The sequence below is a fragment of the Dipodomys spectabilis genome, unplaced genomic scaffold (assembly GCF_019054845.1).
Source record: "Dipodomys spectabilis isolate Male_0828 unplaced genomic scaffold, ASM1905484v1 ptg000365l, whole genome shotgun sequence".
Classification (NCBI taxonomy): domain Eukaryota; kingdom Metazoa; phylum Chordata; class Mammalia; order Rodentia; family Heteromyidae; genus Dipodomys; species Dipodomys spectabilis.
This window is the reverse complement of record NW_024871042.1, coordinates 9,235,908-9,523,043: the sequence shown is the minus strand read 5'-3', so window position 1 is coordinate 9,523,043 and position 287,136 is coordinate 9,235,908. Positions and strand designations below refer to the sequence as shown.

Below are 287,136 nucleotides of genomic sequence, written 5' to 3'. Positions count from 1 at the left end.
CCCTCCTATCCTCTATCCTCTCTACTCTCTCCCTTTCTCTGTTTGTCTCTGTGTGTGTGTGTGTGTGTGTGTGTGTGTGTGTGTGTGTGTGTGTGTGTGTGTGTGTGTGTGTTTCTCTCTCTCTCTCTTTTTTTTTTTTTTGCAAATCCTGAGGCTTGAACTCAGGGCCTGGGCACTGTCCCTGAGCCTCTCTGTGCTCAATATTGGCACTCTACCACTAGAGCCGCAGTGCCACTTCTGGATTTTTCTGTTTATGTGGTACTGAGGAAGTTAAACTAGGGATTCATGCATGCTAGGCAAGCACTCTACCACTAAGGCACATTCCTAGACCTCTGTTTCTCTTTCTTTCTTTCTTTTTTTTTAATTTTGGGGGGGGAGTCCGGTCATGGGGCCTGAACTCTGGGCGGCCTGGGCACTGTCCCTCAGCTCTTCAGCTGAAAGCTAGCGCTCTACCACTTGAGCCACAGCGCCACTTCTGGCTTTTTCTGCTTATGTGGTGCTGAGGACTCATGCCTGCAAGGCAAGCACTCTACCACTGAGCCACCTTCCCAGCCCTATATAGTTATTATAACACCTAAGCATGTGAATTACAGCCATAGAAATGACTAGAATTTTCTTTCATTTTTTATTAGCATGTATTAGCTATACAAGGGTGAATTTCATTGTGAAATTTCCAAACATATATACAATAGATAGGACTAGAACTTTCTGTTCAACTGCCTATTGGAGAAATTCTCTGCTGCTTCCATCTTGTGGCCACTTAGCGTAACAACAACTGTAGTGTTTCGCTTTGGTTCAGTGAATCACTAGAGAATGTAATAGGGTTGTTGACTGGATTCTGGCTGAATACCTCCAGTGTCTGGTTGCCAATTATTCTGCAAGACTGTATCTGTGGCTTTGAACAGCAATCCTCAAATCTCAGCCTCTTGAGTAGGTAGGATTACAGGCATGAGCCACCGATACCTGGCCAATTTATTTTTGGTTTTTTTTTTTGGGTCCGGTTGTGGGGCCTGAACTCTGGGCCTGGGCGCTGTCCCTCAGCTCTTCAGCTCAAGGCTAGCGCTCTACCACTTGAGCCACAGCACCACTTCCGGCTCTTTTCTTTTTGCTTATGTGGTGCTGAGGAATCGAACCCAGGGCCTCATGCATGCAAGGCAAGCGCTCTACCACTGAGCCACCTTCCCAGCCCACCAATTTATTTCTTTATCCTACAATTTTATGTAGATTTATCCAATGTAGTTCTATCCAGTAGAACTAGTCTCAGACTCTGTGCAACCGGTTTAGTCAAATACTTTTTTTTTTTTTGGTCAGTTGTGGGGCTTAAACTCTGGGCCTGGTTGCTGTCCCTGAGCTCTTCAGCTTAAGGCTAGCACTCTACCACTTGAGCCACAGCGTCACTTCCCATTTTATGGTGGTTTCTTGAGATAAGAGTCTCATGGACTTTCCTGCCCAGGCTGGCTTTGAACTGCAATCCCCAGATCTCAGCCTCCTGAGTAGCTAAGATTACAGGCATGAGCCAGTGGCACCCAGCATCAAATACTTTCCTAATTGTCCACAAACATACAAATTTCTTGTTTGTTTGTTTTTTTGGTCTGGTCGTGGGGCCTGAACTCTGGGCCTGGGCGCTGTCCCTCAGCTCTTCAGCTCAAGGCTAGTGCTCTACCACTTGACCCACAGTGCCACTTCCAGCTTTTTTTTTTTTTTTCTGCTTATGTGGTGCTGAGGAATCGAACCCAGGGCTTCATGCATGCAAGGCAAGCGCTCTACCACTGAGCCACCTTCCCAGCCCGAACATACAAATTTCTTGTTCAAGCTTAAAAGATATAAAAATAGCTGACCACAAGTGGCTCACACTTGTAGCCCTAGCTAATCAGGAGGATGAGATCTGAGGATCAGGATTCAAAGCCAGCATGAGAAGGAAATAAAATAATATTTATTGAAATTAATTCCAGGAAATGGAAACAAAAGTTTTTTTTCTTTTTTTCTTTGTCTCATTCGTTTTTTTCTGTCTTTAGGAAGGGAAAGGGGACACAAAAATGGAGGGACATAGAGATTACAAATGTAGCAGTACAAACTATGTTGAAAATATACACCGTGGGGGACAGGAGGGAAAAACTGGGAGAGAATGAAGGAAGGGTGACATTGTCAAGAAATATACTCATTATGTAACATGAAATGATAACCTCTGTATACATCACCTTTGTAATAACTAAAAATAAGGTCTGGGAAGGTGGCTTAGTGGCAGAGTGCTTGCCTTGCATTCTTGAGGCCCTGGGTTAGATTCCTCAGCACCACATAAGCAGAAAAAGCCAGAAGTGGCACTGTGGCTCAAGTGGTAGAGGGCTAGCCTTGAGCTGAAAAGCTGAAGAACAGCGCCCAGGCCCAGAGTTCAGCCCCCACGACCTGCACATAAAAAAATAATAAAAATTTCAAAAATTAAAAATTAAAAAACAAGTTAAAATATATATACAAACTTCTTGTTCAAGCTTAAAAGATGTGAAAAATAGCTGGGTGCTGATGACTCATCTATAATCCTAGCTACGCAGGATGCTGAGATCTGAGGATCATGGTTTGAAGTCAACCTCAGGCAGGAAAATCTGTGAGACTCTTATCTCCACTAAACTACCAAAAAAGCCATAAATGGAGCTGTGGCTGAATTGGTAGAAACTAGCCTTGAGCAAAAGAACCTCAAGGCCCTGAGTTCAAGCTTCAGGAATGGCACAAAAAAAAAAAAAAAAAAAAAAGAAGGAGAAGGAGACAGAGAGGAAGAAGGAGAAAGAGAAGAGGAAATAGCGGTGACATTGTACATAAAAACAAGTAAGCTGGAAGTGTGACTTAGTGGTAGAGTGCTTGCCTAGCATTCATAGAGGCCTGGGTTCAATTCCTCAGTACCACATAAACAGAAAAAGTCAGAAGTGCTTCTGTGGCTCAAGTGGTAGAGTGCTAGCCTTGAACAAAAGAAGCCCAGGGACAATGCTCAGACCCTGAGTTCAAGCCCCAGGACTTGCAAAAAAAAAGGTATTTTCTGACTTGTATAACTATAAACCCTCTGTATATCACTTTTATAATAACAATAACAATTTTTTTAGGGCTGGGAATGTGGCTTAGTGGTAGAATGCTTGTCTGGCTGACATGAGGCCCTGGGTTTGATTCCTCAGTAACACATACACAGAAAAGGCCAGAAGTGGCACTGTGGCTCAAGTGATAGAGCGCTAGCCTTTAGCACAGAGAGGCTCAGGAACAGTACTCAGGCCGAGTTTAAGGCCGAGAACTGGCAAAAAGAAAAAAGAAAATTTTAAAAATGTGAAAAGTATGAATTACATTTCCATTTTGAATCAAATAGGCTTTAATATGCAAAACTAAAGACAAAGTCATTAACCATTGTTTAGCAAATATATTCATAAATGACCTCATGGTCTTTCCTAAGCAATAATTCTAAATGCTCAAGATTAAAGTACTTAGCTGGCCCCAGTGGCTCAGGCCTATAATCTTAACTACTCAGGAGGCTGAGATTTAGGGATTGTAGTTCAAAGCCAGCCTGGGCAGGAAAGTCCATGAGACTCTTTTTTTTTTTTTTTTATTGTACAGAGGGGTTACAATTACATGGGCAAGATAATGAGTACATTTCTTATGGAGCATTGTAGCCTCCTCCTTTGTTTACCCTTCCCATCTCTTCCCATCCTCCCTCTCCCCCCCCCCCAAGTTGTAAAGTTCGTTTTTGACATGACAACTTGTACTTCTCATTGTTGCAACAGGTCCACCTGTATCCTTATTTAAACGACTTGTTTTTCCCCTTCCCCTCCACAAATTATACCTACATCAAATACAGTGAAAGCAGGGGTTATACTGTGGGGGAGGGCCATGAGACTCTTATCTCCAGTTAACCACTAGAAAACCAGAAGTGGTGCTGTGGCTCAAGTGGTAAAACACTTGCTGGGAGCTGATGAGCCCAGAGTTCAGGCCCCATGACTGGACCCCCCCCCAAAAAAAAATTTGGCTGCCTATTAGTATATACAGTCTATGTTGTGCAATAAGCCTTACTCTAAAGTTAAGAAGAGGTATGACATAACCTACATAACCTACAACATGCTAAACCTACAACAGGGTGGGGCATTCATTACTCAGATAAAACAATACAGCTTTGGTGGTAGAAGTTCATGATAAACCTAATAAACCTGTTCATTCCAGCATAATGCAGGCAATGTTTCTCTATGGCCCCATATGGGAGAGGAGATTAACTACTCTTTGTGATATGGTGCAAACCATGATAACACACTTAAACGATTCTTAAAGCAAAATCTAGAATAGCAAAGGGTGCCAGTGGCTCATGCTGTAATCCTAGTTAGTCAGGAGACTGCGGTCTGAGGACTGTGGTTCAAATCCATCCAGGGCAGGAAAAGCAGGAAGTAGAGCTGTGGCTCACATGGTAGAGGACTAGCCTTTTTTTTTTTTTTTTTTTTGGGGGGGGGGGGAGGGTCTGGTCGTGTGGGGCCTGAACTCTGGGCCTGGGTACTGTCCCTCAGTTCTTCAGCTCAAGGCTAGTGCTCTAACACTTGAGCCAAAGCGCCACTTCCGGCTTTTTTCTTTTTGCTTATGTGGTGCTGAGGAATCGAACCCAGGGCCTCATGCATGCAAGGCAAGTGCTTTACCACTGAGCCATCTTCCCAGCCCTGCTTGGTTTATTTAAAAATGAAAAATTTTAAAACTAAAGTATATAAAGTAAAAAGCTAATAGTAAGCTAATTTATTCTCAAGGAAAGGAAATGGTTTCACAAATTTAGTAGAATCCATTCTACTATGTATATACTCCACACAAAATCACAAATACATGACTTGTCACAGGAATATCATTTCTTAGCTCTTTTTTCTTTTACTATATCCTTAACTGTACCATCTTTTTTTTTTTTTTTGGTCATGGAGGCTGAACTTTGGGCCTGGGCACTGTCCCTCAGCTCTTCAGCTCAAGGCCACTTCTCGCTTTTTCTGCTTATGTGTTGCTGAGGAATTGAACCCCGGGCATCATGAATGCAAGGAAAGCACTCTACCACTGAGCCAACTCCCCAGCCCAACTATACCATCTTTATGTTTGACACACACACACAAAAAAAAAAACTGCCTGAGATACAGTACAGTAAATGGCTAAAAAGATTTGGAGGACAGAAGGAATATGCTATCCCATGTATTTTATTTTTTTTTATTTTATTTTTTATTTTTATTTTATTTTTTTATCCACCCTCCCCCCAACAAAGTTGTAAACTTCTTTTTTGACATAACGACTTGTACATCTCACTGTTGCAATGGGTCCACCTGTATCCCTATTGTTTGGGTTTTTTTTTTTTTTTAACTGTATTTTTTTGTCTTTTCTTTTGGGGATCGAACCCAGGACGTTGCACTTGCTAGGCAAGCGCTTTGCCACTGAGCTACATCCCAGCCCCCTGTATCCCTATTTAAACAATTTGTTTTTCCCCTTCCCCTCCACAAATTATACCAACATCAAATACAGTGAAAGCAGGGGTTATACCGTGGGGGAGGGACATACAAAGCAACAAAGAAATCATCTTATAAATATGTTAGAAACAATCACATGAAAGAAAAAACATTTGAATACATATCTTAGGGTTCATTTCCCTAACATCAACTTATCTGACCTTTTCTGCTTGACTCAGACATATATATACTAGTTATTGCAAATAAGGGAAACCATGGGACCTATGTTTCTTTGGGCCTGGCTTACTTCACTTAATATAATTTTTTCCAAGTCTTTCAATTTCCTAACAAATGGGGGAATGTCATTCTTTCTGATGGAGGCAAAGAATTATCCTATGTATTTTTATATCACATATCAAAAGCCATGTTCTGTATCATGTATTCTAGGTGTGTGGTAGGCTGTGCCTTCAAGGTTTCTCTATGAAGATATTAATACATTTATTACAGTTTCTCCAGGGTGAGTCCTTTCATGTTTTGAAAACAACTGAAAAAACTGAAGGCTTTACATGGGTTTTTAATTCATGACGTCACACCTGCATTTGAAGTGAAATGAAAAATCTGAAGGCCTTACATTATTGACCTTGATGGGATATTTCTCCATATAATTTCTTTTATTTTCTTGAAGGGAGACTTGATATCTGAAGGCTTTACCACATTTTTTTCACGGTTTTGAAGAGAATTGGATAAACCATGATTTTCATACATTCCTAGAATTTTTCCCTCCAGTGAGTTCTCTCATGTCTTCAATGAGAGCATCACCACATTATTTACATTTGTAAGATTTCTCTACAATGTAAGTCCTTCCATCTGTTTGAAATGACCTAGGACAAATAAAAGCCTTTCCACATTGCTTTTATTTCATAGGGCTTTCTACTTTCTGAGTTTGCTGTATGCAAAAGGAACTGAGAAAATCAAAGGCTTTTGCATATACCTTACATTCCATTTACATCATAGGATGTCATGTTGGCTTTGAACACTTGTGAGACTAATAGTTTTCCCACATCGTTTACATTTATTTATATGACTTCTCCTATGATTTGTATCAAGATAAGTGGTGCCTATTAAAGAATGAGGACACATGGTAAGTTTCCTACTCACACTGTATTCACATGGTTTTACTCCAATATAATTTTTTTTGGCTCATATTAAGATTTGGAATCTGAGCGAAGGTTTTGCCACACTAACCCCCCTTCTTTATTCTGATAGTCTCTCTACCTTATACTTTATTGTATTTCTCTAAGAATTTTTGTGCTGATCATCCATGGTCTGGGCTTGCCATTATTTCCCATATAAATGAAGTTGTAGAAGATTTCAGCATCACATTGCTGTAGAGATTCTTCTGATAGAGACCCAAAAAAGCCCACTCTTCCAAAGTGAATTACATAGCTATCTCCTTAATGTTCTCTCTCTCTCCTTTTTTTTTTTTTTTTTTTGCGAGTTCTGGGGCCTTGAACTCTGGGCCTAGGTGCTATCCCTCAGCTCATCAGCTCTTCAGCTCAAGGCTAGCACTCTACCAACTGAGCCATAGGGCCACATCAGGCTTTCTTCTGAGGAATCGAACCCAGGCCTCATGCATCTAAGGCAAGCACTCTACCGCTGAGCCATCTTCCCAACCTCCTTAATGTTCTCTAAGTCCTAAAACATTCCACAATTTCCCAGCTCCCAGGTTCTCCTTACAGTGCCTGCTGGAGGTTACAGGACAAAAGTTGGTCATGAGTCACCCTCTCGCCAGGTAAGCCTGTTTCTGGATACCCCACACCTCTCTCACACATGGGGCTTAAACTCTGGGCATAGGTGAGGTCACTGAGCTCCTTTTGCTCAAGGCTAGCACTCTAGGAGCTATAGCTCCTCCAGCTTTTTTGGTAATTAGTAGGAGATGAGACTTGTCACAAGTATATCACAAACCTTTCTGCCTAGGCTGGCTTTGAACAGTGATACTTAGATCTCATCCTCTTTTTTTGTTGTGTTGGTCATGGGGTTTGAACACTGAGCCTGGGTGCTGTCCCTCAGCTCTTCAGCTCAAGGCTAGTGCTCTACCTCTTGAGCCACAGCACTGCTTCTGGTTTTCTAGTTGTTAATTGGAAGTAAGAGTCTCACAGCCTTTCCTGCCCCAGCTGGCTTTGAACAGCAATCCTCAGATATCAGCCTCCTGAGTAGCTAGGATTACAGGCATGAGCCACTGGCGCCTGGCTTATTCTCATCCTTTTGAGTAGCAAGGATTACAGTCATGAGCCACTGGCACCTGGCTAACTCTTGTAATATTTCAAGACAGTTGTTTTTTTATTTTTTGCCAGTTGTGGGACTTGAACTCAGGGCCTGGGCATTGTCCCTGAGTCTCTTTGTGCTCAAGGCTGGCACTGTACCACTTGGGCCACAGCTCCACTTCCAGCTTTTTCTGTGTATGTCGTACTTAGGAATTGAACCCAGGGCTTCATGCTTGCTAGGCAAGCACTCTACCACTAAGTTACATTCCCAGCCCAAGACAGCTTTTTAAAAATCCTATTTCCTCCAAGTTCTTTTCCTCTAGATTAAATCAGTCCTCATCTTTCCTTATGATTTCCAGAACCCTCATCTAGAGTATGAAATGGGAATCCTGGTATAAATGATTTACTGAGGAGTGGCCTCAGGAAAAACCTGTAGAGGGGTAAGGGAAGTAGAATCAGGCAGAGGCAGAGCATTTAAAAAAAAAGAATGTGGTCTTAGGGATAAAGCACAAGTAGTAGAGCACCTATCTAACAAACTGAAGGTCCTGAATTTTGAATTCAAGACCCTGAATTCCATTACTGACAAAAGGAGAGAGAGAGAGAGAAAGGGGGGAAAGAGAGCACACTAGAGAATGCAGTTGAGGCCAGGTCCCATCAGGGTTCAATATTTTATATTCTATTGAGGCAATTATTAGTGCAATATTGAGGCAATCATTGGGAGTTAAGGATAACCTTCCTGAGTGAAAAGGTTTCCCCTTTGAGCAGGGGCAAGTCTCAGGAGTATTGGCAGCCAGTGATCACAGCATGTGGGAACTTAGTGTCCTAGAAATACTTTCTTCCAGTGTCACATCATAGTCATTATACCCTGACCAGGGACCACAGAGCCAGAGCTCAGACATGGTCTAATATATTATATCCTACTCTCAGTTTAAGATTAATAATTTGGTTTAGATTATGCTAATAAGAACCCTGTAGCATAACGGGTTAAATTAATCAATACCCCAAGATGCTTTTCATATGAAATTGCTCCCAATATAGTTGTCTTCCATCAATAATTATGCTATAGTGAAAACAAAAGCACTTGTATTCATTTAAAACTTTATGTCAGCATTTGGGGCCTATTCCTATTACCCAAGTTCCCTGTAAATATTATAGACTATACTGTCCAATCCTGTGTTCTTTGCTCTATGATTCATAGCCTGGATGGGAGTATCTCAATGGTGATTTCTTTATTCCATCTGGTGACTAGTGAATAGAACTGAGGCTCAAGAGCCAGTCATCCTGGCTCCGAAAATGGCTCAGTGGTAGAGCGCTTGCCGTGCATGCATGAGGCCCTAGGTTCGATTCCTCAACACCACATAAGCAGAAAAAGCAGGAAGTGGTGCTGTGGCTCAAGTGGTAGAGCGCTAGCCTTGAGCTGAAGAGCTGAGGAACAGTGCCCAGGCCCAGAGTTCAGGCCCATGACCAACACACACACACACACACACACACAGAGTCAGTCAGTCAGTCAGTCATCCTTTAACAGAAACGTAAGTCTAAAATAAGCAGACAGTCTGAAGCCCAGGAATTAAGTAGGCAGTATGCATGACCATTACAGAAAACACAAAAATGAGTAGTTGTAATCTCAGGTACATGGGAGGCAAAGAGGAAGATTGTACGTTTGAGGGCGAACTGGGCCAAGTTAGGTAGATAGTGTCTCGAGAATGAAACATAAAACACAATAGGGCTAGGAATATAGCTCAGATGTTAAAAATAAAGGTACTCTGATTTATACTCTGTATCTTTACTACTTTTTAGAAATGGCAGACTTCACCCTGGGTTGTGCCTCAAGTGGGACAGCAACTTCCTTGTCAGGATGAAGTCAGGAACTCAAACCACAGTACTACCAAAGGAAAAAAAAGACAGTTGCCTCATCAGTGATTATAAAGTCTTTTTTCATAGAGATTTACATTTAATCAACTGAAGTTGTGCCTAGTCTTTGTTGATCACTAACATATTATGATGAACCTTTGTTCTTTAGCCTAGTTCTCTTGGGTTGTTACCTTTTGTGTTCTTATGTGTATTGTGCTGTGATGGAATCCAGGATCTCATACCTACTAAGCAAGCACTTTATCACTGAGCTACAGCCCCAGCCCCTAGAAATTAATTACCTACTAAAAGTATTACCAGATAATCTACTTATGCATTTTATGACTTGTAAAACTTAATTACTCACAAAGGCGCAATGCCTAAGTGCCTCATAGTACATAAAATATACATATTGAAACGAACTCCAAGATATAGAAACAAGTGACCTCTCTTTTTTTCCCCTTTTTTTAGTTTATTGTCTTTATTTTTTTTATGATTCTGTCTTCTTTTCCTTATATATGGTTTATACAAGTGTGTATCTTCAGAAGGGCTAGGGGGAGGGTACAGAACTTGAAGGGGAAGATTACAGCAGTGTAACTCACAGAATGCTGATGAAAGTGAACTATACAACTCATGGGTGGAGGTGGCAGGGAGGGACTGGGAGAGAGTGAGGAAACAGAAGAAAGACTGTCCAAAAGGAAATGTACTCATTACCTGACTCATGTAATTGTAATCCCTCTGTATGTCACCTCTATAACAATAATAAAAAAAATTGTTACTGTGCTTGAGGCTTGTATCTAATTTTGTGTATTTCAAAGTGAGTTTTAATTCAAAGTGGGGTTTCCTATTCAAAAATGCTGTTTGAAGATAGTTTATCTCATTCTAAATGATGTATGACAACTGATTTGCTGTGTATCAGCAGAAAGCTTTTGATTGTCATTTTTTACAGAATTTTTAATAGATTTTTTTCTTCTGTTCTCGTATGTTTCTGGGTTGAAAGTTTTAGTTACTTTGAAAATTGACTATAAGGGGGCTGGGAAGTTGGCTCAGTGGTAGAGCGCTTGCCTTGCATGCCTGAGGTCCTGGGTTCGATTCCTCAGCACCACATAAGCAAAAAGCAAAAAATGCTGGAAGTGGCGCTGTGGCTCAAGTGGGAGAGCGCCAGCCTTGAGCTGAAGAGCTGAGGGACAGCGCTCAGACCCAGAGTTCAGGCCCCACGACCAGACCCCCCCCCCCCCAAAAAAAAAGAAAATTGACTATAAGGATAATGAGTATTTCATGATACAATTAAACTTGTTTGAGGGGTTTTTTTTTTGTGTGTTTTTTTTTGGCAGGATGTGGGGCCTGAACTCTAGGCCTGGGCACTGTCCCTCAGTTCTTCAGCTCAAGGCTAGTGCTCTACCACTAAAGCCACAGCGCCACTTCCAGCTTTTTCTGCTTATGTGGTGCTGAGGAATCAAACCTAGGGCCTCATGCATGTGAGGCAAGCACTCTACCACTGTGCCAACCTTCCCAGCCCAAGATACAAGTTTTACTGTCCATTACTTTTAGTGTGTTACGTCAGATACAACTCTGTCTCCATGTTTGAATGACAGTCCCAAAGTGGCTTTTGATCTACCTCCATATAATGTAAACAAAGTATAATCAAGCAACTGATTCTCAGCTACTCATGGCTGAACCTCCAGCTATTCAGATTCTGAAAGCTGCCAAAAATATGACCATATAAGGTAAATGTGGACTGCAGAGAATCAAGTGGTTTTTGTTTCTCATTTTCTTTGCACTGGCATCAATAGAGCTTTCAGCTGTATTATATACATGTGGTGAGAAGGGGCATGCAGCCAACTAGATTCTGGACTTAGGGGCTGTCACAGAACCTTTTCCATGCTGAAATAAAATTTAACTCCTTAGCTACTCAGGAGGCTGAGATCTGAAGATCACGGTTTGAAACCAGCATGGGCAGAAAAATCCCTACGGAGCCCAGGCCCTGAGTTTAAGCTCACAAACAGACAAAAACAAACAAAAAACCCTAAGGGAAGTGCAAGGCCCAGAGTTTAAGCCCCAAAACAGGCACAAAAAGGAAGGGAGAAAGAAGGGGAGGGGAGAGAGAGGACGATTCCTCAAGTCACAGGCTCAAGTGATAAGCCTCATTTGGCCTGCGACCTTGATCTACCTGTTTCCACCATTTCTGATTACCGATAACCACCTACCCAACATTTCCTAAGTTACACAATAGGGATCATAAAAGACGAGTTTCAAGGTTCTTGCTCTAGTAACAGAAGCTAAAACTTGTTATTGCTGTTCTGGGGGAGAGGGTGCCTTACTATTTGCAGAAAAACATCCAATTAAATGGATGCCGAAATCTGGGTGCAACGTTTCAAGAAAACCAATAAAAACGGTAAAAGATGAAGCCAACAGAGACTTTGAGATTCAGGGAAGGAAGGAAAGGAGGAAGGAAGGAAAGGGAGGGAGAGAGGGGAAGGAAGGAAGGAAGATAGGTAGGTGGCGCTCAGGGATAGTGGGAGGGAGGGAGGAAGGAAGGAAAGAAGGAAGATAGGTAGGTGGCGCTCAGGGATAGTGCCCAGATCCTGAGTTCAAGGCCCAGGATCCACACACACACACACTTATCTCCCTCTAACTAGGAAATTAAGACAGTACTGGTGGGGCGCCAGTTGTATTACGCCTGCTCTTCTGCAGTGAAGATATCCAGACACAAGGAGGCAGAGTTCCGACCCTAGCAAACAGAGCTCTGTAGCCCGCTGTTCAGGAGCATTTGAAAAGCCAGCTTCTCAGCCGCCGCCATTCTCCAGACAGCACGCAGTCCGACGAACTCCTCGCCCGCCGAGGGCCACGACACCAAAGCTCCAAAGAGCGTAAACCCCAACGTCAACCCCGCGCGCAACTCCGCTGGTGACGTAGGCACGCTCTTCCCACGAACTTCGGGGAGTTCCAGAATCTCGCGAGAGGTCGGCTCTCCACCGCTCAGGAATCGACGTGTCTCGCGAGAGTTCCACGGATTATTTTTTCCTCCCCTCGGGTTTTCGCCGTGCGGGAGGCTGCTGAGGCGGGAGGTTCGGGTCTGGCTGCGGCTCCGCCCCCGTCTTCTTTGCTTTCCCGGGGGCGGGGGGGGCGGGGAGGGGCCCGGCGCGATGGGGTTAAACCGGGTGCGTGCCGTTTTCTTCGACCTGGACAACACGCTCATCGACACGGCCGGGGCCAGCAGGAGAGGCATGTTGGAGGTAACGTCCCCGCGTCCTCGGGCCCTCCGGCCCTGCGGCTCGCTGTCCTAACCGTCCCCTGCCCGCGCGCGCCCCGGCTCCAGCCGGCTCAGCCCTCGGCCTGGGACCCCTCGGAAGCTTAGCCGGTGCCAGGAAGGCCCCGCCGGCAAGGGGCGAGCGGGGTCGGGGTGGGGGCTCAGACCGGCGAGGAGCTTGCCTTCCCCAGCCGCCGAGCCCAGGCCCAGCCAGGGTGCGGGTCAAGGTCGATCCAGTGCCGGGGACCCGGAAGGATGTCCTTAAAACTGCCACGCTGGCACCGTCCACAGACTGACACAGCCCCCAGACGCTGGGAGACGGTTGCCCGCCGTGGTTGGCGCTCGGTCGGGCACCCGTGGGCTTGGACCCCCTACTGGGCCTGTGAGCGTACGCTGCTTAGTGAGGACCTAGTGGGGGAGAATGGAGTCCCCCACCGCGTGGTCGTGAGTGGATCTCTGAGGAGACTTAGACAAGGCACCCATTTTTCACACAATGAATGACAGAACAGAAAAGCGAGCCTGGACTTAAACCCTGTATCAGAGCCGTTTTTCCCTCCCTCCCTTCCTCCCTCCCTCCCTCCCTTCCTCCCTCCCTTCCTCCCTCCCTCCCTTCCTCCCTTCCTTCCTTCCTTCCTTCCTGCCTTCTTTCCTTCCCCTAGTCCTGGGCTTGAACTCAGGGCCTGGGCTCTGTCCCTGAGCTACATTTATTCAAGGCTAGCACTCTACCACTTGAACCGCAGCATCACTTCCGGCTTTTTCTGTGTGTGTGTGTGGTACTGAGGAATCGAACTCGGGGTTCGTGCATGCTACGCAAGCACTGTACCACTAAGCCACATTCCCAGCCAGAGCTGTTTCTTTTGTTTCTGCCTCCAGTACCTTCTGTGGTCAGACCTTTGGTAGATTTCTTGCTAAGCAGCAACCTCTTTCCTCTATTTTCCAGTGTTACCGGAGACCTTCCCTTATATCCCCATTCTCTCCAGCACCTAATCCACCCGGTTTCCTTTCTCTGCCTTCAGCTTAAAGGAGAATTCAAAGGATTATCAGATGTCTTATTTCGTTTTGTTGTTTTGTTTGGCAGTACTGGCGTTTGAACTCAGGGTGTTGCTAGGCAAGTCCTCAACCACTTGAGCCATACACCCAGCGCTGAAAAATCTCACTTTCAAAAGCCAACCCTTCCAGCTCTGTCCCATTCTTCATGCTTCATCAGGTAGTTTTTATATTCCAGTATTTTCAGTCCTTTCATCCTTTCTTGGTGCATTCTCATATGTTTAAAAAAAAATTAATGTGGGCACAACGGTAATCCTAGCTACTTTGGAGGCTTAGATAGGGATCATCGGATGTTCAAGGCCAGCCCAGGAGCTGTCCATCTCAACCAATAAAAAGTTTTAGACTGGGAATGTGGCTTAGTGGTAGAGTGCTGGCATAGCTTGCATGAAGCTCTGGGTTTGATTCCTCAGTACCACATAACAGAAAAAGCCAGAAGTGGCCCTGTGGTAGAGTGCTAGCCTTGAGCGAAAGAAACTCATGAACAGTACTCAGGCTCTGAGTTCAAGCCCCAGGACTGGAAAAAAAAAAAAAAAGTTCTGATCGTTCAAGTTCAAGGCCAGCCTGGCCAGACAAGTTCTCAAGATTCCATTTCAATCAATAGCTGAACAAGATGGTTTGTTTTGTCATCCCAGCTACTCTGGGAAGTAGAGAGGAGTATACAAGTGCAGGCCTGCCTGGGCACAAAGCAAGACCCTATTTCAAAAATAACCACAAGGGCTGGGAAGGTGGCTCAGTGGTAGTGCGCTTGCCTTGCATGCCTGAGGCCCTGGGTTCGATTCCTCAGCACCACATAAGCAAAAAGAAAAAAGCTGGAAGTGGCGCTGTGGCTCAAGTGGTAGAGCGCTAGCCTGAGCTGAAGAGCTGAGGGACAGTGCCCAGGCCCAGAGTTCAGGCCCCATGACTGGACCCTCCTCCAAAAAAAATAACCACAAATGGTAGAGTATAAAAATAGCAACATAAGGCTGGCAGCTTGGTTCAGGTGTTAAGATCTTCTTAAGTTGAGCACTGGTAGCACATGCCTGTAATCCTAGCTATTCAGGCTGAGATCTGAGGATGGCTAATCAAAGCCAGCCCAAGCAGAAAAGTCCCTGAGACTCTTAACTTCTGTTAACCAGCAAAAAAGCCAGAAGTGGAGATGCAAGGCTGGGAATGTGGCTTAGTGGTAGAGTGCTTGCCTTGCAAACATGAAGTCCTGGGTTTGATTCCAGAATTCCACATAAACAGGAAAAGCCAGAAGTGGCACTGTTACTCAACTGGTAGAATGCTAGCCTTGAGCAGAAGAAACTCATGGACAGGCTCTGAGTTCAGGCCCCAGGTCTGGCAAAAAAAAAAAAAAGCTAGAAGTGGACATGTGGCTCAAGTGATAGATGATCAGCCTTGACTAAAAAAAGCTAAGCCAAGAGTATATGATTCTCTGAGTTCCAGCTCCAGTACTGGCACTCACTGCCTCCCCTCCCCCTCCCCCAAAAGAAAGCTGCTTAGCAAGCACAAGGCCCCAAGTTCAAACTCCTGTACAAGAAAAAGCGAGGTTGGGAAGGTGGCTTAGTGACAGAGTGCTTGCCTTGATGCATGAGGCCCTGGGTTTGATTCCTCAGTGCCACATAAGCAGAAAAAGCCAGAAGTGGCACTGTGGCTCAAGTGGTAGAGCGCTAGCCTTGAGCTGAAGAGCCTGAGGGACAGCACCCAGACCCAGAGTTCAGGCCCCACAACCGGACCAAAAAAAAAAAAAAATAGGCCCTGATGGCTCACACCTGTAATCCTAGCTACACAGGAGGCTGAGATCTGAGGATTGTGGTTTAAAGCCAGCAAGGGCAAAAAAAGCCAGAAGTGGAGCTGTGGTTCAAAATGGTAGAACACTAGCATTGAATAAAAAAGCTCAGGGATGGTGCCCAGGCCCTGAGTTCAAGACCCATGACCACCACCACCAACAACAACAAAAAAGAGGCTGAGAACCATGGTACACATTTTTTTTGGGGGGGGGGGGTCCGATCGTGGGGCCTGAACTCGGGGCCTGGGCGCTGTCCCTCAGCTCTTCAGCTCAAGGCTAGCACACTACCACTTGAGCCACAGCACCACTTCCGACTCTTTTTTTTTTCTTTTTGCTTATGTGGTACTGAGGAATCGAACCCAGGGCCTCGAGCATGCAAGGCAAGCGCTCTACCACTGAGCCACCTTCCCAGCCCCATGGTACACATTTGTCATTCCATCTACATAAGGTACATAAGTAGGATTCTTGGCCAGGCCAATCAGGAAAAAGATCAGGAAGATCCTAATGTGAAAGCAAATGGAGCTGGAGGCACAGCTCAAGAATTCCTGCCTATCAAGTGTAAGGTCCTAAGATCAAACCCCAGTGCCACAAAAAGCAAACAAAATCCCAGACACCTCTCTTGTACTTTGCTTCCTGCAGTAGATATCATTTACCTCTTTTACACAGCCATGTTTTTTTTTTTGTTTTGTTTTGTTTTTTTTTAAATTTAATTTAATTTTATTTGTGAACATACTGTACAGAGGAGTTACAGTTACATTACACAGCCATGTTTTTAGAAGAAATCAATACCCATTTTCTCCATGTTTGTTTATTATTCTTCAGCTCATTGCCAGATAGTTTCTGTCATCAGCATTAGAATGCAGTAGACTTGGAATTTATTAGGCCCTTTCCAACCAAAGTGCTAAGATCAGTGGATACTTTGAATCTGAATCTGATGTGTGTATGTGTATGTGTGTATGTATGTATGTGTATGCTGGGATTTGAACACAGGGCATTACTATGCTACGAAAGGGCTCTACCACTCAGCTACACCCCCAGCACTTTGAATCTGCCTTATTTCCCTGAGTCCTTCTATACTCTTGATTGTTGCTTCCATTTTCTTACTCTAAACCTTGTTCTTAAGGGTACTTCTGAGTTATATACTACCTCTTCTATCTCTAGCTGCCAACAGTACCTATTTACCAGTGTGTTTTTAGCTAGCTAAGCCCAATGTGTTGGAATTGAATTGTAGTTCTAAGCCAGTTCTTCCTGTAGGCCAGGACTTGAGAGAAGCTTTAAAATCAGCCAAATGAGGGGCTGGGAAGGTGGCTCAGTGGTAGAGTGTTTGCTTTGCATGCATGAGGCCCTGGGTTCAATTCCTTAGCACCACATAAGTGGAAAAAGCCTGAAGTGGCGCTGTGGCTCAAGTGGTAGAATGCTAGCCTTGAGCTGAAGAGCTGAGGGACAGCGCCCAGGCCCAGAGTTTCAGGCTCCAGGACTGACCTCCCCCCCCCCCCCCAAAAAAAAAAAAAAATCAGCCATTTGAATTTAAGTAACAGCTTTCTCAACACCTAGCCAAAAGTACCCTACTGTGTTCCTTAAACATTCTAAGTCTCAAATCTTCATAAGCAGGGTGCCTGTGGCTCGTGCTTGTAATCATAGCCTATAAGCCCTATATTGTTTATAAAGGCTTTCTGGTACCTGATGGGCTCTATTTATCATAATCCTTTCTAAGCCTCTTGCCCTGACTATAAAAATGTCTTCACAACTCCAAGTTAGAGTTCTTTTTTTCCTCCAGATCCAATCCAATCAAAAGGCCCATTCTTGCTGGATGCTGGTGGCTCACACCTGTGATCTTAGCTACTCAGGAGGCTGAGATCTAAGGATCACAGTTTGAAGCCAGCCTGGACAGAAAAGTCCCTGTGAGACTCTTATCTCCATTTAACCACTCAAATACTAGACATGACCCTGTGGTTCAAGTGTTAGAACATAAGTCTTGAGTACAAAGAGGCTCAGGGGACAGTGCCCAAGCCCTGAGTTCAAGCCCCACAACTTACCCCCCACCCCCCCCCCCCAAAAAAAAAAGGTCCATTCTCTCAATGCAAGGTTCTAGGAGAGTTTATAATAATGTATACTGATTCAACTTAGTTCCTGTCTCTGAACTGATCATTAACATGTGGATCACCAATAAACTTTTCCATAAAAGTATTACTATTAAATCTAATTACCAATCTGTAGTTAGTTGCTGTGTGATTAGTAGTGGTATTAGACTAATGGCAAAGTTAATTCAAAGGATATAATAGGGAGAAATTTTTGAAAGTTGGAGAGCAGTATGTCATACCTCTTTACATCTCTTTAAGCTAATCCTGCTTCTCAAGAGTGTGGTAAAGATATTGTCAAGTATAACAACAGGAAATTGGGTTGTTATTGGAAGATCTCTGTTTATCTATCCATTATCTTGGAGGCCTGTTTCCTTTTACTGTGTAGTAGTGGGCTGCTGAAACTTGAGAATGCCCTTCAGTCATAGCTTAGAGTAATTCAGTTGATAACTGTTAGAAAAGACTGACAGTCAGGTGTGGTGGCTCCCTGTAATCTTAGCTATTTGGGAGGTTGAAAATAGAGGACCATGGGAAAAAGTATATGAGACCCCATCTCAACCAGTAAAAAGTTGAGTGTAAGCTTTGCTATGTGGGAAATATAAATAGGATTGTGGTCCAGGCCAACAGGCAAAAGCAAAACCTTACTAAAGGAATAGAAAAGGGAGAATGGCTCAGAAGGTAGGGCCACCTGTAACAAGCACGAATCCCTAATTAAAAAAAAGTCAGTGACATACCATGGAGTTATAAACATGGTTTATTCATTTAAAAGAAATCAGTATTTTTCCATTATCTAAAGATTCTTAGGGTTGATGTCTTTTCCTTTAGCTAGTAACCATTGCATCTTCTGATTAGTTCAAATAGGTTTAAAAAAAAATACTTTCGGCCCAGGCCCTGGTGACTCATGCCTGTAATCCTAGCTACTGAGGAGGCTGAGATCTGAGGATCGCGGTTCAAAGCCAGCCCAGGCAGGAGAGACCGTGAGACTCCTATCTCCAATAAAAACCACCAGAAAACCAGAAATGGCGCTGTAGCTCAAGTGGTAGAGCGCTCGCCTTGAGCTGAAGAGCTGAGGGACAGCGCCCAGGCCCAGAGTTCAAGCCCCACGACCGACCAAAAAAAAAAAATACTTTCGGGCTGGGAAGGTGGCTCAGTGGTAGAGTGTTTGCCTTGCATGCCTGAGGCCCTAGGTTCCATTCCTCAGCACCACATAAGCTGAAAAAGCTGGAAGTGGCTGCGGTGGCTCAAGTGGTAGAGTGCTAGCCTTAAGCTGAAGAGCTGAGGGACAGTGCCCAGGCCCAGAGTTCAAGCCCCACCACCAACAACAAAAAACAACAAACAACAAAAAAACCTTTCTTAAGGAGGTGAGGCTTGTTTATTCCATAGAAAGAACCTGTATCAAAAAAAGGAAGTGAGGGACAGAGGGAGTAGAGAAGGAAGGAAAGAAGGAAGGAAGGAAGGAAGGAAGGAAAGGCTGGCTCGTGCCTGTGATTTAGATACTTGGAAGGCTGAAACTAGCCCAACCTGGACAAAAAGCTTGCAAAATCTCAACCAGTAAAAAGCTGGGTATGAGCCAGGCACCATTGATTCATGCCTGTAATCGAGGCTGAGGGTCGCAAATCTAAGCTAGTTCTGGCAGGGAAGTCTGTGAGACTTTTTTTTTTTTTTTTCCCCAGTCCTGGGGCTTGAACTCAAGCCTAGGCACTGACCCTGAGCTTCTTTTGCTCAAGGTTAGTACTCTACCACTTGAGCTACAAGCACCACTTCTGGCTTTTTCTGTTTATGTAGCACTGAGGAATGGAACCCAGAGCTTCATGCATGCTAGGCAAGCACTCTACCACCAAGCCATGTTCCCAGCCAATAGTCTGAGACTCTAATTCCACTAAAACTACAAAAAATTGCCAGAAGTGGAGCTGTGGCTCAAGTGATAGTGTGCTAGCATTGAGGAAAAGAAGTTTAGGGATAACATCCAGGGCCTGAGTTCAAGCCCCAGGATGGGCACACACACTACCCACACAAGCTGGGCATGACCGTGCCTGTCATCTCAGCTATATGGGAAGCATATAAAAGAGGATTGGGGGCTGGGAAAGTGGATCAGTGGTAGAGTACTTGCCTTGCATGCATGAGTCCCTGGGTTCAGTTCCTCAGCACCACATAAGCAGAAAAAGCTGGAAGTGGTGCTTTGGCTCAAGTGGTAGAGTGCTAGCCTTGAGCTGAAGAGCTGAGGGACAACGTTCAGGCCCCATGACCAACAAAGAAAGAAAGAGAGAGAGAGAGAAAGAAGGAAGAAAGGAAGGAAGGAAGGAAGGAAAAGAAAGGATTGGGGTTCAGACTGATTTATAAAAGCAAGACCAACAATAATCAAGCAAAAAGGACTGGAAGTGGTAGAGTACATGGCTAGCAAGTCCAGGGCCTGGAGTTCAAACCCCAGTACCATCAAGAAAGAAAAAAAAAGGGAAAAGAAAGCTGTGATATTTACCCAGTCTTGTGCATAGATTCTTCTGTGGATAAACTTGAAAGCATAACCCCAAGATCTTGCAGTATGAAGCCATCGACTTATCTGGGAATAATAGTTGCCAAGGTAATTCAAGCAGGATCTACCACAGGACAGGGTGCAAGGCTCTTTACAAGATGATACCTAGTGTCTTCTCAGCTTTGTTACTTAGTACCTTCCCTTATATACCTTCCATTTGACTTGGCTCAGCTTGCCTTATCTACATCACATGGCCTTTGGCCTTCTGTGTAGAGTTGATCAATTTCATCCCCATCATTTCTGGTTGGCAGATCCCTGGTTTACTTTCTCTGCCTATGTAACTCTTCCAGATGCCTTTGGGTATTAGTTCAGTTCTTATCCATTCCATTGTTAAGGACTCGAACCAGTATTTGTGGTGTCTATATGTCTGACTTCTCTACCAGATAATGCCCCAAAGACAAGGGGGCATTCTCTAGGGCCCAGTATGGGCTTTGGAAATAGGCGTGTATGGGTTTAACTTTCAGATCTGCCAAGTTTTTTTTTTCCATTTTCTTTTTTAAAATAATTTTTTATTGTGGTTAAGTGATTACTTAAATTTCACAAATTTCACAGTATTGTGAGATAGTGATAACTCAGGTAAAGTCACAAACACATTCTAACCTTCATGAGGCAAATTGTCATTATCCTGGTCTATAAAGTTTGTGAATTCTATAGCTTTGACAATACAGCTATTTCTTCCACATTGGGTGAGTATGTACATTTCTTTCCGCTATCCTCTCATTCCCTCCCTCCCATCACTGCCCTTGAATTGCTTAATTCCTTTTCATCAGTGTCCAGTGCAGCGGATGGGCCCCTCTGTTGTATGTTTTCCCCTGTTTCCCTCTGATTCTGTGTCCTCCTCCTAGTTTCCCTCAGATGTGTGCATATATACCATATACGTGGCCAACAACATGGGTCATTTAGTAATGATACAACAAAATGAGTGGAGGTCCTTAGTTTCTTGAATCCTGTTTACTTTGTCATATCTCCTTGCATTTTGTATTTAACATCCACGTATCAGGGAGATCATGTGCCATTTGTCTCTTTGCTCTTGGTTTACCTCATTCAAAATGATTTTTTTCTTTTTCTTTTTTTTTTTGGGGTCCAGTCATGGGACCTGAACTCTGGGCCTGGGCGCTGTCCCTCAGCTCTTCAGCTCAAGGCTAGCACTCTCCCACTTGAGCCACAGAGCCACTTCCGGCTTTTTTCTTTTTGCTTATGTGGTGCTGAGGAATCAAACCCAGGGCCTCAGGCATGCAAGGCAAGCGCTCTACCACTGAGCCACCTTCCCATCCCCTCAAAATGATTTTTTTCTAGTTTCATCCATTTCCCTATAAATGCCATTATTTTGTCCCTTCTAATGGCTGTAGCAAGTTTTTAGCAGTTCTGAACCTCTATTGCTGCAGAATTGTAGCAAAGATTAAAAGTATGTGTTCATTTAGTAACAATGCCATATGAGGGTCTTTAGTTAAATGTAAAAGGCAGGCTAAATGGCTAAGACTAGTGAAATAGGTCTGGGGATATAGTTCAACAATAGAGTGCTTGACCAACATGCACAAAGTTCTAGTTTCAGTTTTTTGTGGGTTTTTTTTGTTTGTTTTTTTTTTTTTTGGGTCCAGACGTGGGGCCTGAACTCTGGGCCTGGGCACTGTCCCTCAGCTCTTCAGCTCAAGGCTAGCGCTCTACCACTTGAGCCACAGCGCCACTCCGGCTTTTTTCTTTTTGCTTATGTGGTGCTGAGGAATCGAATCCAGGGCCTCAGGCATGCAAGGCAAGCACTCTACCACTGAGCCATCTTCCCAGCCCCTAGTTTCAGTTTTTAGCACTCAAAGGAAAAACAGTGAAATGAATGTCGGTAAGGAAAGAGTAGATGGATTAATGTTATTTGGGGGGAAGAATTTAAATGTTTGTCAAAAGTTAAGGTGAGCCAGGCATTGGTGGCTCATTCCTGTAATCCTACCTACTCAGGAGGCTGAGATCTGAGGATTACAGTTCAAAGCCAGCCTAGGCAAGAAAGTCAATGAGAGTCCTATATCCAGTTACCAGAAAACCAGAAGTGGAACTGTGGTTCAAAGGGTAGAGTGCTAGCCTTGAGTAAAAGAGCTCAGGGAAAGCGCCCATGCCCTGAGTTCAAGCTTATGACCAATTTTTTTAAAATAATAATTTCAAGTGTTTTTTCTGAATATAAGCACAAATTTTACTGTCATATCTTCATGATCAAGATGAAGGTAGTACACTTGCAGGGAGGGGCCAGTGGCTCACACCTATAATCCTAGCTACTCTGGACACTGAGTTCTGGGGGTCATGGTTCAAAGCCAGCTTGGGAAGATAAATCTGAGAGAATCTTATCTCCAGTTAGCCAGCAAAAGATGAGAACTCAAGACTCAAGTCATAGAGTGAGCAAGAAAGCAGAGCCAGAGTTGCAAGTTGAGTTCAACAGAGACACAACCAACACAGAAAGAAAGAAGAAAATAGAATGGGAGGGGAATGGGGTAGGGAAGGAAGGAGATAGGAGGAAAGGAAAGAAGGAAGGGAGGGAAAGAAAAACATGGTGGACTCAAAAACTGTCAAATAACTGAAGTCTGGTTATTAACTGTATGAAGGATCATCTTAGATTAGAAATTGGTTAAAAGAAGAAAATTATTGGAATGAGTTGTCTAGAGATGGCAAGACCTCCTTGTTTGGGTGTTTCTAAAGCCAAGGCCAGTTCCCATGAGGAATGGTGTGGTACTGGTACTAGAAGCTGCTTCAGAGCCTGTCAACCACTGTAGCATCACAGCTTCTCAGGAAGTAATGGTTATAAACAGTATGTTTTGTCCAAAAAAGAAATAAATTCATTCATTACCTGACTTATGAAATGGCAACCTCTCCATATATCACCTGTATAACAATTTTAAAAAGAAAAACAAAAACAATGTGTTGACCAAATTCTTTTTCTTTGTTTAGGTAATAAAGCTCTTACAGTCAAAATACCACTCTAAAGAAGAGGCTGAACTCATCTGTGATAAAGTTCAAGTTAAACTCAGCAAAGAATGTTTTCATCCTTACAGTACATGTATTACAGATCTGAGGACTTCACACTGGGAAGAGGCAATCCAGGAAACAAAAGGTGGTGCTGACAATAGGAAATTGGCGGAAGAATGTTATTTTCTCTGGAAATCTACACGTTTACAGCATATGACCCTACCAGAGGATGTCAAAGCCATGCTTACTGAACTGCGCAAAGAGGTCCGCCTGCTCTTGTTAACAAATGGTGATAGGCAGACACAGAGAGAGAAGATAGAGGCTTGTGCCTGTCAATCCTACTTTGATGCTATCGTTGTAGGTGGAGAGCAGAAAGAGGAGAAGCCAGCACCTTCCATATTTTATCACTGTTGTGATCTTCTTGGAGTACAGCCTGGGGACTGTGTGATGGTTGGTGACACATTAGAAACGGATATTCAAGGAGGCCTCAATGCAGGGCTGAAAGCAACAGTCTGGATAAACAGAAGTGGAAGTGTGCCAGTGATGTCATCCCCTGTTCCACACTATGTGGTTTCTTCTGTGCTAGAATTACCAACCCTCTTACGAAGTATAGATTGCAAAGTCAGCTTGTCAGTTTAAATCATTTAAAGGCATGGTGACAATGTTTACAGTCAATTTACAGGGTTGGAACTGAGGAAAGGCATTTTATGTATTACGGTCCAGTTCTAATTATAGTGTGATTTCGGATTTAATGACTATATTATAAAGGTTCTCCAACTCTATTGCTTTTGATATGCAACTGTAAGATTTGTATTTATATCTGAAAATCCAGATTGTATTAATACAAGTTACTTTTAGTAGGAGGTCCAGCAAACTTGAAGAAATGTAGTATTTGTTAGTCTATTACTTGAGATTTATAAAATTATTTTAATAATTTTTTAGTATCTTGGCTTCAGGATACTAAGCAGGGTAGCATACCCCTGGATATACAAGTGTGGGTGTTTGGCTTAGAAATAGATATTTTTTAATAAATAGATATTCTAAAACATAGTTATTCATAATCTAGTTAATATTGAAATAAGTACTAAGTTTAGCAAATCATGGTGTTTCCTAGTGAAACGTTGAATATTTTTAAAACATAAATCATATTTTTGGCTACTCTGGGTGTGTATATTCTTTTCTATTGTGAATCTGATGTTCCTGCCTGACTTTGGAGTATGGGGTGTCTTTCTGTGCTGTGTATATGACAAGTAGATTTTTTCCAGTTTAAAAAGGAAAAAAAAAAGAGCTAATAAACCAACATGTGGTACTCCTTCTTCATGCCATTTTCACACCTTTCTAGAGCAAACACAAGGCTTTCATATAGTCTTTTAAGTCCTATGGAAATATTTTTTCGTATCTTTTCCAAGGCACACAATCGAGTTAAGGGGACTGGGCTGTTTGCTAAAGAAAATTGCTACAAGCCATTTGACTAAAAGTCATTTTCCTTCTGTGGGTTTGTAAGACGAAGGTTGCCTCTGTGTGCCTAACCAGCTAGTCTCCCCACCCCTATCTGTGTTTACGGAGTTGTTCCTCCCATGTGATGAAACTAATAAAAAATCAGATATTATTAACTTAGTTTCAGGGTACCATTTTAACACTTGAGTGCTTCTTAGAGTTACCATCTGCCTTAAAGTTTTTTTTATTTTTCAGAACTAAGTAATTATTTTACAGACTTCTATATCTACTTCAAGGCTCACTTACAGCTTATTAATTAATGGCTCTAGCAAGGCATTAGTTCACAACTAGAACAACTTCCAAATACAATTAGGCTAGATAGGCTTATAATTCCACTGATACAAGTTGAAGTGGAGTAGCTAATAAAGGTTAAAAGTGACTAAGGGAACTATTGCTTGCATTCTTTTTGGTAGGCTGTATTTAAAAAAAAAAAAAAACATGATAAGAAAGTATTAGTGACCAGGTACAGTGACATACACCTATAATTCTAATCCTTGGGTTGTGGAGGGCAGAAAGTTTCAGAGTTTGAGGCCAGCATGGACTGCTTAGCAAAACCCTTTCTCAACAAAAGAAAAATGAATGCCCAAGTATATACATAAGATAAATTATTTGGAAATGTATAGCTGAGATTCTGTAATTCAAGGTAATCTGTAAACCTAAAACTATTTGTCTTCTACAACTAAGAACCAGATTTTCTGCCTTATGCACATGTCTGTTTTGTGTTTTCTTCTGATTTGATTTTGAGAATGATGATTGTGATCCAGGAAGCTGTTGCTAAGAAGCTGAACACTTGGTGTTTAGAGTTCCAGGTACAATCCCTGTAGGAAATTTTGCCTATTTAAAAGTTGTTGAGGAAGTGGCGCTGTAGCTCAAGTGGTAGAGCGCTAGCTTTGAGCTGAAGAGCTGAGGGACAGTGCTCAGGCCCAGAGTTCAAGCCCCACCACTGACAGAAAAAAAAAAGTTGGAGAATTTGGGCAAGAACTGTGTTCATGATGTTCCTAACAGAGCAGTTGACATGTTTGTTGTCTTATCTGTTCCACTGGGTGGATGATGTAGGTATGTGGTAGGTGTGTAGCATCACAGTCTCTGTGCTAAGTGTGGGGTTTTATCACTTTGAGAGTATTAAATGAGATTTCTTTGGCAAAAAAAAAAAAAGCCAGGCATTGGAGGCTTATGCCTGTAATCCTATCTATATATAAGGCTGAGGTCCTGAGGATCACAGTCCAAAGCCAACCCCAAGCAGGAAAGTCCATGAGACTTACCTCCTATTAACTACCAGAAAACCAGAAGTGGCACTGTGGCTCAAAGTGGTAGAGAGCAGTAGCCTTGAATGAAGATGCTCACTAAGCGCCCTGGCCCTGAGTTCATGCCCCAGAAACAATAGGAAAAACAACAAGAGCTCAGGGACAACACCCAGGCACCAAGTTCAAGCCCACAACCAACCAAAAAAAAAGGAGAAAATTAGATGAAATTGACTTGTCTTAACAGTTTGCATTATATACAGAACAGCATTGCAATCCATTCAGTTTGTACTCTTCCTCAGGGAGGAACTGTGTGGCTTCTAACCTGGACAGAATGTTAAAGAGGGTATTAGGAAGTTTGGAATAGGGCTGGGAATGTGGCTTAGTGGTACAGTGCTTGCCTAGCACGCATGAAACCCTGGGTTCTATTCCTCAGTATCACATGAACAGAAAAAGCCAGAAGTGGTGCTGTGGCTCAAGTGGTAGAGTGCTAGCCTTGAGCAAAAGAAGCTCAGGGACAGTGCATAGGCCCTGAGTTCAAGCCCCAATATTGGCCAAAAAAAAAAAAAAAAGAGAAAATGTTAGAATAGAACTATGATCTTACTAACACTGGTTTTGGTTACAGTCGTTTTTAACTAAACAATGATAAAACAATCATGTTTTGTCATCTGCTTTCCCCTGGTGTCAGGGCCATAGAAAGCATGTTTGGTTTTCCAAACATTGCAGTTAAGATTCTTGGGGGTCCTTGTGGACATGGTAAACACCTAGGCTGTTGCATAGTGAGCAAATTCTGAGAACACATACAAAAAAAGCTAAGCTGGTCCATGCAGAAAAAAGCTAACCAAAAGTTTGAGGCCCTGAGAAAAGAAAACCTGTCTCTCTCTCTCCCTCCCCCCCCCCCCCACCTTCTCTGTGTGTGGTGTGCTGGTATTGGGGCTTGAATTGGGGGCTTTTTTACTCAAGGCTGGCACTCAGCCACTTGAGCCATGGCTGTACTTGAGTCTTTTTGCTGGTAGTCGATAAGAGTTTTAAAGACACTCCTGGCCAGGCTGGCTTTGAATCATAATCCTTAGATTTAGGTTTCAGCCTCCTGAATAGCTAGGATTGCAGCTGTGAGTCTATAGGAATGCAGCTGTGAGTCTTTGGTGCCCAGCAAAATTTCATGAGTACATTTAAAACCCCAGCAGTAACTATCCATAGGATGAAAAATAGAACAATTTGGAATGTGCCTTTATTTCAAATGAGTTTGTAAGAAATGCTGCAGGCTACTTACTGAGTATAGTGCTGAAAGTATCTACCACAAAAAGAAAGAGGGCAAAGTAGGCTGGGGGGTGAAATTCAATGATAGAAGCACAAGGTCCTGGTTATAATCCCCAGCACTGCAAAGAATAAAAGTAAAACGCAAAAGTAGCTACAGTAATTTAAATAGAAACTAGAAGAGAGCAAGAAAAATTCTATGTACAGTTGGGGACTAATCTCAGTGTTAATGTACTTGTCTAGCATGTGTGAGGCTTTGGATTTGATCCTTGCCACAGCCAAAAAGAAAAAAATGAATCGCAGTAGTAATCTGTTTTTGCTCCCACATTTTTAGTAGCATCAATTAGTTGTACAAGGTGGTTGGGCCGGGCACTGGTGGCTCATGCCTGTAATCCTAGCTACTCAGGAGGCTGAGATCTGAGGATCGCAGTTCAAAGCCCGCCCAGACAGCAAAGACCGTGAGACTTCTATCTCCAATAAACCACTAGAAAACCGGAAGTGGCGCTGTAGCTCAAGTGGTAGAGCACTCGCCTTTGAGCTGAAGAGCTGAGGGACAGCACCCAAGCCAGAGTTCAAGCCTCATGATTGACAAAAAAAAAAAACAAAGTGGTTGTTTCATTTTGATATGTCCTTACATACATATAATTTACCTTGATCAGACTCATCTGTTACTCATCTTCATTCTTCCCCTTCCTAAACTAATCTCAACTATCTTTATTGTTCCATTTTCACACGTGTACATGAAGTATTTGACCATATTTACCCTCTTACCTTCTAGGTTCACCCTACCCGACAGGACCTATTTTACATTCCTGACGTTTATTTATTGTTAGTGTATGCTAGTTACTCAGAGGTTTCATCTTGGTGTCTCACATATCAAGGGTACGTGTTCTCCAATTTACTTCAGTCTGCTTTATGCCCTCTCATCTCACTGGCAAGAGCTATCCGAAGAGTGTAAGTATCATGCCTGTCAATGGGGGAAGTGACTGCTTTGTCCACCCAACTGTCATCAGAAAAAGCCCAGGAAAGGTAAGAGCAAAGGTAAGAAGAGAGGTCTTTTCTCAAAGCAAAGAAATAAGCTAAACTGTGCTACAGAGTAACAATATCCTTTTTTGTTGTTGTTGTGGGGCTTGGGCGCTGTCCCTGAGCTCTTCAGCTCAAGGCCAGCACTCTACCACTTGAGCCACAGCACCACTTCTGGTTTTCTGGTGGTTAATTGGAGATAAGAGTCTCATGGACTTTCTTGCCCAGGCAGGCTTTGAACTGTGATCCTCAGATCTCAGCCTCCTGAGTAGCTAGGATTACAGGTGTGAGCTACCAGTGCCCAGCTAACATATCCCTTTATCATTTCTCTTATTTATGTTAGTAAAATAAACCACTGTACTTTAAAAAATCTAATTACTGCAATGTTTGGCATATTCAACAAGTAGCTCTGTTTTGGTTACTTCATTTTTATAAAAGTGGTATTTATTTATGGCACTCCAGTTTGAACTCAGAGCCTGCACTTGATAGGCAGGCTGTCTATCACTTGAGTCATACCATTTTTGCTTTAGGTTATTTTTTCCTTTTTGCTTTTTGTCTCATCTGGCCTTGAACCATGATTTCCCAATTTCATCCTTCTCAGTTGCTATAAGACTATACACGTGAGCCACTGAGCCCTGCCAGTAATTTTCATTTGACTCACTGGGACTTTGATACTTGAGTATATGTAGCAAATTCATATCCAAGGATCATATTTGGAACACTAAGTTGGCAGATACACAAACCAGAGAACAACTTCACAGGAAACATTGATGTAACTGCAGTGTTAACCAAAGATGACACTTAGATTTAATCAACTCTTTGGTTGTATGCTATTCCTTTACCATCTATTCAGTGAGGAAAGCTTGCTTCGAAACTAACCTTTTCTGCTCATTTACTGAAAATTGCCATGTGATTACTGCAAGATAGAACCAAGATAGAGTCTTGGTTCTCAAGAAAAAAAAGCAAAGTGTCCAGCCCACTGGACTGGCTCATATGCCAATCTATTTTAAAATTCAGTGCAGTATTTAAGCAGCAAAAAATTAAAAACATGGGCTGGGAAGGTGGCTCAGTGGTAGAGCGCTTGCCTTGCATGCATGAGGCCCTGGGTTCGATTCCTCAACACCACATAAGCAAAAAGAAAAAAGCCGGGGGAAGGGGGGAGGCTGGGAAGGGAGAAGGGTAAACAAAGGAGGAGGCTGCAATGCTTGGTAAGAAATGTATGCATTATCCTGCCCATGTAATTGTTAACCCCTCTGTACAGTATGTTCTCAAATAAAATAAAATAAAATTTAAAAAAAAAGAAAAAGAAAAAAGCCGGAAGTGGCGCTGTGGCTCAAGTGGTAGAGCGCTAGCCTTGAGCTGAAGAGCTGAGGGACTGCGCCCAGGCCCAGAGTTCAGGCCCCACAACTGGACCAAAAAACACAAGCTGAATGTCAATGGCTCATACCTGTAATCCTAAATACTCAGGGGTAGGGACTAAGAGCAGAAAAATCTTGTTTTTAGGCCAACATGGACAGGAAAAGTGGAGAGACTCCATCTCCAAACTAACCAGCAAGAAGAAAAACTGGAGGCATGGCCAAGTGATACAATGCCAGCCTAGCAGTGCATATGCACACACACATACCCCACATCACAAATCTAAAAGCTTTCAGTACCAACCAGGTTCTGAGAGTTCTAACAGCATAACCTCACAGCAGGTATAGAAAATGGGGATCATGTAGGCAATTATAGTGTACTACTTGGTTAATTTGCTATACCAGCTTCTGCAACTAGCTCAGCAACTCTAATTTTTAAACTCTATACAGATGGAAAAACGTACTCTATACTTCTGGCCTCTTGAAATTTTTATTTAATAGTTATGGAGGTGGGAATCAAAGCAGAGGTTCTGATGTTAGGGCTGTGTAAGGGGAGGGGGAGTAATTGAGAGAGTGTATTTGATCCAAGCACAGTATGTGCATGTATGGAAATGTCACAGTGAAACTCACTAATGTGAACAATTAATATGTATTTTAAAATAACAGAGCCTGTGGGGCTGGGAAGGTGGCTCAGTGGTAGAGCACTTGCCTTGCATGCATGAGGCCCTGGGTTCGATTCCTCAGCACCACATAAGCAAAAAAAAAAAAAAAAAGCCGGAAGTGGCGCTGTGGCTCAAGTGGTAGAGCGCTAGCCTTGAGCTGAAAAGCTGAGGGACAGCACCCAGGCCCAGAGTTAAGGCCCATGACCAGACCCAAAAAAAGAAAAAAAAAACAGCCTGTGTTCTGGCTGATTCCAAGTCCCAAACTCCAACGACTGGCATTTTGCCTGGTCCCCTCAAAGCCATCACTGATGAGAGCTTTCCTGTATGGATGGTTGCATCTTTCCTTCCATATTCACCCCTCCTTTTAACTTCGGGGAAAGATGATAGGGGGCACTGAGAAACTCATTTGGCTGGAGTCTGCTTCTGTCATGAATTGGCCATACAACCTCCAGTCTGGCCTATGACTTTGTATCCTATTCTGGAAGGAGCTCTCTAGTGGTTCTTTCTGAACCTCCTCCTGATTCAGCTCCTTTTGTTCTTGTTCTCCAAGGAATTTCTAAATGACTCTGGCTCTCAGGCTGGCCCCAGCACTACTGGCCCTCACCCTTTTTTCTCTCAGGATGTTTTTTGGGAAAGGTATTTAAATGGCTCTAAGCCAACTTCTTGTCCTATCAATGACTACTAGGTACAAACTACCCATGTCTTTGCACTCTTGCCACAGCTCCCTTGAATGCTCACGCTCAGCGAGAGACACATGCCAACCTGCTCTGAATTTTATCATGGGATTTCACACTCTAGGGAGGCACTTCCTCAGATGAGCACCAATGGCTCATGTCTATAATCCTAGCTACTCAGGAGGCTGAAATCTGAGGATTTTGATTTGAAGCCAGTCCAGGAAGGAAAGTTCATGTGTTTGAGACTTATCTCAAACACTAAAAAGCCAGAAGGAAAGCTGTGGCTCAAGTGGTAGAGTGCAAGTCTTGAGCACAAAAGCTCATGGGCAGTGCCCAGGCCCTGAGTTCAAGAACTGGCACATATACACACAAAAAGCACTTCCTCTTCTACTCTGAGAGAGAGGACTTGCAGATTACAGTAGCTCTCCATAGATATCCCCTGGGGCAGCTGGGCACTGGTGGTTCACGCCTGTAATCTTAGCTACTTAGGAGGATCTGAGGGTCGTGGTTCGAAGCCAGGCCAGGGCAAGAAAGTTGGTGAGACTCTGATCTCCAATTAACAACTCAAAAACTGAAAGTGATGCTGTGGCTCAAGTGGCAGAGGGCTAGCTTTGAGCACAAAGAGGCTCAGGGACAGCGGCCAGGCCGTCAGTTCAAGCTCTAAGACCTGAAGAAAAAGAAAGAAATAGAAAAAAAAGAAAGAAATCCCCTAGGGCAGCTCAGTAGTAGATCACTAGCATGTCCATGGTCCTGGGTTTCATCATCAGCACACACACACACACACACACATACACACACACCTCCTTTCCCGATCAACCCTGTTCCATGCCACAGGACCCTTCCCCCCCAGGCTAGGTGGTGCTTCCATGCTGCAGCCCCTTCCTGCTGGCCCTCAGCAGTCTTAACCTCTGGCAGGTCCTGTCCAATGTTTCCAAAGTATAAATTACAGCGGTCTGGAGGAGCTCTCAAATCTAGACCCATTTAATAGTTTCTCGAGGATGCTCAATGCCACAGAAGACCCAGGGATAAGGGATCTGGAAGAGGTCTGTGTGTCTCCATCTTGGAGCTCTCCTTGACTCCTGGAACCACATCTCTGGAATCCTTCTGGACTCAGATTTCCCTAGCTTCTTTGGAGTCCAAGAGGAGAGGATCTACCATCTGATAAGCTTTTAAGAGCTGTTTTGTGTAATAAGCAGCCAAGGCAGGATGGTGAGTACTAAGGTCAGTGGTTGCTCCTCCATTTGACCTCCTAGAGCAGAAGTGCCCATGAATATGGTTAAGGCTGTTTGAGCTTGGCAAGCCTGCTCAACCCTTCTAGCTGCCTGGGCTGGACTTGGAGATCCTAGGGTGGAGATATACATGAGAGCTTCTGTTGCTTGTCTCCTTCAGCGGTCTCAGGCTGGACAAGGCTGGCCCTTCCATATCCTGTTTATGTTTTGGGGATTGAGAAGGGATTAAATCAATCACCATTGAGTCTCTTGTCAAAGGCTTGGACAAGGTGACAGCTCCTGGCTGTATGGCCGCATGTCGAGTGTGACAAGCTGTATCCCTTCTCCACTCATCCTCTCCCCTGTTCTCCAGTGTCACTCTGACTTAGACAGTAACTATTTGTAAGCAGTGTCAACAGCAGGGGGAGCCCGGGTTTCCTCTGAGCCAATACCAGAGGTTTGCTACTTAATAATTTCTGTTAATTTCTGCAATTATCCATTACCCTTTGCCTGCCTCCTTCCCTCCCTCCCTCCCTTCCCTCCCTCCCTTCTTTCCTTCCTTTTTTTGTGCTGGTCATAGGATTTGAACTGAGGGCCTGGGTACTGTTCCTAAGCTTCCTTTGCTCAAGGCTAGCATGCTACCATCACCCACAGCTCCACTTCAGCTTTTTAGTATTTCATTGGACATAAAAATCTCATGGACTTTCCTGCCAGGGTGGCTTTGAACCTCAATTCTCAGATCGCAGCCTCCTAAGTATAGCTAGGGTGATTTTTCTTGTACTTTCCCACTGCTTTGTGCTTTACCATCTCTGTTCCTTCTGACCCTCATACTGATTTGGAGTAAACCCTCAGCACTCCTGACTTACTGATAATCAGGTGCTTGTCATAGGGTGACCCCTAGATTTCCTGCAGTGATCTTGAAAGCATTGCTGAGTTGATTCAGGGTATGGCCATGGGGATTATAGCTTTGTCTATCTTTGTATTTTGTGATATCAGCAAAGTAAGAGTCTTCCTCCACTATCCTACATTTAGGGGTGGTCCCCCAAGGATGGTGGCAGTTGTAGTAAAGGGAGTGGATAGCCAAGGAACTCCAGCCATCAAAAAGAACACACAAGGGAAGCTGTGTATCCCTCCTGGTCTGCTTACTGGCTTGAGATGAGACTGTTGGCCTGTGAACAGACAGCAGACCTATTTCTAACTGTGTAGCCATACAAGTCCCTAGAGAAGGCAGCCATCAAAGGCCATAGTGAACAGAAACTTAATGGGCCCCTTTCTGCCCCCCAATCAAGCTTTTTTTTTTAAACCATCTACTTCCTTTCATTGCTCCAACTTGCCACAGTCCTTACCTGACCATCCCTCCTGAGCAGATGGGGACTGCATTCTGACAAGTCCTAGTCTTCCTGAGGTCTAGAACAGAGGCTTGCTCTGCTAGGCAAGGCATCTGAGAAAGGCCAGCTCATACCCTCAAAAGATGCTGAGTGGCCTAATATCCAGGGCTTCCCTACCTCCTGCAGTGAGCAGTTTTTGCTTTTGGGAACCTCAGTGTGAGGTGAGTGGTGGTTCTTTGGTTCTCTGCAAAAGATAGCACTGAATTGATGCTCTTGGATTTGTAGATAGGTGGGAGGTGTGGGATATACATATGGCCACAAACATGGGATGGAGTTGGAAGGACCAAGATAATGCTTTGGGGTGGCCATACTATACCCCAAACATAGACTTTGTGGCCTCATAATCATTATTTTTCCTTCTTGCTGACTGATTCCAGCAGAAAGCTGGAAGTACTACACCAAAATGCCACATGCTAGAGTCTAGGTCCCAGAAATAAAGGGTCCTCTCTACTCCAAACAAACAAGCAAACTTGCTTCAGTGGACTGGGCAGCCTTTCTTCCTCACGTGAGGAGACTGGCCAGCTCTGAGGGACAGTACCACAGCCATGGTGACTTCATAGCACTTCCTTTCCCTCCCCTACCCCCCAGTCCTAGGGTATGAATTCAAGGTCTTACATTCACTGGCCCTGCTTGCTGATGCTGAGGTCCCTACCACTTGAGCCACATCTCCAATCTGACTTCTTGCTGGTTAATTGGAGATGGAATCTTGAGGGCTTTTCTGTACAGTAGCTGTTCTATCCATTCTGGACCTCAAACTCCTGTTTAACTAGGATTATATTGATCAGACCTCCACTGTCCCTGGAGCTATACTGAAAAGAATCCAGGTGGTCATTTCTTTGCTTCCCCTCTCCCTGACCCTGTTATTGTAATGCACTGTCTCTGACCTCATTTTTGTTCAAGTATAGCTAGTACTCTTGAGCCACAGCACTGCTTCTGGGTTTTTCTGTGACTAGAGATAAGAGTCTCATGGGCTTTCCTACATTGGCTGGCTTTGAACCATGATCCTCAGATCTCCTGAGTAGCTAGGTTTACAGGTGTGAACCACCAGCACCTGGCTAATTGTTTATAATCATTACATACCGATATAAAATACTTGAATGGGCTATGGTGCTTTTCTCTCTTTGTTTACATTAATTAAATTGTCATTTGCTATGTTAAGAAAAAAAAAATGAAATGAGGACAGCTAAGATGGACCATCCACAGCTGTGCTGATAGAAGGCTAGGAATAGAAGGCTGTGAACATAAGGCCCAATTGACTAGAGAAAATTCACTGACTTAGGAAAGCTGTGTGCATAGGTGACTTATGATATATGAGCACATGTGTGTATGCAGAGGTGTAAGTGTTGAGTTAATTATGTGTAATATATGTGCACACAGCAATCGTTGTGGTCTGTTTGTATATGCTAGTGAGGTCTGTGTGTGGTAGGTGTATATGAATGAGTAGTGAGGAACAAGTCTAGAGTTGTGTGGTTCAGAGTGAAGGGGAATGTGAAGTAGTAGGCTGTGTGTACATGTTTACATGTATATATGTGTATATACTTGAGTGTCTGGGTACAGTCTACCATGTTAATAAGCCTGTGTGATATGTGTGTTAGTGTGTGTGTGTGTGTGTGTGTGTGTGAGTGTTTGGCTATCTGTGTATAGTGATACCATGTTAATCAGGGTATGTGACTGGTGTGTGTTATTATAATATGTATATGTATGTGGGCGTGGTTGGGTGTCTGTAAGGATACCATGTTAATGAGGGTGAGTGACAAGTGGTTATGTGTTATATAGTGGTGACTGAGTAAGAACATCATGAAGAACAGATGGGCTAAAACATGTCCACATGAGAGAGAGAGAAATAGCCAGAGAGAGGCTGGGAATCTCCTTTAAGATACTAGCCAGGGAATCATTGCTCTTATTCAGCCATCCCTGCTGTGTGAGTAAACAGTGAGAAGGCAGTCCTTTGCAAGTCCAGGAGAGGCCTCACCTTGATCTTGGACTTCTAGCCTCCAGAATTGTGAGAAAGCCAGTCTCTCACAGATGCTGAAATGACCCAGCCTGTGTGTGTTGTCATGGTGGCTTTTACTTACTAACACAGGAGACAACACTAGGAATGCTTTTGCAGGGCCTGGTCTATTCTATCAGTCAATAAATATTCAAGCAGGATATACATACGTGTATTTGTGCATATGCATAGCAGGATGCCCTTGGCACTGAGTTCACAGCAGTGTAATAGCTCTTACATAGCTTACAGGACCTGGAGGCTGCATGGGACCTCTCAGTAGATTCCCTGTGCTATTGAAGCTCCCATGCACACACTGATTCAGTCTCTTACTGATTCTTGGCTAAGACAATAGCCCTAAGATCAACAATATGCTATTGGTTGCAGAGTTGTGTTTTCAGTGGTGAAATGAAGCTGCAGGAATAGGTAACATACTGAATTTGATGTTTGGTATTTGGCCATCTGTGCACAACTCATACCACAGAACTGACAAGTGATGATGAACTTTCTGAGAAAGTGAAAAAGTATAACAATCTTCTTGCTTTCTGAAGGACTAGTACTATTTTGAAGATAATTGGTAAATGCAAATGTCTTAGAGTTTGTAATTTTTAAAAATCCAAACTTTTTTTTTACCTTCAATTTTTATTTAATCAGATCATCAAGGAAGATATTATTAACTAGCAGCATACTTCATGTTTCTGTGGTCTTGCAGTAAAGAAAGGACTACACCCTGGTTACAACATAAATAGTTGAGTGAGTTTTTTGTTGGAGTTTTTCTTTTTCTTTTTTTTCTTTCTTCCTTTTTTTAATTTTTTTTTTTTTGATGAGCAGGTTACAGTTATATGTAAGGTAATGAAGGTAATGAGTACATTTTTTTTGTCAGTCGTGGGGCATAAACTCTGGCCTGGGTACTGTACCTCAGCTCTTCAGCTCAAGCCTAGTGCTCTACCACTTGAGCTACAGCACCACTTCTAGCTTTTTCTGTTAATGTAGTACTGAGGAATTGAACCCAGGGACTCATTCATGGGAGGCAAGCACTGTACCACTGAGCTACCTTCCCAATCCTAGTACATTCGTTTTTAAACATTGTTATCACATCCCTCATTTTTTCCCGCTTACTCCCTTGCTACTCCCCTCCCCACAAGTTGTAGAGTACATTTCCAATGTAGTGTCAAGTGAGTATCAATGCTGCATTAGTTCATCCTTTGTCCTGATGTTTCTGTGATTCCCTTTCCCTTCTACAGATCAAATAAACTTATATACAAGACATAGGATACAGAAAACTAAGAGAAACAAAGAGAGAGAGAGAGAGAGAGAGAGAAAGAACCAACCACACACAGGACATAGTAAGAACCTCTTGTTTCCAATTCTTGGAATTCATGTTGATGCGACTCATGATATGTGGTCCTACATGCTTAGCAATTAAAACTCAAACTTTAGAAATACATGTTACTTAAACATTAAAATAGGGGCTGGGAAGGTGGTTCAGTGGTAGAATGCTTGCCTCGCATGCATGAGGCCCTGGGTTCGATTCCTCAACACCACATAAAACAGAAAAAGCTGGAAGGGTTCTGTGGCTTAAGTGGTAGAGCACTAGCCTTGAACTGAAGAACTGAGGGACAGCACCTAGGCCCATAGTTCAGGCCCACACCAATTAAAAAAAATGAAAAATCCCCAAACAGTAAAATAGACATTGGTATCAAAATCTGAAAATAAAAATCATTCAAAACCATTTGAAAATGAAAACCTCAAAACAAATCATATGATATACGTATTAATTTTGTTGAATTTTTTTTTGGTTGTGGGGCTTGAACTCAGGACTGGATGCTGCTGTCCCTGAGATCTTTTGTTCAAGGCTAGCACTCTACCACTTTGAGCCACAGCTCCACTTCTGGTTTTTGAGTGGCTAATTGGAGATAAGAGTCTTATGGGGACTCTTCTACCCAGGCTGGCTTTGAGCTGCGATCCTCAGATCTCAGCCTCCCAAGTAGCTAGGAATATAGCCACAGGCTTCTGACTTAATTTTGAATTATTTCATTTGATATATGCTGTATCTTGAAACTTTTGTTTTTCCCCAAGCATATAAAAACACAGCTTGAACAGCTGTACGAAACAGCTCTGAGCCTGCCCTCTTGGCCAGCAGATTGCTCAGGCTCCAGAACTGCCTTTCTATGGCATATGGTTGGCCATACTGGTTCTCAGTGCATTGGGCCCAGGGTAGGCAGATCAATGAATCTCTCAATTTCCCTAGTCTCTTTCCTCCCTCAAGGTGATTTATTAGGAGGTGGGAATTATAAGTGCTGAGACCAGAATAGAGAAATTGCAGGGTTCTGTCACCTTTCTCTATCCATGTGACCTTGGTGCTTGTAGTGCTTTCTTCTATTCTTCAGTACACTTCAGTGCACTCCCAGGTTTAGACGTTTGCCATCATGGATGTGCAAATGGGGGGGGGGGGTTCTCTAGAATAAGTGGAAACTTCCCAGACTACAGGACACAAAACTCACTGGGGCCAGTGACTAGTTTGAGTACACAAAAGAAGGGACACTCCTAAAATGAATGCAGCTCCAAAACTGACAACTGTCCTTTGACCAGCCCTCATTCTGCACCAGGCTAAACAGTGTTCTTGCCATTACATGTTTTTTTTTTTCCTCCTCTCTGAGTGGCACATACAGTCCTCGAGAGAAGGCTGCTCACTAAAAAGTCTCCCAAATAAAGTCGAAAGCAATATCCACCACAGATGTACAAGTTTCAATTTAGAAACAAGAAATGTGAACAAGCAGGGTAATGTAACAGCTGAAATGCCAAAAAATTCTAGTTTTAAAAATGATCAATGAGTCAGGCGCTGGTGACTCACACCTGTAATCCTAGCTACTCAGGAGGCTGAGATCTGAGGATTGCAGTTCTTTTTTTTTTTTTTGGTCATGGGGCCTGAACTCTGGGCCTGGGCACTGACCCTCAGCTCTTCAGCTCAAGACTAGTGCTCTACCATTTGAGCTACAGTGCCACTTCCTGCTTTTTCTGTTTATATGAGGCTGAGGAATTGAACCCAGAGCCTCATGCATGCCAGGAAAGCACTCTACCACTGAGCCACCTTCCCAGCCCTAGAATTGCAGTTTAAAGCCAACCTCAGGCAGGAAAATCCAAGATACTCTTATCTCCAATTAACCACCAGACAACCCAAAGTGGTGCTGTGGCTCAAGTGGTAGAGCACTCGCCTTGAACTGAAGAGATGGAGATGAAGGACAGCATCCAAGCCCAGAGTTCAAGTCCCACGATGACCACCAACAACAACAAATGATCAATGAAGTTAGGTACTAGTGGCTCATGCCTGAAATCCTAGCTACTCAAGAGGCTGAGACCTGAGGATCACAGTTTGAAGCCAGTCCCAGCAGGAAAGTCTGTGAGATTCATCTAATTAACAACCAAAAAGCTGGAAGTGGAGCTGTGGCTCGAGTGATAGAACACTCACCTTGAGCAAAAGAGCTCAGAGACAGTGCCCAGCCCCAAGTTCAAGCCCTAGAAATGGCATGTGCATGCATATGCACATAGACACAGACACAGACACATACAGACACAGACACATACAGATACAGACACATACAGACACAGACAGACAGACAGACAGACAGACAGACACACACACACACACACACACACACAATCAATCAATCAATCAGCTGAGCACTGATGGCTCCTGTCTGTAATCATAGCTCTCAGGATACGGAGACCTGGAATACTGAGATACATGATAGCCTGGGTAGAAGAGTCCAGAAGACTCCACCTCTGATTAACCAGCAAAATGGGAGTGTGGCTCAAGTACCAGCCATGAGCAAGAAAGCTAGGTGAGAGTACAAGGTCCTGAGTTCAAGCTCTACTACTGGCACACACACAAGTCATCAGTGACTTCAAAGTGGCTTCACATGAACAGATATAGTCAGTTCAAGACATGAGCAAGAAAATCAACAACTTGGATGGAAAATTCAACAAAGTAGACAAGAAATTCAGGGAAGACATAGAGATTCTGAAACAAACGGGCAAATAAATGGAATTCTTGGAAAGAAAAAGCTCTGTAAATCAAATAAGGAACTCAATGGAAATCAGCAACAATAGAATAGGCCAGGCAAAAGAAACAATAAGAGAACCAAAGACAAGATTGAGGAATCACTACATTCAAATAGCAACAAAGGAGAGAGAAAAAAAGAGAAGCCACTGTGACAACATCCAAGACCTCTGGAACACCAAACCTATGAATCTGTGATGTAGAAGAGATTGAGACTAGAGCTGTATAGCTGTGGATCATGCCTGTAATCCTAGCTACTAGGAAGGCCAAGATCTGAGGATTGTGGTTCAAAGCCAGGCCAGGCAGGAAGACTGGGAGACTTGTATCTCCAATCAACTACCAAAAAGCTGTGAGTGGATCTGTGGTCCAAATGGTACAGTGGTAGTCTTGAGAACAAAAGCTCAGGGACAGTGTCCAGGCCCTGAATTCAAAGAAGAAAGAGGAGGAGGAAAAGGAAGGAGAAGGAGGAAAAGGGGGAGGAAAAGGAAGAAGAAGAAGAAGGAAGAAGGGAAAGAAGAAAGAATGAAGAAGAATGAGGAGGAAGGGAAGGAGAAGAGAGGAAGAGGAAGAGGAAAGAGATACAGGCTAAAGACATAACATTTAATAAAATCATAGTAGAAAAATTCCAATTATAGGGAAAGAAATGGACTTCCAAGTACATGAGCCATTTAGGATCCCATGTAGACGGGATTAGAAAAAACATCTCCACATCTTAATATAATTAAAGAGGCAAGAGAACACACTATGAAAGAATACATAAAGCTGAGCACACATAAAGGCTCACACAAAGGCAAACTTAATTAAGATAACAGCAGAAACCTAGAGAAGGAGATAAAGGACTGATATATTCCAGGTCCTGAAACATGGCTCAAGTGGTAGAGTGTTAGGCTGTTAATGAAAAACCTGAGTAGGAATGTGAGGCCTTCAGTTCAAGTACCAGGACTAGCAGGAAAAAAACAGGTCAAGCCCTGAAACAAAATATCTGTCAAACTGTACATCTAGCAAAAGTATCCACTAAAATCGAAAGAGAAATAAAGACCTTCCATGACAAACAGAAACTGAACAATTCATGACCACTAAGCCAGCATTGCAGAGTATACTTAAAGGAATACTACACGTAGAAGAAAAGTATAAGAAAGCACAACAGCTCAGAAAATAAGTAAGTCTCACTAGGAAAAAAACTAAGCAAATGTGAAGTAGAAAAGAATCAAATACCATTTATTCAGTAAACCAGCAAAACTCTAGGATAAATAAGAGACACATACCTCTCAATAATAACCCTAAAGGGAAATGGTTTAATCTTTACAATTAAAAGATGCAGATTGTCCAAATGGATATTAAAAATTTGCAACTCTGCTGTGTACAGCAAACTCATCTCACTGGGAAAAACACCTATAGCCAAGATTGGCCTGGAATTTGCTTTGTAGTCCAGACTGGCCTGAGCTCCCCATCTTCAGTCTCAGACTCCTGAGTGATCACAGGCACGCACCTATTCCTGCCTATTTACATGGAACCCAAGGACGTGAGTATTCAGCTTTTTCACTCACAGCTGGCACTGTACTACTGGAGCCACACCTTCAGTCCCCTGCTTAATTGGGGAAAAAAACTCTCTCAGACTTGTCTGCCCAAGCTGTCTCTGAGCCTCAATGCCTCAGATCTCAGCCTTTTGAGTTGCTATGATTATAGGCATGGGCCATCAGCACCATGCCTCTAGCCTTTATTATTATTATTATTATACTTTTGTCATTTATGGGGCTTGAACTCAGGGCCTAGGCACTGTCCCTAAGCTTCTTTTGCTCAAGGCTAGTGCTCTACCACTTGAGCCACAGAGCCACTTTTGGCTTTTTCTGTTTGTGTGGTACTGAGGAATCCAACCCAGGGCTTTATGCATGTTAGGCAAGCACTACCACTAAGCCACATTCCCAGCCATTTGCTTATTATTTTTAAGATGGAATCTTATAGCCTGCCAAGGCATATGCCTATTTTTGAAATTCTCGTCTTTGGAGCTGGGAAGGTGACTCAGTGGTGGAGTTCTTGCCTTGCATGCATATGCCCTGGGTTCCATTCCTCAGCACCACATAAGCAGAAAAAAGCCAGAAGTGGTGCTGTGGCTCAAGTGGTAGAGTGCTAGCCTTGAGCTGAAGACCAGGCCCAGAATTCAGGCCCCATAACTGACAAAAAAAAAAAAATTCTTGTTTTTGTTGGGATGACAGGTATTTGCCACTGCTATTAGTTTTTTTTTTTTTTTTTTTTGGTCTGGTCGTGGGGCCTGAACTCTGGGCTTGGGCGCTGTCCCTCAGCTCTTCAGCTCAAGGCTAGTGTTCTACCACCACTTCCAGCTTTTTTCTTTTTGCTTATGTGGTGCTGAGGAATCGAACCCAGGGCCTCATGCATGCAAGGCAAGCGCTCTACCACGGAACCACCTTCCCAGCCCCCTGCTATTAGTTTTTAAAGGATCTCATGAACTTTTCTACCTGAGTTGGCCATAAACTTTGGATGCTCTCATTCTCAGCCTCTGAGGTAGCTAGGATTTCAGGCATGAGCTACCAACATCTGGTTAATTTTTGATGAACAGAAATTGAATAGTATTGTATATAGTTGTATCACTTAATGATATAATTATTATTATAGAGAAGTATATCAAGATACTGAATTGTAAGTAAGGCATGGTGGGCCAAGCCTGAAATCCCAGTACTTGGAAGGATTTTGTAGCCTAGGGCAATCTGGTTTACAAAAACTGGGTTGTTAAAAAAAAAAAAAAGTAAACTAAATCAACTGACCAACAAAAGAATGAGGAAGTACTTTACATATTAATATGTAATACTAGCTACTCAAGAGACTGAGATCAGAAAGATCATGGTTTAAGTCCAGCTGAGCAAAAAGTTTTCAAGAACTTATTTCAACAATAATTAGACACTGTAATGTTTGTTATCCTAACTATAGTGGGAATTATAAGTAGAGGGATCTGGTACAGGCCAACCTAAGCAAAAAGGGAGATCTTATCTCAAAAACAAGTTCAAGCCCTATGTGCATGTGTGTGCGCGCGCGTGCGCACACACACACACACACACACACACACACACACACACACACACACACACACTGAGATGTCCTAAAGTTTGTGACTTCAGAGAGGGGACCAGAATTAAATTACCTTGACAGTCCTATTATCCAAAGAGATCAGGAAGCCAAGCCTAGAACTCTGAAAATGAAACTAAGAAAAGGGAAAGGAGGCCCACAGAGGAGTATTAGGGAAGAAGGTCACTGAGTGGAGAGGACTTCAAGAGGTTTGGGACAGGCATGGAAGGCACTCATGCCCTTAAGTCAGGACCATTAGGAGTAAGGAGGAGGAATGAAGATCAATAACTTGTTTGTCTAAAGGGAGATCAGTGGAGTCACTGGCTCCAGGACTTCTGGTTTCAGGGGAGGTGGAGGAGGAAATGGATGACAATGGGGAATATGGATACACAACTTGGAGAATAGGAAGTAGCCTGTGAGGGTCAGAGTTGCTAGTGTTGGTGGCGGTGGCCCCATGGTGATAGGCTGAGAGAAGCAGATGACTAACACCTCAGTGACACCCAGCATGAAAAGCATTTTGGAAGACATTCAAGATATTGGCTCAGTGACCAGCCAATGCCAATGCAGGTTTTGGGGTCAGACCTTAGTGCTGACAGTTGAATGGATCCCTGCATGCTATTTAATCTTTCATGTTTTGCTTTCCTCCCATTGGGACCTGGGATTGTGGAAGATTAAAATGAGGTGACCACAAAGAGAAAGAGTCCAGCACAAAATTAATAGTTATGGCTGAAAGGAGGATACTCTTAGTAGTAGAACACAAAGGTACAGTGCCTATGTGCATCTGGTCATATAAAATCATATCTATGGAAATGAACTCCAGGAAATGAAAATGAGAGTTACTTTTTCTTTGTTGCTGTTTTTCTTTTCTATTTGTATTGCTTGTTCATTTATCTGTCTTTGAGAGGATAAAGGGCACTAGACACTATGTTGAAAATGAACTATACAGCTTGTGGGTAGGGATGGAAGGGAAAAAATTGGGTGAGAGTGTGGGAAGGGGTGGCATTGTCCAAAAAGAAAGGTACTCTTTACATACGTTATGTAACTGTAACCCCTCTGTATATCATCTTTATAATAACAGAAAAAAATAGTTATGGTTACCCTGGTCAAAATCTAGGATTTACTTTTGATTTCTTTCTTCTTTTCTTTTCTTTTCTTTTTTTTTTTTTGCCAGTTGTGCAGCCTGAACTCTAGGCCTGGTGCTTCTTCAGCTCTTCAGCTCAAGGCTAGCACTCTACCACTTGAGCCACAGCGCCACTTCTAGTTTTCTGGTGGATTATTGGAGAGAGATATGGGGCTGGGGAGGTGGCTCAGTGGTAGTGTGCTTGCCTTGCATGCATGAAGCCCTGGGTTCGATTCCTCAGCACCACAAAAGCAGAAAAAGCTGGAAGTAGGGCTGACACTCAAGTGATAGAGTGCTAGGCTTGAGCTGAAGACCTGAGGGACAGTGCCCAGGCCCAGAGTTCAAGCCCCATGACCGACAAAAAAAAAAAAAATCTCATGGACTTTCCTGCCCAGGCTAGCTTTGAACTGAGATCATCAAATCTCAGTCTCCTGAGTAGTTAGGATTATAGGCGTGAGCCCCTTGCCTCGGCTTGTTGTAGCTTCTTAGTGCTCTCCTTACTCCTACCTGTGTTCTTCCTCCTCCACCTAGTCTCACCTGTGGCTAGAGTGATCTTGCCAAACCTAAATTCACAGTAAACTATTATATGTTCTATAAATAACTCAAGGTCTCCAAGCATAAGAAATGATAAAGACATGGAAATACTAATTACCCCTGATTTGATATTACATGGTAAATACAGGTGTATTACTACATCTAACCCCATAACGATATTTAATTATTACGTTAGCCAATAGTCCACAACCCTTCCCCCTTACACTAATCAACAAACAATTACCACCATTATCAACAAGATTCTTCTTCTTTACACCCTCAGAGTAGAAGCCATGTCCTCACTGGGGCAGAAGGCTCTGTAAGGGCTCTCCCCCTTTTCCCCCCACTGGAGTTTACACAGGGCAGTCCTTAGAGTCCTGAACTCACCTGCAGCTTCAACCTGAGGCCTGCCCTAGTTACCTAGGCCTGTTCATCTCCTTTCTACTTTCACATAAAGGCTATTTTCTCTTTAATGTTCTGGCAAAAATCCTGTACATCTTAACCTTCTTTCCTGTTTTCCCTCAGCATTTATAATAATATGACATTATTCTATGTTTTTTTTAATTGATAGTAATGGAGATGAACTCAGGGCCTTGTATTTGCCAGACATGTAATCTACCACTTGAGCCACGTCTCCAGCCTGACATTTTGCTGGTTATTTTTGGAGATGGAGTTTTTGGACTTTTCTCTCTGGATTGGCCTCCCATTGCCACTTTTCCCTGGATCTCAGCACCCTGAATAGCTAGGAATACAGTTGTGAACCACCAGATGCCCAGATGCGACAGAGATTTTTCTTAGTCTTTTTTTTTTTTTTGCTGGGTACTGGGGCTTCAATTCAGGTTCTCGAGCTCTTGCTTGGCTTTTTTCCGTTCAAGGCTGACGCCTTGCCTCCCTCTTGTCACTGCTGTCTAGTAATCTGGAGAGTGTGTGTCTTCACTTCTGCAAAACACTTTGATTGGCTAAATATTTTATATAAGTAACTAAGTCTTCTTGCTCCCAGTTTCCTTAGTTGCGAGTCTGGATATTACCCTTGCTGAGGTGACTTCTTGACTGTTTCCAGAAGATGCTAGACTAAGAGCTGTGAATAGCTGAATACCACAGGGCACATCAGAGAGATGGGCTCCAGTCCTGGAGGCTCTAAAGTTTCCCAGCACTTGGACAGGGCTGTGGAGGTTGTCTCACTTCACAATCACCATTTCTTAGACTCTTCGCTGGGCCCCTGGACAAGGCCCCGCCTCTGGACCAGCCCCGGCCCGGGACCAGCCCCTCCTCTGAGGCCGGGCCCCTTCCCGGGACCAGCCCCACCCCTGAGGCCGGGCCCCGCCTCTAAAACCAGGCCACGCCCCCAAATGTAGGCCCCGCCCAGGACCAGGCCCCGCCCCCGGGCAGACCTCGTTCCTCCCCCTCCCTCAGGGAGGTGCTGGGAGGAGGAGGAGGAGGAGGAGGTGGAATAGACGGAGAGGGAGGAGGGGAGGGAGGAGGAGTAGAAGGAGGAGGGGTCGGCGCCGGGAGGCCTGAGGAGCGCGGCTCCGCGGGCGCGGGACACAAAGAGCGGCCGGCGGGACACCCGGTGGGAGCGAGCAGGGCCCCCGAGTCGGCACCCGCGGTTCCCGACCCGCGCGCGGGCGGCGAGCCGGGACGCCCGCTCTCCAGGTGAGCGGGGCGGGGCGCCGGGGCGGTCGGGAGTCCCGGCGGCCGGGCCCGGGCCCTCGGCGTCCCCCCAGTCCCGCCCCGCGCGGGGTGCGCATCTCCGCGCCGTGTCCAGGTGCGCGCGGACTCCTCTGGGTGCCGACACCGGTTCCGGTAAGTCTGTGGTGGTGTCCGGCGTTTTCTGTCATCCTCCCGGGCGAGGCGGGGCCGGGCGGCGCTTAACCCTCCAGGTCTTCGGTCCTCGAGGAAGCCTGGCCTTGGGGACCAAACTTGTACACGCCAGGGTTTCCCGAGGCGGCCATGGAAACCCGTGCGTCCTGGAGGAGCTTCGCGCTGTCCTGTTCCTCCACCTACCCAGTGGTCTTCGCTCTCGGGTGTGCGCTGGGTGGTCGGGGAGCACGGGGAAGGGTGTGTGTGTGTGTGTGTGTGTGTGTGTGTGTGTGTGTGTGTGTGTGTGTGTGTGTGTGTGTGTGTGTGTGTGTGTGTGTGTGTGTGTGTGTGTGACAAGCTGTGCTCTCCGTCACGAAAGGGTTAAACTGAAGGCTGGGTGGAGGCGTGCGGGGCCTGGTACCTCCCGCGCCCTGAGGGTGTGCCAGATCCTCTCGAGCTGCAGGACCCGGGGTGAGGGCGGGGGCATCCCTGCCAAAGACCCTTCTCGTTACCCCTCCTCTGGAAGGCTCTGATCCCCAGTGCACCTACTGGTGCCTAACTGTTGCACAGCATTCTTCTGTAAAGTGCGATTCAGCCCCACTCCGAGCCACCTACCTACCTGCTTTCCTTTGGTTCTTTCAGCAGTTAGCACGTGGATAGATGGTTGATATTGGGGTTAAAAGAAGGCTCTTGTGAATTTTGTCAGTTGAAGACTTTCCGAACTTCCCCTTTCCGCCTTCGGCAGTATCAGATTCCAGTAGGGGTCTGTCTAAGCCACTTAGGGTGTTTGACATTAATTCCCTGTGCCTTTGTATTAATAGCACTTCCACTAGCTCCTTGTAGGACCCTGGGTTTGCACAACATAGAAGTGAAGGAGGATGGTCCTGTCCTGTGTCGTTTCCCCCTCCTCCCCGCAACAGGACTTGGATCAAGCTTTGGACCAGAGAATTGGGGAAGGTATAGAGATGCTCCCTGGCTGGGAGGGACTATAAAGGATGCTGAGTTTCTCCTTAGAGGCCCTTGCTGTGATTTCCAGAGGCTTCACAATGGACTTAGGCAACTTTTAAAACAGGAAAACTAAAAAACAAAAACAAAAAAACAACCAAAAACTGAAAAGATTAAAATGGGTCTGTTCAGAACACTCAGCCAAGCAGTTTTATGAACTGAGTGCAAGAGAGTGTACATTAGAACACAATGCTCAGGTGATTAGAGCAGCAGTCTATTTTCACCTGCTGTCCTGTCTTGTGTGACCTACATAGCTGTTAGTGACTTAAACTAGTACAGATCTTGTTAGTTTGTAGTCATTTGCCACTGATTGATATTTGTTCAACTACCCTTATGTTTAAGGGTAATCCTATAAGCTTATAATGGCACAGAAAAATCTTCATCAACTAGTGATGTAGCCACTGAATATCACCTTGTAGTGATTGTAACATCTTAGTTCAAGGAATCCCTATACCTTTGTGGTGATACTGAAGTAAACAAAAGTACTTTTCTATCAGTCTTAGAAGAATTAGCATATACAGTTGTGTATAGTGTATAGTATATAATATGCTTTTTGTGATGGTATTAGGAATCTTAAGCCCCATAATACTTAATAGTGACAATAAACAACTACATTACTGGTTCATGAATTTATTCTGTACTTTTTGTGAGCGTACCATTACTAGAATTTGAACTCAGTGCCTTACACTTGCTTAGGTTTGCTTGCTCAGCTGGTGCTCCACCACTTGAGTCATACCTCCAGCTCAGCTCTTTGCTGGTTAATTGGAGATGGAATCTCTTGAACTTTTCTGCCTGGGCTGGCTTTGTTTTTTTTGTTTTTGTTGGTTGTGGGGCTTGAAGTTTGGGCCTTGGGCACTGTCCCTACGCTCTTCAGCTCAAGGCAAATGCTCTACCTCTTGAGCCCCACTTTCAGTTTTCTAGTGTTTTTTTTTTTTTTTTATTGGAGATCAGAGTCTCACGGGCTTTTCTGCTGGGGCTGGCTTTGAACCGTGATCCTCAGGTCTCAGCCTCCTGGTAACTAGGATTACAGGCGTGAGCCATGGGCGCTCAGCCCTGGGCTGGCTTTGAACCAGCATCCTCTGATCTCATCTTCCCAAATAGCTAGGATTGCAGCTGTGAACCCTGGTGCCTGCATATTAAATATTTTATTATGTTAGAGTATACTTGTACTACTTACTTAAAAGTGTAGTGTAAAAAAGTATGCTGAATTGTATCAGCAGCCCTATACATCTCTTGACTGCATTAAAAATCCATTTTAAGTGATGAGCCTACACCATCTAGGTTAATATGAGCACACTCTGATGTTTACACAATGACAGAATTACCTGACAGTTCATCTGTCAGAATGTAGTTCTGTCTGTACACTTAACTGTATATTGGCAAATAAAATTTGAATCTGGCTGGGTGCTGGTGGCTCCGATGGTAATCCTAGCTACTTAAGAGGCTGAGATCTGAGGATTGAAGTTCAAACCCTGTCTGGGCAGAAAAGTCTGTAAGACTTTTATTTCTAGTTAAGCACCAAAAAAACTGGAAGGAGAGCTGTGGTTCAAGTGGTTGAGTGCTAGCCATGAGCACAAAAGCTCAGTAACAGTACCCTGTGTTCAAACCCCAAGATGGATATACACACACAAAATGAATCTGTCTACATAAAATTTAAATTCAATAAAATTTAGAGGGTTATAGTGTTTTTTTTCCACAATGAGAAAATAGCAAGCCTTCTCCAAAGAACTTTAGATAGTATTTAACAACATCAAATTAAAAGGAGAAAATTGTATAAAGAACATTTGGTTTTAAACGACTTTTAATTGAGTTTATATGAAGTTTGATAAAAAACTGATTTTCTGTAACTCATATTTTTTTTTTTTTTGCCAGTTGTGGGCTCTGAACTCTGGGCCTGGGCACTGTCCCTCAGCTCTTCAGCTCAAGGCTAGTGCTCTACCACTTGAGCCATAGTGCCACTTCCAGCTTTTTCTGCTATGTGGTGCTGAGGAATCGAACCCAGGGCATCATGCATGCAAGGCAAACACTTTACCACTGAGCCACCTTCCCAGCCCTGTAACTCATATTTTTTTCTGTACATTTACAGGGTTGAGGTAGGTAAGCTGTTCTGGTTATTTGTTAAAATTATGTTGTAAATCCCTTAGGATTAGTTTGTCCTATATGGAACATCCTTTTGAATATTCCACAAAGTTCTAACTGTAAGAATACAGACCCTCCCTTTTATGGTGAATAGCTTTAGATTCTGGTTTGTGAATGCTTCCTTTTAATTTTTATTTTTGGAGGTATTGGGGTTTGAACTCAGGTCCTTGTGCTTGCTAGGACAGACACTGTACCACTTGAGCTGTACCCCTAACAATAGATATAAACATTTTTTTAAATGGCTTATTGTATTGCATCTTATTCTATGTTACACTGTTTTTTCCATTATAACATTTTTTAACTCAGGGTACATCTTAAAATTAATGCTATCTTAGTACTGAGTTCAGATTGTGTGTGTGTGTGGGTGGGTGATGTGTGTGTGTGTGTGTGTGTGTGTGTGTGTGTGTGTGTGTGTGTGTGTGTGTGTGTATGTATGTATGTATGTGTGTATAACAGTTCTGGGGCTTGAACTCAGGGCCTGGGAACTGTCCTTGAACTTTTTTTGTTCAAGCTAGCACTCTACCACTTTAGCAACAGCTCTACTTCTGACTTTTTTGGTAGCTAAATGTATATGAGTCTTATGAACTTTTCTACCTGGGCTTATTTAGAACTGTGATCCTCAGATCTCAGCTTCTTGAGCATCTAGGATTACAGGTGTAAGCCACCAGTGTATATGGGCTTGGGTTAAGATTTTGACAGCTGATTTTCTTTCCTTGTCATATGTCTTAAATCAGTGGCATCTTGGATTTAATGAAATAAGATGATTTTCCTGCCTGCATTATCTAAACAAGAAGGAAAAAAATGACAATACTTCTAGTAGAGAGTTTTTTTTTCTTTTCCTGGGGCTTGAACTCAGGGCCTTGGCACTGTCCCTGAGCTTCTTTTCTCAAGGCTAGCACTCTACCATTTGAGCCACAGCACCACTTGAGGCTTTTTCTGTTCATGTGGTACAGAGGAATCAAACCCATAGGGCTTCATGCATGCTAGCAAGAACTCTACCACTAAGCCACATACATTCCCATCCCCTTTAGTAGTTTTATACATAAGGATTTTTCTGTTTCTGATGCCTACATTAATACCCTAAGCAAGACAATCAGATTTTTTTTTTGTTGGTCATGGGACCTGAACACTGGGCCTAGGCACTGTCCCTCAGCTTTTCAGCTCAAGGCTAGTGCCCTACCACTTGAGCCACAGCACTACTTCTGGCTTTTTCTGTTTATGTGGTGCTGAGGAATTGAACCCAAGGCCTCATGCATGCAAGGCAAGCACTCTACCACTGAGCCACTTTCCCAGCCTGACAATCTGCTTTTGATTATATTCACCCCCTCATCTGATACAGCAGGCACTTCAGACTGGATTTCCTCTATGTCCCAATCCATTTTTCTTCTGTTTGCTGCCTCAGGAATGAGACAGCTGAGGTTTCAGCAGTGCTAGCCCCAGAATGCCTGAAGGGAGAATCTCCTCTATGCTGGAAGGTAGATTAGGAGATTAAACCTTAGTATAGTATGTGAGGTGGGTATGAGGCTCTCTGTATACATAGTCATATGATGCTAAATGAGGGAAATACATTTTGACTTGAGTGGTAACTTTAGTCTCTGTTTTTGCTGGTTATATGGAGATAAAATCTTGTAAACTTTTTGCCCAGGCTGGCTTCAAACTGTGATCCTCTGAAATTCAGCTTCCTGAGTAGCTAAAATTACAGGTGTGAGCCACCACTGCTTAACCACAGAGAATATTTTTGCATAAAGTAAGATGCCTATGAGTGATGTAATCTTATGCAGCCACTCACGTATATAGTTTGTTTTAACCTTATGCAGTAGACTAGTTTTAGTGCTACTCCTTTCTTTCTTTCCTTCCTTCTTTCCTTCCTTCCTTCCTTCTTTCTTTCTTTCTTTTTTTTTTTTTTGTTGGTTGTGGGGCCTGGGCCTGGGCGCTATCCCTCAGCTCTTCAGCTCAAGGCGAGCTCTCTACCACTTGAGCCACAGCGCTACTTCCGAGTGCTACTCATTTCTTGAAGTGACTTTGGAGTTCAGATGTCTGTGCCTCATTCTCCCCATTTATCAAGTAAGAATGGTTTTCCTAAGTGAGTTAATGGATGAGATGTTGTAACACTCTGAAATTCTATTGTTTAAAATAGGAGGATTTAAAAAATATTTAATACCATGATCATCAAAGAACAGATACATGTTAGACAAGCAACTCTCAGAGCTTGTCAGTGAGGGACAGGTATGTGACTGAGCCTCCTTCCCTCCCTCCTTCTCTCCCTTCCTCCCTGTCTTTATTCTTTCTTTGTCTGTCTCTGTCTCTCTCTCCCTCCGTCTCTTCCTCCCCCCCCTTCTCTCTCTCTTTTTTCCTTTCTTCCCGTGGTAGGCTTGGGTGCTATCCCTTAGTTTATTCATTCAAGGCTTAATTTATTCACTCATGGGCTTTCCTCCTCCTTCCTTTTCTTGGTGTTACTAGGGTTTGAACTCACAGCCTTATACTTGCTAGGTAGGTGCACTGCTACTTCAGCTATATATGCTTCCAACCATTTTTGCTGTAGTAATTTTTCAGGTTGAGTCTTGAGTTTTTCCTAGGGTCTAACTGGTTCTGCAGTCCTTCTGCCTATGGCCTCCTGAGTAGCTGGGACCACGGGCACCTGCCATCATGCCCAGCTTTCGGTTGATATGGGATCTTCCTAATTTTTTTTGCCTTGAACGGAAATCCTGATTTCTACCTTTCAAGCAACTGGTATTACAGGCACAAGCTGCCATGCCTGACCTCATCTAAGTCTTTTTATTATTATGAAATCCTATTTGACTCAGAGAAAACTTCACATCAGCCTAGGATTGTAGCATATTATTTTAGTTTATTTTGTTTGGCATGACTTAAGTAGTTGCAATAGCAAAATATAGTCATTTCTTTATTACCCATTTTCTTGAACTGCTATGGTTATCTGTGCTTGCCAAGTCAGAATCCTTTCTAGAACTTTTTTTTTTTTTTTTGTTCGGTCGTGGGGCTTGAACTCTGGGCCTGGGCGCTGTCCCTCAGCTCTTCAGCTCAAGGCGAGCGCTCTACCACTTGAGCTACAGCGCCACTTCCGGTTTTTTTGTGGTGGTTTATTGGAGATAGGAGTCTCACGGTCTCTCCTGCCCGGGCTGGCTTTGAACCGCGATCCTCAGATCTCAGCCTCCTGAGTAGCTAGGATTACAGGCGTGAGCCACCAGCGCCCGGCTCCTTTCTAGAACTTTTGAATTGTTGGTGTTGACATTGACCCTCACAGCAGACTCCTTCTTTAGAAGTAGAACTCTAAATACTCAGTCTTCTCAGATTCTGTGGTCTGTGACATATGTGTAAAGAGAAAAAAAGAGCAGCAGTGTGTGTGTTTTGCCTCAGGCTTCTAATTGCATGGCTGAAATTTCATATAGGAAAGTTGGAATAATCATAAGAAGGGGGTGTGAATCATTCTTAGGGTTTCTAGTCTTTGATATTTTTTCTTTTATTTTCTTTATAGCCAACACAACCAAGAAAAATTACACTCTGGTTCTGGTGAAGAAAAAGTGTATTAACTGTTGTGTCACAGATGAATAGACTGGGTTGGGACATTTTATGTTTGTTCGAATCATTGCTTTTTAATTTTGGGAACTATTCAAGTCAATGTCCTTTCCTTATAATTAGGTTTCCTCATACAGTTTCTTGCATAACATGAAAACTTTCCAGGTTAGTTGAGAACTGAAAGAGATAAGTTTTTAGTATTCTGGATATGAAAGTCCTGTGCTTTATAGATTTTTTTTGGGGGGGGGTCCAGTCATGGGGCCTGAACTCTGGGCCTGGGCGCTGTCCCTCAGCTCTTCAGCTCAAGGCTAGCACTCTACCACTTGAGCCACAGCACCACTTCTGGCTTTTTTTTTTTTTTCCTGCTTATGTGGTGCTGAGGAATCCAACCCAGGGCCTCATGCATGCAAGGCAAGCACTCTACCACTGAGCCACCTTCTCAGCACTATAGATTTTTTTTTTAACTATTCAAAACTACTTCATGCTTGTGTGCTTTTAGTAGGCTGGAGGAAGAAAGTCATGTTGCAACTGGAGTTTCACCTTGCTATGAGCTTATTTCACCAGCTCTGTGACCTTGTAACTGTGAATCCACATTTATTGCTTACATTAAAAAAAAAAAAAGCCTGGGTCCTGAGCATAGGTTGTTGGGTAGGAGCTACATTTGGAAAGCTAGCAAGCCAGAGATGTAGAGGCTGTCACAACAGACTATCTCACCTGTGGTTGCAGGGGTAAGGTTTGAAGAGGGAGTTATGGGAAACACTGAAGTTCTAAAGACACCAGGACAGTTACCAATCTGCTTTTTAGTGCATGGAATTCTGGGATCTGTAGGTCACTGGATGGCCTGGGTGATGTAATTTGAAGAAAAGTTACCTATTGGAAAGTCTCTGACTCCTGTCTTCTTAGTTTCTTTTCCTAGGAATAGTTAACTCTGCAGTTATTGTTAGGATACAAAAGGCATCTTATTCCTCCTACAGGGAAAGATAGCAAAAGGCTACTTTTTCCTGAAGGAAGGAGGAGATAGAAAAAAAGCAACTTTCCCTGGAGGGGTAGAGATAACTGAAGACAACTGCCAGAGGCAAGATAGTGAAATGTAAGTTTCCACACAATGGCTTTAATTCTTTAGTTGGGTCTGAAGCATTATCTACTGCAACACCAGAGGTTAAGGAACAATATTACTTAGTTATATAAACTCCAAAATCAATGACTTTTAAGATCACCTAAAAAAAGGAAAAGCTGGAGGGTTTACTTGGTTTCTCCTGTTAACAAGCCTGAAAATATTGCTTAGACTCTAGGCCACAATTTCTTCTCTTACAAACTGGGGGTAATAATAGTGTTTTCCTCACAAGGCTAAATTTCTATGAACTTAGGAATGTGCCTGGGACATGACATGAATGCTCCATAAATATTAGTTTTTATTATCAAAAGGTTATTTAGTCAAAGCAAGTACTCTACTGAGGGGTCAGAGTAGAGGCATCTCTCCAGCGATTCTAACTATTCACAAACAGTAGACCCCAGGACCTACACGGCAGGAAGGAGAGTGTTCAGAAAAATCTCCTGGGTCTTTTTCTGTTTGTCTCCTTCAACCTTTAAGGTCACTTGACTAAAACAAAAATAAACCACAACTGGCCCACAAAAGAGAACAATTCAGAATTATAAAATGTGAACTCTTTCTCTTTCTCTCTTTCTTTGTCCTTTCATGCATTTTTTTGTTGATAAAAAAGGTGTTTTACAGAAGGGTTACAGCTATATGTCAGATAAAGAGTACATTTCTTTTTGAACAGTGTCACCCCTTCCCTTGCTCTCTCCCAGTTTTTCCCTCCCATCCCCACCTACAAGTTGTATAGCTCTTTTTCAATGTACTGTGTATCACTGTTGTGTATCACTGTTGAATTTGTTCATCCTTTGTCCTACCATTTCTGTGCCCTCCCTTACCCTTTCAAAGATAGATAAATGAACAAACAAGACAAAAGGAAAACAAAAATCGCAACAAAGAAAAAAAAACCCTCTTGTTTCCATTTCTTGGAGTTCATTTTGATAAATATTATTTTATATAATCAGTTGCACATAGATATTGTGCCTTTGTGTTCCTCTCCTGTCCTAGTGTATAAAAAAAAGTGCAGACACTAAACAATTACAAATTCAGATCACTTAATGGAAAAGTTTCTAGCTAGGTGTGGTGGTACAAGGCAGCTGTTCGGTAGGTGGGGATAGGTGGGAATTGAAGTTCAAGGCTGGTTGGACAAAATGAGGTATATCTATAATCCCAGCTATTCCTGTGACAGAAGTAGGAGGATCCTGGCCCAATACTAGCCCCAAGTAAAGATCCTGAGACCCTATTTAGAAAATAAGCTACAAAAAAATGGGGCCAGGGATGTGGCTCAAGTGATAGAGTTCTTGCCTATCAATTGTGAGGCCTTGAATTCAATATGGTGGTGAAGAAGGAAAGACTCTATTAAATTAAGATCTTAGCTTGCTTGTCACCGGTGGCTACTCAGGAGGCTGAGATCTGAGGATCACGGTTCATAGCCAGCCAGAGTAGGAAAGTCCCTGAGACTCTTATCTCCAATTAATCACCAGAAAACCGGAAGGGGTGCTGTGGCTCAAGTGGTAGAGCTCTAGCCTTGAGCTGAAGAACTGAGGGATAGGGCCCAGGCTTAGAGTTCAAGCCTCATGATTGATCAAAAAATAAAAAAAAAACACACACACACACCAGGACTGTTATCATGTCCAGTGGTACATGTATGTGTGTTTGTTGAGTTGAATTCTGTGTCTCCTGGACTTTGTTTTCATACATGCATATAATGTATTTGTTATAATTTCATTCTAATTTATACAAGGTTGAATAATACTCCATTGTGTATACCTCACTTTCCTTAACCATTTATCTGGTAATGGGCACATAGGTTGATTCCATAACTTGGCTATTAAGAATAGTGTCATGATAAATTTGGGTGTACAGCTATCTCTATTGTTTGTTGATTGAGATTCCTTATGGACATAAACCCAAGAGAAGTATAGTATAACAAAGAGCACATAGTAGGCCTATTATTTTTAATTTTTTTTTTGTGGAACCTCCATACTGATTTTTATATTAGCTGAAATTACAATCTCACCAACAGTGTATATGGGAATGTGTCACCACAATCTTACTAACAGTTGTTTCTTTGCGTTTTGTACTGATACTGGGGCTTAAACTGAAAGTCACATGCTCTCCCTTGTTTTTTTCTGCTCCGGGATAGCTTTCTACTACTACTTGAGTGATGCTTCTAGTTACAGCTTTTTTCTGATTAAGTCAAGGTAAGACACTCCAGATTGGTCTGCCAAGGCTGACTTTGAACCTTGATCCTCAGATCTCTGTCTTCCAGCTGTCTCACTAAAAGTTTATGTATTAACTACATGCTGCTTGCTTCCTTCCTTCCTTCCTTCCTTCCTTCCTTCCTTCCTTCCTTCCTTCCTTCCTTCCTTCCTTCCTTCCTTCCTTCGTTTCCTCCCTCCCTCCCTCCCTTCGTTTCCTCCCTCCCTCTCTTTGTTCCCTCCCTCCTTCCCCCCTTCCTTCCTTTCTTCTCTCTTCTCTCTCCTTCCTCTCTCTCTCTCTCTCTCCCTCCCTCCCTCTCTGTCTCTCTGTCTGTCTGTCTCTATCTTTGTCAATTGTGGGGCTTGAACTCAGGCCTGAGCACTTTTTGCTCAAGGCTAGCGCTAGCCACTTAGAGCCACAGCTTCACTTCCAGTTTTTGAATGGTTAATTGGAGATAAGAATCTCATAGGGACTTTTCTTCCCTGGCTGGCTTCAAACTGCGAAGCTCAGATCTCAGCCTCCAGAGTAGCTAGGATTATAGGCTTGCTAGGTAGGTGCTCTATCACTTAAACCATGCTTCTAGTCATTTATTATTCATATGTTGTTACTTTGGTGAAGAATTCAAGCATTAAACTTAATAAGAGTAGAAAGAAGTTGGGCTTGGTGTCTCATGCTTGTAAGCCTAGCTACTCTGGGGTCAGATTTGAGAATTGTAATTCCAAAGCAGCCTCCGGCAGGAAAGTCCTTGAGATTCTTATCTCCAGTTAACCACCAAAAAGCCGGAAGTGGAGCTGTAGCTCTGGGTGTTGAGCTTTAGCAAAAAAGCTCAGAAACAGTGCCCAGGCCCTGTCTGAGTTCAAGTCCCAAGACTTGCACAAGGGAAAAAAAGAGTAGTGACAATGGGTTTCAAATATTCCTCACTTGATGTAATGTTGATTAAAGCTTTGTCATATATAGTCTTTATTGTGTTGAGGTCTCATCATTCTGCTCCTAATTTCTTTAAGACTTTTACATTATATTTTTAATTAATTAATTTTTGTGTCGGTACTGGTGTTTAAACCCTTAGCTGCATGGCCTTGCTTAGCTTTTTAGCTATAGGATAGCAATCTGCTACTTGAGCCATACCTCCACTTCTGGCTTTTTGCTGTTTAGAGATTAAAGACTCGTGGACTTTTCTGCCCAAGGCTTTGAACCTTGACCCTCGGATCTGAGCCTCTTGCATAACTAGGATTTTTTTTTTTTTTGTCAGTTGTCGGGCTTGAACTCTGGGCCTGGACACTGTCCTTGAGCTCTTCAGCTCCAGGCTAGCACTCCAGCACTTAAGCCACAGTGCCACTTCTGGCTTTTTCTGCTTATGTGGTGCTGAGGAATGGAACCCAGGGCCTCATGCAGACAAGGCAAGCACTCTACCACTGAGCTACCTTCCCAGCCCTATTAGGATTTTTAATGTGAAGGGATGTTGAATTTTGTCAAGGGCTTTTTCTTTAATAATCATGTGATTGTTTTTTCTTGAATCCATTTACGTGCTATGTTACTTCTGTTGTTTTGTGTGTGTGTTGAATTGTCCTTTAGTCTCTGAAATGAAACCAACCTCATTATGGTGTATGATTATTTTAGTGTAGCATTGAATTTGGTTTGCTATTCCAGGGATTGAACTTAGAGCCTGCACACTGTCCCTGAGCTTCTTTTGCTCAAGCCTAGCACTCTACCACTTAAGCCACAGAGCCACTTCCGGCCTTTTCTGTTTATGTGGTACTGAGGAATTGAATCCAGGGCTTCATGAAATCTAGGAAAGCACTCTACCACTAAGCCATATTCCCAGCCCCTTTATTAAGGACTTTTGCTGTATGTTTCTCAGAGAATTTACCTGTTGTTTTCTTTTGTTGTTTTATTACTTAATTTTGTTATCAGGTTAATAGAGTGTAGTTTTATAGATAGAGTTTGGAAGTATTTCTCTCATTTCTATTTTATGTAATATTTATGTAATAATTTGAAGAGCATTGTTAATTCTTCTTTAAAGATTTGGTAGAATTCAGCAGTGAATCCATCTGGTCCTAGGCTCTTCTTTTTTTGGAGGGGGAGACTCTATTACTGCTTCAGTAAGATTCTTTATTAGCTGGGCTCTGGTGGCTCATGCTTGTAATCCTAGCTACACAGGAAACTGAGATCTGAGGATTGTGGCTGTAGCCAGCCCAAGCAAGAAAGTACATGAGACTCTTACCTCCAATAAACTACTCAGAAAAGGCTGGCAGTAGTATTGTGGCCCAAGTGGTAGAGCACAAAGAGGCAGGGACAGAGCCTAGGTTCAGAGTTCAAGCCCCAGGACTGGAAAAAAAAAAGATTCTTTATTATTGCTTGCTATTGATGTGTTCATGTGGTTTATATCTTTATTCAATTTTAGAAGGTCATATGTTTCTAGAGTATAAGTTTGTGTAATATTCCTTAATAATCGTTTGGATTTTAATATCTCTGTGTGTGTGTGCATGTGTGTGTAAGAGAGAGAGAGATCCTCAGATCTCAGCTTCCTGAGTAGCTAGGATTACTGGCATAAAATACAACCTCTTGATTAACAAGGATTACAGGTATGCAATACCAGTACCTGGCTTGTAAGACCCTCTTTTTTTTGGGGGGGTCTGGTTGTGGGGCCTGAACTCTGGGCCTGGGCGCTGTTCCTCAGCTCTTCAGCTCAAGGCTAGCACTCTACCACCTGGGCCACAGCGCCACTTCCGGCTTTTTTTTCTTTTTGCTTATGTGGTGCTGAGGAATCGAACCCAGGGCCTCAGGCATGCAAGGCAAGCACTCTACCACTGAGCCACCTTCCCAGCCCCAAGACCCTATTTTTTGAATAGGGTCTTACCTTTACACATGGGCTAACTTGGACCATGATCCTCCTATTGATGTTTCCAACATAGAATGACAGATGTGGGATACCTTCCCCATTTTTATTGGTTGAAGTAGAAAGTTACTCATCTGTTTTATCTGGGCTGAACTCATATCAAGATCTTCCTGATGCTAGCCTTCTGAGTAGTGAGGATCACGGATATGAGGTACTGCGCAGTCACTGACTTTTTTTTTACTGTATTATTGTTAATAATAATAATATTTTTTTTCTGTTTTGGTACTAGGGATCAAACCTAAGATGGTGTATTTACTAGGCAAGTGCTTTGCCACTGAGGTACTAGGTACCACTGAGGTACCTAGTTACTGACTTTTTGTTGTTGTTGTTAGTTGTGGGGCTTGAACTCTGAGCTTGGGCACTGTCCCTGTTCTCTTCGGCTCAAGGAGAGTGCTCTACCGCTTGAGCCACACTGCCACTTCCAGGTTTTCTAGTGGTTTATTGGAGATAAGAGTCTCATGAACTTTCCTGCCCGGGCTGGCTTTGAACCATGATCCTCAGATCTCAGTCTCCAGAGTAACTAGGATTATAGGTGTGAGCCACCGGCGCCCTGCTTAGTCACTGACTTTTAAAAAGATCATTCTATAAGGTTTCTGAGTCTTATTTTTCTTCTTTTTGGATATGAAACATCTACATCTTCCTTTCTTCCTGCAGTCCTGCACTGAATACTCAGGTAATTAGTGGACTGGATGACAGTGGATTTGATTTCCGATCAAATCTTCCCTGCTGGCTGCCCTGTCAATACTGGAGTGCTAGAGAAAGTACTGTAGCTGGCTCCTTTCCCTAGACCTGTCTGTACATTCATGGAATCCTCTCACTTTGCCATAGAAAACTGTAGGAAGCCTTTCCACCTCTTTTCTTTCCCTAGTGACTAGCAATACTGTGCCTATTAAATATTTGTTTACATTTTGTCATACAAAATAAGATTGTACCCTGAAAGCCTGTCTTCTTCCTCATCACTTAACATTGTTTTAGGAATAAGAAAAGTAACAGCATCTTCTTAGTCTCACTGCCTGCTTGACTTTGTTTGACAAAAATGGTGTGAACATATAGTCTAAGGATGTTGGGAAGCTGAGGTAAGGAGGATCACTTGAGTCCAGAGTTCAAAGCCAGCTGCACTTTGAGACTTAATTTCTCTCCCCACCCCCACCAAATAAAAAGGTATGTAAAAAAAGAAGTTTCACAGTAACACACATAAGTCAATTAGTATACATCCTTTTTTTTTCCAGATATTTTGGAAAGAAAATGAAAAGGTAAATTCTCCTTTGTGATTTCTAGCTTTTGAAGAGAACCAAATGCACCAGCTAGTTGACTGATAAAACTCTGGATGGTTCTGGTACCCATAGTGACATTTCCACAATGATAAGGAAGTAGGGTGCAATTTGTCCTGCTTTCTCCAGCACAGGCCTTGTCTTCTCTTTCAAAGAGAAAAATCTAGGTTACTAGTCCCGGGCTTCTCAGGTGTCTCTCAGAGTGTATCTGCGTCTGAATCTCTCCTGTCCCCTGCACAGTGGCCTCTCAGGAGATGGTGACCTACCCTGACTATGTAGTAGGACTGTCTTGTCTTCCTGAGTTCTGATACCACAGTGAGTCTTGTAGCTTATGAACCAGCATTCTGTGGCTGCTCCAACATGTAGTAAGGGTTAGACCTTTTGGGGGATTGATGATCACAGACCCTTTGAAGTAAATGCAAATTATTTTCCTTGATAAAACTACATCTAAATCCTTAGTGGAGCTTGACTATTTGTTGAAATAAAAAATGTATTTTTTTCTGCTTTTCCCCATTCCAAGACAATAGCCACAACTTTGTATTCCTGTTTTTAATATGAGTTTATGTTACAGGCCTAAAGGCAGAAGGTTCTAAAAAAATTGACTTATGTATGCATGTATGTACAATCTGAAAAGTTGGAACATGTGTATAGATTTGTGTAACAGTCACCTCAATGAGAATACAGGACAATTCTGTCAAAAATAACCATATTTGCAGAGTCGTTCTGAATTCCATTGATGTATGTTGGGACAATCTGTTCAGTAATACCATACTGTTTTGTTATTGTGACTTTAAATCTTAGAATTAGGTCTTATGAATTATCTAATTTTATTTCTTTTTTTTCCAATATTTTTTTATTGTAAAAATATTGTACAGAGGGGTTACAGTTACAAGAGTAAGGTTAATGTTATTTCTTTTCTTTTTTTTTTTTTTTTTGGGTCCGGTCATGGGGCCTGAACTCTGGGCCTGGGTGCTGTCCCTCATCTCTTCAGCTCAAGGCTAGCGCTCTACCACTTGAGCCACAGCACCACTTCCGGCTTTTTTCTTTTTGCTTATGTGGTGCTGAGGAATCAAACCCAGGGCCTCAGGCATGCAAGGCAAGCACTCTACCAGTGAGCCACCTTCCCAGCCCGGCTAATGTTATTTCTTAAAAAAACAGTTTTGGCTGGATGCTAGTGGCTCATACTTATAATCCTAGATACTCAGGAGGCTGAGATCTGAGGATCCTGTTTTGAAGCCAGCTGGGGCAGGAACGTCTCCAAGATTCTTATTTCTGATTAACTATCAGCCAGCTGGTGCAGGAGAGTCCCCAAGACTCTTATCTCCAATTAACTATCATATACACACACAGGTTGGTAGTGGAGCTATGACTCAAGTGGTAGAACACTAGTCTTGTGCACAAAAGCTCAGGGACAGTGCCCAGGTTCTGAGTTCAAGCCCCAGGACTGGCACCAATTTTTTTTTTTTTTTTGGTCCAGGTTCCTGTAGCTCAAATTTGTAATCCTAGCTATTAGGAAGCTGAGATCTGAAGATTGTGCCTGCAAGCTTGCCCAGGCAGGACAGTCCAAGAGACTCTTATCTACAGTTAACCACTAAAAGTTATTAAGTGGAGCTGTGGCTCAAGTGGTAGAACACTAGTTTTGAAAAAAAGAGCTAAAAGACAGTGCCCAGACCCTGAGTTCAAGCCCCAAGACCAGCACACAAAAACAGTTTCAGAGAACTGAAGGTGTAAAGTGGGTATGTATAGTACATGCTAAGCATGTGTAAAGCCTTGGGTTTCATCTCCAGTACTAATATCGGCCCTGAAGCTTTAGTTATAGTAGTTTCATTGCCTGATGCTTCTCTCTCTCTCTCTCTCAGTATTAAGGTTAAACTCAGGGCCTCAAGCTTACAACTGTAGTGCCTCATTCTGCCTGATCCATTTTAGAATTTGCTTGTCTATATTTCAAAGTTGTTTTTTTTGGGGGGGGGGGGAGGGATTTCTTTTGGAATCATATTGACTTTATAGCTTAGTTTGGGGACAATTGATGTCTTGTGTCTTTTAGTGTATAAGAACATACTGCCAGGCACTGGTGGCTCACACCTGTAATCCTAGCTACTTAGGAGGCTGAGATCTGAGGACTGCAGTTCAAAGCCAACCCCAGGCAGGAAAGTCCATGAGACTCTTTTTTTTTTTTTCTTTTGGGTCGGGTCGTGGGGCCTGAACTCTGGGCCTGGGTGCTGTCCCTCAGCTCTTCAGCTCAAGGCTAGCGCTCTACCACTTGAGCCACAGCGCCACTTCCGGCTTTTTTCTTTTTGCTTATGTGGTGCTGAGGAATGGAACCCAGGGCCTCAGGCATGCAAGGCAAGCGCTCTGCCACTGAGCCACCTTCCCAGCCCACTCCATGAGACTCTTATCTCCAGTTAACTACCAGAAAACTGGAAGTGGTGCTAATGGCTCAAGTGGTAGAGTGCTTGCCTTGAGCTAAAGAGCTCAGGGACAGCGCCCAGGCCCAGAGTTCTAGTCCCAGGACCAAAAATAAAAATAACATATTATTTCTCATTTCATTTAGATCTCTAATTTCTTTGACTAATATTTTGAGGTGTTGGGCTGGGAAGGTGGCTCAGTGGTAGAGCCCGTGCTTTGCATGCCTGAGGCCCTGGGTTCGATTCCCCAGCACCACATAAGCAAAAAGGAAAAAAAAAAAGCCGGAAGTGGTGCTGTGGCTCAAGTGGTAGAGTGCTAGCCTTGAGCTGAAGAGCTGAGGGACAGCGCCCAGGTCCAGAGTTCAGGCCCCAGGACCAGACCCAAAAAAAAAAAAAAAAGCAAAGGCAAACACCACCACCATCACCAAAATCCCCCATGTTTCCATTTCCTGGAATTTGTTTCTATAAACAGTATTACAAGTTTTCAGAAGCATTATGCCTTTGAGTTCTTCCCCTAAGAGTATCCTCCTTTGGTCTTACTGTGTGTGAATGATTGGAGTTCTGTATAATTTATCATGTATCAGTGTTTTTTAGTTCCAGCGTCTGCGTATGAGAGAAACCATATGCCGTTTGTCTCTCTGAGGCTTACCTTACATGACCTAATTTTTGTTAGGTATATATTATTATATGTTATTATTCCATTTTATTTATTTATTTGTCAGTCTTGGGGCTTGAACTCAGGGCCTAGAAACTGTCCCTGAGCTCTTCTGCTCAAGGCTAGTGCTCTACCACTTTGAGCCACAATGCCACTTCTGGTTTTCTGGTGGTTAATTGGAGTTCTGAGTTTCACAGACTTTCCTGCCCAGACTGGCATTGAATCACAATCCTTAGATCTCAGGATTACAGGTGTGAGCCACTAGCACCGGGCTTGCATATTCTTCTTCTTCTAATGGCTGTGTAAAATTCCATTTTTTAGGTCCAGCTCATCTATTGTAGGGTATCTGGGAATTTCTAAACTAGGGTATTGTGAATAGTACAACAGTGAATACGGAGATGTACAAGTATATTTATGGTATTCTGACTTGTAATGTTCTAGGTAGATGGCCACGAGTGGTATGGCTGGGTTGTAGGGAAGTGCTGCTTAGTTTTTTGAGATTGCCATCCAGAGTGGTTGTACTCATTTACATTACCACCAACAGTGTAATAATAATGTTCCTTTCCCTCACATCTCCACTAGCAATTCTTGTTCAAATTATTGATGTTGGCCAATCTAACTGGGTGAAATATATAGAACCTCGAAATTGTTTTGATTTGCCTTTCTTCTATGGTCAAGGATGCTGAGCATTTCCTTATGTCCATTCTTGCTTTTTCTGAGAAGTCTCTCTTTAGCTCCTTTGCTCAGTTAGTGATTGCTTTATTAGTTTTGAGAGGAGTTCATTTCTTGAGCTCCTTGTATATTTTGGATAATAGGCTTTGTCAGATGGATTGTTGGTAAAGATCTCCCTGTCTGTCAGCTGTCTTTCTAGTTTAGTAACTGTGTCCTATGCAGTGCAGAAACTTTTTATTTTGATGTAATCCTATTTTTCAATCTCCTATCTGCTAGGCCCCTGAGACTCTATACCTATAATTTCTGATGCTTCTTCTACTTCCTCTTGGAGCAACGTTTCAGGTCAGAAATTGTGGTCTTTGATCCACTTTGAGTTGATAGTGCATGGTGATAAACAGAGATCCACTTTTAGTTTTCTATATATGGATATCCAATTTTCCCAAACCAATTATGAGTATGTTACCTTTTTTCCATTGTTTATAGGCTCCACTTCCACCTATAGGTTTTACAACTCCCGCCCCCTTACTGCCATGGCCTGAGCCCATCTTTCGTGCAGAGGCAGTTGGGGACACTTATCCAAACCATGACAAATAAACATATGTTATATAACTATGTAGTCAAAATATAATTTAAATAGCAATAAAACTACAAAACAATTCAAATCAACTGTTAATTTAGTGCAATAAGTGTTTTCTGTTAGGATGAAATCTCCACAGGGTATACAAGAACATCCTGTCTGTTGTGGAATTAGTGTTCTGGGTTTGTTTTGCTTTTACACTGTGTGTTTCTGCTGCTGCATACCATGGACTTGCTTATATTTTCTCGAGTATGAAAAGAGCTCTGCATAGTGGGCCATAATGTAACTTGCTGTTCCATGTGATTCATGATTAAGTTTGCTTCTGGTCTTTCTATCTGTAGATGCAAATGTAGTACTGAGACTTTGAGGCAGAAAAAAAAAAAACTAGTACCACATAGAAAACTGTCCCTTGAGCATATATATGGGGGACACAGATTTGAGAAACTGTGTGCTGTAATTTCTCCTCTTGCCTTTTTATGGATAATCTAGGGACAGCAAGGCTTCAGCCTGATGGTACTATACTTGGTAAAACTCCAGGGTGTTCAACCACCATGAACTTACTTTCTGCAAACTTCATGAGATTAGTGTACTAGAATTGTCTAGGTTTGAACCAGGGGACAAAAACACTATGTTAAACAGCCGTTCCATACCCTGTACCCATGGAAGGTGGCTGAGCTGGGGAAAATGCAGGTTGAGATGTGCCTGTTTTCTCTATCTACCTTTGCCTCTCCTGATTCTGTCCCCATGAATTCCTGAAAAATCTGCCCCTCTTCTGAGAATGTTCCGTACCTCACCATCAGTCATATACATTATCTCCTGTGACTGTGGAGCACTGTGCCAGCTCTTTGGAACCCATCAGCTCTTTTCTTTTTCTTTTTCTTTTTTTTTTGGGTCGGGTCGTGGGGCCTGAACTCTGGGCCTGGGTGCTGTTCCTCAGCTCTTCAGCTCAAGGCTAGTGCTCTACCACTTGAGCCACAGTGCCACTTCTAGCTTTTTTTTCCTTCTGTTTATGTGGTGCTGAGGAATCAAACCCAGGGCCTCATGCATGCAAGGCAAGTGCTCTACCACTGAGCCACCTTCCCAGCCCTCCATCAGCTGTTTTCTTGGAAAGCATAGAATTAAATGTTCCCTTCCCCCCAATAATGATATTTCAGGCTGGGTGTTGGTGGCTCATGCCTATAATCCTAGCTACTTAGGAGGCTGAGATCTGAGGATTGTATTTTGAGGCCAGCCCAGGCAGAAAAATCTGTGAGACTTTTTAATTTCTAGTTAACCAAAAAAGCCAGAAGTGGAGCTTTGGCTCAAATGGTAGAGTTTCAGCCATAAGCAAAAAAGCTGGGAGATAGTGGTCAGGCCCTGATTTCAAGCCCCAATACTGGCACACCAAAAAGAGAAAAAAGAAAAAGAAAAAAAAAGGAAAAGAATAGAATTTCAAATTTTAGAAAGTTGGCTGAGGAATGCTTTGATTCAAAGACCCCCTGAAGTCATTTGAGGGTTCTTGGCTGATTCTGAAAGTTCACTGTTTAGCTGTTTTAGGAAAACAAAGACATAACTTTCCAGAGTTTTCCTCAGCATCTAGAGGCATGTGTTTGTAGATACCAGTGGGGGTTATCTTCTCAGTGAGCCTTCCCCGTACCTTATTTAAATGTGCCAGTCATTTCCCCCACACTTCCTGCTTTATTTCTCTCCACACCACTTACATTATCTTAAATACGATTTGTGAGGGACAAAGACTATAGCTAGTTCATTGCCTGGCATGTATAAGTTCCTGGGTTCCATCCTCAGCATTACCAAATCAGATTTTAAAAAGTATAATTGTTTATTTATTGTCTCCCTCTAGAGAATGTAAGCTTCACAAGTAAAAGGTCTTTGTTTCGTTTGCTGCAGTATCCCAAAGCTTAGGATAATGTACTCAGTAAATACTTGTAGAATAATGCTTTCAACTTGTGTTCCCCCTAACTGTTTTTGGTTGAGAAAGAGTTTGACTGTCTTGGTTAGGTTAGCTTCAAGTTCCTGGGCTCAAGCGATCCTTCTGTGTCTCTTCCTGAGTAACTGGGACTACATACCTATACCACTGTTTCACCTTTCTGTTTTCTAAAGATAGGCTGTCCATATTTGCTGGGGATGGCTTACAGATGGTAACATGCTCTGTGGCCTTGGGTTATTGCATAGGGGAGAAGGAACTTTTGACTTGGCTTCATTCACAGGAGCAAGGATTTCTGGGTGTGCAGATCCCTAAGGCTCAGTGGTAATCATCACATGATAATCACTTATGTTGAACAAGGTTGGACTGGTCTCTTGAGACAAACAGAAGCTTGCAGGTAATTGCTGAAAAGCAAAAATATTACAAAACATGTAAAGCTCTGGAGAATAATATAACGCTTTGGAAGCAAAACAACTTGACTGGGAAAAGCAAAACGTATAAGTCAGTGTCTTGTTTCTGCTGTTTGATGTTGAGACTCTTCAGGTAACTTGCTCAATATGAAACGAGACACAGGCTCCACCATGCCTGGCCTTGTGGTTGGTTTTTTATGACTGACTTCTTTCACTTAGCATATGTTTTCAAGGCTCATTAATTTAGTATTACTTCATCCAAACATTTCTCTGTTTTTAAAATGTTTAGAACTTTGTTTACTTTTTTTGGGGGGGAGGGGAGTCCGGTCGTGGGGCCTGAACGCTGGGCCTGGGCACTGTCCCTCAGCTCTTCAGCTCAAGGCTAGCACTCTACCACTTGAGTCACAGTGCCACTTCCAGCTTTTTTCTTTTTGCTTATGTGGTGTTGAGGAATCGAACCCAGGGCCTCATGCATGCAAGGCGAGCGCTCTACCACTGAGCTAACTTCCCAGCCCCTGTTTACTTTTTTTTTTTTTTTTTTGCGTCCAGTCATGGGGCCTGAACTCTGGGCCTGGGCGCTGTCCCTCAGCTCTTCAGCTCAAGGCTAGCGCTCTACCACTTGAGCCACAGCGCCACTTCCGGCTTTTTTTTTTCTGCTTATGTGGTGCTGAGGAATCGAACCCAGGGCCTCATGCATGCAAGGCAAGTGCTCTACCACTGAGCCACCTTCTCAGCCCCTGTTTACTTATATTTTATGTAGGCTCTTACTCCCTTTATAAGTCTAGCCTCAAATTCTTAATCTTCTTTTCCTCCACCTGTCTCCACCTGTTAATACTGAAATTATACCTCTGTGCCACCACAGGGATGTTGAGGAAACTATTTTTAATTAGCATATATTAACCCTACACAGGGTTCTATTGTAACATATCCTCTGGAATGTATACAGGGTATTCTGACCCAATATACCCCTTCTATTACTCTCCCTCCCCTATTCCACTCCATCCTTAACGAAACAATTTGAAAAAATTTCATTGTTTATTTATTTTTATTTTATTTTTGTGGTGTGTGTGTGCGTGTGTGTGTGTGTGTGTGTGTGTGTGTGTGTGTCTGTGTGTCTGTGTGTCTGTGTGTCTGTGTGTCTGTGTCTGTGTATGTTTTCCAGTCCTGGGACTTGAACTCAGGGCCTGTGCACTGTCCCTGAGCTATTTTGCTTAAGACTAATGCTTTACTGCTTGAACTCCATTTCTGGCCTTTTGTTCATTAATTATAAGAGTCTCATAGACTTTCCTAATTGGACTGGCTTTGAACCATGTTCCTCTGATCTCGGCCTCCTAAATAACTAGGATTATGGATATGAGCCACTGGCACCTAGCTTGTTTAATTTTTTTCTTTTCTTTTTTTTTCTTTTTTTGGTTGTGGGGCTTGTACTCTGCGCCTGGATGCTGTCGCTCTTTTTGCTCAAAGCTAGGACTGGACCACTTTGAGCCACAGTACTACTTCCAGTTTTCTGGTAGTAAATTAAAGAATCTCATGGACTTTCTTGCCCAGGCTGGATTTGAACTGCAATCCTCAGTTTCAGCCTCCTGAGTAGCTAGGATTACAGGCTTGAGTCACCAGCACTCAGCTTGTTTTATTTTTATCTGTGCAAAGAAACTACTTGGACTATGTTTATTCTATTCACCTACCTTATTAGCCTACCGGGTCTTCTCTAACAGAGCCTTTCCTATTTTCCTGTTATTGATTTTTTTTTCATTTAAAAGTACTATGTATTAATGGTACTCTGCCATGGTATTACATACATGCAAATACTATAAGTTGTTCAGAAAAACTATCGCAACTGCTTTTAGGAGACTGTGTTTTTTTTTTTTGTTTGTTTGTTTTGTTTTTTGGGTCTGGTTGTGGGGCCTAAACTCTGGGCCTGGGCACTGGCCCTCAGCTGTTCAGCTCAATGCTAGCGCTCTACCCCTTGAGCCACAGCACCACTTCTGGCTTTTTTCTTTTTGCTTATGTGATGCTGAGGAATCGAACCCAGGGCCTCATGCATGCAAGGCAAGCACTCTACCACTGAGCCACCTTCCCAGCCCAGGAGACTGTGTTTTTAAGAGCAATTTTAGGTTTATAGCCAAATTGAATGGAAAGTACCTGGCATTTCCTCATTCCTTCCTGACCCCAGAGCCTTTCCTACCATCAACATCCCTCACCAGTATGGTATACATGTTAGAACCCATGAGCCCAAATGGACTCATTATTTCGTACAGTTTCCATCAGGGTGTGCATTTGATGTTGTACATTCTGTGAGGTTTGACAAGTATTAAATGACATGTATCACCATTATAATACACAGAATAGTTTCAATGCTCTAACTGTCCTCTGTGCTCTACTCACTCGGTGTCTTTGTCCCCTTCCCACTGATCTTTTACTGTCCTCACAGTTTGCCTTTTCCAAAATGCTATATATAGTTTAAATTATAACATGTGACCTTTTCAGATTCTCTTCTTTCACTAAGCAATATGAGTGTAGTTAAGGTTCCTCCACATCTTCCCAGTAGCTAATTTCATTTTGGCTCTGATTAAGAATCTACTGTCTGATGTACTACTACAGCTTATTTTTCCACTTTCCTACTAAAGAACATCTTGATTGTTTCCAAGTATGTATATATATATATATATATATATATATTTTTTTTTTTTTTTTTTTTTTGTCAGTCGTGGGGCCTGAACTCTGGGCTTGGGCACTGTCCCTGCGCTCTTCAGCTCAAGGAGAGCACTCTACTGCTTGAGCCACAGCACTACTTCCGGTTTTCTAGTGTCCGGTTTTCTAGTGGTTTATTGGAGATAAGAGTCTCTCGGACTTTCCTGCCCGAGCTGGCTTTGTTGTTTTTTTTTGGGGGGGGGGGAGGTCCATTCGTGGGGCCTGACCTCTGGGCCTGGGGTGCTGTCCCTCAGCTCTTTAGCTCAAGGCTAGCGCTCTACCACTTGAGCCACAGTACCACTTCCGGCTTTTTTCTTTTTGCTTATGTGGTGCTGAGGAATCCAACCCAGGGCCTCATGCATGCAAGGCAAGCGCTCTACCACTGAGCCACCTTCCCAGCCCCCCGAGCTGGCTTTGAACCACAATCCTCAGATCTCAGCCTCCTGAGTAGCTAGGATTACAGGCGTGAGACCCACGGGTGCCCGGCAAGTTTTGATACTTTTAACCTCTAAAAACGTTTATGTGGTTTTTTTTTTTGCTTGTTTTGCTTTAGTTCATTTTCTGCTTGTTGAGATAAGCACCCAGGACAGTGACTATTGGATAATTAAATAAGAATCTATTTAGTTTTGTGAGAAACTGCCAGACTGAATGAGGGAGAATTACTGTTGCTTCTAACCCACCAATATTTGCTGCTGTTAGGGTTCTTCTGGGTTTATACCATTGTTTTGGGTATGCAGTAGCATCTCAATGTATTTACGTTCTCTAATGGTATAAATTGTTGAGGATAATTTTTGTTTGTTTATTTTTTTTGTCTGTGTATCTTCTTCAGTGAGGTGTCTTCTCATATCTTTTGCTTGCTTTTTGAGTGGGCTGTTGAAGCTTAAAACATTCTGCCAGCTGGGCAGGAAAGTCTATGAGATTTTATCTCCAAATAATCAATAAATGCCAAACTGGATGTGTGGCTCATGTGTATGTAGAGTGCCAGCTGAGCAAGCAAGCCAAACAGGGTCAAGGAAGATCCCTGAATTCAAGCCCAAGCATAAAGGTAAAACTCTTTAATTACACTGTATTAAAAGAGCTAAAAAGTGAGATTGAGCCGGGCGCTGGTGGCTCACGCCTGTAATCCTAGCTACTCAGGAGGCTGAGATCTGAGGATCGCGGTTCAAAGCCAGCCCGGGCAGGAAAGACCGTGAGACTCCTATCTCCAATAAACCACCAGAAAACCGGAAGTGGCGCTGTAGCTCAAGTGGTAGAGTGCTCGCCTTGAGCTGAAGAGCTGAGGGACAGCGCCCAGGCCCAGAGTTCAAGCCCCACGACCGACAAAAAAAAAAAAAAAAAAAAGTGAGATTGAGAATTTTTATAAAGAATAACTATAAATAATTAAAATGAGGATTATAGGGCTTGTGGTGTAGCTCATTGGAAGAGTTGTAGTACATAGCATGCACAAGGCACTCTGGATTTCATCTCCAAACACCACAAAAAAAGATGTAATCACTTACATAAGCTCAATTCTAGAGATGAAAAAATTCAGACGTTAACCCATTGAATATGTTAGGTGCAGCTATTGAGACTATCCAGAAAATATCTAAAATGACAGAATGATGTAAAATAGAGACAGAGCATTCCATGAGGTCTGACATCTTTATAATTGGAATCCTGGAAGCAAAGTGGAAGATAGTGTGGAGGCCATTGGTGACTGGCCCTGTGAGTTTCAACAAAGATAAAGGAGGGCTGGGTAGTAGCTAGTATAAGTAAGGCTCTGGGTTTGAGCCTCACACCACTTCGGGATGAGCGGGGGGATATTTACCTTCAAATATCAGGGTAAAACCTGTAATTAACCTGCAAAGAGGAATAAGGTTGTTTAGAGCTATTAGTGTTTTAAAATTTATTGCTATCATGACCTGAAATATTAATGTCAGCATACCATCAAGTCCTCACCCTTACAAAAGAAGAAAGGCCCCTCCTCCCCCCTCAGGCCACATGCTACACACTTGGTCTTTTCTTCTTCTGCAGGGCTGCTACAGATTTGAGTCACATGGTTCCTGATGTGTATAAATTGCCAACTTCAAGTTTCAGCTGTCAAATGTATTTCATTTTGTTGTCTGGAGTACATGTGGTCTGTTTCATGAGCCTACATTTTGTTGGGTATCCGAGATTTCATTATGATACATTGAGAGGTCACCCTCACCGGGTATTGTGGTGCACATTTGTAATACCATCACTTGGAAGGCTGAATCTGAAAGATTGTAGCTCAAGGCTACCTTGAGCTTCATAGTGGGACTCTGTCTAAAAAAACAAAAATCAGACTTCAGTTTAGCAGGGGCATATTACTGAGGGTTGTGTTTAAATCACTCTGGCAACTACTGTCTTTTGAGCCTGAATAATGGCCTAGTGCTTTCCCTGGCTTGAAGCCCTCCTTCTTGTCCTAGTGCGCTCGCTGCTGAGCCCTGTCCTCCCTCTCTCTGGTCCCTTCTTTGCTCTTTCTGGTGGCTGCTATTCATCTCCAAGGCCCATCCTACCCTGGACTCCTGTTCTCTCCTGAATGCCTAGAAGAGTAAATTCACACTGAGCTCCCCCAGTTACCTGTAGAGGGCCTGTCCTTAACTGCTCTAGGGAGTATTGCTTATAAATTATTAGCAGCTTCTGGCAGCTTTCCAGGAACTAGGCATTTGAAACTCGCACACCAAGAAGCATCTACCTGTTTGTGTCTTTCTGCTTGACCTTCCCTTTTTGAGGCGACAGAAGCAGATTATTCTTTCCCCTAAGTGAGAAAGGGACTAGGGAGTAGGAATGGGGTCAACACCATGAGCCACTTTTCAGAACCCTTTCCTACCTTGTGTGTCACCCCAGAATGCCTCTTCCTTCTCATTATCTTTCTTATTGGGAAGGTGTTTGGTGGGCCATTTTCCCCTTCCCAGGCTCACTCAACCAGGGACGTGACTATGTATTTGTCTTAAAGGAACATAAGTTAATACTAACCTTGTTTATTTTAGGGTAATTCACATCTTCCCTTGACTTTGTAAGAAAATAGATTTTTTTTTTTACTATTTTTCTTGTTTATCTGAACCCTATAATCAACGTACTTACATCCTAAAAGTACCCCAGTGGTATTTTTTTGTTAGAAATCATATTAATTATAAAAATTAAGCAGACTGGAGCCTCCATATGTAAAAATGGAATTTGTTTTACCATTGATTAAAGTATTTTGTATGTGTCCTTCAGGGCCTTAAAAAATTTTTAAACTGATTTTGCATTCTTCTTGAGCTTATTTAATCAAAAATGAATTTTTTTCATTATATCTATTAATTGGTTATTGTTTACCTATACATATGGAACCTATTGATTTTTCTGTTGTGATTTTATACCCTGTTAAATTAGTCAATAGTTTTTTAAAAATCAGTTGTGGGGCTTGAACTCAGGACCTGAGTGCTGTCCCTGAGCTTTTTTACTCAAGGCTAGCACCCTACCACTTTGAGCCACAGCTCCACTTCCCAGTTTTAGGTGGTTAATTGGAGATAAGAGTCTCATGGCCTTTCTTGTCCAGGCTGGCTTTAAATTGTGATCCTCAGATCTCAGTCTCCTGAATAGTTAGGAATACAGATGTGAGCTACCAGTGCCCAGCTTAGTCAGTAGTTTTTATTCAGCTGGCAATAAAATATTTGCTAATAAATTTGTTTGAATCTTTAAAAATGTTTGTAGTCTCAAAAGCTTGGGAAAATATAACACTGTTGGTGATTGCCAGATTGTGAATATTTACCAAAAATTTAAGAAGATGGAAGTGGAGGTATGGCTCAAGTGGTAGAACACCAAACAAGCAACAAAGCCAAGGGAAACCACGAACCCTTAAGTTTAAGCTCCAGTAATAGCACAAAAATTAAGAAATTAGGAGTTAAGGTAATGGAAGAACATTGCTTAGCAAGTGTGAGGCCATGGTCCAAACTCCAGTACCACTCTTCTCCTTTTCCTCCCCCCAATTCAAGAAGACCACTAGTGGCTTATACCTGTAAGCTCCTCAGGAGGCTAAGATCTGAGGATCACAGTTGTAAGCCAGACTGGAAAGGAAAGCCAAAGATACTCTTATCTCCAGTAAACTATTAAAAAAAAGCCACAAGTGGAGCTGTGGCTTTTTGTGGTAGAATGCTAACCTTGAGCAAAATGTCAGGGATGGCAGTTAGACCCTGAGTACCAGTACATGAGAGAAAGAAAAAGAAAGAAAGAAAGAAAGGAAGGAAGGGAGAGAGAGAGAGAGAGAGAGAGAGAGAGGGAGGGAGGGAGGGAGGAAAGAAGGCAGGAAGGAAAGATGGAAGGAAGAAAAGAAGGAAGGAAGGAAGGAAGGAAGGAAGGAAGGAAGGAAGGACTACCAGGAATGAAGCATAGGTGATTATAAGCCTCCTGTCATCTTCATTGCTCCTTCCTATTCTTGAGATGGACAAGTATCATTGTTTTAGTATTATAAAAAACTTCATTACAACCCATACTAAGGAATATGTGGCAGAGTGTGTCTGCTTCCTTTGCCTCTAGATTTCCTGTGATTAATCAAGGAGCATACCATTTCACCTGTTGTTTTCTCTTCTGATTTGCTGTACTTTCATATTGGCAGTCTTTTCTACAATCTGCACAAACTAGAAGTTTCTGGATGAGAGAAGACCAGAGGGACTGTGGTAGCCAGAAGCTTCTGGATTCTGACTGCTGGTAGCATTGTCTCCATACTAAATCTTCTTTCAAGTCCAGTGTATTTTCAACACTTTCCTCATTTACATGTCTTTCTATCCTGGAGACTTGGCAGCAAAATCCTCATTACTGAAAATAATGAAAATACCAGTTTCAAGACAAATCTAGGTACAAGCATCTAGAGTGTAGTACATTTGGAACTGAGGAAATAGGTTTTTTTCCTTTGAGACAGTGTCTAACTGGGTAGCCAATGTTGGCCTCAAACTTTTTTGGGGGGGGGGGTCCAGTAGTGGGACCTGAACTCTGGGCCTGGGCGCTGTCCCTCAGCTCTTCAGCTCAAGGCTAGCACTCTACCACTTGAGCCACAGTGCCACTTCGGCCTTTTTTGTTTTTACTTATGTGGTGCTGAGGAATCAAACCCAGGGCCTCAGGCATGCAAGGCAAGCACTCTACCACTGAGCCACCTTCCCAGCCCAAACTTTTTAAAGTCCTTTACCTCAGTTTCTTAGATGCTAGGATTATAAGCAAATACCACCACATCTGGTCCTTTATATATTTGTCTTAATAAAAAGATATTTTACAAAATCCTTTAATTTTTTTCACATGCAAACATGAGATATTTTCACTATAACAACAAGAAGAAGAGATTCCAGAGAGCTTTATTTCTACTGTGTGAAGATAGAGTGAGAAATTAGTCTGTAAACTGGAAGAGAAACTTTATTAGAACCCCACCATGCTGATACCCTTATGATTGTCTTCTAGCTTCAGAACTATGAGAAAGGAATTTCTATTGCTTTTCAGTTCAGTTTATGTTGTTGTTATTATTATTATTATTGCAGCAGATTGAACTGACCAAGTCAGTCTATGTTTAGCTATAGGACAAAATACTGAAAAGTATTAGGAAAAAGGTTACCAGCTGGAGCTGGTGTTACTTGTTGATATTATTACCAGCAAGAGTTGCTCCTTATCTTCACTAGCACTTGATCTGATCAGTCTTATATCTTAATCTGTGGTATTGGGTACTGGAAAATTTGAACAGCCCCCCCCCCCCCCCCCCCCCCCCCGCAAAGTCCCAATTGCTAGCTGGGTGCAGGTGGTTCATGCCTGTAATCCTAGCTAGTCAGGAAGCTGAGATCACAGTTCAAAGCCAGCCCAGGCAGTAAAGTCTGTAAGTTTCTTATCTCCAATTAATCACAGAAAAAGCTGAAATTGGAGCTGTGGCTCAAGTAGTAGAGGACAAGCCTTGAGCAAAGGAGCTCAGGGATAGTGCCTAGGCCCAGAGTTTGCCCCATGACTATTTAAAAAAGAAAAGAAAAGCCGGGCGCTGGTGGCTCACGCCTGTAATCCTAGCTACTCAGGAGGCTGAGATTTGAGGATCGCGGTTCAAAGCCAGCCCGGGCAGGAGAGACCGTGAGACTCCTATCTCCAACAAACCACCAGAAAACCGGAAGTGGCGCTGTAGCTCAAGTGGTAGAGCGCTCGCCTTGAACTGAAGAGCTGAGGGACAGCGCCCAGGCCCAGAGTTCAAGCCTCACGACCGACAAAAAAAAAAAAAAAAAGAAAAGAAAAGAAAAAGTCCTAATTACTGTTCCAATGATGTGGTATAAATAATCTCAGTATTATAGATTTCAACTTGCCAACATAATTTTGTGTTGGACTGAGATAAACAGCCTTTACTAGATAACATAAACAGCTCTAGCCACCTAAGATTATTTTTAGTCATTTGATGCTTTTTTGATAAGATAGCCATTAAAGTCTAAGACAGGAGAAAAGGACAGTGAAGGATGTTTCTTGGCCTTTGAGCTACATAATATCAGCAGTGGTTTAAACTAGATATAAGGTTGTAGTTGGAAAACCTCTGTCAAGAAGGATGCCATCCACACTTTGAATGGAAGGGAAGATGGTCCAATTAGAAACATTTATTTTTGTGCTTTTGCTGAGCCTATATGTGCTTCACCTCTCTTTCAGCCTACTGAGAACATGTGTTTATCTGTATGTTCATACTTAAATTGGAATTCCTCATCTGTAAAATATACTGATTGAGCTAGGTGTTTTCTGGTATCTTCTGAATATCTTCTGACTGATATTCTGTAATGTTATCTTCAGATTGGGAGGCATGGGAAAGTAAGAAAGCCCTTTTTCTAGAGTGGATTTGTATTGAATAACAAGATTAGAGAAATCACTCGTGAAGTGCATTCAGTAAGAATCAATGTGAAGAAAACCTGCCAAATCTGTTTAATGTTAAATATTCTAGTTCATACTTACTGCCATTAATATATGCCATTAACACATGCAACTTAAGAGAAATTTGTTTATTTAAAATTCACCCTGACAAGAACATTGGACAATAGTCATTAGATTGAAGTTATTTTGGGGGTGCTCAAGGTCAGAAGTCTGTTTTAACAAATTCCCTTCTACTGAATTCACTTGAGTTTCTGCCAGAGGAAAATCCCTGTGTCACTTTCATTTCACACAGATGCTGTTTAGCATTTGAGCTGATGTGGAGAGAATTGTTTTGAAATTCTACTGTAAAAAATAAAGACTGTAAAACTGTGTACAGCAGTGTATGTCTGTAGTCGCAACTACTTGAGAGGTTAAGGCAGGAGGATTGCTTGAATCTAGGAATTCAAGGACAGCTTGGGAAACTCAGTGAGAATTTGTCTCAAAAACAAACCAAAAAAAAATCCACCCATTTATCCATCTATCCATTTATCTGTCCATTTGTCCTTAGTTCTATAGTGTGTGCAATTCAGACAGAACAACTGGTCTAAGGACTCATGCACACAAAACAAGGACATGCCTTCTGTGAATGAAAGTAGCTTTTTGTAGGTTACAAATAACGCATTAGCCAGGTGCTGGTGACTCATGCCTATAATCCTAGCTACTCAGGAGGGTAAGATCTGAAGGTCGAAGTTCAAAGCCAGCCTGCACAGGAATCTGTGAGACTCTTACCTACAAATAACCACCAGAAAACTGGAAGTGGTGCTGTGGCTCAAAGTGGTAGAGCGCTAGCCTTGAGGAAGCTTAGAGACAGCACCCTAGTTCAAACCTCATGACCAACAAAACAAAAAAAACAAGTAATATACTTCTTTTTCTACTCACTATGTATCAGAAGCTTGCCTAGAACTAGTATATAGACTAGCTTAGCATTGGACTCAGAATCCTCCAACACCATCTTCCCTAGTAGCAACTAAAAAAAATTTTTTTTTGTGCCCATCCTGGGGCTTGAGCTCAGGGCTTGGGTGCTGTCCCTGAGCTCTTTTGCTCAAGGCTAGCACTTTACCACTTTGAACCACAGTGCCACTTTCAGTTTTCTGGTAGTTACTTGGAGATAAGAGTCTCAAGGAGGGGTTGGGAAGGTGGCTCAGTGGTAGAGTGCTTGCCTTGCATGCATGAGGCCCTGGGTTTGATTCCTCAGCACCACGTAAGCAAAAAGAAAAAAGCCGGAAGTGGTGCTGTGGCTCAAGTGGTAGAGTGCTAGCCTTGAGCTGAAGAGCTGAGGGACAGCGCCCAGGCCCAGAGTTCAGGCCCCATGACCAGATCCAAAAAAAAGAGTCTCAAGGAGTTTCCTGTGTGGGCTGGCTTTGAACTGGGATCCTCAGATCTTAGTCTCCTAAGTAGCTAGGATTATAGGTATGAACCACCATCACATGGCCAACTTTGTGTGTGTGTGTTTTCTACATTTTATGTGTCTTTTGTATTCCTTAGTTCATCTAGTATTGCCTCCTTTTGTGTTAAATATTTTCTAGCATACCATTTTAAATCTTTTTTTCAAGTTATTTTCTATTTCTCCCCTTTTTATATTTTTACCATCACAAAACTATGTCTGTACATTTTGTACCCATTAACTTAGGTTTATAGTTGAATTTTGCAAGTTATGTATTATTTGGTCTTTTAAATCAATGAGTAGAAAAAGAAGCTATGTACAGTACTTTAACAGTGTTTTCTATTTTTTCATGTGGATTTGAGTTACTATTGAGTGTCCTTTGCTCTCAGCCTGAAGGAATACAGCCTCTTCAATAAATGGTGCTTGCAGAATTGGCTATACAGGAGTAGAACATTCAAGTTAGCTCCTTATATATCACCCTGCACTAGAATCAACTCCAAATGAATCAAAGACCTCAATGTAAAATCAGATACCCTGAAAATATTACATGAAGGAATAAGGGGAACACTAGGGCTCCTTGGCACAGGCCACAATTTTTTCAATAAAGACCCAGAAACACAACAGATCAAAAAAAGATTGGATAAATGGGATTGTATTAAACTGCAGAGCTTCTGCATGGCAAAGGACATAGCTAGCAAATAAATAGAAAGCCCACAGATTGGTAGAAGATCTTTACCAGCTATACAATAGACAAGGGCCTCATCTAAAATATACTTAAAGCTAAAAAAATTAAACCCCTCAAAAAAAAAGTCCTCAAAGAAACAACTGCCCATTAATAAGTGGGCTAAAGACTTAAAGAGAAGCCAGGCGCTGGTGGCTCATGCCTGTAATCCTAGCTACTCAGGGAGCTGAGATCTGAGGATCCCAGTTTAAAGCCAGCCCTGGCAGGAAAGTCCATGAGATTCTTATCTCCAATAAGCCCCTAGAAAACCAGAAGTGATGCTGTGAGTCAAGTGGTAGAGTGCTAGCCTTGAGCTGAAGAGCTGAGGGACAGTTCCCAGGCCCAGAGTTCAAGCCCCACAACTGACCAAAAAAAAAAAAAAAAAAAGCAAATCAAAACAACATTGAGATTCTACTTCACCCCAGTTAGAATGGCCATTATCAAGAAAACTAACAATAACAGATGTTGGCAGGAATATGGCCAAAAGGGATTACTATTACACTGTTGGTGGGAATGTAAACTTGTTCAACCAGGGGCTGGGAAGGTGGCTCAGTGGTAGAGTGCTTGCCTTGCATGCATGAGGCCCTGGGTTCGATTCCTCAGCACCACATAAGCAAACAGAAAAAAGCCGGAAGTGGCGCTGTGGCTCAAGTGGTAGAGCGCTAGCCTTGAGCTGAAGAGCTGAGGGACAGCGCCCAGGCCCAGAGTTCAGGCCCCACGACCGGACCCAAAAAAAAAAAACAAAAAAAACTTGTTCAACCACTCCAGAAAGCAGTCTGGAGGTTCCTCAAAAGGCCAAACATAGAGCGCTCCCCTATGACCCAGCAATTCCACTCCTGAGCATTTACTCAAATGAGTACAAACAAGTCAACACTAAAGCTACCAGCACAACTATATTCATTACAGCGTTATTTACCATAGCCAAGACTTGGAATCAACCTAGATTCCCCCTTGTGGATGAATCAATCGATAAATTGTGGTATATATACACAATAGAATTCTATGCTTCCATCAGAAAGAATGACATTTCCCCATTTGTGAGGAAATGGAAAGGCTTGGAAAAAATCATATTAAGTGAAGTAATCCAGTATTTCTTGTTAGCTTTGCTGCTAAAGGACTGGCCTGGGGTTTTGTTTATCTGACACTGCTTTCATTTTTTTTTTTTTGGGGGGTCCGCTCGTGGGTCCTGAACTCTGGGCCTGAGCACTGTCCCTCAGCTCTTCAGCTCAAGGCTAGCGCTCTACCACTTGAGCCACAGCGCCACTTCCCGCTTTTGTCTTTTTGCTTATATGGTGCTGAGGAATCGAACCCAGGGCCTCATGCCTGCAAGGCAAGTGCTCTACCACTGAGCCACCTTCTCAGCCCTCATTTTTTTTAAAGAGCAGATTATGGTTTACACAACAGTGAGCAAAAAGTACAGAGGAATTTGTATGCTCTCTACCTTGACTCACACACAGCCTTCTCCACTTGTTATACTTCATGAACCTGCATTGACATAATTTTCACCTGAGTCCATAGTTTACATTAGGGCTCACTCTTGGTTCTGCATAATCTATGATTTTTGTTGTTTCTGTTGATAGGAATTTACTACATAGCCTAAGTGTCCTTTGAATTTGCTTTGTAGACCAAGCTAGCTTTAGACTCATACTCCTCCACCTCTACCTTCTGAATGCTAAGATTACAGGTGTGTATCATCATACTTGGCATTTATGGGTTTTTGACCAAAGTCAAAATATCACCACTATTATAGTTTCATATAGAATAGTCTGACTACCCTGAAAATCCTCTATGTTCTGACTTCATTCTTACCTCCCCTCTAACCTTGGCAATTATTGATCTTTTTACTTACCTCACAGTTTTTTCTTTTCCATAGTCATAAAGTTAGAACCATACAGCATGTAGCTGTTTAGAAAATACCATGTTTTCTTATACCACAACACAGAACACTTCTGTGGTCTTAGAAGGTATCAGAATTTTTCTCCATTAGTATACAAACAATTACGTAGCACTAAGCATCCAAGTCAGATATTTCTTTTGTTTTGTTTTAGATTTAGAGTGTTAATTTTTTGCCCATGCTGGCCTCACACTTTTAATCCTCCTTCCTCTTCAACCTTATAAGTAGCTGAGATTACATCAGCTTAGTTCTGAGTCTACCAGGAGATGGGGACTACCATGCACCAGTCTGTTATCTGTTAGTCAAATTGTGTCCATTAAATGTGATAGTTGCTAGTTGGCTTTTCTGTTTCCAGTGTGTTCTGTTTCTTCCAGTATTTTTTGTCCTTTTCTTTCCTTTGAGAGCTCTTACGTGTATGCTCTTGTCTTCAATAATTTCTCACAAGTTTTTCAGGCTTTTTAGGCTCTTTTTCTTATTTTCCATTCCTCTCTCCCCTTCCTTTGTCCCTTTATTTCCCTCCCTCTTCCTCTGCCTCTTTCCCTCTCTCCCTCCCAGTTTCAGTGCTTGAATTCAGGGCCTGTCCCTTAGCTTTTTAACTCAAGGGTAGTGTTTTACCACTGGAGCCACAGAACCTTTTCCAGTTTTTTTTGATGTTGATTGGAAATACGAGTCTCACGGACTTTCTTGCCCTGTCTGGCTTTCAACTGCAATCCTCAGATATTAGATTCCTGAGTAGCTAGGATTACAAGCAGGAGCCACAGGCATTTGTTTCTCTCACTCCCTTTCCTCCCCACTTTCTCTTTCTCTTTCTCCTTTTCTTTTTTTCTCTGTTTTTTTCTCTTCCATTCTTCCTTTCTTCTGGTACTGGGGCTTGAACGTAGGGCCTCTTGCTCTTGCTTAGCTTTTTTGCCCAAGGCTGGCACTCTACTACTTGAGCCACACTTCAACTTTTGGCTTTTTACTAGTTTACTGGAGATAAGAGTCTCACAAAGGTTTCTGCCCTAGCTGGCACCTCCTGAATAGCTAGGATTACAGGCATGAGCTACTAGCACATGGCCTGTTTCCTTTTTGTCCTTCAGATTTGATATCCTAACTGATCTATCTTCCAATTTGCCTGTTGTACTTTTCAATTTCAGAATTTCTATTTTGTTGTGTTTTTTTAAAAAATAAGTTTGATCTCATTAATGATGTTTAATGTGAGAGATGTTGCTGTCATGTACCCTACCACTTGAGCCGTTCTTCCAGCCCTAGAGATCACCTTTTAATACTCAGCCACACTGTTTAAAACTCTGCCTTATTCTTCCTGCCTTCACCTCCCTCATAGGACAGAATTTAAGACTTTCTTAGTTCTTTATTGAAGATGCAAACAGTCATATGTGTGTAAATGTGTGACTTTCTAGATTCCCAGGAATATGTCAGCGCTTTTCAAATCCCCATTCCTTAGCTTTTGCTTTTCTTTTTTCTCCTTAATGAGTTGTATGCCACAGTGGATAGCCATTATCTCAGGCTGTTGTGATGTTGGAACACTGGACAGTTACCTCCAGGAAAAGGCTTTTAGCTCTATAGACAGATTTGTGTGAGATCAAATGAAGATGAGACACTTAGGTAGATTTATCATAGAACCATTAGATAGAACAAATAAAGACATTTCTTTGGAAATGAATCTTGTAAAGAATTCTACTCTGTTCTGTTTCCCTTGTCCTTAGAATGAAAGCCATCACTTTTCAACCTACTGCTGAGCTAAGGAATGAGGGATGGATGGGGCCTGGGTAAGTTTGAATATTACAGTACTTATTGCTGTTACCTGCATTTGGCTATGTTTTTTTGTTAGTTTGTTTTACTTGGATGTTCACTTGTTTGGGGTAAATCTTTGACTATTCCAGAGTTCTAAGAATGATTCTGACGGTTTTTTACCAGCTTTTCTGTTGTTCTAATTCAGAGTTGAACTTTTAAAGGTCCTCTCTCCATTTTCACTACATCACTCCCCTAGATGGCTTTTGAATCAAGTTATTTGATGGTAACAATATTATTTCTTAGGCTCCTTGGCTAGGCAGAGCATGTATAGACTTTCTCTTTCTGGCTTTCAAAAGGGCAGTCTGTGTAAGATAATCCAGACTGGTGTTTTTTTTTTTTTTTTTCCCCGTCATCAGTACAGAGTTTTGATTATTTCTGGTGTTAAATTAATGTTTAAGAGACATTTAGGGCCTGCCACTGGGCAGGTCTTCTTTGGTCGTGTACCGTTGAGTGGATTTTAGATAGGATAAGGAGGTTTTAGTTTATTCTTATAAAATCTAAGCTGGCTGAGCTTCGGGGTACCAACGACAGCTCCTCGGAGGATGGGATATCTGTAGATAGGATAAGGAAATGCTTGATTATGCAGTTATTTTTATGATGTTTGGGCACTTTGTTTGGCATGTGCTAAACAGGTCTTATCTCTGATATGGAGTGTGGCCATTTCCTTGCACTGTTTAATTGGAGATATGGTTTGTGTTTGGTGAGTCTGCAGGTCAACACAATCAGAGAAAGGCCAGGGCCAGCAAGAGAACACCAGTGAAGGAGCCCATGAAGAGAAAGGTGCCTGTGGTCTTGGGTGGCTGAATTCTCCTACCCAGAAGCATTTTATTAGCTCTTAGGAATTCATTTGTAAGTTCTTACTATTATTTTCTACCCTATATCTCCCCCACTCCCGGTATTGGAGTTTGAGCTTAGAGCCCCAAGCCCACTCAGCTTTTTCACTCTTAATTGGTATTCTCCTACTTGAGTTGCACTTTCAACCCAGCTTTGTGCTGGTTATTCAGCAGAGTCTTTCAGACTTTTCTCCCTGAGATAGCATCAAACTTCAATTCTCAGATCTCTGCCTCCTAATAGTTAGGATTACAGGCATGATCTACTGGTGCCTGGATTGAATTTGTTCGAGATAAGCTTTTTCTTTTTTTTTTTTTTTAATGATAGTGGGGGTTTGAACTCAGTGTCTTGTGCTTCCTAGGGAAGTGCTCTACCACTTGAAACACATGCCCTCCCCTGCCCTTTTGGCTTTTAGTTTTTCAGATGGAGTCTCACCTCTTTGCTCAGGGTTAAACTCAGATCTAGAGCTTCCCTTCATCTCTTGTGTAGTTGGGGTGACATTAGTTCTCAAGATAGCTCTTAAAATGGGATTATACTTATGTGGTTTTGTATTTGGCTTATTTCACTTAGCATGATGTTTTCAAGGTTCGTTCACACTAGGTCCCATGGTTTCCCTTATTTGTAATAACTAGTATATGTCTAGGACAAGCAGAAAAGTTCAAAAGCTATGTACAAATGACCATATGAGATGATGCTAAGCAAAATGAACCCCAAGATAGGGACACAAGGGGTTTTATCTTTTTTGCTGTTGTTTTTTTAAAGGATTTATAATGTACTATGTGATTTTTTTTTTTGTTTCTTTTGTATGTTCTTCCCCGATGGTATAACTCCTGTTTTGACTGTATTTGATTCTAATGCCCTGCATCTTGGTTATATATTTTTCTAATTTGGGGAAGAGAAGGGAAATAAAAAAAGCTGAAATAAGGATACAGGTTGACCCATTATAACAATGAGATATACAAGACACTATGTTGAAAATGATCTTTACAACTTGTGGGGGAAGGGGAGGGAGGAGTTGGGAAAGTGAGGAGGGAAAGGATGGTAGGGGAAAAACAAAGGAGAAGGCAACAATGCTGGATAGGAAATGTACTCATTACCTTACTCATGTAACTGTAATCCCTCTGTACAGTATCATTACAATAAAAATATATACTAAATAAATAAGAGCTGAATGATATTCGTGTGTGTGTGTGTGTGTGTGTGTGTGTGTGTGTGTGTGTGTGTGTGTGTGTGTGTATCTTGTTTCTTCATTCTTCTATTCTACCTGTCAATAGCAGAATGTGGATAAATGTTGCTAAATGTGAACAATGCTGCAGTGGATATTATTGTACAAATGTGTATGTGAATCTCTGCTTTTGATTGTTTGGGTTATAGGAATAGACTTAGGCAGGTCTATTATTGGATCATATAGCAATTCTATATTTAACTTTTGGAGAAATTACCAAACTTCTTCAAAGGGCTGTACCATTTTATATTCTCACCAATACTGAGTGGGGATTCCAATTTTCCTACGTCCTTACCAGCACTTGTTAATTCTATTTTATTGATGGTGGTCATCTTAGGGGTTTGAGTGGACCTCATTATGGTTTTGCTTTGTGTTTCCCTAATGACTAGTGATGCTGAGCATCTTTTTTATGTGCTTTTGTTGGTGTGTATGTATTTTTCCAAGACATTTCTACTTAAACCCTGTAGGTCTTGAATTTGATTGTTGTTTTTTGGTTGTTGTTAGAGTTCTTTGTGTATTCTGAATATTAATTCCTTATTAGATGAGATGTCTTAGAACTATTTTCTCCCATTGTTTTCTTTGCCTTTACTTTCTTGGTGGTGTCTGGATGCACAGAAGTTTTTTTAATTTTGATGAAGTTTTATTCTTTTTCTTTTTCTTTTTTTTTTTGTCTGTCATAGGGCTTGAATTCTGGGCCTGGTCGCTGTCCCTAAGCTCTTTTGCTCAAGGCTAGTGCTCTACCACGTAAAGCTACAGTACCACTTCCTGTTTTCTGGTAGTTAATTGGAGAGAAGAGTCTCATGAACTTTACTGCCTGGGCTGGCTTTGAATAGTAATCCTCAGATCTCAGCCTCCTGAGTAACTACGATTACATGTGTGAGCCACAAGCACCTGGCTTATCTGTTTGTTTTCTTTATTGCATATTGACTTAGTCTGTTTTGTGCTGCTATGACAGAATGGCAGAAGCTGGGTAAGTTATAAATAAAGGAGCCCATTTGTCCCAGCACTCAGGGAAAGGTGGACGTATCACTTGAGTCCAGCCTGGGTAGTATAGTTTCTGTCTCAAAACAGAAGAAGAGGACAAATTTCTTTCTCACAGTGACAGTTGCTGGGCCCAGTATCAAGGTGCTGGCATCTGGTGAAGACCTTTTTGCGATTTCATCCTGTTACAGAATGAGAGAGGATGAGAGAGAGCAAGAAGGGGTCAAAGCTCTCTTTTCTAATGTCATGACAGTGACATTAATCCATTCATGCAGAGCTGAGCCCTCATGACCTAATCAACTCTTAAAGATGCCACCTCTCCACACATTGCATATGGGGACTAAGTTTTCAGTACATGAGCTTTGGGGGACACATTTTAACCATAACACCTGTACTTTTGTGTCTCAACCAGGAAATTATTCAAATCCAGCATATTGTGGCTTAACTTTATTTTATTTTAAGAGTTTTATGGCTTTAGCCTTTAAATTTGTCTTAATGTTTTTGCTTATTTTGTTTTGTTTCACTTTTTGACAGATCTTACTATGTAGCCAAGGCTGGCCTAGAATCCAAAACCCTCCTGCCTCCATCTCCCAAGTTCTGGGTTTACAGATGCATACCACTATGCCCAACCTTTAATCAATTTTGAATTAATTTTTGTATGATGTAAATTGAGGGCCTAATTTTTTGTTTTCCTATTACTGTGTTGTTTCAATTACTGTAGTTTTGTTGTAAATTTTGAAGGCAGCCTTCTCATTTAGTTCTGCAGGATGGTTCTCTTGAGTGTGTTTAAATCAACCCACTTTTTCCTCCTTTCTTGTTTATGCTCCCAAGAATAGCTAGAATGTGCTGGGAATGCAGTGTTGAGATGAGAGAGGAGCAGCCTGAAACAGCTTGGTCTTTGTTCATGTTTCTCCTAGAGAATGTAACATCTTGAGTTAGGGAGTAACTGCCAGGAGGGCAGCCTGGGCTTTGTTCTCTTCTTCCCAGGAAGCAGGATGTCCTTCAAAGTTTTGCCCAGTGTGTCACATGCCCCCGAAGGCGGGCTGCCTTTTGGGACTCCTCAGCTGTGGTACAAAGTGAGATATGCACAGTCAAGACTCCGTTTACTCGGAGCAGCTTTTTTGAGGCTTAGGGGACTGGCTCACAATGGATCTAAAACCTCTGCCTCTTGCTACCTATATGTAAGTAATAAACCTACTTTACTTAACTTGTATTTGAGCATATTATGAATACATATAGGTAATCAGTAGGTAATGAGTCTAAACAATAGCCCTGGATGAAGGACTCTTGTTTCTGGTTCTATACCATTATCTTTGTTTTTCTTATTGAAGTGTCCTTTCTTGGCATTGGTGATTAGGAACCTGCTTTACGCTATCTTTCTAGAGATGGGTTGACCCTTTGGGATCACCCAAGATTTAAATTGAGGTTTAGGATGGGTTTTTAAGTTTCTCTAAAATACAACCAGGGTTTTTATTGTGATTATGTGGAGTCTACAAATAGCATTGTATAGTGCTGTCCTCTTTTTTTTTTTTTTTTTTTTGGGTCCGGTCGTAGGGCCTGAACTCTGGGCCTGGGTGCTGTCCCTCAGCTCAGCTCAAGGCTAGCACTCTACCACTTGAGCCACAGCGCCACTTCCGGGTTTTTTCTTTTTGCTTATGTGGTGCTGAGGAATTGAACCCAGGGTCTCAGACATGCAAGGCAAGCACTCTACCACTGCGCCATCTTCCCAGCCCCGTGCTGTCCTCTTAATATAGAGTCTTTCAGTCTTTTAATATGGAATATATTCCATTTAACTATATATCTTTTCAATTCTTTTAGAAATATTTCAGTTTTCAGAATAAAAATTTCTTTCATCTTTGTTTAAATTTATTTCTGAGTATTCTATTCCTCTTTATGTTATTGTAAAATGGAATTGTTTTACTAGTTGCTGCTTTGCTTGTTTATTGCTAATGTATGAATTTGCAGCTGGTTTGTATTGATTGGTAGTAATAGGGCTTAAATTTAGGGACTTAGATTAGTCGGTTGCTCTACTGCTGATCTACACCTCTAATCATCTGGGTTTTTTTTTTTTGTCAGATGTGGGGCTTAAAGTCAGGGCCTGGGAGCGTCTCTGAGCTCTTTCACTCAGCTAGCACTCTACCATTTTGAGACACAACTCTACTTCAGTTTTTCTGGTAGTTAATTGGAGATAAGAGTCTCATGGATTTTCCTGTCTATCCTGGCTTTGAACTGCAGTCCTCAGATCTCAGGCTCCTGAGTAGCTAGGATTACAGGTGTGAGCCTTTGGTGCTTGGTGCTCTCTCTCTCTCTCTCTCTCTCTCTCTCTCTCTCTAAAGAATTATTCTGATTTCCTATCTAAGCTTCTGCCTGGACCATGGCCCCTTATTTTAGTCTTCCTATCCAGTTTTACATCTATGGAAATATGGAGTCTTGTACACTTTGTTTCTCTAGCCTAAAGTCATAGTCTCCAGTAGCTAAAGATAACAGGTATACATCACTTCATTCAGCTATGGGTTGAAAGAAGTCTGTCAAACTTTTGTTCCCAGACTGGCCTCAAACTGTGATATATTCATAGCCAACCAAGTAGCTAATATTACAGGTGTTAGCCACTTACTCCTACCTGCTTTTTTGTTTTTGTTTTTGTTTTTGTGTCAGTGTCTCACTGTGTAATCCAAGCTGGCCTTGAATTTGTGATCTTCATGCTTCAATCTCCAGAGTGCTGAGATTAAGTTGTTATGCCACTGTAAGAATTAAAATCTATTCTGTCAGAGTGGTTGCTTCTTTCAGGCAACCTTTTTCAAATTTTCAATTCAATCAGAATTGTTTTTCTGACAAGTTGTGCTTTGGCCTGGTGACTTGGCCTCCACGGATTGCATTTTAGTTACATTCAGATCCTGTTAAATTTTAATTAAGACATCGTGTTACAAGTTTATTGAATTTTAGTTACATTCTCCTGTCAATTTTATATTTTAAATTAATCCACATCCTTTTAAACTTTTTTTTTGGTCAGTCATGGGGCTTGAACTCTGGGCTTGGGTGCTGTCCCTCAGCGCTTCAGCTCAAGGCTAGCACTCTACCACTTGAGCTAGAGTGACACTTCCTGTTTTCTGGTGGTTAATTGGAGATAAGAGTCTTATGGACTTTCCTGCCCTGGGCTGGCTTTATGGACTTTCCTGCCCTGGGCTGGCTTTGAAACGCGATCCTCAGATCTCAGCCTTCTGAGTAGCTAGGATTACAGGCATGAGCCACCAGTGCCCAGCCTGTTAAACTTTTTGATCCTTTCCAAGCTAGTCAGTCTCACAAGATTGTGAACCTAAGTTCTGATCAGTTGGAATGAGGGCCAGTATTGTCAGTAGTTGGCAGTAGCGTGCCCTTCTACAGAAGTACTTTGCCTTGTGAGTTGGTGTCTATTCCTTCTTGGCACTCCAGTCTCCCAGACATTTGCAACATTATCAGGCCTGTCAAAATATTAAATTATAATGTGAAGTTTTGCTGACTTAATTAGTTAGCTCTAACAAGTTTGTTGTGTGTAATTTATCTATAAACATATAATTCTACCTTTTTCCCATTATGAAATCATTAATTGCTTTTTCTTGCCTAATAATTCTTGCTAGAACTTGCAACACTATGTTAGTAGAAATGGTATGTATCAACTTTTTATTATTGACAAAATGCCCAAGATAAAGCAATGTAATGGTGTATTTTGGTTTTAATTTATGGACTTCCAGGTTCACATTTGATTTTTGTAATATTTTTCCTTGTGAATGGACTGTGTATATCTTCTAGATTCCTTGTTTTCTATGTAATTTTTTTGTTGGGAATTGAACAGTCTTCGTATTATGTAGTGGTAACATTGAATTCTAATTTTTCCACTCAGGAATCAAAGGTTTTTACTCTTGAGGACTGCAGCTGTCTTTGTGAATTTTTCAAATTCTTTTTCAAATTGTGTAATCTTTGTTGTTTGTAGTGACTGAAATTTCTGTTATTCACAGACATTCAGTGGCCTGAAAGAAGTCCTCCTTCACAAAAGAGGACAGGAATCTGTCCTTTAATATCGCCTGCGTGATGCCTCTGAGGGAAACTGCTGCAGCCCAGGAAGACTGAAAGCAAGGCAAGTGTCTGCTCCACTCCCTCACCAATTCACCACACCAACTGTGTCGTGGAGGTCAGGCTCCCCGCTTCTCGCCTGGTACCATCTAGATAATCAGGGGCGGGGGCTCCTGTCCTCACATCTGTAATTTGGCAGAGGAGTATGAGTGGGCGTTGATGGCTTGTCAATGTCTCACTCTAGAAAGATCTCTACCTTCTCCTTTTATGAATGTCCATTTTGACTCCAGAATTTTTAGATAATTGATCCTAATTGCTCCATGGTTACTTTGGTGGAGCTGCTGATGCCCAGAGCTGCTTGCACCATCATTTTCAAGACATTACTCCTCCCTTGTTCCTGGTCACATGTTCATGATCCTGACTATCCATCCCTGCATTGGTGCCTGCAAAAATTGTTCCTTTCAGTTCTATTATTTCTTCTATGTTGTTATTGGCTATTTCCAGTAAAATGAGAAACTATAGCTTTCTTTCCAGTAGAATTTTGTAATTGAATTTAAGTTAGAAGTTGATATAGAAAACTTTCCTCTTAGTTGACAGGAAGTGTAAAGTTTTCCATATTTATAATATATGAGGCTGGGAATGTGGGTTTGATTCCACAGTACATCATAAACAGAAAAAGCCAGAAGTGGTGCAGGGGCTCAGGTGGTAGGATGCTAGCCTTGAGCATAGAGAGGCACAGGGACAGTGTCCAGGCCCTGAGTTCAAGCCCTAGGAATGATATATATATATATATATATATATATATATATAGAGAGAGAGAGAGAGAGAGAGAGAGAGAGAGAGAGAGAGAGCTCATTTTGTTTTGTTTTGTAGAAGGTTCTTATAATGTAGCCTATGCTAGCTTTGGACTTTTAGTGTTCTTGCCTCATTCTCCCAAGTGCTGGGATTATAGGCATGTGCCATCATGCCAGCAAAGAGAGTTCATCTTATATGTACACAACTATGTATAAATAACTTGTGTATAGAATTGACTGTTCAAGTATTTTGTACTACACAACTACAGATTTTTTTGTCTTAGTAGAAATACAAGTATATGTGGTTATAAAAATCTATTATATCTATATAGATATAGATAGTTTAACAATATACAGGTTTATCTGTATTTATTTATCTTTTTTTTTGCCTGTCCTGGGGCTTGAACTCAGGGCCTGGACACTGAGGCTAAGCTTTTGTGTTCAAGGCTAGCACTTTACCACTTGAGCTACAGATCTACTTCCGGCTTTTTTGGTGATAAATTGGAGCTAAGAGTCTAACAGACTTTACTGCCTGGGCTGGCTTTGAATCATGAACCTCAAATCTCAGCTTCCTGAGTAGCTAGGATTATAGGTGTGAGCCACCAGCTCCAAGGCTATGTTTATCTGTTAAATTATACATGTCCATGTAGCTTGTCAGTGATTGATAAAAAGTCTGCCTGGGCAACAGTGGGCATGCTGAAATTTATTCAACCCTCACCATATGCCAGGCATTGGCCTTGGTTGGCATCTAACATGTTTGCATTTACCAATATCTCCTTTAATGCTCATAATGTTCTGATGAAATTGTTCAGAGGTAGAGATTGAGGCTCAGATAAGTGAAGTAAATTGCCCAAAGTCACAGAGCTAGAAAGTAGTAAATCCCAAGTTAAAATGTGGACTCTGACAGCAGAATCTGCCATTATATAGGTTAAGATATCTTTAAGAGATCCAAGATATGTAAAATTTCCAGGATAGTTTTTTTGTTGTTGTTGTTGTTCGTGGGGCTTGAACTCTGGGCCTGGGCACTGTCTTTCAGCTCTGCAGCTCAAGGCTAGCACTCTGCCACTTTAGCCATAGCGACACTTTTTTGTTGTTGTTGTTTTTTGGTTGGTCATGGGGCTTGAACTCAGGGCTTAGGTGCTATCCCTCAGCTCTTCAGTTGGTTTTCTTTTGGTTTGGTTAATTGGAGATAAGAGCCTCACGGACTTTACTGCCCTGGCTGGCTTTAAAACTCGATCCTCAGATCTCAGCCTCCTGAGTAGCTAGGATTACAGGCATGAGCCACCGGCGCCTGGCTTCCAGGATAATTAATTTATTTCCCTTCCTTCCTTCCTTCCTTCTTTCCTCCCTCCCTCCCTCCCTCCCTCCCTCCCTCCCTCCCTCCCTCCTTCCTTCCTTCCTTCCTTCCTTCCTTCCTTCCTTCCTTCCTTCCTTCTTTTTTTCTCTCTCTCTGTCTTTCTTTCTTTCTTCCTTGCTTTCTTGCTTTCTTACTTTCTTGCTTTCTTTTCCTTGCTAGTCCTGGGGCTTGAACTCTGGCCCTAGGCACTGTCCCTGAGCTTCTTTTGCTCAAGGCTCGCTCTCTACCACTTGAGCCACAGCATCACGCCCAGCTTTTTTCTGTGTATGTGGTACTGAGGAAGGGAACCCAGAGCTTCACACATGCAAGGCAAGCACTCTACCACTGAGCCACAATCCCAGCCCCAGGATAGTTTTTAAGCTTAGTATCTTTAGAGTTTTTTTATATCAATATGAATTTTGAAAGAAAAGAGATTATTATAATAGCAACAGTTAAGTGGGGTATCAGCTTGTTGTTGAAACTCGCATAATTACAAAAATAGCTTTCATAGGTGAGGGTATAGCTCTGTGGTAGATTGCTTGCTTAGCATCCTCAAAGTTAGGGTTCTGTTTTGAGGGAATGGGAAAGGTAGTTTTCAAACTTTAATTACTGAGATATTTGGGGCCTGTGTGAATTAAAAATGCATGTTGAAAAATAAGAAAGAACTGTGAAAGCAATTCATGCAAAAGTTTTTGCTGATTGCTCAGAAATGCTGAGGTATGAAGGTTGGTTACTGGGTACAAAGCCACCGAGTGGTGCCAAGGTCTGCGTAAATGGAACCCAAGGATTGGTTTCAACATTTTATCCAAGTTGTAACATCTTCCCAGATAAAGAATGAACCTCTGTAGAATGGCTACGCTAGACTCATTCTGGGTGAGCAGGTGCTGTTTGGAATTGTTTCCTATTTGAGGGGTATCTGGGTCCCCAGACAAAGTTCACAACTAGCCTACTTCTTGAAGACCAGCTTCTCTTCACTATCCTTGATACTCAGCAGATTCTCAGGGAACACAGATTAAATTCCCTCATTACTGCATAAATTAAGTGCAACCAACACTGTGCTTCTTCTGCCTCCAGAGGGCTGCATTGTCCCGAGTGAAGGCCAAGGACATCTGTCTCTGGGTTGGATCAGTTTGTTCAGAGATAGATTTTCCTTTCCTGGATGAAAACAGAATTTGTATTCACCTGGTAGTCGTGTTAAGTTTACATTTTAAATTATGTGTTATTGAATTGCAACTATTGAGACTCTACTCACTTCAACTTAAACACACACACACACACACACACATACAAAACCCAAAACAAACTGAGAAACCAAGCATTCCTCTTTATCTGAAATATTACCCCAGACTTGCATTTAGCTGCTGAGTTCTGCCAGGTTTTCAGGAAACATCTTATATGTAGGTATAAATCCTGAGGAGTATTCAGAAATTGGTTTTGATAAAGAAGCTGAAGAGCCTTTAGCTGTCCAGGTAAGTACTGATTATTATGTATAGCAAGACACTTTATTGTGAGATCTGCACTTTAGCTCCTGAGCAGACCCAGCAGCTACCCTAGGAACTAGCAGGGTTGTTAGGAGGCAGTACTAGATGAATATTCTCAGCAAAACCACCCCAGGTCCAACCTGAGAATTCAGGAAAGGCTCTCCCTGTGTTTTTTCTCTTTCTCGTGGATCTGTGGCAGGATGATAGGGGATGGCTATGTTCCCCTCATGCAGAGGCCTTGTGAAATCTTTTTTTTTTTTTTTTTTTTTTTGGTCATGGGGCTTGGGCCTGGGCGCTGTCCCTGAGCTCTTCAGCTCAAGGCTAGCGCTCTACCACTTGACCCACAGCACCACTTCTGATTTTCTGGTGGTTAATTGGAGATAAGAGTCTCAGGGAGTTTCCTGTCTGGGCTGGCTTTGAACCATGATCCTCAGATCTGAGCCTCCTGAGTAGCTAGGATTACAGGTGTGAGCCACCGGCACCTGGCTTGTGAAATCTTAAACAGAAAAATCCAGAGAGGTTCATATGCGGTGACTTCGACTGCTTATTTAGGAGATGAGAGGGAGGGACAATTAGGCCCTTCTGGGAATAGATCATGTGGTATTACTGGTATTAGCTTTCCGGAAAGGAATATGGGTAACTAGTGGTTTTTATGTTCTGTTATTGCATTCTCTGTAACCATCTCACTAAGCAATCTACCATTACCACAATTCCAGAAGCTTAATTGCAGGAGACATAACTGGTCTGGAGCTAAGTTTACATGAGTCAGAAGATTCTAGCACTGTGAAACACTGGCATATGATCCAGGGCCTCTGTCCATTGATTTAGGAATGTGTCTGTATCCTGGCCTCTTTACCACTATTCTAGCTAGTGTCATTGGCATGCACATAGCCAGGTTTCCAGGGAGATGAGAGCCTCAGACAGGGATGTCAGCATTCCTTTCAGAGAATTGACTTATGGCCTCATCCATTTTCATGTACATTTTGGTGACATTTATTAAGTACCCACTAGACATTGCAAAGCACTGTTCACATTTAATCAGATTCAAAATATCACTGGGAAAGTTTGATCCAATAGCTATATGACAGCCTTCAGATCCCTAGCTCATGAGCATTTGCTGTGACTGTGTTCCATTTCCTTCCCAGACCCAGAATCCTAGCGTCTAGGGATCAAACCACATTAGTACTCTGGATTGGGGGCCTGCCTGGCACCCTTAGTTGACCAGCTATAAGTAGATGACTTAGGACCATGACTGTTTTGCTGGAAATGCCCAGAACTGCTCACTAAGTCTATGGTATTAAAGGATTCTTTACCCAGAGGAAGCTGGGAGTTAAGAATAATTGAAAACTTATTTTGGTATAACTTATTTTGTGGGAAAAATGTATCTTTTAAAAAATGTTTTCACACGATGTAGAACAGACCTGCTATCTTTGTGGAGTTGTTCAACTGTATTGGAGTGATACTTCTCAGAATGTCTTAGGCAGAAACAAAAGTGTGCCTCTACTGTAGAAAAACTCCACAGTGCTTAGTTTCTTAAGGTGGAAGAAAATTGAGCAAAAACTGTTCCCAGAGCTTAGTAATCATGGGCTCCATTCCACTTAGAGGACTAAATGCAAATGCCATATCCTGCCCCTCCCTATACTTTACTCTTAGTCTGAACATCAATATATGTTTAGCTCTCTGTTGATATTGCAAGTAGTTTAGACCTGGGAGAGCTCACCTGAGTGTGAACTGGTCTATAGTACCTCAGGTCAGGTCATGTCTTGTTTATGAAATCCCAAGTAAGCTTGACCTGGGGAGAATTTCCCAACAGGGGTAGTTGCTACACTGTGGGACATCATCATTGTGGTGGTAGGGGCTGAGTCCCTGTAAAATGTCACTGTAGGCCATAAAGGAGACAGTGTGTTAAGATACCCAAATCTTTCCTGAACTACAAAGATGCAGACACATTGCCGACTATGTGTAAGGTCATCCTCCACAATTCTCTCTACTTGCAACAGCCCAAGGCCACCTTGTTTGGTCGTACTCCTGCAACCACATCCCCATCATCTAACAGAGGGTGTGTTACCACCTGGTGTCTATTCCAGTGTATATATTGAGTGCTCAGTTCCATTAAATATAGCATTTGCTTTATATTAGCCTATATTACTTTTAAATTTGTGTGTGTGGGAAAGACTGGCATATAATCAACTTCCACATCTTCTAAGAGCTCTTACATGACTTATATACAAATGATCCAACCATTTTTTGGACTGAAATCAGTTTTTAGTTTCTCTAAGTAACATACACAGATGGGTTAAAAATAACAGTTTAAAAAAGTGTATAGTGCACTCCTGGGCATCAACCCTGATTATATGATAAAGACACCTGCACATCCATGGTCATTGCCACACTATTCACTATAGCCAAGATATGGAAACATCCCAGATGCCTCACAATAGATGAGTGGATCCAAAAAATGTGCCATCTATATACAACAGAATTTTATACAGCCATTAGAAAGAATAAAATAATGTCATTTTCAGGGAAATGGATGGAACTAGAACAAATCATTTTAAGTAAGGTAAGCCAAGCTCAGAGAGACAAATAGTACATGTTCTCTCTGACATGTGGAAGTCAGATATAAAATGCACTGGAATATGACAAACTATACAGGATTCTAGATACTCACATACAGTTAGACCAAAAGAGGATACTCTTTTTACGAGAGAAACACAAAGGCACAGTGCCTAAGTGCCCCTTCATATTTATACAAAATAATATACAGACTGAAATGAACTCCAGGGTATGGAAGCAAGAGACCCTTCTTTTCTTTTCTTTTTTTTTTTTTTTTGGGTCCGGTCATGGGGCCTGAACTCTGGGCCTGGGCGCTGTCCCTCAGCTCTTCAGCTCAAGGCTAGCACTCTACTACTTGAGCCACAGCGCCACTTCCGGCTTTTTTCTTTTTGCTTATGTGGTGCTGAGGAATGGAACCCAGGGCCTCATGCATGCAAGGCAATCGCTCTACCACTGAGCGACCTTCCCAGCTCTTCTTTTCTTTTCTTCTCTTTTTTTTCTTTTCTCTTTTTTTTTTTTTCTTTTCATCCGTTGTGGGGCCTGAACTCTGGGTCTGGGCGCTGTCCCTCAGCTCTTCAGCTCAAAGCCACAGGGCCACTTCTGGCTTTTTCTGCTTATGTGTTGTTGAGGAATTGAACCCAGGGCTTCATACATGCAAGGCAAGCACTCTGCCAATGAGCCACCTTCCTGGCCTAAGACCTCTCTTTTCCTTCTTTCCTCTTTTTAAATAATTTTTAATTTTTTACTTTTTGATGATTCTGTCTTTTTTATGTATGGTATATTCAAATGTATAGTTTCAGGAGGGTTGGGGGAAGGGTACAGAACTTGCGGGGTGTGGGGAAAAGGGTAAAAAAGTGAAAAAGCAGTAGGGTTCACTGGACACTGCTGAAAGTGAACTATACAACTATTTCTTGGGTAGAGATAGTAGGGAGGGACTGGGAGAGAATGAGGGAACAGAAGACACTGTATGAAAGGAAATGTACTCATTACCTCACTCATGTAATTATAATCCCTCTGTATATCACTTTTATAACAATAATAAATTCATTTTACAAAGTGTATAGTGATGATGACAATCCTCCTTTCTCTGCATGTCTACCCTGTCCCACTCCATAGAGGCAACCACTGTATGTGTGACTGTATGTTACAGAGAATTGAACCTAGGATCTTGATCATGCTAGGCAAGCATAGAGGCAACCACTTTTTAACTCTCTTAGTTGTTTATCCTGGTATTTATGTCCACATTTCTGTGTAATAATGCCTTTGCTCTTGTTTTCATAATCTTTGGGCTTTTTAAAAAAATCAGATATGTTCATCCCTGTTAAGAGCATTTTGTTCTTTCATGATGTGTTTCTAAGTTAGTAGTCAGAATGCATTTTTACTATTTGAACTGTAAGGAGGAGGTATTGTAACCACAGAACCAAAAGGTTGATAACAGTTGCATTTCCATTCTTTTGTTAAGTTTGGCTTTGTAATGGATGCTATTTTCTGGGTTAAAAATCAAGGGCTTTTCCAAGATCTTAGTCAGTGCTGTTACAAATACATCCATATGTAAGTGGGTGCTGTCCCTGAGCTCTTCAGCTCAAGGCAAGCACTCTACCACTTGAGCCACAGTGCCACTTCTGGTTTTCTGGTGGTTAATTAGAGGTAAGAGTCTCATGGACTTTTCCTGTCTGGGTTGGCTTTGAACCATGATTCTCAAATCTCAGCTTGCTGAGTTAGCTAGGATTACAAGCATGAGCCACCGGCGCCCCTCTATATTCAAATATTTTGCTCTCTGCTTGTGAGACTGACTCATGTAGATTCCACAGGGAAGTCAGATTGTATGTGTGCCTTGATTATTTTACTTAACATTGTGTCGTGCAGGTTCATCTATGCTGTTGAAAACGACAAGGTTGTCTTCTTTTTCATTACTCAGTTGTGTATGTATGTATGTGTGTGTGTTTATGTACCCCTTGATGGTAAATTAGACTGATTCCATATCGGAACTTCTTTTGTCTTGAAAAACTGAAACTCTACAATGTCTTCTCATTTTTCCCCTCTTATACCCTCTAGTAATCACTAATAATACATGTGTATATGTGTGTATATGTGAGATTTGTTTTCTTTCTAAAATACTATGAAATTTTTATTGCTCTTAATCTTTTTTATTTTTATTTATTTTTTATTGTGAAAATACTGTACAGAGGGGTTACAATTAGATGAGCAAGATAATGAGTACATTTTTTATCAAGCATTGTAGCCTCCTCCTTTGTTTCCCCTTTCCATCCCTTCCCAGCCTCCCCCTGCCCCCCACATGTGAGATTTTTGACTATTCTGGACATCCCTTAGAATTTCATAGAATCATAGAGTATTTGTTCTTTTATGATGGGTGATTTTACTAGTAGTAATATACTCCTGGTTCAGTCTGTCTTGTGTTAGAATTCCTTCCAGTTTAAGGCTAATTAATATTTCATTGCATGGATGTGCCACATTTTCTTTCTCAGTCATCTATTGGACACTGTGATTGCCTTTACCTCTTGGATATTTGGAACTAATTCTGCAGTGAATGTAAGAGTACAAATATCTCTTCCGTACCTTGTTTTTGATTCTTTGGGCATATACCCTTTCTAGCTTATATGGTAATTCTCAAAAAAAAAAAAAAAAAGGTGTTCTGTAATGTTTTTGATAGCTGTATCATTTTACATTCCCCCTCATAATATACAAGGGTTCCAATTTTTCCACATCTTCCTCTACATTTGTTTCTGTCTTTTCTTTCTTTTTCTTTTTTTTTAATGGTTATCCTAAATCCTGTGGATACGAGGTGGTTCCTCATTGAGTTGTTTATTTATAACTTTTGTATGAGTAGAATTGTGTACTTTTTCATGTTTCTTGATGATTTGTATAACTTCTTTGGAGAAATGTATATCCAAGTCCTTTGCCTGCTTTTTTGTTTTGTTCTGTTTTGTTTTGGTGGTACTGGGGATTGAACTCGGGGCTTCATGCTTGCAAAATTGACACTGTACCACTTGAGTCATGTCTAAGTGCTTTTTTGTGTTGGTTGTTTTCAGATAGGGTCTCACTTTATGTCTGGGACAGAGTGAGCTGCAGTTCTTCTAGTAGTTCTTAGCAGTGTTACTGAGGATGACAGATGGATGCCACAACACTCAGCCATTGAGTGAAATAGAGTCTCTGGCTGTTCTGGCTAATCTCATTCCCCCAAGTAGCTGGGATCAGGCTTGAGCCCCTGTACCTGGCCTCAAACCTATCAAATGTCTCCCTTCCTGAGTTGGATGCTTTAACCTGCTGTAACAAGGACTTTCCTTCTTTTCTTTCTGGACTACAGAAAACTGCTGAAATCTGCACATGCTAATTTTTGATAAGCCCTAAGTGAACTCATAGGAGATTACACATAAGGAAAACAAGTGACAAAATTTCTGTATCTAAATGGCAAAGAATGAGGTGTAGGTGTAGAGTGACAAGAGGAATGTACCCAGTGGAGCTCATCACACTACCTCTCCTCTGGCACAGACTGCACTACATTTCCTCCAGTAATTATAGCCTCATTCCTATCCCATGTCTCTATGAATTAACAAAACTGTTTCTAAATTTCCTCTAATTTTTTTCCTATTTTATCTTTAGTTGTAATTAATAATTAGAAGGGGGAAAGCCCTACAAAACCTGTCCCTCTATCCCCAAACCCACATCCCAGGGGAAACTATAGTCTTGGATGCAGATTTATTTTTTGTCAGTCTTGGGGCTTGAACTCAGAGCCTGAGCAGGGTCCCTCAGCTCTTCAGCTGAAGGCTAACACTCTACCACTTGAGCCACAGCACCATTTCTGGCTTTTTCTGCATTTGTGGTGCTGAGGAGTCGAACCCAAGGCCTCATGCATGCAAGGCAAGCACTCTACCACTGAATCACCTTCCCAGCCCGTGTGCAGATTTTGAGACTCTTTTAAAGTCTTTGGGATGCATAGTCAGTCATGCATGTGTGCATATGTAACCTACATAGATGCGCGTTATTTTCACAGAACACTGAACATATCATTTGGCAACTTTTTAAAATCTGGTGTGAAAGATTTTTCAATGCCGGTGTGGTTGTACACTCTTTGGCATGCAGGGGTATTATATAATGTCGTTGAGCATTACCATATGTGTACCTATTGAGATTACAAATCAATTCCTTCTCTATAGGATGCTGGCTGATTTTTATAATTTACCAACAGGTGTTAAGATATCAGAAGGATGCTTCATTATCTGCTTATGATCACATTGATCACAATGAGAATTTTGTTTAATGTTAATTTTTATGTCACTGGTTATTTTTCTTTTCTTCTGGTGCTACTGGGTTTTTTTTTTTTTAACTGACCTTTGTGTTTGCTAGGAGCTGCTCTGACCACTTGAGCCCTGTCCCCAGCTCTTTTTGCTTTAGTTATTTTTCAGGTAGTATATTGTGCTATGCCTGTACTGGCCTGAACTACAGTCTTCTTTATTATACTGACTACGTAGCTGGGGTAACAAGCATGTATGCCCATACCCAGATTTTGGTTGAGATGAGGTCTTATGAAATGAACTTTTTGACCAAGCCAACTCTGAACCATAATCCTGTCAATCTCTGCTTCTTGCGTAGCTAGAATTACAGTCATTGAGTCACTGTGCCCAGTTTGTTAGGCTGCTTTTCTGAGTGAGATGTTGGGCATGCTGATTTCTCTTTCAGTCCTTCCTACAGTTCTTCTTCTTCTTCTTTTTTTTTTTTTCGGTCCAGTCATGGGGCCTGAACTCTGGGCCAGGGCCCTGTCCCTTAGCTCTTCAGCTCAAGGCTAGCGTTCTACCACTTGAGCCACAGCACCACTTCCAGCTTTTTTTTTTTCTGCTTATGTGGTGCTGAGGAATCGAACCCAGGGCCTCATGCATGCAAGGCAAGTGCTCTAGCAGTGAGCCAACTTCCCAGCCCCTTCCTACAGTTCTGACTCAGAACTCCCTTCCCTTTTGGGTGAGAGCAGATAAACACCATCTGCATATTAGAATTGCATCTGTAGTAACTTGGCAATTGTTGTGCTATGCCTACTAGTAATAGCTATTGCTTCATTGTTATGTGTTCGTAACTTATTTGCTTATATAAGCTTGTCTAACTTTATTGTAGGGACCCTTCTTGTGCTTGTATCGTAGGCTGGACCATATGGAATTACCATTTTTATGATTTAGAATGGCCAAATATTGCTTTTTTTTAATAGTTCCTCTGAATGTTTTTTAGGACGGTGTTTTTCATGTTTTAACAACACTTTTTCTAGTGTTAAGTGTTCTACTTGTCTACTTTTTGAGAAATAAAAACTGTGCATAATAGGAAATATAAATATATCCTAATTGGAAACTCTTATCATTTTCCTTTTTTGAATATATTTTCTCCCAAAAGTTGTAGAAGATTTTTGACAGAATTGTTATCAGGCCTAACTGAATTATTATATATAAAATGACTGAAAAGTGACTGATAAGTCACTGTTATTATGATGGACGGATTTTATCCTGCTCTGATAGTTACTAACTATACTTTCTATGCTAGTATGTTTTGGAAATATAATTTTAGAGATGGTGTAACATTCTGTCATTTAAATACCGTAGAATTTAGCAAGCAATTCTTTTGACTTGTACTTTAGGTTATTTTCTTTTCTGTCCTTATGTAAAAAATACTCTGGTGAACTCATATCTTTGTGTCTCTGTTTTTTTTAATGTAAGGAATTATTACAAGTATGTCATGTAAGTGGGACAAATAGGTCAGATAAGAATATTTAAACTTAGGGCTGGGAAGTTGGCTCAGTGGTAGAGCACTTGCCTTGCATGCCTGAGGCCCTGGGTTCGATTCCTCAGCACCACATAAGCAAAAAGAAAAAAAGCCGGAAGTGGCACTGTGGCTCAAGTGGTAGAGCGTTAGCCTTGAGCTGAAGAACTGAGGGACAGTACTCAGGCCCAGAGTTCAGGCCCCACAACTGGACCCCCCTCCCCAAAAAAAGAATATTTAAACTTAATATTTTACTTAAAAAAGAATATTTAAACCATATAAACAGAAAAAACCAGAAGTAGTTCAAGTGGTGATGTCTAGCTTTGAGCAAAAGAAGATTAGGGACAGTACCCAGGCCCTGAGTTCAAGCCCAGAACTGGCAAAAAAGAAAAAGAAAAAAAAACTACCATCTAGCCTGCTTTGTGTATAGCTAAAGAATGTAAGTAAGCATACACACAGACCCCTGCACACCCTGCACATTGTAGCACTGTTCCTAATAAAGAGCCTAGCTACAGGAATCAGCTTAGGTGCCTGTTTGTCTGAATGGGCAAAAAAAATAGTTTTACAAAGGAGCACTATTCAACCATGAAGAAGAATGAAGTTGCCATTTCCAAAACGAATGGAATCAGAAGATCAGCACTTTAAGGGAAATAAGCCAGACTGAGAAAGATTGATTACATGTTATTTCTCATATTCAGATTCTAGACCTTTAGAAAAAAATTACATGATGGAAGTAGAGTTGTTGAGCAAGTAGCAGAACATCAGCTTTGAACAAAAAAGCTCAGGGTCAGCACCAGTACCCTTAACACACACACACACACACACACACACACACACACACACACACACACACACACACACACACACACACACACACACACACACACACACACACTGGAATCTAAAAGTAACTGGCAGAAGCAAAATGGGAGTGACGAATAAAGGGTAAATGTGATTGAAATATAGCTAGTGATATAGTTAATAGTAATATTAATTTCAAAATAGTAGATGACTTTACATGTTTTTATCACAAAGAAATGATATTTAAACTGATATGAAAGTTAACATGAATTCTACAATGTATATTTTTTTGTATCACATACCATATATGTTCAATTATTTATCAATAAATAAGTAAACGGAAAAAAAAGAATATTTAAGATTCTTTGATACATAGACACAATATCCTCCAGAGATATTTACTGGTTGTACTTTTTTTAGTTTGAGCACTTTTAAGTTAATCATGTCCTGCCCTCTTTGGTATTTATTGACATTTTCCTCCCTTCCTTCCTTCCTTCCTTCCTTCCTTCCTTCCTTCCTTCCTTCCTTCCTTCCTTCCTTCCTTCCTTCCTTCCTTCCTTCTTTCCTTCCCTCTCTCCTCTCCCCAACCCCCTATTGTAGGGCTTGCACTGAGGGCCTGGCCCTGAGCCTCTTTGTGCTCAAGGTTAGTGCTCTGCCAGTTGAGCCATACCACTTCTGGTTTTTGGATGGTTAATTGGAGATAAGAGTCTCATGGGAGCTTTTCTGCCTGGGTTGGCTTCAAACTGTGACCCTCAGATCTCAACCTCCTGAGTAGCTAGGATTATAGACATGAGCCATTGGTGTCGGCTGTATTTAAAAATTACTATAAATTTATGTTAGTGTTTTGAGGATTGGAAGATTAAATTCAGGGCCTTGTACATGCATGAGCTTCTACCTGCCCCTTACTTCCTTTTTATTTCTTTTATTTTGAGATGGGTCTCAGTCAATTGCCAAGTTGGTCTTGAGCTTGTGATCTTCCTATAGTTGAGATTACAGTATGCACTTCCATACCTCTCCCTTTCTACTTTCCTTTTCTCCCCCTCTCCATCTCCCTCTGTCTATCCTTGCCCCTTTCCTTCTACCTCAGAGTTTAACTCAGGGCCTCTTTCACTTGACTTTTTTTTACAAGCTATGGAAGCATTTTTTAAATTTTATTTTGTTAAGTTGCACAAAGGTTTAAGTATGACACATCTTGATCAATGTCATCCCTTCCATAATGGCTTTTTTAAGAAATTTGAGTGGTTTTAGTCTTTCTGTACTTATCTTTTATCTTTTCCTTTCCTTTTCCCCCCTTTTTCTTTTTGAAACAGGATCTTACTGTGTGGCCCAGGGTGACCTCAAACTCTTGGGTGCAAGCTACCTTCCTGATTCAGCTTCCTAAGTAGCTGGGACTACTAGCTTAAAAAAAATGTGTAACAGAAATTTTTGCCTATTGATTGCCTTATGACCAGCTGTTTTATCTTGGGTCACTGTTACCTGTTCTGGCCTCTTCTACAAAATAGAACTGATTTCTCCAGCTGCACTTCACCCTGAGAGGGCTTTTAATGTCTCTTCTCATATATCAGCTCCCTGATTTTCTTTTTTCTGAAGAGTAGGCAGGTGGTGGTAAGAGTGGGTGGCAAGAAACATGTCTTAGAAGTTTTCTTTTCTCTCCAGCACTACCAGCCTGCTATGGGATGGATGACGAAGAAGAGAATCACTATGTCTCACGGCTCAGGGAAGTCTACTGCAGCTGTGACAGCACTGGCACAGGCTTTCTGGACCGGGAGGAGCTGACCCAACTCTGCCATAAGCTTCACCTAGAAGAGCAGCTGCCGGCCCTCCTGCAGACTCTTCTTGGAGATGACCACTTTGCCAGGGTGGGTGTGGATTCTTTTTGTTGTTGTGGTGGTGGTTGTTTTTTGTCGGTTGTGGGGCTTGAACTCTGGGCTGGGTACTGTCCCTGAGCCTCTTCAGCTCAAGGAGAGCACTCTACCACTTGAGCCACAGCACCACTTCCAGTTTTCTGGTGGTTAATTGGAGATAAGAGTCTCATGAACTTTCCTTCCTGGTCTGGCTTTGACCTGTGACCCTCAGATCTCAGCCTCCTGAGTAGCTAGGATTACAGGTGTGAGTCATAGGCTCCCAGCTGGTATGGATTCTTTGTATGAAGAAGAGAGAGTTGGTTCTCATGGTACTTGCAAACTTCGGCTGAAAAAAGACACTTGTCAAGGGAATGTTATTAGCAAATGCAATGGTGTTTCCTTCTGTGGGAATCCTGTATGGTAGAAGGACTTTTTAATTTTTTTTGAGTATTTTTCAAAATAGGTGGTTGAACAAAGAAGTTTCAACATATCTGTTTATGAAGATAATGTATCTTGACTAATGTTGCCATGTCACCCTCCCTCCATTTCTCCTAACCCTGTATAGAATGCTTTTTGTTTTTTTTTTTAAAGATTACTTTCTTTTCTTGTTTTTTTTTTTTTTTGCAATGTAGTAACTTTCATGAATTTGCACTAAAACAAACAGAAAGATGTTTTAGTGGCTTGTTGCTGGGATAGGGTAGGGTAAAGGTTTGGTTTTATAGGAGTGGGTAGCCTGGTTACAAACACACTGGATTGGATCTAAGAATAGTGCATATGCTGGTAAGTCATTCAGAGATAACTTGAAAATACCTTGATGATAGATTATCTTAGAACATTTTTACAGCTTGAAATTCAGCAAGCATTGGAAAAAACAAGTGCAAAACTACTCTTGCAGGAACGAAGGATACCATATCTAAGGTGCTACTAATTTCAACTGGGCCAGATAGAACATTTGAGGGAAAATTCAAAAGTGGTAGTCTGGATCATAGACTATATCTACTTTCATAAACTAGACACTGGAAAGCAGCCCTTCCCCAATGACAGAGTTACTCTTTCAATTTCTTTGCAAAATTTTGGAGTCATGTTCTGCCCCTAACCCTAAACCTAACACCTGCTGGTGTATTGTGGCCTAATGACCTTTACATTTATTTATTTATTTATTTTTCTGTGTGGCATTGGTGACAGCATAAAGACTGTAGTCAGTGCTCCAGTGTGATCACACCTGTATAATCACCCTGTATTCTTCCTCATATCCCTGTTTGGTCCCCTACTCAACTGAGATTGACCACTCACCCTTCTGACACTGACCTTATAGGTCTGTTTTGCCTGTTTCTGAACCTTATGTAAATAACAAAAGATACAATACTTACTCAGTAATAGTCTTTTTTGGCTTTTTCTACTCAATATTATCTTCCTATGACACATTCACATTGTTGTATCTTGTTCTTCTTGTTGTATTTTGTTCTCATTTCATAGATATGTATGATTGTTTAAATGTATAGCAGAGTCATTTCTCTTCTCTTAGAAGAATAAATAAGCTGAGTGCCAGTGGATCATGTTTGTAATCCTACTACTTGGAGACTGAGATCTGAAGATTGAAGTTTGAAGTCAGCCTGACCAGACAAATTGAAGAGACTCCTATCTTAAATTAACCAATAAAAAACCAGAAGTAGATGTGTGGCTCAAGTGATGAGAGCCTTGAATAAAAAAAACAAGCAAGAGCACAAGGCTTTGAGTTTAAGCCCCAATACTGGCACTAACAACAAAAAGGCATTACTATTATAAGATCATAATTTATAAGTTGTAAATTAGTATTAGTCATAAATAAGTTATAAATTATTATGTTATAAATTATCCTAATAAAAAGTTATAGTTGATTCTGAGACATCCCAGACTAAATAAAAGAGTTTAGCACCAATATATGAAAGAAAAATGAACCTCTAATATATGTCTTTAAATAGTTGGAAAATTAGCCCACACGAAAAGTCTCAAATGCAGTGCAAAACAAAAATTGAAAAACATAACTGGAGGTGTGGCTCAAGCATTACAACATCTTCCTAGATTTAAACCTTGGGTTGAAACCTCAGCACAACAGAGAGAGAGTTATAAATATATGGATAATTTTAAATGAACATTAACTACACAAACATTCTGTGAGGAGGGGCTGGGAAGGTGGCTCAGTGGTAAGAGTGCTTGCCTTGCATGCCTGAGGCCCTGGGTTGGAAGTGGTGCTGTGGCTCAAGAGGTAGAGCGCTAGCCTTGAGCTGAAGAGCTGAGGGTCAGTGCCCAGGCCCAGAGTTCAGGCCCCACGACCAGACCCCCCCAAAAAAAAATTCTGTGAGGAAACTACAAAGGATTAAAATATATGATAACAGGCATGGAAGTCAAGAGTGTAGTAAATGGAGGTAAAACATGACAGGCTATGTAATGTCACAGAAAAGGACATATGTTGCTTTGGTCAGTTAAAGATACGTCATGATTTTTAGAATAAACAGAAAGAGGATGGAAATAGACTACAAAGCTTCTAAGTTAATGAAGAGAAAAATGGAGTCCTAAAATACAACCAGTAAATCCAAAGAGGGGAAGGAACAGAAAAGAAAAAAATTCTACAACAGTTCAAATTTCAATCACTAAGTAAAATAGTAGACTTACATCCAAATATATCAGTAGTTACACTAAATGTATATAGACTAAATATTTCAGTTAAATGACACAAAATATCATATTAGGAAAAATTTTAATTCAGTTTATGACACACAATCTGAAACATAAAAGCATAGAAAGTTGAAATGAAGAACTTCATAAAGAGCTACATTGTGTAAGTACTAACCAAAAGAAAGCCTAGGTGGCTTTTTATTATAAGAGAAAATTGACTTTAAGTAAAAAAATTGATAGTAAAGGTTCAGTTTATCACATTCTGTGACCCAGGATGTCCATTCTTAGGCATATAACATGAAGAAACACAAAGATCATATGTACAACAATGTTCAAAGAAGTTTTGTTCTTTTTTTTTTTTTTTTTTGCCAGTCCTGGAGCCTGAACTCAGAGCCTAGGCACTGTCCTTGAGCTTCTTTTGCTCAAGGCTAGCACTCTACCACTTGAGCCACAGTGCCACTTCTGGCTTTTTCTGTATATGTGGTACTGAGGAATTGAACCCATGGCTTCATGCATGCTAGGCAAGCACTCTACCACTAAGCTACATTCCCAGCCCAGAAGTTTTGTTCTTAGTAAGCAAATGTAAGAAGCATTGGAAATATTTATCAGGATGATGAATTGATTATTGCAAAGTAATAGAGCAAAACACTATATAGCAGAGAAAATTAGTAATTATATCTATCACAGAAACTTAGGTGAATAATGAAGAAGTATTGAGTCACTGAAACAAATATGAAAGAAAGTTTACATGTGGTTCAATGTAATTCTAATTATAAAGGGCAAAAACTAAACCATATTTTAGAGATGCATGAAAGCGAGGAAGTTATCATTGTAAGTCAGAGTAAGTGGAGATTTATTGAGAAGGTTGGAAGGGCCTTGTGCATACTGGTAGGACCCTTGCATTCCCTTCCCCTCTCCACCCCTCCCCTCCCTTCTTCTCCCCTTTTGAGTTTGTGTAGGGTGCAGGAGGATGGAAGTGGTGTGGGTGTGTTATGTGTGCTGTTCTTGGGTCTTTCTGCTCAAGGCTAGCACTCTACCACATGAGTTATAGCTCCACTTCTGGCTGTTTGCTGGTTAATTGTAGATAAGAGTCTCAGGGACTTTGCTGCCTGGGCTGGCTTTGATCCTCAGAGTTCATCTTCTGAGTAGCTAGAATTACAGGCATGAACCACCAGTGCCTGGCTCTTAATATTCTATATTAGCATTGATTATTATCACAAGGGGATCTCATTTTTGACATGTCCACATATACATACAGTGTACCTTGATTTGACTCATACTCTCCTTCATCTGCCTTCTTCCTCCCCATACCAGTCTCAAATAGCTTTATCATTCCATTTTCAAACGTGTACATAAAGTATTTTGACCATATTCATCCTCTCCATTTGCTCTCTCCCCTTCTACTAATACCCTCACCCCAGGCAAGAGGGTTTTTATTTCTTGATGGGGTAGTGATACCATGGTATTTGCTCTGGTTTAATGGTTATCAAATTTCTTTGTATTATGTATCTCTCTCCCTCCTAACTTCTTCTTTTCCCTTTATCCGTACCCTTTTTTCTCCTCCTTTTTCTTTCCCTTCCCTCCCCTTAAATTTTTATATTTTTAAAAATAAAATTTGAGCCAGGCATTGGTGGCTCAAGCCTGTAGTCGTAGCTACTCAGCCAGCCTGGGCAGGAAAGTCTGTGAGACTCTAATCTCCCAATAATCCACCAGAAAACTGGAAGTGGTGCTGTGGCTCAAGTGGTAGAGTGCTCGTCTTGAGCTGAAGAGCAGAGGGACAGCACCCAGGCCCAGAGTTCAAGCCCACGACTGACAAAAATAAAAATAAATAAATTTAAAAAACCCACGTAGGCGGGTCTCAAGCTCCTTACTTTAGGGAATCTCTCCAAGTAGCACATGTGATTATAAGCGCATGTGACTGATTTGCCTTTTCAAAGTTGTTAGCAGTGCTTATTTGGTAGTGGGATGATGGTTCACTTTTACCTTTTTTTTTTTTTTTTATTATATTCTTCTATTATAAGTAATCTTCTGTAGATATTTGAATGTTCTTAATTTAAAAGGCAACGGATGTTGCTGTTTGAGAAAAAAATCCACAAGCAATCATATTAAATGTAGATCTTTTGAAAGTGCCCCTGTCCTTTCTTTACTCCATTTCATACAGGTTAACTTTGAGGAATTTAAGGAAGGTTTTGTGGCTGTGTTGTCTTCAAATGCTGGTGTTAGCTCCTCAGATGAAGGAAGCAGTTCTTTGGAATCAGGTAAGAAGATTTTCTCTTATCAACTTTAGGTTTTTACTTACTTGTTGCCTTTCAGAATAACCTAGCCATTCTGGAAAGTAAATTCTAACCTTATTGCCATCACTACCAAGCTCTGTAGACTTAGATTTTTCTCCCTTTGTTTCCTTCTTTGTACTCAGGGTCACAAAGTGGCCTGTATTGCCTGCCACAGAAGGCTGGTGACAAGACCAGTGTGGAAGAGGGAGCACTCAGCTAAGAGGAAGTCAGTGCTACTGATGTGCAGCCAACCCTGGCCTCTGATATTGCTTTTTTACTCAATGCTAGTGCTCTACACTTGAGCCACAGCTTTACTTCTGGCTTTTTTATGTTAACTGGAGATGAGAGTCTCACAGACTTTCCTGCTCACGATGGCATTGAACTGATCTCAACCTCTTGAGTAGTTAGGATTACAGGTGTGAACTACTGGTACCTGGCCGCTTTTTCTTTTCTTTCTTTTTTTAAAAAAATTAATTTATTGTCAAGGTGATGTACAGAGGGGTTATAGTTACATACGTAAGGTAGTGAGTACGTTTCTTGTCAAGCTTGTTAACCCCTCCCTTATTTTTAGAATCCAAGAGATTTTCTCAACTAAATGATCCTATGATTTGGCTGAGCTCAGGTTAGTGCTAGGAGCTCCTCCTTCTGTCCATTTCCAAATGCCTGTTCACTTCTCCAAGGGTTGACCGTATGCTTGAGAGCCTGTGGCCACAGATACTCATGGAGAGTCAGTCAGTGCCACTTGCACCCTGTAAGGCTGAATTTGGCTCAGTGTCCCCCTCTCCCCCCGCCTGCCCCCGCCCAATCCTGCTCATCTTACTTGCCCACCCTACATGTCTCATGTCTAACTCTTTTTTGTTGTTGTTGTTGTTGGTCGTGGGGCTTGAACTCTGCTTGGGCACTATCCCTCAGCTCTTCAGCTCAAGGTGAGCGCTGTACCGACTGAGCCACAGAGCCACTTCCGGTTTTCTAGTGGTTTATTGGAGATAAGAGTCTCACTGACTTTCCTGCCTAGGCTGGCTTTGAACCATGATCCTCAGATCTCAGCCTCCTGAGTAGCTAGGATTACAGGCATGAGCCACTGGCGCCCAGCAATGTCTAACTCTTGTTCATTGTGCCTCATTCTGTTTCTTGCCTCTCTGTACTGATGTGTAGGACTCTGACTTACTCTGTCCTTAGGTGCTGCTTGTCTTCTGGGCTCTAGTCACATCATCTTCTTCTGGATTTCCAAAATTTTTGCTTGTCTCCCCTACCTTCACTGTGACCAGAAAAATGAGCTTTGTATTCTTCAGAGGTGACTGTATGCCCAGGGTTGTAAAGAGTATCTCTATTCCTTTATCATCTTCCCTCCTTTTGTTGAAGGCTACTATTGAACATGTAGCTAAATGTATTTGCTTTTGGGGTACTTTTCCAGTAGTAAGTACACACAGAGAAGGCATATAATTGTGCAGGATTTTGGTCAAAAAGTGTGCCAACCATGAAGACTTCTCTGAGATATTTTGGGGTCTCATTCCTCAGATGCCCTTGAAGGATGAGATGAGGGACTGATTGGGACGTAGTGAATGACTCTGAGCCCAGATGACTTATGGTGCTTCCCACGCCACAGGACTGACCCTCTGATTATGTGGGGACTGAAAAGCTGCCCGTTCATTGTTGTCATGACACTCTTCTCCAAGTAACATTTATTTTATAAAGAGAGGTTTTCCCTCCATTGCTTTGATAAGAGCATTAGGGTGTATTATGAAAAGAACAGATGTATTTTCAGGCAGCTATTATTCTAAGGGAAGTGCTGGCTGACTGACAGTGAGTATGGTAGAGTAATACCATAATTTGATATCAGTGTGGGGCCTAATTATGGGCAAGAGGGATGCCGAAGACGGGCCAGTGGCTAGAAGGAAATCCAGGCTGGGAAACAGAAACAGGCTTTTGCGCCATCTCCAGGTATGTAGGTGCTTGGCTGACCTCCAGGATGGGACCATAGGCAGCTAGCATGAAAGCCATGATATAGCAAGTTTGGTAGTCTGCGGCGAACGCCTTCTCGGCCAGCGAGGAAGAACGACCACCACACCAGGAGTCTTCTCAGATCACACTTTATTGGAGAGCCTTTTAGTTGAAGGGAGAGCTTGAGCGCAAGAGAGCGAGCAAGGAAATACAGCCGCTTATATAGGGTTTGGAACACGGGTCGCTTCAGGATTGGCTGTCCGCCTTTTGCCGTCACCAGGTGCCACGGGATTGGCTCAGGATTTACGATGGTGGCGCATGCGCAAAGCTAAGGACCCGCAGTCCCGCCAAGCACTGCCTAATGTGGAGTTGTTTACCTCTAAGCTGAAAGGAAGTGGGTGCCATCTTGTAATGGCGTTTATCCCAGCTCCCTGCAGTAGTCTAAGGGTTGTGAACACCCTTGAGTTCCATTTACCTAATTGTCTATACCATGCATCCTACTATATGTGGCAGGGATTCCGTCTTCCTTTGTTACCTCAGGGTACCTTCTCAGGATATAAAGAAGTGAAAAGGACACTTTCTCTCCTATCACCAACCACTGTGAGCTGCTGTGGCTCAAGTGGTAGAGCTCTCACCTTGAGCTGAAGAGTGCAGGGACAGTGTCCTATCCCAGAGTTCAAGCCCCATGACTGACAAGAAAGAAAGAAAGGAAGAAAGAAAAACAGAAAGAAAGACAAAGAAATGTAGAGACAAACATAATTGCTTGCTTCTGTCCTAGCCCCTCATACCTGCCACAGGATTGTGGAGAAGCAGATGTCTATTTCTTCAGCCCTATTTGAATAAAGTCTTACCTAAGGCATATAGTTGTGAGAAGAATCATCAGGTCTCTGGAGCTATGTAATCTTGGCTTTTTAGAAGGTTTATTTCTTTTACATAAAAGGTACATTGTATAGTAGTCTTTCATTTCATAAACGAAACAAACTTTGCTTGAAAAATTGCAAACAGTACCTGGAGTTTAGTGAAAAGGCTACTTCTACCTGCCCTGCCTCTGTTTCACCCAGACAATAGAACAGCCACTATTAACCATTTACATTTCTGTGTACACAACAGTGCATCTGTAAGTCACACTGTCTGGTCTATAGCTTCTTAGGGTGTCTTGTTAACATACAGGGCCCACTTCATGGGCTCTCTTCTATACCCGTATCTCCTGATCTCTTCTTAGCTGCCTCTTGTGCTGTCCCACCAAAGTATGTGAATGGCTCTAAGTGGTATGGTCGTCGGAGCCAACCTGAGCTATGGGACTCTGTCACTGAAGCCAAATATTCTGGAGCAGAACAGCAAGCCAAAGCCAGCCAGAAGCAGCAGCTCCGGCGTTCTGCATCTCTGGAAAGTGTGGAGGTAAGTCAGCCATCACATCCTATCCCAGGTTGCCCAATATTGGAGAAATAATGTTTGAATTTAACACTGTCCATCATTTGCCACAATCACAGAGGATGTGGGAAGGTTGACCAATTTTCCAGGCATCTTAAGTTGCTGGCCTGGGTTCACAATGTGAATGGTATTTCATTTAAAATTATCCTATGTTTGATTGTCTAATCCTGACCACCGACACTCTTCTTCGGACTTGGAGCAGTGGAGAATTTATGCTTAGATCCTTTGTTTCTTTTCTTCCTCACTACCAAGATGTTTCCTTTCATTGCAAGAAGCCAATTTTTTTTGGCTGTTTATTTATTATTATTAAGTAGTTGTATAAAGGAGTTACAGTTTCTTAAGTCAAGTTGAGAGTACAGTGCTTCTTGGGCAGTGTCACCCTTTCTATTGTTCTCCCCCATTTTCCTCCTCCCATTTCTACTCTTGAGTTCCATAGTTCATTTTTTACATAATGTACATTGGCTACAATGACTACATTTGCTCACCCTTCCTACTTCCATGCATATGCCAAGAAGCCAATTTTTATGGCTTTGCAAGAGAAATGTTAATATGCTAAGGGATGCAAGAGGAAAAATGTTTTTGATGCAGCCCTCAAGGTTCGGAAAGTGGTTGTATCAAATCTATGGTTTGGGCTGGGAAGGTGGCTCAGTGGTAGAGTGATTGCCTTGTATGCCTGAGGCCCTGGGTTCGATTCCTTAGCACCACATAAGCAAAAAGAAAAAAGCCAGAAGTGGTGCTATGGCTCAAGTGGTAGAGCACTAGCCTTGAGCTGAAGAGCTGAGGGACAGTGCCCAGGCCCAGAGTTCAGGCCCCACAACCGGACCAAAAAAAAAAAACAACAACAACAAAAAAAATCAAATCTATGGTTCCACCTGCCTCAAAATATACCAAGGTTCGTATACTTTGAACCTGGCAGATTTGAGCTAGATTCCTCCTTGGAGCCTTAAGAATTGATACATTCTCCTGCCTGCCTTGGGCCATTCACTATTGATGTCTGGGGTCCAGTTGCCATACTTTCGCATGCTTCCTGTAAAGAAATATATCCATGATACAGGCCTACAGCTTTTGAGGTATTCATAGACTCATTAGACCTGTAAAGGATTCTCGAAAGTTCTTAGTGATGGGCTGGGAAGGTGGCTCAGTGAGAGAGTGCTTGCCTTGCATGCATGAGGCCCTGGGTTCGATCCTTAGTACCACATAAGCAGAAAAAGCCAGAAGTGGTGCTATGACAACTGGTAGAGGGCTAGCCTTGAGCTGAAGAGCTGAGCTACAGCACCCAGACCCAGAGTTCAGGCCCCAGGACTGACAAAAAGAAAAGTTCTTAGTGGTTAATGTCAGTGATGGGAATTTCTGACAGATGGGGCCATATTAGGAAGTTATCTTTAGTGAGATCTTCAAGATCTAAAGTGTTCAATACATTTTGAACATTTGGTGAGCCAAAGAGGAAGAATGTTCTTTTGGGGCCTGCTGTATCTAAGCAACGCCAACAAATCCAGGGCCTCCTTTTTTTAATTCTCTTACTAACTTTGGGCCTCAGATGCAGAGAGCTGAGTGGGTCTGTCTTCCCCTGGGCGCATGATGCTTCACCTCCATTGTGCCACTGTACTATGTCACCTTTGACCCTCAAAATATGGACACAGGGATTGGAATTGCCAGTTGAGTTGAATGCATGTGGAAAATAGGATAGAGTATTGCCAGCTTGAATTCTGGCCCTAGATATTTAATGCCAGCTTTGAAGGCACTCCAGAATTAGTTGTGAGGACATACAAATCTTGGTCAGAAGCAGACTTTGACTCTGGCCTACTTTCTTGGCCACTGGAGCATAAGGGTTTGACTTAAGTCTTGTATTCTCAATGGCTCTGTCTGTTATACTATTATATGCAAGCTTACAAAGGCCACCAAGGTTGCATGCTTGCTATACAGTGTACATCTCTACAGCCCTTGTTGGAGGAGAGAGCACAGAGATCTTCTCTCACCTTCTGTTTGCTGACCTGAAATACATGATAAGGGTCAGTGCAGAGGACCATGATTTCACAAGATTCATTGGATTAGGGGTGGGGGAGGTATCCTATGACTGGAATATTGACCAGCTACTGTCAAGTGCTGGCTTTTGAAGCTAGTAGCACTGCTTCATGCTAATGTTGGGAGCCCAGTTTTCTTCTGTTAGAGTGTGAAGTTTTTACTGTGTTTTCAATGTGAACTCCTAATAACTTAGGTTCATGTTAAGGAGTGTGCAGAAAGAAATACATGCCCTTCCTATATTTGAGTCCTGTGCTTCTGAGAGGCATTGATCCATGTGGCATAATACATGCTGCTCAGTGGGGACCATACCTTGTGGGATCTCATTGTAGGGTTGCCAGCCTGGAGTGCATCTTTGGTTGTTCCTCTCCTACCTAAAATGTCCTATTCTGCATGTCCCTGGTGGTCTGCACAAACCAATTCTCATTGAAGGATTCATATTCTTCTATTTATGTTTTCTTCAGAGCCTCAAGTCAGATGAAGAAACTGATAGTGCCAAAGAACCTCAGAATGAATTATTTGAAGCACAAGGTAATGCTGTAGCCAATGTTTGACTAGTGGTTTGATAGCTCAGAGTCTGGAGTCATTTGACAGGGTATAGCCACAAGAATAATTTCTTTATAAATGAATGTCACAGGTGATGTCTCCAATAGGCCCATTATACACAGTACTATGGCAATCACCTGAAGCAGTCATTGGCACCCACTGTCTCTGTCTCTTCTCCCATTAGAGTATAAGACAGGATCCTGGTCTTAAAAACCTAATGTAGCAACCAAAGGCCAGCAGCTAGAACAAGGCATGGACCACCAAAAAACACTGCATGGTTGGAAAAAGGACAGCTTAACTTTTGGCATTGCTATGTCCCTGTGATCCAGGGCTGGAAATGGAAGTGAGGTGAATAGCTATGATCAGAATGGGAAGTCCATCCACATTTTCTGAGGTGTCATATGTCTTACATGTAGTTGTAGGATATGTAACATAAAAATTTGTTTCTGAGCCGGGCGCCCGTGGCTCACGCCTGTAATCCTAGCTACTCAGGAGGCTGAGATCTGAGGATCACAGTTCAAAGCCAGCCTGGGCAGGAAAGTCCGTGAAACTCATATCTCCAATAAACCACTAGAAAACCGGAAGTGGCGCTGTGGCTCAAGCGGTAGGGCCCTTGCCTTGAGCTGAAGAGCACAGGGACAGCGCCCAAGCCCAGAGTTTAAGCCCCACGAGCAACTAAAAAAAAAAAAATTTGTTTCTGATCAGGCAAAAAAAAATTTCAGGGAGTCTAGAGGCAGGGGATTTCCTTTCTCCTTTGACTTACCTTGTAATACTGTATACTTCTGTGATTGAAAAAAATGTTTTTAAAAAGATGCTACTTAATTTCCACCTGGTCTAGGCAGAGTATAACTGTGGAAACAAGACCCGTATGTGTGGCAAAAGACCATAGATGTTGTAGAACTCTGTGCTATATTAGTGAGAAAAGATTGTCAACAACATTGGTGTAAGAGGAGTGTATAGTTACGATGTTGAGCCCTGAAGAACCTGTCCACCCCTGGCAATAGGCTCAAAGCAGCCAGCACCACTTTCCTTACTGTACAGCCTGAGGCTCAGAGGTGAAGGTCTTACTGAGATTGGGATCAAGAGTGATATTCATTTCAGCCACAAAGTCCACATGTTTTACAGTACTGGTGCAGAGCTTCTCTGAGGAAGAGGGTGGAGTGCTCAGGCAATGATTAGAGCTGACAAGACTTAGACTGGACTCTGTGATATCCAAGGTCTCTACTGAGAAGCATGAAGGCCGAGTTTGAAGTCATGTGAGATGTCAGCGGTCACTCACGTGTGTGACTAGGGTCTTAGATGAGGTCTGCCTTGGAGTAGCCTCTCAGCATGGCTGGACTTTCTCATAGCATAACATCTCGGAGCCCCACAAGCAAAGCTGAGTTAGCCTCATGGGTAGCATCTGTTCTGCATGTTCTGTTTGTGGAAGTTGTCACAAAGCTGCGTGCGCTGGAGAAGTACCACAGACTCCACTTACTGATGGGTAGTATCAAAGATTTTGAGGTCTTGTGTTTAAACTGCCTCATAGGAAAAGTTGAAAACATATAGGCATTTCAGAAGAAGGTATTAACATGAAGGTATTAATGTACTTCACTAACCAGAAAAACTGGAGGTATCAGTAGACTTCTGGGGAGGAAACTGAGTCCTTAAAGCCAGATCTGTGCAGCCTGGGATGTAAGGGTAAGCGGTCTTTGAAGAGGGTAGTGATGGGAGAAAATGATGCTTTAGAGTGTGGGGCTTCAGCAAAGGATGAGTCTGATGCTGGTTGAATATGGAAGGGGGCCTTTTCAGACACCTCTACTTGGGCGAGGACCTAAGTAAGAGACACATTATATATTTATTGGGCTTTTACTCTGAATCCTTCTTGCTTCAGGCCAGCTGCAAAACTGGGGTTCTGAGGTCTTTGGAATCCCTCGGAAGTCATGCAATCTCTCCAACACACCTGAGAATCAAGTCCGGGAAATCTGGGAAGAGCTGGGGGTTGGCAGCAGTGGTCATCTGAATGAGCAGGAGCTGGCTGTGGTCTGCCAGAGCATTGGGCTTCATGGACTTGAGAAAGAGGTGAGGGGTCCAGGTAGACCAGCTGGTGATTTACTCTCTATAGTGGTCCCAGTTTACTTGCGTCTGGAGTATCACTTCACCCTTCAGACTCCTAACTCAGATCTGTCACTTTCTAGTCTACAATTGTACTCTCAGTGCTTCTGTCCAAGACACTTTTGAGAGTCTATCTCTACCTAGTATCACAAACTTCTCTCAAGCATATTAGGCAGTATACCTTCATAATTTTTGCTCTGGCTGCAGTAATTACCCTTTCCCCTTCTCTGCGTGCATCAGTTCCACCTCTCAGCTTTCCTGGGTCCCCCCAGCAGTCATTGTACCCATGTTCTTCAGTGGGAATAGGCAAGGCAGCAGCTGTGATATGGTAGGTACCAATTTGCCACATTTGTTCTTAACTTGATGCCCTTGCAGGACTACAAATTACATTTTCTGTGTACATCAGCTTAATGTCCAGCAAGTTCCTATCCCCATGCGACACTGGATATCTGTGGAATTAGAAAGTTCAGATGCTTCTCACTCACAGTGGGCACATATGTCTCAACCCAAAACCTAAGTAGACAGTCTTAGATAATCTTAATTTTGGGTAAAAACAAACAGACTACCCTATTTAGGCACTTAGAGCCAAAGGCAGGAAGGTTGATAACCCTCCAGGCCTGAAGACTGATGAATTTTTTCTAGGAACTTGAGGATCTGTTCAACAAACTGGATCAAGATGGCGATGGCAGAGTGAGTCTTGCAGAATTCCAACTTGGCCTGTTTAGTCATGAACCTGCTTCACTTCCAGAATCTTCAACTCCGATCAAACCAAGCAGGCCTTGGTCTCATTACCAGGTAAAATAGAGCAATTAAATGTTGAACCCTATAATACCTGCCATTCCTGACACTGAGTGAATTAACTGATCTGTCAAGTCATGAGAGGAAGATAATCAACTTCTCTGAGTTCCAAGGTCATGCATAGAATGAGGACAGCTCAGACTTCAGGGCTTCCAGAGGATAATGCACAATGTGTGGGACATGACAATCCGTCATTGGGTCCTCACAGATATGGAATATATAGAAATACTTTTCAGTGAAACCATTCCCTCCTTTCTTCCTCATTGTGAAGTGAGGATGTTGCTGAGGATGTTGTAGCTTATCTCAGATTAGTTCTCAGGGTGCCTTAATTGTGTGCTGCCCTTCTTGCAGTCTTGATTTTTTTATCTCACCCAGGTGGTACATCTCTATGACAACAGACTATAGGCCATTACTATCCCTCCCCTCAATACTGGGATTTGAATTCACTTTTCATTTGCTAAGCAGGCACTCTGCCACTGGAGCCACACCCTCAGCACTTTTTTTTCTATAGTTCTTTCTCTGGTAGGGTCTCATATTTTTACCCAAGGCCCACCTTGGACTGCAGTCCTACCTGTGGTCTGTCATGAAGCTCTAGGCACAGGCATGTACAACTATACCTAGCTTATTGAATAATACTGGATTTTGCTAACATTTTGTCCAGGCTGACTGGATAAATTGCAATCCTCCTAATCTTTACCTCGCATGCAGCTGGAGATGTGTCAATTAGTGGCTTTGTTTAGTGGCTTCTGGTCTGGCACTTCGTTGTCCTCAGCACCAGGATTGCTCTGGGGACAGAGCACAGGATGTGTCCGCTGGTAGATATGGTGTGGAACAACTAGTACTGTCCTCTACTGGAGTATGTTCATCTGAGAGCCGAAATTTCTGACTAAAATAATGAGAATGGGTGAGAAACTAGAGTCAGGGCTTGGGTTTCATCTCCAGTTCTTAAAAAAAAAAAAAGTAAAAAAGATCGGAGTTCTGCCAAGTTGTGCTTGGTATTGGTCAAGCTGGAGGTTTCCTCTTGAGTGAAGGCACCTTGTTCCCTGTGCTTTGATGCCTCTGTTGGTCCGTGAAATGGGTCCTCAGTGACTGAAATAGAGGGGTCAGCAGCTGCACCTGAGCCAGCTTGGCACATGAGGAAGACTGTGGGTTCCAAATGCATCTCAGCAATGGGCTTCTTACTTGATGACCTTATCTCCTGCATAGGTCACACAATCTGGAATGTGCAGGAAGCTGTAGCCCCCTCATGAACAATTCAGGTCCTATCCCTTCCCATTCATGTTGAGTTTCTCCCATCCTTCTGGGCACTGTGGACTCTGAGCTGTTTTTTCTTACTACCTTGTACTCTACACACACAGCCCATACACAGCTGCATAATGTGCCTATACCCATAGACACCTATATGTGTATACCCACCGCGTACATACACACCCACTTAATTGTGTACCATTGTATATACACTGTATACATGTATAGTTGCAGCATATACATATTCCCCATAAGCCTATACTCATCGTACATGTACCATTTCCACATTTGTACCCCCGCTCCCCTCCCCCCACCCACACATACACTATGTTCACACACAGAGCCAGACTGGGACAAGGGAAGCTTGACTTTATTCTGTAGAGTTTGGAGCACAGAGTTCCTACCTTTCTGATGCCTCCTGTCTCAGAACATCTTCACTGTTGTTTTGGGGCACCAGCTGGGGTGCCAGAATGGCATAGTGGTCTGCTAAGCTGGAGGATTGAGAATTCAGTGTCTCTGTTGGCATGTTGTGACTTGGTTGGCCTCATGGAGGCAAACCTCAAATAGATTTGCCTCAGCACTACTCTTCTCTTGACACTAGAGTTGGGAGAGAACATTTGGGGATTTCCCTGGATCTCTCAGTAGACAGGGATAGTGAAGCATCCACATAGCTCAGCAAGTGCTCATTTCTAAGGGACTGGGTAGACAGCAAGAACAGGTGGTGAGACACAAAAAAGGCTCAATCTGTAGCGAGCTCTGCTTAGGAGATGTTGATGCTGTAAGGAAGGACAGGATAGTAAGGACTGGGAAATCGCTGCAGGTGTTTTGGGGGGTCTAAGGAAAGGACACGACACACTGGGGAAAAAAACAGATTGGTAAGTGATGGAGATAGGATTTCAGGTGACAGGACAGGCTTGTAATACTGGGAAGAGCAAGAAGACCCTAGAGCTGGTACCTGGAGAGGAGGGCTGACGCAGAGGTCATGTATGTGTGCATGGACATGGGCAGTGTTTCTGGGTGTGGTGGGAACGTGGAGATTCTGAGCACAGATGCCTAGTATACAAGAAATTCTGCCACCCTCTGTCTTGTGATCCCAGACAACAGAGTCTGTTGGTGAGCCATCTACTTGGGACAGAAAAACAGTGGGAAATAATTCTTGCCCTTTGGATTTTTTTTGTTGTTGTTGGTGGTGGTCATGGGCCTTGAACTCAGGGCTTGAACGCTGTCCCTCAACTCTTCAGCTCAAAGCCAGTGCTCTACCACTTCAGTCACTGCACCATTTCCAGTTTTCTGAGTGGTTTATTGGAGATAAGAGTCTCATGGACTTTCCTGTCCGGGATGGCTTGAACTGCAATCTTCAGATCTCAGCCTCCTGAGTAGCTAGAATTACAGGTGTGAGCTATCTGCGCATGGCTTTGGATTTTTATATTACTAAAACTTTATAGGTAGCTTTCTGTCTGAGAGACTTGTTGGCCTGTGTTACAAACCTGAGCAGGGCTCAGACATGAGCTGTGACAGTGAGTTCTGGGAAAATGTGGGATCCTGCATGGGCCATTCTACCTCTTCATTTAAAAAAAATATTGCTATTCTAAAGGTGATGTACAGAGGGGTTACAGTTACATAAAATAGGTAAAGAGTACATTTCTCATTGGACAATGTCACCCCTTCTCTTGTTCTCTCTCAGTTTTTCCCTCCTACCTCTCCCACAAATTGTATAGTTCATTTTCAACAATGTCCAGTGAGTACCACTACTGCCTTTGTTTTCCCTTAGTCCCCCCATCTCTTTTTCTTTTTCTTTCTTTTTTTTTTTTTTGGTCGGTCACTGGGCTCGAACTCTGGGCCTGGGAGCTGTCCCTCAGCTCTTAAGCTTAAGGCTAGCACTCTACCAATTTAGCCACAGTGCCACTTCTGGCTTTTCTGAGTGGTTTATTGGAGATAAAGAGTCTCACAGACTTTCCTGCCCGGCCTGGCTTTGAACCGTGATCCTCAGATCTCAGCCTCCTGAGTAGCTAGGATTACAGGCGTGACCCTCTGGCACCCAGTTGTCCCTCCATTTCTGTACCTCCCCTTGCTCTCCCAAAGACATATAAATGAACAAACAAGAAAAAAAGAAAAGAAAACAAAAACAGCAACAAAGAAAAAAGCTTCTTGTTTCCATTTCCTGGAGTTCATTTCAATAAATATTATTTTGTATGATCAAATGCACACAGGTATTGTACCTTTGTGTTCCTCTCCTAAGAATATCCTTCTTTGGTCTGTGTGTGGATGCCTAGAGTGCTGTATAATTTATCATGCCTCAGTATATCTTAGATCTAGCTTCTGCGTATGAGAGAAAACATGTGCCATTCTCTAAGCTTGACTTACCTCACTTAACATGATTTATTCTAGGTTCATCCATTTCTTTGCAAATGACATAATACTATTCTTTCTAATGTATATGTAAACTCTGTTGTAAAATAGGTACCACATTTTTTGATCAACTCATCTATCTGGGCTGTTTCCATAACTTGGCTATTGTGACCTAGTGCAGCAATGAACATGGATGCGCAAGTGTCTTTATGATATCCTGGCTTGTGATGTTCTGGGTAGATGCCCAGGAGTGGTATACCTGAGCTTGTATGGAAGATCTATATTTAGTTTTTTGAGGAACCTACAGTCTGCCATCCAGAGTGATTGTACTAGTTTATGTTTGCATCAGCAGTGTGATAGGGTTCCGTCCAGAGTGATTGTACTAGTTTATGTTTGCATCAGCAATGCAATAGGGTACCCTTTCCCCACCACCTTTCCTCACCAACATTTGTCATTAATATTCATGATGTTGGCCAATCTAACTGGGGTAAAGTGGAATCTCTATTGTTTTGATTTGCATTTCCTTTATGGCCAGGGATGATGAGCATTTTCTCCTCTGTTTCTTTGCCATTCTTACCTCTTCTTCTGAGAAGTCTCTCATTGCCTTTAACTCCATTTAGTGATTGGTTTATTAGCTTTGGGTCAGGTTGATTTCTTGAGCTCCTTGTTTGGGGAGACAGCAACTATCTCTTCATTTTTATATCCTCTGCCATTTCCTTCCTCAGCTTGAATTTTCCTGACACAACATGCAGCTTCCTGGGCTCTTTTCTTTGTGAGGCAGATGCCTACTAACTCGGAGGAGAGATGTCAAAATCCCTTTGTGGTTCCAATTACATGACAGTGTACTAACCAGAACCAACAGGCTACTCATACATGAGGCCTCTAGTGCTCAAGAGTCCTCAAGAGAGTGTTGGGGAGGGGATCAGGAGCCCTGTGTATAAATCTCATGTTGAGATTTATATTCTGCAGAATTATGTGATCTTGACAAATCCCATGGCAGTGTCCTGCTTCTTTTCTAGGAAAAGAAACAGATGATAATCTCATAGCTGTCCTCTTTCAGGGAGAGTGCTGAGTAGAGGCTTGTGAGGGTAGAAAGTGTGGTAAGCACACTTAAGGATACCTGGGTACTCAGAGTATATTTCTCAATATGCAGGCCCTGGAGGAGAACGGCTGCCATACCACCACCACCACCTCATCCCTCGTGTCTGTGTGCTCGGGTCTGTGCTTCTTCTCCAGTGTCGATGATGGCAGTGGCTTCGCATTTCCTGAGCAACTTATTGCTGCCTGGGCCCAAGAGGGGATTCAGAATGGCAGAGAGATCTTGAAGGTTTGGAATTCACTACTTACAGCTGTTCTGGTGGGTGGCATGCAGTGGTGGGACTAAACAAGAAAGGGAAAAGTGGAAGCTGTATATTCACCAAGGAAAATGGATGAAGCACCCATGCTATGGACATGGTAGGCTTGTGCTCTGTGCTAAAAATTCATATAGGAGGGTTGGGGATATGGCTTAGTGGTAGAGTGCTTGCTTAGCCTGCACGAAGCCCTAGGTTCTATTCCTCAGTACCACATGCGCAGAAAAAGCCGGAAGTGGCACTGTGGCTCAAATGGTAGAGTGCTAGCCTTGAGCAAAAAAAAAGCTTAGGAACAGTGCCTAGGCCCCGAGTTCAAGCCCCAGGACTGGCAAGAAAAAAAATCATATAGGAAAGTCTAAGGAAACATTTTTTTCCTTCAAAATTTTTCTATTAAAGTTTAGGACATTTTTCATTTTAAGATAATAAAACTGAGAAAACAGCTGGACACTGGTAATTCTAGCTACTCAGGAGGCCAAGATCTGAGGATTGCAGCTCAAAGCCTGCCTAGGCAAAAAACTCTGTGAGACTCTTATCTCTAATTAATCACCAGAAAACCAGAAGTGGTGCTGTGGCATTAAGTGATAGAGTACTAGCCTTGCAGAAAGCTCAGGTAACACCAAGGCCCCGAGTTAAAGCCTCATGACTGACCCAAAAAAAAAAAAAAAAAAAGCCTGAGAAAACAGCAGTCTGAAAAAGTCCATTTGAAGGCAAGTTTTAGCATCCTATTTGTTGTACCACTATTGCTACACCAAGGAGGGAAATCCACAGACTACTGATAAGAAATCTCCTTCTCTATAGTAAGAAGTCTTATTGCTTAGCAAGCCACAGTTTGTCCCAGAGTCCCCAGGAGTGCCTGTACCAGTGTTTTGAACCCAAGGTCCCGCTCTAGCATAACTTTCTTATTTGGCTGATGCTCTATCACTTGAGCCACACCTCCAGCCTGGTTTTTTGCTTGTTATTTTAGAGATGGAGTTTTGAGAACTTTTTTTTCCCAGACTGGCTTTGAGCCTTGATCCTCCTGATCTCAGCTTCCTTAGTAGCTAAGATTACAGGCATAAGCCACTGGTACATGACAAGGCTGTCTTTCTTTTCTGATTTTACAGATTTTTGTAGAGTTGGCCACAAGGTCAGCCTTCAGGATGTGGATGGAGCTCTGTCTGGGGTTGCCAAGTCAGATACTGATAGGCACTGGCCTGGTGAAAGCCAACCACCTCCATCTCAAGAAAATATTGCCAACTAGATTTATTATTTCTGTCTCTAAATTTCACCATCCACTGTTAAAAATCACACACACACACAGGCCAATTTTTGTAAAATATCTGTCAAGAAAGAAAGCTTACCTTTCTTTCCTTCCATTTGTAGAGATCAAGGAGCAGGGTAACAGCTGAAGGTTTGGCAGACTGATATTTTGAGATGGGATTGTATTGCCCAGGCTAGTCTGGAACTCAAGGTACATGCTACCATGCCTGGCTTTATTTTAACTATTGTTTTTTTCTTTTTGTTGGTTGTAGGGCTTGAACTCAGGGCCTAGGTGCTATCCCTGAGCTTTTTTGCTCAAGACTAGTGCTCTACCACTTTGAGCCACAGCTCTACTTCCGTTTTTCTTGTGTTTAATTGGAGATAAAAGTCTTATGAACTTTCCTGCCAGAGCTGGCTTTGAGCTGCGATCCTCAGATCTCAGCCTCCTGAGTAGCTAGGATTATAGGTGTGAGCCAGTAGTGCCCAAAGGCTGTGTGAAAAAGCAGTACTTAAGGAAGCACAAAGATAGTCTTCTTGCTTTCTTGGGGCTGAACTCAGTCATTCAGTGCCAGTTTAGGTAATGGGCCATATAATTGTTCTGAGAGCCAAAAGCTGTGCTGTGGTCACTGAAACTTGGATGTAGGGAGGACAGAAGCAAAGGTGCTCATGGTTCTGAGATCCCCCCTGACTTCTTCCTGACTTGGAGAGGTATCTTGGATGTTATCCTGGTCAGACCAGTGATGAGGCTCTCTCTTGCCTTTTCCATTTCAGAACTTACTCCTTTTATTGCTTTTCTGTTGTCAGATAGCATTTCCATTTCTTTTCCAATTTGTAATTGACTAGTTGCTTCTTTTTTATTTGATTTGACTGAAATAGCAATAATGTTGAATTAAATGTTTCACCACTTGGCAACTACATGGACCTTCAAGTGTGCAGCCTTAATTCTTTTTTTTTTTTTAATTTAATTTAATTTTATTTGTGAACATACTGTACAGAGGGGTTACAATTACATGGGCAGGATAATGCGTACATTTCTTACCAAGCATTGCAGCCTCCTCCTTTGGTTTACCCTTCCCAGCCTCCCCCCTCCCCCCCAATCCCAATCCTTCTCCTTTCCCGCCCTTCCCTCCCCCCCCTCCCCCACCGACGTTGTAAAGCTCGTTTTGGACATGTCAACTTGTACTTCTCATTGTTGCAACCGGTCCACCTGTATCCTTAAACAACTGGTTTTTCCCCATCTCCTCCACAAGTTATACTGACATCAAATATAGTGAAAGAAGGGGTTATACTGTGGGGGAGGGACATACAAAGCAACAAAGAGATAATCTTATAAATGCGTTAGAAACACATGCATGAAAGAAAAAAACCTTAAAATACATATCTAAGGGTTCATTTTCCTGACATCACATTATCTGACCTTTTCCGCTTGACTCATACATATACTAGATATTGCAAATAAGGGAAACCATGGGACCTATGTTTCTTTGGGCCTGGCTTACTTCACTTAATATAATTTTTTCCAAGTTTTTCCATTTCCTAACAAATGGGGCAATGTCATTCTTTCTGATGGAGGCATAGAATTCCACATTTTCTTGATCCATTCATCTACTGAGGGGCATCTGGGTTGGTTCCATATCTTAGCTATGGTAAATAATGCTGCAATAAACATTGTTGTGCTGGTAACTTTAGTGTGGACTTGTTTGTAAACATTTGGGTAAATGCCCAAAAGTGGGATTGCTGGGTCATAGGGGAGTTCTATGTGAAGTCTTTTGAGGAACCTCCATACTGCTTTCCAAAGTGGTTGAACAAGTTTACATTCCCACCAACAATGAAGTAAGATTCCTTTCTGTCCACATCCCCTCCAGCATCTGTTGTTGTTAGAGTTCTTGATTTTTGCCGTTCTAACTGGGGTGAGGTGATATCTCAATGTTGTTTTGATTTGCATTTCTTTTATGGCTAGGGATGTTGAACATTTCTTCATGTGTCTATTGGCCATCCTTCTTCTTCAGAGAAGTTTCTCTTTAAGTCTTTCGCCCACTTATTTATTGGGCAGTTGTTTCTTTGAGGATTTGTTGTTGGGGGGTTTAATTTTTTGAGTTCCAAGTATATTTTAGATATGAGACCCTTGTCCATTGTATGGCTAGTAAAGATCTTCTCCCAATCCGTGGGCTTTCTATTGATCTTGCTAGCTATGTCATTTGCCCTGCAGAAGCTCTGCAACTTTATGCAATCCCATTTGTCCAACCTTTCTTTGATTTGTTGTGTTTCCGGGTCTCTATTCAGAAAATTTCGGCCTGAGCCAAGGAGACCTAGGGTTTCTCCTATTCCATCCTGTAATGTTTTCAGAGTGTCTGCTTTGACTTCAAGGTCTTTGATCCATTTGGAGTTGATTCTGGTGCAGGGTGATATATAAGGATCTAGCTTTAGTTTTCTACATGTAGTTAACCAATTTTGCCAGCACCATTTACTGAAGAGGCTGTCTTTCTTCCATTCTATTGATTTAGCTCCCTTATCGAAGATTAGATGGCTATAGGTCTGTAAGTTCATTTCTGGGTTTTCAATTCTATTCCATTGGTCCTGAGGTCTGTTCTTATGCCAATACCAAGCTGTTTTGATTACTATGGCTTTATAGTAGAGTTTGAAATTTGGTATTGATATTCCTCCAGCAGTGTTCTTTCCGTTGAGGAGCATTTTTGCTATTCGGGGTCTTTTATTGTTCCATATGAATTTTTGGATTGCTTCTTCTATTTCCTTGGAGAATGAGGTTGGAATTTTGATAGGTATTGCGTTGAATTTGTACATAACCTTGGGAAGTATTGCCATTTTTACGATGTTAATCTTTCCAATCCAGGAGCATGGGAGGTTTTGCCATTTTTTTAGTTCTGTGTTGATTTCCTTTTTCAAGATTTTAAAGTTTTCATCATAGAGATCCTTCACTTCTTTAGTTAAGTTAATTCCTAGGTATTTTATTTTTTGTGGGGCTATTACAAATGGAGTTGCTTTCCTAATTTCACCCACACTTTGCAGCCTTAATTCTTACATCAGCCTTGATATGGGTATTTGGCAGTGGGGTGAATAGAGCTCAGAGAGGGTTGGTGGCCTGCCTTGGACACAGGGTGACACATCACTGAGGTGTGTACTATACCACATCAGGGCTCTTTCTGCCATATGACCTCATCAATAATACCTTCTCTGTGGGACCAGCAGTTAGCAGCACAGGCTGCTGGCCCCACCAAGAGCAATGATGATCACTGCTCACCTGGAAGACCTGTTCCCTGGGAAGAAAGCACCAAAGGGAGAGCCCTAGACATACAGGTAACACATTATTGGGGTCTCCAGGCTTCTACCTAGGGCTCTCATGCTTCTTACCCGAGCCTGCAACAGAGCCTATGATAGTGATGCTTGTCCTGATGCTGCTCTGTTTTAGTTTTCTTACTTCTCAACATATTATCACTAAATTCTACCCTATTCCACTCTCACCATTTCTTATCGCACAGTTTTGGTGAGGAGTATGGGAACAGCTTAATGGGGTATTCCTCTTTCAGTTCCCCTCAGAGGAGGAGAATTTAGCACCATTCAACACCATAGTCTTCCAGAGGCCCATCTGAAGTTGTAAGTCTGCTTCCTGGGTGGCAGGTTGATGCCAGCTGTATGCAGGAGGCCTTATTCTTGTCATGAGGGATGCTTTTAGGACTGGTAGAATGTTTTAAAAGCTTGGCAGCTGCTACCTCAAAGCAAATAACTCAGGAGAATAGGGTGGAGGCCATGTGTCTTCAGCTTAAGCCTGCACAGCACATGAGTTCCTTCTTAATTCTTTTGGCCATGGCAATCAGCCATGTTCAGAGTGGAAGTTGGGGGAGGCCTCAGGTGGCCAGGGATATTGGACCATCTTGGAAACTGTCTCTCATACTTGCCACAGTTGTTTTTGTTTTGTAGTAGTAATAGTAGTGGTGGTAGTAGTAGTAGTAGTAGTTGTAGTATGTAATATATGTATGTGTGTATGTGTGTGTGTGATGCTGGGAATAAAGCCCAAACCTTCATGCATGCTAGGTAAGTGCTCTACCCTTGAAGCCTAGTCCATCAGGGTGGTTTTGATCTTCTTCTTCATCAGGAAGTTATTACTGTAGGGAAAAATGTATTTGTGTCCTAACAGCCCCAGCATCCTGTTATTCCTTGTGCTTTCTCTTCAGGAGCACCCCCAGCTAGGTAGTAGACAGTCATGTCTCTCTTTTCCTAACACTTGGCAGGAGCTAGGCACACCATTGTGCCTTTTCTTATAGGCTCTTTTTTGTTTGTTTGTTTGAGTCTACTGCTATATACTTGCTATATCACAATAACTCCCCATTTTAAAAATCATTTTCTGCACATCAACTTTAACAAATTAGCATACTTCTCTTTAACTATTATAGCATACAGTCATTAACTGAAGTTCTGCATTTGCACATCTGGTGCAAAAATTGCAATTTTTTTTTTTTTTTTGTCAGTCATGGGGCCTGAACTGTCCCTCAGTTCTTCAGCTTAAGGCTAGTGCTCTACCACTTGAGCCACAGCACCACTTCTGGCTTTTTCTGCTTATGTGGTGCTGAGGAATGGAAACCAGGGCCTCATGCATGCAAGGCAAGCACTCTACCACTGAGCCACCTTCCCAGGGCCCCCCCAGCCCCCCTCCCCAAATTGCAATCTTTTTTTTTTTTATTGGTCGTGGGGCTTGAACTCTGGACTTGGGCGCTGACCCTCACTCTTCAGCTCAAGGTGAGCGCTCTACCACTTGATCCACAGTGCCACTTCCAGTTTCTAGTTGTTTATTGGAGATAAAAGTTTCACGGACTTTCCTGCCTGGGCTGGCTTTGAACTGCAATCCTCAGATCTCAGCCTTCTGAGTAGCTAGGATTACAGGCATGAACCACCAGTACCTGGCAAAAAGTGTAATCTTAAGCATACATTCACTAGATTTTTTGTTGTTGTTGTTAGTCGCGGGGCTTGAACTGTGGGCCTGGGTGCTGTCCCTCAGCTCTTCAGCTCAAGGCAAGCACGCTACCACTTGAACCACAACACCACTTTCAGTTTTCTAGTGGTATTGGAAATAAGAGTCTCACGGACTTTCCCTCCTGGGCTGGCTTTGAACTGTGATCCTAAGATCTCAGCCTCCTGAGTAGCTAGGATTACAGGTTTGAGCCACTGGTGCCCAGCTTACTAGATTTTTAATAAATGCATATACCTACATAGATCACTCTTATTAAGGGATATAGAAAAGAATCATTACTCATCTTATAGGCTCTTAGTGGTGCCTGCCACTGGACTTGGGTGTAACTGTAATTTTTAGAAGCTGAAGTCAAGAATACTATTAGTTACTGGCCAACTGAGCTAAGAGATGTGTAGTGTTTACTTGTTTGAAAATACGAGAAAAAACAGCCGGGTGCTGGTGGCTCACGCCTGTAATCCTAGCTACTCAGGAGGCTGAGATCTGAGGATCGCGGTTCAAAGCCAGCCCGGGCAGGAGAGACCGTGAGACTCCTATCTCCAATAAACCACCAGAAAACCGGAAGTGGCGCTGTAGCTCAAGTGGTAGAGCGCTCGCCTTGAGCTGAAGAGCTGTGGGACAAGCGCCCAGGCCCAGAGTTCAAGCCCCAAGACCGACAAAAAAAATAAAATAAAATATAATTAAAAAAAAAAAAGAAAATATGAGAAAAAACACACATGATATAATTTGTTCTGTTCTGTTAATTTTATTTTTCAAAATCCTATATGTGGTATTGTATATCTTTAATCACAGCACTTGGGAAGCTGACTCAGGAGGATGCAAGATCTAGTCCAGCCTGCTTAAAAAAAAATCTCTTAGAGGGTGAGGATGCTTCTCTCTGGGAAGTGTTTGCCCTTGCCCTTGCCCTCTTTTGATAGATCATTTTTCTAACAACAACATCTTCCATCTGTGACTATGTGTCATAGAGGTAGATGAATGAGGATCCTTCTGGTTTGTAATGACAAAAAAGTCAATTCATATGGCTTAAGCAAAAGAATATTAAGGGCCTTAGTGGGCAGCCAGGGGGATGTAATTCAGGTGTCATGGGATAGTCACATAGTAGAGTTGGGATCCTTCTCCCTCCTACTCTTCTCTCATGCTTTGTGGTGGTATTGGCTGTAAGCAGGCCTCTACTATGAATCTTTCCAAGGCTTACACAGATATTAAAACTGTTGGTTCCAGAGAGAAGAATCCTGCTCCCCTGGTCTCTGTCTTAGTCCCTATATGGTGCTTGAATGGGTACATCCCTGCCTGTATCTCACACTTGGTTCAGGAAAGAGAACTCTATCCAGCCTGAGTTGTACCCTTCCTTGAATATACCAGTGATTAGAGTATAGTCACTGTTAGCACAGTGTTGGTAGCCCATCAGAATTACTTGCAATTGAGTCACTCCCTTAGGAGAGTTTGGTAGCTATGAAAGGTACAGGTGCTGGCTATAATAGCCATTATGGGTCTAGGCCCCTGGGACCTAGAGAATAAGAGAGTATGCTTGGAGATGTCCCTCATTTTCTCATGTCCAGCGGGTCTTGCTCCTTCTAGAGCCTGGACTTCAACGTGGAAGAGAAAGTGAACCTTTTGGAGCTGACCTGGGCCCTTGACAATGAGCTTCTGACTGTTGATGGTGTCATTCAGCAAGCAGCCCTGGCCTGCTACCGCCAGGAACTGAGCTACCACCAGTAAGAGCCCATGTGGAACTACGGATGGAGTGTAGCTGGCCAGGCCCACCTCCAGGAAAATTCAGGACATATCCTTCCTTACTCTCACCTGTCCCACTGATTTATCCTGGAATGTGGAAGCTCCATGCTCTACCTATTTCCCGTGCTTCTTTTCTTTAGCTATAACTCAGAGGCAAAGGCAAGCAAATAGTTGTATAGAACAGAAGAGGTAGATGTTTTCCACATGTCCAGGCTAGGCAGGCCTAAGGATCTTGTGGACTGTTTACTTGTTACTGCTTTTGTTTTGTGTCCACAGAATCGAAGGATGACCACTTCCTCCTCATGTTTGATGAGATGCTAGAGATCTATTTGTCATGGTCCTTTCTGAGCCCCTTTTACTTGAGTTCTAAGGACTTGAGCTTGACTCTCATCCTGTTGGAGCTCTCATTCTCTTTTTTTTTTTGACTGGTCAAGGGGCCTGAACTCTGGGCCTGGGCACTGTCTCTCACCTCTTCAGCTCAAGGCTAGTGCTCTACCACTCGAGCTGTAGCACCACTTCTGGCTTTTTCTGCTTATGTGGTGCTGAAGAATCAAACCCAGGGCCTCATGCATGCAAGGCAAGCACTCTACCACTGAGCCACCTTCCCAGTCCTGGAGCTCTCATTCTACTAGAGCTCAATGGTGTGGAGGTAGAAACCCCTCCAGTGGGCCAGGGGTCTGCTTCCAAGTGCATCCAGAGGGCTCTCAGGCTAAGGCTGGCAAAAGAGAAGGAAGTCCTCTCCAAACAGCAGAGTTGGGATAACATATTTTATCCTAATTGGATTGGGTTTTGGTTTAGTTGAGTATTTAGATTTTGTTTTCTTAGTGATGTTCTGAAGCTTCAAAAATGATTGACAGAAACCAAAACTTTGATTCTAAAGACCGCTCCTTGTCAGGTACTGACAAATGGACCTTCCTTTGGGCAGCTCTACAGATAGAAATAGCAGAAGAAAAAGGGAGAAGCCCAGTGCTCTTTCCATGGGAAAAGTCTCCAGAGTAGCAGGAACCACAGATGACTTGTGTAGAACTTTGTTCACTTGGGCCAGGTGACTAGTCAAGGTCACACATACATAGCACCTTTTTCTCTGGGTGACTTGCTTGCCCTTGCTCAGATGCCAAGCTGCCAGGGCAAGGCTGTAACATAATACCAATAGCCAGCCTGCTCCTCTTATGTGTCCATGCCCAGAAATTAATTCTCTAATGTTCTAAGCTTGTCTGCAGGTGTGGCATACTGCAAGGCTCTAGGCTCAGACTCATGAGTCATTTGGCTGGTGCCTCTCTCTCTCTGTCTCTGTCTTTCTCTTTCTTTCTTTCTCTCTCCCCTCCCCCTCTCTCTCTTCTCTTCTTCCTCTCTCATGTCCCTCTCCCCTCCCTTTCTCCCCTGTTCCAATCCCCCTCTCCCCCTTCCTTCTCCCTATCACTCTCCCTCCCTTTTCTCCTTTTCTCCCACCCCCTCTCTGCATGCCCATCTGTAAAGTGGACATAGCAATCGTAAAAAGTGTCCCAGGAGTGGTTGTGGAGGCAGTGAGGCTAGTACACACTTGGTCTACATGTGGCTCCCCAGTTAATGCAGCTGTTTTTATAATTTACACAGACATGGAGTTCAAAGAGCTCAGAATAGGCCCAGTTGGGGCATGCCAGGCTGATGGTAGGGTCTGCATCTTACCTGTCTTCTTCCCATGGCAGAGGGCAAGTGGAGCAGCTGGTGCGGGAACGGGACAAGGTGCGGCAGGACCTAGAGAGAGTTGAGAAGAGGAATCTGGAGTTTGTGAAAGAAATGGATGACTGCCACTCCGCCCTGGAGCAGCTCACAGAGAAGAAGGTCAAGTAAGTTTTGGGCTCAGAACAGCAGCTCCCTGGGCAGCCAAAGCAGCAATTCCATATCTGGGGCCACCAGGATCCCTGTCTAAGGGTAGAGGGTCTACATAGTATGGCCAGAAGCGAAGGCTAGAAGGCTAAGGCCACAGCTGGGGGCCAGGGACCCTTTAGTTCCTCTGGAGCTAGTAAAAATTGAGAAGACACAGCTCTGGGGATATCATTTTTCTTTTTCCTCCTTCATCCTTCCCTTTCTTCCTCCTTCATTTTCTACTCCTTCTTCTCCTTCTCTCTCCCTCTTTCCTCCTTCCACCCCATAGTGATTTACATAGTCAGGTTCTAGTTAGAGCTGAACCCTGTACCTACATATACCATCCAGGTCCTTTTCTAGTAACTGGGGAAGGCTGGACACAATGGTCTGAAGCTTTCCTACCTCTGTGCAGAGGAGTGTGTGAGAAATAGCCTTGTGGGAGAAAGGGTATATGTTTGACTACAGCTGTGTTTGTACAGGAATATGTATGTGGGTGTGTAAGGATGGGCTTCAGTGCATGGGTGCATGTGAGGGTATGTGGAACTTATGTAGGAATGAGTGTGAGTACATGGGGGTGAATGTGCCAAGGGCTTCTGCAGGATAGGGATACTTTTCAAGGAAGTTGAAAATGAAGTATCCTTTTGCTAAACTTTTGAAAGTGTTTCCAGTCAAATCTGAAGGCCTCCCCATAAGCAAATATGGAGACCCACCAAGTGATGTAGTTGGGGTACTGGACCTCCTTGTGGACAAACTGGTTTGGATCACCTAGGACAGGTGGGTTTTTCACAGAAATTACTCAGTGCTGTTTCTCATCTTGTTAGCAATTGATAGTCTCCATTCATCTGAAATGTCTGAAAAGTCAGCCTTTTCACTTTTACAGTGCTCTAGTCCAATGGATTCCTGAGCACCAAGTTAGCACATCCTCAACTGTGGAGGTTGACTACTGTAACAAGATGCTTACCTTCACTTCCCTGAGATAGTCTCACTTCCCTGCCATCTAGAATCATTTTTGAGGTCAGTCTGAGTTTCTGAATTGTGTAAAACTTAAGAAAGAGAAGCAAAAGGCTGGAGGCATGGCTCAAGCAGTGAAGAGCCTGCCTAAAAAGAACAAATCCCTGCGTCCAAACCTCAGTACCATCTCCCTCAAAAGAGAGAGAGAGAGAGACAGAGACAGAGAAAGAGAGAAGGGATGGGCTTTATGGAGCACACCTTTATTATCTGCATTCATGAAACTGAAGCAGGAGGATTTCCAGGTTTAAAAACAGTCTGAGACTTCATAGAAAAACTGTCTCCCTCCCCACCCCCCCCCTCAAAAAAAAAAGAGTAAATAGGGCTCAGAGTTAGCACTTGGTTAGCATGCATAGGTCTCTGGGTTTGATCCCCAAGAATCCACCCCCCCCCCACAAGAGAGATTACTAAGAGAGGCCATCACCTTGGTTGCTAGAACATTTCCTTTCTCTCAGTGTCCCCTTCACACTGTTCTGATTGCTATTTTAATAGGGTTGTCATCAGCCTTATCACATTTATCCCTAAATGCTGGGATCCAAGGTGAGTGGCTGCAGGTTTGCTTCTGGCAGCCTCTTTACTGATGTATCTGAGACCTTAATGATGCCTCTTCAGAATCCCTGTGGAGAGTGGGAGCAAAGGGTGAGGGGAAAGGCAGACTCTGAGCCTCAAAAGACCCTTCCTCTTATAGTTCTATACCAGCCATTCTCCAGAGGAATGGCTCAGTTAGTGATGCTCACAAAGAAAGAGACTCCTTTTTAAGCAATATGTTCCAAAAAGCTAAAAGCAAATTGATTTTGGATCACAGCTCAAATAAACTGAGAGCTAGTTTACCTTGATCAGCATGTATAGGGCTCAGTTCCCTCCTAAAGATCTGGGAGGTGATTTGGGGATGCTTCTTTGCTTGAGGTCAGAGGATCTTATATTCTGAGACAGTATTTCTGCATGTGAATGTGGTTGATCTTTGCTTGAGGTCAGAGGATCTTATATTCTGAGACAGTATTTCTGCATGTGAATGTGGTTGAGGAATGCATGAAGAGATGCTGAGTCAAAGCCCAGCACCCCATGTGCTGTATGGGTCTTTTAATCTTCTCTAAGCAGTAGGAATTAGATGTTCCTATAAATAATTCTGATGGTTGGGTTAGGTCTTACCACAGATGTAGTAAGTGGTACATATTTCTTATAGAAAACTTATAAAAGTACAAACAAAAGTAAAACCAGAAACATCACTTCCCAGAGGCTATTATATCTTAACTTTTCTCTCTCTCTATTTTTTTGGGTGCTACAGTTTGCACTCAGATCCTAGTGCCAGGCATTCTTGCCACTTGAGCCATGCCTTCAAACTCTTTTTTCTTTTGGTTATTATTTAGTTAGAATTTCATGTTTTTGCTAAGGGTTTTCCTAACTATGCTTCCTGCACAGCTGGGTCTATACCATACCATTACTCCAGAACTACTGATTGAGATGAGATCTCACTAACTTCCTGCCTTGAACCATCGTCCTTTCTATCTCCGTGATCCTCAGAACTCAGCCTACTGAGTAGCTAGGATTAAGACATGAGCCTACCCAAAGACATTTTAAAATGACAGAAAAGTACATACAGTACAGTGCAAACAGTCACTTTTATAGTATTTCCCCCTAAGTAACAGCTGCCTTGTATCCCTTTTCTTTCCCTTTGAGTATTATTTCTCTAAAGTTACAAGCTAAGATTAAAGGCTGGGCTCTGTGGATTGGAAAATGAATCTGTATCTTCTCTTATGTTTGATGCTGGCCCTGCCAAGTCTCCTGTGGAAGTAAGAGACTCACTTCTCTATAGTCAAGATAGAGTTAGTATGAGAAATCTATGAAACTGTTTCAGTGATAAGACTAAGACTTGATTTTGTTTTCCCATAAGAGAAAAAGTTATTGCAGAAGATGAATGCAAAGTCTGAGGGGAAGATGCCTCATTCTTTCCATCTGACTTTGGGAATTTACTGACTATGCTCTATTTTTGGCCTATTTTCTGAGGATGGAGATTGACTTTTATATGCATTTGGTGTAAAAGGCCTTTATCACAGGGCTGCTGTGGAGCTATGTATGTGAAATGCAGAAACAATAGGTGGAAGGCAGACCATCAGTTGGACCCATCCCAGATAACTCCACATACTCACTTTCCCCACAGGTATGAGAAGGACTTCAGGTGTTTGACATCTGACCTACCAGCATCCATTGTCTAAAGGTTTCATCTGGCAGCCTGTGAGGAAGGAACACCCACCAACAGGCATGCCCTCCATCTAGCATGGACAGTTTACTTGCTGAAAGTCAATCCCATCTTCCAAATAGGATGATAGGGTCCAAGGTGGTCAGACTAGGGCTGAGGGCAGGGGGGTTCGGAGGGGAGGAATCCTGAAGAGGCAGATGGTACCTGCAAGAGCCCCAGTGTTGGTTGTGTGCTGTGTTTCAGACACCTGGAGCAGGAGTACAGGGGAAGGCTGAGCCTCCTGCGATCTGAGGTGGAGATGGAAAGGGAGCTGTTCTGGGAACAGGCCCGCAGGCAGAGGTCTGTGCTGGAACAGGACGTGAGCCGCCTGCGGGCTGAGGAGGTCAGCCTCCGAGAGAAGCTGACTCTGTCCCTGAAGGTAGGTGGATGTACATCCCTGGGGTATCTTGTTCAGACAGAAATGGTTGGAAGAGCAAAATGACCTTACATTCTCAGCCTGAGTAGGTGACCTGTTCTTTCAAGGAATCCCTTTTACTCCTTCCTCTGGCTCTCATTCTACTCTGGGCCAAACTGATGTGAATGCAGGGAGGGGCAGCCACCCTAGACAGCATGGCTGCATCCCAGAGTCTAGGTGTAGCCTACCAGAATCCAGACTTGTGTCCTGGAGCAGACATGGCTTCTATGGGCTTTGGTTTATGTCCCATGCCCTATATTCATCCTGTACTTGGCTGCAGTGAGATGTCCAGGCTGCATGGATAGTTGAGACACAGAGGTACTCACCCACATGCCTGGTCCTTACTCTGTGCCCAGATTTTTCTTCTTTTCTAATTCAGTAGCCTCTTCTATATCTGTCCTGGTTCCCTTCAGTCTCTGCTTTCTCTGGGAGGAGGACTGGACATGACCCAAGCCACCCACCAACTTCGTCCTTTCGACCTTCTCAGCCTGTTCCTCAGTGCCTACAGACCTTTTCCTCTTGAATTCCTTGCTGGACTTTAGCCATACTGGTGCTATTTCAAATACTTCATGTAGACAGCAGCTTAGAAATGATATATTATTTTTGATCTTACTGATCATGGAGTTGGGGAAAGCAGAGACAATGGGGAAGCCATGGGCTTTGGTGGGACATGGGGGCCTGTCTCGCTGGCAGACATGGTCCATGGCGGCTTAGTCCTGTGCAAAGGCCTTGCCTTTTGAGGGTTTCCCCTCAATGCTACTGGGAACAAGACTCTAACTTAAGAGAAGGGCAGTAAGACCTGCCAATAATTCCCTCCTTTGTTTCATGGGCCTGGTGGACATCTGCCTGTGTCTCCTAGGAAAACAGTCGATTACAGAAGGAGATCGTGGAAGTAGTAGAAAAGCTTTCAGATTCCGAGAAGCTGGTTCTGAAACTGCAGAGTGACCTGGAGTTGGTGCTGAAGGATAAGGCAAGTCCTTTTGTTGGTTGTGGGCTTGAAAAAAATCTTGAAAAAGAGTATATGCATGACTGAACATAGTTACTTGCACTGAGATTCAAGACTGGATGGAAACTAGCATGGTGACCTTGCCTTTTGTGCCTTCATGGCAATGTGAAGTGCCCAGCACTTAGCTGGCTCTTTAGTGTCATGCTGGGGCTGTCAGATCAGGCTTCAGTCCCTTTCCTAGGGGGTGGGGGCAAGGAGGGAGGCTGGAGCTCTGTTATTAAGAAGCTCTCACATGGCTTTACCTGTCTGTTCCAAGAGGAGAGCAGAGGCTTCCCAGATATATAAAGTAAGAGGAGGAGGAGAAGGAGGGGAAGAGAAGGGTCTGAGAGGTTGTACTCTGAAGTACATAGCCTATGGGAAGGAGTCAGTCAGGTTCTCAGAGCCAGGGCTGGAGTGCAAGGGGAGTGGGGATGGGCTCTGCCCATCATTGCCTGTTCTCCTCGTCTGCTGAGCTTGGAACGCAGGGCTTCACGCATGCTTATTTACCTGCCTTTCTGACTTTCAGCTGGAGCCACAGAACACAGAGCTCCTGGCCCAGGAGGAGCGGTTTGCAGCAGTCCTGAAGGAATATGAGCGCAAATGCCGGGTATGTGCCCTTCCCAGACAACCTAGCCATCCAGAGCAGTCCTGTGTCCTGCAGTACAGTATTGGGGCCCTTGTTTCTGTCATAGGTGCACAGGCCCCTCAGGTACTCTGCACTCCCAGTCACTCTGAAGCAATGGAGGAAAGGGGTGCCTTTGAGTCAGCGCCAGCACTGTGGGTTGGCAAGGCCTGTCTGGCTCAGATTCATGTGGCAATGTGCAAGGCCTTGGCTCTCTCGCCTCATGGGTGTGCTACACTCTTTGTCTTCACATGGTCAAATGAGAGACAGGCAACAGGAGTATCTTCTCAATGCAGAGATTCTCAGTACCACATGGGCATTACTGAGTTGTGCTGTGTCTAAGAATTCCTTAGTTTCTTTTAGGGTAAGTTCTTTTGAAGAAATTAAAGTTTACTTTAAAAAACAAAACAGAAAACTCACAGAAGCAAATCAGAATTCAGTTGGGTTTATTAACAATACAAAACAGTTCTGATTTACACAGTAATTTATCATATAGTTTCATGGTTAGCTCTTGGTTAGTATTTAATTTACCAGAAGTTAATTTCTTTATTAGCTCTTAGTATATAATTTATCAAAAGTTAATTTATATAAAAGCAACCTTTACAAAGACAAGTATATTTGTGGTTAAAATTAGGCACCACTGAAAACTTCTACCCTTGAATCTAGGTGCTGTGGTGTGAGTCTATAGTCCCATTTTCTCTCTCTCTCTCTTTTTTTTTTTGTTGGTCGTGGGGCTTGAACTCTGGGCCTAGGCACTGTCCCTGAGCTCTTCAGCTCAAGGCTAGCACTCTACCACTTGAGCTACAATGCCACTTCCGGCTTTTTCTGCTTATGTGGTGCTTAGGAATTGAACCCAGGGCCTCATGCAATGCAAGGCAAGCACTCTACCACTGAGCCACCTTCCCAGCCCCTGTAATCCCATTTTCTAGAGAGGGTGAGGAAGAAGGATTACTTAGGCCTGGTAGTTCTGGACAACCTAGTAAGTCCCCAGTCTGAAAAGAAAGCTCCAACCATAGCCCACTTGACCCTCTCATACCCGTGGCATTAAGAAGGTCGCATTGAGACAGGAAGATAATAGAAAGTAAAAAGAAAAGAAAACAAACCTCCAAATGCTCAGTATTGAAATGGTGACAATTTGTCCTGATTATTTTAAATAGAATTCTGCATAGCCTTGAAAATAACATGGAAATGATGATTCTAGACTTGAAATTTTATATAGGCAACATTGCTGAGTGACCAAAGATGAATAATAGGAATCCTCAGATTATGGCCATTCAAACTACATAGGGACTGGAGGTATAGCTCAGTAGTAGAAACCATATTTAGCATCTACAAGGCCTGGGTTTCATCTCTATCACCATAAACAAAAACAAAAAAAATTCCTGTGTAATAAACTCCATTGACAAAGACGATAAAAATCTGAGATCAACAAATTTTATTCTTTAGTCATTATTTATTTATTTGCCGGTCCTGGGACTTGAACTCAGGGCCTGGGTGCTACCCCTAAGCCTCTTTGTGTGCAAGGCTAGTGCTGTACCACGTGAGCCACAGTTCCACTTCTGGCTTTTTCTGGGTAGTTATTAGAGATGAGAATCTCCCAGACTTTCCTGCTTGAGCTGGCTTCAAACCACGATCCTCAGATCTCAGCTTTCTGAGTAGTTAGGATTACAGGAGTGAGCCACCAGCACCCAATTTATTTTTCATTTATTTTTTTCCTTCAAATTTTCTGAGATAAAAATTATGATAAACATTTCCAAGTTGAGGGCTGGGAAGGTGGCTCAGTGGTAGAGGGCTTGCCTTGCATGCATGAGGCCCTGGGTTCGATTCCTCAGCACCACATAAGCAGGAAAAAAAAAGCCAGAAGTGGCACTGTGGCTCAAGTGGTAGAGTGCTAGCCTTGAGTTGAAAAGCTGAGGGACAGCACCCAGGCCCAGAGTTCAGGCCCCGCGACCAAACCCTCACCCCCCCCCCCCCAAAAAAAAAAAACATTTCCAAGTTGAGCAACATCTTTGTAACTATCTGGAAATGTAGTTCCAGGATCCATAGTATCTTGTGTGAAGATGTAGTAGACAGCTGGTTTTAGTTGCATCCAAGTCTTTCTCTGCAAAGGTTTTTCTCCAGGTCACCTCAATCTGGAAATGTATGAATATTTATGAGGATACTATTATGTCACTAATAAAGGCACCAAGAATTGAAATAATTTTACATGGCAAAAATTGAAGCCAAACCCTGATTGCTCATACCTGTAATCCTAGCTAATCAGGAAGTTGAGATCTGAGGATTGTGGTTCAAAGCCAGCCCAGACAGAAAAATCCTTGAGACTCATCTCTAATTAACCAGCAATAATGCCAGACTGGAGGCATGGTTCAATTAGAGTGCTAGCCATATGGGAAATAAACCATGAAGGAGCTCAAGACCCTGAATTCAAGCTTCAATACCAAGACACACACACACACACACACACACACACACACACACGCACGCACGCACGCACGCACGCACGCACGCATACGCACAGAGTTGAGCAGATATTATGGAGAGAACATGCATGAAGTGCCCTGTGGCTGAGTAAACAGATAAAACATTATTTGGTTCTAAGAGTCTGTAATTAGTTGAATTCTTCCTTCCTTCTCTCCCTCCCTTCTTTTTTTTTTTTCTTTTTTCTCTCTTTTTTTTTTTAATTGTGAAAATACTGTACGGAGCGGTTACAATTACATGGGCAAGATAATGAGTACATTTCTTATCAAGCATTGTAGCCTTCTCCTTTGTTTCCCCTTCCCATCCATTCCCATCCTCCCCCCCCCCCCCCCACCAAAGTTGTAAAGTTCTTTTTTGACATAAGGACTTGTACATCTCATTGTTGCAATGGGCCCACCTGTATCCCTATTTAAACGATTTGTTTTTCCCCTTCCCCTCCACAAATTATACCTACATCAAATACAGTGAAAGCAGGGGTTATACTGTGGGGGAGGGACATACAAAGCAACAAAGAAATAATCTTATAAATGTGTTAGAAACAATCGCATGAAAGAAAAAAAAAACATTTGAATACATATCTTAGGATTCATTTCCCTAACATCACCTTATCTGACCTTTTCTGCTTGACTCAGACATATACTAGTTATTGCAAATAAGGGAAACCATGGGACCTATGTTTCTTTGGGCCTGGCTTACTTCACTTAATATAATTTTCCTTCCTTCTTTTTCTCTTTCTCCCTCCATTTCTCCTTTTCTTCCTCTGTCTCTTTCTTTTTCTCCCCCTCCCTCCTTTTTCTCTCCCTCCCTTTTTTTCTCGCTCCCTCCCTCCCTCCTTTTCTTGCTTCCTTCTTCTCTCTCTTCTCTCCTCTTTCCTCTCTCCTTTCTCCCTTTCCTCTCTCTTCTTTCCCTTTCCTCTCTCTTCTCTCTCTTTCTTCTCTCCTCTCTCCCTTTCCTCTTTCCTCTCTCTATGTACCTGGGCTTAAACTCAGGGCCTGGGTATTGTCTCTGGGCCTTTTTGCACAAGGCAGGTACTGTATCACTTGGCCACAGCTCCACTCTGGCATTTTTTGTGGTCGTTAATTGGAAAGAAGAGTCTCATGAACTTTACTGCTTGGCCTGGCTTCAAACCATGAACCTCAGAACTCAGCCTCCTAAGTTTCTAGGATTGCAGGCATGAGCCACTGGCACTCAGATATTAGCTGATTTTTAGTGATGTCCTTCCAGTTTAAATAGGAACTTCCTTTGTTCCCATTGCATGTTGCTCTGGCAACCCCAGAGGATGAAGGTAAGCCTGAGCTGTGGTCCTGAGTGGACTATGTCCACTTCTTGTGGTCTGTGCTTTGTCCTCTGACTTCATACCTGAGTCTTGCCTTGTTACCATCCTCTTTTTGTCATTCTACCTTTTGACTTTTGAAATCCCTATGTGTGGACAGCCATGTTACTCTCTCTCTCTCTGTACTGATATATTAGGGCATGTTGGGATAGGGGACTGGCATGCTGGTGAACCATGCTAAACTACTTTATTCTAGGATCATAGTACATGCTGAGTTTTCTCCTTCCTTTGAACTTGTTGAGGAGACTTAGAAATAACCATCAGTTAATATGTACCTCTAATGTACTAGATTATTTTTTCTGTGGTACTAGGGATGTTAAGCCCAGGACCTTACACTTGCTAGGCAAGAGTCTACCAGTTGAGCCACATCCTCAGCCCTTTTGTTTGTATTTTGTTTTTGAGGTAAGCTTTCAATAACTTTTGCCTCGTCTGGCCTCAAACTTAAGATCTTCTAGAACCTACCTCTTAAAAGTCACTGAGATTATAGACAGATGCCAGTATGCCCAGACTAAATGCCTTGCTGCTTTTTTTCTTTCTTTCTTTGGATCATTTGTGGGGCTTGAACTCCAGGCCTAGGTGTTGCCCTTCAGCATTTTCACTCAAGACTAGCACTCTACCACTTTGAGCCACAACCTGCTTCCAGTTTTCTGGTGATTAATTGAAGATAATATTCTCATGGATTTTCCTGCTCAGGCTGGCTTTGAACTAAAATCCTCAGATCTCATCTTCCTGAGTACCTAGGATTATAGGCATGAGCCACCAGTGCCCAACATGCTTTGTTTCTCTACCATGACTCTGCTACTTATTTCATGTTAGGTTTTGAAATTCTTTTTTTATCATATGCACAGATAGTTTACATTTTCATGCTAACCTATTTATACGGAAATTTCCAATTTCCCTTGTCCACTTTTTAGACATTTTTGGCTATTTCCAAAATAATATTTTGAACACTTTTTAAACTTTTATTTTAATTTTTGCTTCCAGTACTGGGGGTTTTTGGCCTTTACTTGCTAGGGGCTCTGAGCTCTGAGCATGATACCCTGAGCTACACCTCTAGCCTCATTTTAAAAACTTTTAATATAAGAATAATTCCAAACTTAAATAAAGTTCTAAACATTAATATAGTGTGAGTTCTTGTATACTTTCATCCATATTCAGTGGTTAACATTCATCAAGAGCTATGCTTATAGTCATACGGACATGGATGTATATATGCAATCACTTGCAGCCCACCTGCACAGACGCTACATGTACTATGACCCTGGCTCCTAAATCCTGTGCAGGAACCTAGTTATCCTGTAGTGCATGAGAGTCAACTTGTAAAAATATTCAAGAAATTTTTTAGCTGCTTGTTAAAACTTTGATAGCTTTAAATCAAAATCAACCATGGTGGAAGAATTTACACCAGAGAATTTTGCAAAAGCTACAAAATAGGGCTATGTTTGCAAGGAGTCAGTCTCTTTTTTAAAAAAAAATTTTATTGTGGCTGGGATGGTGGCTCAGTGCCAGAGCGCTTGCCTTGCATGCCTGAGACCCTGGGTTCGATTCCTCAGCACCACATAAGCAAAAAGAAAAAAAGCCGGAAGTGGCACTGTGGCTCAAGTGGTAGAGCGCTAGCCTTGAGCTGAAGAGCTGAGGGACAGCGCCCAGGCCAGAGTTCAGGCCCCACGACCGGACCCAAAAAAAAAAATTTTTTTATTGTAAAGATACTATACAGAGGGTTACAGTTACATGAGTAAGGTAATGAGTACACTTCCTATTGAGCATTGTTAGTTGTCTCTTAAGCTACTGAGTATGAATGTTCTTTGCTGCCACTGTGTTACCAGTTTCATGAATTAATCTTGATAAAAACTGGTCAACCTGCTATCTATGTTCTGTTTTCTTAGTTAATCTAACTGTACTGGGAACATTTTCCCTCCAGAACAGGAATCAGCCTGAAATCAGGGATCACCTGTAACTGTCCTGGCCCTTCAAACTTCTTTCTTTTTCACAGTATTGGAGTTTGAACTCAGAACTTGAGCTTACTGGGTGGGTGTTCTACTTGAGCAACACCTCCAATCCAAAAGAAACAGTATAGCCTAGGCTAGTCTCAAACTTTTGATTCTCTTGCCTATTTGTCAGTTATTGTCATTGCCACTTGCTTCAACATTCTTTATTGTAAAATATTCCCAGAAGCCTTTGGCTTTTAGGACTTTTGGTGGTGGTGGTGGTGGTGGTGGTTGTAGAGCTTGAAGTCTGGGCCTGGAAGCTGTCCCTGAGCTCTTCAGCTCTAGGTGAGTGCTCTACTACTTGAGCCACAACACCACTTCTGGTTTTCTGGCGGTTAATTAGAAATAAGAGTCTCATGGATTTTCCTGCCAGAGCTGGCTTTGAATCGCTATCTTCAGATCTCATTCTCCTCAGTAGCTAGGATTACAGGCGTGAGCCACTGGCACCTGGCTTTTAAGGTCACTTTTGATGAACATAATCCTCTTCACTTCTCTTACTTTTCCATGGAAACATTCTTAATTATTATTAATATCCAATAACTGAATGAATTTGTGGGGTATAATACATTAATCAATCCAAGCATGCAGTGAATAATGATTAAATCTGATGATTAGCATTATTTATTTCTGTGTGCTGTGAAACTTCTAGCTCCTCCTTCCTGGTATGTAGCATGTTATTTTACTATATTATTTTGAGACATATGCTATATTATATGTAGGACAGCATTGTGAACTATAGCTTTTGTTGTGCCCTCAGCTAGATTGATAGGTCAGCAGTGTTGTAGATGTGAGGTTGATCACCTGGTTGAGGTATTGCCTGATATTCCCAGTGTGTAATGGTTGCTTTCTTCTCACTTGAAACTAGTAAGCAGTTATCAAGGAAACATTTAAAGACCATGCAAAGGCCTCCTCTTCCCCAAAAAGTTCTCTCACTTAGCATCTGTCAGTGATTCTTGCCCAGTTCAGTCTTTACTATGCTAGTTGCAATATGGTGGCAGCCCCAGTCCCAGCATCCCTGCAACATCTGCTGTTGGCATTTTACTATAAGAGATCTAAATTACTATTTACCATAACTATTAGAGATCTAAAAAGGTGTGAACTGACTCAACACTGATACTCACTAGATGCTATGTTGGAAATAGGGAGGGGAAAGTGGGAGAAAATGATGGAGGGGGTAATGCTGTTCAAAAAAAATGTACTTAGTACCTGACTTATGTAATTGCAACCCCTCTGTATGTCATCTTTACAATAAAATTTAAAATAGATACAGGTCTATCTATCTAATCTATCTTCAGTATGAACATATTAATTCCTATTTTCCCAATGGTTTAACCTATAGAATTCTTTTTTTTCTGTTGTTTTTCTTTTTTCTTTTTCTTTTTTTGTGGTGCTGGGGATCAGATGTAGTCCTTATGCATTCTAAGTTGGTGTTGTTCCACTAGGCTACACCTAGAGCCTCAATTCATTGACTAATTCATTAGAGAGCTGAGTAATTTTTTTTTTTTTGCCAGTCCTGGGCTTGAACTTAGTGCATGGGCACTGTCTCTGAGCTTCTTTTGCTCAAGTCTAGCCCTCTACCACTTGAGCCACAGCACCACTTCTGGCTTTTTCTATTTATGTGGTAGTGAGGAATCAAACCCAGGGCTTCATGCATGCTAGGCAAGTACTCTACCACTGAGCCATCTTCCCAGCCCAGAGAGCTTAGTAATTTTAATACTCAAATTTGGCCAATGGCAGTCTCAAACTTCCAAAAACTTCTTTCTGGTATTGCAGTTGTACCTCACTCTCATTCTTTCCTTTCAGGGAGAAGCAAGCTCCCTGAACCATGTCTCTGTGACATGCTATCATCATTTTTGTTGTTGCTTTGTTTTGTTTACCCCTTCTGACAAAGCAACATATGCAAACTTACCTTACAGTGTGCCAGCACTCACTCTGAAATCTGCCATTTCTCCAACGAGTCCTGGTTCCTTTCATGAGGAAATTATTTTAGAGAATAATATGCTTGATGAATATATTGCTCCTAGATATTACTGCTTCTTGGCTGAGGGCATATTTTTCATTCAGCCTTCAAATCTACAAGGTAGGCAACCTGTGCCTTTCTCCACTGTGTCTCTCCCCATCTTCCCAAAGTCATATCTCAGGGGGGGTTCCTTGTACTTTGTAGTAAGAGTGTCTGTTAGCAAGGTCACCATGCCTTGATGCCAAATTCCCTTTCTATGTAATTGTTACTTTAGTGTTGCCTCTTTCAGCCATTAATCTCGTTTTAATGAGTTGTTTTTGTTAATGGGGATTCTGAAATGTCATTCAGACCCTACTGAGAGAGTCTCTATGGTTCCTATTCCACTGCTACCTTGGAATAGCATGCCATCTTTCAGAAAACCGAAAATTGATCTTTCTTTTAAGCACTTACATACCAGCTCCTAACAGATGCCCAATTCTTCCTGCTTTCTAGATAATTCTATCGTGTTTGTGTGTTTAACCCATCTTGTCCCCACAGCCAGCCTGAAGGATCTACCTTCCTCTCACATCTCCTAAAACTGCTTCTGGGCGGTGGTGTTGGACGTCATTCTGATTATCTTTGTGAGCTTGCTTCTCCCTGGTAACCAGACCTCCCTCCCCATCTAAAAAAATCCTCAAGGGTTCATGGTCCACAAATCCTCAGGGCCAGAGGACATGATTATTGGTTGGCATTGTCACAAAAGTGTCTTCCTGGCTGGGGAAATAGTATCCCACAGTTTTCTCAGTGTCTTAAGCCACTTGAATAAATGTGTACTGTAAATTGGCATAGATGGCTCAAGCCTAAAACCCTAGCTACTCAAGAGGCTGAAATCTGAGCATTAAGGTTTGAAGTTAGTCCATTTAGATAAATCTGAAAGACTCTTATGTCCAGTTAACCAGCTTGGCTGTGGCTCAAGTGGTTGAGTGCCAGCCTAGAGTTAAAAAGTTGAGCAAGAGGGCTGGGAAGGTGGCTCAGTGGTAGAGCGCTTGCCTTGCATGCCTGAGGCTCTGGGTTCGATTCCCCAGCACCACATAAGCAAAAAGAAAAAAGCCAGAAGTGGCACTGTGGCTCAAGTGGTAGAGCGCTAGCCTTGAGCTGAAGAGCTGAGGGACAGCGCCCAGGCCCAGAGTTCAGGCCCCATGACCGGACCCCCCCCCCAAAAAAAAAGTTGAGCAAGAATGCGAAGTTGTAGGTTTAAGCCCCAGTACAAGCACAAAAAAATAATGTGTATTGTGAGTAGTAGGATCCCTGCCAGCTGCCTCCATGGAGATACCCACTACCTTCACCAATCATACCTAGTCTAACAAGTCATGTCATCTGAGGGTCCTGGATTTCTGGAACTGCTGAATTTGTGGATATGTATATACTTTCATTTGGGGCATAACATTGTGTAGAATTGATTCTGTGGATGATGCCTTACAAATTGGCACTGACTAGTCCACTCAGGATGTGAGTTCCCACATCATGGAGGCATGTAGTTTCAAGTTGTCTCGTCGGCATATTAACATTTTTAAGTAATAATGTAATGTAAGTGATGCTAATTTTTATAGTGTGTTTTATTTAGTCTAGAAAATCAGCAATGTCATTTTAATACATAATCATTGTAAATAAATAATTGGGATTGTTTATATTCTTTCTTTGGTGTAAACCTTTGAAATCAGGTGTATATTTAGACTTCAGGAGCTCAACAGTGCTCATAGCATACAACTCTGGACAGCTTGGGGCCATCTGAACCATGTGAGGCTAAAGTGTGATGGGCAGGACAAGTTAGCAAGTTAGCTTTCTAACAGAACAGAGCCTCTCCTTCCTTGGGAGAAACGTGTATTCTCACTAGGGCACTGAGTGAGTGCTTCTTCATGATTTGCAGAGCCTGTCGTTTCTCCCCACAGATGGGAAGTTCTGAGGAGAAGCACCTTCTCTATGAGCCAATGGGTAGCTGGCAGGCCCATTGGCCTCCAGGGCTAGTTCCAGGAAGATTAGTAGGTTTGTCCAACAAGAGTTGTCCAGCCAGTGATTCACACCTATAATCCTAGCTACTAGGAATGCTGAGACCTGGAGGATTATAGTTCAGAGCCAGCTCAGCAGAAAAGTCCATAAGATTCTATCTCCATTTAATCAGCAAAATACCGAACTGGAGGTAGGGCTCAAGTAATAGATCACAAGCCATGAGCAAAAAGGCTAAGCAAGAGCACAAGACCCTGAGTTCAAGCTCCAGAACACAAAAAAATTGTCCAGAGAGACTATAAGGATCAAAAAAAACCTCAGGGGCTGGGAAGGTGGCTCAATGGTAGAGTGCTTGCCTTGCATGCATGAGGCCCTGGGTTCAATTCCTCAGCACCACGTAAGCAGAAAAAGCCAGAAGTGGTGCTGTGGCTCAAGTGGTAGAGCGCTAGCCTTGAGCTGAAGAGCTGAGGGACAGTGCCCAGGCCCAGAGTTCAGGTCCCACGACCAACCAAAAAAAAAAAAAGAAAGAAAAAAAACAAACTCAGAACCAGAGAGAGAGAGCGAGCTGCTGTCTATGCATGTGCTGTATTGGCCTTTGATCCTCTCTCCATGGTTCAGTTCAGGCTTCTTCACAGCATGGTGGCCAGCTTTCCCCAGAGGCAGTATCCTAGAGAAGTGGGGGAACTTTGTCCTTCAAAGGCATGTGGCCTTTTCTGCTGCTTTCTAGGTTGGAACCATCACAGTCTTTCCTGGGACCCAAAATTGGGGACACAGACCCACAGCAGGAGTGGTCATGTTGCCATTCTTCTTCAGAGTCTGCAGGGCTATAAACTCCTTTTCTCATTCCTTTAATAAGGAAGTACTTGAACCTGTTTGTCAAGACATAACTTCAGGGCTGGGAATGTGGCTTAGTGGTAGAGTGCTTGCCTAGCATGCCTGAAGCCCTGGGTTCAATTCTTCACTACCACATAAACAGAAAAAGCCAGAAGTGGCACTGTGGTTCAAGTGGTAGAGTGTTAGCCATGAGCACAAGAAGCTCAGGGATAGTGCCCAGGCCCTGAGTTCAAGCCCCAAGACTGGCAAAAAAAAAAAAAAAAAAGATATAACTTTACTCAAGTGCATACAAAATGATGTCAGCCATCAATAAAGACCCTTCCTTTGAAGCTTCCACCCCTGCCTGTACAGTATCTCTCCCCCAGCCCACTTCCTGCTGCCTGTACAGCTTCTAACCACCTCAGGCATCTATTTGCCATGTGTATCTCTGCTTTGTGGCATTTGATCTAAAGCAAATGGCCCCTCTTTGGTGTTAATAGCTACAGCTGCAGAGCCCTTTGCAGTTCCACAATTGCCGAGGAAAGAATCAAAGCATATAGTTCAGCACATAAAACAGGTCACACCTGATACCACAGTTATTTCTTTAAACAGTACCAGTAGTGTTAGATATTGATGATTGTCTGTATTTTACACATTTTTGCCTCAGTATCTACATTTTTCCTTGAGTCCTTCTCCTGTATCTACTGATAGGAAGTGATTTAATGCGTGAGAAACTCAAGAAATGGCCTCCACTTGTGCTTAGCCCATAACATAGTTAGGGACTTGAAATCCAGGTTGTTATAGACAAGAAGTATAGAGAATCAACACCTGCTGTCCTCAGAGTGGATAGAGGATGCTCCCTGTGGATAGGGCTGGTTCTGGGTTTGTCCTTTCTGGACTGAGTGGCTGCAGTAGCTGGAGGAGGTGTCTAACTGCCCATGTAGGACTTACAAGATCACAATGATGAACTGCAATCCAAGCTGGAAGGACTTCAGGCACAGTTGCATGAGAGCTGGCCGAGCCCATCAGGAGAATTGAGTATCCGTGGAAGGCGACTTCCTGGACGTGGACCAGCAGGTAGGAGTCAGCCCTTGAGGTGAGGTGGGGGTGGCACTCCATGGAGATGGTTCCGAGGCTAGATACTGACACAGCCTCCTAGAGACCAGAGATCAGTCGAGGAAGGTGGAAGGTTTTCCCATTTGGGTACAAGTGATAAAAGTTTTGTTGATATAGATGATCAAATGATGGATCCAGTGAGACATCACACAGGCAGCAGGGCGGGACACTGGAAGCTCACTTAGACAGGGTGGCTACAAGTAGGTAGAGGATAGTAACCACTAGGAGGAGGTTCCTGCTCCATCTTCCTGGGCTCAGAGGTCTTACTTGAGATTCCTACCCTCCCAGGTGATGTGTTGGGACAAGTTCCAAATGCTAACAGTGCCTATGTTGGGGTATTCTTGGCTTCTGAAGGCCAGAATAGGGAGGTGCTTGAGGTTTGCAGTGGTCTTTTTGGAGGCCAGGGGATGGCATGTGCTGTTTGGTCTCTGTCCTATTGGTTGTGCCAAGCACATTTTTGGGGTAGTTGTTTGGACCCCATCCCTCTGCTGCCAGTGAGCCTGTGGAGACCCAACAGTCACAACACCACCCTCAGTCACACGTAATGACAGCCCAACCACTCAGAGAACACTGTGCTTCCATATGTAATTCAAAGAGCATGTTGTAAGGTTCCCATGTTGCCCTAAAAGAAAATAGAAAAAAAATACCCTGAAGAGTCAACATAGGGACATCCAAAGGGAATGTAATGGGCGTCTCTGTACGTGGGATCCACTGAGGCAGCCCTCTTTACTGGAATTAGCGGACTCCCCAGATCCACATTCAGTCCTAGGCATGAAAGATTGCCCTTGGCATACTCTATGTGCCAGGGAGGACAGAGGTGTTGGTGTGCAGACATACATGAAGTTTTTTACAGATTGCCACCTTAGTGTGACATGCAGCCCAGTCTCAGGGAAAGGATGATTTTCAGCTCCCCTGGTCAGTTAGGGAGCCTGAGCTGTGCAGAGCATCTCAGGACCCTGGGGAGAGGTCCTGCAGCCCCAAACCGCCCTGCATCAAGGTCTGCCATTATTGAGGCGCCTGTCAGAACCTTCATACTTCAGAATCTAGTGCGCTAGAATTACTGAAAGGAGCCCACATTATATATAGTTAGTATAATAATAAATAGTATTAGTCCACCAAGAAAATATAAAATAGAAGGCTTGAAAATTCTGTGCACATGATAATTATGATCAGGCTGGGTCTGCACCAGACAGATGTGATGCACCAAATCACTTGGAGGTGCGCTGCGATTGCTCATGCACTGCCATCAGCAGCCAAATTTAGGGTATAGTGAATGTACCGTCTAGTTTATGTAGGTATTTATTGTGATATTGAGGGCACTGTGCTTGTTAGGCAGCCACTGTACCACTTTGAGCTACACACTGAGCTTTTTGCTTTTAGTTTTTTTTTTTTTTAATAGAATCTTGGATACAGGTTTAGGCCAGCTTGGACTATGATTTTCCTATTTATGCTTCCTGTGTAGCTGAGATGATAGGTGTGTGCCATCATGTCCAGTTTTTTTATTGATTAAGATGAAGTCTTGTCAGTTTGTGCCTGGGCTGGTCTCCAACTATGGCCTCCAATCTCTGCCTCCTGAGTAGCAGGACTACAGTGTTAGCCACCACATCCAGCTTAAAGATGCCATCTTATAGGCATCTTTGGGGGCAAATTAAAGGCCCCTCCTCTTGCAGGAAGTCTTCTGGCTCTCTGAGTAACCTGTAAAGACCACTTGCTGATTGCTAAGGAATAACTTTCAAAATTCAATGTGTTTTTTTCCCTGCCAATACCATATTCCTCATGTACACAGAAGAATGCTTTGTCATAGGGTGGTAAGAGCACTGATGATCTCCAGGGTTAGATTGGGGGGTTCAGAAGGGACCTGGGACATCCTGAGCATAAGGTAAGCCAAATGTCCTCTTGTGTGTAGGCATTTTGTTTGTGGGCGACTCTACTCCAGTGAGCATAGAAACGGAAATAATGTTGGAGCAGGTGAAGGAACATTACCAGGACCTCAAGATCCAGCTGGAAGCCAAGGTAAGAGGAATGGGAGGTCACAGGCTGCCTGCCAGGCAGCCTTGCTCTGTTGTGCTGACATTGTCACGTGTTTGTCTTAGCCCCCTCTGCCTGGTGATAAGTCTGTTCATGATAAAGAAACAGTCGAATGTGGTGTTGCTCACTTGAAATCCTAGCACCAGGGCGGCTCTGAGGCAGGAGAATTGTGATGCTCTTACCTCAAATCAAACAAATGGTCAATATAATTACATTAGATCCATACTTTCTTTGGAGGGAAACAGGATGTAGGAATTTTGAATCCTAGGGAGGAGCTGTGTGTTGCATAGGGATGTGCTGGATGTTATGAGTTGTCAAAGTCACTGGCTTTACTCTGTGTAAAGGGCCTTGGATTTGCCTAAGAACTCTGTGTTTTCATGTCCATGACCTCTCTGGCTGAGTCTGTCCTATTTCCTGCTTGTTAGACTCTGGTGTGGTTTAAGGGATATTGTCCATGACTTGCTGTTCTATGTCTTCAATAAAGAGTCCACCTTCATCTTGTAGTTGTGAGTCCCCTGGCAGCTATAACATGTCCTTGCCAACATGTTATCTGGATAGCCCGTCATAGCTTCTTGGATGCTAAGGGGCACCATTGGGCTTGTAAAGACTAATTATCTCAGTAGTTGTCACATTCTCTGTGTGCCTTGTTCCACCTGGTATCTAGCCCACAGGTCTCCTGACTACCTGCTGGACCTGCCTCAGAGTCACTGAAAGTCATAGGGATGGTGTGATACATGTGATCAAACTGGCCACTGTCAATTTCATTGCCATCCCCTCTATAGCTTCTAGGCCTGGCCAGATCTGGGCTATGGCTCTTGTCTGATAGCACATATTTCTATGTTGATTGGTAGACCAGGTCATTGTTAGGACTTCCTGATTAGCATTGCTCATGTGTCTCTCTTTAGGTAAATTACTATGAAAGGGACATTGAGGTCATGAAGAAGAACTTTGAGAAGGAGAAGAGGGAGATGAAGCAGGCTCACCAGGTTGAGGTCAGCACTCTGGAGGGCCAGAAAACAGACCTGGAGGCCCTGTACACAAAGTCACAGGAGGTTATCCAAGGGTTGCAAGAGCAGCTTCAAGACAAGATGTACAGTCCAGAGCTTGCAAAGACCGGTCTGGCCCACTGTTGTGCACAGGAGTTGTGCGACCTAGCCCGGCGCCTGGAAGAAGAAATGAACTTGCGGCACCAGAACCAGCTACAGCAGATAAGGTCAGTTGCTACAACTCAGTATATACCATACCTGTCTAATAAGAACTAAATTTGACATTAGGTTTGCTTAAACTATTCAAGATTGCAGTGCTTACCACTAAGGGAGAGGTAGGTTTTTCTGGGCAAGTGATTGAGGGTTGGAAGAACAAGTTGTATAAAAAAATTTTTTCCGCTCCATTTTTTATTGTTTATTTTATCTGTAAAGGTTACATACAGCGTGATTACAATTACATAAGTAAGGTAATGAGTACATCTCTTTTTGAAACTTTTTTTTTGGGGGGGGGAGGGTCCGGTCATGGGGCCTGAACTCTGGGCCTGGGCGCTGTCCTTCAGCTCTTCAGCTCAAGGCTAGCGCTCTACCACTTGAGCCACAGCACCACTTCTGGCTTTTTTCTTTTTTCTTCTGTGGTGCTGAGGAATCGAACCCAGGGCCTCAGGCATGCAAGGCAAGCACTCTACCACTGAGCCACCTTCCCAGCCCCTGAGTACATATCTTTTTGAACAATGTCACTGCTCCCTCATTTTCTTCAGCTTCCCCTCACCCAATTTTTTTTCTTTAAATTAAAAAAATGTTAAATAGAGCTTGGTCAATGCTACAGTTTGCTGTGTTAAAACTGTTCTTTTGGGGCTGGGAAGGTAGCTCAGTGGTAGAGCACTTGCTTTGCATGCCTGAGGCCCTGGGTTTGATTCCCCAGCACCACATAAGCAAAAAGAAAAAAAAGCTGGAAGTGGCGCTGTGGCTCAAGTGGTAGAGCGCTAGCCTTGAGCTGAAGAGCTGAGGGACAGCGCCCAGGCCTAGAGTTCAGGCCCCATGACTGGACCAAAACAAACAAATAAACAAACAAAAAAAACCTGTTCTTTTGTTTTTTGGGTTTTTTTTGGTGGTGATAGAGTTTGAACTCAGAGTCTTGCTCTACACTTGAACTAGGCTCCCACCCCTTTTTGCTTCATTCATTGTTCAGGTAGGCGTCTGGCACTTTTGCCTAGAGCCAGCCTCAGGCAGTGATCCTCCTGCTGCTTCTTCCTACATAGGTAAAACTATAGGTTTATATCACCATGCTTGAGTTGTCAGGTTGGTTGTTGTTGTTGTTTGGGGCTTGAACTCAGGGCCTAGGCACAGTCTCTGAGCTTCTTTTGCTCAAGGCTAGTTTAGCTCTACCACATGAACCATAGTACCACTTCTGGATTTTTTTTTTTTTTTTTGGTAATTTATTGGCAATAATCTTTCCTGCCCAGGATGGCTTTGAACCACAATTCTCAGATCTCAGCCTCCTGAGTAGCTAGGATTATAGGCATGAGACACTGGTGTCTGGCTTTGAGTTTTTTTTTTTGTTGTTTTGTTTTTTAAAGAATAAAAATCTTGTTTCCATTGAAGTACCACTTTTGAAGTAACATTAACTATACTTTTATAAAACTGAAAAAAGTATCATTGTGTACTTAGGAATAAATAAGAAAAAATCCAATTATATAAATTAGCCAATACAACAACACATGGAGAAAAAATCACAATACAAAGCAACCCTAACTTATATGGAGTCTATTATAACTTCTGTAAGAGATCAAAATTTTGAAACCAAGATCAGTCAATAAAAAGAAATTATTTCCTATGATAGGGTATAAAATCAGACAAAACTAAGTTGGCTTTTATCCTGTGTGCACAAGGAAAAATAGAATATGGAAGAAACTTTTAGCTTGATTTCTGTCAAACTAAAAATGTGTTAAAGGGGGGCCAAGAAAGATTCATGATGCCAATTCACAGAGAAAGGAATCCATAGAAAATATGACACTATTTGGGTTCACAGTCCCGTGTATGCAAAGGAGAGCTATTTTGAGATAGGATTTTGCTAACTTTTTTTTTTTTTTGCCCAGCCTAGCCTCAAACGGCAATCTTCCCATCTCCACTTTCCATGTTGCTAGGATTACAGGCATGTACCATCATGCCCAGCTCTCTTTTGTGTAGAGGGGTTTTTGTTGTTGTTGTTGTTTTGTTTTTGTTTTTTTTCCCCAGTCTTGGGCTTGAACTCTGGGGCTGAGTGCTGTCCCTGAACTTCTTTTGCTTAAGGCTAGTTCTACCACTTGAACCACAAATTCCATGTAGAATTTAAACTCAGTGTTCTTTCTCTTCTGCCTCAAGCTTGGCTGACAAGCCAGAGCAACATGTTCTTCACCATTTAATAGCACACTCTAGTTTCAGTAGCTCATGGGTTAGCAGATGGGACATTAGAGAAAATTTAAAAGTCCCTCAAAATGATAATGACAGTTAATCTGGGTTAGTGAGAGTCTTGAAAATGCTAAAATGTTCGTACCAAGGAGGAAAAAAAAGGTTATTTGGAAAACTTGAGTGTTGTGTTTTATATTTTATCATATCAGAGTTACCTAAGGAATGCCACCTGTGCCATTCTGTCCTGTGAGGCTGACTTGGTACAGTCAGTGCCTGGTAGCTATGGATATGGTACTTGTTACTGGTACTGGTTATCCTGTCAAAACTAAGGCGATAACCCCTCTCACTTCCTGATCTCACCACCCTTACCCCAGTGGGACCAGCTTCTCCCACTGGCCTGGTCTGAGCAGATGGCTTAGTTGGGCATTGTGCTAGGGAAGGTGAGGTCCAGATACTGACCCTGAGAACACATGTCATCATCATGACAGCAGCAGGTCAGTGACCGAGGCATGCTCTTGACTTAGATGAGGTGGGCACTGTTCTTGGCCAGAGGAAGTTGGGGATGACCAGAAACATGGGATATGCTGAGAAAGAGTAAGTACTCCCTCTGCTTCCTACTCCAAGTTGATACCATTGGAGCCAGTCAGGCCATTGGGGACTTACAGAAACTGGCTGCCCCTGCCCTGGAGGACAGAGAAGACTTATTTCAGCCACATGTTGTTTTTCTTTTTTTATTATTCTTTTTTTTAAAATTGTGAACATACTGTACAAAGGGGTTACAATCTCATGGGCAAGGTAATGAGTACATTTCGTATCAAGCATTGCAGCCTCCTCCTTTGTCCTTCACATCCCTCCCCCAGTCCCCCCACCCAATCCTCCCCCCCACATGTTGTTTTTCTTGTTTTGGTGTTTTGGGGTTTTTTTTAGTGTTAAGCTATTCTTCTTAAACCTAAGGCTGTGTAATATAGAATTCAACTGGCGTTCCTTGTCATGAGGTGGCTGAGGTTAGTTTTGAGTCCTTTTTAGCATGTACAGTATGCCTGGCCTCCCACCTTGAGCTATCCCCAGCCCTAGGTGCACTAGCCCTTCACTCCTGGGTTGCTGCCCAGCTGGGCTTCCAGTTATTCCTCTGTGCAAGGGTGACACATCCACCAGAAGGATCACCTTGGCTACAGTGCACTGCATACCTTGCCAGACTTGCTGCTCTGTCCAGTTCTCACTTCACTTACATTCCACTCCCCCTGAGCTGCTAAAGGTCCCAACCCAGCAGTTTACAGGATTTTTTCAAGGGTAGTTTTTCTTTTTTTTTTTTTTTTTTTTGGTCCGGTCGTGGGGCCTGAACTCTGGGCCTGGGCACTGTCCCTCAGCTCTTCAGCTCAAGGCTAGTGCTCTACCACTTGAGCCACAGCGCCACTTCCGGCTTTTTTCTTTTTGCTTATGTGGTGCTGAGGAATCGAACCCAGGGCCTTGAGCATGCAAGGCAAGCGCTCTACCACTGAGCCACCTTCCCAGCCCAAGGGTAGTTTTTCTTGTTGGTGAGTTTCATGCATGTTACTAACAGTTGAGGCTAGTACTGCCCAATAGCATTGACTGTGATGATGAATGTGGTCCAGCCATCAGCCACCCTTGACTATTGAGCACTTGCAGTGTGGCTAGTGAGACAGAGGAACTAGTCACATAATTATAACCTCTTTACATTGACCATAGGAGTTATGAATTCTGACTTCTGTATGTGGAACCTAACCCATGGGCATATCCCTGCAGACTCCATGGAGGGTCTTAGGAGTAGGCAGAAACCCTGGGCACAGGGATACAAGGAGAAGTACAGAAAGCAAGTGAAGAGAGAGAAGTTAGGTGGTTAGAATAGGAGCTCAGTGGCTTTTCTTTCCTGAGAAGGGCCTGGGCCTCATACTGACAGAATTCGGTGTGTGTGACTTATGTTTCCACAGGAGAGAGGCAGGAAATGAGCTGAGTCAGAAGCTGTCATGGCTGGAAGCCCAGCATGCTGCCTACTGTGAGAGCCTGTCCCTGCAGCATCAGTGTGAGAAGGACAAGCTGCTGCAGACACATTTGCGCCGAGCTAATGAGCTGGCAGTACAGCTGGATCTGGAGAAGGGGCGACAGGAAGAGAGAGAGAAGGAGATCCTGGCCCGCTGTCGGAGGCAGCAGCTTAAGCTGCAGGCTGTGATGAATGAGGAACAGGCACAGATATGCAGATCATTCACTCTGGAGAAGGAAAAGTTGGAGCGTACCTACAGGGACCAAGTAGAGAGGCTTGCCCGGGAGGCAGAGGTACTGCGTGCCCTCTTGAAAAATGGAAATGCTAAAGTGAGCAATGAGTCAGAAAGGCCGTGCAGCCCCATACCCCAGTGTCCAGACAGTGGTGATCAACTCCTGGTCCAAATGGCCCCCTGTGTTGATAGAGATATGGGGGTATCAGTAGGACACTGGCCTAGCCAGGGACAAACCCAGGGCCAGCCTTGCAATGTGTATGCCATCCAGAGCCCATCCCCCACCCAGATGTCTAGAAGCCTCTCAGAGGACCCCAGCCTCCAAGAGAACCATCAGGGTCCACCCAGCGCTGTCCCTTTGGAGGGGAAGTCACATGTGGAGCCATGTGGGATAAACAAGGGAGCCATCCTAGAAGGTCTGCCACCTTCTATCAGGGCCTCAGCAAGCCCAGGGCAGCCTGACACCCAGGAGCTGCTCTTGGAGGAGCAAGCTGGCTGCTTGATCAGGGATCCAGTCTCCGTGGGAAGCCAGGAAGGATTAGCTAGGGGAAGTAAAGGTGCCCTGGAGACTCAGCTCCAACTTGATGGAGAAGCTGCTAGCACAGGGCTCTTGCTGACTTGCCCTAAGCTCCCAGACCCACAGGAGGTGGTGCCAGAGCGACTTGCCACCTTTGAGGAGACAGCAGCTGAAACCCTGTCTGAGAGAGAGAAGAACGATGTGAAAATCAAACTTCTACACCTGGAAGATGTTGTTCGGGCCTTGGAGAAAGATGCAAATTCCAGAGAAAATGACAGGTTTGGTCTCCCAAATGCCCAACTGATCCCACTGGCCTCTTGCTATCAAATGTCATCCGGTCTTTCCCCATGGACAAGCTCTCAGACTGCCAAGCCGGCTATCATGAGTGTAGCCCTGTCCCTGGGCACCTAGGTAATGAGCATGTGCGTAGAGAGAAAGGATGGGTCTTTCTGAGGCAGTTCAACAGGCTCTGGTGTCCCCGCTTCTGATCTCACAAGGACAGGATCTGTGTTCAGAGGCCTCATATTAGTTGTGAGTCACCTGTGAGCTTTCTACCTGTTGAGTTTGGGAGAGGCTGATGGCTGAGAGGCTGCAGCTTCTGTATGTACCAGCCTCTATCCTTGCAGTAGCCCAACAAGTGCTTGTGCTGGTGGAAGAGCAGTATGCAAAAGATACTGTCCATGGAAAGAGCCTCTGTACTCCCACATTCTGGGCTTGCCCGACACTTGAAGCTAGCTGGTGGACTCAATGCCTTCAGGGACTAGAGATGCTGCCACAGCTGCTGTCTTCAGTAGATACCAGGAGATGGAGAGGAGGTTGTAGATTTTGATCTCTCCACCAGATAAGATGCCCAGATGCCCAAGGAGCCAGGGTTGCTGCTTTCCCAGCTCCCCAAGGGGACACAAGACATAGGTGGAGCTATGCTCTGTCACAGATGCCTAGCTCCTTGGTGAGGGTTTTTGCAGGCTGCAGAGCATGGCTTTGGGACAGAATGGTGGCTACAGAGGTAGCCTATCTTCTGGCTTCTCCTCTGGAGATGGATGTTTATAGGCACTTGTACAGTCAGGTGAAGTTAGGTCATGCTCTTTGTTTGCTTCATTTAACACTATCAGATCCCAGACAGCATCTTGGGAGATATCTGCAGGCTGCAGGAGGTCTCTGCAGGCATAGGACATTTTCCAGGAGTGTGCATGGTCACAGAATGAGTGATGGGACTGGAATCCAGTCCAAGGACCAGCACATGCTCATTGTGGATCATGGGCAGGTTATTTCCTTAGGGGAAAATAGGTAGGGCTAAGAATGTGGCTCAGGGTAATATGCTTGCCCTGGAAGAGGCCATAGACCTAAGCATGTGGCTGCTTATTAGATCCTGGAATCCTCTTCTACTGTTCCCTTGGACTCCTCTCACTCAGAGTGTTACCTCTACTTGGTCCCCAGCCTGAGAACTGCTGCTTCCCCAGCTCTGAGTCTCAGAAAGCTGTACTTGTGCCATCTGCTGACCCATCTGACAGCCTGGAATCACAGTCATTGGACAGTGTCTTCTGGGCAGCTGCTTTGTGCCAGGATAAAGGGTGGGAATTGCAGAAGAAATGACACAAGTGTTTCAAACTCTTCACCCTATTGGGTGGATGTCCCAGTGTTACAAAATAGGACATCACTGCATTTTAAGGATAAGGAATTTAAACGTTATGCCTCTCAGTGGCTTACATTTTTCAGGAAAACATATGTTTGTAGTGAAAGCCCAGGGAAGATGTAAAAATCAATTGATGTGAACTTGATGTGCACTCAAGGAAGGGGTTCCCTGGGAGGACTTTGGTGAAGGTAGGCTAAGGCCTCATGGCACAACAACCTTGAGGCTGCTGTGCCTGCTTCAGACACGAGAACTGCCAGACCTAAGCTACAGTAATTGGTAAATGGGGAGACAGGGTAAGGTGGTTCTCATGTGAACATAGAGAAATTTCAGAGACCAAAATGCTAGGGCCTGGCTAGCAAACTGAGCTATCTCATGTCAAGAAGTCAGGGGAGGGGAGAGGGTTATTGTGCCTGAGGCCAGAGTGGTTGCTGTAGAGATGCAGGAGTTTGAAGGCCATATTGACAGAGCTAGTTCTAAGCAAGCTCTGGGCCAAGAAAGTTAAACATGGATCAGGCAACATTAGTGAATGCCAGGGGTGCTACCTGCTTAATGTGAGGAAATGGAGGGCATCTGTCTGTGCTTGAGGATCCCACAGTGCTGCCTCCTACAGAAAATCAGATTGGTGGAGAGATAGGAAGACCCTCAAGACCAACCAAGGGGCTGGTATTTTGGAGAAAGCCTTTCTCCACCTGTAACTGTATGCAGAGTCAATGAGGTGCTAGTTCAGACAAAGACAGGTGGCTAAGAAGAAGTCTATGAGGCTCAGCAGCTTAGAGATGTCCCCTCTGTCCCCTTACTCCTTGCCCAATTTGTCCCCAGCCCTAGATCCTGCTCCAGCCAGGTCTGTTCCCAGTACTAGCCAGGGACCCTTAGCTACAATTGCCAGAATGTCAGCCTTTCAGTCTTTCTAGAGAAACATGCATAACCACCTCCCCAAGCTCACCAGAGCCACAGAACCCTAGGCTGGGTGAGGTCAGACATAGATCTTGGAGGCCATGGTGAAGTTTGAGGCCTTTATCATAGAGAAAGCCAAGTCCAGAGAAAAGGACCCAGTCAGTTTGTGTTGTATGAATCTGAGCTCACAGTATAGAGAGCTTCAGGAAGATCCTGAATACTCCAGGGTCCAGATGTGTCCATTGTAACTCTATTCTGTTTACATTCTCATTCCTCTTTTCTGATTTCCTTAAGAAAAATTCAGGCATAATATTTTCTGCTAAATATTTCAGTATATTATTTTGTAAGAGCAGAATCGTTCTCTTAAACATCTATGATATCTTTATCACACACAAAAACTTTAACAATAGCCAACCACTTAGCTTTTCAGGAAGCTGGGATCAGAGGATTCCAGTCTGAAACCAGCTCACACAGGAAAATCCATGAGACTCTTGTCTCCAATAACCAGCAGAAAGCCAGAAGTAAGGATATAGCTCAAGTGGCAGAATACCAGCTTGAATGACAAAAACTAAGGGACCGTGCTCAAGCCCTGAGTTAAATCCCCAGTACTGGCATTTTAAAAGAGAAAAATTTTAATATTGATTTTCACTCTACAGTCTGATTTCAGCAACTGTCCCCATGTGTTCTTTATGGATGGTTCCCTGCCTTCCTGGATCTAATCGAGGATTATTCTATCCACCTAGTTAACATATCTGTAATGTCCTTTAAGCTGAAAGTGTATTCGACTTCTATTTGGTGGGGAGGTATCAGTGAATAGTATCCTTTTTTATCATGGTAAAATGCATGTAGCTTAAAACTAATTATTCTAACCACCTTTGTGTATTATTCAATGGCATTAAATATTCACAATGTCTTACATGTGTCTTCACCATTCACTTTCAGATTTGTCTCATTCATTCCAAACAGAAACTCTGAATCCATCAAGCAATAGCACTTGTTAGTCTTTTGTTTGACAATTTTGACATGAGTGTTCACAAAGATAGGACCTGTGGTTTTCTTGTGGTGTCTGTTTTTAGCATCAAGATGATGCTGACCTCTCCATTTTTTTTAGAAGGTTGAGAAAGACTGGTGATAATTTTTCTCTAGTAATGTTTGATAGAAGTTGCTAGTGAAACCCTATGCTTCTAAGCTCCTTGCTCTCAATTATTTATTCAATCTCCTGACTCGAGGTCTATTCATATTTTATAGTTCTTTGTAAGTCTATTTTGAGAGATTATTTTAGGAACTTGGACACTGCTCTGTGTGTGTGTGTGGGGGGGGGGGGGGGAATGCTGGAGATAGAACCAGTACCTTACATATGCTAGGCAAGTGTTCTATCACTGACCTCCATTCCTAGCCTGGACACTAACATTTTTGAAGACTCAAGACCATTTCTGGATGGCATTTCAGGTGCAGTTACAACTTGCTGACATTGCATAGTTTTCAGCCTGTCACCACTGAAGGTTCACCATTCCTTTTGATATCTTAGGCCTGTTCAGTTGGACCATGTTTTTACTTTGGAAGGAAGTTCCCTTTATGAAATTCTGTTTGGTTCAGATTTCCTCAGTTTTTATTTATCTGAAAAAATGTTTTATATTTTTGAAAGACAATATTCTTCGGAACACAAATCCAGATTAGTAGCTCTTCGCACGCATTCATTCAGTACAAGAAATTCCCAGTTGCCTTTGAGCTGTTAGATCCTCTGCTCCAGTCTAACTGTTCCTTTGCATGGTTATTAGTTATCTGTTGCTGCTCTGACAAGTGACCTTCAACCCAGCTTAACACAACACAGATTTATTATACTGCATATTGGAGTTTAGAAAAGTAGAAAGGGTCTCTCTTGGAATCCACGTGCCACCTGAGCTGTGCTTCCTTCTGGAAATTCTAGAGAGAAAAATCTTTTTGCCTCTTCAGCTTTTAGGGGCTGCCCACCTCTTCTTATGCTTATGGCTTCTCCATCTTTAAACTCAGCAGTGATGGGTCCTGTCTTTCCTTCATCACAGTACCCAATGCTGAGCCTTCTGCCTCTGTCTTCCACCTTTTAAAAATATCTTGGTGATTACAATAGGTCCACACAGATAATCCAGAACAATTTACCTAGAGAATAAAAGGATAAATTCTTCAGGTACTAAGTGGGATTTTAAGCTGTCTCATTAGTCACCTGTATTGGGGAACTGTTATCATTCATAAACAATAATGTTACCCCACAGAGATTCTCAGGTTGTCAAAAGCAAAAGTGGCCCAGGAAGACTGGGTTTCACTTATGCCTTTTCCCCTGACAAGAGTCCTTGAATTTCTGTGGGCATCTTCCTAAATTTCTGTTTCAGAGTGTGGGGTGGGTGAAAACTTTCTTGAGAATTATGCTGATGGATCTTGGTCTTCTGATTCCTTGTGCATCTTAACTCTGTGCTGCAGTTCACTGGTGGGGGTAAATATACTTTGCCAATCCTGAAGACTCACCCCAAAACTTGGCATCAGTAGCTAGTACTCTCATTTGTTTTGGCAAAGGTTATGAGATGCAGGGAAGAAGTCAGCTGTAAGCACAAAGTAAACAAGACCAAACTGCTAAATGAACTCCAGCGCTGTGGCTGGAGAAAGCCATGTTTCCTGTGGCATGATCTTTGGCACATGCAAAGCAGAGCCTGCTAACCACTGGAGAGGGCGTAGTGTCCTTTGCCTGTTCCAGGGCAGGGAATGGAGGCTGGTTTTCAGTGTTTTCACTGGAGAGCTGGGATCGGTGGTGCCAATGGTTCTCACAGGCTTCTTCGATTTTTCACGCAGAATCGAATTTCGTAGGCTTTCTGAAGAAAACACTCTATTGCAAACTGACCTGAGAAAGATTCAGCAGGAGCTAGAAGCTGCAGAGAACACAAATGGCGCACAGAGGTAAGGGGTGCCTCGAGTTCCACCCAGTCCTGTGAGGCTCTGGCCTGTTTGCTGTCTAGGGTGAGCATATCAGGCTTTGGGTTAAAAAGTGGGAGGAGTTCAAAGATTAATCTTCATTCCAGGAAGCCCTGTGTAGCTGGACTTGATCTGTAAGCAGACATGACAGGCAAAGGGGTCTTCCACAGGTTGGCAGCCATCTTGATTCCTATGTTCCTTTGACTCAAATGTGGAGGCCTAGATCATGTATGTGCACACGGTCTCATGGTTGACATTCCATCTACAGGACATTGCTTCACCCCTACAGAAATGCTTCACGGGCTGGGAAGGTAGCTCAGCGGTAGAGTGCATGCCTTGCAAGCATGAGGCCCTGGGTTCGATTCCTCAGCACCACATAAACAGAAAAAGCCGGAAGTGGCGCTGTGGCTCCAGGGGTAGAGCACTAGCCTTGAGCTGAAGAGCTGAGGGACAGCGCCCAGACCCAGAGTTCAGGCCCCATGACCAGCAAAAAAAAAAAAAAAAAGAAATGTTTCACGTCACTCATAGGCTAGAGACAGCAAGTGCTATTAATGGGAGAGAAAATGCTACCTGGGCCCTCTGGGCCAGTTAGGACTGATGGCTTCAGCTGTGCATTTCTCTTAGGTCCACTGTGGGTATTTCAAGGTCAGTGAGTCAGAGCTGGGAGAAGGGGTGGTGTCAGAAACTGAGCACTAGGCAGGTGAGTGTTGGGCTGGGACCTCTCTTGAATGTGGGTGGCATGACAGGAACTTGCACAGGAAAGGGAAAGAATGTGTGTCAGAGGAATGTGGATTTCTTCTGTCACTGCTCTAACTGTATCCACAGACAATTTGTCTCTTTTTTTCTAGTTGTGAATTTCAAGATCAGCTCAGTGATAAAATGCTGGGGATGTGGCTTTTGTTTGATAGAATTGCTGTGTTTAAAATATGGAATCCATTTGCGCTGTGGTAGAGTGCTAGCCTTGATCTCAAGAGCTGAGGGACAGCACCCAAGCCCAGAGTTCAGGCCCCACAACTGACCCCCCTCCCCCCAAAAAAAGATTTAAAATATGGAATCCAAGCTGGGTACCAGTGGCTCACACCTATAATCCTAGCTACTCAGGAGGCTGAGATCTGAGGATCGTAGTTCAAAGCCAGTCTGGGCAGGAAAGTCCGTGAGACTCTTATCTCCAATAAACCACTAGAAAACTGGAAGTGGCGCTGTGGCTCAAGCAGTAGATCGCTCACCTTGAGCTGAAGAGCGCAGGGACAGCGCCCAGGCCCAGAGTTCAAGCCCCACGACCGACCAAAAATAAATAAATAAAAATAAAAATATGGGATCCAGAGTAGGAGTTAGTGTATTTCAAAAAATTCTGCAGAAATTGCAGAAGGAAATTATTTTTTTCCTGGAGTGTGCTACCCTGGAGAGACCCCTTTGAAGATGTACATACCTCAGCTCGTGTAAGGCATCTGGGCTCTTTACAGCTCTGAATATGAATAGTTCCATAGTTTGAAAAAAATTAATATGATAGGAATTCAATAGAGGATGTGTTTTACAATACTATAAGTATTAATCTCTCTGGAAATCTAAAATATTGCATATTCCTAAATCCCATGATTTGTGACTGGTGTCTCCCCCATCCCCCGACCCCAGTCAGCACTGGCAACAATGACCTAGAGATGAGACAGTCTGTACAGTACAGAGTGGTCATATTATCTGTCCCGTGATTGTAGGCTAAATCACAGACAGCACAGAAAGTGATGACCAAGAAGAAAAGTGCTCTATTTTAATTTTGCTTTTTCAACAGGAAAGAAATCGAGGTTTTAAAGAGAGACAAGGAAAAGGCCTGCTTTGAAATGGAAAAGCTCAATACACAGGTCAAGTATTGATACCTGGCATGCAGCTATGCTACTCTTCTAATTATTTTAAAATATAATCACATTTACAGAAAAGAAGGGCAGAATGTTCTGACAAAAAAAAAAATCTGACTGAGTTGAATTTCCTCACCTTGGAACGAATATCTGAAGCACAGGGTCCAGAACATGAAGGCTTACAGGTGGCATCGGTCTTCTGTCAGTCTGTGCCTGGCCATTGAAGGCGTTACATTTTCAAGATTACAGGTGGTAACTGTATAGTGTGTTACTCCATTTGAGTCTCTCTGATGTCTTCTTGTGATTTGAGTCAAATTATCTTTTTTTTGTTTGTTTGCTTTGGTCAGGAACAGTTAGAAACTAATGTGTCCCTACCTAACTCGTTTGGGATATGATAATTTGTCCTATTGCTGGTGATGACCACTTTTGATTACTTGGGTAAATGGGTTGTTAGCTGGAGCTTTCTACCATCGAGTTACTTTTTCCTTTGTAATTAATGAGTGGTTTTATAAGATGAGTGAGACATTATCATGTAAATACCCTAGTCTCTCTCTTCTCTCCCTCCATTTGTCTCTGTCCTTCTTTGTCTTTTTCAGTGCAAGGGATTGAACCCTAGGCAAGTACTTTACCACTTAGCTACATTCCAGCCCAGCATCCTTTTGTTCCTTGGTGGAGTCAGTATAATTGTGGCCAGTTTTATAAGTGGGTATTCGCCTATAATGATATAAGTGAATCATCTATGTCACTAATTTATATCATCATCTAATTATACCGTTATATTACTATCCAGTGGGTTATATTACCATCGGTATTTATTGTGATGTCCAAATTGACCAATGGGAACCCTTCAGAGTAACTTCTGTGTTCCTTGGACACATCCTAATCTTTTTTATTTTTTCCCCCAGTCCCAGGGATTGACTTCAGGGCCAAGGCACTGACCCCAAGTTTCTTTTGCTCAAGGCTAACACTCTTCTATCACTTGAGCCACAGTACCACTTCTGGCTTTTTCTGTTTATGTGGTACTGAGCAGTTGAACTCAGGGCTTCATGCATGCTAGGCAAGCATTCTACCACTAAGCCACCTTCCCAGCCCCCTAATCTTTTTATTTTCAGCACTTAAAAAAATTGGGGGGGAGCCGGGCGCTGGTGGCTCACGCCTGTAATCCTAGCTACTCAGGAGGCTGAGATCTGAGGATCGCGGTTCAAAGCCAGCCCGGGCAGGAGAGACCGTGAGACTCCTATCTCCAATAAACCACCAGAAAACCGGAAGTGGCGCTGTAGCTCAAGTGGTAGAGTGCTCGCCTTGAGCTGAAGAGCTGAGGGACAGCGCCCAGGTCCAGAGTTCAGGCCCCACGACCGACAAAAAAAAAAAAAAAAAAAATTGGGGGGGGGGGTGCTGGGAAGGTGGCTCAGTGGTAGAGTGCTTCCTTGCATGCATGAAGCCCAGGGTTTGATTCCTCAGCACCACATAAGCAGAAAAAGCTGGAAGTGAAACTATGGTTCAAGTGGTAGAGCGCTAGCCTTGAGCTGAAGAGCTGAGGGACAGTGCCCAGGTCCAGAGGTCAGGCCCCATGACCAACAACAACAAAAAATTGGCAGTACTGGAATTTGAACTTAGAGCCATATGCTTGCTTGCTAGGCACTCTACACTCTACTTCTTGATCCACGCCTCCACTTTTTGGTATGTTTTTGATTGTAAGAATACTGTACAGAGGGGTACAGTTACATGAGCGAAGTAATGAGTACATTTCCTATCTAGCATTGTTGCTTCTTCCTGCCATTTCAAGATGTTCCAGGTTCTCCAGAATTTTTTCCCTTGCCCTAGCCCTGATGCCATTCCTGGAGCCCCAGCCATTTCTCCAAAAAGTGTTGGTTACTTGGACCATAGAATGGTCTTTGGAGACCAAGATCTGGTCACTTGATGTACCTTCCTAGTGTTCCTTGAGTGCATGGCTTCCAGATGCATGCACTCTCGCTCTGGCTCTGGCTCCTGCTCCCCCTCTCCTTCCCTCCTTCTCCCTCTCTCCCTCTCTCCCTCTCTCTCTCCTCCAGATGCTCTTAATGGATATAGATAGGAAACTTGAGTGTGCTTACATACATAGACACATTGATATAGTTTCAAGTATATTTATTTAAATATCTCTCAGTTCTTGAAGACTAAGAATTCAGACCCATGTCAGTAGTTGCCACCCAATATCACGGGAATAATTCTGTTTTCCCCCCCTTTTTTCTATATTTGCAGCTTATTTCTTCAGCAATGAGATCTGCTTTCCATCATCCGCAATATCATTGCTTATTGTTTGACCAATGTCCCATGTCCTTTTCACTCAGTATGGCACTGACCACCCACTCTGCTGTCCTTTTGCTCCTTTTTGTAGATGTCATCCATAATTGGTCCCAATTAATAGCTTTTGGATTGAATTAGTAAGGATTAAGGACATGAACTTTTCTTCTTACAGGTTTTTTTTGTTGTTGTTGTTGTTGTTTATTGTCGGTTGTGGGGCTTGAACTGGGCCTGGGTGCTATCCCTGAGTTCTTCAGCTCAAAGCTATTGCTGTATCACTTGAGCCACAGTGCCACTTCTGGTTTTCTGGTGGTTAATTGGAGAATTGGAGGTAAGAGTCTCACAGACTTTCCTGCCCAGGCTGGCTTTGAACTACCATCCTCAGATCTCAGCCTCCTGAGTAGCTAGGATTATAGGCCACTGGCGCCTGGCTACAGTAATTTTTTTATTTTATTTTATTTTTGTTGGTCATGGGGCTTGAACTCTGGGCCTGGGAACTTTTCCAGAGCTCTTCAGCTCAAGGTGAGTACTCTACCACTTAAGCCACAGCTCCACTTCTGTTTTTGTTTTTTTTTTCTGGTCGTTAATTGGAGATAGGAGTCTTGGTACTTTCCTACTCTGGCTGGCTTTGAACCATGGTCCTCAGATTTCAGCACCTTGAGTGAGCCACCAGCACCGAGCTACAGTAATTTTTTTAATGAAACAATTTAATTGATACAAAAATATAAAATCATGTATATTTATGAGGAGTCATGTAATATTTTGATACATATATATTATACAATGTTTAAATCATGGTACATTATTGTGATCCATATATGCAATATATGTGATCCGTACTATGCAATAGTATACTAGAATTTCTTACTCCATTATTTTATATTGATAATTATAGACATATCTAAGTTGTTAGAAATATAGATTAATTAGTTACTTTGTTAAGTTCCTTCCATTAGTGTAATTTTGCTAATATAAACCCCACTTTAATTCCAGGATTTTATCATTCCAGAAACACAATTGGTGGTAATTTTTTTAAATGAACATTGATATCATAATATTTGCTCATTAATAATTAAGGCCTGGGCTGGGAAGTTGGCTCAGCGGTAGAGTGCTTGCCTTGCATGCATGAGGCCCTGGGTTTGATTCCTCAGCACCACATAAGCAGAGAAAGCTGGAAGTGGCACTGTGGCTCAAATGGTAGAGAGCTAGCCTTGAGCTGAAGAGCTGAGGGACAGCTCCCAGGCCCAGAGTTCAGGCTCCACACTGACAAAAAAAAAAAAAAAAAAAGGCTTGCTGGGTGCTGGTGGCTCACGCCTGTAATCCTAGCTACTTAGGAGGCTGAAATCTGAGGATCTCGGTTCAAAACCAGCCCAAACAGGAAAGTCTGTAAGACTCTCATCTGCAATTAACCACCAGAAAACCGGAAGTGGTGTTGTGGCTCAAGTGGTAGAGAGCTTGCCTTGAGCTGAAGAGCCAGGGACACAATCCAGGCTCAGAGTTCAAGTCCCATGACTGACCTTCCCCCCCAAAAAAATTAAATAAAATAAGGGGCTGGGAAGGTGGCTCAGTGGTAGAGTGCTTGCTTTGCATGCATGAGGCCCTGGGTTCGATTCCTCAGCACCACATAGCAAAAAGAAAAAAGCCAGAAGTGGTGCTGTAGTTCAAGTGGTAGAGTGCTAGCCTTGAGCTGAAGAGCTGAGGGACAGTGCCCAGGCCCAGAGTTCAGGCCCCACAACTGGCCAAAAATAATAATAATAATAATAATAATAATTAAGGCTTGCCAGGTGCTGATGACTTATACCTGTAATCGTAGCTACTCAGGAGGCTGGGATCTGGAGGATTATGATTTGAAGCCAGCCTATGCAGAAAAGTTTGTGAAACTCCATCATAGACAGGAGGCTTTTGCTGTGGCCAAAGCTGAGTTGGAGGCATAGCTCAAGTGGTAGAGGGCCAGCCACAAGCAAAACAAGCCAAGAGTTTATGAGGTCCTGAGTTCAAGCCCTGGTACCAAAAGATATTTTGCATAATGCAGTATCTATATAGATACTAGCAGTACTAGTGTTTGAATTAAAGCACTTTTCTTGCAAGCCATTCTTCCAGCCCTGATTTTTGCTCATTATTTTTGAGATAGAACCTCACTTCCTGGCGGAGTGATCCATTTATGGTAGGCTTCCCAGAAGCTAGGATAACAGACAGGCCACCAAGTCCATCTTCACAGAAGGGATCTCACAAACTATTTTTACTGCCCACGTTTGCCTTAAGCCACATTCCTAACATTCTGAGCCTCCCACATTGCTTGAGTTATAGGCCTGAGCCATTAACACCCAGAAAAATGTTTTGATATTGATGACTTACCTATGGTATTTTTAACTTTTCAGCATAAGAAAATAGGTACATACTTTTGTGTATTTTGTATAAACCACAGTAAGGATTAATGGTGGTCTAGGTAGTTCTTAGTTGTTAGCCCTGTTTTACTTTTACCTAGTATAAATTATATTCTTTTTCATGGTTGTATTAAGACTTGTAGTTAGACAATATTACCAAATGCTATACAAATCCTGAAAGCAGCACAGGGGAATAATCTTCACAGGGCACTTGAAACTCTTTCAAGTTGAAGCTGCTTTCTTTGGTTATTTTTCCATTTCAATGTGAAGTAGGTTGTTAGGAGTTTCATTAGTGGTTCCATTATGTGGCTTTTCAAAAGAAAAAATGATTTTGATTTCTTCAACAGCTCACAGTTCTCAGAAAAAGACATATTTTGGGAATTATAGTCCAGTAATGTGTATAATAACCAAATGCTTTTGATCGATGAAATCTTTCAGTGCAATTATAATAAATAAGCATGTGCATTCTTACCTCTATTACCAGAATATCCTGGAACCCAAGCAACTCTTTTTTTTTTTGGTAACTCTGGGGATAAGGTTGCTAGATAGGTGCCCTACCACTTGAGCCACACTTCCAGTCCTTTTGTTTTAGCTATTTTTCAGATGGAGTCTCATTTTCCTTGCACTGGCAGGCCTGGAATGCAGCCTTCCTACTTGACACGGTAGCTGAGATAACGGGTACACACCACCCAGCTTGTTTCTCTGGGATGGTAGTCTTGCTTATACCCAGGATGGCCTTGAACTATAATCTTGATTTCCCCCTTCTGAGTAGCTGGGATTATAACAGTAAGGCACTTTGCCTAACTTATTTACATCATATATACCTTCCATATTGGATACTTCTGACCATCACCTTTATGTTACTGTTGCATATTTTTTCAAATTTCCATTTTTCCTCCACCAGTTGATTTGGGGTAGGGTGAGCAGGACTCTGGGCCTTGCTCTCAGCTTACTTGCTCAACACTGGTGCTCTACCACTTGAGCCATACATATCCAGCGCAAATTTGCTTTTAAGTAATTTCTTTACCATAGACAAGTGCACAAAGCAGCTAAGTGAGATACATTGTTTTCTTTCTGTGAATTGTGCTGGGCACAGGAAGGCAGTCCAGCACAACTCCAATCCCCTGTCCTCACCAGTTGCCTCAAGTATGCATATACCTTTCTCTCTCTAGAAGTTAAAGCTACTTTCAAACTCAAATTCCTGTTGTCTGTGAAAAACCATATCACTGGTTTGACTCATGGTGTAACTCTCCAGCCAGATGGCCTGCACAAGTCAGTTCCTTTTCTTTTTTTTTTTTTTGGGGTCCGGTTGTGGGTCCTGAACTCTGGGCCTGGGCGCTGTCCCTCAGCTCTTCATCTCAAGGCTAGCACTCTACCACTTGAGCCACTGCGCCACTTCTGACTTTTTTTTCCTGCTTGTGTGGTGCTGAGGAATCGAACCCAGGGCCTCAGGCATGCAAGGCAAGCGCTCTACCACTGAGCCACCTTCCCAGCCCCATCAGTTCCTTTTTTTTATTTGCCATGTCACAGCTCTCATTGTTTTCTTCTGTAAGAAGGAGACTGGGGACTGTTTACTTTTAGATTTGGAAAGAGATCAATTTTCTATGATAGATCACCTTATCGCAGCTTCTCCAGCTGTTGTATGTATGTAATTAGGTATGTGTTTTGCAGGTTTCTTAACTTTCATGGTGTGTGTGTGTATGTGTGTATTCTGGAGCTTGAACTCAGAACCTAGGCATGGTCACTGAGCTGTTTTGCCTATAGCTAGAGCTCTACCACTTTAAGCCTCAGTTCCACTTCCTGTTTTTAATGTGATTAATTGGAGATGAGAATCTCATGGCCTTTCCTGTCCAGGCTGGTTTTGAACTGCTCATACCTGTAATCCTAGCTACTCAGGAGACTGAGATCTAAGAATTGCGGTTCAAAGCCAGCCTGGGCAGGAAAGTCCGTGAGACTCTTATCTCCAATTATCCTCCAGAAAACTGGAAGTGACACTGTGGCTCAAAATGGCAGAGTGCTAGCCTTGAACCAAAAAGCGCTTAGGGACAGTGCTCAGGCCCCAAGTTCAAGACCTACCACTAACAACAACAACAAAAAAAAACCTTCATTTCACCAAGATAAATGCCTGAGACTCTAATGGCTGGCTTGTGTGGTAGTGATTACATATTTAGTTTTATAAGAAATTCCCAGGCTTGCATCTCAGTATGGTAGAGCATTTTAGATCCCAGCAACTGTGCATGAGCTGGTTTTTCCACATCCTTGTGACACTTGGTGCTTTTACTTTTCTTCTTGCCATCCTGGTAGGTAGATATTAAGACAGGAAGGCTGGAGGCGTACAGTTGGGTGCTCCTCCTGGGTTGGACAGGCTCTGGTGGAGTCATTTTCATTGAGGGAAAACTTTGAATGTCCTTCAAACTTGCTTAGTGCCTTAATTTGCTTAGGATGCCATAAGAAAATACGACACACCCAAACTTACATTTATTTCTAAGTCTGGAGGATGGAAATACTGTCTGGCTTGGTTTCTGGTGAGGGCCTTCTTCGTAGCTTACAGATAGCTTCTCACTGTCCTTATATGTGAGGGAGAGAGGTCTCTTCTCATAAGGTACTAGTTCAATTGCTATCCCACCTTAAGGAAAAATTTAACTATAATTATCTCTTGAAAGCCCTATTTCCAACCATAATTACACTGTGGGGAGTACACAATCCATAGCAGTCAATTCCCCTCTTCTTGTTGGAAGCCTGGTGCAGGGGATTTTTCTCTAATCCTTTTCTTCTATGAGAACTTGATGAGGTCAAGGATGTTTGGGACCCCTCACAGTAAGTGGACCCACATTATGGAACCCAGCACTGTAACTCTTAAGCTAGCCTGGCCTCTGGCATTTGTCTTTACCGTTCAACTTTGCTTAGTGGTTTTTGGCCACTGCCTTCTGCCTCTGGCATACTGTGATTCTCTCATTTCCTGTCTCTCTCTGGTTTTCAGGCTTTGGTTTGCCCTGTGACCTTGGTTCTCTGATGGATTTAAGAAGAGTTGATGATTTTGCTTATTTCGCTTTTTTTGTCATTGGGAGGTTGGAAGTGATGATTTCTAAGCTCTTGTCATGCTTGAAACCAGAAATTGTAGATACATACTCCTGCTTAGGTGACATGCTCTAACACTTGGCTAGAAACATGTCAAAAAGAGAGCTAGGCACCAGTGGGTCATGCCTATATTCTTAGCTACTGAGGAGACTAAGATCTTAGGATCATAGTTTGAAGCCAGCTTGGAGAGGAACGTCCATGAGACTGTGATCTCCAGTTAACCACCAAAAAGCCAGAAATGGAAGTGTGTCTCAAATGGTATAGCCTTGAGTGAAAAAGTTAAGTCCTAAATTCAAGTCCTAACACTGCCATGTATGCACATGCACACATACACGGCGAAGACAAAGGCTAAGCAACAGCCCAGATTCAAAGATGCTAACTCAGCATGACTGAAAGGGTGTCACTGGACCACCTGCTAAAACAAATGCATGTGTGATATCAAGTCTTTTGCTGTGCAGGAGCATACCGGTTCTCAGAAACACACAGCAGGGCTAGGGTGGAGGAAGCATTGCTTATGTCTGTGTGTCCTGTCAGGCATGTGTGTGCACATATAGCAGGGAACATGCTGAAGGTACTGTTGTGAATCCTTATAATGATCTATACTTGCAGCCATTCTTTAAGTTTGAAATTGTTTCCAAAAATGCTAAATACTAAAGATGAATAGAAGAAAATGGGCTAGTCCATTTAGCTTAAGAGCTAAAGAACTATTTTGTTCCTACTAATAAAGTCAAGGCTATCCTCAAAAGACAAGGTGATATGTTTATTTATTTACACTAGTCCAAGTTAAAAGCGGACCCCAAATGGCTACATTATACAAGCTGTGAGGTTTTTAAACTTGTGACAAGGGACAGAAGGGAAATTCTACTCATTGCAAGGAAATCCTCACTTAAGCTTCAGTGAGCCACAAGCACTTAAAACCCATGAACCTTCAGCTCATCGTCCTTAGCCAGTCCAGTCTCTACCAGGAACTGGCATATGTTTTTGAGCTGGTCACCCGGTAGCTGAATTACTTCTCCATATTCTGGATGCTCAATTACAGTACCATTGCAGGCAAATTTCTTCTTAAACGCCTTCACTAGTTTCTTTTTATCGTAATCATCAGTGATCCCTTGGACAGTAGTAAGAATCTTCCTGCCGTTTCTCTGTTGAATTCTTATATGGATATAATCCTCAGTGCCAGCAGGAAGCAGGTCATCACCCTCACTTGCATCAGCAAAGGGGTCGAAAGAGTGGAGGTTCTGGATAGCGGACAAAAGATACAATTCCTTTTCCTCGGTGGAAAGGGCCTGCAGAAGGTGGCTGCGGGAGGCGGGGGGGGGGGGGGGGGGGGTGGAGGGGGGAAGGAGCGTCGGGAAGCGAGGGGGCTCAAGGGGGAGGCAGCTGAGTCCTCGGCGGCAGCTCAGTGACTGGGGGGGTGATATGTTTATTGATATAGAAAAACAATTTTTAAAAATTTTCACAGAAGCCGGATGCTGGTGGCTAACTTCTGCAATCCTAGCTACTCAGGAGATTGAGATCTGAGCATCGCAGTTCAAAGCTAGCCCAGGCAGGAAAGTCCATGAGGTTCTTATCTCCAATTAACCACCAGAAACCGGAAGTGGCACTATGGCTCAAGTGATAGAGCGCTAGCCTGAGCTGAAGAGTTGAGAGACAGCGGCCAGGTCCAGAGTTCAAGCCCCATGACTGAAAAAAAAAATCACCATAAAACATAATAAACACTAGGGGAGGAAGAGAAAGACAAGAAGAAAAGGAGAAGTAGGAGGACATGGAGGAGAAAAAGAGGGAGAAGATAGGTATCTCACTGGCCAGAGCTTCCAGGGGTTTATGGTGTATTCAAAACATTTCTACCCTCAATCCTGAGATTATGGGGAGGGATAAGGTGAGATTAATTCTCAGAGAAGAGCTCCAGAATAGTGTAGAGACTTTGCTAACCCTGCATGAAGCCAAATTGAGGCACTTTCAAGGTTTCATATGCTTTTAAAACCCACAAAACACTGCCAAGTTCTGGGCAGAGGTGTATATGGCTGGCATTGCTGGGAGTGTGTTTCAGAGGACATCCTGCCCACCTAGTACCTCCCCCCCCCCACAATGCTGTTCCCTCTTTTCCGAAACTGACCCCTGTGGGAAAAGCAAATAAGCACAACTGGAATTTCCATGGGGGGAAAAACTGTAAGGCCAACCTCCTAGCTGCTATTCCTGTGCCTAATGCCTTCCCTGTCTACCCCTGAGCATTTGCTGAACCGACTGCTAGGCAGTGGCTGTTGAAAAAAAGCTAAAGGCACAATTTAGAGACATTAAACGCTGGGTTTGTATGTTCAACTATAGAGCAGGTGACATTTTGAGGAGATTCTCATGCTTCAATTTTAGCGATGTTTTAAAATTTTTACATTGCTTAAAATACCTTTGAAATAACCATGGAGGACCAGAGTCCTGGAAGGTCTCTAGACAATTGCTTGGTGTATTTTCAAAGAAGCAGAGCAGAGTTTTGACCCTCACCTTCCATCCTAGCAGGAAGTTGAGGGCCTTCACTCACTTGATACCAGTATCTCCTCCTGTCCCCTCTGTGACAATCCAATTTGTCTAAAAGCTGCCAAATGCTCCCAGAGAAACGAAGTTGTGCCTGATGGGAACCATTGGAATAATCTCAGTGGAACTGCTGTTTTAAAAGCATATTTGTCAATCAATCATTTTACCCTTTTTACTGTAGATCCAGAACTACAAGGATGAATTGTCACAGATCAACTGCAGGGTCCTTCAGCTGGAAGGGGACACTTCCACCCACCAGGCCTGGAAGGAGAAACGTCATGTTGCCATTCAGCTGTTAATGCAGAGGCTGGAGGAGGCTAGCCAAAGGGAGCAGCAGCAGGTAAGAGGCCCTGAAAGGCAGCTGTGTTCAGGACCAAGGCATTTGGGACCCAGATGCTAACAAGTCAAGAAAAACCCTATGGTCCAGGAGGTGGTGACCCCAGCATGAGGAGAAGGGCTTCAGGAGTCCTGGAGAAGTGAGTGGACCCTTGCAGCTTTGGCACATCTCCAGGATCTAGAAAAAGCAGCAGCATGAAGTTAAATACAGAAGATAGAAATCAGAACAATTGTCGACATGCTTTAACGTCATAATTTCGCTTGGGGGAATTGCACCCACAAACATTATAGAAAGATTTAACTGGAAGTTATTTTTGTTGCAGTGCTGTTTGTTTGTTTATTTATTTATTTCAGTCATGTAGATTGAACTCAGGGCCAACATGCTGTCCCTGAGCTTTTTCACTCAAGGCTAGCACTCTACCACTTTGAGCCATAGCTCCACTTCTGGTTTTCTGGCAGCTAATTGGACATAACTGTCTCATGGATTTTCCTGACTGGACTGTCTTCAAACTGCCATTCTCAGATCTCAGCCTCCTGAGTAGCTAGGATTACAGGTGTGAGCCACTAGCACCCAACTGTGGTGCTATTTATAATAGCAAAATAGAACTTGAATTAGTTTGAATCATCAACATTAGGGGCATGGATACATTAGGGTACAACCATTAAAAACCTAGTTCTCAATAACATTGAGTGTCTGGGGAAAAATTGTCCAGGGAAGGTTAGGAAGAAAGCAGCATGCCATCTTTGTGTTCTCATGTCAGCATCTTGATGGACCTGCTCTGGGCAGAAAAGGGCATAGAATTGTGATAATATGTCAGGCATGGGCCCCAGGCTCATAAGTGGTTTATATTTTGCAATTTCTTCTCTGAAATTTCTGTATTGAATGTATCAGGCTGTTAAGATATTTCTTAGACCTGAGAGATTGATATTTTAAAAACAGGATAAACAAATCCAAAAACTTGAAGTTGAACTTGAGCATATGAATCAGGAATGTCAGAACCTGAGGCTGTCACAGTCAGAACTGACAGAAAGCCTTCAAGAAACTCAAGAGCAGGTGGGTACATGCCATGGTGGTAGGCACTTAATCCAGTCCCAGCCCAGGAAACGTGTCGATAATATGCTGACCGCATTGCTGTGCCTAGTCAGCCTAGAGAGATTATTGGGCTAGTGGGAGGTCGCGCAGCTTGTCAGGCACAACCAGGCCCACGTGTCTTCCTTTCCTCTTGACCATGGGGTCACATCACACCTGCCTCAGAAGGAACCCCTGTGAGAGTTGTGACTCCTCCTCCTGTCTATGAAGTCTCAGGGGTGAATCACACTGACTTTAGTTCTATGGTTCCAAAGGAAATTCTGTGTATTTTAGATGGAAGCTCCCAAGTTAGATTGCTTTAAATTGTGTTCAGATCTTACTTCTCATTGCTTAATCAAAGTTGTTGGGTCTCCCAGCTTTGGGGCACCTCATTATAAAGTCTGTACTCTACTTTTGCTTTCAGTAAGCTTGCTGCTTCACTATATAAAACACAACAACAACAAAATTATTGGCTAAATTATGCATAGTTTAGTAACAATGTGTACTTATAACACCAATGGGCTCTGAGCACCCCACTGTGGTTGGAGACCCAGAAGTTGCAGTAATCACACTCTGGAACCAAGGGCATAGCTTCTTCTTAGAAGTATGAAAGCCCGACAGAAAAGGAAATTACCACATGCAGCTTACATAGTTTCTATTTCACTCAGTTCTATGAAGCAATCTGGGAGAGACAGAATCTGATTATTCTGTAACGATCCCATGTTAAGTCCCTGCACTGTTGTTCGAAGGTTGACAGACCAAGCCTTTCTGCCTCTATCCTGTGGGGATGCTCTAGCTGATAAGAGTTGGGCTCTGGATCCCTGGGATCACTATACCACAGAAGAGGGAGTGGGTTTTACTGCCCTGACCGTGGAGGTGGTGTTAGGCTCAGAGTATAGCTCACCAGCACCTTTGCTGGGTCTCCTGATGTCCCTGGACACTCACTTCTACCAAAACTGTTGTCCATCTGAGGTGCAGTTGTACAGTGCCCACCGGAGACTAGAGGCAGCACAGGGTCAGCATGAGCAGAAGGTCCAGTGTCTACAGGAACAGATGGGCCAGCTGGTGCCTGGGGCCCGTGTGGCAGAACTGCAGCACCTGCTCAGCCTCCAGAAGGAGGAGGCTAGGAGAAAACTGGACTCACAATGGGTGAGTAGGGTTGTTTCAAGCTGGTTGTGTCAACAGAGGGCCCCGAAGGCCAGCTCATGGAATGGGGGAAGTTGTAGGATCCTAGTCCTTGAAAGAAAGAATGAGGAGGGTTCAGGGATGGGAGGTTAGTCTGAGGTGCACATGGAACCAGCTGACCCACTCAGCTCAGACAGACCTGTTCTGTCTTTCTACCATAAAGCAACCCAAGTAAGGGATCATCAGTACACAACAGTTAGCAAGATTTGCTTTGTGTAAATTGTTTCAGATTAAAATCTCAGATCAGTTCTTTGAGGACAAAGCAGGATCTACAGAATGACAGTCACTTTATGGCTCACGACAGATATTTCTAAACTACAAATGGCACATATAATCACATTTCTAAACTATCTATGCCTCCACATGGCTGGGATTAAATTCCATACAGAAGAAAGATCACTAATGTCACACACAGATTTGTGCATTTTAGCCAAGTTCCACTTTATTATAAATAAATCCTAGAAGGCTTCTTCTTAAAAGTTAACATTGTTTTGTCACCTTTGGTGTCAGGAAGAACACCAGCAGCAGCTGAGATCCAGGGAAGAACAGATGAGAGAGGCAGAGATGCGGCTACAGAACGCGGAGTGGCTCCTGCAGGAGAAGGTGGAGGAGCTGAAAGAGCAGGTGAGTGCCAACGGCCCCGCTCATGCATTCTTCTCCCCCTGTCCCCACCCTGCCCAGCAGCTGGCACAGAGAAGCCAGCAGGCGCCATGTCCTGGGGCCACTTGCAGCCTTTAGATTCAGCTAAACGTCACCAGAAAAAGTACAAATATTTTCAGGTTAAAAGTAATCCATAGCCAGGCACTCACTGGTCACTCACGCCTGTAATCCTAGCTACTCAGGAAGCTGAGATCTGAGGACTATGGTTCAAAGCCAGCCCAGGCAGGAAAGGCTGTGAAACTCTTACCTACAATAAAACCACCAGAAAACCGGACGTGGCGCTGTGTCTTAAGTGCTGGAGCCCTAGCCTTGAGCTGAAGAGCTCAGGGGCAGTGCTCAGGCCCAGAGTTAAAAAAAAAGTAACCCATAGAAGACTGACTTTCCTAAATACATATCCCATACTATACTCACACATCATGTGCATTTTCTGTGGGGAATTCAAGATCACTTTTGTTTGTGTTGGTGGTACTGGTCCTTGAACTCAGGTCCTCAATCTTGTAAGCACTCTACCACTTGAGCCATGCTTCATTTTTTTTTTTTTTTCAGATAAAGTACTTGGCCCAGATACTTGATCTTGTATTTCTGGGCCAGCCTAGGACGGAAAGTCTCCTACCTTTGCCTCCCACAAAGCTTGGATCACAGGCATCAACTACCATGCAGGGTTTTTTGCTGTTGTTTTATTTTCGTTTTTAGCATACATAGCTTCTTTTTTAAAATTGTGATCAAGTGATTACATCAAATTTCACAGTATTGTGGGATAGTGATACTTAGTTAAAGTCACAAGCACATTCTAACCTTCTTGGGGCAAATGGTCTGTATCATGGTCTATAAAGTTTATGAGTTCTATGAGCTTTGACAGTATAGTTATTTCTTCCATATCGGGTGATACGTACATTCCTTTTCTTTTGCATACTTTCAGCTGTTCCCTCTTTCCCACTCATTCTTTCCCTCTCATCGCTGCCATTGAGTTGCTTAGTTCGTTTTAATCAATGTCCAGTGAAGCTGATGTTGTATGTTTTCCCATTTCCCTCTGGGTCTGTGTCCTCCTCCTAGTTTCCCTCCGATGTGCACATATATATACCGTATATGTGGTCTGCATTATGCAGGTTTTTTTAGTTTTTGTTTTTTTTTTTGACAGTCCTGGGGCTTGAACTCGGTGCCTGGGTGCTGTCCCTGAGTGGTTTATTGGAGATAAGAGTTTCATGGACTTTTCTGCATGGGTGGCTTCAAATCACAATCCTCAGAGGTTGGTTTCCTAAATAGCTAGGATTACAGGTATGAGCCCCTGGTGCCAGCTGAAGGGTTTTTTAAATCCCCATTTTATTTTGTGCTGGTACCTGGGCTTGAACTCAGAGCCTCGTACTCTTCTTCTCCACATGACTGGTGCTCTACCGCTTGAGCTACACTTCTACTTCTAGCTTTTTGCTGGCTAATTGGAATGACTCTTAGATTTGTCTTTTGAGGTTGGCTTTGAACCTTTATTGTCAGATGTCAGTCTGATGAGTAGCTAGGATTATAGGTGTGAACCACTATGAGATAAGAGTCTTGCTAACTTTTTGCTTAGAGCCTTTCTAAAACTGCAGTCCTGCCGGGCACTGGTGGCTCACGCCTGTAATCCTAGCTACTCAGGAGGCTGAGATCTGAGGATCCAGCCCAGCAACAAACTCTGTGAAACTTTTTTTTTCCTTTTTGTCAGTTGTGAGGCTTGAACTTGGGGCCTAGGTGCTGTCCCTGAGCTCTTTTCAGGGCTCGTGCTCTACCACTTTGAGCCACAGCGCCACTTCCAGTTTTCTTGTGGTTAATTGGAGAATAGTCTCACAGCCTTTCTTACGCAGGCTGGCTTTTGAATCATGATCCTCATATCTCAGCCTCCTGAGTGACTAGGATTATAGGTGTGAGTCACCAGCACCCAGCTGTGTGAGAAACTCTGATCTCCAATTACCATAAATCTGGAAGTGAAGCTGTGGCTTCGAGTGGTAAAGTGCTAGCCTTGAGCAAAAGAGCTCAGAGACAGTGCCCTGGACCTGAGTTCAAACCCCACAATGGACCAAGAAAAAGCAAACCTGCAGTCCTTCTCCCTGCCTCCTGGATTTACAAGCATGGGCTCAAAATATTGAGGGTGTTTTACACCATCTTAGAAAGGATATCATTCATTTAATTGTTGGTTGCTTCAGTTACATAGCAAACACTCCTAGCACCTACTCTTGGCAGAGGCACTGCTGTAGGCAGATCCTGAGGCAGACAGCCTGAACCTGCCTTGAGGATCTTATTCTGGCAGCACAGATGACCTTGGCTATGGTAGCACTCTGAGGAAGGAGTGGAGGGAGAGGGCACAGGTGTGGTAGGGACAGCTGTGAGTAGCATTGGAGCAGATACCTGGTTACTTAGCATGGCATGTCTAGCTGTTTCCCTGGTGTCAGCAAGGCAGATTTTAGAAGGCTCTGTTGTTCACTCTGGGACTGTCTTGTGTATTGGTGCCTGAACACAAGTTGTAACCTGGCCACAGGGCAGCATGAATGATACTTACTTATCCATGTGTGCTGGGGACCACAAGGAAATCACCAAAAATTGTGTGAACCTAGTGGCTCATGCCTGTAATCCTAGCTACTCAGAAGGATGAGATCTGAGGATCAAGGTTCAAAGCCAGCCCAGGCAGGAAAGACTTTGTAAAACTCTTACCTACAATAAAACCATCAAAAAACCGGAAGTGGTGCTGTGTCTCAAGTGGTAGAGCACTTGCCTTGAGCTGAAGAGCTCAGGGGCAGTGCTCAGGCCTAGAGTTCAAACCCCACGATCAACAAAACAAACATTGTGTGAGCCTATGTGCAGAGCCTAGCCTGTATGTCCTTTAGGTTAAGGTCAGGAGTTTAGATCTCATTTAACTGAAGCCACTGAAGAGTACAATATGGTCTGTATTTCTAGTGCTATTACTCTAGTAAATTTAGCTGCTCTCAGTGGCAAAGTCATTTAAAAAAATTTTAAAAACAAGGCAACTACAGCTCATAGGTGTATAAAAACTAGTAGTCCTCTATACAGGTGCGAAAGAAGGTGGCACCAAAGGGGAAACAACCTGTTTAGTGTGTAGTGAAGGACAAGACCTGGGCCCTGCAGGAACCAGCTATGGGGGACAGCCCTGACTGCAAGGCACCAGCTATCCAGAGATCCTCTCACTACCACTCACTGCTGGGAGAAATGACTGACAGACATTTCAAGAGAAATGTGAAACCTAGACAAATATTTTTTCTTCCAAGTAATTGAGTATGATCCTTTACCTGAAAGATCCTGAGTCAACAGATGTCTGTGCCTCTTGTTTATGAGATTTTTTAAAAATGATTATCTTTAGTTGTACAAAGATGTTTCAATTCAACATGTTAGTTTGTGAGCACACTACATCTTGACCATTGTCACTCCTATCATGAGTCTTAATTGGTCTGGTGATAGGTTCCCTTCTCATCTACCCTGTGTATAACCCTCCCTGCAGTGTGGAACTCTTCCTCTGTATCTGCGGCAGTGACCTTTCTAGTTACTCCTTGCATTCATTCACCCTTTTGTTCCTGGCCTTCAAAACCTTCATTCTGGTTGAATCCCTTGTGACTCCCTGCATACCTGCCCATCTGCCTCTTCCCTTCTGCTCCCTCAGTGCTCCCTGCAGGCTGCCTCCTTGCTTCCTTCTTCCTCTGACTTCTAGTTCTTCTAACTTCTCATCTGCCACTTGGCTGTTTATCTCATGGGAGGCCAGATACGTTCAGGGACCTGCTCATGCTCTCAAATGTCCACCTCTCACCATCCTATGTCTGTGTCTTCTACCCCCTCCAGGGTTGCCACTCCATAGCTGCCTCCTGGAGCCTGGCTGCCACCACAGGACAGACCTTTCACTTCTCACCCTCCCTCATCCCATCACTTCAACCTACCCCTTATGAATACCCTTCAGAATTTGTGAATTTATCACCTGCCTGCCTCCTCTCTTCCTGCCACAGGTTCAGGTGTAAGACCTTGGGGCCATAGCTGAACCTACCACCATCAGATGTCCACAGCTATTCTATAGTGCTATTTCCAAGTTGATTCAAAACCCCAAACAATTCCTACCTTATCTCGTTTCCTAACATGTTTCCTGCATCTTCCCTAATCTACACTTAGCACAGGAGCATAGCCAGCCTCTTAAAACCATTACCATGTCCTGTCCCTCCTCTGTTTAAGACTATTGAGTCTCTCATATTTCTTGAATAAAGACAGTTGAGACAATGATCTCCAAAGTTTTCCTACTCTGTGCTTTTCCTGTGCCCCCTCCCTGCCGTAGAACGTTTGACTTTTCATCTGCCTCCCCTTCCATGTCCCTCCAGGCACTGCACACCAAGCATATGCCAGCCACTGTGCCTTTTCTCATTTTTCCTTCTTCCTACTGTGTTCATACTCAGCCTTGACTCATTCTGTGGCTTATTCATATCTCTATTCTAATGTCCTTACAGGTCCCCTCTGTTCCCAAACCAGTCATCTATCTATCACCTGCTGGGTGTATGTTTATTTTTCCTCTGCCCTTTCTGCTAGAATGTGTGCTGCACAAGAGCAGGGATTTTGCCAGAGTTGTGGGTACACAGGGGTATTCATAACCACTTGCTGAACGAGTGAATTCTTTGTAGCTGAATGAATTCATGAAGCTCACTGCTCAGATCCACGGGGTCTTGAACAAAGTCATGGCAAGGGCTGCCAAATGGAGCTGACACCCACCTGGTAATGGTGAACAGCTCACATACTTGGCTCCAAGACATTGGAAGTCCTCCACATGTCCTATGTGGCACCATGGCTGTTAGTCTAATAGGCCCCTTTCTCATAGCTTAGCATGTTCCTTTCCTTCCCAGGACCTGGTAGGCACCATTCCCAGAGTGAGTGACCAACACTAGGCCCATTTGGTGCAGGCAGTAAATAATCGGCCTCCTCTCCCTTACCTTGAGATGACACTCCATTGAGTCAGTTATAACCATAAAAAGTAACAGGACCAACAAGAGCATACTAAAGCTACCAGCACAACTATGTTTATTGCAGCCTTATTTACCATAGGTAAGATATGGAACCAACCCAGATGCCCCTCAGTAGATGAATGGATCAAGAAAATGTGGTATATATACACAATGGAATTCTATGCCTCCATCAGAAAGAATGACATTGCCCCATTTGTTAGGAAATGGAAAGAGTTGGAAAAAATTATATTAAGTGAAGTGAGCCAGGCCCAAAGAAACATAGGTCCCATGGTTTCCCTTATTTATAATAACCAGTGTATGTCTGGAACAAGCAGAAAAGGTCAAAAGCTATGTACATATGACCAGATAACCCCAAGATAGGGACACAAGTAGTTTTTTTTTTCTTGCTATTGTTTCTAACATATTTATAAGGTACCATATGATTTTTTTTTTTCTTTCTATGTTCCTCCCCCATGGTATAACCCCAGTTTTCACTGTATTTGATTCCGGTGCTCTGCATCTTGTATATACACTTCTCTAGCTTGGGGAGGGGAAGGGAACAAACAAAATGTTTAAATAAGGATACAGATTGACCCATTGTAACAATGAGATGCACAAGACACTATGTTGAAAAACAAACTTTACAATTTAGGTGGGTAGGGAAGGAAGGGGGAGGGGAGAGTGTAGTTGTGGAAGTAGGAGGGAAGGGAGGGGAGGGGAAAAACAAAGGAGGAAGTAACAATGCTTGATAGGAAATGTACTCATTACCTTGCTCATGTAATTGTAACCTCTCTATACAGGATTTTTACAATAATTTTTTTTTTTTAAAATAACAGGACCCCCTTACAGTGACATTCAGTTTGACCAGCCACAGACCCCTTATCTACTATTTGGGCAGCTACCATAAATCCTAGCCTGCCGTGATGCAGTCCTTGGCCCACATGTCTGCACCAAGGTCCCTACCTCCTACCCCTTCTAGATTATGAGTAGTCACCTTAGACAAAGACAAGCACTTTTTCTCCCTATGAGAATTGGCCTCGTCAGTCCCTTTGCTGGCAATAAGCCTTTCTTTCTTTGTTCCATGTGACTATATGTTACGTGGCTTTTCTGGGCAATGGCAACAGGGTAGAGATGAAACAAACATTTTTGGGACCCCCAAGACTTGTTTTACATTGTACTAGGGGGCTCCTGGTCTTCATTTTGTGCAAAAAACCCCACCATTCTCATAATGTTCTTATATTTTCCTTACCACACAGTTCCACAGATTCTCATTTCCTCCCTCATACCAGGGAACAAACACTGCTGTCTGTGTCAGAGCCTTAGGAACCAGGAGACCATGCTAGGGCAGATGGAGAGGGATGAGTGGGCCAATCACATAGCATTTCCGCACCTGATTCACAGTAATTAGGGCTTTCTCTACTTTCCAGTTTGAAAAGAACAGCAAATCTGACTTGTTGCTCAAGGAGCTGTATGTGGAAAACTCTCATCTCATGAAAGCTCTTCAGGTCACAGAAGAGAAACAACTATGTGCAGAGAGGAAGAGCCGCATCTTGGAAGAAAAAGTTCGAGCTCTCAACAAACTCATTAGTAAGATTGCACCAGCATCCCTCTCTGTATAGACTGCTAGTTTTCCTAGAGTACACACTAAGGAAAATATCTTAGAATTAAGCCATTCTGATGCCATAACTTTCTGCTCATTAGCTATGTACCTTCAGACCCATGAGGACTATGTACAACTATGTGCCAGAGGCCAGGGAAGTAGCTATGTACAATAAACTTTTTATGGTGGTTCTAGATAATTTCCCTGAATTCCCTTTTTGAGTAGTAAACTCAGGGCCTTATGCTTGCTAGGCTGGTGTTCTACCTGCCACATCCCCAGCCTCTTTGTGCACAAGTTATTTTTGAGGTAGAGATTTGCTTTGTGCACCAGCTAGCCTGATCTGGGATCCTCCTACTTGTGCTTTCTCTTGTCACTGGAGTTAACAGGTGTGCACCACTGCACCTAGCCCTTGGTTGAGACAGAATCCTGGGAACTTCTTTTTGTCTGAGCTGGCATCAAATCACTATCATCTAGATCTCAGCTTCAAAGTGGTTAGGAGTACAGGCTTGAACCACCATGCACAGCTTAAATTTTCAATTTTGATACCTACTAGTGAGACAAAATCTGGGACTCAACAAACAACAACTAAGAGCAAGTGGTTAAATATTTTGTGTGGTACTTTAGACTGGAAACATTAAAATGTAGCATCCAGGTTCTGTATGATTTTACCATTTCATGGCTTACATCATTAAGACTCTCAATGGTGGTTCTATACACACATTCCAGACAGACTTCCCTTTGTGGGAACTACCAACTGCCATGGGGGGCAAGGGGACGGGAATCTCTGGGTGGAACTTAACCAAGGTCATGGACTCAGGGATGGTGGTGTTTATTGTGAATGCAATCTTCTCATTGAAATGTCATCACACTGGAAATGCATATATGTACATTTAGTTAATGTACAAATGTACTATAAGGTATAGTTTTATGTCTAAAATATACTTTATTGATAGCCATTTGGTTTATCAGAATGTACTACTGCAACATGAGAGCCACTGTATTTGCAATAAATTCTTTTCTATTAAAACTGACTTCTAAGTTTTATAGGTTTTAAAAATTCTGTATTTCAAAATATAGAAATTAATAAAAGAGGTATGTTCACCAACTAGATCTATTTAAAATGAGATTCTGCTACAGGCTTGTACAGAGATAAAGAACTACTCAGTAATCCTTGATCTTCTTTTCCCGGGGACAGCCACTATCCCAAGCCTGGTATACCTACTCCCATCTGTTAAGTCATTTACTATGCTTGCTTGTAGGAGAAAAACTTGACAGCACTTTAGAGAAACCCAAAAGACTGGAATAGACAGAAGCATCAGTTCTGAAAAAGATTTAACATAGGGGCTGGGAAGGTGGCTCGGTGGTAGAGCACTTGCCTTGCATGCTCGAGGCCCTGGGTTCGATTCCTCAGCACCACATAAGAAAAAAGCCGGAAGTGGCGCTGTGGCTCAAGTGGTAGAGTGCTAGCCTTGAGCTGAAGAGCTGAGGGACAGTGCCCAGGCCCAGAGTTCAGGCCCCATGACCGGACCCAAAAAAAAAAGATTTAACATAAAGCTTAGTTACTTTAAGAACATTGGTAAATGTAATGTTAAGAAAAATACAAATGTGTTCACTATGCCAAACAATCCCACATACCAGAATTGGACAAGACAGTTCTAAAGCTTATAGTTACTCTAGACAAGTAAATGAACCAATCAGGAAAACTCTGAGAGGGAGGAGGGGAAGCAACGAATAGGGAACTAGGTCTACTCCAAGGACACTTCCAAAATGTCCTAATTTTCACGAGGCCCAGCCTCTTAAAAGTGCCTTCACCAGTATTGCCTAGCTGAGTTGACTGAGGCTTTCACATCTGGGTTTTGGGGACATTCCAGACCTAAACTGTAACAATGGAAAAATTAGAAAACAGTTCAAGCTAAATGGAAATGAAATAATATACTAAAATTTGGGAGAGTCAACAAAGCATTACTTACCACCAAATATTTTATATTAGAAATAAAGATCTCAAATCCATGTTCACAGCCTCTGCTATCACTAATACTTAATACTTACTATTATTACTATTTTGTGTGTTTGTGCATGTGCGTGTCAACACCAGAGTTTTAACTCAGACTGATGTTCACTCAGATTTTCTGCTCTTGGTTGGAAGTCTAACACTTACGCTGTGACTTCAGCCTGGCATTCTGCTGTTAATGGGAGAAGGGAGCTTTACAGACTTTTTTGCTTGGGCTGGCTTCAGATCTCAGCCTGCCAGATCTATGCCATCTGAGTAGCTAGGATCAGCCTCTACCTTTAACAATTAGAAAAAGAGCAAATGAAATACACAGTAATGAGCTAAGGTCATGACTCAAGTGAGGAATGGAGAGAGAGAAGTTATATTGATTGATTGATTATAGTAAGTATAAAAGGATAAAGAAGTAATGACAACTGCAGAAGAAATCAAGGTTATAATAGGGGCTGGCAACAATATACTGCAGCTTGAGCCAACACATCCCTCTATAGCATTGTTTTACAACTAGTCTGATTAGAACCACTGCATTCATTTATCTATATTTGTTTTTGTGCTACAACAGTAACAGTGAGCAGCTGTAACTGGGACTATAAAAAAATGGTTGATGAATTAGAAAACAGAAAACGGGAAAAATCATTGAAATAAAATCTTTCACAAGATTAATCTATAAACATTTAATTAGATATATAAGGATAACAGGGAAATAACTTATTATCAAAATTAAAAGTGACATATGTACAGAGATGCAAACCTGCAGGAAAACTGCGCAAAGTTCCTTCTTCAGTCTCAATTTATTCCGGCAAAGGATGAGACTAATGACCACCCAACAGGTCTACGAGCCAGACCAACTCCCACTGCTGCAGACAAAATCTACTGTCTTTCTTTCATCCTTGCCCAATAGCAAATGATAAACTGGTATGCAATTACATGCAATACATATAGAAATAGTTATAGACAATCATCTTTTCCCTGGAAACATACATTTCAGAAACTCAGCCTCCTGAAGAGGAGTGAATACCACCAGAAAACAAGCAAGATATAAGGATCTGATTTCTGCTTATACAGGTGATTCCCATTATTTAAAAGAGATTCAAGCTTAAGCATGTTTATTTCTATTTATAAAAGGTCACTGCCTTGGGACTAGGAAGGTGGCTCAGTGGTAGAGTGCTTGCCTCACATGCATGAGGCTCTGGGTTCAATTCCTCATCACACATAAATAGAAAAAGCCAGAAGTGGGAAATGATGCTGTGGCTCAAGTGGTAGAGTACTAGCCTTGAGCTGAAGAGCTGAGGGACAGCGCCCAGGCCCCACGACCAACAACAACAACAAAAAACCAGAAAGGTCACTGCCCTGACTGGGACAATGTTATGATTATAGATATTGCTTACTAGAGAAAACAGGCAGAACGGTGTGCCATACAGAAAAATACAAGTCTTTCAGAGTTAGCAAATTATACTCCTTGCCAAGCATTTCTGGCTTTTGTTTGTTATTACTTGCAGGCAGTAGAACTCAGGGATTAGTGAATGCTGAAAGCACTCTTTCACTGAGCTTGGTCATCTTAAAGAATATATCTAAATTTAATATCCAAAGAAGAGGTAGAGGGAGGTAGACGGTTGAAGCATAGACATTTCTGTGAGTTGAGTTCAGCTTCATATCTAGACAAGGCCTGGAAGTTCCTCATGTATGTTCAGCCTGGACACAGTCAAGACAGGACATGCTCCAGAACTCCTTGTCTGATCAACTGTTCACATTTCCACCGAGGCAAAAAGTGCTGAGGACAAAGGGGGAGAGTGCAGGGAGTAAGAGAAATGATTGAGATATTTTTTAAAATTGTAATTAGTCAAACTGACTGAAGGATGTTATAACTCCTCTGAACAAATTATGAACTGTTTAACAAATTGAATACCCGAAAGCAGAGACATGATTGGGGGCACAAAGGAGAAAGCTCATGAATGGAGGGTAAGCAAATGCAGTCATTATATTCAATGTACATTATGTAAAAATGGAACTACCTAACTTTTTTTTTTTTTGGTCGGTCCTGGGGTCTGAACTCTGGGCCTGGGTGCTGTCCTTCAGCTCTTCAGCTCAAGGCTAGCACCCTACCATTTGAGCCACAGTGCCCCTTCCAGCTTTTTCTCCGTATGTGGTACTGAAGAATTGAACCCAGGGCCTCATGCATGCAAGGCAAGCACTCTACCACTGAGCCACCTTCCCAGCCCGCAACTATGTAACTTGATGGTAGGGATGAAAGGAAGAAAATAGCGGAAAGCAATGGGGAAAGGATGACACTGATCAAGGTACATTGTACTCATAACCTGACTTACGGAATTGAAAGCTTTTTGTACAACTGTTTCATGAGAAGGTAGATGAGAAGCCAGGCACTGGTGGCTCACATCTTTAATCCAAGCAATTCAGGAGATTCAGATATGAGGATTGTGGCTTGAAACCAGCCCTAGCTTTCAAAAGTTGATAGTGGTCACATTAGCCATAAAGTGTCAGGAAAATAAACCATAGAATAGTATTTGTGATGAAATAATGTTTCCATATAGCCTGCTTTCTAGGGCTCTTATGGGCTGTGCTTTTGCCATGTATAAATGATATTGATATATATATATATATATATATATATATCTAATACACACACATATGACATCATTAATTGATGGTCTGTTTTTGATTCATAGTGCCCTACATCTAAGAGGTTATATGGGCTTACAAACTGTTGCCTCAGAACCAAAATGACAGGCAAAGAAAGAATGGTTTTAATGTATTTTGTTTCTCCTGTAATGTAATTTCAGTATATGGTATAGGATAAAAGTAAATGTAGCTAATGTGATTCACAAAGATCAAGTGGTAACTTTAAAATTTCCATCTTTCTCTATTAAATTGTTTTATGTCTTAGATATACAGAAATTCTTTTTCTCTTGGTACCAGAATTATAACTCATGCTTGTTCTCCTGGTGTGCTACCACTTAAGCCAGACCAACAGTCCTTTTCTTTGGTCAGTACTGTGGCTTGGACTCAAGGCCTTATGCTCTGGCTTGGCTGTTTTGCTCATGGATAATGCTCTACCACTTGTGCCATGCCTCAGCTTCTGTCTTTTTGCAGGTTAACTGGCACTAAAAGTCTTGGATATTTTTGTTTGGTCTGGTTCCAAGCCTCAATTCTCAAGATTTCAGCTTCCTGGGAAGGTTGGATTATAGCAGAGCTGTTTTCTGTTGCTTAAGTGGAGTCTCTTGGACTTCTGCTTGGGCTAGCTTTGAACTATAATCTTCCAGCCTCCTGAGTAGCTAAGATTATAGATGTGAGTGACTGGTAACTTGCAGATGCTTAGAAAATTTTAAATGAGGGGCTGGGAAGGTGGCTCAGTGGTAGAGCGCTTGCCTTGCATGCTCGAGGCCCTGGGTTCGATTCCTCAGCACCACATAAGCAAAAAAAAAAAAAGAAAAAAAAAAGAAAAAAGCCAGAAGTGGCGCTGTGGCTCAAGTGGTAGAGTGCTAGCCTTGAGCTGAAGAGCTGAGGGACAGCACCCAGGCCCAGAGTTCAGGCCCCACAACCAGACCAAAAAAAAAAAGAAAAAAATTTTTTAAATGAAGTATAAGATAAAAATAAAAATGATGTGCTCATTATCTTACCCATGTAATTATAACCCCTCTGTACAGTATTTTCACAATAAAAATATATTTAAAAAATAATTTAAAAAATGATTGCTTAGGAATTTTTTTTTTTTGGCCAGTCCTGGGGTTTGAACTCAGGACCTGGGGGGCTGTTCCTGAGCCTCTTTGTGTGAGCCACCGGCGCCCGGCTTAGGAACTTTTTAAAAAATAAATTATAATTCAAAAACAGGAGCCAAACTCATCACTTTAATAGAGAAATAATGCTCTACTACTTTACTGGATTAAAAAAAATTTCCTTGGAAACGTTTAATACAAGCAATGTCCTACTTAATTAACCACTTTGTACTATGTCAATCATGTTTCAAGTATTCATATTTAGAAAAAGAACAGAAAAGGACAGAAAAGAGCTTCTTATACTAAATATAATGCCTAAGATATACATCACAAGATGGTACTTAGTTTGCTACTGATCCCAACATTCCTACATTCAATGTTTTTCATAAATTTAACGTATCTGATGATAAGAAATACCTGGCTGGGGCTGGGAAGGTGGCTCAGTGGTAGAGGGCTTGCCTTGCATGCATGAGGCCCTGGGTTCGATTCCTCAGCACCACATAAGCAGAAAAGAAAAGCCGGAAGTGGGGCTGTGGCTCAAGTGGTAGAGCGCTAGCCTTGAGCTGAAGAGCTGAGGGACAGAGCTCAGGCCCAGAGTTCAGGCCCCACGACCAGACCCCCCCCCAAAAAAAGAAATACCTGGCTATTTTTTTTCAATAGGACTGAAGTACCATCATCCACTTCGAATTCTCCATAGTCTTTTAGACACCGCACCTGAAAAGCAAAGCTGACACTTAATAAATTTCTTTAAGTTACCATTTATTTAAATTAGTGTATATTAATTGGGCAAAGGTATTTCTCTGTGGTATTTTATATATGTGTATATTGTACTATGACTTGATTAACTTCTATTCTTTTACTGCTCTCCCCTCCAATTTTAGTTTTTAGTGGGTTTCATTGTTATATTCATACACAGATACAATGTACTTCAATATTACTCATCCACATTTTCTTTCCCTGCTTAGTCCCTCCAAACACTTACATTCATTTATACTTACACTCATTTTATGTATGTGTTTGTGTATATAAAATATGAAGTCTAAGCTGGGAGCCAGTGGCTCATGCCTATAATCATAGCTATTCAGAAGGCTGAGATCTGAGGATGGCAGTTCCAAGCCAATCTGGGCAGGAAAGCCCATGAGACTCTTATCTCTAACTGACTACCAAAACACAGAAATGGAGCTGTGGTTCAAAGGTAGAGCACTAACCTTAAGCACAAAAATTCATGTCCAAGACCCAGGCCCTGTGTTCAAGTTTCAGGACCAGCACACACACAAAAAAATGAAGTCTAGCTTGTATGAGAGAAAATATGTGACATTTATCTTTCTGAATCTTGCCTTATTTCACTTAACATAATCTACTTTTAGCCAACAATTATATATATACCACATTTTCTCTGCTCCTAGGCTGATACATTTCTCTTCTTTTTCCTTTTTTTTTTGGTCGGTCGTGGGGCTTGAACTCTGGGCCTGGGCGCTGTCCCTCAGCTCTTCAGCTCAAAGTGAGCGCTCTACCACTTGAGCTACAGCGCCACTTCCGGTTTTCTGGTGGTTTATTGGAGATAGGAGTCTCACGGTCTCTCCTGCCCGGGCTGGCTTTGAACCGCGATCCTCAGATCTCAGCCTCCTGAGTAGCTAGGATTACAGGCGTGAGCCACCAGGGCCTGGCCCTTTTTTTTTTTTTTGAGACAGGGTCTGTTCTTTGCCCAGGTAAGTTCTGAACTCCTGGGCTGAAGTTATTCTTCCACGCAACCTCCTGAGTAGTGGAGCCGCAATGCCTGGCTTAAGTTGTTTAATATGTAAGAACCAAAAAGGAAACGGGATTTCCTGAATATCTACACATTAAAAGTGCTATAATTCGGGGCTAAGAAGGTAGCTCAGTGGTAAGAGTGCTTGCCTTGCATGCATGAGGCCATGGGTTCGATTCCTCAGTACCACATAAGCAGAAAAAGCCAGAAGTGGTGCTGTGGTTCAAGTGGTAGAACGCTAGCCTTGAGGTGAAGAGCTGAGGGACAGCACCCAGACCCAGAGTTCAGGCATCACGACTGACCAAAAAAAAAAAAAAAAAAGTACTATAATTCCCACATTCTAGGGAAATAGTTTGATATGAAGCACCAGAAATCTACTTCCTTACCTAGACAATAATTGCACTGGCAAATTCTGTGTAAATATTTTGGAATTCAGTAGTCTCCTGAAGCTTCTAACTTCCAGGGGAAGGTTCACAGGGTAAACAGAGATTCATTTGGTAAATTTTAACTTTTAGCAGAGTAGCAGTTACCATTCTACCTCCTCCTTTTTCTTTTTCTCCCTCTTAAAAGGCAACATTACAAGCTAAGATAGTCAAAAGCAATTGCATATACAAAAGAAAAAAATAAAAGTACCATGAATGTTGAAAGAGAAATAGAGATAATAATAGAAAGAAACAAGCTGAAATTTTTCTAAATTTGATTAAAGACAGGAATATAAACACTAAAGGTAAAAAAATTTCAAGTAGGGGCTGGGAAGGTGGCACAGTGGTAGAGTGCTTGCCTTGCACACATGAGGCCCTGGGTTTGATTTCTCAGCACCACATACACAGAAAAAGCTGGAAGTGGTGTGTGGCTCAAGTGGTAGGCACTAGCCTTGAGCTGAAGAGCTGAAGGACAGAGCCCAGGCCCAGCGTTCAGGCCCCACAACTGACAAAAACAAAAAAATTTCAAGTAAGATTAACTCAAAAAATAGCTACCTGGAGACACATTACCATTAAACTTTAAATAGAAACTTGGAAGAAACTTTTTTTGTGTGTTTGTACTGGGCCTGGGGCTTGAACTCAGGGGCTGGGAACTGTCTCGAGATTCTTTTTCTCAAAACTAGCACTCTGCCACTTGAGCCACTGTACCACTTTTAGCTTTTTCTGGGTAGATTATTAGCGATGAGTCTCCTGGACTTTTCCTGTCTGGACAGGCTTCGAACTGCCATCCTCAGATCTCAGCCTCCTGAATACCTATGATTACAAACATGAGTCACCAGCACCTGGTTTTTTAAAACATTTGTGTTTTTCTTAATGCCAGTCCTGGGACTTGAACTCAAGACCTAGGCGCTGTCCCCAAGCTATTTTTCCTCAAGGCTAGCCCTCTACCACTTGAGCCATAGCTCTACTCCCAAGAAACTCTTTACTAATAGTTTTGGCAGATTTTTTCACCAGAAACTTTGGAGGCCAGGAGCCAATATTTTCAAAGTTTAAAAGAATAGTATTATTAATGAAGAATCTGTGGCAACACTGGCTTTCAAAAATCTGGGAAAAGCTGGGCACAGGTGGTTTATGCCTGACTGTAATCCTAGCTACTCAGGAGGCCAAGATGTGAGGAGCATGGTTTGAAGTCAGCCAGGGCACAAAAGTCTGTGAGACTCATCTCCAATCAATCACACACAAAAAAAGCTGAAAGGGGCTGGGAAGGTAGCTCTGTGGTAGAGTGCTTGCCTTGCATGCATAAGGTCCTGGGTTCGATTCCTCAGCACCACATAAGCAGAAAAAGCCAGAAGTGGCCCTGTGGCTCAAGTGGTAGACCTGAGCGATGGCACCCAGGCCTAGAGTTCAGGCCCCACAACCGACAAAAAAATCTGCAAGTAGAGCTGTGGCTCAAGTAGTAGAGCACTAGTCTAGCTGAGCAAAAGAAGCTCAGGGACAATGCTCACTCAGGCCCTGAGTTCAGTTCCCAGGATTGTCACCAAAAAAAACCCAAAAACCAAAAAAAAAAAAAAAAAAAAAAAAAAAACAACAACAAGATTCAGAAAAAATTAAGATGTTTCAGCTGTTTTAAGCGATATAAAAGCTAATAATATTTTATTAATCACTAGACTTGTCCTGCAAGAAATGCTAATTTGAGCCGCCAGGTGCTGGGGGCTCACACCAGTAATGCTAGTTACTCAGGAGTCTGAGATCTGAGGATCAAGGTTCAAAGCCAGCCGGGGCAGGAAAGTCCCTGTGAGGCTCTTATCTCCAATTAACCACGCAAAAACCAGGAGTGGCACTGTGGCTCAAGTGGTAGAGGGCTAGCCTTGAACTGAGGAGCTCAAGAACAGCACCCAGGCCTAGAGTTCAAGGCCCATGATCAACAAAAAAAAAAAAAAAAAAGGAAGAAAGAAATACTAGTTTGAGGCTAACTTGGGCTATCTAGTAAGCAACAAAACAAAATCAAAAACCTCAATGACTCAGAAGAAATCACAAGATAAGTATATGTACTAGAGAATGACTTGAAAATATCATCAAAATTCGTGGGATATAGTAAAACCAATGCTAAGGGCAAAATATATAAGTTATAAATACCCTTCTTTTCTGAGACAGGAGTCTACCTATGCAGTCCAGCCTAGCTTGGAACTCACTTTACAGCACTGGCTGGCCTTGAACTTGAAATCTTCCTGGTTCAGCTAGAGTGCTGGGGTGCCCACCATGTTTGGTTTAAGAACAAGAAAAATGTCTTAAATAAGTATAACTTGAAATAATATTGAAATAAGCAAAATAGAGTGTATAGAGATAATTGCAAAATCAGTTTAACAGTTGGTTCTTGGTTCTTTGAAATGGTCAATAAAATTTACAAACCCCTAGCTAAACTGACTTCGGGAGGGGGGAGGAAACAGGGCGCTGGTGGCTCATGCCTGTAATCCTAGCTACTCAGGAGGCTCAGGTCTGGGGATCACAGTTCAAAGCCCCAGCCCAGGCAGGAAAGTCTATAAAACTCTTTATCTCCAATTAACCACCAAAAGCTGGAAGTAGAGCTGTGGTTCAAATGGTAGAACACTAGCCTTGAGTAAAAAAGCTAAGGGACAATGGTCAGGCCCCAAGTTTAAGCCCCAGTACCAGTGCACAGACAGACAGAAAGACAGACAGACACACAATATGCGTTTGACATGCAGCTTAGCAACACAGTACAATGTAGACCACCAGTTGTTTATCTCTGTGACTGGATATTGACTGGAAGCTGTGACTCGCTATCCCTGCTCAGAGAATTATATTACTAGGCAAGAAAAAAATTAAAATCCAAATTTCAAGCTGGGCATAGTAGCTCAAGCCTGTAGTCCAAAGATGACAGTTTGAGGCCAGCCTGGGGCAAAAAGTAGTTTGTGAGATTCCATCTCAACTAATGGCTGGGTGTAGTGGCATATACCTGTTAGCCCAGCTGCAGGGAAATGAACACTGGCTAGACACAATACTCATGCTTGTCATCCAGTGACAAAGGCAAGAACAAGCAGGAGGATTGTAGACCAAGCTGTCTTGGGCATAAAGACCCTAGCTCAAAAATAAGCAATGCATAAAGGGGGCTGGAGCTGGAGCTCAAGTGTTCAAATGCCTGAGAGCCAGTGAGGCCCCAGGGATTGGACTGAGTTAACAGGAACAAATACAGATTCACATGTGCTCCTCATCTTTGATAAATGTTAGAACAATGTTCATATGAAAGCAGATATAGATACTTCAATATAGGCTTTTCAGAGGTTTCATATCCATACTTCAATATATAGGCTTTTCGGAGGTTTCATATCCTGTGTGATATCCAAACCTTCATTTCCTCCCAGTGACCTCATGTAAGTAGCAAGGATCTTTTTATAATGATTGAACCACTCCATCTGCAAAAAGATAGTCATAGTTATAAGAGAGCTCCCATCTTTTCAAAACCAGAAGCACATCTCAATGTGAATCATTATTGTGACCACTGTTCATTTGTATTACAAATATTGTTAATTGCTTCTTCATATCCAAGCACTGTTTTGAGTTCTTGGATGGATCATGCAACAAATGAAAAAAGGCTTCTGTTCTCACAAAGCTACCATTCCAGCATACGTCATCAAAAACATAAGGAATATAGCCCAGAAACAAGATTACAAAAAGACACTACTGCTGGGCACCAGTGGCTCAAGCCTATAATCCTAGCTTCTCAGGAGGTTGAGATCTGAGGATTGTGGTTCAAAGCCAGCCTGGGCAGGAAAGTGTGAGACTTTTTTTTTTAATTGTGAAAATACTGTACAGAGGGCTTACAATTACATGGGCAAAGTAATGAGTACATTTCTTATCAAGCATTGTTGCCTCCTCCTTTGTTTCTCCTTCCCATCCCCTCCCGCTCCTCCCCGTGAGTCTCTTATCTCCAATAAACCACCAGAAAATCAGAAGTGGTGCTGTGGCTCAAGTGGTAGAGCACTAGCCTTGAGCTGAAGAGCTCAGGGACAGTGCTCCAGCCCAAAGTTCAAGCCCAAGACCAACCCCCACTCCCCCCCCCCCCAAAAAAGGACACTACTTCAGAATTATAAAATAGAATAGATGCTCTTTCTGAGAACTAAGCTATTTTTGAGAAAACAATCCACTGTCCATCAATTGATGAATGCACAGATGTATATCTATACAATGGAACAATAATTGGCCACAGACAGATAATATTCTGGTTTATGATAATATGGATCAACCTTGAAAATTTATGTTAATTTTGAAAGAAAGGCAGGCTACATGTTACAAGATTTTACTCTCATGAAAACCCCTAATAATCAACTATATAAAGAAAGAAAGTAGATCAATGATTTCCAGGGGTACAAAAGGAGACACTGAAGAACTGACAAATGATATGGGGCTTCTTTTTAGGGTACAGAAAATGTTCTGGAATAAGATGATGATAATGGAAGCACAACTGTGTGAATATACTGAAATCCACTGCATTGTATACTTTAAAATGGCAAACTTTATGGAATGTGAATTTTATGTTAGTACAGTAAATCTGACTTTTGGGGTTTTTTGTAGTGCTGGGGATTATGTTAAGCATTCACTTTGCCACTGAGCCACTCCTCTAACCCCCAGTTATTAGTGTTTTTTTAGACTGTTTTTTTTTTTTTTGTTTTTGGGTCCGGTAGTGGGCCTGAACTCTGGGCCTGGGCGCTGTCCCTCGGCTCTTCAGCTCAAGGCTAGTGCTCTACCACTTGAGCCACAGCGCCACTTCCGGCTTTTTTCTTTTTGCTTATGTGGTGCTGGGGAATCGAACCCAGGGCCAAGCACGCAAGGCAAGCGCTCTACCACTGAGCCACCTTCCCAGCCCCTTTTTAGACTGTTGAGATAAATGAAAGACCTACATATATAGCTATAACATTCACAGATTACATGATTCAATATAATGTCAAATGACTTAATAGATTCAATTCAATCTAAAAAAAATTGCAATTAAACAAACAGAACTTGAGTGTAAAATTTGCATGAAAGTGTAAAGGACCAAAAATAGTCAAAACTTTTGAAAAAGACGATCAAGATGGGAATATCTTCTTAACATATGATAAAGTTACAGTAATGACAACAGTACAATTGCTATAGACAGATAATTAGACAAACAGAAAAGACAGTACCTCCATCCCAAATCCACCAATGAATGGACAGTCAATTTATGACCAAGGTGGCACCATTCCTGGGTCAGGCAGAAAAAGGACTGGCTCATCTCAATCCTAATATTTAAGGTGAAACTGGACACCAAGTCTATGTCCTTAAATACTGGACTAGTCCTATGTCTCAATGACTAGAAAAAATCAAGAGTTTCATTATCAATATGAAACTATAATGTTGATTAGAGAGTATATATGCAAGTGTAGGCTTTATATACATAAAAGCAAATATATATGTGTATATATAATGCCAGTTTCTTTATCTCAGAGATAGATTAATGATAATATATGGGATTCTATTTTATTAATAAGAGAATTTGGGCTGGGAAGGTGGCTCAGTGGTAAAGTGCTTGCTTGCATGCATGAGGCTCTGGGTTTGATTCCTCAGCACAACATAAACAGAAATAACTGGAAGTGGCGCTGTGGCTCAAGTGGTAGAGCACTAGCCATGAGCTGAAGAGCTGAGGGACAGTGCGCAGGCCCAGAGTTCAGGCTCCATGACCGACAAAACAAAACAAAAAAGAGAATATTCCACAAAGCATTAAGAACCATTCATGACTACATGCTTCTTATCACAGTGCACACAAAATAAATGAATGCTACAAAATTCTGAAGAACAGATGTTAAAAAAAAGAAAAACACCAATTGAAAACAATGTCACGCTCAGCATTCTCATAAACTTGACCTGTTTTTAACTTACTTCTTCAGCAGACATGTGAAATCGTAAAGCATTTGGCAAGATGCTACCATATTCCCACCTGAGAGCTCTAATCCGAAGCAACCGGTCGTACCTAGGACATGAGAAGGGATAAAATAAGAGGGGGATCAGAAGTCTTTCTTTGTTCCTTTTTTTTTTTTTTTTTTTTGGTCGGAACTTTATTTGGCTAATAGAAACAAACCAACTCTAAGATATCTTTAGAGCCATGGAGGAAGAGTTCTAGGGATAGGATGATGCCCTGAAGGCACTGCTCAGTTCTCCAGGTGTTGAAAATACACAGTGGTTATGAAGCCCCAAAAGGTCCTTATTTCTTGGAGAAATAAGAAAAATATTAAAGGAAGGCTGGGAAGGTGGCTCAGTGGTAGAGTGCTTGCCTTGCATGCATGAGGCCCTGGGTTCGATTCTTCAGCACCACATAAACAGAAAAAGCTGGAAGTGGTGTTGTGGCTCAAGTGGTAGAATGCTCGCCTTGAGCTGAAGAGCTCAGGGACAATGCCCAGGCCCACAGTTCAAGCCCCATGACCGACAAAAAAGAAAAAAGAAAAATATTAAAGGAACTAAAATAATCCATCATTAAAAAGCAAAATACGAACAGATATGGCAAAACATCAAAAGGCCTAAGGAGGGTATGATAACTCCATGAGGTTCATATTCTTTCTCCTTTTATGAATGCTGCAGTTTTGTTTTCTGTTGTTCTTTTTGGTGCCAGGCCTGGGGTTTGAACTCAGGGCCTAGGCATTATCCTTAAGGGTTTTTTTGTTTTGTTTTTCTCAAGACTAGTGCTCTATCACTTGAGCCACAGTGCCACTTCTGGTTTTTTGGTGGTTAAAGATAAAAAGTCTCACTGTCCAGGCTGGCTTTGAACCATGATCCTCAGATTTCAGTAGCTAGGAGGTAGATAAGCATGAGCTACCAACACTCAGCTCATAAGAAAAGTTTTAAGAAGAGGAAAAAAAAATTGGAATGCTTAGAGAGAGACAAATCTTAGATTTTCTGCTATCCATTTGATACAGATACCTGGGAAATCAAATGACATAAAAAACTATCCTGGGTTTCCTGCCCTGCCATATCATGAAGAAGCTGAGAAACTTACAAATAGGCTACAGTGCAGCGCCGATTTCTTAATAAAGAACAATGACGAAATTTGATGGTTGGTATCAGATCACCTCTTCCACCTGACTTTGTTTCATTCCTGGTAAAAGTATTTAGAGCAAAAAATAAATATGTATACTCCAGTGTAAGTGAAAAGTTCAAAGCCAACAAGTATCAATTTATGTATTTGTTTTTGTCCATTTATGATTAGCAGCAGTTAACTGAAGTGAAGAGCAACTATCTTCACATCGGTGCTTTTTGTTTTGGTCAGTCATGGGGCTTGAAATCTGGGCCTGGGCACTGTCTTCAGCTATTTAGCTGAAGACAAGCGCTCTACCACTTGAGCCACAGTGCCACTTCTGGTTTTCTGGTGGTTTACTGGAGATAAGAGTCTCACGGACTTTTCTGCCCAGGCTGGCTTGGAACCGTGATCCTCACATCTCAGCCTCCTCAGTAACTAGGATTACAGGTGTGAGCACCAGTGCTTTAAGAAGTCACAAATGAAATAACAAGCTGGGCACTAGTGGCTCACGCTTCAAAGCCAGCCCAGGCAAGAAAGTTCATAAGACTCTTATCTCGAATTAACCACCAAAAAGCCAGAAGTGGAGCTGTGTGTGGCTCAAGTGGTAGAATGCTAGCTTTGAGCACAAAAGCTCAGGAACAGCACCAGGGGAACACTCCTACCCCCACCCCCCACCCCCCCGCCACCCCCCAGTAAAATAACTTGCCTAAGACTTTACTATCTATTAATGTGGCCCTAATCTTTTCATTTGTATAATCAGAGTATGAAGTTATAATTTTTAAAAAATCTAAAAATGGATGCATGCTTATCTGATTTCAACATCTTATTTCTTAGGTTGTTTTGAAATATCAGTGTTATCAAAACTTACACATCAGACTGGTTTTGTTCATATAATGCTTTCATCTCTTCTAGAACTTGTCTGATTCCATCCTCCTGAAACACATAATCCAAAAACTGATATTGAGACACATGCATTTTCCCTGTCAATTCCATGGCAACTTGATTTACCTTGTTAAAAAAAAAAAACCATAGCCCTTTCATACTACTACAATGGCTATATGTATTGGTGAGGAATGTAAAATGGTACAGCCTGTGGAAAACAATTCAACAGTTCCTCACAAAGTTAAAACACATAATTACCATAGGATCCAGTAATTCCTCTCCTAGGTTTATATCCAATTCCATTCCTAGGTATATGTTTTGTGTGAAAATATAAGTTCACAAAAAACTTTGCATACATGTTCCTAGCAACATTATTCATATAACCTAAAAGGATTTAGAGTGTACTTGGGTCCTAGGTTTGCTTCTTATTTTATATGTCATCTTAGTAAGACAAGCTCTCCAAGCCTGTGCATATATGGCTGCAAAAATGGAAATGTGAAAAACTCAAGGGTTTATTATGACGATAAAAGATGAAGCAGGTCAACTGCATGTCACCCTGGGTGGAGTAATAGTAACAGAAAAATCAGAATTATCTTATTTGTGAAGTGGAAGTCGCAACCCTAGTAGAAATTAATAGCAAACTCTACTTTTACACCATACCTAGTAGAAATTAACAGCAAACTCTACTTTTACACCACGTTAGACGTTCAGGCCCCCTCACTTCAATTACTATAGCGTTGAGCTTTGAAGTAAGATCATTATCACATCAGTTTTTGCATTTGAGACAATCGACCAGACCAAGGTCTGAAAGCCAGAATCCCAGGCAGGTTCAGAAATTCTTCATTCCCTCCCTCCTGGCCCCACCTCCTGCTGGTGGGGCAAAGGCTACTGGCTATTTACTAGACTCCCAGAGCCCTGCAGTTCTGCTTTTTTCTTTCTTTTGTTTCCTTTCCTTCCTTCTCTCTCTTTTTCTTTTCTTTCTTTCTCTCTCTTCTTTCTTTCCTTTCTTTTGCAGGGCCTGGCCGCTGTCCCCAGCGCTTTACCACTTTGAGCCTCAGTCCCACTTCCGGTTTTCTGGTCGCTAATTGGAGATAGGAGTCTCGCTGACTTTCCTGTCCGGGCTGGCTTTGAACCTTGACCCTCCGATCTCAGCTTCCTGAACAGCGAGGATTACAGGCGTGAGCCACCGGCGCCTGGCTCGCGGGTCCGCTTTTAATCACCTCACATCGATGCCTGGGGGGGGGGGGGGGGGGGCAGCGTGGAGGGGAGCATCAAGTGCTGGATTGCTCTAAAGCAATGGGTGAGTCTGCCTAACAGGAACGCCGAACCGTACCAGGAAGAGTCTCCGACTCAGAGGAAGGAACTCACCGGCCTGTTGGGTCGTGTCAACCGGAGTTCAGTATTTGGTTTCATCCCTCCCGCTCGGGGAGCGGCCTAGGCGGGGACGTGAAGCCCCCGTGGTGAGCTGCCCAGGCCCACAATGAAGTGCTGGGGGGCAGAGGCTGCCCCCGGCCCCGGCCCCGGCCCGCCCCGCCCGCCCGCCGCGCCGCTCCGCTCCAGCCCCCGGCCCCGGCCCCGGCCCCGCCCCGCCCCGCCCGCCGCGCCGCTCCCGGCCCCCAGCCCCCGGCCCCCGCGCTGCCCCCCGGCCCCGGCCCCCGGCCCCGGCCCCCGCGCTGCCCCCCGGCCCCGGCCCCCGCGCTGCCCCCCGGCCCCGGCCCCGGCCCCGGCCCCACCCCGCCCGCCGCGCCGCTCCAGCCCCCAGCCCCCAGCCCCCGGCCCCCGCGCTGCCCCCCGGCCCCGGCCCCGGCCCCCGCGCCGCTCCCGGCCCCGCGCCTCCTCACGTTGAAAGCCGGCAGCTGCCCCTCAGGCGCGCGGTGCAGCTCGCGGACCAGCTCCATGGCTTTTTCGCCGAACATGGTGGACGCGCCCTGGTGGCCTCGTCCAGTCAACCGCCGGGTCTCAGGACAAACGGCCGTGGGCTCCGGCAGCCTCACCCAGCTCGTTCGGCGTCCCACACAGCCCTAACTCCACGCTGCTGGCTTTGGCGCCAAAACATGATCAGCCAATCGCAGCATGCTGCCGGGGCTCTCGGCTACGGTGGCGGAGAAGGGACGTGTTTCTACAGCCTCCAGGAGTCAGCGACTCAAGGTGTCCGTGACGTGGGTCTGAGCCCCTGAGATAAGTGAAAAACTGTTTTTCGTGCTCCTAGGAAGATAACCAGGCGACTCAGCGCAGCAGAGATAAATGCATGCCCTCAGCTTCTTTTTTACTTTTTCCCATTTGATTCAATTTACAAGGAGCACCCTGAAGAGGAAAGGCTAGAAACCATAAAGGTAGAAAGAAACTCGTTATGACATAATCTTCCCTTTCACAGTGTGGGTATTTAGTTACTAAAGTGAAACCATCTTTATTGGGTACCTCCTGTGTGTACTGAAACTGGCCCTCACTCCTGGGGTTCAACATGTCAGGTCCAGCCACTTGTCCCAGCATGCCAAATAGAAAGAGTGATGGTAGGCTGAGAATGGAGGCTTATTAGGAAGTCCCAGTGCCACGTGAAGAGGGCTTTAGCCAATCTTCCAGTTCAGATATTAGCAGTTGGTTAAATAGAAAAGGAGTTGAGCCAGAGGTGAGAAGGTATGTATACATACACCCTATTACGATCAAGCTGATTGGTCATTATTGTTTTTGTTTGTTTTCCTGGAGCTTGAACTCTGGGCCTGGGTGCTGTCCCTCAGCTCTTTAGCTCAAGGCGAGCACTCTACCACTTGACCCACAGCACCACTTCCTGTTTTCTGGGTGGTTTATTGGAGATAAGAGTCTCCTGGGCTTTCCTGACCGGGCTGACTTTGAACCATGATCCTCAGATTTCAGCCTCCTGATTAGGTAGGATTACAGGTGTAAGCCACCAGCACCTGGCTTAGTCTTGGTTTGATAGAGGTTCTGAAGAAGTTGTTGCAGGCATCAGTTTGGAGGTGGGGGAGCAATCTGCAAGGGAGCAATTCTGATGACCATATGAATTTGTAAAAAGCAATATTGGATCCATGGTGGTGAACTCTAGATACTTAGGTTGCTCCTTTCCAAAAAGAGGTAACAATTATCTGAAAAATGGGCAAAAGAATGTCTAACTTTAAAAAGGGGCTTCTGGATCTTATGTTGAACGACATTTTCCTTTTCATCTCTACATTAAGTCATAATTTAGCTAAATAGGTTGGGGGTGGGGGGATACTGGAGCTTGAATTTAGGATCTTGTACTCTACCTTGGCTTGACTTTTTTTGCTTAAGGTAGCTAGGATTACAGGCATGAGCCACCAGCACCCTGCTAGGCAATGTTTCTTAAAGACCTTGATGAGCATTTCCTTACTTGTGAAATCGAGACAGGAATAAGCCTGTAGGGAGTTGTGATGATTCGGTCTATACTTCACCAAATACTTATTAATTACCTACTATAAACCCATCACTAGCCTGAACACTGAAAACAAAGCAGTAATATAAAGGTCCTTTTCCCAAGTCTACATGGCTGTGTGGGAGAACACAGATAAAGAAGGTGGCTCAGTGGTAGAGTGCTTGTCTTGCATGCATGAGGCCCTCGGTTCAATTCCTCAGCACCACATAAGCAGAAAAGGCCAGAAATGGCACTGTGGCTCAAGTGGTAGAGTGCTAGCCTTAATCTGAATTGCTGAGGGACAGCGCCCAGGCCTAGAGTTCAGGCCCCATGACTGACAAAAAAAGAAAAGAAAAATCTATGTCAGATATATTGGTATAAGCACGAACACAATAAACCAACGAAAGTACATGCAGTGTAGGTGAGAGGGGATAAGGGTTTTTGCATTAAGGTATTCAGAGAACATAGAGCCTTTGAGGAAGGAACATGTGAGTGTGGGCCATAGTATGGAAGAGAATTCCAGGTTGCAAGAACTAAAGTGCAGAGGCTCTAAGGAGGGATGTGAGTGCCACTGCAGGGAGTAGTGAGAAGGCAAGAGCTGTGTCTGGTAAGATCCTGCATTTTTGAACAAAAGCTTTATTTATTCATTGGTACAGTGAGAGCCCAAAAATCTAAGCTATGGGACTCCGAAAGGATTGGCAGTTTGGAATGCCTTCTCCCCAATACACTCCTGGAATGCTGAGAGTTTTCCTGGAAAGGTCAATCAGTAACGGCTTAACGGGAACTCACATTCCACCCTAAACTGTGGGAGCCTAAGGGTAGACTTAGGTTTATACAAATTGTAGGCTTATTGTTTAGCTTCCCTTCCCAGAATAAGGTCTCCAACCACTTGTATACAAAATATTGGCATATGTTGAAGTTTGTACCTTACTTCCTAGCATTAGACTTTTAAAAAACTTTGGTTAATGGAATCTTGGGATCTGTTGCTAAATCTCAGTTGCATGGTCCAATCTCCATTATTGTGTTGCTCTCAGTCATGGCAGATTAAGTAGCACCTGGCAGGTTGTGACGGGTACTGGGGCTTGAACTCAGGGCTTGCAATCTCAGTTGGCTGCTTTGCTCAAGGCTAGCAATCTAGCACTTCAACCATATCTGGCTTTTTTGCTAGTAGTTGGAGATAAGAATCTCTTGGGAGTTTTCTGCCTAGACTGGCTTCAAACCAAAATCCTAAAATCTCAGCCTCCTAAATAGCTAGGATTATACACATGAACTACCACTGCTAGGCAGCTTTTAATTTTGAGATATGGGGTGGATGTAAATTTAGCTATTAAAAAAAAAACCAAACAACTTACATGGCAACTGAATCAAGTGGACAGCAAACGTAGATAGGAGCCCCAAGTGGTTAAGATAATCCAGATGTAGCTAAGCACTTGTGGCTCACACCTGTAAACCTAGCTACTCAGAAGGCTAAGATCTGAAGATCAAGGTTCAAAGCCAGCCTGTGCAGGAAAGACTGTGAGCTTCTTATCTCCTATTTGTTAGGTTTTTAAAAAGAGGTAGCCGAGTAAGAACAGCACCAGCACGCACGTGGTATTCAGGTAAGGGGTAGGTTTATTCAGTAGACCTGCTGGGACCAGGCAAGGTTGGCACTCCACGCGGCTGGGAAAGAGAGGAAAGAGAGAGAAAAGAGCTAGAAAAGAGCAGAGAGAGCAAGAAAAGAACAGAGAGAGAACGTCTGGGCCTGGGCTAGGCCTTATCTAGGGTATGGGCGGAGAAAGGTGTGGCCACATCAAATTCAGATGTGACTTCAGGGGATGCAGATGTGACCTCTTCCAGGTGTCTCAGTTGCCTAGGTAACGCAGGTACTGGGTGGGGACTTTGCTGCTGAGGAGGGTGGAGTCTGCTAGCCATCCAGGAGAGGACCTTACACTATTAACCATCACAAAACTGGAAATGGAGCTGTGGGCAACGTGGTAGAGTGCTAGCTGTTAGGTTTTTTAAAAAGAGGTAGCCAAGTAAGAACAGCATCATGCACGTGGTATTTAGGTAAAGGGTAGATTTTTATTCAGTAGACCTGCTGGGACCAGGCCAGGTTGGCCCTCCACGTGGCTGGGAAAGACCTGGAAAAGAGAGAGAGCTGGGAAAGAGAAAGCTGAGAAGGAGAAGAGAGCTAGAAAAAAGAGAGGAAAGAGCTAGAAAAGAGCAGAGAGAGAGAGTTAGAAAAGAGAAGGGAGCTGGGAAAGAGAAGAGAAGGAAAGAGCTGAGAAAGAGCTAGAAAAGAGCAGAGAGAGGGCATCTGGGCCTGGACTAGGCCTTAGTTAGGGTATGGGAGGAGAAAGATGTGGCCACATCAAATTTAGATGTGACCTCAGGAGATGCAGATGTGACCTCTTCCAGGTGTCCCAGTTGCCTAGGTAATGTAGGTCCTGGGTGGAGACTTTGCTGCGAGGAGGGTGGAGTCTGCTAGCCATCCCGGAGTGGACCTTACACTAGCCTTGAGCAAAAGAGCTCAATGGCAGCAACCAAGCCCTGAGTTCAAGCCCTGTGACTGACAAAAATTAACACTGATGAGGAATGATGGCTGCTTAGCCCATGATAGGGATGGTAGTAGAAGTGGTACCTGGTTAAATCTTGGATAGATTTTGAAAGCTTGATGGTACTGATGCTATGGCATAAGAAAGGAGAAATGAAGGATGTCTTGGAGTCTTTTTTTTTTTTTTTGGGTCCGGCCCTGGGGCCTGAACTCTGGACCTGGATGCTGTCCCTCAGCTCTTCAGCTCAAGGCTAACACTCTACCACTTGAGCCACAGCGCCACTTCTGGCTTTTTCTTTTTGCTTATGTGGTGCTGAGGAATCGAACCCAGCGCCTCATGCATGCAAGGCAAGCGCTCTACCACTGAGCCACCTTCCCAGCCCTGTCTTGGGGTCTTGACCTGATGAAGTAAGTACCAAGACGGAGTTACCATTTGCCAGGTTAAGTTTAAGGGTAGAGTTGGAGTGACTGAAGAGGTGGGTATTCACATTTGAGCACCACTCATGAATAGATCTTTGGATAATGGCATCTGGGGTTCCAGGAAGGGGCTTGACCTAGAAATATAAATGTGGGCCTCACCAACGCTTAAGTATATTTAAAGCTCTGATAACTAGGAGATAATAAATGTATGGAAAAAGCTTAGTGCAAGTGAGATTCAATATCCCTTATATTTCTTCTAATTCCCTCTTAACTTGCTTCCCCTACACACACACCCTCTCAGGGCAGGACTGGGCATCTAACCTAGAATGTATGCTAGTCAAGTACTCTACTCCTGAGCCACACACCTAGCCTTTTAAAAATTAATCTTGCCTAAACGCGATGGTAACATGCAATCCTCCTGTCTTAGCCTTCCCACAACTGTTATATCAGGGCTGGCTTGCTGTTTGGTTTTTCTAGAAAGGATTTTGTGACTGCTAGTTCAAAACGCTCCTTATCCCCCAACGTTAAGTCACTTTCTGGATCCCCAAGTTTACAGTACTGCATAAAATAGAAACAACAAAAACAGTGGAGATGACCCCACAAATGCACTGGTAGGTTGTGATACCTGGTCAAAGAAATTATTTGGCAACATCATAATAACATCAGTATGTGTGTGCACGCATGCGCGTGGTCCTGAGGCTTGAATTCAGGGCTTGGGGGTCCCTGAGTTTTGTGGGGGTGTTTTGTTGCTGAAGGCTAGAGCTCTGCCAGTGGAGACCCAGCACCACTCTTGGCTTTCTCGGGTGCTTAACAGGAGATAGGATTCTCAAGGACTTTCCAGCCCGGGCTGGCTTCAGACCTGGACCCTCGGATCTTAGCCTCCGGGGAAGCTGGGATTGCAGGCATGACCCCGGTGCCCGGCTTGCTACCTTTACTTTTGACTGTATTCCTGGGTTACCAGTGTTCGGAGCGCCAGACGCCGGGAGCGCGAGTGGCAGGAGCCGCCCCAGCGCTGGCGGCTCGGGCTTGCGGATGACCTCTTGGATAGATGGTGTCCTCCGGGTTTTCTCACCACTCCGAGCCCTGAAACCGGGCCCGAGTTCGTCGGCTGGCGAAGCCGGGTACCTCGACGAAGGCACCCGTGGAACTCCAGAGCCGACGCCAGACGGATGTGCAGCAAAACCCAGTTGTTAAGCTCGGCCCAGGAGTGGCTACGGCTTCGTCTGCCCTTCTCCAAGATGGCCGCGGGTCAGCGCAGGGGATGCCGGACGCGCTTCCCCCCACGCGAGGTGATAGGGGGCGTGGTCAGGATCGGGCCCGCTGGAGCCCGGCGCTGATTGGCGGGCTGCGGCCAACCTGCCCCTTCCACCAGCCCAGCGCTGGTCCGTAGCGAGCGCCCCGGCCTGGAGCTGGGATGTGAGGGCAGTGGGTTCCTTGCTCCCCGCGGCGACGGCTGTGGGCTGAGGCGAGGGCGGCGAGGGGCCCAGCGCACGAGGCCGTCGGGCGCCGTGGGTGGTCAGCTGTGTCGGCCGCGGGATGAGGAAGCGGACCGAGCCCATCAGCTTGGAGCATGAACACTGCGTTGCCTCGGGCTCGCCCTCCTCCGGCTCGGCCGCCGCGGCGCTGGACGCCGACTGCCGTCTGAAACAGAATCTGCGCCTGGCGGGCAAGGGGCCGGCTGAGCCGCCGTGCTGCGCCTCGGACGCGGGCATGAAGCGGGCGCTGGGCAGGTGAGGCGCGGCGCGGCGCGGGGGAGCGGGGAGGGGGCGGCGTGGTCCCGCACCCGGCTCGCTCCCCGTGAAGTGAGGGGTCCGAGGGCGCGTCGCTCCCCTGCTCCCAGCCCCGGCGTGCCCTTCGACCCCTCTCCAGGCTCTTCTTCCCCTTGCCTGGCCTGCAAGCATCCCTCCCCTCCCCTCCTTTCCCCCGGCATCTGCCCTCGTACGCTCCTTCACTCCCCGCGACTTCGCTTCGGCCCTCCGCTCACCCCCACTCACCCATCCAGCACTTCGAACCCAGGCTTACACCCCCTGTCCTTGGCCCAGGTGAGCCAGTGGGGACCCCCCCCCATTGATTGGCTGCGGGTACCGCAGCTGCGGGGAAAGTCCTGACCCAGCACGGAGAGTCGCGTCGTGGGGTTTAAGCATCCCCGTAAGAGGTGGAAGACTCTGGGGCCGGCGCCCGACCCTCGGAGCTTTGGGGACCACTCTGACCTGTCGTGCGGTGACCCCTCAAATCGTGCACAGAAAGCAGCGCCTTTCTCTCTGGAAGCTTTTGGGTACCCTGATCTCTCACGTCCTTAGTTCCCGGTTCACTGTTGTCAAGAGTCGCTTTCGCCTCTTAAGGACTGCTGGACCTTTGTTTAAGGATTCAGTGACCTGCTAGGTGTCCAAGGGAAAAGAAGGATGGACAGCATCCTCAGCTGCTAGAGGGGAAATCGGTGGTCGTCTGGGCAGGTGACCAGGCACTTGAAATCTGTACTGAAGCTGGTCCTGAAGTCGGTTTTTGGCCTTTTTTCCCCCCCTTCCTTTGGAAAGAAGAGTGTGGTTACGTAAAGCTGATTTCAAAATTGAGATAGCAACATATTTTACAGGGACAGATTTCTTTTCCTCTTTGCTGATTTCTTAATTATCTGGCTGTTTGAAGCACGTATCACTCATGCAGTTTCGAAGCCTTGCTATTTCATGGTGGTGTTTGACTAGATTAGTTTGTAGTGTTCTCAGGTGTTACTGTAACATTGATATCTTTGGGGGTCAATTAGAATGCCCTTAATGGACACTAGCCACTCAGTGTAAACATATTTATCCAATTAGGTCTGGAAGCCAGTCAGAGCTTCAGCTTTAATATTGAAAAGATTGTGAAATTAGACTGCAGCTGCCTCTAAGTCCGTGGTTCTTGATTTTGCTGGAAGGACAGAGACGGATAGTTTTAGTTTTGCTTATGGGCTAGTAACTGGTATATGTCTTTTGTGAAACTGATCTGGTCTCTTAGGAAAGGTCTATCCATACTAAAAATTCTTGACTAGCTCAACACACTTTTGTTAAAATGCTTAGCATACAACAGGCAAAATGGGAATATATTTGAAAACTCAAAATTGTTATGTATCATGTTTAAGAAAACAGTGTTTCCCTAGTGCCTTCCAGAGTGCACTGTATTAAAAGGACCTGATTAATTTTTGGTTTTGTCAGGTCAGAAAGAGAAACATTAAAGTGGTACTCACTTTTCTGGAATGAACAAAAATGCTGTTAGAAGAATAAACAGCAAAATAGGGGGCAAGAAAGCCAAATGAGGGGCTGGGAAGGTGGCTCAGTGGTAGAGCAATAGCCTTGAGCTGAAGAGCTGAGGGACAGCGCCCAGGCCCAGAGTTCAGGCCCCACGACCAGACCCCCCAAAAAAGAAAGCCAAATGAGTGTGCAACTCCTTGACTTCCTTTTCAGTTGCCGTTCCCACATTCTTGTGCTTTCCTCAGGCCTTCTCAGACCAGCCTATCCTTGTTTACCTTATCACTTACCTGATGTTATAATTGGTATAATTGCATGCATACTTGTTGACTTGCTTTACCTGTGTTTCCTCTTTAACAAGAATGGAAACACCAGGAGAAAAAAATTGCTCTCCAGTGCCTGCCATGTAGTGGGTGGCAAAAAATATTTGTTGAAAGAATGAATATTTGTAGAATACATTACTAAGAGCAGAATTGCTATACCAAAGAGTATGTTTATAACCTTAAAAGGTAAAGCCACATTGCCTTCTGAATAAATTGTACTGATTTGTACTCCCATGGTTGAACTAAGTGGACTTCCCTCAGTAAAGTATGCTACCATATTTGACTTTTTGTCTGATGAAAGCAAATGTTGTCCATTTTATAGCTTTTCTTTGCATTATTTTTCAGGTAGCATTTTAAGCCTACTGTATAGTATTAGAATTACTATATATGACCCTGTCCTGTGTTAGAGTCCTGAACATTTCTGTCTCTTTCTCTTTGACTCTGTCTCTGTCTCCCCCTCCCCCACTCTCCCCTCTGTCCTCTCCCTGTCCTTGGGCTTGAACTTAGGGCCTGGGAGCTGTCCATGAGTTGTTTTTGTTTTGCTCAAGGTTAGTGCTCTACCGCTTGAGCCACTTCTGGATTTTTGGTGGTTAATTGGAGATTAGAATCTCACAGACTTTCCTGATGGGGCTGGCTTGGAGCTGTGATCTTCAGATCTCAGCCTCCTGAGTAGCTAGAAATACAGGCATGGGCCACTGGTGCCTGGTTTGTAGTATTTTGTAATTTTAAAAAATGGTGACTGGAAGTTTTTAAGTGCAATTTTGACATTTAAGGACGAATGTATTGATTTGTTGGGTAATAGATTTTATCTTATTGGATCATATTTCTGGGATGAACTCTTCTATAGCCAGAGCTTACTGACATTTGCATGGGGGGAATAGTCTATAATCTTCTGAATATGTGGGGGGGGCAGGTCTGGGGATCAAGTGAATTTTCTTTTTTAGTGCTGGGCTGTCTTTATCCAGTTGTGTTAGTGTCATCATTGTTCTATTAAAGGTCTTCTCTGGCCAGGTTTAGTGGTACAAGCTTGTCGTCCCAGCTATTGAAGATGCTGAGACAGGAGGATCACTTGAGCTCAGAAGTTTAAGACTACCCTGGGCACGATGGTGAGACTCATCTCTTGGGGAGAATAAAAAGGTTTTCTCTTTCTCTGCATTTACCAGCCTAAAATACTTTCAGAGTTAAATTTGGTAGAATTCCCCTGTCAAACTGCCTAAGCTGAGTGTTTTTTTTCTTTAGAAGATACCACTTTGATAACGATTACATTTTTGTCTAGGCTGTCATTCTATTTAGGATTGTTATATCTCTCTGGGTCCAGTTTTGGTGATCTATATGTTCATAGAAAATAACTTAGCCTAGCACCCCTCTGTCTTATCTGGCACTATATCCCTGTTCCTTATTTTGGGTACTTAGATTTTCCTTTCTTCTCCCCTTTTTTTAGACTAATGGTATGTCTAAATAGACACATACACTGAAGTTTGGTGTGTATATCTATATTATATGTTATATAATATATATTATATGTACTTATGCCCCCTCTGCCACAAAAATATATTTATTACCCTATGAGTAGGGGGATACTGAGGGCTGTGGAGGAGTGGAGAACAAATTTCATCTTTAGATGGTGGCAGCCACCAACATACCTGCTGTTGATTCACCTATTAGGAATGCGGCCCCAGGTGGCCAGACCATCCAGTCTTTCTAGAAAAGGATAGCTTGTTTTTCTTGTTGTTGTTGTTTTTGTGGGTTGTATTTTTTTTTTGGGGGGGGGGGGTCCAGTCGTTGGACCTGAACTCAGGGCCTGGGTGCTGTCCCTCAGCTCTTCAGCTCAAGGCTAGCGCTCTACCACTTGAGCCACAGCGCCACTTCCGGCTTTTTTTCTTTTTGCTTATGTGGTGCTAAGGAATCAAACCCAGGGCCTCATGCACGCAAGGCAAGCACTCTACCACTGAGCCACCTTCCCAGCCCCTGTGTTTTGTTTTTATTGTTTGTATGTCATCACCAGCTTTTAAAAATTGTGAAAGTAGTTAATGTCAACTTTGGAGATAAAAAAATCCCCACTTTTATATTTTTAGCGGAAGGGTTATATTTAAGGGCAAATACTAAATCACATCAACTTAGTACTCCCCAAGAATAGGAAATAAATATTAGTTTGATGCAGGGAGATCTGTGTGGGTAGATGAGCGAGTTTGTGGGCTTTTCACTTTCTTTTCCCTGGTATCTTGTATTTGAAAGCACACCTCATCTTAAAGTGATTCAATTTCAACCCTGAAAAGGCATCTGTCTATGAGATGTACAAGATCTGTGTGTTTCAATTAACTGGTCTTCATTCTTCCACTCCGAACACCCAGACTAGGTCTGCTGGATGGACAGAGTGCGACATGGGAAGTTTCATAGCTAGATCACCCTCCTGTGTCATCATCGTGCCCTTGGTTTTCCTCAACCCGAAGAAGGACCTCCATCCAAGATGGGGTTCATCATAACCTAGAAAGGCAGGGGCCAAGGTTAGGGCAGATTTTCTTCAGCTTCAGCCTTTCTCTACAAACATCTCTGTGTGGTAAATCTTCACCCTTACTTTACAGATTGAGAAGATGAAAGCTCGTTTTCAAGCTGTTTTTGTAGTTTGTACCTTTGTCTGTTTGCTTTTCTGAGCTGGAACTGTGAAGCAGGCAGGCTTTGTAGTACCTTCGCCAGACCCCTCCTGGGTATGCCTCTTCCCAATTTGGTTTACTTTGTCAGTCATGCTTCAGTAGGAGCACCCTGACTGAGTGCCTTGCCAGAATCTCCAGCTTTATTAAGGCTTTGTGTCCTGTATCCCTGCTTGGTTCAGAGTTCCTGTCAGCCATTACACATCTCCCCTACCCAAGGCAAAGTCTATCTTCTGTGATGACTTTGGCCTGTAGGCCTGCATTGCAGGAAATACCTTTGGCATACTTAATGGAGGCTGCCTTGGAAAGTATAGTTGATCACCTTACCAGGTATATGTTGATGAAAGTAGAACCTTGCTGTAAGTTCCTGTTTCTCCTCTTAATAGAGCTCTTTTCCTTCTGAGGTGAACTCTACCGGAAGAATGTTTACTGACCAGCAACTGGAAAAGCTGAGAAATTGAGTCCTTTCTCTTGACCTAGAGAGGAGACCATAGAACTTTGGTTTTGGCAGTTTATGTTGCCAGGGGCTCTCACACAGTGTGGAGGGTGAGTCTTTTGTCTCAACCAATGTCTGTATATCAGGACAAGAGGGACCAACCAACACAGGAGGATGATTCTAGGACTAAGTTCCATATCAAGAGAGCCTGCCATTGGAACTTAGTCCTCCTTGTGGCATAATTCTGTGTTGTAGAGGAAACTTGTCCAGTGAACTGGGCTCTAGGTGAGTATTTTCAGAATCTGTGGCTCAGGATGAGTTTCTTCATCTATAATGTGGAGATAAGCATGTCTTCCAGTGAAGTCTATGTGTATGGGAAGTTCTTGGTACCTGGTGAGCACATGGCCATTGGCATTTTCTGCTGTGATCATCTCTACTCTTATTACTAGTGTTAAAAGCTGAGGAACCTGAGAAAGTCATTAACTCATGGCAAGAAAGATTTACTTATTCCCTGTTCTACCCCGAAATTATTACCCCAAAATTATTATAGTCTGCCTTTTTGTAGTTGTACATAGAGAGTTTACCCTGATCAGTTAATGTATCTGTTGATAGTAGAGCATTTTAAGCTACTAGTAGGTTGTCAAACACTTTCTTACACTATTCATTCAGCACCATTTGAATACCTGTTGTGTACGATAACATTTGTGAGACAGTACTGATTTTTTGGTCACACTTCTTTGTGGACTTCACATTCCCCTGGGGGAGACAGGTAACAAACGAAGAGCAATATGACATGACAGGTACTCAAGGCCCTAAGGAGAAATAGAATGCCAGTAATGCTGCAGCTGTAAATAGGCACCATGATAGTGCATGTGGCTTGGGTGGAAAGGAAGCCTTTCTGGCAAGAGGATATTTGAATGGAAGCCAGTGGCTGCTTTCGGGAAAAGAAATGGCATGATAGGCTATGTGTATTACCACACCACTCTGAGTCTGTGACAAGTACAAGACTGGAGGTGGGAGATCATTTAAGGATTAAAACAAGGTAAGACATTATGAGTATTTGTCCAAAGGCGTAGCCATGGAGAAATGTAGAATTCTGAAAAAAAATTTTTTTTTTTTTTGGCCAGTCCTAGGGCTTGAACTGAGGGTGTGGGCACTGCTCCTGAGCTGCTTTTGTTCAAGGCACTGTGGTACTGAGGAATCGAAGGCTTCATGCATGCTAGGCAAACACTTTACTACTCAGCCACCTTCCCAGACATCTGAGCACATTTTGAAGATGGTTTCATCAGGATTTACTGATGGATCAAGTGAAGGAGTGTGAATGAGAGAGAAGAGTCAGGTTTACAAGTTGTTCTCCCCCCCCCCTCGCGCCCCCCCCCCTCCGGCAACACAAAAAATACAGTTGCCATATGGGAATTCTCTTAGTTGGTTTTCTGATATTCTAATGGTATCATAGACTAAGAAAAAATGTAAAAACATGGGACTTTATTTGACTCACAGCTCTGGAGCCTGAGAAGTTCAAGATCAAGGGACTGCATCTGGTCAGGACCTGATGCTCCATCTCAGAATGATAGAAAGCATTCAAAAGCAGGGGGTCAAGGGAAAGAGAACACTCCAGCACTTGGAGAGACAACATGCTTGTTAAATAAAGCTACTTGTGTGATATCTGACCTGTTCCTTGTTATAACCTTAGTCCACTCATAGAATGGAGCCCTCAGGACCTCATGACCTCTTAAAGGTCCCACCTCCCAGTACCATCCCAATGGCCATTAAATTCCAACAAGCACTGGCTGTGGTTGTGCAAACTGCAGTCCCAACCGTAAAAGACTTGGGTAGGTGAGAGGTTTGTTGTACCCCAGGGACCTGCCTGAGTAACATACAGACACTGCATCTCTCAAAAAAAAAATTTGTTCAACCAAAATTTTGGAGGAGTTCTGTCCATACCGTTCCAATAGTTCCCAAAGTATTAATTTCATTCCAACATCAATTCAGACGTCCATCTGAATCAGAAATGGGTGGGATTCATAGTAAAGTCTATCCAGATATGAATCCCCTTCTGTGAACCTATTTAATCAAACAAGTAATCAGTTTCTAAAATACAGTGGTGAAACAAGCATAAGACAGAGACTCCTTTTCCTAAAGGAAGAGGTAGAAGGAAGAAAGGAGTAACTTGTCCCAAGTAAATCCCAAACCCAACAAGGAAAGTAGCATAAAGTCTTCAAGCTAGCCGGGTGCCAGTAGCTCACGCTTGTAATCCTAGCTCCTCAGGAGGCTGAGATCTGAGGATCACGGTTCAAAGCCAGCCCGGGCACAAAAGTCTGGGAGACTCTTATTTCCAATAAACCACTCAGAAAGCCAGAAGTGGTGCAGTGGCTCAAATGGTAGAGCACTCGCCTTTAGCTGAAGAGCTGAGAGAGAGCGCCCAGGCCCAGAATTCAAGCCCCAGGACCAACCAAAAAAAAAAAAAGTCTTCAAGCTAGAGAATGATTTCCTCTGACTCCATGGATCTCATCCCAGGAGCAGGGCTTGTGTCTTCTAAGGTCTCAGGTGGCTCAGAGTCTGTGGTTCTGTTGGGATCAGAAGCTCTCACAGGTTAGTCTCATGCCTCCAGTTCTCCCAGGGTTGGAGTCTTGTGCCTACGCATTGGTAGCTCCATGGTTCTTGGTTCCTGGGAATAGCCCCACTCCTGCAGCCTTTTTCCTTTTTATTGTCAAGGGAATGTACAGAGGGGTTACAGTTACTAAGGAAATAAGTGTGTGTGTATGTGCGCGCGCGCACGCGTGCGCACATTATTTATTTATTTATATATTTAGATCATGGGGCCTGAACTCTGGGCCTGGGCACTGGCCCTCAGCTTTTCAGCTCAAGGCTAGCACTCTACTGCTTGAACCACTTCTGGCCTTTTCTGCTTATGTGGTGCTGAGGAATCGAACCCTGGGCCTCATGCATGCAAGGCAAGCACTCTACCACTGAGCCACCTTCCCAGCCCATAAGTACATTTCTTGTTTTTTTTGTTTTTTGTTTTTTTGGGTCCGGTCGTGGGGTCTGAACTCTGGGCCTGGGCACTGTCCCTCAGCTCTTCAGCTCAAGGCTAGCGCTCTACCACTTGAGCCACAGCACCACTTCCGGCTTTTTGCTTATATGGTGCTGAGGAATCGAACCCAGGGCCTCATGCATGCAAGGCAAGCACTCTACCACTGGGCCACCTTCCCAGCCCCCATAAGTACATTTCTTATCAAACTTACTATCCCTTCCCTCATTTTTCTCCTACTTTTCCTCCCCCCACCCTCCCCTCCCAAGGTGTACAGATCATCTCCAACATATTGTGTATATCGCTGTTGCATTGGTTCCCCCTGTCCTTTGTCTCACCATTCTGTTGTTCCCCTTCCCTAATTCAAATAAACATACATACAATACCAGGGTACCAGAATCAAATACAGTGACAACAGGAGATCATAGAGGGAAGAACATACAAAGGAAACAAAAAAATCCCATAGTACATTAAAAACAACAACAAAGAAAAACCTCCTGTCCATGTCTTTGAGTTTATTTAGCTTAACGTCATCTTATATGGTCAGATATGCATAGCTATTGAACTGCTCTCCTGCAGCTTTTTTAGCCATTATCTCAGTGAGGACTGGTGTCTTTGCGTTGTTTGACCAAGCTGGTGGCCATACTTGTAATCCTAGCTACTCAGGAGGCTGAGATCTGAGGATCACAGTTCCAAGTCAGCCTGGGCAGGAAAGTCTGTGACACTCTTGTCTCCAATTAACCACCAAAAGCTGGAAGTGAAGCTGTGGCTTAAGTGTTAGAGCACTGAGCACGAAAGCTCAGAGACAGTGCCTAGGCCCTGAGTTCAAGTCGTAGGATCAGTCGCGCACGCGTGCGTGTATACACATGCAACAAGTCTTTGCAAGGACCCTCAAACTTTTGAAATCTTGGTAGAGGAATTGTCCCCCACAAGTTCCTGCATTCTATGCTCCATAAAGCTCCATGGCATGGGCACAGTTGTGCTAGGATCTTTGCTACTTTCTATTAGGGATAGCCTTTACTCTGGTTTACAATACCTTGTTCCTCATTCCTGTGTGAGACCTCAGTGGCCTTTACTGCCTGTATTTCTCTACCAAGAGTCTGATCACAAAGCACTTAAGTAAAATTGAGAATTTGGTGACTTTCCTATAGCTCTCTTTCAGAAAGAGCTTTCTTTACTCATAGCAGTATGGGCTGCTCTTGTCTACTCCTCTAGCTTTTCTAGATTTTTTTCAAATTCTCACCCACTGCCCAGTTTTATAAACACTTTATTTTTTATTGTTTGAGACCATGTCTTGCTATATATTCCAGCTGGCCTTAAAACTCCCTTTGTAGCTGAAACTAACCTCAAATTTGTGACCTATCTTAGTCTTCTGAGTATTGGGATTACAGGTGTGCACTACTGAAATGGACTGGCCATTGCTCAGTTATAAAGCTGTTTCCATATTTTCTAGCATTTGTTGTATCAACAACACCAGTTCTGGTACCAATTTTGTCTAGGTCTGTTTTTGCAGCTATAATATAAAACATTCAGCCTGGATAACTTATAAACAATATGAGAGTGTTTGGCTTAGCGTTTGTTTTTGGTGCAAGTCTTGGGACTTGAACTCAGGGCCTGGGCACTGTCTCTAAGCTGCTTTTATTCCAAGCTAGTGCTCTACCAGTTTAGTCACATCTCTTTCTGACCCTCTGTTGGTTATTTGGAGATAAGAGTCTCACTGACTTTCCTGCCTGGGCTTTCTTCAAACTGCATTCCTCAGATCTCAGCCACCTGTGTAGCTAGGACTGTAGGCATGACCCATCAGCACCCAGCTGGCTCATAATTTTTGAGTCTGTGAGTTCCTAGACTGAGAGCTTGTATCTGGTGAGAACCTTCCTGCTGTGTCATACTGTGGTGGAGAGCATCACGTGGGGAGAAAGCACAGGAAATGGAGCAATTCAGAGCAAGAGAACATATGCCAGATAAATTTACTTGTTTTGTTTTTTGTTTTTGTCAGTCCTGGGGCTTGAACTCAGGGCCTGGGCTCTGTCCTTGAGCTGTTTTACTCAAGGCTAGCACTCTACCACTTGAACCATAGTGCCACTTCTGGCTTTTTCTGTGTATGTGGTACTGAGGAATTTAACCCAGGGCCATTCGTGCATGCAAGGCAAGCACTCTACCACTAAGCCACATTCCCAGGCCCCAAGTTTACTTTTTACAGCAAAGCTACTCTCTTGGTAACTAAGCCATCTCTACAATGAGTTACTTAAAGTGAAAACACAAGGTTGGGAATGTGGCTTGATGGTATGGTAAAGAAATTGTTTATAGTACCAAAGGCCCCCTCCCTCCAAGAAGACATGAAAACAGCCAAGGCATACAAGCAAATCCAAAAGTGATCAAATTTAGTGTTGTTTATTGAAGCTTGAAGGTAGTATCCTAAACTTTTAGATAAAAGACAGTTCAGGGCTGGGAAGGTGGCTCAGGTAGAGCGCTTGCCTTGCATGCCTGAGGCCCTGGGTTCGAGTCCTCAGCACCACATAAGCAAAAAGAAAAAAGCCAGGAGTGGTGCTGTGGCTCAAGTGGTAGAGTGCTAGCCTTGAGCTGAAGAGCTGAGGGACAGCATCCAGGCCCAGAATTCAGGTCCCATGACTGGTCCCCCCCTAAAAAAAAAAAAAAAGACAGTTCAAGTTGCTTTCAATTAACAGTTTTTTTTGGTGGTACTAGGACATTATGCTTATTGGATGTTGCTCTTCTGCTGAGCCAGCCCTCTTTTGAAATTGTTATTTTGAAATAGGGTCTTTTTTTTTTTTTTTTTTGTTGGTCATGGGGCCTGAACTCTGGGCCTGGACACTGTCCCTGAGCTCTTCAGCTCAAGGCTAGTGCTCTACCACTTGAGCCACAGTGCCACTCCCGGCTTTTTCTGCTTATGTGGTACAACCCAGAGCCTCATGCATGTGAGGGAAACACTCTTACCACTGAGCTACCTTTCCAGCCCTGAGAAAGGGTCTTACTTTTTGCCTTGGCCTTTACTATCCCACCATTCTCCTATTACAGCTGGGTTGATAAACACAGGCTACCATATTTCGCTTCCTGGAGTTTCATAACTTTTTTTTTTGCCTATGTTGGTGTGGAGCCATGATCCTCAGCCTCCCAAACTAGGATGACAGGTATGTGCTATCAGAGTTACTGGTTGAAAAGGGATTTCATAACTTTTGCTCGTGTTTATGGCTTGAGCCACAATTCTCCCCAATTTCAGCCTTCCAAGTAGCTAGAATTACAGGTATAAGCCACTATACCCAACTAATTTCAGTTAATTTGACTAGTAGGCTCTTCATGTGGGTTTGATTATATTGATTAAAGTACTTATAATAGGAAGGTATTGAAGATATAAATAATATATATGAAATTATAACATATATATGTATATATATGATTGAAGCTCCAGTTTTAATACATTAGTTAGGATCCCCTCTAGAAGAAGTTAGGGTGTGTGTGTGTGTGTGTGTGTGTGTGTGTGTGTGTGTGTGTGTGTGTGTGTGTGTGTGTGTGTGTGTGTGTGTGTGTGTGTGTGTGTGTGTGTGTGTGTGTGTGTGTGTGTGTGTGTGTGTGTGTGTGTGTGTGTGTGTGTGTGTGTGTGCGCGCGCTTAAATTTGGCCTGAGCACTGTCCTTTAGATTTTTTGTTTAAGGCTAGCACAATACCACAAGAGCCACAGCTCTACTGTAGGCTTTCTGGGTAATTAATTGATGATTAGAGTCTCACAGACTTTCCTGCCTGGGCTGGTTTTAAACTGTGGTCCTCAGATCTCAGCCTCCTACTAGGATTATAGGCCTAAGTCAGCACAGAAATAAGATTTGACTTTTGTTGTTTTCTTCTAAAAATGTGTACAACAGAGCCAGGTGTCGATGGCTTACACCTATAATCCTAGCTACTCAGGAGGCTGAGATCTGAGGATCACACAGTTCAAAGCCAGACTGGAGAGGAAAGTTTGTGTGACTCTTATCTCCAAATAACCACCAGAAATCTGGAAGTAGAGCTATGGCTCAAAGTGGTAGAGCACTAGCCTTGAGCAAAAAAGCTCAGGGACAATGTCCAGGCCTTGAGTTCAAGCCCTATGACCACCATCACCACCAACAACAAAATATGTACAACAAATATACCCTACCCTTTAATTCTTGACTTGTGCCATTCTTGGTCCTGGAATATCTTTATTACTCCTGCCTGAAAGCAGCCATGTCAGTGCCAGCTGACATGGTTTTTTTTTTATTTTTATCTTTTTTTAGCACTTAGTATGATTTGTTAGATGCTGTGCCAGATATAGATGTAAATATGTGGGGTGATGGTATCTTTCCCTAGGGAGTTGGCTGTGTCACTTATAGGTGGAAGCCATCAGCTCTTGTACCCCAATTTGTTTTCTTTTCTTTTTTTTTTTTGTGCTGGTATGGGGCTTGAAATGGGAGGCTTCAGCTCTCAGCTTTTTCTGCTCATGGTTGGTGCTCTACCATTTGCACCACACCTCCACTTCCAGCTCTTTTGATGGTTGATTGGAGATGGAATCTCTTGGATTGTTTGGCCTAGTTTTGAAATTTGATTCTTACATCTCAGCCTTCTTAGTAGCTAGGATTCGGGTATGAGCTATCTGTGCCTAGTCATCCAAATATTTTGATGATGTTTGTGGCAGAAATCACACAGGGATGGCTTAAGATGGTCAATCTACTCACACATCAGACTTTTTTTTAATTTGAGAAAACATCTCACTATGTATGTATCTCAAGTTGGTCTGGAATTTGTGATCCTCCTTCCTTGGTGCTAGGATTATAGGAGTATACTATCATACTTGGCTTTACCCTTTTTTTAAGTTGCCCTAATTTATTTTGATATGTTTATGTGCTGATTTATGTTTAGTGTCTCTTCGCCTCTCACTTCATTGACAGATGTGATGGAGAGCACATCACTGGCCAGCCAACCAATCTAGAGATAGAAGAAATTATCACAGTTTGGGAACACAGGACACTTTGACAAAGCACATTATGGCAAGATTTAGGGGAAGGAAACAAGACTTCCATTGTACAACATTTGATATTTAGCTTAGGGTTCCAGAGAGAAGGGACTGTTACACCACTGCCCGCCAGCTGGGAGCCTGCCAGTGCAGCCTTAAGGCCTCAAGAGAAAGCTGGAGGAGATTCTACAGAGCCCAGAGAGGGTCTCCAGGTGTGAGGCCATGCAGAAAATCCCCATGGTAAAAGGCAACCTCTGAGGGGCTGTCTCTCATGCTCTTCCTAACAGTTTAACTTTGTGCCTGATTCCAAAGTGATAAAGATTTCATAATAAAAATTGAAGACAAGAGGATAAAGGAGGAATAGAAACTCCCCTTGGTAATTTTAGCAGTGTAGTGTGTATTGAGAGTAGTGTTACATGTTCTTTTATTCATTTAACAAATAGATTCTTCATTTAGCCTTCTTGGAAAGCTTGAAGATGTGAATAAAATGTTGTGCAAGAGTAGTCCAGTTCTCAGTCTTTGTGGAACTTGCATTCTCTTGAAGGAGAAACAGCCAAAAAAAGGTAGCATGTTAAAAAAGTAAAATTTCAACAAAGTGGTAAAGTGCTACGAAGAAAAATAAAGTAGGAAATAGGGTAATATAGAATGTCCTTGAAAATGAACTACACAACAGTAGTAAAACTTTTTGTTTCTGTCAGCAAAATAAGGCTCTCTCACAGTGGGATATCCAGCTATTTAACTCTGCCAACAAAATCCTCATGATTTTTGTTTTCATCTTTGTGAACAAAGAGACATTTACAGATTGCTCTGTGTATTAAGCCCTTAAAGTTTTCAATTCTGTAGAGTGCAATTGCTCCCCAAATCAATGGTGTTGGAATATTATTTTTGAAGAGTATGCTAAAGATTTTTTCTAAAAAATGAAGAGCCAGGCACTAGTGCCTCACATCTATAATCCTAGCTACTTAAGAGGCTGAGATCTGAGGATTGCAGTTTGAAGAAAGCCCAGGCAGGAAAGTCCATGAGACTCTTATCTCCAAATAACCAGCAAGAAATCAGAAATAGGGCTGTGGTTCAAGTGGTAGAGCACTAGCTTTGAGCAAAAGAAACTCAGAGACAGTGCCCAGATCCTGAGTTCAAGCCCAAGGACTAGCACAAAAAAAAAAAATTTTTTAAGGAAGAATTTAATCCAGATATTAGTCTCAGGGAATGAGTCTCCATTGTTTTGTACTTTCTGCGTTAATATAATGTACAAAGACAAAACATTGTTCTTCAACATCTGATGATACAGTAATGGAGGATTTAGTAAAAACCAATTATGAACACTTTAAAAAAGATAAATTGAACTTCTACTTCACTTGATGTGGTGATAAACTCCTGTAAACCCAGAACTTGGGAGGAGAATTGAGAAGTCTAGCCAGTGTAGGCTACATAATAAGACCCTGTCTTAAAAAGAAGGGAGGGAGGGAGGGAAGGAGGAATGAAAAGAGAAAAGAAAGAAAACTACCCATGGGCACCATGGAGAAACAGTAGACTGAAATTATCTAGAAATAATTGAAATTTCAATATCAACAAAAAAAGACAAGGTACATGAAGCAGTTTTCAAAACCCTTACCACCAGGCCATGAAGGAACACAATCTCTCAGAGGTGGCTGATTAGATGAACCTTTGTACTGCCCTAGCTGACTGCTGTGAGCTTCCACATTGTGGCACAGAAAGGGGGAAACTGATGTGTGGAGTCTGTTGAGCTCTCTGAGGGGGCTAGAGTTTATAGGATATAAAACCAGAGAGGAGAGAACAGGACAGAAGTATCCCAGGCTGCGCAGAATGTAAAAGTAAGCTGGGTTTTTGTGGCTTCTACCTATTCTGGAGGCTGAGGTCTGAGAATCACATTTGAAGTCAGCCTGGGAAGCAAAGTTCATTAGACTCTTTTTGTTGTTGTTGGTCCTGGTGCTTGAACTCTGGGCCTGGGCTCTGTCCCTGAGTTCTTCAGCTCAAGGCTAGCGCTCTACCGCCAGAGCCACAGCGCCACTTCTGGTTTTTTTTTTTGGTGGTTTATTGGAGATAAGAGTCTCAAGGACTTTCCTGCTCGGGCTGACTTTGAACTGCGTGCAATCCTCAGATGTCAGCCTCCTGAGTAGCTAGGATTACAGGTGTGAGCCACCAGCACCTGGCTTCATTAGACTCTTATTTCCAATTAACCACCAAAGAGCAGGAATTGAAGCTGTGGCTCAAGTGGTAAGTGATGGCTTAGAACAAAAAAGCTAAGGGATTTTGCCTAAGCCCTGACTTCAAGTACTGGCACGCACACAAGAATATAAAAGAATTCAGTCCCTAAGCCAAGGAAATTTGCAGAACTAGCATCTAATCACTGATTACCAGGCATTATGAGTTTGTTCAGGCTGTGTGTGTGTGCGTGTGCGCGAGTGTGTACACATACGCATGCTGAAATTTGAACTCAGAGCTTTCTACTTGCTAGCCAGGAAGTCTACCAATTGAACCACCCCCTTAGTCCCAGACTAAGTTACAAGTGACAAAAATCCATATTCTCATAATTGTGGAATGTGGAAGCCTAAGATAAAGGTATTAGCAGGGTTGGTTCCTCCTGACCCTGTCTTGTAGACCATCTTCTCCCCATGTTTTGTGTCTGCTGCTGCTTCCCTCTTTCCCTTCACATGTGTTTCCACATTTCATATAAGTACTAGGCCCCTAACTGGACTCATTTTATATACCTACCTACTGTTTCCAAATACAGTCACATTGTCAGGTTAAGAGGGTTCCAGGGTATAATTCAACCTATAGCCCCAAGCATGCAGAGAGGCAGGAAATAGGATCTGTAATGAGGAGTGTAACCAGTTTTTTGAAAAACAACTCAGACAGTGGTCATAGTAATGAATTCTATTTTCATATATGAACAAGTCACTTGATAGCTACAAGATTAGTTTCCATTACTCTAAAATGGGAGTAGCATCTATTCTAACTCTCTTACTGGGTTGTACTAAGATTTCAGCAAGATATCAGGTGTGTACATGTGCAGGTTATATTGTGGTTTCTTTGCTCTTGGCTCTCCCCATCTACTTCTGTAATTCAAAAGAAGTTCACAAGATTACTGCTTTCTATAACTCTTTGTCTAGTTTTTGTGTATTTTTGAGTTATTAAGTTATGTATTGCTGGCTGGGCATGGTAATTCCTGTATTTCCAAGATACTTGAGAGGTGGAGGTAGGACGAGGATCACAGTCTAAGACTGGTTTGGACAGATAGCCTGAGACCCTGTCTTAAAGTCAAACTCAAAGCAAAAGGACTGGGAAAAACCTTGAGTTTACTGTGAAATAGAACATAAGTAAATAAATGTTCAATATTTAGAATTGATATATTAGTTTCTGGCATTTTTGTGTTGTAGATCAGAGGCTTCAGAACTTTATTACTATTTAATTTTTAGTACTGGAGAACAGGTGGCTTCTTTTGCTGTACTGAGACACAGTTTTGCTAAGTTACCTGAACTGCCTAGAACTCATGATCCTTCTACCTTAGCCTTTTGCAACTGGCTTACTTATATTGTTTTCAAAGTTCATGATGTGTCAGAATGTCTTTCCTCTTTAAGTCTGAGTAATATTTCACTGTACATAGACATTACATTTTGTTTACCTATTCACAAGACAGTCAGTCTTAGTTTTATTCAGGATAAAGAGCACATATACTTGGTATCTCCGTTTGGTAGTCTTTACTCATCCTGCCTTGAGAGTGTACTATGATTTTTGCTTCAATAAACCTTGGTTTGTTAAATTAAAAACAAAATTACTTTTCTATTTGTTCTTGTATTCTTGTATTGGTTCTACTTGAACTCAGGGTCTTGGCACTGTCTTTGAGCTTTTTTGCTCAAGGCTAGAGTTCTCCCACTTGAGCCACAGCTCTACTTCTAACTTTATGGGGGTTAATTGGAGATAAGAGTTTCAACAGACTTTCCTGCTTGGGCTGGCTTTGAACCATGATCTTCAGATCAGCCTCCTGAGTATCTAGGATGACAAGTGTGAGCCACCAGCACCCAGCTCTACCTTTTCTATTTGTACTACTGATGAAAACTAAAAAACAATCTGAGAGCCAGTGGCTCATGCTTGTCATCCTAGATTCTCAGGAGGCTGACATCCGATAATCATTGTTTGAAGCCAGCTGGAGCATAAAAGTCTATGAGACTATTATCTCCAATTAATCACAGATGTGGAGCTGTGGCTCAAAGTTGTAGAGCGCTAGCCTTGAGTGGGGAAAAAAAAAGCTCAGGGACAGCACCCAGTGTGTTATTTGACTTTAAAGTGTTCCTTCTAACTGTTGTATGTTTCTACCTCTGGCCTTTTGAAAAAGTAAACAAAGCCTTTTTCTCTTTTATCTCTTTTAAAAATCTTTTATCTGTCTTTTTTCATTTGTACAGAGAGGTTTCATTGTGATATTCATATATATATCTTCATATGATATACTTAAGTCATTTTTTTGGTCGGTCATGGGGCTTGAACTCTGCACTCTAGCTCAAGCGCTCTTCTGCTTGAGACATAGCACCACTTCCGGTTTTCTAGTGGTTTATTGGAGATAAGAGTCTCATGGACTTTCCTGGCCAGGCTGGCTTTGAACCATGATCCTCAGATCTCAACCTCCTGAGTAGCTAGGATTACAGGCGTGAGCCACCAGCGCCTGGCTTTACATTATTCTTTACCCTTCCCTTTTTAAGAGTTTATAGTGGGTTTCATTCTATTTTCATCTGTATCTATTATCTATATATAAATATAGATAATGTGCTTCTATGTTATTCATCACCCATTGCCTTTTGCTTTTCTTCTCCCCCACTTGCCAGGGTCTTCTTCCCCTCTTTTACAATCTTCTCTTCTTTTTTTTTTTTTTTGTTGCCAGTCCTGGGCCTTGAACTCAGGGCCTGAGTGCTGTCCCTGAGTCTCTTTACACTCAAGGCTAGTGCTCTACTAAGTGAGCCACAGTACCACTTCAGCTTTTTCTGAGTAGTTTATTGGAGATAAGAGTCCCATGGACTTTCCCTGTGGGCTAGCTTCGAACTGCAATCCTCAGGTCTCAGCCTCCTGAGTAGCTAGGATTGCAGATGTGAGCTACCAGCACCTGATCATCTTCATCTTCTAGATCTAGATTCTATATATGAGCAAAAACATATTTGACTTTTTTTTTTTTTTTGTCAGACATGGGGCTTGAACTCTGGGCTGGAGCACTGTCCCTGAGCTCTTCACTTGAGCCACAGTGCCACTTCTGGTTTTCTGATGGTTAATTGGAGATGAGTCTCACAGACTTTCTTGCTGGGGCTGGCTTTGAACCATGATCCTCAGATCTCAGCCTCCTGAGTAGCTAGAATTATAGGCATGAGCCACTGGCACCCAGCCCACATTTGTCTTTCTGAGCTTGGCTTATCTCACCATATACTTCAGAATCATCTGGGTTTTTTTTTTTTTTTTTTGAGTCCAGTCGTGGGGCCTGAACTCTGGGCCTGGGCGCTGTCCCTCAGCTCTTCAGCTCAAGGCTAGCACTCTACCACTTGAGCCACAGCGCCACTTCCGGCTTTTTTTCTTTTTGCTTATGTGATGCTGAGGAATCGAACCCAGGGCCTCATGCATGCAAGGCAAGCACTCTACCACTGAGCCACCTTCCCAGCCCTAATCTGGGTTTTTTTTTGTAAAGAGCATAATTCCATTCTTTTTTGTGATTGAATAAAACTTCACTGTATATATGTACCCATTTCCAATCATCTGTTGTTGGCCACCTAGGCTGATTCCTTAGCTTGGATATTATAACCAGTGCTGCTATAAACATGGGTGTACAGTTACTTCTTTTGTATGTTGATTTGTAATTCTTTGGATATTTGACCAAGGATAGTATAGCAGATCTTATGGTAGTTCTCTTTTTAGGCTCTCTCTCTCTCTCTCTCTCTCTCTTTCTTTCTCTCTTCTCTCTTCTCTCTCTCTCTCTGTCTCTGAGTGTGAATACTGGAGCTGGAACTCTTGGAGCTGTTCTATAGCTTTTTCATTCAAAGCTGGTTCTCTACTACTTGAGCTCTGCTTCTGGGTTTTTGATGGTTAATTGGAAATTTAGAGTCTCACAGAGTTTCCTGCCTGGACTGGCTTTGAACTGGGATACTCAGATCTCAGTCTCCTAAGCTAGGATTATAGGCATGATCCACTGGCACCCTACTGCTTTAAGTTTCGAAAGCTCCATACTGATTTTCATAGTGGCTGGACTAATTAACTTTCCCACAAACAGTATATGAGGGTTTCTTCTTCCTAATTGCCCTTTTAAAAACCATTCTCTTCATTGTGCTTCTCTTTTTGTTGTTGTTATTGTTGTTGTTGGTTGGGGCACTTGAGTCACAGCACCCCTTCTGGCCTTTTCTGTTTATATGGTGCTAAGGAATTGAACCCAGGGCCTCATGCATACAAGTCAAGCACTCTACCTACCACTGAGCCACCTTCCCAGCCCTGTGCTTCTCTTTGACTATCATGAACTTTTCTTTCTCTCTTCCCTCTCCATTTTCCCTTTCTTCCCTCTCATTCCCTTTCTTCCTGTTGCCCTTAATCGCCTGGATTTGAGCAGTCCTTCTGCCTCAGCTTCCTGAATAGCTGTGACTAGAGGCTCATATCACTATGCCTATAGTGAGATTGTCATGTCATTAGTGCATACTACTTCCATTGAGAAAATGTTCACAAAAATGATTTAACTTGAGCCTGGTATGTTTGCACACACCTGAAATCCTTGGACTCTGGAGGCTGAGGCAGAGGCATTGTGAGTTGGAGGCTAGCCTGGGCTATGAACTGAGGCCCAGTCTTAAAAAATAAATTCACTTTTATTTACTAGTTTGTTTCTGTTATTATTTGGAGTCAGAAGCCTCCAAAAGCAGGGAGTTCATGAAGTAATTTTGACAGAGGTCTTAGTGTTAGCTATAAAAAAATAACTGAGACTGCATAATTTATAAAGGAACAGAAATTTACTTCTCACAGTTCTGGAAGCTGGGAAGACCAAGATCAAGGCATCAGCAGGTTTGGTGTCTGGTGGGAGGTACTTTCAGCTTCCAGGATTTCACCTTGATGCTGTGTTCTCCCGTGACAGACAGTGGGTGGCAAGCTAGCTGAAAGCCGCATGAAGCCTCCTTCATTTTTAAATTTAATTTTTGTCAAATTGTGGGGCTTGCACTCAGGGTCTAGGTGCTAGTCCCTGAGTTCCTATGCCCAAGGCTAGTGCTTTACCACTTAGCTTTATACCACTTAGAGCCACAGCCACTTCCAGTTTTCTAGTGGTTAATTGGAGATAATAGTCTCACGAGGACTTTTCTACCCTGCCTGGCTTTGAACTACAATGCTCAGATCTCAGCCTCTCCTGAGTCGCTAGGATTATAGGTGTGAGCCACTGGCACCAGCTGGTCTCCTTTATAAGAGGCTCCATCTCATTCATGAGGAACAGTTCCCCTGGCCTGATTCTTAAAGGCCACAGCTCTTAATACCATCACCCCTGAGTTTTGAGGGGAACACATTGAAACCATAGCAACAGGTATTCCCAGTTTCAAGTAGCATCAGTCTGCCACATTGGGTAGAATTGTAGTTCTTAGCATTTGTTACCCTCATGAACAAAGTACAATAAGAAGAAAGAAAAATCTTAGCCGGGTCTGTGTAGAATATGAGGTGAGATGAAAGTAGCAGCTCCTACATTGTCAAACACTGTAGTCTCTGCACTGTCTGTACTGGGCCAACAAAACCAGAAACCCAGACAGATGCAAAGCTATGTTGTTACATTGGCTAGAAGTTTATCTTCTTGCCAATAACTAAAACTTCTTCCACAAGCAGAAGGGAGAATAAAAGGATGAAGAGCCCCTGTCAGCTCTCTACCTGCTGTGGCATGTGTGCTCTGGAGCAAACTTTGTCTCAAAGCCAGGCCCTCCTTAGACATCAAGCTGGGCAGCAAGTGGAGCTGCAGGTGTGAAAGGAGGGAGCCCCAGAGTACTAATTCTGAGGGGGTGAGAATCCAAAGTGTTGGGTATATTCTCACTTTCTGGACCTGAAGAAAGGACACTGGAGATGATATAAAGGTAACTTTATGTCATGGCTGAATCCTGAGTCAAAATGGCCGCCTTTCTAAACAGTTAAAAGCATGACAACACTAGTTCTCATTATCCAAAACATTTTACTAGTTCTTGAAATTAAAAAAAAAAAATCCAAGAACTAATTATTTTTGGGGATGTCAGGAAAGATAGCTTTGGAAGAACCACCCCTGAAGAGGAATGACTAGGCTTAAAAGAAAGCAATCAAAATGGTTACTGGTTATAACCAGCTCTTCTTGGGTTTTGCTCTGTGTGTGTGTGTGTGTGTTGTTTTTTGTTTTGACAGTACTAGAATTTGAAGTCAAGACCTTGTGCTTGCTAGCTCTTCTTGGGTTTTGCTGTGTGTGTGTGTGTGTGTGTGTGTGTGTGTGTGTGTGTGTGTGTTTTGTTTTTTGTTTTGACTGTACTGGAATTTGAAATCAAGACCTTGTGCTTGATAGGTAGGCCACTTTACCAATTGAATTCTACTTTCCCCTTTCCCTTTCTTTCCCTTCCCAATGCCTTTCCCCTCTCCCTTCCCTACCCCTTCTCTTTGTGCTCTTACTAAGGCTTAAACTGAGGACCTCGTACTCTTCTTTGGCTTTTTCTGCGCAGGGTTGGCACTCTCCCACTTTAGGTTTTTTGCTGGTTAATTGGAGGGACTTACCTGCCTGGGCTGGCTTTGGACCTTAATTGTTGTGATTACAGGCATGAGCCAACTGGCATAATTCTTTTTTTTTCCAATAAGGTTTTCACTTAGACCAGCCAGCCAACCTCTTATTCTTATTGATACCTCCCACCATCTAACTGGGATTACAGTTATTTGCAATGATGCCCATGTAACCGAACTATGATGATGCATTTATTTCTGTCTCTTGAGTAGCTGGGATTGCTGGTATGTAGTGCTAAATCCAGCTGTCGGAGTACTGACGTATCTCCCCACGCAGCCCTGTTGTTGATGTCAGGTTGAAACTAGGCTATAAAAGGTTGATCACAGGGGCTGAGATACAGTGCCCAGGCCCAGAGTTTAGGCCCCATGACTGGACCCCCCCAAAAAAAAAAAAAAACAAAAAGGTTGATCACAGTGAAAATCTAATGTATAGCTGCCACTTAGAAACAGTAGCTTAAAAAAAAGAAAAAAAAAGAAACAGTAGCTTCATGCAATTTAATGCATGCATTTCCCAACGGGATAGGAAGGGATATAGTCTTGCCTTGGGAACCAATGTGCAAAACCATGACTACTACTCAGATGTTTCAGTTTGTGGTGTCTTGAGAGTAAAGAAGATGTTTGCTAAGCTTTTAAGGTACCCATCTTCCTAATTAGCTGATCTCTTTGTGCTTCCTGAAGTCCCTCAGGGCAGGAGTGGGATGAAGAATGGTAAAGGTAGAACAATTAAAAGGAAGTGAGAAGGAGGAAAGAGCCAGTAGAAGAAAGCCCAGTGAAGATCTATGAAGTGCTCTTTTTTTTTTTTTAAGACTATTAGTGGAGCCTGAGCGCAGAGCTTCTTGCTCAAGGACTGTACTCTTAACATTTGAGCCACACCTCTACTTCTGGCTTTTTGCAGGTTAATTGGAGTTAAGACTCACTCAGCTTTGGACCTTGATCCTTAGAGCTCAGCTGCCTAAGTAGCGAATACTGCAGGCATGTGTCATTGGCACCTGACCTTAAGCTCTTTATATATGTGACTGTATTTGGTTCTTGTGTGTGTATGTGTGTATATGTCTATGTGTGTATACGCATGCACGCGTGCTGGTCCTGGGTGCTGTCACTAAGCTATTTTTGCTCAAAGCTAGTGCTCTACCACTTGAGTCACATCTCTAGTTCTGGCTTTTTTGCTGGTTAATTGAAGATGAGTCTATGGACTTTCCTGCCTAGACAGGCTTCAAATTACAATCCTCAGATCTCAGCCTCCTGAGTAGCTAGGATTACAGACATGAGCCAACAGTGCTCAGTTCTCTAGTTCTACTTTTTGCTGATTATTTTAGAGTTGGAGTCTCATGGACTTTTCTGTCTGGGTTGGCCTTGAACTGCAATCCTCGGGATCTTATTTTTCTGTGTAGCTACAAACAGTGGGCCCAGGCCACGTTCCTCCTAAGTAGCTGGGATTATAGCTATTAACCTCTATGCCCAGCTGACTTTGAACCTCAGTCCTCCTGATCTCTGCCTCTTGAGTAGCTAGGATTACAAGCATTCTTGCCTGCTACTTTTAATCTTATCAAAGTTAGCAGGCAAGAGGTAAGCATAAGCTGTGCATGCTGTGGGAAGGCAAGGAAAGCTTCAAGGATGCACTGCTATGCCTTAGCAAGCATTGAGGTGTATGAGAAATACGATGTTTATAGGCATTGATGGCCTTGAGCAGTGAATGTATCCAGGGGCCACTATAATCAAATTAAGTATGAGTTTCTGCACACACTATGTGTTGGTCAGCTTTGTGTTACTATTACAAATACTTCAGATGATCAACTGATAGAAAAAAGGTTTATTTTGGCTCACAGTTTTGGAGGTTCCTGTCTGATTGCTTGGCTCCATTGCATATCATGGTGAGGAGTATATGGCAGAAAAGAACACAGTGATCTTCAAGGTCTTCAAGAGCATGACCCCAATGACCTCCCATTAGACCCTAGTTGTAAAGGCCCCCTCCCCATGATGCAATGGACTGGGGACTAAACCTTCATGCATGGATCTTCATTCAAACCATCGTAGGTCACATGTACTTTTTTAAAAAAAATATGTATTTTTTTTTTTAAACATTTGTTGGTGTTGTTGGTAGTGGGGCCTGAACTCAGGGCCTGGGTGCTGTCCTTGAGCTCTTTTGCTCAAAACTAGCTACTACTTTGAACCGTAGCTCTGCTTCCAGTTACTGGTGGTTATTTCGAGATAAGATTTTCACAGACTTTCCTGCCTGGGCTGGCTTTGAATCCTGATCCTCAGATCTCAGCCTCCTGAGTAGCTGCTAAGATTATAGGCATGAGCTACCAGCACCCAGCTACATTTATTTCTTTGTTTTTTGTTGTTTTTTTTTTTTTTTGGTCTGGTCATGGGGCCTGAACTCTGGGCCTGGGCACTGTCCCTGAGCTCTTCAGCTCAAGGCAAGTGCTCTATCACTTGAGCCACAGCGCCACTTCCGAACTTTTTTTCTGCTTATGTGGTGCTGAGGAATTGAACCCAGGGCCTCATGCATGCAAGGCAAGCATTCTACCACTGAGCCACCTTCCCAGCCCTATATTTATTTAAAAACATAAAGAACCTGGGGCTAGGAACATGGCTTAGTGGTAGTGTGCTTGCCTAGCATGCATGAAACCTTGGGTTCGATTCCTCAGTAACCACATAAACAGAAGAAAAAAAAAACAGTAGAGCTGTGGCTGAAGTGGTAGAGTACCAGCCTTGAGCACAGAGAGGCTCAGGGATAGAGCCTAGGCCCTGAGTTCAGGTTCCAGGACCAGCAAAAAAAAAAAAGAAAAAAGAAAGACAGAAAAAAGAAAATAAAGAACCTGGAAGCTTAGGCTTTCAGGATGGGATGGGGGGGGGGGGGCGGGCATTTAGAACTAAAAATAATGGGTTGGGAAGGTGGCTCAGTGGTAGAGTGCTTGCCTTGCATGCATGAGGCCCTGGGTTTGATTCCTCAGCACTACATAAACAGAAAAAGCCAGAAGTGGTGCTGTGGCTCAAGTGGTAGAGCGCTAGCCTTGAGCTGAAGAGCTCAGGGACAGTGGCTAGGCCCAGAGTTCAGGCCCATGACCGACCAAAAAAAAAAACAACTAAAAATAATGCTTTGTTAACAAAAACAACATAGCACTTTTTTTTTCTAAGAACTTTTTTTCTAATGCAAAGTGTATTTCTTGGTTTCAACAGAAAATATTAAAGGGGATTTGGAAAGATTGATATGACAACATAAAATAGATTAAATAAGAATCAGACAAAGATAAACTTAGGGGGCTGGAAAGTTGTCTCAGTGGTAGAGTGCTTGCCTCGCATGCATGAGGCCCTGGGTTCAATTCCTCAGTACCACATGAGCAGAAAAAGCCAGAAGTAGTGCTGTAAGAACTGAGGGATAGCACCCAGGCCCAGAGTTCAGGTCCCATAACCATCAAAAATATATAAATAAATAACTAATAAACTTAGGAAAATTTAATGGAATAGCCTAATTCTTCTCTCTCTCTTTTTTGGTCGGTATAGGGGCTTGAACTCTGGGCTTGGGCACTGTCCTTGCGCTCTTCAGCTCAAGGTGAGCGCTCTATCACTTGAGCCACAACGCCACTTCTGGTTTTCTAGTAGTTTGTTGGAGATAAGAGTCTCACGGACTTTCCTGCACGGGCTGGCTTTGAACTGCAATCCTCAGATGTCAGCCTCCTGAGTATCTAGGATTACAGGCGTGAGCCCCTGGGCCCCGGCTTAATTCTTCTCTTTTAATCATTGAAAATAATAAAATACTTCAGAATTTATTAAAGATTTTTACATTAAGTACTGAAAAGTAGTGCTGCTAGAAAAATTGCAAAGTTTCTAACATGATATAATCAAGTTTCTGATATGATATAATCAAGCAAGATTTTGAAGAGAGAACCCAATAGAATAAAATAACCATCAAAAATTATTTTAAAAATTATTTAAAGCAAAATAGGGCAAACATTTTACATAGAGCTGCTTGTTAAAAAAAAATTTATGGGGCTGGGAAGGTGGCTCAGTGGTAGAGCGCTTGCCTTGCATGCCAGAGGCCCTGGGTTCGATTCCTCAGCACCACATAAGCAAAAAAATAAAAAATTAAAAAATAAAAAAAAATTTATTATAGGCTGGGAAGGTGGCTCAGTGGTAGAGCGCTTGCCTTGCATGCATGAGGCCCTGGGTTCGATTCCTCAGCACCACATAAGCAAAAAGAAAAAAGCCAGAAGTGGCATGGTGGCTCAAGTGGTAGAGCGCTAGCCTTGAGCTGAAGAGCTGAGGGACAGCGCCCAGGCCCAGAGTTCAGGCCCCATGACTGACAAAAAAAAAAATTATTTAAGTAGTTGTACAAAGAAGTTCCCATTCTACAAAACAGTATTACATAGAGCTTCTTTAAGGAGCAGATTTTTCTAGTGTGAGTTGTATAATGACTCCTCCATTTTATAAGCACTGTGCATCACAACTACTTTGGGCTGAAGATACTCATTGGTGTACACCTCCATTGTTCCAAGCCTTGCCCTTGTGAAGAGAGAGCTAATCTTGCCATCTGGGGGAAAATGACTTGTGACTCTTGTGTGATCCTCTATGCCCTTTGCCCCCTTTGTAGCAATGTGGAGATGATGACACCACAGAATGATGGCCCAGCTGCACAGCCGAATCTTGAATGACTGTGGTTAAGTAGAACCCTGTGCTAGACATGTAGCAAGAGCAAGAACTAAATGATAACTCTTCATATCATTTAGATTGATGACTCTTTGTGACTATAACATAGCCTGGTCATACTAATTCAATCCCAGGAAAAATGATATAGCCTGAAGCACCAGAAATCTGTCTTCCCACCTAGACAATAATTGCACTGGCAGAAACTATCTGTTATAACTTTGAATTCTGGTGTGTATTGAAGGCTTGCAACATGGATTTATATGATTAATTTTAGCCCATAACCCATTAACAACTACCTATTCCCTAATCTTGGTCCTTAGCAGGTGTCTGTTTAACATTTCAGGGAACAGTCTGCTACACTACTTCCAAGAGGAAGAGTAGGCAAATTGTACCTTCTCTGCCAAATATCACGGCTCTGTGCTATGATTACTGATTGCTGCTTCTGTACACAGAGGTACAGAGAATGTAGCAAGTCTCATCTATCCTCCCCCAGCTGAAATTAAAGGGTTAAGGGCCCTTTGCCTTCATCTTTGTCTTTTCTTCTCTTACAAGCCAAAAATTTAAGAGTACTACATTCAAAAGCAGCTGCATATATGGGGAAAATTAGAAAGTGACTATGCTTGCCCAGTGAAGGTCTTGGGCTCAAAAAGGGCTTTAGGAAACTTTAGATTTTATACCCCAAGGTGATTCTTGGTACAGGGACTGACTACTGAAATAAGTAAAAATAATAAATAATAAAAATTGCCTCCTTCAACACACCCTGGAGAAAGAAACGAGATGAATTCCAGAGTTACCATACTAATAGATTCCGTGTTCAGTTTTTAACAGCAACAAAAACTTATAAGGCACGTAGAAAAAAGCCAGTGAAATAATTACTTTAAATGTAAATGGGTAAACTTGCTAATCAGGAGATTTAAAAGTTCAAATAAAACAAGGCATAAGTCCCATGAGGCACAGATAGCTCACACAGATAGCTATTTATAGTGGAGGCTGAGAATGGGAGGATTGTGGTTAGAGTCCTGAGTTCAAACCCCAGGACTGAAAAATGAAAAACCCCATGATTCAGACTACAGATATGTTCAGCAAGTGAGTACTTGGATATCATGGACAGGCCCTAGCACAAAACAAAATACCAGCTGGGTGCCAGTGGCTTACACCTGTAATCCTAGCTACTAAGGAGGCAGAGACTTGAGGATTATGGTTTGAAGCCAGCCTGGGTGGGAAAGTCTGTGAGACTTATCTCTAATAAGTTTATTCAGGAAAGACAGAAGTGGAGCTGTGGCTTGAGTGGTAGAGCACTAGCCTTGAGCACAGAATGGTGGTTCAAAGCCAGCGGTAGCCATAATAGCAGTAGCCATAGCTGAGGCCCTGAGGACAGGCCTGGGAGACTTTGGAATTAGTGCTACAAGTGGGGAAGTACTTGGTCTGTGTGGGAAACTGAAAGAGCCGGACAGGCAATGTGGGGAGGATACAGCTGTGTGGGTCACAAGGGGACAGGTTTCAGATGCTCTTAGGGTTATAAGGGCCATTGGTGTTGCCAGATTTATGTTAGCTGTGTAGCAGAGAATATGGGTTGGGGAAGATAATGTGAGACATGTGATTCTGTTTTAGCAGATCTTTTCAGGAGGCCAGAGTTACTAGTCTCCAAAGTGAGATACCTTAGACCATCTGCTTATTGCCTGCCACCACTGAGGCCCAAGCCAGCAAGCCTCCAGCTTTTTACACACTTCCCCCATCTTGTGGATACAGAGTTTTCTGCCCATGTTTCTTTAGCCAAAGTAAGTTACTTAGCTAGTCTTGACGGTCGAGGAAGAGGGGAAGTACAGGAAGTACTATCCTGCCTTGAGACAGGAACAATTCAGGCAGAAATTCTCCAGGCAGTTCTGCTGATGCTCAGGTCATTAGCAGACAGAACAACTTTGACATAGCTCAGAACACCATGCTTTCCTCAGTTTGACTGAGGGCATGCCCTTGGGACTTTTAACAGAAAACATTTTGATAGAACTGTCCTCAAACAGGGTGGCAGGAGAGCCTTGCTGCTTCTATCTGCTGCCTCCCTTGTAAGTAATCCTACTGGAGTGATTGCCACAGCTTCAAGCTACTGCTTTTAAGCACTCACTAATGCAGTTAAAGAACAATTATGGTGTAAGATACCAGAGCAAGAAAATTGAGAGCTCAGTTGATGATTTGTTCTAGAAAAGAGACACAAACTCTCCCCAGCCTCTGGCTAGGCCTTTTCTGCTCAGTGTTCACTGATGGCTTCTGCTAAGCATTTCATCCACCTACATCATTTAGTAAGCACAACAGTCCCTTAGGCTAGGTAGATGCTGTTGTTGCTGGGGAGTGGCCCCAGGAGACTGTCACTGCCTGAGGGGCTCCATCTTTCAGTTCCAAACTGTACTTTTAAGCTGTTATTCCAAACTGTTGGGAAAAGAAAAATCACTGTCACAATGTGACTATTGGAAAGCCAGCAGGCATTCCTGTTCAGCTGCACTTAGCTCAGCCAGGCCCCACAGGTCCTCTAGGTTCTCCCTAGCTTTTTATGGTCTTCCTCATCTGTTGGATACTCCTGGAGGGGGGCCTGTGCAGGTGGGTGAAATGTCTGGTCCTAATACTGGGAAAGTAAGTATGTCGGACTTGTAGCAGGGCAGATGAAGTGAACCAGTTCAGATCACATGTCCCAGGAAAGAGAAGACAGTGGGAGTGCAAAGGCAGCACTTGGAAAAGCCAGAATTGCCTTTCAGAATTAGACTAGAAACTTAACAGTTAACTGGCTGGATTGGTAGGGGACTAATAAGCATGAATGTTTATTGATTTATGAAAACTTAATGGGAGTCTGAGGATCCCACACAAAGTGAAACCCAAGATCCATAGGAGTTATCATGGCCTAACTCTCATGTCAGTTTCCCCATTTCATTTTACAGATATTATTTAACAGAAAGGCATACTTTCTCTCCTTTTTTCAACTCCAAGTACAGAAACTGTCTTGATGAAAACAAGCCCTACTACTCACTAAAGGTTCCATAGCACAGATGGTCCTTTGAGATCCTGTGGTCTGTCAACTGGCTTTTCTCTCAGGAAAGGACTGAGCCTATCACTGCTTATTTTGCCCCTATGTCAGAGCTCAAAATAGTCAAAAGAGAGTCAGCTTCCTGCGATACAAATGACTGCTCCTATTTGATAATAAGCAGTGAAACACTTTGGTAAAAAAAAAAAATGCCAGGCAACAGTGGCTCACACCTGTAATCCTCGCTACTCAGGGGGCTGAGATCTGAGGATCACAGTTCAAAGCCAGCCTGGACAGGTAAGTCCATGAGACTCTTATCTCCAACAAACCATAGAAAACTGGAAGTGGCGCTATGGCTCAAGTGGTAGAGCGCTTGCCTTGAGCTGAAGAGCACAGAAATTCTGTCCAAGCCCAGAGTTCAAGCCCCATGACCGACAAAAAAACACCTTGAAATTTGCTCAAAGGAAATGTCATTCCCCAACAGCAAATGGTTTTATTTTTCTTTATTGTGATTAAGTGATTACATAATTTCACAATATTGTGGGATAGTGATGCTTAAACACATTCTAACTTTCATGGGACAAATTGTCTATCATGGTCTATAAAATTTATGAGTTCTATGACCTTTGACAATACAGTTATTTCTTCCACATTGGGTGATATGTACATTTCTTTCCTTTTGCATAACATCAGCTGTTCCCTCTTTCCCACTTGTTCCCTCCCTCCCATTGTTGCCATTGAGTTGCTTAGTTCATTTGAAGCAATGTCCAGTGCAGCTGATGGGTCCACACATGGTTTTAATGATAACTATCCAACTGGAAGCTTTTCTGGCTTGTGTGGAGACACAGCATTTCTCCCTAATTAGAATGAGCTCAGTTTATCACCTTTCAGATTGAGGACAGGGGATCTCATACAAGAATTGTCACTTGGGCTGGGAAGGTAGCTCAGTGGTAGTGCGCTTGCCTTGCATGCATGAGGCCCTGGGTTCGATTCCTCAGCAACACATAAGCAAAAAGAAAAAAGCCGGAAGTGGCGCTGTGGCTCAAGTGGTAGAGCGCTAGCCTTGAGCTGAAGAGCTGAGGGACAGCACCCAGGCCCAGAGTTCAGGCCCCACGACCGGACCCCTCCCCCGCCCCCAAAAGAAAATTGTCACTTGTTTTCTGCCTGTTTCATCCCCTCTCCTTCACATCAGCCAGTGCTGGAAATGACCCCAGAGCTTCACACATGCCGACCAATACCCCTTTAGACTCCCAAGCTCCTTCCTGTTCCCTTTGGGTACAAGTGGAATGAAAGTGCTTCAGTGCTAGTGTTGAAGGACTGAAGGTTGCAGAGATATAGAAAGGTTGCACTTCATGGCATCAGCAAATTCTGTTCATAGGAAGTCAGAACATTACCTGGCTTAACAGAGGCGGTGCCAGCTTTGATGTAAGAATAGGGCCTTTTAGTAGTGATTGTAGTGTTGGTACAACACTTGAGGATTCTGTTGGTGTTTGTTGTTACAAACAGTTCAGATCTCCTTGAAATAACGGAATGTCTCCTTTGTTGAGAGCAGTTTAGTTATGTTGAATATCTCTTTAGGAGATGAAGAAGGAGAAGAGACAGAAAGAGAAAACAGGTAAGAGAAGGGACCAAGGTATTAAGACAAGTTTCAACTTCTGTACTACTGAAGGAAGGCCAAGGGAGGCCAGTGAAGGCCATCCAAAGCTGGGAACACCAGACAAGGTTTGTTTGTGTTTGTTTTTCCTTTTAAAATATAATTTATTATTGAGGTGTTGGTCGGAGCAGTTACCATTTCATAAGTTAGGTAATAAGTACATTTCTTTTTTTTTTTGGACAATGTCACCCCTTCCTTCACTTTCCCTCAATTTCCCCTTCCGATCCTTGCCCACAAGTTACATAAGTCCTCTTCCACAAAGTGTATACTGAATCGCATGATTGCGCTTGTTCACCCTTCCTCCCTCTCTTTCTCCACCCCTTCCCTTTGCCTCCCTAAAAGAAAAAAAAGAAAAAACAGTCACTACCACCATCAACAACAACAAAAGAAGAAATTACTTTTTTTCTAACAATTAACCAATCCTGTCTTGCCTAAGATTTTGCCTACTATTTGGCTTTCTGGATTTCTACTGATGTCACCTTACTTCCTAGTCTGTGTAAATGCTCACTGTGTTCTCATTCTGGATGTCAGGAAAGGTGAGTAATGTTCTGTTCCTGCTCCACTGTGTCTTCTGCGAAAGCCTCACCTTTCATCTGTGACTTGGACACATGGCTTATGTACAGTGACATTTTAGGCTAGAAGGTGTGGGGCCTGGCAACCAATGCTGCAAAAACCAGAATGCTTACAAACAAGCAGACACAAATGGGAAAGACACTGCTGAGGCCAGTTGACTGGCCTCCTTGGCCCAGGATCTCCTAGATCTTCTTGGCTTCTCTTCTGCTTCAGGGTTGGCATGCATTCCTATGTCCTACTTTTTTTTCTGTCCCTACACCTGTGTACTGTCACTGCAAGAACAAGGCTTAAAGGACAGATTGTGGTTTCTACTTACTGCTTCATGTGATTTCTTGTTACATTCACTTCTTTGACTCCAGGACAGAGATTCGTGTGTGTGTGTGTGTGTGTGTGTGTGTGTGTGTATGTGTGTGTGTGTGTGTGTGTGTGTGTGTGTGTGTGTGTGCGCGCGCGTGCGCGTACGTATGTATACACACACATTGGGGCTTAAACCCAGGATCTTGTGCTCTCATTTGACTTTTTCTGTTCAAGGTTGGAGCTCTACCATGTGAACCAAACCTTTATTTCTGGCTTTTTGGTGGTTAAAGATAAGCATCTGTGGGTTTTGTTTGGCCCTGGCTGGAGGACAGAATTTTCTACATTTTATTTGCTCATAAAAATAGATTATATCTGTGTGTGTGTATCTCTTTGTCTGTCGGTGTCTTTGTGTGTCCCTGTACCTGAGGATTGAGCCAAAGGTCTTGTACATGCTAGGCAGGAACTCTGCCACTGAGCTATATCCCAGATCTTAAAATAAGAACATTAAAGGTATGGGGTGTCCTGACAGTCTGAAATGCAGGTTGTAGTGGGCAGTCACTCTTTGATGAATTGAGTGCATACCACATGTGATATTAACTTGTCTCAGGGGAGACTGTGGGTAGGTCATTAAGTTGAGGTAGACAGTGAGTCACAAGATAATGCAGAACATCACTGGCCAAGCAGATTGTGTTCTCCAGTCCCAGACCAATTTCACAATTTGGCAAGATCTCAGCAAGAGTTTAGGGCTGTTTACCAGAGATAGAAACCATTCTCCAGCTCAGTCTGGCATGTAGGGAATATGAATGGGATGGGCCTTGATCTGCCTGTATTTTTCCTCCTGGAGTTTTTGTGTCGCATAGATGGAGCATGAAATTACTATACCTGTAAACACATCTTGAGAGAATTATCTTTTGGAACACCTAGAGAGTAAAGTTCTATATTCTGCTAGTAGACTTGTTTGTTCTTTAACTTACCCCTTTGGGTCCTTTATTCTCATCTCCATGTACTTGTTCATACTTTGGGAGTTAAAGGTACATCAGACATGGTGTCTGTTTGCCAAGGAAAAAGCGAGGCATTACCCTTCAGCTCTAGAATTTGGCAACGTACTAAAGAATCATATTTCTGATTTTTTGGTTATTGTTTTGGTATTTGAGAATATTAAAGACAAACTTAGTTCCTCCTATTATATGCTCGTAACACACACACTCTCTCTCTCTTTCTCTCTCTCTCTCATTCTCTTTTTAATTGGTTGTGGGGCCTGAACTCTGGGCCTGGGCGCTGTCCCTCAGCTCTTCAGCTCAAGGCTAGCATTCTGCCACTTGAGCCACAGTACCACTTCTGGCTTTTTCTGCTTATGTGGTGCTGAGGAATTGAGCCTAGGGCCTCATGCATCCCAGGCAAGCACTCTACCACTGAGCCACTTTCCCAGCCCTCACAACAAATTTTGAGACACTAAAATGGATGGATTACTTCAGTTTCTCTTCAGATACTATAAATCTTCAGTATTTTTTAATAAAAATGCCTGGAGATTCCTCCAACCTGAAAGAAAAAATTTTTTTGGTTGATACTAACCAGATGTCTTTCAATTCAAAGTGCCGTTCCCACAAGACTATCCCCACTTTAAACCACTTGCAAGTCCAGGTCTTTGGGAACTTCTGATTGACTAGATACAAATTGGGGTTCATATGACTCCTGTTTTAGATTCCATTAGTCTACTAGTACAGCTCCTAGAACTAAGGGAAAATATTACTAGTTTATTATAGAGAATTGTTTGTTTTGTGGAGCTGGGAATGGAATCCAGGACTTCAACATACTAGACAAATGCTCTTCCACTGAGCTACATTCCCAGCCCTATTACAAAAGATTTTTAGTTAGTTTTTTTTTTTCTTTTGGGTCCAGTCATGGGGCCTGAACTCTGGGCCTGAGCGCTGTCCCTCAGCTCTTCAGCTCAAGCCTAGCACTCTACCACTTGAGCCACTTCTGGCTTTTTTCTTTTTGCTTAAGTGGTGCTGAGGACCCTGTCAAATAACTTACATTCTTGCATTGTCCTCATTACTCTGCTTATTCGCCCTTTCTTCCCCTATAACCTTGGCAATCACTAATCCTTACTATCTCCATAGTTCTGCCTTTTCCAGAATGTTGTCTAATTGGAATCAAACAGTATGTAGCCTTTTCAGATTGACTTCTTTCATTTGGAAATGTGCATTTAAAGTTCTTCCATGTTTTCTCTTGGATTGATAGCTAATTAACCTTTAGTACTAAATAATCTCATGAGAATATTATTTGGATAAGAATACCCCAGCATACCATCCACCTACTGCAGGAAATTTTAGTTGCATCCCATGTTTTGGCAACATTAAGTTGCCATAAACATCTGTGTGCTGATTTTTGTGTAGGCATGAGTTTTCAGTTCATCTGAGTAAGTACCAAAAAGCCCACTGGCTGGATTGTATGGTAAGAGTATGTTTAGTTTTGTAAGAGACAGAACTGTCTTCCAAAGAAGACACCCCATTTTCCATTCCCACCCCATCTTCACTGGCATATGTAGTGATGTCTGTGTTTCGGATTATTTTTTTTTTACTAGTACATTAGTTGTACAGGTAGGAAGTATTATTAAATGCATCTTCATAGATGCATATGGGAATATGTAGTGCTATGGATTAATTAGCTCTCAAGCCCTATTTATTGCAATATTTCTACACATGAATGCAATATATTCCAATCATCTTCACTCCCTCTATCACTGTCCCTCACTCTCTTCCCCACTTCGTAAAAGAATTTCCATAGGGTTTGGTGTTCTGTTTTCCTAAATGCAAATCATCGACTTTGATCATATTCATCTTCATTTACCCTCCTTGTTAGTCCATTCCCTTCCTGCTTGTACCCTCCCCATCAACAGAGTTTGTTATACTTCTCCATATTTTTAAAAAATGGAACTGAGGTTTGAACTCCAGGGTTATTGGACTTGTTTGCTGGCTCATCTGGCTCTGACATCTCAGTGCTTTAGTTTGCACTTGTCTGGCCATTAACAGTACTGAACACCTTTTCCAGTGCTTGCTTGCTTACCATCTGTGTACTTTTCTAAAATAAAAGGTCTATTCAGGATCTTAGCACTTTTTACTAATCAAGTGGCTTATTTTCTTTCAAATTTTAAAATACATATATTTAGGGGCTGGGAAGCTCAGTAGTAGAGCACTTGCCTTGTATGCATGAGGCCCTGGGTTCAATTCCCCAGCACCACATAAGCAAAAAAAAAAAAGCCGGAAGTGGTGCTGTGGCTCAAGTGGTAGAGCGCTCACCTTGGGCTGAAGAGCTAAGGGACAGAGTCCAGGCCCCACGACCGGACCCCCCCTCCAAAAAAAATAGTAAAATACATATATTTAAACATTTGAGTAAATATATTTAAATATAAAAATATATGTTCTTACTAGGGCTTGAACTTGAACTTCAGGCCTTTACTCTCTTGGCTTTTCTGCTCAAATCTAAAAATGGCTTTGTACTGCAATCCTCAGATCTTCACCTCTTGTAGCTAAGATTACAGGTGTGAGCCACTGCCTCCAAGTAAGAATTTTTATATTTTGATAATTCTGTTATCAGGTGTATTTTTGTAAATATTTTTTCCTACTGTAAGAATTTCGCCCAGTGTAAATATTTTCTCCTAATGTAAGAATTGTATTTTTGTAATATTTTCTCCTAGTTCAAGAATAGTCTCATTCTCTTAATGTTGCTTTTCACTGAGCTGCTCACTGAGCTGGTTTTAAATTTTTGGTTTTTTTTGCCAGTACTGGGGCTTGAACTGGCCAGCTCTTTCCTGGATGTTTCACTCCCAGCTAGTACTGTTTTACCACTTGAGCCACAACTCCATTTCTGTGTTGTTTTGCTAAACAATTGGAGATAAGAGATTCATGGATTTGTCTGTCTGAGCTAATTTCAAACTATGATCCTCTGATTTCTGCCTCTTGAATAGCTAGGATTATAGTACCTGGTCTGGTGTTGAACTCTTGATCCTCCTGCCTTACCCTTCTGCTTGCTGGAATTACTGGTGTGTTACCTCTGGCTGGAGTTTTTAGGTTTTAATTTTTGGGTTTGTAATTGTTGTTGTTGTGTGTGTGTGTATGTGTGTGTGCGCGCGCGCGCTCACATGTGCACGCTGCATCAGTTCTGGGGCTTGAACTTGACCTTGGCACTGTCCCTGAGCTTTTGTGCTCAAGGCTAGCACTTTACCACTTGAGCCACAGCCGCAATTCTGGATTTTTGATAGTTTATTGGAGATAATAGTCTCATGGACTTTCCTTCCTAGGCTAGCTTTGAACCTGCATCTTTAGTTCTAAGCCTCCTGAGTTGCTAGGATTACAGGTGTGAGCCACCAGGGGCCAGGTTGGAGTTTTTAGTTTTATTATTTTAGTTTTAGTTTTAATACAAACTTACCATATTTCCTTTTTTGTGTGTCAGTAGTGGGGCTTGAACTCTGGGCCTGAGCCCTGTCCCATAGCTCTTTCACTCAAGGCTAGTGCTCTACCACTTTGAGCCACAGGCCCACCTCCAATTTTCTGGTGGTTAATTGGAGATGAGAGTCTCACAGACTTTTTGGCCCAATCCACAGATCTCAGCCTCCTTAGTAGCTAGGATTTCAAGCATGAGCCACCAGTGCTCAGCCATATTTCTTTTGTGCACCACACCTTTGGTCTTGTGTCCAAAATATTGCCATTCCACAAGGACACTAAAAGTTTTCCTCTATTTTTCTCCCACTAGTTTTATTTTCTGTTTACATTTAGGTCTATGATCCATTTTGTCTTTATTTTTCTGAAGAATGTAATATCTGAGTTTAGACTCGTGTGTGTTTTTGTGTTTTTTTTTTTAATATATGGGTGTTTAGTTATGCCAGCACCCTTTGTGAAAGAAACTATCTGCTCTCTTGTATTTCCTTTGCTTTTTTTGTCATGGATCAATGGACTATTTTTATATCATTTCTCTTTCTGGGTTCTCTCTTCTGTTCCATTGATCTGTTTGTCTATAGTTTTGTCAGTACCATAGGGTCTTGATTAGTGTAGCTTCAAGTCTGGTAGAATCAGTTCTTTAAGTTTTTCTTATTTAACATTGGGTTTATATTCTGGATCTTTTGCATCTCTAAATAGACTTTAGGATCAGTTTGTTGGTATTCTGAAATAATTTGCTTGAGGGTTTTTTGTTGTTGTTGTTGTTGTTGTTTTTGGTCATAGGACCTGAACTCTGGGCCTGGGCCCTGTCCCTCAGCTCTTCAGCTCAAGGCTGGTGCTCTACCGCTTGAGCCACAGTGCCACTTCCAGCTTTTTCTGTTTTTGTGGTACTGAGGAATCAAACCCAGAGCCTCATGCTTGTGAGGCAAGCACTCTATCCCTGAGCCACCTTTCCAGTCCCTTGCTTGAGTTTTTATTGGTAATACATGAATCTATAGATCAGGTTGAGAAAAACCTAACATATTGACAATATTGACCCTCTTTTTAATGATACAGATGATCCTATCTTTTTTGTTATTGGAGGTTGTAGTCATGGGGCCTGAACTCTGGGCCTAGTCTCTCTCCCTCAGCTCTTCAGCTCAAGGCTAGCACTCTACCACTTGAGCCATAGTGCCACTTCTGGCTTTTTCTGCTTATGTAATACTGAGGAATTGAACCCAGGGCCTCATGCGCAAGGCAAGCACTCTACACTGAGCACCTTCCCAGCCCCCTATCTTTTTTAAATACATGTTTTGTTAAATGTATGCCTAAGTATTTCATTTGGGCGATGCTATTATGTTCCATTTTAGATTATACTTATTCATTGCCAATATATATGAAAATGTTTGGCTTTTCTAGGTTAACTTTGTATCCTGTAACTTTGTTACACTCAGTTCCAGTAGGTTTCTTTGTTGTTGATTTTTTGGATTTTCACATCATTTGTGAACCAAAAAAAATTATTTCTTCCTTACCAATGTATATACCTTTAATTTATTGTCTTATTACACAACAATGTAAGGAATCATACTTGCATTGTAATTGATCCAAGTGGGAGAGGTTTAAATTTTTCACTAATATGGTGCTAGCAAATGGGTTATGGTAGTACATACCTGTAATTTTAGCACTCAGGAAGCTGAGGTGTAGAGGGTAATTGTGAGTTTGAGGTCTAGGCTTTCTGTACTACATAGTGAGACCCTATCTTAGAGATAGAGAGAAAGGGCGAAAGAAATTAAAATTAAAGAAATTGGAGGAAGGAATGAAGGAATATAATGTGTGTTATAGATTTCTTGTACATAATATTTATCAAATTCAGGAAATTCCCCTTTATTCCTAGTGTATTGAAGAGTTTTATCAAGAATGGATGTGGCTGGATTGCATAATTTCTAAATATTACTAGTCAAATATCTGAGATAAATTTCACTTGATCATAGTATTCCTTTTGTACATTGTAAGATCTGATTTGCTAAGATTGTGTAGAGGGTTTTATATCTCTATTCATGAGAGATAATGATCTTTAAGTCTTATTTTTTTAAAAAAAATAATTTCATTGTCTGATTTATGTGTTAGATTAATGCTTACTTCATAAGATGAGTTAAGAAGTGGTCCATTGACTTTTGTCTTCTGGGAGAAATAGTAAAGAGTAGTCATAGTTTCTTCCTGAATGCTTGATGGAATTCAGCAGTAAGCTTATTTACACTTCATACCTTCTATTTTGTATGGTTGGCAATTATTGACTGATTTGTTTAATAGGAATAGGGCTGTTTAGATTGTCTGCTGCTGTGTGATTTTGGCAGATTGTGTCTTTCAGGGAATTGCCTCACTTCATCGAGATGATCACATCGTAAGCAGAAGTTGTTCGTGGTATTTGTTTAATGTCCACATGCTCCATAGTGAAATCTTATTTATTGCTGATAATAATTTCTGTCTTCTTTTTTTCTCTTAGCATGACTTGAGGATTGTCAATTGTATTGGTCTTTTCAAAGAAACAACTTTTGGTTTCATTGACTTTTTTTCCTCTGTTGAATTTCTCTTTTCAATCCCATTAATTTCTGCTCCAATTTTATTACATTTCTTTTGCTTTGAATTTAACTTGCTCTTTCTAGATCCTTGATGATCAATTCTAAATTTCCCTATAACTACTGGTTTCAGTGAATTCTACAACTTTTGGTAAGCTGTGTTTTCATTTTTATTCATAGTAAAAAGTCTCTCAAGACTTTTTCTTTGACCAGTGTATTATTTAGTAGTAGTTTGTTGATTTTCCAAGTATTTTTGGATTTTTTCGAGCTGTTTCTGTTACTGATTTATAGTTTAATCTTACTGTGATCTGAAAACAGACATTGAGATTTGTGTCCTTTTAAATTTCATAAGGTGTGTTCTGTTATTGAATGATTGTCTGGAGTTGGCAGTTACACCCAGTTGATTGATGGTATTGGGTTTAAACCTGCCTTTTAAATCTAGAAGGCAGGTTTTTATTATTTTTTACTTTTTTATTTTTATTGTCAAAGTGATGTACAGAGGGGTTACAGATACATAAGTAAGGTAATAAGTACATTTCTGGTCAAATTTATTATCCCTTCCCTCATTTTCTCCTACTTTCCCTCCTCTCCCAATCCTTCCCCTCCCCTCATTGTTCATTTCTGATAGGAGTGTTTTGAAGTTTCTGACTATATTAGTGGATTCTCCCGTTTCTTCTTGAAGACCTATCAGTTTCTGCCTCACTTATTTTGAACTTCTGTAAATAAGGTTTGTAGTGGTGTGATGGTGAGGTGTGGGGAGGGAGCGAAGCATCTCCTGTGCTTAGGTCTGGGGTCTTCCTGATTGCTGTGATCTTCATGTATACTTTAGTGGCTCAGCCACCGCTTGGGTCAGATGGACAGAATAAATAAAGCTACCACAGAAGCTCATTTTCTTTCCCTCATATCATTTAGGCTCTGATAAAACCTTGTCCAGGGCAGCCTCTGGCAAAATAGTTTCTCCAGAGGGTAGATCTTGTTTTGAAGAATGGAGTACTCTGATCTGCTTAAAAATAGGTCTTCAGACAAGAATATGGTTGAGACTCCTATCTCCAGTTAACCACCAGAAGCTGGAAGTGGAGCTTTGACTCAAGTGGTAAATTGCTAGCCGTTAGGTTTTTAAAGAGGCTGCCTAGTAAGAACACCACCACACACGTGGTATTCAGGTAAAGGGTAGGTTTATTCATTGTTCCACCTGGCACCAGCCCAGGTTGGCACTCCACGAGGCTTGTTGGAAAGAGAGCATCTGATCTCCACCCCCTCCATGCCTTATCTAGGGTAGAGGCTGGGGGAGGTGTGGCCAGGTAAAGGGAGGTGGGATCAGGTGGGAGAAAGGTATGGCCACATCGAATCCAGATGTGACCTCAGCAGATGAGACCTCTTCCAGGTGTGCCAGTTACCTAGGTAATGCAGGTACTGGGCGGAAACTTGGCTGGAGCAGACCTTACACTAGCCTTGAGCATAAAAGCTCTGGGTCAGCAACTAGGCTTCAAGCCCCAGGATGGGCACAAAAAACAAAACACTGATGAGCTGGTAGAGCTCGTAGAGGGAAAACCCACAAAAGCCTGCTTCCCCTTGACTATCCAAACTGAGCCCCTAGAATTCATCAGTCACATAGGATTTTCAGCTCCTAAGTATCTGCTCTGGTGAATTCTGGCTCTGTATTTGCATGTCTCTCTCCTGAGACCTCATTCTCTCTCTCTCTCTCTTTTTTTTTTTGTCGGTCATGGTGCTTGAACTCTGGGCCTGGGTGCTGTCCCTCAGCTCTTCAGCTCAAGGCGAGCCCTCTACCTCTTGAGCCACAGTGCCACTTCCGGTTTTCTAGTGGTTTATTGGAGATCAGAGTTTCACGGACTTTTCTGCCCAGGCTGGCTTTGAACAAATGATCCTCAGATCTCAGCCTCCTGAGTAGCTAGGTGATTACAGGCGTGAGCCACTGGTGCCAGCTTCATTCTCTTGACAGATACAAGAGTTGTTTATTTTTTGTTTTTTTTTTTCAGTTCACAAGAAAAACTTTGTCAGAATGGAGTGACAATTCCTAGTTCCATACATGCTAGACCAGAACCGTGAAGTACTCTTGAGTGACATCTTGAATCTTTAATTTTGCATGACTGAATCAGATTAAAAGAATCTCAACTTTCTTTAGCCTTTAATTTACTTGGAAGGACAAACTATATAACCAAATTCTATATTCTCTTAAATATTTTGAGGAACACCCTGAAATTGATTTGTCTGTCAGGTTGCCTTTTTTCAAGACAGTTGGCTGACATCATATACCTTAAACAAGATTTCATAACATCTCCTAAGTACATCTCTTTCCTTTCCCTGTAGGTTTCCTCTAGTTGACACCACCACATTGTCCGGGGACATCTGTGTCATCAGTGTAAGAGGAATGGACACACACATATGCACATATACACACACACACACATACAACACACTATACTATAATATACTACACTGTGTTGGGTTTTAGCCTTTGATTTGCTAGATACCAGAGAGGCAAAGGGCCTACGGGCAGTGGCTGTAATTCAATCTGATACTTTGCCTTTTTATCTCTGAGCCATGGAAACTGGCAGAATGTTTTTTTTTTTTTTTTTTTTTTTCTTTATTGCAATTGTTTTTTTTTTTTTTTTTTTTTTTTTAAATTTTATTTTATAGAAACTGGCAGAATGTTGACCTGCACCTCCCTACCTGTCCTGCTGGTTACCTTCTTCCTTGTCAGACCTTTGATCTTCAGCAGACATTGTCCCTGGCTAGCCAGGTAGCTCCCACCAAGCAATTTAACAGGGGATCTACCTATGTTGTGATCTACTCTTTTAGGAGGCAGTAAGAAATATAAATTATAGAGATTGCCCTTAAATAATTTGTTAAAGAAGTCTCCTGTCAAGCAATGTCTGTAAACCTACCATTGCGGAGAAGGAAATCCATAGTAGCTTGTTGAGTGCCCAGGTAAGTGTCTTGCCTCATATGTACCCTTCTCCAGTGAGGGTGAGGGTAGGGATGAGATCCAAAGCCACGGTCACTTGGCCTTAAGGACCATTTTGGCTAGCCTCAGATTAGGCCTATTTTGGCTTTCCCCAGGTAGGATGTTGGGGTACATATCTGGTGTAGCCTTGGGCAGGTTACTCAAGTCCTTGGGAGTTTCCTCATTGGTGAAAATGAGACTAATACTTGCCTAGACCACAGATAAAGTCCTTTCCTCCCAATGATCAGCCCTATTAATGAGTACATACTTTTGTTTACTTTGTCTTTTGTAACTGATTTTTTTCTAATTTTTAACCTTATTATTTTTAAATACAGATTCATGGCCCAATGAATCCCTTTTCCAGCTTCCCTCAATGATAACATCTCACACAACCAGAGTGTAAAATCAGCCTGACATTGGTGTCACTGACATCAATGCAGTCTCTACAACTAATCCAGATTTATCTTGTAAGCACACTGTGTATGTGTGTGTCACATGCTGTGCTGTCACTTGTACAAGTTTGTGAAGGTACAGACTATAATGTCACCACCACAGCTGCTATAAATATTCGTGTAAAAATTGCTGCTGGAAGTGAAGTCCTCATTTCTATGGACTGAGTGCCAAAGAGTACAGTTCCTGAGACCCATGGAAGTTCATTATATTGTATTTTTACAGTTTCCTTTTATTTCATGATCATTTACACTGGTTATCTGTGGTACTAAAAAGACAAGTAATCTTTAAAACAACATGGGCTAGGAAGGTGGCTCAGTGGTAGAGTGCTTGCCTTGCATGCATGAAGCCCTGGGTTCGATTCCTCAGCACCACATAAACAGAAAAACCCAGAAGTAGTGCTGTGGCTCAAGTGGTAGAGGGCTAGCCTTGAGCTGAAGAGCTGAGGGACAGTGCCCAGGCCCAGAGTTCAGGCCCCACGACCAACAAAATAAATAAATAAATAATAACAAAAAATAACCCCACAACCCACAATATGACAGTATAGGCTGTGGTAGAACATTTGATCTTATACTTGACTGTGTGAAATTTGCTTCTGTGATTAGATCAGTGTCTGTACAGGAAAGTGGTGCATTCCCTTAGCTGTATGGGCAGTACTCATTCCTACCAATAATTGGGAATGGTCATTTTTCCCAGCAAGAAGTGATTATGTAAACAGTGATGCTATCAGAGATTTCTGATAATAATAAAAGGATTGTCATAAGAGATAAGAAGAAATGGGTACTGATGGCTCATACCTGTAATCCTAGTTACCCAGGAGGCTGAGATCTGAGAATCATGGTTTAAAGACAACATAGGTAGGAAAGTCTGTGAAACTCTTATATCTAATTAACCACCAAAAAGCTATAAATGATGCTGAACTAGCCTTGAGTACAAAAACTCAGGAAGTGCCCAGGCTCTCCATTCAATCTCTAGAATAGGAGAAAGGGAAGTGGGAGGGGGAGGAGAAAGGGAAGGAAGAAGAGGAGAGGAAGAGGAGGTTTTTTGTCTTCTAAACTTTGTTTATATTCACTTTAATTTTCTTCTTGCCTTTAATTTGATAAGAAATAGATGATTTCTCACTTCTATATTTCTAACTTCTATATCTTATACATATATATATATATATATATATATGATGATTTCTAACATATATTTCTAAATATAAAGAAGTAAGGGCTGGATCTGTGGCTTATCTGTGTAAAATAGCACTTGCTAAGCATTCTTGAGGCCCTAGTGTTTCTGTCCTCAGCGCCACAGAAAAATATTATTTTAAATATACTAAAAAGCTATTTATTTCAGCCCATGGAGAAAACATCACTGTGAAATCCACAGGAAAGAAAATACTAATTCTGTCCCACAAATAAAAGAGAAACTTTAGGTAAAATAATATGTCCAAGTAAAAAACTACCAATGTCCTGCTATCTTTCACTTAGTGACCTGTATCCAGCTTAGTTACTGGGGCTTGAACTTGGGACTTGGGCACTGTCCCTGAGCTCTTTTGCTTTGAGGATAGTGCTCTATCACTCTGAGCCAAAGTACCACTTGTGATTTTCTGACTGTTAGTTGGAGATAAGAATCTCATAGCCTTCCCTGCCCCAGGCTGGCTTTAAACTATGATCCTAGCCAGGCGTTGGTGGCTCACATCTGTAATCCTAGCTCTCAGGAGGCTAAGGGCTGAGGATCACGGTTCAAAGTCAGCCCGGGCAGGAAAGCCCGTGAGACTCTTTATCTCCAATAAGCCACTAGAAAACTGGAAGTGGCACTCACCTTGAGCTGAAGAGCTGAGGGACAGCGCCCAGGCCCAGAGTTCAAGCTCCACAACCGACAAACCTTTCTCCTTAAATTTCAGCCTCCTGAGTAACTTGGCTTACAGGTGTGAGCCAGTGGCTCACTAAGCCCAGCCAGCTTAGTTATTGTGAGATTCATCTGTGTGGCTGTCCATTCTGAGAATATGTCATTGGGTTCATTAATACACCTAATGAGCATTGAGGTGTTTTCAATTTGGGGACACTGAATGAAGATGCCATGAACATTTTCAAGCAAGTGTCTTGTGTGGGCATTTACTTTCCTTTCTCATAGGCATAAAATCTCAAACCTTATCACCTTTAGTAAGGCAAAGAATGAGCAATTAGGGGACACAGGTAACACTAGATGGCCTAACAGAGGACCCAAGCAGAAGTGTCAGGCATTTGTGGCAATGTATTTGACTACAGGCTATTGCCTTTTCTTTAAACCTCTCAGTGGCACAAGAATTTGAACTCTGGGCTTTGCACTTCTTAGGCAGGTCTCTTATCCTTGAGCCATACCTCCAGTCCTGATTTTTGCTGATTATTTTAAAGGTACTGTCTCACTCCCTTCCTGGATGCGTGCTTCCAGTTGTAGCTAGGATAATGGATATATGCCACCAAGTCTAGCTCTTCAATGAGAAGGGGGGGGGGTCTCCTGAATTTCCCCCGCCCTGTGGCCTTGAACCACAGTCCTTCAGTTTCAGCCTTCTAAGCAGGATTACCAGCAAAACCATTGGTGCACCTGGCTGGCTATTTCCTTTCTATGAGTTTTCCATTTCTTTTAGAATGAAGTCCTGATTCCTTCCTTTCCTCTCCTGACCTCTCCTAATTATACCTTGAAGAAGATGTAGAGGATTTGGTACTAGGACTCCCATGTGCATTCCACATGCATTATTTTAATCCTTCTAGGACCCTCAGAGGAGCCATGGCTATTAGCATTGTTGTTGCTGCTGCTGTTACTGCAGTGCTGGCAATTGAACTTAGAGCATGTTAGGCAAGTAGTCTGCCACTGAGCCTGAGACATCATTATTATCCCCACCAAACATCAACAGAAACAATACTCAGAGTGGTTAAGGGACTTGCCTAAGATTGCATGCTAGTAAGGGATGAGTTGGATATTTTCAACTACAATATTGCTAGCTTTCCCTCATTGTAGTGGTGGGTTGATTATATGTGGAATATAAGATGCCATTTTAAACTGTTCTCCCTTATCTAGCTAGTTCTTGTATTCCTAACTTAGTGTGTCAGTCCGTGGCCCTTCTCTGGTAACCCAGAGTCAGGTCACTCTGGACCATGTCTCCAAGCATAGGTGCTTCTCACATAGCCTGCCACCTCTGCATCTGCTGCTCTGGTTTTCTACCACTTACAGAATTCTGGGTGCTCAGCAGTGACTGTTGCATGGACTTTGTGAACGAGTGAATAATGAATTACATGATCAGATGTATTTGTCATAAGCCTTGTGAAGGTATTTATAGCAACCTTATTGACTGATCGACAACCTTGGTGTTATTGAAATTTATTTATATCTAGTAAATCTCCTGAGTCTAACTTTTGGTGAGGGCAGAATTGGGATTTGAACACAGGGCCTTGCATACTTTATAGGTAGGCATTCTACCACTCATTTGATACCTGCTCACTTCTTTTTTTTTCTCAGTCCAGTCGTGGGGCCTGCACTCTGGGCCTAGGCACTGTCCCTCAGCTCTTCAGCTCAAGGCTAGCGCTCAACCACTTTAGCCACAGCACCACTTCTGGCTTTTTTCTTTTTGCTTATGTGGTACTAGGAATCGAACTAAGGGCCTCATGCATGCAAGGCAAGCGCTCTACCACTGAGCCACCTTCCCAGTCCGAGACCTGCTCACTTCTAACTGTACAATTTAATGAGTCTTGACAAATATATACAGTCATGTAACCACAGACACAACCAAGATTATTCCCATCATTCTAAAATTCTAAAACTCCTCCTCTACCTTAGTCCCTAGTTATCACTGTTCTGATTTTCTTTCCTTTTCAAACCCTTCCCCTCATTTTTCCACCCCTTTCTTCCTCCCCCCTTTTTATTTTTACCACATGCACTTTTGGTGCTGATACTGGGGCTTAAACTCAGGACCAGGGTGCAGTTACTTTTTCCCCTCAAGGATGGCACTCCATTGAGCCACACCTTCACTTCCAGCTTTTTACTGGTTAATTGGAGATTAAGAGTCTCACAGACTTTTCTGTCCAGGCTGGGTTTTAACCATAATCCCTAGATCCTAGCCTCCTGAGTAGCTAGAATTACAGGCATGAGCCATTGACACCCAGCATGGTTCTGATTTTTCTGCTCCTGGAGGTTTTTTGTTTGTTTTTGCCTCTTCTAGATTTTAGATTTTAGATCAGTTTACATGTTCTATCTATCTATCTATCTATCTATCTATCTATCTATCTATCTATCTATCTATCTATCTACCTATCTATCTATCTATTTATTTTCATTCATTTATTTTTCCTGATCCTGGGACTTAAACTGGGGGCCTGGGTACTATTCCTGAGTGAGTCTCTTTCTGCTGAAGACTAAGTGCTCTACCACTTGACTCACAGCACCACTTCCTGCTTTTTCTGCCTAGTTTATTGGAGATAAGAGTCTTACAGACTTGGCTGCACCAGGCTGGCTTTGAACTGTGATCCTGAGTAGATTATAGGCATGAGCCAGTGGTACCTGGCTAGTGTATAATCTTTTGAGTTTATTTTATTTAATGCTTTGAAAGGCATCTCTATTGTTGAATGTTTCAGCAGTTCATTGTATGTTTTAAAAACCATTTTAAATTTTTTAAAAATATTCCAGAAATAATTAGCACCATTAAAATTTAGATGGGATGGTGAGAGCAACAATTCTCCAAGTGTGGCTCTGCACTTGTAAGGTTCCCAAGACCCCTCGCAGGGTCTGCATGATCAAAAATGATTCCATAACACTGAGATATAATTTGCCCTTTTCACTCTTGAAGTATACAGGGAGTTTTCCAGATGCTCTATGTCATGTGTCACAACAGATTGAATGCAGAGGTTAATAGGAGGATCCATCTGTCTTCTATTGAGCTGTAGGTGTATTATCAATACTATATGAATGTACTATATGAATTAATGAACGTGTGGGGTGGGGTGGGTGGGTACTGGCATGGTGTCCAAGGCCTTGTGTATGCTAGGCAACGATTCTACCACTGAGCTACATCCCCCAGCCTCCTGTAAACATTTTGAAATGCCTTAGTTTCCATTGCTTGTATAATAGATAATAATAAATATAAGCCACGCAAACAGATGTTCTTGAGGTTCCTCAATTTTTAGTGTAAATCAGAAGTGTGAGTCCCTGGGCTTGAAAACCTGTTTGAGGATTTGTTGATAGTGTTGAAAGATCAGAAGAGGATCTTGAGATCTTGGAGGTAATGGCCTGGCCTAAAAGTCCTGGAGAAAGATCCTACCGGATAGGTCCAAGGGGCCAAACAGAAATGCCAAAACAGGTATTGACAGACACAGTCTTGCCCTCAGCCCTCTGTAGTTTCTAAGGACCTGGTTGGACAGGTTCTTGGCTGCACATGCTTCCTACGTGCAGCTAATGAGTAACTAACCACAGAGCTGGTTATCAGAAGGGTGACTGAAAGACCCAGAGAAGCCTCTGTTGGATGAGATGAAGTGGCAGCGGGGGTTTGATGTCAGGTGGGGTGTTTTCTTTTTTTTCAGGGTGGGGGAGGGCAATGGGCAGAGAGGAGTATGAATTCAGGGCCTTGCGCTTGCTAGGCAGACCCTCTGTCATTTGAATCAGTCTGATTTTGCTTTAGTTATTTTTTAGTGTTAGATGTCTTGACCGGATAAAGCATTCTACACATGTCCAAGAGGGCAGGAAAAGTTCAATGGCAGAAAGACTGGCAGGCTGACTATCAGGACAGAGAGCAGCAGCTGCCATTAAACGGGGGAGGGTAGCTATAAGGAGCTGGTGGTGGAGAGTTTTACTAGGGGTGGGGGTACTCTGCAGTCTGTGTTGTATGAGATGTGGAGTTTGTGAGGTACATGTGAACAGGGGATTTTGTTGTGGCAAGGCTAAGATTTATGATTGTACCTGTCTCTGTCACCCAATAAGAGAAGGCCTGAGTCAGCTAATTTTTGTGAAAGGCCTGTGTCACTAGATTTCAGGCAAAAACCATGCTTTACAGCAGGGCCTAAGATAGTGGAGTGGCTCCTAAGGTGGAGGAGGTTAGGCTAACAGATTGGGTCCCGCTCCTACCTATAGCTTTCCCTTGTCTATAACCTCTCTCATTCTCACATGGCTAAGTGGAGTGCTTTTAGAGGGTCCATTATTTCTGTTAGATTCTTAACCTAAGAGTGAATATAAGACATCAACAGGATTATTTCTTTGGCTTTCAAAGATAGATAGATAGATAGATAGATAGATAGGAAAACAACTTCTCCAATTTATCTAATAAGCTCAAAAGACTGTCTCAAACTTTTTGTTTTGGGGAGCTTAGCAAAGGTTTATTTAGTAATTCAGGACAAAGTAGGAAGAAATAAAAAAGGAAGAGAACAGAGTACTTCCCCATACTTGGCTAGACATAGAACAAGAAGCTCCTCAATTGTTAAAAGCAGGAAGTAGGAAACTACTTTTATAACTGGCAATATGCCTGTAGGAAAAGATGCTTGGGGTCCTTGTTTAGACACTGCCAATGCTGTTAGTAAACTATGGGAAAATTGTACCAACTACCTTTTGACTTTTAGTTGTTTCTCTCACAGGCGAAAGGGACTGTGGTTCCGGCTGAGGAAGATACTTCTCTGTGTTTTGGGGTTCTACATTGCCATTCCATTTCTTGTCAAACTATGTCCTGGGATACAGGCCAAACTGATTTTCTTGAATTTTGGTAAGTGCTGTTAATTTTTCTTTAATTTTACTTAGGATTTACTCTTATGATGATGTCTGAGTTTAGCAAGTGTCTTTTTATTTTGAGATTAACATGACACATAGTAAAATGTACAAACCTTAAATATATTTATGTACGTCATTAAACATAAGTATGTACAGCATTACTCAGCAAGTTCCCTGTGCCCCTTCCTAGGTGAGGAACATTGTAGAATGGCATTGCCCTACAGTGCTTCATTCTTGTCTCTGATGACGGTACTGCATTGGGGTGTGGGAGGTCTTTTTTGAACTAAGGTGAATAAAAATGTTGACAATGTGAAAAGTTGTCCAAAGCTGACATATTGGAGTTGTAACTTTTGCAGTCTAGAAAGTTGATGAAATATTCTTGGAAAAACATGGCCACTGGGAAAATATCAAACCTTTAAAAAAAAAAAAAAAAAAAGTTAGGACTTAAAAAAAAAAGAATTTATTCTTTTTTTGGAGGGGTGGGGGGGTCTGGTCATGGGGCCTGAACTCTGGGCCTGGACGCTGTCCATCAGCTCTTCAGCTCAAGGCTAGTGCTCTACCACTTGAGCTATAGCACCACTTCCAGCTTTTTTCTTTTTGCTTATGTAGTGCTGAGGAATGGAACCCAGGGCCTCATGCATGCAAGGCAAGCACTCTGCCACTGAGCCACCTTCCCAGCCCCAAGAATCTCTTCTTAAAACAACAACAACACAAAAACAACCTGGTGTACTTTGATTTCTGTGGAATTTTGTGCTGGACTTGGATTTCTAGGCTCCTTGAGTTAATTTGGGATGCTGTCAGGCTTTTGTTTTTGTTTTTTTAATGTACTTTTGGAGAAATGGGATACAGGATAAGGGCTTCCAAATATACTTACTGGAAACAGTACCTTAAGAGCATCATTTGACATCCAACATGGGGTGGATGGAAGAGATTGGAGCCTGCATAGGATGTTGCAATGCCACAGTGCTGAATGGAAGGCAGTCTCTGTGTGAGCTCCATGTTGGTTTTTTGATCACATGGGTTTATACAGTTTGATTGGCATGTGTTTGGGAGCTTGATGCTGTGGAGGCAGTAGGTGAACTCCTGAGGAGTGAATGGATCTCAGGGAGCAGAGGGGAAGGGCTGGTTTGTGTTACTGTGGCTGGATGATGCAAAGCCAGGGGTGGGGCCAAGCATGTCAAGATTTAAGTCCGGCCTCTGTAGTGACTGAGTTCCAGGCTCTGTAGGGTCAGGGTTAATAGCTTAACAAGTTTTCCAATGTTCAGTCTATAGTAGACTTAGTCACAGAAACCTGGAAGATACTGGCTAACAGGGAATAGGAATAGTAAGGTGAATGTTTAGTGTCTTGTGAATATAAACCAGAGGTTTTTATTTAGGTATGTAAAAATAATTGTAAAATATACAGGCAACATTTAAGAAAAATTTGATTTTTCTCTCAATGAACCTGTGAGAATTTATGGTATCTGAGTTTTGTCATTAGTAAGAAGCACAAGCTTAAAAAAGAAACTAGAGGGGCTGGGAAGGTGGCTCAGTGCATACATGAGTCCCTGCGTTCTATTCCTATTCTACCACATAAGCAGAAAAAGCCCGAAGTGGCTCAAGTGGTAGAGCAATAGGCTGGAGCTGAAGAGCTGAGGGACAGCACCCAGGTCTAGAGTTCAGGTCCACAACCAACAAAAAAGAAAGGAAGGAAGGAAGGAAGAGAAACTACTAATCAAGAGGAATCCCTTCCCCCCAAACTTTAATGTCTCTGAAATGTATCCTGTATGGTATAGGAGGTTTTAGGGTTATATATAATCACAGAGCCACAAGGGCTACAGACTTATAGCAATTTACCCTCACAATCCTAATCTTATCCCCAACCCCCTTCCCCATCTTGGAGAAGAGTCTTTGCTGTCCAAGTATCTGAGCTTAATTGATGGCAGGGCCAAATATGATGTGATGTCCTCGGGAACTTGGCAGCTGTGGATTTCCAAGTAAAGACCTGAGTTGATTTTCTTCAGGTCAGTTATTTGGGCTACCTTAGGCTACAATTTTGTTGTGACATGGTAGACTGTTCAGCCAGCACATCGAACTTTCCCTACCAGCCCCAGTAGCACAGAATAGGAGCTGTATACATCCACAGACCCCAGGGAGATATCTGTCCTCAAGGCTTTCCTTCCTGTATGTATTCCACGGGAGCTGTCCCTCTCCCCACCCCCCAGTGCTGGGCTTAAATCCAGGGCCTCACGTGTGTTAGACAACTGCTATCTGAGCTCCATCCCCAGCCCTATGGCAATTGAGTATGTGCGTGTTTTCATGGTCTCTCTGTGTCAGTATTTTTAAAAACTTTTAGATCTCAACAGATAATAAGTTCCTGGCTTCTCCTGAAAAGTTATAAAAAATCTACCTACCACCCACAGGCAGGTTTTTTTTTGGGGGTGGGGGGGTCCTGGGGCTTGACTCTAGTAATAAGAATTAGGCATTCTTTGCAGCCCCACCCCTGTGAGCACTACCTGGTCCACACTCCAGGCATTCTCTTACTAGGGACTTCCTCTCTTGCAAGGAAGGACCCTGCCTACCTTCTAGGAAGCTGGGTCTGGGGTTAAGGTCCTCAGTGTGCATAGTTCTGTTCACTCTCCAGGGAGGAAGGCAGTTGCTCTGAAAAGGCTCAGTTTGTGGTTTTCTAGTCATAATGTGATGAAAGTTTAAAGTTCCTACCTGTGTCTTCTATGTTGCAGGTGAACAAGGGCATTACCCTTAGGAGTTTAAGGTTGCCAGATGAAATTGTAACATTGTAGCTGTCCAGTTTGAAACTAAAGGAAATATAACAATCTTTTAGGCTCTAGAACATGGTTAGCATAGTCTTAAATCCACACCAAATCTGTCTGGAACCAAATTTATCAATTAGATAAATAAGCTTTAGAAGCTTATTATAGTTTAAGATATTAGACTGCTTTAGTACACACACACACACACACACACACACACACACACACACACACACACACACACACACACACACACACACACACACACACACACACACACACACACACACACACACACACACACACACACACACACACTAACTAGCAGAAGTAACAAAATGAAAGTCATTCACACACACACACACCCTAACTAGCAGAAGTAACAAAATGAAAGTCATTCCAATAAACTCTTGTCCACACACACACACCCTAACTAGCAGAAGTAACACACACCCCTAACTAGCAGAAGTAACAAAATGAAAGTCATTCCAATAAACTCTTGTCCACACACACACACCCTAACTAGCAGAAGTAACAAAATGAAAGTCATTCCAATAAACTCTTGTCGACCCTGTAGTTTTTGGTGTCTGTTCTTATAAACATACATGCTTTTCAGTACTTGGTGTTCCCATATCTGGTTCCATCCCAACTCTCTTGGAATCTAGTGTGTTCCCAGCTGTCACTCCCTTCTCTGATGTAGGCAAAAGGAAAGTCTTGGTTCAGAGGCAGAGGTTATGGAGAACCTTGAACCTTTTAATGGAAATAGATTAGATCTATAATTGCCAGATTAGATCTGTAATCACAGCCTTCTTCCTTACCCTGAACTGTCTACATTAAGCCTGATAGCTTTCTTGTCTTTCCACTTCAGTGGAAGTCCCTATTGCTGCATCAAGTAATTGGAATTTGATCAAATCCAGATCACAACAAATGTCCATTACAATTCTGGGCTTCAGTTGTTGACCTTGGGAAATATTTCCAGTACAGCTAAAATATTGAAGACAGACTTATCATTCATGTATTTACTTGTTCTATTCTGTGTACCTTGTATAAAAGATATATTAAATAGGTAGATTTCATTAGGTAGCTGACAAAGAGAACACCAAGCAATATTCAGGCAGGAAAAGTTTGTTTACCCAACTGCTGCCCCCTTCATGTGTGGTGGAGAGGCACGTTGGAAAAGGGCCGACCTACCCCTGGGCCAGGACTTATCTAGGCCTGGGATGGGAAGAGGTGTGGTCACACTAGATCAGGATATGATCTCACCAGGATGTGATCCAGGAGGGGGAGGTGACTGCTTCTAGGTATACCAGTTACCTAGGTAACACAGATACTGGATGGAAATAGCCAAGAGGTAGGGAGGTATCAGCACGGGGCCTGCATGGCCTGGGGGCAGACCTTACACCTTGTACATGCAGGATCTTTTCTAAATTGTGCCTGTTAGTATTTGTGGTTGCTGATGTGTGGGGACGTGGTCTGAAGGTAGGTTTTAAGCAACTGGAAAAGCCAGAGGCCAGCAGCTAGATGGGCCTTGCTGGCCTACAACCAAGATCTTGCAGGTTGGGTTCCCAGGCTATGCAGACAAAACCTCTTTGAGGTGAGCCTGTGCGTGATGGCAGTGGGAGCTGGACCACGCCTATAGTGAACTATATAGGAGCATCGCCCAGAGGCCCGTTCCCCAGGCACTGTCTTCCTGCTCCAGTCTGAGTGAAGCAGGGGTCCAGGCAGAGGCCTAGACGGGCAGCTCCAGATAGCATCCCAGAGTCATGGGGAGGGCGGGGGGGGGGGGGTCACAAAGGATTGATGGTTGTCTTGTACTCAACTTGATACTGGCTAAAAGGGGTGAGCTGCACTTTTGGTCTAGGCAGATCCTATGACCCTACTCAGGCCAGCGAAACTCATGCACACCTTGTCCTTGTTCCCTTGTTTTGTGTCATTTCTTCTTATCTGGAAGTGCTGGCCAGGTGGTTCCTATAGCCACAGTACCTGGGGCTAGATGGCCCTGACACTGACCAGCCTGCTGTCTCTAGGTCGTCACACTAGTCAGAGTGCTGCTGAGTAAGGGAGGTTGTTGTGTAGGGGTGGTGTTTGCTGGATTACAGAGTGTTCCGTGTACTTCCTTTCTGATGGTTGACTCAATCAGAATTAAAACAGAACCAAAAGATCAGCTTCCTAGAATGAGGCTGCCCTAGAGTAGAATAGGGCTTCTGGGCTCCTAAATTACTTGGAAGCAGAAGCTCTGAGGATTAGCTGCTAATCCTAAATCCCTTGGCTCCTCTTAGAGCCGCAGGACACTTTGCATTTCATCACTAGACTCTTCCAGACATAGAACTGAGCAGTGAGTGCAGCTGAGCCCTAAAGTCAAGTATCTCCCACTCAGTGACTTGGTTCTCACTTTAGTAAGGATGAAGGCAGCTCTAGTTGCAGAGGTGGGCTGCAGAAATGAGTCCTGGTCCAGTGTTGATGATGAGCACCAGGTTTGCATATTTGGTGTTTTCAGCTTTCAGGTTCCAAAAGTATACAGTAAAGTCATAGAATGGAGGCATGTGAGTGGGCCTCTATAAGCTGAGGTAGCCCATGAAATGGACCCAGGCCTGTAGGGTACCACTGTTTAAGCTTAGGAAAGCCTAAATACACCCTCTAGCTCCTAGGCCTGCAGATGTCTGATGAATGAGATGGGATGAAAAGGTCTGAAACTCTTCTGCTCTCCTGCTGCAACCTTTGGATCAAGTTCTTTTCAGCCTTCATGGAGACTTGCTGATTGCCCTTGGAGCTTGTCTCCTATCCTGTTCTCTCGGAACCACTGGATTAGCATAAACACCTACAATTCTGCAGCTTCTACCTCTGTCTCATAGGTACCTGGAGTCCTTCAGGCGAGATGATTATGATTCCTTAGTCCATCCTTGTAAGCAATAAAGTTTCACTTCTTTCTTTGCTTGAGGAACAGTCTGTCTACTTTTTGGTCAGGGCTGGCTCCTTTCCACTTGGGAGCTGAAGCCCCATTAAAGCCCACGCACTTGGCTCAATCTTTCTATTATTTCCATGCCAAAAGTCCTATCTCATGACACCATTGTCAGGATACAATCTAAACGCCTTTGTATGACTGTGTCCATTTTCCTAACAAATTATTCTCTCACAGTCCTAGAATGTAGAAGATCAAGCTGTCAGCAGGCCATGCTCTCTGATAAGAGTCTTTCCTGTGTTCTCTCATCATTTAGTGGTAGCCAGTAGTCTGTGGTACCCATTGGCTTGTGCATGCATGACTTTCTTCTCACAGACCTTTTCATGAGACCCTCCACATTTTTATAAAGTCACTGTTAGCCCAAAGAGCATAGCTTACTATGCTCCTTCCCCTCTCTACAGCTTAGCATGTTCCCTTCTTAGGCAACACTAGGCCCATTGAGTAAAGGCAGTAAATAATCAACTTCCAACCCCCTTTACCTCTGGGGCAGCTACCGCCATAGAAGGCAACAAGAGCCCGTTAGAGTGACTCTCAGGTCTAGGCAGCTGCAGGGCCCCTTATCTACTACTTGGGCAGCAGCCATAAATCCTAGTCCACCATGATGAAGCCCCTGGCCCACACCAGGGTCTCTGCCTCTTAGCCCCTTCTAGCCTCTCCTAAACCTAGGTTATATAGGTCACCTCAGACAATAGCCTGCGCTTCTCACTTCTCCCTTGTGAGAAGGGGTCATACTGGCCCCTTTCCCAGCAATAAACCTTTCTTCATTCTTTGTACCTGGATGTCTGCATGGTTTTCTGGCAAAGTCCAAATAATCTCTAACAGTCACTATCCTTATTTGATTAGGGACTATTCTGATGAACTCATTTAAGCTTGCTTCCTTTTATTTAAATCTGATTTCCAAGTAAGGTTATATTCAAAGATGCTGGGGCAAGAATTTCAACATGTCTTTCCAGGAGGACATGACTCAGCCTATAACAAGAAACTATAGGAAAGTGTAAAGATGTAGATCAAAAAGTTGGCCATATAAACAGCAGTCCAGTGGGAAGAGGATTCATTTTCCCACATGGGGTAAGACAAATGCTCAGAGGAATATCTGGGAAGAAGCGTGTACACTCTGGGTTCTTGCAAGTCAGGTGGTTCACTTATTCAGCAAATGTTCCCCAAGTTCCAGTGGCATTTGACAAAGTGAGAAGTAGACGTGCAAGATGCCATGTGATCTATGAGAATTGTCATGAAACCCCTTCTTCACCAAAAAAACACACCGTTATGGGCAGCTGTTGTGGCTTCCTTTTAGAAAGCAGGATCAGCTAGAAGTCAGGACCATCCTACTCTTTTTTACTGTTCTTTTTGGGTGGGAGCCACCATTTTGTAAGCCGAATAATTAAATCCTCTTTTTTAGCATCTTGCATTTGTTTATTTGTTTTTTGGTTAGTAATGGGGCTTGAACTCAGGGCCTGGGAGCTGTTCCTGAGCTCTTTTGCTACCACTCTACCACTTTGAGCCACAGTCCCACTTCTGGTTTTCTGGTGGTTAATTAGAGATAAGAGTCTCAGACTTTCCTGCCCAAGCTGGCTTTGAACCATGATCCTCAGATCTCAGCATCCTGAGTAGCTAGGATTACAGGCGTGAATCACCAGCACCCAGCTCTGTGTGTGTGTGTGTGTGTGTGTGTGTTTGTATAAGGTTTTCATTTTTTAATAAATTTACCATCAAAAGTTGTGTTTACCACAAGCAGTGGTAAAGTAGAAAGTTAAGTGCTACCCACATCTGACATGTGTGTTTTTATATTTTTCCTGAGCTAAACATGGGTATAGTTGTTGGTTTCACAGTGGTTACTTTACAGTGGATTCCCTCTTTGCCATGGATGCTTCTCAGAGATAACAATCCCATGAATTTTGGGCATCAGATTACCCAGCTTTTGCCCTCACTGCAGATGACTTGGACCATAGGATTCCTTTTGTATTGTTGTCATGTTAGGGAGTCTGGACAAGGTTTGGATTAATCCATTTCACTGGTCCTACACCTCATCTTCCACTGTTCTTTCTGGGAAGTGACAATACTAAAAACTTTGAAACTCCTCTACCTTCTTTACCTCCTACATTCAGCAGGGCTTGATTCTTGTGGCTACAGAAGACTGAGAACATCTTGTACATAATTCCCTTTCCTATCACCCCTGCCACCCACCCTGGCCCTAGCCTTCAGCTATTGTGTAGCTGAGTTCTTTCACAAGATTGTCTGCCCCATGTCTCTGCCTCCCTTATGGCCAGTTCAGCCTTACTCCTGTCAGTGATTTTTTTCCTTCTCTGCCTTGCATTTTCTCATACCTTGAACAACTTTTGTGGTTGTGAAGATTACTCTCAGTGTTATAGCGCTCTTTCAGCCTCACAGTCTTGTCTGCAGCCTCCGTCTGGCAGGATGTTACAGAAAATGTACTTGATGCTTTTTGAGCACTTCACATCTGCTGTGGGGGTAGGAAGGGGTACCTGTCAACATATATCTATGGGTGTGCAAGCATACATGTGATTATGCATCTATTTTTCTATGCATGTATATGTGAGTCTACCCCAACTAACTGATTCCATCTCTTTGCTCCCTACAGTGAGGGTTCCCTATTTTATTGACCTGAAAAAACCACAGGATCAAGGTTTAAATCACACCTGCAATTACTACCTCCAGCCAGAGGAAGACGTAACGATTGGAGTCTGGTGAGTACATGTGAGGAGGCTGCAGAGCTGGGTGCTGGCTCCTCTGGATCTGGGAAGGACCCTGCTTAGCCCAGCCTATGTCCTTGACACTGAACTTTGAAGTGTTGCTTGCTCATTTTTATCTTCACTCATTCTTATGGCAAAGGGAAGATCTCAGCTAAATTTGATCCTAATGGTGCATGATGAACTGGTGCCAAACTCTGTTCTGAGGTTTTTGAAACAGCAAAGGTCTTTGTAACCAGATTGTTTTTAGAGTCTTATTTCCCAGGTAAATAAAAAACAAGCTAGAAACAAAAAATGCAAGCAGAGCGTTGTAAATACACATTTAAATGTTCCTTTTTTTTTCACCAATGGCGCTTCTTAGGAGCTGGTGATCGGCATTTGCTGTCTCCTAAACATATATATAATATTATATATATTTAATATGTATATATATATTTGATGTAAATTTAAGTTGGGTTTAAGTCCCATGACATCTCTGTGTCTCCTTGGAATACATTTTCATGCTTTTTTTTGCATAGGTAATAAGTATTTTACTGAACAGCTGGCCCCAAAACTGCCTTGCTATGGCATTTCTTTTTTTCTCCTAGAAGCAGCACTGAATCACTGTTCCTTTATCTGGCTGCGTTTATTTTTCAGTAGTCATGAAGTCTCTTTCCGCAGTCTCAGAAAACCACTGTGTGTGTGAGAAGCTTGTAAATGGAATGCTGTGAGTAGATTCCAAGGGTATATAAGAGGACATTCAGACAAATTCTAATGATGGTTCCTGGTAAAGAACATAAAACGAGAAAGGAGATTTTTATTCTTAGTAGTTGATGTAGGGAGTGGAGTCTTTTGTTATGTCTTGATTTAATCTAGCAGTTGCTGACCCATGCATGTGGGACTCTAGCTTTCTGTCTTCTCTCAGGAACTTGGCCTATTTTGTCCAGGGCTATTTAGTGGGGAAATGGGTCGGTTCTCCATGTGGGAATATGTGTCTGTCCCATTGCAGGAGGGGTGCAAGTGTGGTGGTACTTAGGCTGAAAGCACTAAAGCATCTTCCTAAGTTGTCAGTTACCCCAAATTGTTGTTTTACTGACAATGCTGAGTGTCAAGGGAGTGACAGCTACACTGTGTCAGATGCTACCCTGATTTGTACCCCTTGATTTGTACCCCTGTGCCATCTAGTTGGGCCTTGGGAAGCAGCAAGCTTCACTCACAGCCACCTTCACCATCTTGCCAGATACTCCTACCAGCTTCTTAAAGGAAGACTGCAAAGGTCTACGTGTAGCCAGAGGGCCTTTCTTATTATCAGCTAAGTCTCAACCTTCCCCTCAGCCAGTGAGCTGAAGGAGAGACCCAGGCATGAGAATCTTCCTAATGCCTGAGGGTGGGGGGACTTCTGGGCCTCTGACAGAAGGCCCAAGAGGTAGGCTGGTTTTTGGAAGCCCCTTAGCAACTAACATTTTAAAAATAGACCTCCCTCTTTCTCTCTCTCTCTCCCTTCCCTCTCTTCTTGATGCCCCTCTCTCCTTTCCTCTTTTCCTTCCTTGCTTTAAACTCTTGGACCACAAACAAAGTAATCCTGCCACCACAGCCTCTTGAGTATCTGGAACTGTAAAAGCTACTGGGACATAGGCATGCACCACTGCACCCATCAAAACCAGACCCTCTATCCTTTAGCTTTATGATAGTATAGGAATGATCATTGTAGTGGCCAAAACACCCAAAATGTGATCCTTATGAGTATATTAGGTGCATTAGAAATGAAACGCTGGATGTTAAGATATGAGAAAACAAGGAATTGGCTGTTGAATTTTGTAAGATCCATGTCACTGGTATCTAGAATGAATTTGAGTAAGAATTATAGAAGAAACCTAATAATTCAGACCTTCTCTAGTGATTAACAGTATACCACTGGGCTTGTCTAGGGACAGGACAATTTGCCACTCTTCTCTTCCTTCCTCCTGTTGGTAGCTGGCTCTGCTGAGTTCTGTGATAGAGCTCCCTCCACAACGCAGCTCATAATTTCCATTGTGTGTATAGAGGGACATCTGACTGTGTCATTCCCGCTTCTGTCTCCAGGCATACCATTCCTGCTGTCTGGTGGAAGAATGCCCAAGGGAAGGACCAGATGTGGTATGAGGATGCTTTGGCTTCCAGCCACCCCATCATTCTGTACCTGCACGGGAATGCAGGTACCAGGTGAGCTCACACAGGCCATGCATCCTCCCTGCAGCATCTGGCTCTTTTGTCTGGAAGAGTGTACTAGCCCAGACTACTTGGAGCAAACCGGTAGTGCCATACAATCAAGCTTACCCACAGAGGGAGAACATCCCAAGAACAAGGGAAAAGGCACAGTTCTAACTGCACTGGGAGAGTGTAGAAGGAAGGTAAAGCTTACGTAAGGCAACCCTGTGTACAGAAGTCCAGCAGGTCTGATCTGCAGAGTGTTCCTGGCATTGCTGCCTTGGGGAACCCAGAGTTGGACATCTGTGGGAAGCTGTGTTCAGACACCATACCTGAAGCTGCCAGGGTCAAGATGGAGGAAGCTGCCATTCTATAGCCAGAGGGCAGATTCCTTCTTCCTGCTGTGTTGTCACTGGGTGTTGGGGTTATGGTGCATCATCATGAGGCCCATCCATTCTTTTCTTTTGAACCAGTGTGTGCTGGTGTGTGGTTAGGGAGCAGTGTTTCCCAGTGAGGACGCTGTGGTCACTCAGAGGAGGGGTGGTGATGATTCTCGATGGTGGTCTCAGTGCACCCTCATGCTCCTGTCTACTTGCTGCTGGTTTCCCAAGTCTGTCACTCTGTGGCAATTAGCAGGCAGGCCCGCCTTGCCTGTGAGATAGTTCCAGGATGCCAACTGGGGCAGCCATGGGAAGAGGCAATACACTTCTCCTCTTCCCCCTCCTCCTCCCCCTCTTCCTCCCTCTCCTCCCTCTCCCCTTCACTCTCCTCCCTCTCCTTCCTCCTCCCCCTTCCTTCTCTTCCTCTTCTCTCCTCCCCCTTCCTCCTCCCCCTTTCTCCTCCTCCTTCTTCCCCTTCTTCCTCCTTCCTCCTCCTCCTCCTTCTTCCCCTTCTTCCTTCTTCCTCCTTCCTCCTCCTCCCCCTTCTCCTCCTCTTCCTCCTCCTCCTCTCCTCTTCCTCCTCCTCCTCCTCCTCCTTCTTCTTTCTTCTTTCTTCTTTCTTCTTCTTCTTCTTTTTTGTGTTGGTTGTAGGCTTAAACTCTGGGCCTGGGTGCTGTCCACTGGCACCCGGCAAGGTAATATACTTCTGGAAAAGAGGCAGTAAGCATAGAAAAACAGTAAGAGAAGAAGCTAAAGATGAAAAGGGTGACTTCCTTGGCCAGTGGAGAGAACTCCATGGAGTGTGCATGGACATGTCTGTCTGCTCAGGCTGCCCACTGTAGGAGAGCTCTCTGCTCACAGCCATGATATGAGCAACCACAGAATGTCCTAACAAGCTGTGAATGAAACACACACTGTGGCTGGTTATTTCCTGTGACTTTATCCTGTGACTTCATGAGAAGCAGCTGGGTTTAATGGCTCCTTCAGGTTGGCCTGAGCTGGAATTGCTTTCTCCAAAGACATCCATTCTGTGATGTTCCTTCTACACCACAGACTGTTGTTCAGAGGGCTTCTAACAATGGGGGATGAGGAGGGAGATGCATTTTTTGAGCAAAGCATTTTTTTTTTTTTTGAAAACCCCAGGGTCACTGTGTCCTGTGACTGTTTCTTTAGGTCTCCTGTAAAGAGCCAGAAGGGGCTCGCAGGGAGGCAGAGGCCCCTCAGTGTCAGGCTAAGGTGTCTGTGAGGGCAGAAACAGCGATGAGAACAATGCACAGACCTTTCTGGAAGGAAAGCAGGCCTGAGTCAGTGTCTGCACAGCAGAGCCATACAAAGAGCATGGCAGAAAGAGCTCAGAAGCACAGCCTGTGCTCTCTGCCAAGAGGAACACTTGGCACTTGGCTACTGAGCTACGCATGCGCTGTGTAGTTTGTTCTTTGTGCAAGAGCAAGTCACTACAGACAGCTCTTGTAACATCCTTCTATAAAAGAGAAACGTGCAGCTGGCTGTGAATAGGCTTAGATCTGCCAGTCACATGTGAAGACAAAGCCTGCCAATAACTTCAGGTTTAAAAGGAAGAAAGTGGTAGCTTTCAAAGGTTTGCCATCCCCTCTCATACCCAGTGACTACTGTGTGTTTCAGATCTCACCTGAATTCTGTCTAGTTCTACCCGAACCCTTCTTTTGGGGGAATTCACCCAATTGCTGAAACCCTTTTCTAATCAGAGTGCCTAGAATGGATCCCAGGCAGGCACTGGCTCCATCAGCCTGCAAGATCTCAGCACCCAAGTATCCTGAAGGTCAACCCCACTTTCACTTGATAGAAGTAGTTCTAGAATGGGCTGGGAAGTTGGCTCAGTGGTGGAGTGCTTGCCTTGCATGCATGAGGCCCTGGATTCGATTCCTCAGCACCACATAAGCAGAAAATAGCTGGAAGTGGCGCTGTGGCTTAAGTGGTAGGGAAGAGCTGAGGGACAGCGCCCAGGCCCAGAGTTCAGTTCCCACAACCGACAAAAAAAAAAAAAAAGGAGTTCTGGAAAATTTAGAAAAGTTATCTTCCACAGATAACTTAAAACATATTGCAGCATTTCCTCCTGGCCTTGAAACTTACTCTTTTGTATTTTTGTTTTTACACAACATTGGGTTTTTTCCCCCTTCATCTCACACGCACTCTGTACATGTGAAAAGTATGGCAAGGAGCTCCTTCTTCACACCCTGCACCACCTGCCCAGCTATAGGGTCTGTCCACAGCAACAGCTGGGCAACAGCTGAACAAAGGTAGGACCTAGTCAGGCCACAGAGAAGTATAAACATGTGAAAATCTGAGTTGTATGCTAAGCATTCTTAATGTCAGAAAAGTAGCAAGGTGCTTGTGCAAATTTCCCTTGGATGTTGCTTCCATCTACATAGCTGGACCTTGAACCCTGGGGAGTTTGGGAGGGCTTCAGGGCTGGAGCAGGAGGGCAGGGTGGGACTACTTCGTTTCTTTGTTTGCAGGTATACATTTGCATTTCTCATTGAAAAATAGAAGTACATTTAATAATTAGAGTGCTTAGCCTAGTACTTCTAGAGGCAAGCTTGTAGCCACTTAGGGGAACCCAGAGAGGTTATATATCTACCCTTGGCCCCTCCCTGGAATGGAGTTTCCAGACTCTTGAAAGGATCAAACTTTATCCCCCCCCATTCTGAGAAAGAGCACTAACACTCACTTCCTGTTTCCTTCTCCAATGCTACAGAGGAGGAGACCACCGAGTGGAGCTCTATAAGGTGAGTGTTTCTGGCCCAGAAGAGCAGGAGACCAAAGGTAGTCATGTCTGTCATTGTTGGACATGCTGGAAGATAGTACCTGGCTTGTTCTATTGTGATTCTTCCCTTTATACTACTTCTAGTATGGTCTCCAAAATCAGAATGCACGCATTTTATGAATCATCTGCCAGTATTCACAATTATGTGAAAGACATTTGAATGTGTGTGTGTGTGTGCGCGCGTGCGTGTGCACATGTACACGCATGCTCCAGTTCTAGAGCTTGAACTCAGCATCTGAGCACTGTCCCTGAGCTTTTCTGTTCAAGGCTAACATTCTACCACTTGAGCCCCAGCACCACTTTGGGCTTTTTTTTTTCCTGCTTATGTGGTGCTGAGGAATCGAACCCAGGGCCTCATGCAGGCAAGACAAGCACACTACCACTGAGCCACCTTCCCAGCCCCCTCTTATAGTTTTTATGGACTTTCTTGCCTGGGCTGGATTCAAATTGTAATCCTCATATTTCAGCCTCCTAACTAGCTAAGACTGCAAGTATGAGGCACCAGCACCTGGCTCGAATTTGTTTGTTAATGATGTGTTCTCAGATATAAAATGAAAATAGAAAACTGTATACTCAAACCCTCCCTTTATAACTAATGTAAACTCAATAGTAATAATAATAGAAGGTAAGCTACATATTCTATGAGCTATATTTACTGCTGAGTTGCAGAGTCAGTGGAATGTGGAGGTAGGATTTGAATCAGGTTCCACCAGGCTTAGAAAAATATCTGAAGATAAAGAGGCACAGCTTGGGCAAAAAATAGAGCCGGTGTGTGGTTTTGTTCTTGATCAGAGGCCTTTAGGTCTAGGAGCTTAAGACATGGTTTTGGTGCAGTATCCTAGACTTGCTTAGGCCTGCTTCCCTGTCCCCATCTCAGAGAGGTGTCTGCATCTGCTAACAGGGAAGATACACATACATACACATGTATGGATTTATCTTGCTTTGTTGCTATTGGAGAGTTTATCTCCCCTCTCCCCCTCTCACCCCTCAGAGTGAATTGTACCAAAATAGGACAGGCCAGGGCCTGAGAATTACCACTTTCCTTGAGGTTTCTATTAATAGAAATGACTCTAGCTGGGCACTGGTGGCTCATGCTTGTAATCCTAGGTACTCAGGAGCCTGAAATCTGAGGATTGTGGTTCAAAGCCACCTGAGCAAGAAAGTCTATGAGACTCTTATCTCTGATTAACCATCAGAAGACCAGAAGTGGTGCTCTGGCTCAAAGTAGTAGAGCTAGACTTGAGTGTAGAAGCTCGGGGACAGCACCCAGGCCCTGAGTTTAAGCCCCAGGACTGACAGGAAAAAAAAAAAAAGATTCTAACTGTGCACAGGTGGTTCATGCTTATAGTCCCTAACTACTGAGGAAGCTGAGATCTGAAACCTGAGGATTGCAGTTCAAAGCCAGTCAGGGTAGCAATGTCCATGAGACTTTTATTAACTCCAGTTAACCATCAAAAAGCCAACCAGGTGTTGAGTTTAAGCCTAGGACTGGCATTAAAAAAAAAAAAAATATTTCTCCTCTCCAGGTCTGAGGCCTTCAGCAGCTATGCTGTGGATATAGGTCCTGCTGAGGGAGAGGGCTGGGAGCAGACAGGAAATACCAGCAATCCCAAAAGATAGGAGTGATGAGTGGCTGTGAATGTATTGTCATGAAAACTCCCACATTGTCCTGGGCACACCCCAGGACATGAAACACTGCTGGAGTAAAAGTCAGCTAGTCTATAGGGATTAAAAAATAATAACTCTGTACGGTATTTTCACAATAAAAAAAAAAATAACAAGCTGGGCACTGGTGGCTCACACCTGTAATCCTAGCTACTCAGGAGGCTGAGATCTGAGGATCACAGTTCAAAGCCAGCCTGGGCAGGAAAGTCCATGAAGCTCTTTATCTCCAGTAAACGACCAAAAATCTGGAAGTGGCATTGTGGCTTATGTGGTAGAACACTAGCCATGAGCTGAAGAGCTGAGGGACAGTGACCAGACCCAGAGTTCAAGCCCCTGACCAACCAAAAACAACACCCCCCCCCCAAAAAAAAATAGGAGGAAATAACAATGCAAGTCCAAAATCAGAGCTATTGCTAGGTTGTGGTAAAGGTCCTTGTATAGGTCTCTGATGTCTTTGTGGGGGTTCGGGGGCTTGTCATCTTACTGGATGGTTAAAGTTCACTGGAGGCTAAGGCCACCCCGAGGCATAGTGTCTTCCTGGGAATTGGGTATTGTGGGTGCTAGCAGGTCCGTCAGCTGTCTAAACAGCAGAATAGATGTCCTTTCAGTCAGGAGATGGGCTACACAGAGACAGTCTTTATTAAATCTCTATTGTGTGCAAAACACTGAGAGAAAACTCTGGATGGGTTAGAAACAGTCAAGTTGCCAATCCAACTCTAGTTGGGTTTAGCAACAATCAAGTTGTCAATTCAAGGCCCCTTGGATTTGTTGTCAGAGGTGTGTATTTTTTATTTCACAGGTGCTGAGTTCCCTTGGTTACCACGTGGTCACCTTTGACTATAGAGGTGAGGTTTCTCTTAAGAGTGTGTCTGAGCACACGTTTCTCCCGCTTGCATCTGATAGACAGGTTTGCTCTGAGAGCCTCAAAGCAAATCTGGCACTTGCTTTTACTGTGCTGTGACCTGTGGTGACAGTGATGATGTCAAGGAATGGGAAAGGCGGTAATTCTTGTCTGATATGGGCCTTGGGTAGTGGGTTTCCTGACAAAGCCCATGGTATGGACATCCAGGAGTCCTTTCCAGTAAGGGAGGTACTGGTACCAGAGAACCCCAGCACATGTCCTCAGTCAGAAACATTTAAATGCAGAAAATACCCTCTGTTCTTATTGGGCTTAAATTTTCCCTGAAGCTAGACATGAGACACATTTTAGGCTCCGCAGCAGAGCTAGTGTTGAACTGTTAAAAATAGAAAAAAGACCCTTTGAGAGAGAAGATAGATTATTCTGTCCCCTCAACACGCCTTTCTTTTGGGAATGAGTCAGTGCTTGCCCCTGGGCAGATGAAGAATCCAGTTTGATAATGTGCTCCGAACATTCCACTTCAGTGGACAGCAGAAGTAATTTGTATTAATAGTGAGCAACTATTTTAAAGGAATACTCTTCCATGTAGCCCTCACTTGGAGAGTTCAAAGGGCTGAAGTTTACTTGGCTAGCTTGCCTTGGCCTTCTGGAGAAGGACTGTGGGGCAAAGGCTCTTAAACAGATGGGTGGGGGAGACAGGAAAGCAGCTACCAGCTGTATGTAGTGGTTTTATTAGTTCAGTTTGCTTCTGTAATGAATTGTCAACATAAATGTTTCTTTTAAAAAAAAATCACTGATTTGTTAGGTTGCAGTTCTGCAGATCAGAAATCTAAAATCTTTAGCCATTGGGCTGTAATCCATGTGCTATGGGGGCTTCTGGGAGCTCTGGAGAGGCCCCCTGCCTTGCCTTTCCAGGTAATAAAGGCATCACACTCCCTGGCTCATGGCCTCTTTCACATTCAAACTCAGCCTTGGCCTTTTAAGTCCCAGGCTCAGTCATTTGGACTGTCGTAACTGTTGTCCTTGCCTTCATTTATAAAGAGCCTTGTGGTGACCTGGGGTCAATCTGGATAGTTCAGGATTATCCCCATCTCTAGTTGAGTCCATTAGTAGTCTTCATTCCTTCTGCACCCTTAATTTTCCTGGCCATGTTCACCAGCTCCAGGCTATGGATGTGCCCATCTTTAGGGCCCACCCTTGGCCAGCCACAGTGATGGGTCTTCCATTGGAGAAAAGTCCATCAGAAAAACTCTAAAATGAGATGGAATGTAGCTTACCCTCTCCTTTCTGCCTGCCAAAAAGGTTTTTCTCTTCCTGCTATATGCTGAAGGCCTTAAGACAAAGAAAATGAGCCACTTCCTGCTTCCCATTCACCCCCTTGCCTGGTTGTCTATCAAGCAAAGGCATTCTCTGCCCCTCTTTGCAGTGCTTAGGGAGTATGTGCATCTCTGAGTGGTGTGGGAGGCCATCCCACTCCACCTCTGACTTCTCCCTGTATTTCTGTCCCTCCCTCTCTCCCTTTCTCCCTCCCTCTTCCCTTCCCTCCCTTTTCTTTCCCTCCTTCTCTTTCTCACTCTTCCCCATCTGTCTCTCTTCTCCTTTCCCTGTCTCCCACAGGGTGGTCCAATCCTCCAGCCATCTCTCTGCCTCCTCTCCTCTGTCCTCTGGGGTTTGGGAAGCTGGCAGCAGCCTAACAGGTTTGCTTACACAGCAGAACCAGCTCTTCTAAAGCTTTAGGAGTTTCAGATCATTTGATGATGACTCACTGCTGAATTGCTAGAAAGACAATTGCATTCGGCCTTTTCTGGAGACTACAGAGAAGAGCTCTTGGGGAAGATTAGACTTGCCTTGAGCCTTTAAATCCCCCTGCTTCCTATACTGTCCTGGCTCTCCACATTCTGCCCTCGCCCTTCTGTGGTCCCTGGGTGGGCTGGGCTCTCATTGGCTGGGCTTATTAACATTCTAGCCTGGGCTGGCCCCACCAACCCTCAGTATTGGGAGGTCAAGAAGATAGAAGGAAAACCTGGCCTTGATGCTTGTGTCTGTGGGCAGTGTTGGCAATCTGAGATTGTGGGATGTTGTTTTGTTGACTCTGTTCTGTTAGTCATCAGCTAAATATGCAGCCCACCTACTTAAAGTAATTGGGAATCTCTGATTTGTTCAGTCAGCAGGGGGCTGGGGGAGGGCCTGATGTACCTTTCTTCACTGCCAGGCCCTTCTGCCTACATCTACCTCCCTGACTGCTCACTGCCAGCAGCATTAATGGGACTGCACATACTCAGGCAGCCTCCAGTGCTGGGACTGTGCTTCCATGAACTGCCCTTAACTCCTGCCTCCTGCTGTTCCCCTCACAGGTTGGGGCGATTCAGTGGGAACGCCGTCCGAGCGGGGCATGACGTATGATGCACTCCACGTCTTTGACTGGATCAAAGCTAGAAGTGGTGACAACCCCGTGTATATTTGGGGTCATTCCCTGGGTACTGGGTAAGAGTTCCCCACAGGAAGTGACCTTACTTGGAAGTAAGCCTAGGCAGCAGTCCAGTCTGGAATCTGAAACTCTGTGAGTCCCAGCAGTGTGGATCCCCTGTCCTGGGAAGGGGTAATTCTTCATCCCAACAAGTAATTTGACAGGGATCGTGGAGGTGCAGATATTTTCAGAGTGTTCATGTTCTGGAGCGTTTTTATCCTGGGGTGCACCTGTGCCTTCTGTCAGCTGTCTATGGAACGCGTGTGCAGGTCGTCCGTCCAGGCTAAGCTTGCAGCATAGGTTGGAAGCAGCTTGCCACTTTGAAGTGGGGAAGAGTTGTTTGTGGTCCATTTCCTACATCTGCCAAGACAGGAAATGTCTTAATGTTCCATTTGTGGGCAGCCTGGATGCTTCTGCTGATGCAAGGTCCAGAGTGTTTCTAAAAGGAGCCCTAGGCCCCAGCAGCCGCCCTTCTTCCCCTTGTCCTCCCTTTAGGCACAGTGACTGGGTCCTTCTTGTCTCTTGCTCCTCTTTTGGACGGTATCCTGAAGCTAGCATTCCTAGGCCGTCCTAGGCCAGGACCACCTGCCCCTCGTAGAGAGCGTGAACAGTGTCTCCCAGGAGAGGGTGGCAAGAGGGTCCCTGGACTCCCTGGACACTGTGCCCCAGAAGGGATATAGGCAGACCCTGCCTGACAGGGTGGTCCAGGTACCTTGTCTTTCTGTCCCAGCAGCACCCTTGTTGGCGGCTGAGAATGGACATGCTGTTTCTGGGAGGGCCACTACATATGGCATTCCTCAGGATCAGAAAGTGGCTGTCATTATTGCCACATCATGGAGAGAGGAGCTGATGGCTCACCCTGTTAGCTTCTTGGGTCTCACACATTCTCTGGACATTCTCCAGGATCTGAACAGTTATCTAAAATGATTGTGCTCATAATTTGCCTGAACTATATATATATTTTTTTCTTTCTCCCAGAGTGGCAACAAATCTGGTGCGGCGTCTCTGTGAGCGAGGTAAGGGAACTGCTTCCCTGCGGGTGCCAACCCCTGTGGCAGGTTCTTGGTGAGCAGACACTGGTGGATGAGCAGCAGCATGAGGGCATGAGCCGGCCATTAAGGGTGGGGATCGTGGGTATGCTCTGGACTCACCCTAGCCTGCTCTCCTCACAAGATCCCCAGCAGACCTCTGGGGCTCCCACTGTGGGGACGGGACTGAGGGGTGAGAGGCCTGCAGAGGTAGATTCTTGAGTAGAAGAACTGAACCCCGGTCTTACTATCCCATCTGAGTTTTTTGTTGTTGTTGTTGTTGTTTTCAATTTATGTAGAGACACCTCCAGATGCCCTTATATTGGAATCTCCATTTACTAATATCCGAGAAGAAGCAAAGAGCCATCCATTTTCAGTGGCAAGTACATGATTCTATTAAAAATAATTATTAAAATACTATTAAAATATGAAATTAGTTATAAGTAAATAATAAAAATAATAAGTATAAAAGTATGCCGGGTGCTGGTGGCTCACGCCTGTAACCCTAGCTACTCAGGAGGCTGAGAACTGAGAATCACAAGTCAAAGCCAGTCTGGGCTAGAAAGCCCATGAGACTGTTACCTCTAATTAAATACCAAAAAAGCCAGAAGCAGACCTGTGGATTAACTGGTAGAGTGCTAGCGAAACAGCTGAGGGACAGTGCCCAGGCCCTGAGTTCAAGTCTTAGGGCCTACACAAAAAAAGTCTAAGTATTCTGATGAATATAGATTTTATTAAATAATATAGATACTATTAAATTTATTAAATTTTGCAGCCAGATGGGAGGACAGGCTCATAGTTGTACTGTTTGGCGACCTTCCCCCATGGCCTCATTGCCTGCTTGGCATGGTGCCTCTGAGGTAGCATCACTTCCTGTGAGCAGTGAGTGTTTGTGGAGCTTATCCTAGCCAACAAGGACTGCCCTGGTCATTACAGGAGGAACTGGTGGGTGACCCCCTCCCCTCTCTCTGGGTCCTGGGCAGTGCTTGGGACCTGGGCTGTGGGGGGTCTGGCCTCCTAGTCATGTATCAGGTTGAAGCTCTAATCCGCACTGGAGAATGCAGGGTGAGTGAGTCCCCACCTCTCCCTTGCCAGGGTGTCTGAAACCTTGGATCCTTCTTTTAAAGAGCTGTTATTCTTCTCACTCCAACTACCCATTATGACCTGGGCCTCTATGTCAGCCCATCTCTCCTGAGCTCATTCTGCTCTACTCTAGGCCAGTAGAACCCTTTATTTCCTTTGATTTTTGGGGTGCTGCTTTTCTCTGAAATCATATGAGGAAAACAGCTGTGGACCCCCTTTTCCTTACCCTGTGTCTGAATGAAGTCTCGTGTCTGAGCTGGTTTCTGGCTGCTGCTCTGAGGTGTGAGGGCTCTACCTGCTGGGAAATCCCTGACATAGCTGGCCTATGAGACCTTGGGATGAGTCTTTCCCCAGTTGCAAAGCCAGGGGTAGGATGGGAGGTGTCTTCTCACTGTACATCACTTTACTCCCTTAGAAATGAGGTAGATAAGACTCGTGTACATTCCTAAACTTAAACTGCCTGAACCTTTTTTTTTTTGTGTCGGTCATGGGCTTAAACTCTGGGCCTGAACACTGTCCCTCAGCTCTTCAGCTCAAGGCTAGCACTCTACCACTTAAGTCACTGCAACACTTCCAGTTTTCTGAGTGGTTTATTGGAGATAAGAGTCTCTCAGACTTTCCTGCCCAGGCTGGCTTTGAACAGCGATCCCCTTAGATCTCAGCCTCCTGAGTAGCTAGGATTACAGGTGTGAGCCACCGGTGCCCAGCTTGCCTGAACTCTTGTTTCTAGTTTTCTATATAAATATCTTAACACTTGTAAAGATGGTTTATGTCTTGTCTTCAGATATATCGGTATTTCCCTGGATTTGACTGGTTCTTTCTTGATCCCATTACAAGCAGTGGAATTAAATTTGCAAATGATGAAAAGTGAGTATTGGGGTGGGGTGAGTAATTTTTAAATTCAGAAAAACACTAAGAACCTCCAGGATGAGCCTCTATAGTCATATAACCAACTATGATAGGATTCAGAAGACTTGGACTGTTCTTTAAGAGTGCACCTTCAAAAGGGGAAAGTGAGGCAGAGATCTACAATGGAAATAAATGAATTTTAAAGACTACAGAATTAAAGCACTATTAAAATAATACACGTGTGTGTGTGTGTGTGTGTGTGTGTGTGTGTGTGTGTGCGCGCGCGCACACACATGCACACATGCACAAGCCAGTCCAGGGGCTTCAACTTAGGCCTGGGCACTGTCCCTGAGCTTTTTTGCCCAATGCTTATGCTCTACCACTTGAGCTACAGCTCTGCTCCTGACTTTTTGGTGATTAATTGGAGTTAGGAGTTTCCTGCCGGGGGAAGCTTTGAACCGTGATCCTCAGATCTCAGCCACCTGAGTAGCTAGGATTACAGGCATGAGCCACTGGTACCCAGCTTACAATTGCAAACATCTTTGTCCACATGATTGTGGTTGATTTTTTTAAAAGCATCTATCTAAACCAGAACTCCTGTTACTTAAGCAGTAATTAACTTTTTAATGACTGCTTTAGACATTCATTTAATGTATGTTCAGTTATAGATAAACAGAGGTTTTTATTGAAAATAATTTTATTAGGTAAACCAGAGATTAAACATTCTAGTTAACAGCCTTTTTAAACTACTTTCAGGGCTGGAAAGGTGACTCAGTGGTAGAGTGCTTGCCTAGCATGCATGAAGTCCTGGGTTTGATTCCTCAGCACCGCATAAACAGAAAAAGCCAGAAGTGACACTGTGGCTCAATTGGTAGAACACTAGCCTTGAGCTGAAGAGCTGAGTGACAGTGCCCAGGCCAAGTTTAGGCCCCACAACTGACGAAATAAAAACAAACCCACTTTCAGACTCTATTTGCATTGTCTTTGTGATAGTTTATGGATTTAAATCTTTTTAGAAAAGAAAAAAGCCTTACCTAAATAGAACTAAAAATCTGTACTTCGAAGTAGGATGTTTAAAAATGGACTATTTTTCCCTTCTATTTTGTGTTTTGATTCTATAAAAATATAAGGAATTAAAATCTGAACAAACATTATAAGCAACCCCCCACTTTTGTTCATATTATTTTAGTATAGAAGGGAAATTATCTGAATCAACTGGTTCCTTCTTAACAGCCATGAATATTGTTCTCCAGGAAGCCATCTTTGCTCAGTCCCAGCCTCCTCTCACCCCCGTGGCTGTAGATGACTGCCATGCCACACTCCATCCTCACATCAGTGGGAATAGGCCCAGCTCTTGTACAGACAGGACTCCTGGAGCCCTGTGAACAGTGTTTGCCGAGTACTTCCCGCTTCCCACATCAGAAATGCTCTTCCATGAAGCGAGCATATGTGCAGTATGCCACTAGCAGGAGCTGTACACCTTGGATGATAAGCTTTCCCCAACTCTCGTCCTGTTCCAGGTGCCAGGACAGGCCAACACTGCCCTCAGAGAGTGCATAGTCCTGTTTGCCAGGACGGGCCAGCACTGCCCTCAGAGAGTGCATAGTCCTGTTTGCCAGTACGGGCCAGCACTGCCCTCAGAGAGTGCACAGTCCTGTTGGAAGATCAAGATAGACACTCAGGTCAGGTGGCCACCTAAGAGCTCCGGTCCTGTCCAGTCTTCACAGCCCGGCCTTTTGCTGTGTGGCTTGCTGAAAGGATCTGGAGCTATTGAAGTCACAGACAGTTTTAATTTCCTTATAAACATTAAGAGAGTGGCCTAACTGGCCTTTAATATCATGGATACCAAAGAAATTAGAGTATTGGCACATTTTTTTTTTTTTTTTTAAAATAAAGGAGCAACTTTATTGAGAAGGTTCCTACACTGCCCGGCCAGGGCCGCAGCACAGGCTTGGGAGCTGATGCTGCGACCCCTAGTGGTCCACGTACTTAAGTTTTTAAAGGCAAAATTCACAAGGTCAAGCCTGGTCACGCAGGTGACCAATGAGATTGTCAGACACCCAAAAGATTGCACAGTCATACTAGACCACACACAGGTGGCCAGTGAGGTTACACTTTGTCACATAATGGCTGTTTAAACCAGCCTATTGGCACATTTTTTTAACAAATGTAAATTTTATTGCAAAGGTGATGTACAGAGGGGTTACAATTTTTTGGGGGGGGGGTGGTCATGGAGCTTGAATTTGGGGTCTGGGTGCTGTCTCTGAGCTCTTTTGCTCAAGGCTAGTGTTCTGCCTTTGAGACACAGTGCCACTTCCAGTTTTCTAGTGGCTAATAGGAGATAAAGAGTCTTTACTGCCTGGGCTGGCTTCGAATCATGATCCTCAGTTCTCAGCCTCCTGAGTAGCTAGAATTACAGGCGTGAGCCACCAGTGCTGGGCTACATTTCTTTTTAACGCCGTGCTAGAGATGGAACCCAGAATGGTGTGTGTGCCAGGCCACGGTACTGCATCTTCAGGTCCTGGTTTTTCAGGCTTTGATTTTTGAGGTATTGAAATACAGCTCTTTGAACTGGAGCTCTTTCTGCCTTAGCCTCCTGAGTGTTGTGATTGCAGGTATGCAGCAACACATTCATGGTGACACTCTGTTGCAATCAGTTTTTTAGCCACATACATTACCCAGGTTATAAATACTGTTTTGTAACTTTTAAAGGTATATCTACTGTGCAGGGCCCAGATCTGAGGGAATGAATGAATTGATCTCTGGATTTGATTGATACCTGTGACTTAGCTGGAATAGATGTAAAGAAAAGATCTAAAAACATTATCTTAGTGCTGAAGTGAAAAGAAACCCACCAGAATGTTAACCTGTTAAGCACCCATACCCTGCCTGGGGGAGGGGTCCAGGGGACCCACCCTCTCCAGGGCCTCCATCTGCCCCCCTCCTTCTCCCAGTGTGAAGCACATCTCCTGCCCCCTGCTCATCCTGCACGCTGAGGACGACCCGGTCGTGCCCTTCCAGCTCGGCAGGAAGGTGAGTGGCCTTGCCTAGCATCTGTTGGTGGAGAGGAGGACCCTGCATGTCTTGTCATGGGGTGGGCTCATCAGCCTCAGAGACCATTTCATTCTTCCTGCATCACCTCTAGGCTGCCTGGGATGGGGCTGAGAGGTCTGATATCAGAGTCAGGACTGACACCATGCACGAGAGGAATTAGGGAAAATAAGCAAAGGGGTCCTTCTGAGGTACATATTATCAGGGCCCAGGTCAGTGTGGGAGAGCTCCTCAGCATTTGCTTTTGTGAAACATCCTTTTGCTGACTTTGCTGTCAGGAAGCAGATTAGATTTGTGGGAAGGAACAGGGTAGAGAGCACCGAGTGGGGCCCAGCAGAGAGGGGCAGGTGAGCTTTGGGGATGGTTGGTCTCCCTGCAGCACAGGCCAGTTTGTCCCAGGGCTCAGGGTAGGCTCCACATGGAGAAAATGAAGCCATGTGAGAGGACGTAGCGCTGCCCAGCAGGGCACTGCCCAGTCCCACATACCTTCAGCCATCCATGGAGCAGATCATGAGCCAACTTGCTATTGGTCTTGACCCGAGAACCCAGAGCAAAGCCTGAAGCAAAGTGTGCTTTGCATCCCAGGGCCCTGCCTGCCCACTGCACTGTCCCTGTCATCAGGATTGCCTCTGGCACTGAGGTGCTACACTTAAGAAGGGCAGTCTGGGAGGTGTGAGGCAGAGAAGGCCTAGAATGGTGGCCTCACTAAGTCCCTGGCCCCCTGGCTGTGACCAGCTGCAGCAAATAGCAGGGCTCATGGAGCTTGTTCTGTTCGTGGTGGGAAGCAGTCTTGATTGGAGGGGAGACTGCTGGGGAGATTTGCTCAGGCTCCACCCTCTGGGTTCTGACCCATCTCTTCCTCTCTCCAGCTCTACAATATTGCTGCACCATCTCGAAGCTTCCGAGACTTCAAAGTTCAGTTTATCCCCTTCCACTCAGACCTTGGCTACAGACACAAGTACATCTACAAGAGCCCTGAGCTTCCTCGGATACTGAGGTGAGAACTCTTCTCACCTGGGCAGCAGTGACTCAGAACTAGATATGTTTGAGCACCTGAGGGAGCCACTGGGTCTTGTGAGTCGGGTTCACAGTGAGAGTTTTCATTGACATCACTCTCCCTGGACTGTTGTGGTTAAGGTGGGTGGTCTCCTTGCTACACAGTTTATATACGCCAGTGCCAGTGTGCAGGGGAAGGAGCTGGCCACACTGTGTACGTGCACCATCCCCACTCCCAGACGACCACATGTGGATAGGAACACTCAGATACCCTGCCTTTGCAGAGTGGCCCTCGGGGCCCTTCCCACTGCAGCGGGCTCTGACCTTGGGCTTTTGAAAAAAGTTGGCCCCCAGCTGCTTCTTGAAGCAACACTGTGTTTCTTGCTGCCCACACCAACCAGAATCTTGGGCAGGACATGGGCTGCAGCTCAGAGAGCCAAGGGTACCAACTGGGGCAGTGTTTTACCGTATCCCCTTCTCCACTCCTAACCCCCAGGCTTCTGTCCAGACTGCTCCCAGCCTCACTTCCTTCTTGGTCAGGTGACATAGGCCCCTCGCAGTGCTACCAGTGTGTGTTCCTGAGCAAGATGTAAACCTCCTTATGCTCAGGGTGAAGGAGTCGCCAGCCCGGGCTGTTGCCCAGTGCTGGGACAGCAGCCACTGGGTTGCAGAGACTTCTATGGCTGGTCACGGTGCTAGTCGTTTTTGCTTTTGTGCAAATTGGCTTTGAGAAGCAGTTCAAGTGAATCTCTTCCCTGCAGGCAACCAGAATTGGTTGCTGGAGTTGTCACCCAGGGAGGTATGGCCCACATGGAATTCTACTGCAGACTAGCTGCCTTCAAGAGCTCTCAAGGCAAAGGCAAAGCTGCATTTCTTTAAATTGCAGGAGTGGGGAAACTCTTAAATGCCAAGTACCCTTTGATAGTTATAACTAGTACACAAATTATCAATACAGGAAGGCAGCTGCAGGCAGCTGATGAGAAGCATGATCAAATGATTTTGAGTGCCCTATATGACCCACGAGCTAGATGTTGCCCACTCCTGAGGTTAACTTTTTTTTCTTGTTGTTGGTCCTGAGGCTTGAACTCTGGGCTTGGGCGTTGTCCCTCAGCTCTTCTGCTCAAGTCGAGTGTTCTACCACTTGACCCACAGCCCCACTTCAAGTTTTCTGGTGGTTAATTGGATATAAGAGTCTCATGGACTTTTCCTTCCCAGACTGGCTTTGAACCGTGATCCTGATCTCAGCCTACTGAGTAGCTAGGATTACAGGCACAACCTTTTATTTTTGTTTTTTTCTTTTTGTGCTGGTCTTCAGACTTGAACGTAGGGCCTGGGTGCTGTCCCTGAGCTTTTTTTGCTCAAGGCTGGCACTCTACCACTTGAGCCACAGCTCTACTTCCAACTTTTTTTAAAAAAGTTTATAAGAATCCCATGGACTTTGCTGCCTGGCTTGGCTTTACACCTCAATCCTCAGATCTCAGCCTCCCAAGTAGCTAGGATTACAGGCATTGGCCATCAGGGTGAAGGTAGACATTCTTTGCCACTGGGGTGTGGGTTGCTGCAACGAGAAATGGGGTTGAAACAGTAGAGGTATTCTCTGGGATTGTCATTTCAACCCATTATAAAAGCGGTATGCCAGAAATTTTAGGTGTGAATATATTTAAAGTTTGTATCTTTAGTTGTACAAAGGGGTCTCAGTTTAACATGTCAGTTTGCGTACAGTGCATCTTAACCAATATCACCGCTCCCATCCTTCTGTCCTATCTCCAAGCTCCCTCTCATTCTGTGTTGGGATTTGACACCATGAGTGCCCCCATGGGTCCTACAAAAAGAGTCTGTCCTGTCCTCCTGGGGTTCTAGTCTGCTTTCTCTGGTGGCTTCCACCTCAACCGACATCCACTGAAGATGTAAAAAACAGGTGCTTTGCTCTTACTTGAGATTTAGCTCATGATGGTCTTCTTCTGGCCTAGGGAATTTCTGGGGAAGCTGGAACCAGAGCGCCAGCATTGAGACTGGCCTGTGAAGGGAGCATGAAGACTTGAAGACCTGCCCTCCTCCCCTTTTCCTCTGGTCAGCAGCCCAGCACCCTAGGGTTCCTGAAGTACCCACAGGAGCCCAGGAGTCCAGCACACTTGGAGAGAGGACTGAGATGCAGCAGGCAGGGACGGAAGACACGCACATCTGTGGTACAGTGTGGTGCAGGTGGCTGGAGCCTGGATCTGTGGTGGGCATGTGGCCCCGCTTCCTCCAGCTTCCACTCCCCGAGTTCTTGTTGGGAAGATTTTGTGACAGCAGTGGTGTCACCTGGTTGATCCCATACTTCCTGAGCTGAGCACAGGAGCCTGGGAGGGGGTGTGGGGTCTCAGGACAACTCTGGGATTTCTGGCGACACTGCTGAGAATGTGGAAAGACTGTTCTTTCTGCCTTCTCGGCACATGCAGAATCTAGTGTAATGGTTCCATCGTCCCTTTGGCTCATGTACCTGCTTGCCTTCCTCGGCTGTTTCTGCCTCCTCTGGGTGCCCGTTTACCCACACAGGGAAGGTTCCCAGATATGCACTCCTTCCTATTCTGTCCACCCATCTGTCTAACCTGGCCGTAGACTGAGCATTTATTTAAGAATAAAATTGTGGTGGTGGTCTGTTTGTGGTTTTTCTCTACAAAGCAGGAGTCAGTGTTACCTCTTGATGGGATGTTTACCCAGGCCCCGACCACAACCCCAGTACTGTCCTGGACACAGGAAGTGGGTATAGGGCTGCTAAGTTCCCATTCTCCTCTCCCCCCCGCCTCCCCCCTCCTTCCAGATGCTAGGGCTCTTTCTGATTCAGGACAGTATTTCCAGATCTTGCAGGTAGTCTTTTCCTAAAATGCAGTCCTACTTAAGTGACCCTTTCCCTGCAGTGATTATGGGTATTGGGCTTTGTCTGCCCAACACACAGACACCTACACACACACACACACACACACACACACATACACACAGAGACACACATATGTATATGCATGTATATACATATATAATATATATGTGTGTGTATATATATATATATATATATATATATATGTATATGTATGTATATATCTGCTTAGAGAAAAGATTAAGCCTCAAGGCCAGAGACTTTGACATGGACCAAGAACATCGTCTAATTTGTTCACTGGGGTATCTCTTGAACAGATGTGCTTTAGGGATTTTTTTAATCAAACCAGCCCTCCCTGTAGCTGTCATGTCCATTAACGCACATATGCCAGTATAGTGAAGAGTCAGGTATGTAGTCACATCCCAAGCCAAGAAACCTCTGGAAGAAGAGAGCATGCATGGCTTAGTAAGAACAGGCCCATTCTGTCTGTATGACTGGAGTACAATATTTATTTTTTCACATTTTGCATCTGTAAGACATAAGGGTCCAAATCCACCAGGATCTCCACCTGCCCTGATACCTGGCCTTTCCCTTGTAGGTCCTCAGCTCTGGAAAAGGAGGGCTTGGCCACTTGCCTTTCTCCGAGCTCTCCTGCCTAGCATTAGCAGCTGTAGACCAGCTGGACATCCCAAGGCCAGCATAGGTTATACCCTCCCATTCTCAGAAGCTGTCATCGATTCTCTCAAATATTTTTCCTACACCAGAGTTGAAACTGGACTCCTGAGTTTGTGACAAATGCATTAATTCTTTCTGACCAAAGCCCTGATCTGACTAA

The 287,136-nt window shown here is 43.2% G+C and overlaps 5 protein-coding genes and 1 long non-coding RNA gene across 11 annotated transcripts; 4 read left to right on the top strand and 2 right to left on the bottom strand.

The window, feature by feature from the left end:
* Positions 1-12,643: 12,643 nt before the first annotated feature.
* Positions 12,644-24,312, top strand: LOC122096050 (N-acetylneuraminic acid phosphatase). Of its 2 annotated transcripts, none has more exons than XM_042666438.1 (2): positions 12,644-12,774; positions 23,137-24,312. In XM_042666438.1, the coding sequence occupies exons 1-2, from the start codon at positions 12,685-12,687 to the stop codon at positions 23,791-23,793; spliced, it is 747 nt and encodes a 248-aa protein (XP_042522372.1). In that variant the 5' UTR covers positions 12,644-12,684; the 3' UTR covers positions 23,794-24,312. The 2 variants fall into 2 exon arrangements, with proteins under 2 accessions (XP_042522372.1, XP_042522373.1); XM_042666439.1 differs by lacking the exon at positions 12,644-12,774 and adding an exon at positions 13,921-13,995.
* Positions 24,313-46,026: 21,714 nt separating this feature from the next.
* Ninl (ninein like) lies at positions 46,027-185,868 on the top strand. Of its 4 annotated transcripts, XM_042666514.1 has the most exons (26): positions 82,123-82,174; positions 89,229-89,347; positions 103,665-103,867; positions 108,669-108,765; positions 111,944-112,119; positions 114,636-114,702; positions 116,591-116,778; positions 117,454-117,606; positions 122,360-122,533; positions 130,357-130,493; positions 132,198-132,338; positions 135,806-135,980; positions 136,876-136,986; positions 137,528-137,608; positions 149,123-149,255; positions 151,201-151,307; positions 152,228-152,535; positions 156,646-157,259; positions 157,302-157,722; positions 162,792-162,896; positions 164,698-164,767; positions 175,214-175,372; positions 176,309-176,422; positions 177,416-177,586; positions 178,133-178,246; positions 184,665-185,868. In XM_042666514.1, exons 3-26 carry the CDS (start codon positions 103,685-103,687, stop codon positions 184,854-184,856), a joined length of 4,191 nt encoding a protein of 1,396 aa, XP_042522448.1. In that variant the 5' UTR covers positions 82,123-82,174; positions 89,229-89,347; positions 103,665-103,684; the 3' UTR covers positions 184,857-185,868. The 4 variants fall into 4 exon arrangements, with proteins under 4 accessions (XP_042522447.1, XP_042522448.1, XP_042522446.1 ...); XM_042666513.1 differs by lacking the exon at positions 82,123-82,174 and adding an exon at positions 46,027-46,041 and having other exon boundaries at positions 156,646-157,722; XM_042666512.1 differs by having other exon boundaries at positions 156,646-157,722.
* Positions 173,286-174,922, bottom strand: LOC122096027 (eukaryotic translation initiation factor 1-like). The gene is made up of 2 exons (XM_042666419.1): positions 174,908-174,922; positions 173,286-173,792 (listed from the first exon to the last, which is right to left on the bottom strand). The coding sequence occupies exons 1-2, from the start codon at positions 174,920-174,922 to the stop codon at positions 173,418-173,420; spliced, it is 390 nt and encodes a 129-aa protein (XP_042522353.1). The 3' UTR covers positions 173,286-173,417.
* A 1,631-nt stretch (positions 185,869-187,499) lies between the features above and the next one.
* LOC122096074 lies at positions 187,500-188,237 on the top strand. The gene is made up of 2 exons (XR_006145242.1): positions 187,500-187,970; positions 188,187-188,237. It is a non-coding gene; the product is annotated as an uncharacterized LOC122096074 (long non-coding RNA).
* Positions 188,238-188,324: 87 nt separating this feature from the next.
* Positions 188,325-202,699, bottom strand: Gins1 (GINS complex subunit 1). Of its 2 annotated transcripts, XM_042666478.1 has the most exons (7): positions 202,517-202,699; positions 200,662-200,726; positions 199,773-199,871; positions 198,662-198,752; positions 196,060-196,176; positions 191,216-191,290; positions 188,325-188,616 (listed from the first exon to the last, which is right to left on the bottom strand). In XM_042666478.1, the coding sequence occupies exons 1-7, from the start codon at positions 202,589-202,591 to the stop codon at positions 188,548-188,550; spliced, it is 591 nt and encodes a 196-aa protein (XP_042522412.1). In that variant the 5' UTR covers positions 202,592-202,699; the 3' UTR covers positions 188,325-188,547. The 2 variants fall into 2 exon arrangements, with proteins under 2 accessions (XP_042522412.1, XP_042522413.1); XM_042666479.1 differs by lacking the exon at positions 199,773-199,871.
* Positions 202,700-208,393: 5,694 nt separating this feature from the next.
* On the top strand, positions 208,394-286,084 carry Abhd12 (abhydrolase domain containing 12, lysophospholipase). Its single transcript, XM_042666522.1, has 13 exons — positions 208,394-208,740; positions 257,551-257,675; positions 265,989-266,094; positions 268,159-268,278; positions 271,378-271,408; positions 273,911-273,956; positions 276,325-276,454; positions 277,416-277,453; positions 277,765-277,844; positions 279,333-279,415; positions 282,352-282,430; positions 283,318-283,445; positions 285,415-286,084. The coding sequence occupies exons 1-13, from the start codon at positions 208,547-208,549 to the stop codon at positions 285,452-285,454; spliced, it is 1,200 nt and encodes a 399-aa protein (XP_042522456.1). The 5' UTR covers positions 208,394-208,546; the 3' UTR covers positions 285,455-286,084.
* Positions 286,085-287,136: the final 1,052 nt, after the last annotated feature.

What these genes read in the sequence shown, in the direction of transcription:
- LOC122096050 (XM_042666438.1), top strand. Translation starts at nt 12,685, where the DNA reads ATGGGGTTAAACCGGGTGCGTGCCGTTTTCTTCGACCTGGACAACACG. An exon ending in GCAGGAGAGGCATGTTGGAG is followed by an intron (nt 12,775 to 23,136) that starts GTAACGTCCCCG and finishes TTCTTTGTTTAG; the next exon opens with GTAATAAAGCTCTTACAGTC.
- Ninl (XM_042666513.1), top strand. Translation starts at nt 103,685, where the DNA reads ATGGATGACGAAGAAGAGAATCACTATGTCTCACGGCTCAGGGAAGTC. An exon ending in CTCACAGAGAAGAAGGTCAA is followed by an intron (nt 132,339 to 135,805) that starts GTAAGTTTTGGG and finishes GCTGTGTTTCAG; the next exon opens with ACACCTGGAGCAGGAGTACA. An exon ending in AATATGAGCGCAAATGCCGG is followed by an intron (nt 137,609 to 149,122) that starts GTATGTGCCCTT and finishes CTGCCCATGTAG; the next exon opens with GACTTACAAGATCACAATGA.
- Gins1 (XM_042666478.1), bottom strand. Translation starts at nt 202,591, where the DNA reads ATGTTCGGCGAAAAAGCCATGGAGCTGGTCCGCGAGCTGCACCGCGCG. An exon ending in GAACAAAACCAGTCTGATGT is followed by an intron (nt 199,872 to 200,661) that starts GTAAGTTTTGAT and finishes TACTTTTACCAG; the next exon opens with GAATGAAACAAAGTCAGGTG. An exon ending in CGCTGCACTGTAGCCTATTT is followed by an intron (nt 198,753 to 199,772) that starts GTAAGTTTCTCA and finishes CTCATGTCCTAG; the next exon opens with GTACGACCGGTTGCTTCGGA.
- Abhd12 (XM_042666522.1), top strand. Translation starts at nt 208,547, where the DNA reads ATGAGGAAGCGGACCGAGCCCATCAGCTTGGAGCATGAACACTGCGTT. An exon ending in CACGGGAATGCAGGTACCAG is followed by an intron (nt 268,279 to 271,377) that starts GTGAGCTCACAC and finishes CCAATGCTACAG; the next exon opens with AGGAGGAGACCACCGAGTGG. An exon ending in AGAGCCATCCATTTTCAGTG is followed by an intron (nt 277,845 to 279,332) that starts GCAAGTACATGA and finishes TCTTGTCTTCAG; the next exon opens with ATATATCGGTATTTCCCTGG.